General features: G+C 39.8%; 2 protein-coding genes across 4 annotated transcripts; one reads left to right on the forward strand and one right to left on the reverse strand.

The window, feature by feature from the left end:
- Positions 1–24,767: 24,767 nt before the first annotated feature.
- On the reverse strand, positions 24,768–190,618 carry si:dkeyp-14d3.1 (transmembrane protein 132C). Its single transcript, XM_042488796.1, has 9 exons — positions 190,570–190,618; positions 158,364–159,252; positions 104,205–104,351; positions 72,649–72,835; positions 48,284–48,427; positions 40,333–40,555; positions 32,180–32,445; positions 28,656–28,847; positions 24,768–26,315 (listed from the first exon to the last, which is right to left on the reverse strand). Exons 1-9 carry the CDS (start codon positions 190,613–190,615, stop codon positions 25,146–25,148), a joined length of 3,264 nt encoding a protein of 1,087 aa, XP_042344730.1. The 5' UTR covers positions 190,616–190,618; the 3' UTR covers positions 24,768–25,145.
- Positions 190,619–202,246: 11,628 nt separating this feature from the next.
- Positions 202,247–213,346, forward strand: asb6 (ankyrin repeat and SOCS box containing 6). 3 transcript variants are annotated; one of them, XM_042488799.1, is made up of 7 exons: positions 202,247–202,302; positions 202,752–202,897; positions 204,003–204,184; positions 207,986–208,092; positions 208,195–208,303; positions 208,397–208,483; positions 212,119–213,346. In XM_042488799.1, exons 2-7 carry the CDS (start codon positions 202,788–202,790, stop codon positions 212,838–212,840), a joined length of 1,317 nt encoding a protein of 438 aa, XP_042344733.1. In that variant the 5' UTR covers positions 202,247–202,302; positions 202,752–202,787; the 3' UTR covers positions 212,841–213,346. The 3 variants fall into 3 exon arrangements, with proteins under 3 accessions (XP_042344733.1, XP_042344732.1, XP_042344731.1); XM_042488798.1 differs by having other exon boundaries at positions 202,268–202,315; XM_042488797.1 differs by lacking the exon at positions 202,247–202,302 and adding an exon at positions 202,405–202,423.
- Positions 213,347–226,693: the final 13,347 nt, after the last annotated feature.

A 226,693-nucleotide genomic window follows, 5' to 3' on the forward strand; every position in this document is an offset into this window, starting at 1 on the left:
ACATACTATAGTTTGTGGAGACACGTCATATCATACAAAGTGGAAACAAAGACCAAGAAAGGCCAAAGACGTCATAATTTAGCATGTTGAAAAAAAGGCCAAAAATCGTATACTATAGTATGGCAAAAATGTCAAATTTTGACATGTCCCAAAAATGGCTGAAAACGACATACTAGAGCTTTTAGAAACGTGTCATACTTAACAAAGTGGAAACGATGACCATAAAAGGCCAAAAACGTCATAATTTAGCATGTTGACAAAATGGCAAAAAATCTCATACTATACTATGGCAAAAATGTCATATTTTGACATGTCCCAAAAATTGCTGAAAACGTCATATTTTAGCTCTTGCAGACATGTCATAGTGTACAAAGTGGAAACAACGGCCAAAAAAGGCTAAAAACGTCATAATTTAACATGTTGAAAAAATGGCCAAAAATCGCATACTATAGTATGGCAAAAATATCAAATTTTGACATGTCCCAAAAATGGCTGAAAATTACATGTTATGGCTTGTAGAGACGTCTCATAGTTTACAAAGTGGAAACAAGGTCCAAGAAAGGCCAAAAACGTCATTATTTAGCATGTTGAAAAAATGGCCAAAAATCGCATACTATATTATGGCAAAAATGTCAAATTTTTAAATGTTCCAAAAATGGCTGAAAACGTCATATATTAGCTCTTGCAGACACGTCATAGTGTACAAAGTGGGAAAAATAACTAAAAACATCATAATTTGGCACCTTGACAAAATGACCAAAAATCCAAGACTATAGTAAGACAAAAATTTCAACAAAAATTTGACATGTCCCAAAATCAGCTCAAAATAGCTTGAAACAGCTTATAATACCCTGCCAAGAGATGCCATAGCATAGAAAGTTGCAAAAAAAAGACAAAAACACCATAATTTGGCACGTTGAAAAAATGACCAAAAATCCAAGACTTTGGTAAGGCAAAAATGTATAAATTTGACATGTCCCAAAAACAGCTTACGACAGATGGAAACAGCTTATTATAGCTTGCTAAGACACTCCATAGCATAGGAAGTTGCAAAAATGGCCGAAAACACCATAATTTGGCATGTTCAAAAAATGACCAAACATCAAAGACTATAGTGAGGCAAAAGGTCAAAATTTGACATGTCCCAAAAACAGCTCAAAATAGCTTGAAACAGCTTATTATAGCCTGCTAAGATACGCCATAGTATAGCAAGTTGCAAAAATGGCAGAAAACACCATAATGTGGCATGTTGAAAAAGTGACCAAAAATCCAAGACTATAGTAAGGCAAAAATGTCAACATGGGACATGTCCCAAAAACAGCTTAAATGGCTGGAAACAGCTTATTAAAGCCTGCTAAGACACGCCATAGCATAGGAAGTTGCAAAAAAGGTCGAAAACACCATAATTTGGCACATCGAAAAAGTGACCAAAAATCCAAGACTATAGTAAGGCAAAAAAGTCAAAATTTGAAATGTCCCAAAAACAGCTCAAAATAGCTGGAAACAGCTTATTAAGGCCTGCTAAGACACTCCATAGCATAGGAAATTGCAAAAAAGGTCGAAAACACCATAATTTGGCATATCGAAAAAGTGACCAAAAATCCAAGACTATAGTAAGGCAAAAATGTCAAAATTTGACATGTCCAAAAACAGCTTACAACAGATGGAAACAGATTATTATAGCCTGCTAAGACACTCCATAGTTTCGAAAATTGCAAAAATGGTCGAAAAAAACACCATAATTTTGCACGTCGAAAAAGTGACCAAAAATCCAAGACTATAGTAAGGCAAAAATGTCAAAATTTGACATGTCCCCAAAAACAGCTCAAAACTGCTTCAAACAACTTATAATATCCTTCCAAGACACGCCATAGCATAGGAAGTTGCAAAAATGGCCGAAAACACCATAATTTGGCATGTTGAAAAAGTGACCAAAAATCCAAGACTATAGTAAGGCAAAAATGTCAAAATTTGACATGTCTCAAAAACAGCTCAAAACTGCTTCAAACAACTTATAATATCCTTCCAAGACATGCCATAGCATCGGAAGTTGCAAAAATGGCCGAAAACACCATAATTTGGCACCTTGACAAAATGACCAAAAATCCAAGACTATAGTAAGGCAAAAATGTCAACATTGGACATGTCCCAAAAACAGCTTAAAATGGCTGCAAACAACATATTATAGCCTGCTAAGACACGCCGTAGTATAGGAAGTTGCAAAAATGGCCGAAAACACCATAATTTGGCATGTTGAAAAAATGACCAAAAATCCAAGACTATAGTAAGGCAAAAATGTCAAAATTGGACATGTCCCAAAAACATGTCAAAATAGCTGGAAAAGGCTCATTAAAGCCTGCTAAGACACTCCATAGTATAGGAAGTTGCAAAAATGGCCGAAAACACCATAATTTGGCACGTCGAAAAAGTCACCAAAAATCCAAGACTATAGTAAGGCAAAAATGTCAAAATATGACATGTCTCAAAAACAGCTCAAAACTGCTTCAAACAACTTATAATATCCTTCCAAGACACGCCATAGCATCGGAAGTTGCAAAAATGGCAGAAAACACCATAATTTGGCATGTTGAAAAAATGACCAAAAATCCAAGACTATAGTAAGGCAAAAAGGTCAAAATTTGACATGTCCCAAAAACAGCTCAAAATGGCTGGAAACAGCTTATTATAGCCTGCTAAAACACGGCATAGTATAGGAAGTTGCAAAAATGTCTGAAAACACCATAATTTGGCACGTCGAAAAAGTCACCAAAAATCCAAGACTATAGTAAGGCAGAAAGGTCAAAATTTGACATATATAGCAAAACCAGCTCAAAATGGCTGGAAACAGATTATCATAGCCTACTACTAAGACATGCCATAGCATAGGAAATTGCAAAAATAGCCGAAAACACCATAATTTGGCATGTTGAAAAAATGACCAAAAATCCAAGACTATAGTAAGACAAAAATGTCAAAATTTGACATGTCCCAAAATCAGCTCAAAATAGCTTGAAACAGCTTATAATACCCTGCCAAGAGATGCCATAGCATAGAAAGTTGCAAAAAAAGACAAAAACACCATAATTTGGCACGTTGAAAAAATGACCAAAAATCCAAGACTTTGGTAAGGCAAAAATGTCAAAATTTGACATGTCCCAAAAACAGCTTACGACAGATGGAAACAGCTTATTATAGCTTGCTAAGACACTCCATAGCATAGGAAGTTGCAAAAATGGCCGAAAACACCATAATTTGGCATGTTGAAAAAGTCACCAAAAATCCAAGACTATAGTAAGGCAAAAATGTCAAAATATGACATGTCTCAAAAACAGCTCAAAACTGCTTCAAACAACTTATAATATCCTTCCAAGACATGCCATAGCATCGGAAGTTGCAAAAATGGCAGAAAACACCATAATTTGGCACGTCGAAAAAGTGACCAAAAATCCAAGACTATAGTAAGGCAAAAATGTCAAAATTTTACATGTCTCAAAAACAGCTCAAAACTGCTTCAAACAACGTATAATATCCTTGCAAGACACGCCATAGCATCGGAAGTTGCAAAAATAGCCGAAAACACCATAATTTGGCACCTTGAAAAAATGACCAAAAATCCAAGACTATAGTAAGGCAAAATGTCAAAATGTCAACATTTGACATGTCCAAAAAACATTTCAAAATAGGTGGAAAAAGCTTATTAAATCCTGCTAAGACACTCCATAGCATATGAAGTTGCAAAAATGTCGGAAAACACCATAATTTGGCACGTCGAAAAAGTGACCAAAAATCCAAGACTATAGTAAGGCAAAAATGTCAAAATTTGACATGTCTCAAAAACAGCTCAAAACTGCTTCAAACAACTTATAATATCCTTCCAAGACACTCCATAGCATAGGAAGTTGCAAAAATAGACAAAAACACCATAATTTGGCATTTTGAAAAAATGACCAAAAATCCAAGACTATAGTAAGGCAAAAATGTCAAAATTTGACATGTCTCAAAAACAGCTTAAAATGGCTGGAAACAGCTTATTATAGCCTGCTAAGACACGGCATAGTATAGGAAGTTGCAAAAAAATGGCTGAAAACACCATAATTTGGCATTTTGAAAAAATGACCAAAAATCCAAGACTATAGTAAGGCAAAAATGTCAACATTGGACATGTCCCAAAAACATTTCAAAATAGCTGGAAAAAGCTTATTAAATCCTGCTAAGACACTCCATAGCATATGAAGTTGCAAAAATGTCGGAAAACACCATAATTTGGCATGTCGAAAAAAGTCACCAAAAATCCAAGACTATAGTAAGGCAAAAAGGTCAAAATTTGACATGTCTCAAAAACAGCTCAAAACTGCTTCAAACAACTTATAATATCCTTCCAAGACACTCCATAGCATAGGAAGTTGCAAAAATAGACAAAAACACCATAATTTGGCATTTTGAAAAAATGATCAAAAATCCAAGACTATAGTAAGGCAAAAATGTCAAAATATGACATGTCTCAAAAACAGCTCAAAACTGCTTCAAACAACTTATAATATCCTTCCAAGACACGCCATAGCATCGGAAGTTGCAAAAAAATGGCCAAAAACACCATAATTTGGCATGTTGAAAAAATGACCAAAAATCCAAGACTATAGTAAGGCAAAAAGGTCAAAATTTGACATGTCCCAAAAACAGCTCAAAATGGCTGGAAACAGCTTATTATAGCCTGCTAAAACACGGCATAGTATAGGAAGTTGCAAAAATGTCTGAAAACACCATAATTTGGCACGTCGAAAAAGTCACCAAAAATCCAAGACTATAGTAAGGCAAAAGGTCAAAATTTGACATATATAGCAAAACCAGCTCAAAATGGCTGGAAACAGATTATCATAGCCTACTAAGACATGCCATAGCATAGGAAATTGCAAAAATAGCCGAAAACACCATAATTTGGCATGTTGAAAAAATGACCAAAAATCCAAGACTATAGTAAGACAAAAATGTCAAAATTTGACATGTCCCAAAATCAGCTCAAAATAGCTTGAAACAGCTTATAATACCCTGCCAAGAGATGCCATAGCATAGAAAGTTGCAAAAAAAAGACAAAAACACCATAATTTGGCACGTTGAAAAAATGACCAAAAATCCAAGACTTTGGTAAGGCAAAAATGTCAATTTGACATGTCCCAAAAACAGCTTACGACAGATGGAAACAGCTTATTATAGCTTGCTAAGACACTCCATAGCATAGGAAGTTGCAAAAATGGCCGAAAACACCATAATTTGGCATGTTGAAAAAGTCACCAAAAATCCAAGACTATAGTAAGGCAAAAATGTCAAAATATGACATGTCTCAAAAACAGCTCAAAACTGCTTCAAACAACTTATAATATCCTTCCAAGACATGCCATAGCATCGGAAGTTGCAAAAAATGGCAGAAAACACCATAATTTGGCACGTCGAAAAAGTGACCAAAAATCCAAGACTATAGTAAGGCAAAAATGTCAAAATTTTACATGTCTCAAAAACAGCTCAAAACTGCTTCAAACAGCTTATAATATCCTTGCAAGACACGCCATAGCATATCGGAAGTTGCAAAAATAGCCGAAAACACCATAATTTGGCACCTTGAAAAAATGACCAAAAATCCAAGACTATAGTAAGGCAAAAAATGTCAACATTGGACATGTCCCAAAAACATTTCAAAATAGGTGGAAAAAGCTTATTAAATCCTGCTAAGACACTCCATAGCATATGAAGTTGCAAAAATGTCGGAAAACACCATAATTTGGCACGTCGAAAAAGTGACAAAAATCCAAGACTATAGTAAGGCAAAAATGTCAAAATTTGACATGTCTCAAAAACAGCTCAAAACTGCTTCAAACAACTTATAATATCCTTCCAAGACACTCCATAGCATAGGAAGTTGCAAAAATAGACAAAAAACACCATAATTTGGCATTTTGAAAAAATGACCAAAAATCCAAGACTATAGTAAGGCAAAAATGTCAAAATTTGACATGTCTCAAAAACAGCTTAAAATGGCTGGAAACAGCTTATTTAGCCTGCTAAGAAACGGCATAGTATAGGAAGTTGCAAAAATGGCTGAAAACACCATAATTTGGCATTTTGAAAAAATGACCAAAAATCCAAGACTATAGTAAGGCAAATGTTAACATTGGACATGTCCCAAAAACATTTCAAAATAGCTGGAAAAAGCTTATTAAATCCTGCTAAGACACTCCATAGCATATGAAGTTGCAAAAATGTCGGAAAACACCATAATTTGGCATGTTGAAAAAATGACCAAAAATCCAAGACTATAGTAAGGCAAAAATGTTAACATTGGACATTGTCATGATTCCTGCATTTCCTCTTCCCCCCGCTGCCAGTATTTTTCCATTCACCCTTCCTCTGCTCTGCTCCACCTGCAAGCCACGCCCACAGCTGCAGCTCATCACCAATCAACCCAGTATTTAAGACACTCCCAGCCCGCTCACTCATTGCCAGATCGTCCTCTGCTATTATGCATGTCTTTCCAGCGTTTACCTGCCAGCTCTTCCGTTGCCGACTCTGCCTGTCCCCGACCTGCTCTCCTCGCCTGCTTCCCAGTGTACCTACCTGCCTTCTGTCTTCGACCACGTGCTCTGTTTCGGCGTTCCGGAAATCTGACGGCTTCTCTGGTAAAGACTCCCCTGCTTGGCTTCGACTTTTTTTTCTGCCTGTTCCCTGTTGGTGCTGCTGCCTCCGCGGACGGTCTTTCTGGTGACCGAACCCCTGCCTGCCCTCGACCATTCTTCTGCTCGATCCCGACGACGACGCTTCCACACGTGTTGTCGGCTTGTTGTGCTACAGGGCTTCCCTCCTCACCAGCCACAGTGGGTACAGGCTTCGTTTCTTCTCTTCGTGGGAAACCCAGAGACATTGCTAGGGCTCTCCGCCTGAAGAACGAACTGACTATCTGTGAGCTGAACTTTATTTGTGTTGGTATTAAAAAAAGTTATTACCGACCTCCAGAGCGTTTTTGTGTACTGCATCTGGGTCCTAAGCACACCCTTTACAGACATGTCCCAAAAAAAGCTCAAAATGGCTGGAAACAGCTTATTATAGCCTGCTAAGACACGCCATAGTATAGGAAGTTGCAAAAATGGCTGAAAACACCATAATGTGGCATGTTGAAAAAATGACCAAAAATCCAAGACTATAGTAAGGCAAACATGTCAAAATTTGACATGTCCCAAAAACAGCTTACGACAGATGGAAACAGATTATTATAGCCTGCTAAGACACTCCATAGTTTAGAAAATTACAAAAATGGTCGAAAACACCATAATTTTGCACGTCAAAAAAGTGACCAAAAATCCAAGACTATAGTAAGGCAAAAATGTCAAAATTTGACATGTCCCAAAAACAGCTCAAAACTGCTTCAAACAACTTATAATATCCTTCCAAGACACGCCATAGCATAGGAAGTTGCAAAAATGGCCGAAAACACCATAATTTGGCATGTTGAAAAAGTGACCAAAAATCCAAGACTATAGCAAGGCAAAAATGTCAAAATTTGACATGTCCCAAAAACAGCTCAAAATAGCTTGAAATAGCTTATTAAAGCCTGCTAAGACACTCCATAGTACAGGAAAGTTGCAAAAATGGCCGAAAACACCATAATTTGGCACGTCGAAAAAGTCACCAAAAATCCAAGACTATAGTAAGGCAAAAATGTCAAAATTTGACATGTCCCAAAAACAGCTCAAAAAATGCTGGAAACAGCTTATTAATAGCCTGCTAAGACACGGCATAGTATAGGAAGTTGCAAAAATGGCTGAAAACACCATAATTTGGCATGTTGAAAAAATGACCAAAAATCCAAGACTATAGTAAGGCAAAAAGGTCAACATTGGACATGTCCCAAAAACAGCTTAAAATGGCTGCAAACAGCTTATTATAGCCTGCTAAGACACGCCGTAGTATAGGAAGTTGCAAAAAAATGGCCGAAAAACACCATAATTTGGCATGTTGAAAAAATGACCAAAAATCCAAGACTATAGTAAGGCAAAAATGTCAAAATTGGACATGTCCCAAAAACATGTCAAAATAGCTGGAAAAGGCTCATTAAAGCCTGCTAAAGACACTCCATAGTATAGGAAGTTGCAAAAATGGCCAAAAACACCATAATTTGGCACGTCGAAAAAGTCACCAAAAATCCAAGACTATAGTAAGGCAAAAATGTCAAAATATGACATGTCTCAAAAACAGCTCAAAACTGCTTCAAACAACTTATAATATCCTTCCAAGACATGCCATAGCATCGGAAGTTGCAAAAATGGCCGAAAACACCATAATTTGGCATGTCGAAAAAATGACCAAAAATCCAAGACTATAGTAAGGCAAAAATGTCAAAATTTGACATGTCCCAAAAACAGCTCAAAATGGCTGGAAACAGCTTATTATAGCCTGCTAAGACACGGCATAGTATAGGAAGTTGCAAAAATGGCTGAAAACACCATAATTTGGCATGTTGAAAAAATGACCAAAAATCCAAGACTATAGTAAGGCAGAAAGGTCAAAATTGACATGTCCCAAAAACAGCTTAAAATGGCTGCAAACAGCATATTATAGCCTGCTAAGACACGCCATAGTATAGGAAGTTGCAAAAAATGGCCGAAAACACCATAATTTGGCATGTTGAAAAAATGACCAAAAATCCAAGACTATAGTAAGGCAAAAATGTCAAAATTGGACATGTCCCAAAAACAGTCAAAATAGCTGGAAAAAGGCTCATTAAAGCCTGCTAAGACACTCCATAGTATAGGAAGTTGCAAAAATGGCCAAAAACACCATAATTTGGCATGTCGTCGAAAAAATGACCAAAAATCCAAGACTATAGTAAGGCAAAAATGTCAAAATTTGACATGTCCCAAAAACAGCTCAAAATGGCTGGAAACAGCTTATTATAGCCTGCTAAGACACGGCATAGTATAGGAAGTTGCAAAAATGGCTGAAAACACCATAATTGTGGCATGTTGAAAAAATGACCAAAAATCCAAGACTATAGTAAGGCAGAAAGGTCAAAATTTGACATATATAGCAAAACCAGCTCAAAATAGCTGGAAACAGATTATCATAGCCTACTAAGACATGCCATAGCATAGGAAATTGCAAAAATAGCCGAAAACACCATAATTTGGCACGTCGAAAAAATCACCAAAAATCCAAGACTAGCAAGGCAAAAAAGTCAAAATTTGACATGTCCCAAAAACAGCTCAAAACTGCTTCAAACTACTTATAATATCCTTCCAAGACACGCCATAGCATAGAAAGTTGCAAAAATAGACAACAACACCATAACATAATTTGGCACCTTGAAAAAATGACCAAAAATCCAAGACTATAGTAAGGCAAAAATGTCAAAATTTGACATGTCCCAAAAACATTTCAAAATAGCTGGAAAAAGCTTATTAAATCCTGCTAAGACACTCCATAGCATAGGAAGTTGCAAAAATGTCGGAAAACACCATAATTTGGCACGTCGAAAAAGTGACCAAAAATCCAAGACTATAGTAAGGCAAAAATGTCAAAATTTGACATGTCCCAAAAACAGCTCAAAACTGGTTCAAACAACTTATATAATATCCTTCCGAGACACGCCATAGCATAGGAAGTTGCAAAAATGGCCGAAAACACCATAATTTGGCATGTTGAAAAAATGACCAAAAATCCAAGACTATAGTAAGGCAAAAAGGTCAAAATTTGACATGTCCCAAAAACAGTTTACGACAGATGGAAACAGATTATTATAGCCTGCTAAGACACTTCATAGTTTAGAAAATTGCAAAAATGGTCGAAAACACCATCATTTTGCACGTCGAAAAAGTGACCAAAAATCCAAGACTATAGTAAGGCAAAAAGGTCAAAATTTGACACGTCCCAAAAACAGCTCAAAACTGCTTCAAACAACTTATAATATCCTTCCAAGACACGCCATAGCATAGGAAGTTGCAAAAATGGCCGAAAACACCATAATTTGGCATGTTGAAAAAATGACCAAAAATCCAAGACTATAGTAAGGCAAAAAGGTCAAAATTTGACATGTCCCAAAAACAGCTCAAAATAGCTGGAAACAGCTTATTAAAGCCTGCTAAGACACGCCATAGCATAGGAAGTTGCAAAAATGGCTGAAAACACCATAATTTGGCACCTTGAAAAAATGACCAAAAATCCAAGACTATAGTAAGGCAAAAATGTCAACATTGGACATGTCCCAAAAACAGCTCAAAATAGCTTGAAACAGATTATTAAAGCCTGCTAAAACACGCCATAGCATCGGAAGTTGCAAAAATGGCTGAAAACACCATAATTTGGCACGTCGAAAAAAAGTCACCAAAAATCCAAGACTATAGTAAGGCAAAAAGGTCAAAATTTGACATGTCCCAAAAACAGCTCAAAATGGCTGGAAACGGCTTATTATAACCTGCTATGACACGCCATAGCATAGAAAGTTGCAAAAATAGACAAAAACACTATAATTTGGCAAGTCGAAAAAACTGACCAAAAATCCAAGACTATAGTAAGGCAAAAATGTCAAAATTTGACATGTCCCAAAAACAGCTCAAAACTGCTTCAAACAACTTATAATATCCTTCCAAGACACGCCATAGTATAGGAAGTTGCAAAAATGGACAAAAACACCATAATTTGGCATGTTGAAAAAATTAGCAAAAATCCAAGACTATAGTAAGGCAAAAATGTCAAAATTATGACATGTCCCAAAAACAGCTTACGACAGATGGAAACAGCTTATTATAGCTTGCTAAGACACTCCATAGCATAGGAAGTTGCAAAAAATGGCCGAAAACACCATAATTTGGCATGTTGAAAAAGTCACCAAAAATCCAAGACTATAGTAAGGCAAAAATGTCAAAATATGACATGTCTCAAAAACAGCTCAAAACTGCTTCAAACAACTTATAATATCCTTCCAAGACATGCCATAGCATCGGAAGTTGCAAAAATGGCAGACCAGAAAACACCATAATTTGGCACGTCGAAAAAGTGACCAAAAATCCAAGACTATAGTAAGGCAAAAATGTCAAAATTTTACATGTCTCAAAAACAGCTCAAAACTGCTTCAAACAACTTATAATATCCTTCCAAGACACTCCATAGCATAGGAAGTTGCAAAAATAGACAAAAACACCATAATTTGGCATTTTGAAAAAATGACCAAAAATCCAAGACTATAGTAAGGCAAAAATGTCAAAATTTGACATGTCTCAAAAACAGCTTAAAAATGGCTGGAAACAGCTTATTATAGCCTGCTAAGACACGGCATAGTATAGGAAGTTGCAAAAATGGCTGAAAACACCATAATTTGGCATTTTGAAAAAATGACCAAAAATCCAAGACTATAGTAAGGCAAAAATGTTAACATTGGACATGTCCCAAAAACATTTCAAAATAGCTGGAAAAAGCTTATTAAATCCTGCTAAGACACTCCATAGCATATGAAGTTGCAAAAATGTCGGAAAACACCATAATTTGGCATGTCGAAAAAGTCACCAAAAATCCAAGACTATAGTAAGGCAAAAAGGTCAAAATTTGACATGTCTCAAAAACAGCTCAAAACTGCTTCAAACAACTTATAATATCCTTCCAAGACACTCCATAGCATAGGAAGTTGCAAAAATAGACAAAAACACCATAATTTGGCATTTTGAAAAAATGATCAAAAATCCAAGACTATAGTAAGGCAAAAATGTCAAAATTTGACATGTCCCAAAAACAGCTCAAAATAGCTTGAAACAGCTTATTAAAGCCTGCTAAGACACTCCATAGTATAGGAAGTTGCAAAAATGGCCAAAAAAAACACCATAATTTGGCATGTTGAAAAAATGACCAAAAATCCAAGACTATATAGTAAGGCAAAAATGTTAACATTGGACATTGTCATGATTCCTGCATTTCCTCTTCCCCCCGCTGCCAGTATTTTTCCATTCACCCTTCCTCTGCTCTGCTCCACCTGCAAGCCACGCCCACAGCTGCAGCTCATCACCAATCAACCCAGTATTTAAGACACTCCAGCCCGCTCACTCATTGCCAGATCGTCCTCTGCTATTATGCATGTCTTTCCAGCGTTTACCTGCCAGCTCTTCCGTTGCCGACTCTGCCTGTCCCCGACCTGCTCTCCTCGCCTGCTTCCCAGTGTACCTACCTGCCTTCTGTCTTCGACCACGTGCTCTGTTTCGGCGTTCCGGAAATCTGACGGCTTCTCTGGTAAAGACTCCCCTGCTTGGCTTCGACTTTTTTTCTGCCTGTTCCCTGTTGGTGCTGCTGCCTCCGCGGACGGTCTTTCTGGTGACCGAACCCCTGCCTGCCCTCGACCATTCTTCTGCTCGATCCCCGACGACGCTTCCACACGTGTTGTCGGCTTGTTGTGCTACAGGGCTTCCTCCTCACCAGCCACAGTGGGTACAGGCTTCGTTTCTTCTCTTCGTGGGAAACCCAGAGACATTGCTAGGGCTCTCCGCCTGAAGAACGAACTGACTATCTGTGAGCTGAACTTTATTTGTGTTGGTATTAATAAAAGTTATTACCGACCTCCAGAGCGTTTTTGTGTACTGCATCTGGGTCCTAAGCACACCCGTTACAGACATGTCCCAAAAAAAGCTCAAAATGGCTGGAAACAGCTTATTATAGCCTGCTAAGACACGCCATAGTATAGGAAGTTGCAAAAATGGCTGAAAACACCATAATTTGGCATGTTGAAAAAATGACCAAAAATCCAAGACTATAGTAAGGCAAACATGTCAAAATTTGACATGTCCCAAAAACAGCTTACGACAGATGGAAACAGATTATTATAGCCTGCTAAGACACTCCATAGTTTAGAAAATTACAAAAATGGTCGAAAACACCATAATTTTGCACGTCAAAAAAGTGACCAAAAATCCAAGACTATAGTAAGGCAAAAATGTCAAAATTTGACATGTCCCAAAAACAGCTCAAAACTGCTTCAAACAACTTATAATATCCTTCCAAGACACGCCATAGCATAGGAAGTTGCAAAAATGGCCGAAAACACCATAATTTGGCATGTTGAAAAAGTGACCAAAAATCCAAGACTATAGCAAGGCAAAAATGTCAAAATTTGACATGTCCCAAAAACAGCTCAAAATAGCTTGAAATAGCTTATTAAAGCCTGCTAAGACACTCCATAGTACAGGAAGTTGCAAAAATGGCCGAAAAAAACACCATAATTTGGCACGTCGAAAAAGTCACCAAAAATCCAAGACTATAGTAAGGCAAAAATGTCAAAATTTGACATGTCCCAAAAACAGCTCAAAATGGCTGGAAACAGCTTATTATAGCCTGCTAAGACACGGCATAGTATAGGAAGTTGCAAAAATGGCTGAAAACACCATAATGTGGCATGTTGAAAAAATGACCAAAAATCCAAGACTATAGTAAGGCAGAAAGGTCAACATTGGACATGTCCCAAAAACAGCTTAAAATGGCTGCAAACAGCATATTATAGCCTGCTAAGACACGCCGTAGTATAGGAAGTTGCAAAAATGGCCGAAAACACCATAATTTGGCATGTTGAAAAAAATGACCAAAAATCCAAGACTATAGTAAGGCAAAAATGTCAAAATTGGACATGTCCCAAAAACATGTCAAAATAGCTGGAAAAGGCTCATTAAAGCCTGCTAAGACACTCCATAGTATAGGAAGTTGCAAAAATGGCCAAAAACACCATAATTTGGCACGTCGAAAAAGTCACCAAAAATCCAAGACTATAGTAAGGCAAAAATGTCAAAATATGACATGTCTCAAAAACAGCTCAAAACTGCTTCAAACAACTTATAATATCCTTCCAAGACATGCCATAGCATCGGAAGTTGCAAAAAATGGCCGAAAACACCATAATTTGGCATGTCGAAAAAATGACCAAAAATCCAAGACTATAGTAAGGCAAAAATGTCAAAATTTGACATGTCCCAAAAACAGCTCAAAATGGCTGGAAACAGCTTATTATAGCCTGCTAAGACACGGCATAGTATAGAAGTTGCAAAAATGGCTGAAAACACCATAATGTGGCATGTTGAAAAAATGACCAAAAATCCAAGACTATAGTAAGGCAGAAAGGTCAACATTGGACATGTCCCAAAAACAGCTTAAAATGGCTGCAAACAGCATATTATAGCCTGCTAAGACACGCCGTAGTATAGGAAGTTGCAAAAATGGCCGAAAAACACCATAATTTGGCATGTTGAAAAAAAATGACCAAAAATCCAAGACTATAGTAAGGCAAAAATGTCAAAATTTGACATGTCCCAAAAACAGCTCAAAATGGCTGGAAACAGCTTATTATAGCCTGCTAAGACACGGCATAGTATAGGAAGTTGCAAAAATGGCTGAAAACACCATAATGTGGCATGTTGAAAAAATGACCAAAAATCCAAGACTATAGTAAGGCAGAAAGGTCAAAATTTGACATATATAGCAAAACCAGCTCAAAATAGCTGGAAACAGATTATCATAGCCTACTAAGACATGCCATAGCATAGGAAATTGCAAAAAAGCCGAAAAACACCATAATTTGGCACGTCGAAAAAATCACCAAAAATCCAAGACTATAGCAAGGCAAAAATGTCAAAATTTGACATGTCCCAAAAACAGCTCAAAACTGCTTCAAACTACTTATAATATCCTTCCAAGACACGCCATAGCATAGAAAGTTGCAAAAATAGACAACAACACCATAACTTGGCACCTTGAAAAAATGACCAAAAATCCAAGACTATAGTAAGGCAAAAATGTCAAAATTTGACATGTCCCAAAAACATTTCAAAATAGCTGGAAAAAGCTTATTAAATCCTGCTAAGACACTCCATAGCATAGGAAGTTGCAAAAATGTCGGAAAACACCATAATTTGGCACGTCGAAAAAGTGACCAAAAATCCAAGACTATAGTAAGGCAAAAATGTCAAAATTTGACATGTCCCAAAAACAGCTCAAAACTGGTTCAAACAACTTATAATAAGCCTTCCTAAGACACGCCATAGCATAGGAAGTTGCAAAAATGGCCCGAAAAACACCATAATTTGGCATGTTGAAAAAATGACCAAAAATCCAAGACTATAGTAAGGCAAAAAGGTCAAAATTTGACATGTCCCAAAAACAGTTTACGACAGATGGAAACAGATTATTATAGCCTGCTAAGACACTTCCATAGTTTAGAAAATTGCAAAAATGGTCGAAAACACCATCATTTTGCACGTCGAAAAAGTGACCAAAAATCCAAGACTATAGTAAGGCAAAAATGGTCAAAATTTGACATGTCCCAAAAACAGCTCAAAATAGCTTGAAACAGCTTATTAAAGCCTGCTAAGACACGCCATAGCATCGGAAGTTGCAAAAATGGCCGAAAATACCATAATTTGGCATGTCGAAAAAGTCACCAAAAATCCAAGACTATAGTAAGGCAAAAATGTCAAAATTTGACATGTCCAAAAAACAGCTCAAAACTGCTTCAAAACTATATAATATCCTTCCAAGACATGCCATAGCATAGAAAGTTGCAAAAATAGACAAAAACACCATAACTTGGCACCTTGAAAAAATGACCAAAAATCCAAGACTATAGTAAGGCAAAAATGTCAAAATTTGACATGTCCCAAAAACATTTCAAAATAGCTGGAAAAAGCTTATTAAATCCTGCTAAGACACTCCATAGCATAGGAAGTTGCAAAAATGGACGGAAAAAACACCATAATTTGGCACGTCGAAAAAGTGACCAAAAATCCAAGACTATAGTAAGGCAAAAAGGTCAAAATTTGACACGTCCCAAAAACAGCTCAAAACTGCTTCAAACAACTTATAATATCCTTCCAAGACACGCCATAGCATAGGAAGTTGCAAAAAATGGCCGAAAACACCATAATTTGGCATGTTGAAAAAATGACCAAAAATCCAAGACTATAGTAAGGCAAAAAGGTCAAAATTTGACATGTCCCAAAAACAGCTCAAAATAGCTTGAAACAGCTTATTAAAGCCTGCTAAGACACGCCATAGCATAGGAAGTTGCAAAAATGGCTGAAAACACCATAATTTGGCACCTTGAAAAAATGACCAAAAATCCAAGACTATAGTAAGGCAAAAAGGTCAAAATTTGACATGTCCCAAAAACAGCTCAAAACTGCTCCAAACTACTCATAATATCCTGCCAAGACACGCCATAGCATAGAAATTTGCAAAAATGGACAAAAAACACCATAATTTGGCATGTTGAAAAAATTAGCAAAAATCCAAGACTATAGTAAGGCAAAAATGTCAAAATTTGACATGTCCCAAAAACAGCTCAAAACTGCTTCAAACAACTTATAATATCCTTCCAAGACACGCCATAGTATAGGAAGTTGCAAAAAATGGACAAAAACACCATAATTTGGCATGTTGAAAAAATTAGCAAAAATCCAAGACTATAGTAAGGCAAAAATGTCAAAATATGACATGTCCCAAAAACAGCTCAAAATAGCTGGAAACAGCTTATTAAAGCCTGCTAAGACACGCCATAGTATAGGAAGTTGCAAAAAAATGGCCGAAAACACCATAATTTGGCACGTCGAAAAAAAATCACCAAAAATGCAAGACTATAGTAAGGCAAAAAAGTCAAAATTTGACATGTCCCAAAAACAGCTCAAAATGGCTGGAAACAGCTTATTATAGCCTGCTATGACACGCCATAGTATAGAAAGTTGCAAAAAATAGACAAAAACACCATAATTTTGCACGTCGAAAAAGTGACCAAAAATCCAAGACTATAGTAAGGCAAAAATGTCAAATTTGACATGTCCCAAAAACAGCTTACGACAGATGGAAACAGATTATTATAGCCTGCTAAGACACTCCATAGTTTAGAAAATTGCAAAAATGGTCGAAAACCACATAATTTTGCACGTCGAAAAAGTGACCAAAAATCCAAGACTATAGTAAGGCAAAAATGTCAAAATTTGACATGTCCCAAAAACAGCTCAAAACTGCTTCAAACAACTTATAAAATCCTTCCAAGACACGCCATAGCATAGGAAGTTGAAAAAATGCCGAAAACACCATAATTTGGCATGTTGAAAAAATGACCAAAAATCCAAGACTATAGTAAGGCAAAAATGTCAAAATTTGACATCTCCCAAAAACAGTTCAAAATAGCTGGAAACAGATCTTAAAGTAGCCTACTAAGACACTCCATAGCATAGAAAATTGCAAAAATGGCAGAAAAAACACCATAATTTGGCAAGTCGAAAAAGTCACCAAAAATCCAAGACTATAGTAAGGCAAAAAGGTCAAAATCTGACATGTCCCAAAAACAGCTCAAAACTGCTTCAAACAACTTATAATATCCTTCCAAGACACGCCATAGCATAGGAAGTTGCAAAAATGGCCGAAAACACCATAATTTGGCATGTTGAAAAAGTCACCAAAAATCCAAGACTATAGTAAGGCAAAAATGTCAAAATTTGACATGTCCCAAAAACAGCTCAAAATAGCTTGAAATAGCTTATTAAAGCCTGCTAAGACACTCCATAGTACAGGAAGTTGCAAAATGGCCGAAAACACCATAATTTGGCACGTCAAAAAAGTCACCAAAAAATCCAAGACTATAGTAAGGCAAAAATGTCAAAATCTGACGTCTCAAAAACAGCTCAAAACTGCTTCAAAAAAACAACTTATAATATCCTTCCAAGACACGCCATAGCATCGGAAGTTGCAAAAATGGCCGAAAACACCATAATTTGGCACCTTGAAAAAATGACCAAAAATCCAAGACTATAGTAAGGCAAAAATGTCAAAATTGGACATGTCCCAAAAACAGCTTCAAAAATGGCTGCAAACAGCATATTATAGCCTGCTAAGACACGTCGTAGTATAGGAAGTTGCAAAAATGGCCGAAAAACACCATAATTTGGCATGTTGAAAAAATGACCAAAAATCCAAGACTATAGTAAGGCAAAAATGTCAAAATTGGACATGTCCCAAAAACATGTCAAAATAGCTGGAAAAGGCTCATTAAAGCCTGCTAAGACACTCCATAGTATAGGAAGTTGCAAAAATGGCCAAAAAACACCATAATTTGGCAAGTCGAAAAAATGACCAAAAATCCAAGACTATAGTAAGGCAAAAATGTCAAAATTTTACATGTCCCAAAAACAGCTCAAAATGGCTGGAAACAGCTTATTATAGCCTGCTAAGACACGGCATAGCATAGGAAGTTGCAAAAATGGCTGAAAACACCATAATGTGGCATGTTGAAAAAAATGACCAAAAATCCAAGACTATAGTAAGGCAAAAATGTCAAAATTTGACATGTCCCAAAAACAGCTCAAAATAGCTTGAAAACAGCTTATTAAAGCCTGCTAAGACACTCCATAGTATAGGAAGTTGCAAAAATGGCCGAAAACACCATAATTTGGCACGTTGAAAAAAAGTCACCAAAAATCCAAGACTATAGTAAGGCAAAAATGTCAAAATTTGACATGTCCCAAAAACAGCTCAAAATAGCTTGAAACAGCTTATTAAAAGCCTGCTAAGACACTCCATAGTATAGGAAGTTGCAAAAATGGCCGAAAAAACACCATAATTTGGCACGTTGAAAAAGTCACCAAAAATCCAAGACTATAGTAAGGCAAAAAGGTCAAAATTTGACATGTCCCAAAAACAGCTTTACGACAGATGGAAACAGATTATTATAGCCTGCTAAGACACTCCATAGTTTAGAAAATTGCAAAAATGGTCGAAAACACCATCATTTTGCACGTCGAAAAAGTGACAAAAATCCAAGACTATAGTAAGGCAAAATGGTCAAAATTTGACATGTCCCAAAAACAGTTCAAAATAGCTGGAAAAAGCTTATTAAATCCTGCTAAGACACTCCATAGCATAGGAAGTTGCAAAAATGTGACCAAAAACACACCATAATTTGGCATGTCGAAAAAGTGACCAAAAATCCAAGACTATAGTAAGGCAAAAATGTCAAAATTTGACACGTCCCAAAAACAGCTCAAAACTGCTTCAAAAACAACTTATAATATCCTTCCAAAGACACCATAGCATAGGAAGTTGCAAAAATGGCCAAAAACACCATAATTTGGCATGTTGAAAAAATGACCAAAAATCCAAGACTATAGTAAGGCAAAAAGGTCAAAATTTGACATGTCCCAAAAACAGCTCAAAACTGCTCCAAACTACTCATAAATCCTGCCAAGACACGCCATAGCATAGAAATTTGCAAAAATGGACAAAAACACCATAATTTGGCATGTTGAAAAAATTAGCAAAAATCCAAGACTATAGTAAGGCAAAAAATGTCAAAATTTGACATGTCCCAAAAACAGCTCAAAATAGCTGGAAACAGCTTATTAAAGCCTGCTAAGACACGCCATAGCATAGGAAGTTGCAAAATGGCTGAAAAACACCATATTTGGCACCTTGAAAAAATGACCAAAAATCCAAGACTATAGTAAGGCAAAAATGTCAACATTGGACATGTCCCAAAAACAGCTCAAAATAGCTTGAAACAGATTATTAAAGCCTGCTAAAACACGCCATAGCATCGGAAGTTGCAAAAATGGCTGAAAACACCATAATTTTGGCATGTCGAAAAAGTCACCAAAAATCCAAGACTATAGTAAGGCAAAAAGGTCAAAATTTGACATGTCCCAAAAACAGCTCAAAATGGCTGGAAACGGCTTATTATAAAACCTGCTATGACACGCCATAGCATAGAAAGTTGCAAAAATAGACAAAAACACTATAATTTGGCAGTCGAAAAACTGACCAAAAATCCAAGACTATAGTAAGGCAAAAATGTCAAAATTTGACATGTCCCAAAAACAGTTCAAAACTGCTTCAAACAACTTATAATATCCTGCCAAGACACGCCATAGTATAGGAAGTTGCAAAAATGGACAAAAACACCATAATTTGGCATGTTGAAAAAATTAGCAAAAATCCAAGACTATAGTAAGGCAAAAATGTCAAAATATGACATGTCCCAAAAACAGCTCAAAATAGCTGGAAACAGCTTATTAAAGCCTGCTAAGACACGCCATAGCATAGGAAGTTGCAAAAATGGCCGAAAACACACCATAATTTGGCACGTCGAAAAAATCACCAAAAATCCAAGACTATAGTAAGGCAAAAAGGTCAAAATTTGACATGTCCCCAAAACAGCTCAAAACTGCTTCAAACAACTTATAATATCCTTCCAAGACACACCATAGTAAGAAGTTGCAAAAATGGTCGAAAAAACACCATAATTTGGCATGTGAAAAAATGACCAAAAATCCAAGACTATAGTAGGCAAAAATGTCAAAATTTGACATTTCAAAAACAGCTCAAAACTGCTTCAAACAACTTATAATATACTGCCAAGACACGCCATAGCATAGGAAGTTGCAAAAATGGCCGAAAACACCATAATTGGCATGTTGAAAAAATTAGCAAAAATCCAAGACTATAGTAAGGCAAAAATGTCAAAATTTGACATGTCCCAAAAACAGCTCAAAATAGCTGGAAACAGCTTATTAAAGCCTGCTAAGACACGCCATAGCATAGGAAGTTGCAAAAATGGCCGAAAACACCATAATGTGGCATGTTGAAAAAATGACCAAAAATCCAAGACTATAGTAAGGCAGAAATGTCAAAATTTGACATTTCAAAAACAGCTCAAAACTGCTTCAAACAACTTATAATATACTGCCAAGACACGCCATAGCATAGAAAGTTGCAAAAATAGACAAAAACACCATAATTTGGTACATTGAAAAAGTGACCAAAAATCCAAGACTATAGTAAGGCAAAAATGTCAAAATTTGACATGTCCCAAAAACAGCTTACAACAGATGGAAACAGATTATTATAGCCTGCTAAGACACTCCATAGTTTAGAAAATTGCAAAAATGGTCGAAAACACCATAATTTTGCAGGTCGAAAAAGTCACCAAAAATCCAAGACTATAGTAAGGCAAAAATGTCAAAATTTGACATCTCCCAAAAACATCTCAAAATAGCTGGAAACAGATCATTAAAGCATACTAAGACACTCCATAACATAGAAAATTGCAAAAATGGCCGAAAACACCATAATTTGGCAAGTTGAAAAAGTGGCTTTTGCAGACACGTCATACTATACAAAGCGGAAAAAATGGCTAAAAAAGGCAAAAAACGTCATAATTTAGCATGTTGAAAAAATGGCCGAAAATTGCATGCTATAATATGGCAAAAGTGTCAAATTTCGACATGTCCCAAAAGTGGCTGAAAACGACATATTATAGCTTGTAGAGAAGCTTCATAGTGTAAGAAATGGAAACAACGGCCAAAAAAGGCCAAAAACGTCATAATTTAGCATGTTGAAAAAATGGCCAAAAATCGCATACTATAGTATGGCAAAAATGTCAAATTTTGACAATTTTGACATTGTCCGAAATTGCATCAAAAAGTCATATTACAGCATGTCCTCAGATATAGCACAAAAAAGTCTAACCACTATGGTATGTCGATGAAAATAGCAAAAAAAAAAAAGTCATACTATACTATGTCCTCCAAAATAGCACAAAAAGCTATAATATAATATGCCATAAAAATGTCATACTATAGTATTTCATCCAAAGAAAACTATATAATAATGTCAGCCTAATCCTATAAGGCTAGAATTGAGGTGAAAGGCTTGACTCCTTGTAGTCAATAAAGAGCCCTTACAAGGCTGGTGAGACAAGTTACTCTGTGTGTGTGTGAACATGTGTGTGTGTACTTGTCTCCCCACTGTGGTGCCCTGGTCAGGTGGGAGATTGTGTTTACAAGACACAGATTTGGCACGAGGGTGTTGTTTATGAACGCTGTTGTCTTTGGTTCCCTGCGGCTCCGTCTGTAAAAATCGGTCAGACCGGAATGTCACGCTGACCTTGTCGGCTGCTCCTTTGTTCCTCTGCGACAGTGCGTTTGTTGTGTTTAGTTGCTGTAAAACTGTACTATGAACTGATTATAAAATGAATTCAAAGGAAGCAACATAAATCAAGCAGCGAATAATCATTTGAAAATTGCAAATACAGGCCCGGCACATTAGGACCACAGGGAGCACAGCCAACCATTAGTGTGAGTTTGTTGGTCTCACATCATCAATTTAATTAAAAATCCATTTACGATGGAGGCCTGGGGAAGGCTCTTTCTTTTCCTTTCAGGGAAGTCAAGGCATCAAGGCCAACGAAAATGAGTCTTGAGTTACCATGCTCTAAGAATGGAAGTGAATACAATCATTATATCTCCTGTGCCACCACATCCCAGCAGGTGTGAACACGTCTAAAACCAGAGCCCAAGGGGGTGGAGACGGTGGCTCTTTAATGGGCTGTTCTGCTGCTACCTGAAGAGGCCAAAGCCACCGACGACGGTCACGGAAAGAGAGGCGCAGTGGTGTTTTAATTACACAGGGCCCTCCATCAATCATGGCCCTTGTGGCTGACAGTTAAATCCCTCCCAGACCTGCACCGGCTCTCCTCGCCCTTCACAGTCCACAGGCTGAGCACAGCAGCTATGGTCCCAACACAGAGCACACGCTGGCTGCACATGGACCCCGCTTCAATCCCCTGCAGCCACTGATAGAGCCACAGGAGCAGGAAAATCACACAGGAGACAGCAGATCGCATAACAGTGAAAAAACAAAACATTTGAGGACAGAGCAGAAACGAAAACAAAAGCGTAGCAGAGAGAATTTTCCTGCGTGTGTGCATACATGTATGTGCAAGATACAATTCCAGTAGTTTAGATTTGGACTTTAAGAATAGAATGGCTAGGCTGAGGTTGTTATATTATTTACTTTTACTGAACAGTTTAAAATACTGTAACCAGTTGGCGTCAGTATTAGTTTCATATCTTTCAAACTTGACCTCTGTGCTTTCTTGATACCATTCATGTATGTCATGTGTGTATTTGTTAATCATGATGATGCTCAGTAGTCTCATCTAGCCGCCTCAGCAACTGCCTTTTTTAACACATGTAAAGGCTTCATTTCAGACATCTAACCAAAAATCCATTCAAAATATTGCGAGATGAGGGAACCACGAGTGCTTAAATGCGAACCCATTTCAGGGTTGAAGGACTCCAGGAAGTACCTGCACTGATCAAGAATCCACCGACCATCACATAAACCGCGTGTCATTTTTACACTTCGGTTTTTGTACGGCCGTAGAGACGGGTTGCTTCTGTTAGACTTGGACGAAGCTAGGCTTGCTTTTTCCCCCCGTTTCCATTCTTAATGCTAAGCTAAGCTGACAGTCTGCTGGTTGTAGTTTCATATTTACCGTACAGTTACAGTGAGTGCTGTCAGTCTTCTCATCTCACTCTCAGCGAGAAGACAAACTAGCTTATCTCCCAAAACAGCTAATTAATGATCTGCTTTAATTATTTTAATACCCATCATGGCTTGTTATATTTCAATTTGAAATCAATTTATCGATTCCTTTTGTTGTGTTAATTCAGTTTCCTGGATCAGCGTGCAGTGGATTAATAGCAGCACCACAGATGTAGAAAGAGAATCAGTACACAAGCCTCTTCATCTGCTAAATAAAAGTATAAAAAGCCATTGAACTCTCGTACAGGTGTCTGGAGGGGCTCCATTCAGCATAGATTGTTGACATAATCCAAATGGCATCCACTAATTACAATCAAGGTACTTCTACCATTTGCTTAAGTATCTCACCTCCCTTCTTCTGAGCTAAAGTCGTGAGCGTCGCTGATTAACAATCTGAGCCATGCCGCAGCAACAGTTAACATAATGTGAACATTTCTTTGCTTGATGGAAAATAATAACACAAAAAAATGCAATCAGCCAACACCACTGTGATGATAATAACGTTCACTGAGCAAAATGCAATTTTTCAGCCGACTGCCTTTGTTTAGGAAGTTTTCAGAGATGATTATTATTTGTGCAATTATCTGAATAATAAAAGATCCATTTCCAAAAAGAAAACGTCTCCCACCTTGCCTGTAATTATCTCTTTTTGTATCCACTCTCTCCCTGAGAGAGTGAAGAGTGCATTTCATCCCAGTTTGTCCATCAGTGTGCTTTTTCTGGAGGCTATGGGGCACAGGTTAATGACACCTTAATTGGCATTTTCTTCAAAGCTCACAAAACTTTAAACTGTGGGGTGGTAGTAGGAAATGTCACATTACCATGTTGTCCAGCCTTTCAGTTTAAAAGCCCCTTCTGGCTGTCATGTTACGGTACTGAGTTCTAATAGACGAGATGAGAGTATTAATGGCCGCTTCCCTCCGCCAGCCAGCATTAAAGGGGAGCAGCTTGTGGCCTGTGTGTAAATTGCATCTCATAAAATACTCTTAACAAAGATGAATGTGTAATTGGCTCCCCTTCCTCAAACACATTCATCAGCTGACCTCAGGATTCGAGAAAATAAATGCCCTCGTGATGCTGCGATCAATAAAAGCTGATACACGCTCTTCACATTGTTGTGTATTTCTTAAATGTTATGAAAATACAATATACAGAGCAACGATACAATGCTTTGGAGACTGTTCAGTATATACATAACAGGTCTTCTGCCGTGTTAAAGAGGATGAGGATGAACCAGAAAGTTGTGCCTTTTTTTTTCTCTTTTCTTTTTTTTTTTTTTTTTTTAACCATCGACATGCAGAAATTTGTCATTGCTTGCTTTGGCCTCTCCAGAACTCTTCCACGGAATAAGGATCTGGCGTAAGAAATTAATATCCAAAATGTTACAAAACTTCCAAAACCATTTAATGAGCACGCACATTCAGAACATCTATCTAGTCAGGTTACTGTTCATTTTAAAATCTACATTTTGTCTGGATATTACAGGTTGCTGCAGATCAGTCCTGGGATTATTCTATCTAAACCCTGTAGTAATAAAGTGATGACAAAAATCATCTGATAAACAAATGAAAAAAGAAAAAAGAAATTGACGTCCTCATTCATTGCAATTTTTGTCCATTTGTGGAGAGATGACAGTCCTCTTTAATTTGATGACCCTTTGGCAGTTTGGAGTAAAGTCAATATCCGGGTCCGGTTTCGGTCCAGACCCACTGTCCTCTGAAAGGCATAAGGGTGAGTTTGTTACAAGTGCACGCAGTACATTATGCCACCTCTTTCAAAGCACTGTCATTTAACCTTTCCATGTAATTGCGCAACTCCTTGGAGTCTCCCAGCTCCACGTCCTGGCACACCCACTTAATGTCCTGGCTGTGGCTTCCAGTCAGTGTGTTCACAGTGGGGTAGTTACTGTCTGATGGGATGGTGGTGAACGTGGTGAACTTGACTCGCTTCCTCTTGGTGGTGGGTGAGTCTCCTTTGCTGTCCTTGGCTATGCACCCTGTGTCTGCTGCCCGGTGCACTTGGCCCTGCACGTTCTTCTGGGCCGAGCCTCCGTTCAGCAGGTGGCTGCCTTCCTCGAGCCCGCTGCTTGAGTCCATCATGGAAGTCTGTTCCTCCTGCTGGGGCGACAGGCTGATTTGGCTCTCCAGCAGCTCTGCCTCGTTCCCTAGCCAAACCCAATCGTGGGCATGGTTCATGTTCTCCTGGCCCTCGATCGAGAGCTCCTTGTGGCGGTATTTCAGGGTATAGGAGATGCAGTTGATGAGAAAGACGAGGATGGCGAGGCAGAAGACTCCGAGCAGGGCATACATGCCAATCTCCAGGTCTGTGAGCCCACGAGCTGTCTGCATGAGGTCATCGTCCATATTGCGGCCACGGGGGAGGTCCACTTGAGCAGGGAAGTCAGCAAAGTCGATTGGCATGTTTTGGCTACCATCATCTGAAAGTTTGTCCCCATTGGGTCTACGCATTATTGCGCTTCTAGTGGTGGTGGCTCTCCTCAACACCCCATCCTCCATGTCAGAGATGGAGCTGCCATAGTAGTGGGTGTCAGGCCCAGTCCTGTCCTGGGACGGGGAAAGCCTGCCTCTGTTCTCCATATCGTCTCCGTCAGGACTGTAGTCGCTGCCTCCCCCCCTTGAGCTGTCACTGTGACCAAACTTCACCCTGACGTTACAGTTCCCCGCTGCCAGGATGCTGCGGCGCTTGAACTTCTGGCAGACCTCGCAGACAGTCATTTCTACCCTGACCAGCAGGCCTTGGCCCTCGGCCTCCGTCACGATGACAGGCCATTTCCACGAGGGGTTCTGCTGCACTGTCACTATCTCCTCATCTAGGGAGGTGGCCGTCAGGACAAAGAAGTCGGGATTATACAGGTCTAGAGGAGCCACAGAGCCGTCGCTGAACTGGAGCCAGGCACTGATCAGGGCCTCCTGTGGGAACACACAGGCAACAATATACAGAGAGAGGAAGAGAAAGTAAAGTTTTAAAGTAAAGTCAACTTCTTCTTTACTTTTTTTAAGATTACTTTATGAGTTTTTTTTTTTGCCAAGGGACAGCTTAAGTGTGAAAGGGGGAAAGAGAGAAAGAGATGACATGCAGCAAAGGGCCCAGGCCGGAACTGAACCTGCAGCTGCGACACAGCCTCTGTATATGGGGCGCCATCTACCAACTGCCAACTGGGCTACTCGGCGTGTGTATTGACACATAAGCAACATGTTGTGCTTTTGTATTACACATAAATAGAAATATTGCAAAAATACTGCATCCATCCTCATTTCATGAAATCAAACTGGAAAAGATCAAATAGTTTTTAAAGTATTAGCAGTTAAATCTTATGAAATTGCAGGGCCTCCTTTGTGGTAGGTAGTTAGATTAGCAACCAGATGTTCAGGTAATGTGTAATATCACATTGCAGTGTTTCCCACAGAATTAGAATCTATATGTGGCAGTAGCTGACAATGAAAATGGGAGGTTTGTTTTTTTGTTCTTTTGTGTATGCATGTGGCCCTTCCTTATCATTCTGTGTCCCCTCTCTAAATTCGGACATTTTTGCGGGTCCGTAAAGGTCATGCAGGCTGAAGTCATCATTACTTGGTTTTGTCCTGAGCTGCAGTTTTAGTCGCGGGTTAGATAGTCAATCTGTCAATCCATCAGATAGACGGATATTTGGAGCAGCTGCAGAGAAGTGGTTGAAATCAAACTTTTAGACCCGAAAAGTTAAGTTTCACTTCCACTGTGCCTGACCTTCTACTGCTCCGTCTGGCAGGTGGCAGGCCGCCACAGATAAATGAATGTGTGGGAAACCCTGCTTTGCTAAGTAAAGATCATTACGAAGAATGAGACGCGGAATGTTTATTTGCATGTTCTGCTATCTCAGTGGCTATTCCCTCTAAACTGAAGGGGGATGCAGATTGGAAGATAGGCAGAAAAGATCAAACAGTTACATTAAACACTGCTCATGCGAGTGAGGATTTGCCATACATAGGCATCTTAACGCCTTCCCCTACTGCAGTTTCACAATTTGCCTTTTAATGTTGCCGAAGGACAAATCCCTAAAGGCAGATCCCCACAGTGGTCTGTCAACGCTCCCTAATTACTGACACCCGAGGACTTACAGTGCAGAGCTGCCTGCTTATCTTCACAGTTTGCACGTGGAGATAGGGGAGATAAATGGCCTCCCCAACCATCCTTACATGAGGAAAAAGGGAAGGGAGAGGAATGGAAAGGAGCAGTTCAGAGAACTTGTGCGAGCACTTGATGGGCAGATCAAAGGGGCCACAATGAGAGTAGCCAGGGCAAATGAGAAAGGGAGGCAAAGTATGACAGAACGGCCAAGTTTGGGCTGTAAGTCATATTTTAGTACAGAAGCTGTGGAGTTGCTTTTGCATGCCCTTAGATTAAGCTCCCGTTTCTATTAGCTGCCCAAGGAAACACATTCTGTCACACTCTAGCTCTCAGGCCTTGGAGTTAAGAGGGTTAGGGATGGTGTGCAACAAACAAATAGACACGTGTGCACGAGCACATGCACACTCACGCCTTTCTTTGATTGTGAAATAGCTCATTCAAGGACTCAGATGTTAAATGGATTCTGGAAGTGAGTCTTTTGTTTTGAAGAGCACAGTAATCAAGGCTGCAGAATGCACATATTTTGGCTACAGAAGATATTTAAAAGTCTGTCTTTTTTCAGATGGCTTTCAAACCATTGAGGAATGACTGAATATGCTAAGAGATAATAATTACTGGTGTAAAACTAATTAGCATCATTCTCTGTCTTAATCAGACCTGGCTAAATTGTGTTTGCACATAATTACTGGTCTTTGTTTTTAATCTATTAGATTAGAGGCTTTATATTCAACTACGGTGGCTAAAAGAGACATGAGCTATTAAGCAAAGCTCAGTTCACGCCTTATTTCTTTTACAAACTTCACTTCAGCTCTCTTATATACAAGGCTGCAACAATTTTCTTCATTATACATTGTATCTACTCAAATCAAAGATTAATCATATTGTCAGTAAAATGTCAAGGTGAGGTAAAATGAATGATCAAATTGCTTGTTCCATTTGAACAACATCCCAAAACCTTTAGATATTCAGTTCACTATAAAAAAACGAGCAAATCTTCAACATTTGAGAAGCAGCAAAGTATTTGGACTTTTTTTTGATATAACACTAAATCAATTAATAGATTATCAAAGTAGTTGCTGAAATTTGAATAAATTTCTGTTGATGAACAGAATACGGAGCTTTAGCTCTGCTTGTAGTATACTGGCCTGTTTGGGGCTCTGCAGAATCTCCTGTGTGGTTGTGGTTGCCAGGATGGCTCTGTTGCTTCCTGGACTGAGCTGCAGGCTCATGGAGAGGCCCGTCACCAGCTGGACCCCCAACTCTGTGATGGTCACTTTGTCATCCACCACTGTGATAGTCTTCTCTGCCAGGATCGAGTCAGACAAAGGAGACAACACCTGGGAGGGGCAAAAGACAGTGGAGAAAAAAAAAGGATAATATTATAGATTACAGCTGCAACATTTGAAAAGAGCTGTGTGCCACATTCAGAGCATATCTATGAGTGTATTTACATGGACACAAATAACCCATTTACGAGGCTTATCCCAGGTAAAATTTTATTTGGAAAATGATGTTTATATGAGCACATATTCATATTCCCTGTTTACACGATCAATACTAGTAACCCGGTTACTGATTACTGAAGTCTGTAACACCTGTGGAGTTTACAAAAAAAAACAAAGAAGGGATGAGAGATGTGTGAGACAGGAAATATAAACACTACAGTACATTTACTACCACTTGACAACTGCTAATTTCCTCTCTACTCTGATCACCAACAGCTGTCTGCCTGCATAGAGTACTCCAGCTAGCATCTTCTGCTTTCTCATAAGCAGGATAAGGTCTATTTGGGTTTCTGAAAACAGAATATGGTGTTAACAGTCCAAACACATACATTGTATGAGGGGCCCTTGTAGGTAGTATGGGCTGAAAATTAGTCCTATATGGAACTGTCCATGGTATCAAAATGACCCGTTGCCAACTGGATGGGTTTACCCAAGTGAGCCCATCATAAGATGCCCATTTTGGACCCATACAAAATTTGGGACCTTGGTAGCCCAAGCATCACCCCTGTGGGGCCCACTTGTGTAAACCCACACATATGGGCATTTGGCATGGGGCCATAATGGAACTCGTGGCCAATCACATATAGTACCCATTTTTCAGGCTGTTGACTACCCATAAGGGCCCCACATACATGTTGGTTGGGTCCAAACATCCAGCTCACAAACAGGTTTTTCATGTCAGTGTAAACACACTCAATGATTCAGAGTCTTCACACTGCAGACGGCTCTCAAGATAGTGGTGGCTGAGTCCTTAAGCAGCTATTAATGCTAATAGCTTCACACAGTTGTAACAATGGCAACTGTGCTGACAACGCTAACAGTGTTAACACTGGGGGAACTAGAGGATGGGCACTAAACTTCCACAATAAATGTTGTTTCACCATGGGGCAGCGTTATCAGCGCAGTGCAGTGCAAAGTGGTGACAATAAGCCAGTCAGTGGAAAACATACAGGGACTCACATGCACTAACATGCTTGCCTGGTTGGACCGTCTACCGCAACAAAGAACAGAGAAGCTCGGATTACAATACACACAGACGTAGCATGACTTCATTCTCTGCTCAGGAAGCCTTTACTCCAATACATCTTTACACAGCAAATAGTCATTTACTGCTATATTCAAGTTCTGAATGTCGCATACAGCACCTTTAAAGTGAAAAGTTTTTCGTCCACAACATTCCCCTCAAATACGTGATTGTCAGGCAATAACCTGTGACATTCTGGTACGATCTATTACAGCTGTGCTACTCTAAAATAGTGACTCAACCCATTGTATAGCCTGCTCATGAAAGCTTTTTCATTTCCTCCTCTAAACACAAAGGGTTGGGAAAGTCTTTCCCAGGAGAAATCAGCAGTGAGAGCAACCTTAACTGAACAGAGAAAAGGAGAACTACCTATAGCAACTTCATCAACAGGAAATCCGAAGCAGAAATATGTCAAGGCTGGTCACACAGCTTGATTGACAAGGGATTCCTGTCAGGCGGAATGCAAAAGCATCACATCAATGAGCACATTGCAGAGAAGATGTCACAGACACGAAAAAGCGGATTACCATGAGTTATAGGTGATTTAAGAAAATGTCTTTCCAAGTGTTTCATCTAACATAAAAGGCTCACGAGCCCCTGCGCAATATGCAAAACCTACTTTTTATTTTATCTCTTTACTCAGGCTGTGTAGATCAAACATCAACTGGAACTTGGCTGCCTCCCAACTCCAACACCTCCTGTAGGTAAGAATCCATTCCCTTTGATTAATACTGGTAATCCAGAGGAAAGGCACATTTTAACCCCAATTCAAAAACAGGAAGTCTAACTGTATTTATGATGAATGCCATGTGTGGCGTGTGGGACTCTGTCTGCATGCATATCTTGATAAATTCCTCCTTGTGCATCAGTCTGTGTGGCGCGTGGCACAGCTGACAGACCTTCGCGCCCGTCATGTTTTCCAGTTCGTGCTTGTTTTGTGAGAGTGTGGATGTTTTCGGAAGGTGAAGACATGTCTGCACACAGACAGATGAATGAGTCCTCAATGCCAGGGAGCGGATCCCACTCACACTGATGCCATTAGGAGGCTGATACTCATCCAGTTAGCTTGAACAGCATGACAAACCAAAGGGCCGAGGGGGAGGAACCACTCACTGCTGCGAGCCTGCAGAACAGACTGTGACACACCAGTAAGCACCTGTCTGCTCAAGACAAAAGGAGGTGCGAGTCATACCAGTGGCATCTGTTATCGTCCCTGGAATAAACCATATGTTCATGTTCCTTCTGTATATTATCCGAACAGGTATTTGTGCACAAATACATGTACATTTTTGATTTATTAATTCAAATATTTTTTAATGTTCCCAATTTGATACTTAGTAGTAGTAAAATCATTACTGCATGAGTTTTGAGACCTTGGGAATAATTAGTGAAACAGACCTTTGCCGAGATTATTGGCAGCCTCTATAGTGCCCTCTACACTGTTACATCATCACATTTTGGAAGAAATGTACAATGAACTGAAGTCACAAGATCGGAGGCAGACAGAAGCTTTGAGAGATTCTCACAATGGCAGATGGCACAATGAATGAATTTATTCACTGTTAGCAGGAGCTGCTTCTGGATTCTCCTCTCTCCCTTCTCAAAGCATGTGCCGAGAGAAGGACAAGTGGATAGATCTTCTTTGACACAGGAAGCAACAGGAAACAAGGTCTTAGTTTGGGAAGCACTGGCACAAATGGGATGTTACAGCTGCTCGCACTCCCTTCAACTGTATCATTAACAATGCTGCGAGCATGAGACAAAGATTATGATCTTTGCTGAGTTATGGAATAGTTCAGATGTTTTTACAACTTATTTTCGTAGTTTTAGCCATTTCTATCAATTCTGAAAATATTTTATTTATCAAAGTGTGCATGAGGAAAGAAAGTGCAGTAGGGGAAAGGTGAACCGTGAAGTGTGTCTGTATACTGGGATAGATGGTTGCGTGGGCAGTTTAGGCTAACCTGAGGGTTTGATTGCAGTCTCTCTGACTGTCTCTGTTAACAATTTTGTCTACAATTAATCACTAATAAGAATGACGTTGTATCTGGAACAAAGTGGGATTATTATGTAACGGTATCTATCTAAATGCTACACATGAAATCCTTTATACAGTTCCCTTTTAAAGGACATGGCCTACCTGGATAGTGGTCATCCCCATGTCGAGTCCCACCAGAATCCTCCTGTCCAGTAGCTGTGCAATCTGGGGATCCTCTACCTTCAGGAAGTCCCACACTAGCTCTGTAATGTCCACCTGCCAATCAGAGCCCAGCATGAAACTGGTCTGGCCTCGGGGATCAGCTGACTCAGCTACAAAATGGGTCAGGACTCTGACCATGGCGTGCTGGTACTGCAGGGTGCAACTTCGTCCTCGTCTGTCCTCATCATCCTCGTCCTCGCTGTCCCGTGTGGACCTGGTTATAAAAAAGTGAAAGTCCGATGTTCAACATGGGAGCAACTGGAATCTTTATAAGTCATGCTGGAGGATCGGCTCAAGGGAGGGCGATGTTAAAAATGATGCAGTCATAGGATGGATTCTCATGAAATTTGGTGGAGCCATTCATGGTGCCCAGAGAATGAATCCTAAACATTTTGGTAATCCCAACTTTAGCACTATAAGTCGAAAATTTTTGATTGCCATGAAATTTGGTGAAGTCTGGCACAGGCTATAGACTGTAAAATAAAAATATTGGGACATGACAGCTCCTAAAAACTGAAGCCAAAAAATCTTAAACGCCGCCTGGTGGTGGCTGGCTACAGGTCATAAACTCCGCCCCCTCTTTGTGGACATAGGCCAAACTATAAGATCAAAGTGCACATCTAATATTTTTTTTTTCCAAAGAATTGTTTCTATTATTTTAGGTAGTTTTTAAAATCCTGCACTACTGTATGTCCGAATGCTTGTTTTTTCTGATAAGTTTGGTATTTATTGGATATTTTATGCCGTAAAAAGGGGATCTGACATCGTGATGGACAGCTATATATGTACCAATAGCATGCTGACATTGGCATCAAGAGGTGCTAGCACTGGCTGCGTTGTTAAGAAATAAAACAAAGAATAACACGCCCTCGATCTAAATATGTGGGCTACACATTTTTTTTTTTTTTTTTAAAGAAAAGGCTTAATAATAATAAAAGTCCATTATCTAATAATCTGTAATTTCGTTCATACTAATACTACTTAAATGTACATAACATGAATTGATTTGTTAAACTATTATTCCAACTCTGGTCAATACATTTTTAATGTTGTAGTTGTAAAGTATTCTGTCTTTACTAAATACTAATAACAACTAATATATCGACATCACAACTGATAGTTATTATAGTATTATGATATAGTCATAAATACATTCTTTATAGATGAGAAGAGAAACAGAGCACTGAGCTCTGCACTGATGTGTGGTTTGTTGTATTACTGCAGTGTTTAACTTTAACTGAGCTCTGTCAAACGTTGACACACACACACACACACACACACACACACACACACACACACACACACACACAGCAGTGTAACTCACACAGGGATGTTTACCTGCTAAAGATCAAGTAATGATGCAATGTTGTTGATTAAACTTCTAAGAGAAGATCAATCCAGCATATAGCCATCATTTTTCTCTCTCAGTGTCTCTCCTTTACCATTCTGTAGCACCTGGTCTGGGTTGTAAATGTGCATACACCTCCTTACTGCTTTACTTAATAGCCTCTCTCATTGCTTTGTTGCAAGCAAATCTAATTTTATTACTTTAGGCAACAAATCAGCCAACAGAGGCTCAGCTCTTTCTCGCAAGGAAAATTGTTTTGAGTATGACTAACTGGGTTTAAATGGTTACAACACTGCTGTGATATCATTAGATTTTAAACTGGGTTTTTTTTCAACAAACAACAGATGAGGCACCATAAGATGTTGAGGAAGCAATGTTTGAATGGTTGATCGGGGAGAATAAATGCTGTTACAGCTCTTCAGTATTTCACTGGGGCACAGTTGGGACACTTTCAAACAGAAAAATTGCTTTGTCAGCAAAACTACTAATCATATACTGCACTGTAGACTCACACCCACCCTTCTGTCTAATAATCGCCATTTGTTCCTCTGTCTCTCTCTCTCTCTCACACACACACGCACACACTCATGAGCAAAGGTTGCGATCATGATAAAGGGGAGAGGAAAATAAATGAATCTCTTAAACTGTTTTCCATGAGATTATCCGCTCTGCTTGTCTCTTTTCTGTCTGAATCCCGTGAGAAATCTGACTGCATGCGAAGCTGTGGGAATAAAGATGTTAGCTGCACGCTCCAGAGAAAAGCTGTGAGTACAGTGAGATTTGGAGTTAAGGGCTTAAAACCCTCACTGGCAGGACCGATTTCACATGCAACTGAATAACAGATATTCTACTGTAGATATTGTAGGATCACGAAAAGAAAACCTTTGGGATTGAGCAAGTGATCCAGCCAAGTGAAGCTCTTGTGATAAAAGCTTGGAATTTATACTTAACTGTAGTGTCCAATTACAAACCGAGTTGACAATTTAACTTTCTCTCTATTGTTGTGTCTTGTAACTTTAAAGCTCCTGAATATTATATCAACATATTCATCACCAAATGAGCAACAATCCAAGTGAAAATAAAACAAGAGTCTAACACTCAAAAACAGATAGTCTGCCTCATCGGGACTGTGTGAGTGTTGTTTGATTGGATTTGACTGACACAGACCAAACAACCCACTCACCAAATTTAGATTCAGATTTTGCCTGATTGGCAAGGTTTTACATCACCCTTTTCTAACTACATCCAGCCAAATTCAAACCAGTAAAAAGAGCACACAAAAAGAAGGAAAAAAAATCTCTATAAACAAATTGTAGCATATGTATGCAGAATCTGCGCAAGATACTGGTATCTGAAGCTTTCAGTTTCCGTTTGTTGTCCAAAAAGTATTGACCAATTACAATGCTTGTTGATAGGATACTAAGATGAAATCTGATCTGATCAAACACAACACGACACGAAACGACACGACATGTCATGATGCAAAATGATACTATACAATACGACACGACACGACACGACACGACACGACACGACACGACACGACACGATACGACATGACACGATACGACACGACACGACACGATACGACATGACACGATACGATGCGATACGACACGACACGACATGACACGATACGATAGGAAGAAAAACCCTGCGTCACGGACACAAATGAAATGGCACTGAGTGTAAGTGTAAACTATGTTTAATATTTTCACAACTTAACCTTGCCATCAAGGAGACTTCTCCAATGAGGAACTGAAGCTGTTAACTCAAAGCCATCAGATTCCATAACAGTCATTTTAAAACATGAGAGTTGCTTGTTTACCGCTGCCTTGTAAGGCAATGCAGGGAAAATATTTCAAATATAGCATACACTTAAACTGATTTAGATTTTTTTTTTCTTTTTAGGTTGCTGTAATACTTTTTGCTGTGGCCCTCATCCACAGCAGTACATTGCTTAGCTGGTAGATTTGGTTAATCAAAGATGCTAGCAAAGCAACACAGTACATGAAATGTCAGATAGGGTTGGGACCACAATTCTTTACAGTTACAGCAAAAAAAAAGACAGTTTGTCAAATTCACATATCTCTGCAACTCAAAACAATTGCCAGTTGTCTACCCAGAGGATTTAGTGCCACAGTGATTTGGTTTATTAACAACTCATGTGTGAGCGGCAGATAAACAGGTTTGTGTGGAGCGGCAGAACACTTTGGCAAAAATGCAGTCTCAAAACCTGCCATCGTGTGACTTTTTTTCTTTTTTTAAAAAAAATTTGTCTGCAATCATATGCCGATATCCGTTTATAGAGATTATCCGTAATGACAAACACATGGAAGAGACAGTTTTGGCAGATATCCACCAGCTACATTGAATCTCCCAAAATATTTAACTTAGCCCAGAGGCTTATCGTTGTCAGACCAAAAGCAGATGGGTTCTGAGATTGATAAAAACAGGAATCTAGGATATAAAACAACCAAAAACCTTTGCACAAAAGAGTGTGACCATGTAGAATCTTATCACTGAGAAAGAAGTTAATCGAGAAAATACGTTTTCTGGTCAATTAATGATTGCATGGCCGAGCCGCTCTGGGAACATGCTGGAATATCTGATATACATGTGGTCCAGACTGGTCAGGAAAGAATTTATGAATAAGGACATGGTCGGATTCATTGTAGTTTTGCGAACAGACTACAAGACGTGGAAATGAATGGATATCAGTCTAGTTTTCTTAGCCTAAGTCTTATCAATATACCAGACTTGGATGGATGTCTGCTGATCTGTTTGTAAATCTGCAGTCTGCCCTTTGTATAACAGTGCCAACATGTCTCCAAGTTGTATTTTAAAAGTTTAATTTTTGCCACTATTTTATAAATGCTTGTCACACTAGATTAAAAAAGCAGATCAGTTGTGCCTAAGCGGGCACTACATGACACATTTAATGCATATTCATGAATGCTAACTCCTCCACTTGTGATGTTTATGCCATTTTACACACAGAAGTGAAACACTGCATCAAACTCCCAGGCGAGGATTATTATTTGAGTCCTTCTGGTCAATAATTTTACTTTCATCAAATGCATCGAGTTTCCTTCACTGGGTTACTTTTGCCCACAATGACTAATTAAAGGCCAACCTTCAAATTCACATATAAACAAAAGAACCACCGTCTGCATAAAACGTGGCATTTCCTCAGATACATTTCTCATTCCATCTGACTAACAAGGTTTGTGATTCATGCTTTTTGTGATCAAACATTCATTTTGCATCCATCTTTTAAGTTTCTGTTCTCCTTTCACAAATTCCTATTCTCTACTGTCTCTCAACTCATTTACATATTATATGCAGAGGAGAAAACCATCTGCCAATGATTCCAGTCACCATCTTCCAATTATTCCAGCAGCAGTAATTGAAAGTTTCTCACCACTGACTGCTTTGCTTAAATCCTTTTGAATCGTATTGTGAGTGTTTTGAGCGTAAACACAATTTGTTATTTGACATTCACGGCCAATGACTTGACAAATGGCACCGATGTTACAGGAGTGTGTGCTGACATATTGACTGAATCAGCGTTTGAACAGTATATTCATAAGGACATTTATACATGCAGGTGTTAGTCAGATGTAATGGATTCAGGAGTAAACAAGCTGATAGTGAAGTCCGACCATTTTAGCTGCGGTATAAATCTGATATGCCAGCGCTTGTGCAGCCATCGCAGAATCTAATCTAAGGTTAATCTAATAAACAAATCACACTCAGCGCCGAGAACAACCTGCTTCACAAAGCAATTTTTCTTTCCGCTTCATTCACTTTCAAGGCCACTTCTGACTTCAGAGGAGATGCTGCATATTAATGTGTGTGTGTGTGTGTGTGTCATGTTTATTTTTGTTGTGCCCTGTGAATCATGTGCCTGTATTTGTTTTGGCATTTTGTTGCATTTTATTTTCTGCTAAAATAACATGACGAAGGTCATTTGGACGGAAATAGGCAGTGCTGCTTCTATATGCAGCTCTGTTTGACAGTGCTTGATTGTTTTTTAAAATTTTTTTTATTGTTTGGATCTCGTAAGGAATTCAAGCACAAGTTTGTTTTACAGTAAAAAGAGGGTGCTCAGATTGGAGAGTTAACCGCAAGAGATTTTTTTTAAAGACGCTATAAAACAAGGAGGGAAAGGAATCTCGATATATGCATATCTTGAAAGACGTGTTAAAGGAGTGGTGCTTGCCTGAGTGCTACGCCTACACTTAGGTTTGCTGTCTGCGAAGGCTTATCTTGTCCCTGTTCTGACAGGGTTTAGGGAGGGAAGAGGTGAGTCATACAGGCAGTGCCAGTCAAAAACTGTGTGAAGAGTACTTTTGCAACTATCCAACTTACAGGTCTGATGTCTCTTTATGTCTCATTTCTCTCTCTCCCATCAACGTGGCCCCTACGTGCCAGCCTGGCTGATAGAGGAAGGTCCCACCACTGTCGCACAGTGGCTCAGTTCCTTCTGGGCTTAAGGACGGTGGACTGATGCCCAGTCTTACCAACAGGCACACTTTGCAAGGTCACGCCTGTTATCCCCTGATAAACAAAGACGAGTGGAAGACAGGGAGAAACAAAGCTCTCTGCTGCCCATCAGCTGTGGCGCCGGCGTCAACAATGACAACACGACTCGGCCTGTCCCTGCTGATAAAGGCGTACCAGCACACGGCTGGGAAAGCAACATCCTCGACAAGCCATGGCATTAGTCGAATGCTGTACCTCTGTCACTCAAAATAAGAGGGGTGCAGGGATAATTAGAGTAGCCACACTAGTGCGTGGGATGACTCCAAGCCCAAGTCCAACCTCGACGCTATTCCAGGAGTAATTACTGCAGGTAGGCTGATAGCTGCTCCATCAATTGATGGATTTCAACAGTTGCTGAGAAGCACTGCACAGCGGTGTTGGCAGAGGTGGTGCTGGTGATGAGGCCCACGGGGAGAAGTCTGACCTCCAGGCAGCTCTAATAATGTTCTGTTCTACTGACGACTAAAAGGCAAAATGGCAGGCCACCTTTAACTGGTCGTAATGACAAGGCGTATTGCACAGGTCAGCTATTTTGTTATCAGCCAAGAACTGTCAGCAGGACTGAAGTCAGGAGGAGACAGGTGGAGTGGTGTTCAGTCAAACATTTCATCATTATCTTATCTGAGGCTGCCATGATTGAAATCGAATACATCACCGGGAAGAAAGGCTATTCGTTAAATGAAGCTGGTGCTGCGGCAAAAGTGGACAAAGGGCTCTGATCTGGAGGGTCTCTGTGATACCAACAGCAAAGTCTAGAAACACTATTGTCAGAGAATGAGAAAATAAATCAAGCTTGGTTCCACTCAAATTAACTTCTGCGGCATGACCCCAATGCTGTTTCATTGGATAATTGGAAATTGTGCCTGAAATACACATTGCACAACAGATGACACAAAATACTGGAGTGAGAAAATAAGCGCTTGGCAGAATGTTGCCTTGTTATGCAAAAAGAAAAAAAAAACCCTGAATAAACGTTAAGTAAAGATTGAGCCAACTTATAGTCTATCCAGCTAGCCAAGCAAATACCTTCCAATTATTTTTATTTCTCTGATTTAATCTCATCTTGAGAAATAGGGAATAAGCTACAAGATACTTCATCAGTGAGTCTTTTAAAGGGGAAGAGCTCTGTTACTGTAGCAAAGCTAAACAACAAGGGTTGCCTTACTGCCTGAGGGCAAGTAAAATGCCAGGTTGGGCTTGTAAATCTAGCAAACCAATTTCCCAATTGGGCAAGCCATAAAAAAGAATTAAACATAAGTTTTTTTTCTGGCTGATGAAGGAAGTAGCTAAGGGGTGAGTCATCTTGCTTCTTTGTCCTCTCTGTTGAGAGTTGCACATGCAAACGGGCACTCACAAGATAACGTCAGCAGGTAAAATTCATGAGCCAAAGTGCAAGTAAGCAGTTTATTTAGTGGCATTTGGGGAGGATTTGGGCCAAGTCCAACTATAAATTAATTTAGTGAAATATGATTAATACACATACTGAATTTATTGGGCTGTTTGCTTTAAAGTTGAGAGCAAGGGGGATAAAAAGGCTGTCTTTCATGACATTAAGTCTTTGTTGTTATTTGATAAATGAAACAATTTGTATAGGAACCAGAAAAAATATACTTCAGGGAAGTACATTTCTTATCCACCTGTGAACAGAAATACCCAAAACCAAAACAACATTGAGGTTGAATCTAGGGATTGTATATGAAGATGGACGACATGACAGTTCCCGAAAATTGAAGTTAAAACATTATGACAATAAACCCCACCTTCTCAATGTTAGCATACACCAAATGCATTTTTCCTAAAGAAAATGTACATCATTCTAGGTATTTTTTTATCACCCTAATGTTTGTTCAAGTGTTCCTTTCTCAGTAAGTTTGGTTTAAAGTAGTTATTTTAATGAGTTATACGATGCTATAAAAAGGTGGTTTGACATCATGATTGACAGCTGTGTGTGTGCCAATTGATGTGGTTGTGATCAATGTCTCTGCTCACAATTGGTCGAATGGATGTATTGGCAGAAACTCCACATTGTGGACATTGCTAAGGCACAGAGTCTGGCTCCAAATGACATCACCAGTATAAAATGGCAACGGCTGTATCCGAGACATTTTGGCTTCATTTTTGTCCATCTTTGCTAGTAAACAGTCTATGGTTGAACCTTACCGTAGATAAAACCGTTGTTAAATAAGAGAGCACAAATTGACAGCACTGTACCTCTGACTGGTGGCCATGATGGGCACCCTCCACCCTTTGATCTGACTCAGCTCCGTATCTGACACCTCAATCTGGAGGGGGAGTCGAGGGATCCACACGTTGAGCTCCAGCTGAGCGCTCAGATATCCGTAGGTGAAGTTCACCATCATCTTCACCTTGCCCTTCATCTCCTTGCCATTCACGAAAACATAGTCGCACCTGTCTGACACCTGTGTGAGAGAAGAGGAGAGGATTAAGGGAGACGACATTTAAATTGAAGCTCTTCTGACAGTTGCACCAGATGACTACACAGTGAACTACACTTTGCAATATACTATACGGTATATAAACTGTGGCCCGGGCTCTCCGAGTTGATTATAAGGTTTACACTCCTGAGCTCCCCACTGATACAGTATTCCTGTAACTACTTTGAACAAGATGAAAGGTCCTGTATGTGCTCCACACTCGGGAAAAGAGGGAGGGAGGCATGGAGGACGTCTTTGAACCTGAGGGAAAACAGGTCGTGGTCTGCTCTTCTATTATAGTTGTGCCTACAGCTAAAAGAAGAAACCAACAGATGGAAAGTAGTAAGAGGAGAGCAGTTGTCTCTTGATAAAATGACCAAACTCAAAGCCATCTGTTTCATAAATTGCTTTACAAAAGGAATGAGCGAGCCAAATTTGTGCTATCGGAAAGGCACAACTCCTTGTTGCTTTGGCTCAGACTCTCTGAAACTGCCGCCCCCCCTAAAGCTTCTCTCTTTACTCATACCAGCGTTTGATTAACGCTCAGAATCCCCTCTTTCTCTGTCTCTTAAAAGCCTTATGATATGGCCATGCATGCACAACAAACACTCAACATACGCAAAAACACAAGAGGCAAAGAGGATCTCAGGATGGATCTCCAGCACACACACGCACACATAAGGTTATTTATCTTTATGTCTTAAAAAGAGATACCTTGCTTTTTTTTCTGGGCACTTTGTCAATCCTATTGATCCCATCATATAGCAGACTACCATAACTGGAACCAGATGGAGTTAGATGGTCTGGGGAAATATCTTTTTTTTTTCTACTTCCAAGTTATTTCTCCACAGCGAGATAAAACCATAAATAGCCATTAATCATGAAGCCGCAGCAGGGTATCCGCTGTGACCGGGAAGAAAACTTTGTGTGTGACAGATTCCATAGCTTTGTGTGAGCTCCCTCCACTTCACATCACCTCTCGAGTGAAGCCAGCAGAGGAGTTACTGTGGAAACTGCATTTGGCTGGTTGGTATAAATAAAAGAAGATATTTGGAGATTTGCTGCACTGATTTTACACTTTGTTCTGTGCTCTGTGTATCAGAATAGTTGCATTCTCAGAAAACCACTGTGTGGCGGGAATGCACAGGAAACATTATATCCTGAAGGAGCTCATTCACTCTCTCTATCGCTCAATTTAAGCATAACATAAGGTTCTTTCAGCAGTTCTTCCACAAATCAAGGTGTCGACTATCATTTCAGAAAGCGCCGTTTTTTCTCAATTTTCTAGTCATTCTGTAACTTAAAATCTTTTCACTTTTGTGTCAGGAAATATATATATACCATGATGATTGGCTGCTTTGTGCACATTTTTCAAAAGAGGACTAAACCTCTTTTTGGACATATTTGTAGAAACGGTATCTACAGTCTCTTGGTGGGCGAATTTTTCTGTTCTTTCCTTTTGTTTTCCCAGTGGTTGACTGACATCTGAGGGCCAGTGTTGAAAGAGAAAAACTTTTTCAACAAGCCCACACAGAGTTGGTTATGTGCCATTAGTGATTTAGGACATCTGTCTCTTTATAGCATTAAAAATTTGGATGATCTTGCTGTTAACTTTGTATTGCAATCAATATTAGGAGTTAAAAAGCTAGGTAATTACCTAACTCAGAAAGTACAAGGTATTTAGAGCCGGCTAATGTAAACACTGATTTCCACTAGATGCTACTTTTTGGACATCTTATCTTATCTCAACACCTGCTGTGTCACAGTCAGCTCTGACTCACTTTGTGCTGTGTGTCAGTCCCACATTTTAAAAAAAAGGTTTGCTGCTTTTCTTTCACGGCTCTCTGGCTGTGATAATGGCAAACGATCAGACAGTTAAAACTCTTGACGTTATACTTCGTATAACCCAGTGATTTGATCACAAAGGGCAATATAAAGAGTCACAAACAAAGTCTCAAATTAAACATAGGACTTAACAGCTAACAACGTGGGCCTCCTAGCTACACTGCCCCGGTGGCTGGTGAAGTTTACGAATGCCATTTTCTACCACAAGATCTTGTAGACCATTAAAATGAGAAAACGTCTCTAAATAATGACTTACTTACATCAAAATAATGAGAATCAATACGAACATATCATTTTCCGAAACTATTTTGAGATATTAAGACATTATTTTGAGAAAAGTAGGACTAAGTAATTTTTGAGATACTTATATTTTAACATGCAAACTTATTTCAATATACTAACTCATTATTTTGAAGAAGTTTGTCATTATTTTAAGATACTAAGTCATTATTTTGAAGAAGTTTGTCATTATTTTAAGATACTAAGTCATTATTTTGAGATATGATTTTATTATTTCAAGATACCAACTCTTTATTTGGAGACACTAACTCATTTTTTTCAAGAAACTTATTTATTATTTTATTTTAGAAGTTTATCATTATTTACAGATACCAAGTCATTGTTTCAGGATATTATTTTTTTATTTTGAGGAAGGGTTGTCATTATTTAAAGGGAATTTATTTCCAAGAACTCATTACAGCGACATTAGCTCATCATTGCAACATATTAACTCACCTTAATTGAGATACTCACACATTATTTCAAGATTCTCGAGATTCAAACTCATTTTTTCAGCATATTAAGTCATTATTTAGCGATACTAACTAATTTTGAGAAAGCTTGTCAGGATTTTGATGGCAAGTTGTTGCTTCAATATACTAATTATTTCGAGATACTAACTCAAATAATGCAAATAATGATATTACACCAGTCATATTACAGGTAAAACCATACATACATCACTTGGGACCAGAAATCCACAAATCCTGCAGAACACTAACACAGAGAAAGCTATCACATCATTAAATTAAATAAAACTTAAACAGTATTTGTACCTAATTCTGAGCAAAGATACATTCTAGTTTCACATCTACTGTAAACATTTTTTCAATTGAGGTGATCATTTTTAAATGGTACAAAAAGGTTTCCCACCCAAAAGCAAGCTGACAGAAGCAGTGGACCTATGTATGTATGCTGGCCTGAGCACCAGAAAAAAAATCTCTAGAAATCCCCATTAGAAAGGTAAAAAAGAGCGCTGCAGGGCATCCTTCAAGGCTACAGCCAACCATCAGAGAACTTCTGTTAAGGACTGCACAAGCCCTGCATCCTCAAGTGGACACACGTAGGATCAGTGGATATTTGCTCTACAGCCAATAAAGAGTACAGAGCATACATAGTAGTACCTTACTTGTGCACTAATGCCACACGACAGTGCAGTGTATCAGGGGCTGACAGAGTTGCTTAATGAAGCTTTTGAACATTTCTACAAGGGCGGTGTCACTCCCCTGGCTACAGTCAGTCACGGAGCAGATTGGGCTCTGTCAGGGCTCCCGGTGTGAGAGTGTGTTTGAACTGATAAAGATGTCAGAGGAGTCCCTGCTCCTTATCAGCCCCCTCATTGTTCGGCGCTTTCTCTCTCACTGCACTCAGTCGGCTGATACTGAAGTGCCTTTGACAGCCCGTTTCGCCTTCTCTCACAAGTTCTGCAACCTGTCTGCACGAGCATTAGCTTGCAGTCTGACGGGACTTCATGTGAGGCTCACTGACCAAATCCAACAGAAATATGGATGATCAATAACATGGATGTTGCTGACAAATACGTTTATCACATCCGTCTTATTTGTCCTGCCACATTCACAATAAGCTGAGGGAAGTCAGGTTATTTGTAGTAGGAACAGAACGTTTAAATGAGTGTGGGATTTATTAACAAACACTTCTGCTACAGTACGTCCCATGACAGGCAAATGAACTGCCTGCTGGCATTTCTTTGATCTATTCCCAGACAATCTAAGCAGAAACAATTATGGCAAACATGGCAGCTGACACCCAGCCATCCCAATACATTACACTGACATGCTTACACCGCTGTGCTGCGTCGGTGGCCCACGTAGCTCCAAATCAATATTTTAACATACATAGACACCTAAAATTAATCAGCAGTCCCTTTAACCCCTCAGTCACTCTCCCAGCAGGGTGTGTGTTGTGGCAGACTGAGGGTGGGACTGTCTCTGCGAATTACACACTCTCCGTCATTCTGATTCACAAAGTATCATAAACGTCCAGGAGGATCCTCTGCCACATTAATCAGACGCATTAGGCAGCTAACGGGAGAATACTTACAGAGGACATTAAGGCTGTCTCTGGATCTAGCCCAGGAAATTAACAACTCACCAGACAGATACAATCCATGGCAGATATGAGCGATGGGAGTAGGGAGCATGAAGGTGGGGTGAGCCCGTCTCTGGCTTGTACACAGAGTTGGCTTGACAGAAGCAATTAAGCCGCTCAGACTCCTCTGCATAAGCTTCAGACCTCACTTCAGTGCAAGGGGAAGATCTGTACATATTCCAACAGCCTTGCTCAGTGGAAGCAGCGGCTGTAAGAGCCCACTCATAGCGTGACCTTGAGTAGGCCTAAGCAGAGTTCAGGGTTAACAAGGAGATGGAGGATTTGCTCTGGAAATTCATTAATACATAACTGAACTATGGATTATGTTTGTGCTGTTGACAATCTGTTTTTTTTTTGTGAGCAATAGGATCATTTTTTCTTCAAAAATGCAAGTGGTCAAAGGTGAATTCAACTGAAAATGGAAGCATGAAGTACCCAGAGCATGTTTGGACTTCTAGAGGAAAAAAATTAATATAAGCATATGCATGTGTGTGCTCACGCCCACGTGTGTTGGCGTGTGCCTGTGTGTTGCCAGTTGCCTATTCATACATCCAGGAACAAAATCATTCATTCTGAGTCGTATTTCTGGCCACCTGGCAAATATAAGTCCAATATTCTCTCTCTTTTAGCTCTGTTTTTGGTTCCTGGTAAACAATATACTGTATTTTCTCCATTTTAAGTCTAATGTCGACACGGTAGTTCTGAAGTGTTGGTATTTGCACTAATAAAGACTCATTCAAGGTAGTCAGGTTATCAGGTCAATCAGTGTTCTTCAGTCCCTTTCTTTGGAAGTCTGCTGTCCTCAACAGAGAATCGACCGATGCAACTGGAAGATGCTTGGTGATCTCCTTTTCATCTATAAAAAAATCTGTTTTTTTTAGCTCTAAAAAATGTTCAGTTCAGTTATTTAGCTGATTGCTAATTTTTTCTGCTCTCTGTATGGTGCTGGGCAGGTAGCGGACAATAACATTTTAGAGCTATTTGGCTGAAAAACATGCTGAGAGGGGAGGAAAACAGTAAACAGAGGTAGGTGATAATTGCCCTCCGGTTCATCTAAATAAATGACCCCTTTTACAAACAAGTAATCATGCAATCCACTGTTAATAAAAATATAACAAATCATATTTGTTATAGCTGTTTTAAATCTTTAAAAATGTCCTCTCTGTATGTAGCTACATCACGTGGAGTTCACAACTAACAAACATACATGTTTAGTAGATGAGCCATTCTGTATGTAACCTGTACTGCACTGTAACCCACCCACATACACCCACAGCCAACACAGTCTATACAGTCAACCAGGCTACTGTACACTGTCCAGAAACTCAACTGTCTAAACAACTAAGTCCGGAAAAAAAATGTGCGTGCAAAATTATGGAGCCTTTTTTTCAGCCTATATATGTCAGACAAAATTTCTTTAAACAAGACAAATCTCCAGAGAGGTTTAAAGAAAAAAGTATGTGACCCAAGGTATTTATTTCAATTCCACTGTAATTATGAGGCCACAAGTGAGTAGGAGCACCATTTGATGTTCACAGTGATTCATTATTCAGGTTTAACGTCACTCTGCGTTTGCTGCTCACCAATTCCCCAGGTCAAAATGAGATAAATTAGTCATGTTTACATCCATGATCTGGGGCTATGATTAGAGAACTTCCCTGAGTGAGCAGAGAAGAAGTGAACACGCAGGATGAATCCTCTGACTTAGCGACTTGAGTGGCAAAGCTGTAGCTCTTTCAAACTTCTTTAACTGCAATTTAATTTCCCGCTGGGACTCACTTAACCAACCCTAACTCACATCAGACATGATAAAGTATATTGATGTGGCAAAATATCTTCCTCTATTTTAGGTTTTGATTTAGTTTCATCATTGCACTTTAGTGTATATTGCTTGAGTTTGATTTGCTGCATGCAGCCACTCTGTCTGATCTCGACAGGTTCAAACACAATTGGAAAGCACCCTGGGCACAGCAGGGGGCCGTGTCTAGATACAGAGCAACATCTCTGCCACGTAGAATTGGAAACAGACTGCAGACAGATGTGATTTCTCTCTCTGGTTTTTCATTGAGTCTTTCTATAGATTATAAAAAGGTCATTGGGATTCTGTGGGAGAGCAGTTTCTTCTTTCTTTTTTGGAGAGCAAAGCCACTGATTCCAGGGCTCACCTGTATAACACTGCAAGGGACTTTTTACTCTGTGGTGCCTTGTGCCCCGGGTTTGAAGGGGGCTCTAAAAATAAAGGAAAACTTGAGCAACTTGTCAGCAGTCACTGCATATCAAAGACACACTTTCATGTTGTTTGTTTATCCGTTCAGGAGGATTTATATAGATGTGCTAAACATAGAAAATCTTCTCATCTTTCACGTTTGTAATACTCACAGTATTGTGCTCACATAATGCTGTGTTTGTAACACATTACCTGCATAATGTCAGTCATTGAACACACGGGTTTTATATTGCAATTGCATTGCTTCAATAACCAGGATGGACAGTGCCTTATGGTAAATAAATTGCACAAAATAAGATTTATTTGATTTGAAATAAATTATTATTATTAAATTATTAAATTAAATCAATATAATATTTATCAATGACATATCAAATTAACATTTGCATGCAGAACGGTTTGTCTGAAATCTACAGAAATGCAAAAACAATGGCTCGAATGATATATAAAAAATCAGTGCCCTAACCAGGGGAGTTTTCGCCTCATGCACTTAATGGAAAGTTACATACTAAACATAAAGTTACATACCTACGAAGATATGGTTAGGTTTGGGCAAGTAAAGTTAGGTTTAGGAAAAGACACATGGTGATGAGGTTCCCTTAAAATAAGTCAGAGTTAGCTGTGTTTCACATTGTCCCAAACATCATTCTCCTGGGGGGAAAGTCCTGTGTTTTGTGTGTTAGTTTGTTTGCCTCCTTAGGCAGAGTTTCACTCTTTACACTTGTTACTTCTTTACTCGCATTGGTACATTAGTTACTGGATCACAGCATTTCCAATTTTGTGGTTAATATACACATTACTGTTTCATGATTATGTGGGTTATATGCAAATTGTGGTGCATTAATTTTCGAAAGGTATACATATAAAGAGTGCATGTGAACAACCTTTAAAGTCAGTCGATGGCAAAGTGTTTTTAGAGAAATTTACATCCAAATGTAATACAAATTTTCACTGCATTTCTAGAAAATCTGCAAATAAAAAACATCAACAAATACATGTTTTCATCCATCATTGTGGGAATATTTGAGTATTGTCAAAATTATGGAAACATGGAAGGATGAGTGATGCTTAAAGTTGCTTGCATTATACTTTTTGAAATTTGCTTTTTATTGTACATCAACTTCTTCACCTCAAGTTTAAGTTTTTTTTGCTACTCACTCTTTTTTAAATGTAATTTTTTTTCAAAGTGCTTATGAACAGGTAAATGGAAACAAACACAGGCTCATTTCTCGCTCTGGTTTCATCTCACTTACCTTGACCACATCTTCGTCTGTAGAGCGACACTTGACTGCTTCAGAGACATCGGTCACAGAGGCGTCTATTCCAATGGTCACCACCTTTACTGGGACAGCCACCGTTTTCCCAGTCAGCACGGCGGTGTTTAAAATCTCAGAGTCCTACACACAGAAACAGAAAGAGAGATCAAGCCTGGCACATCTCTAATCCACCAAATAACAGACAATCAGTGATTATCAGATCAGAAAGAAGAGAAAAAGTGCAAGTAACAAGTAGTATTGAAAATGACCTAAAGAGGCTTTTCACAATCACCACGCAATTAGTGGTTATGGGGTGAATGACTGTGAAATCAGAGCCACTGCTGGGCGGACAGCTAATGACTGATGGCAGCTGGTGAGCACTTTGTCCAGGAAAGTGTTACAGCGGCTAAAATACATGTATTTGTCAATTAAATTCAATTGTGTCAGGTCCACTGTGCACCTTGGTCCCCTGGAAAGAATTTCTACACTTTTTAACAGTGTATCCAACATTTTGTATTCATTGACTTTGGAATAGATATTGTTGCATCTCTGAGCTGAATTTCTAAATATGAAATTAGCCATAACTATTCAAGGGTTGTTCTAATTATTGTGAATGTAATTATCGGGATGAATATAAAACATTCCCCTCACCGCCATGCTCTTCAGCCAGCTAATTGATGAAAGTAATTAGCATAACATTGTGGTTGGCTAGTCACCAAAATTACAGATCGCCAGATAGCATTTTGATTTTACTCGATTATTGACAGGAGATAAATGAAATGCTTAAAGAATTATATTTCCTGTGCGGAAATTATTCACGCACTATTACATGGGCATTTTTCTGTGATTCATTTGCTTCTCTGCGCAGACACATCATCAGTAATGCAAAGTCACAGTGTTTCTGTTGCCAGGGTTGATCCTGCTTTTATTCATGGAGTACTGGATTCACAGCAATTTGAAGGCACTCTCTGCAGTCTCCGTGGTAGCTGTGATTACCCTCCTCTTGTGCACGTGTAATTGCCTAGTAAGAGTACTGCCGGGAGACGTCTCAAACTCTGCCTCGTTTGGGATACATAGTTAATGTCATTTTCTACCTTCAGTATGCTTGGCCTCTTTTCTCAATGTGAAAACTCTACAGTTCCAGCAAATGCTGGAGCATCCATCTTCCAGATGACAGGGAGGCTGGGCGGACTGAAGATAAAATTAATAGGTCCAGCATCGTAAATAAAACAAATTTTATTAATAAGGGGCTTTTCTGACAAAGATTTTTTAAAAATCAGTAAACAACAAAAACAAAACTAGCACCAGGAACAGCGGTGAACACGCAGGTATACCCACCTATTTTTCTGGTAATTTACAGTTTATCCACTTATCAGCCAAAAAGGCATTAAAAATATATAGCAGAGTATACCACCTTCCTCCTCTGTAACCTACCCATCTATCTACCTAGAAGTGTGCTAGGCACTCCATCAACTACCACTTCACAATTTACCAGGAAAAATCTTGAGATAAACTGTTGGAACAATATAATAAGAATTTCCAAGAAAATAAAATCAAATAAAAATAATCGAAGGACAATACTACAAAGTGAAGATGAGATAAAATTTTCAGTCTTTTCAGCAAACTGTAACCAAAGTTTTTCATACCTTCATAATACCTTAAAAAGCATTTGGATAATTGTCATGGAGAAAATGCATTTTCCACCCAAACACAGTGTTCTTTCATTTTTTCTTGTCCATGAAATGCCCTTATTTTAATCATTTACACTCTAAGTTTCACAGGGATTATCTGTAAATATATGTTTTACTAGGTAACTGGCTGTCCATCTGTGTATCTGTGTACTATTAAAAGCGGTTGTTTCAGAACCATGGACAGCGCTGTTTGTTATGTGTAGCTGCTGGTGCGTGTGTGGGACACAGGTGCGCTGTCCGTAGTACTGAAACATCACTGAGGAGATTAAAAGCCAGCCTGCTTTGCTTTGTGATAAAGAGAATTTTTGCGCTTAATTCTTGTTTAACCTCCGCTGTAGCAATCCACAGAAACAAAACATTTTAGTGTGGCTATATTTAAAAATGCATTTTTCATCTGATTTTTGGGTGTGCCAGCTACCTCTGTCTTTGGGTAGACGGGCACCCCCTGGCACAGCCATGGCTACGAGACTGCAAAAAACACATACTGTGTCCCAATTTTAGCTGTAACCTGTGTGTGAGTGCAGTTCAGGGTGCTGGCGATAAGCTAGCCAGTAAGATAAACAAAAAGGGACTCACTTGCACTATATGGCCAGACCAGGCACCACAACAAACCACAGAGGAGCTCGGGTAACAGCACACACACAGAGGTAGTCTTACTTCATCCTTTGTGCAGAACGACATATTTCCATTATATTTATACATAGCAAATTGTTGTTTACTGCTATATATCCATGCCCTGAGTACATACAGCTCCTTTAAATATCTGATATAAAGGTAGTTTTACCACACTCAACCGCATTATTTTCACTAGATTCAAAAGCTGAGACTGCTACAGTACTCTTTGCACAAAAATTATAATACATTCATATGGTAATATAACAGACATAGAAAAGTCAGATCTCATCTCAGTTTTGATGAAATATTACTATTTTATGGCTTTGTAGGGCAGAATAATACAGTGTATTTAATGTATTGTATAAATTTGATGGGGAGACTTAACCTGCCACAATTCAGCCAGGAACATCCTGTGTAAATTAGCACTTGTCCAATCAGCCTTAACTAGGCTCTATGTAAAATGTAATTTGGCCCCGGGCTGTATTAGAAGTGCCTCAGCAGTCTAGACAGCCTTGGTTCTTTAAGTTCAGTGGCACAGCTTCATCACTCTGAACATACATCCTAACCTTTCATTACACATACACACACACACTCACACTCACACACCACGATTGTCACAGGAGATAATTGGGGCCAATTAAGAGGAGTTTCAGGTAACTGTTTCTCACTAAGTCACACATGCATAGGGGTTGTCTCTTCTGTCTATTCAGCCCAAAGAGCTCTCCAATTACACAGATTGCTATGAAATCGTGGGAGGCTCGGTAAATAGCTGCCGCTGAGGTCAAAATTTACTTTTCAATAGTATACGATCATCATGGCCTTTTTGCTATAGGGGAACTGACGTTACTTTCTTTAGTTAATCGTACAGAATGATAAAAACCTATAATTATAAGCTCTTTTCATTCTGTTATTGGGATACTCTTACACGAAAGCTGATTTCTTACATTTCCATGGGCAGGAACCCCAAGACACCTTTTTTTTGGGCAATGCATTGACGCTTGAAGACATTTCAGTGCTATTCTACTGACATAGTGAGTATTACCTTTTTTTCTTTTAACAGAGAAATCTTACTCTTGAGTGACGCCTGTTGAATAAAATGTCACATTTGTTTAGAGTAATATTGTCGAACCTGACAAGCGCAGACAGGACCAATCCACAGTGCCCGACTCCCTGTCACCACATTCATGTGTATACCATTGTCACCAGGCAAGTACACAACATTTGTACACTGCCCTGTTAACTCGCTTTCTAAAGACTTCCCCCTGTATTTGTGAGCTTGTGAATCAGAGTCATTCAAAAAAAAAGAGAAAAGGAGGATTAAGTTTGGTTGAAAGGAGCTTGGCCGTTTGTAAGCATCAATTACTGAGACCAGTCAGCTTTGGAGTGAAATGATTGTTAGTCGAGCCAAGAGATACCGATGAATCACAAAAAAACACTTAATCTTCAAATGGCTTTTCATTACAATTTTATAGACTGTGACAGTGTTATATAGCAATATAACCCCCCTCTCCCTGTGCCTCTGACTTTGATTCAATTCCCCTTAAAATCAAGGGTTGCTGTAAATTAATTCTGTGTCTGCTGGGATTCCTCCATTTCCAGAGGGTCATCTATAATACATGATGGGGTAAATGGTTGGGACCTGGTGAAAGCGGAGGCTAATGTTAGATTACAGCAGCTGGAGATGACCCAGCAGGTTGAGAGCTGCAGCGAACAGGGCCTGGCAGTAATAAGCCACAGCGGGATCCCACGGTGATGCATCAATGGTCCACACACTCACACATGGACAGCGCAATTAAACACAAAATGGAGACCAGTGGTGCACATCAGCAGCGTTACTCAGTCATTTTACAGTAGTCTGAAAGAAGACGCTATAAAAGTTGGTTCTGCGAAACTGAAAAATGACCTGATGAGAGTTTTTATTACAATCAGAGACCAGTGAGTTTCTTACATGAGATGCTGTACATGGTTAAGAGGAATTTGACCAAAATGCATTTTAACTTCTGCATCTTCTTTGTTTTTATGGTCCTAAATTTTTTAATATCAAATGTGCCACACGGAGTAATTTGTGTTTGTAAGTGTATGCATACAGGATACAAAAATGTTACCAAATGACTTAATTTATTTCAGGAAGGCCCGTTCTATTTCCCAGGCTGTCAAATGCTGATGCTTTGTCACGGCCCCCAGTGTACAATATTGACACAAAAGGTGCCCTTTAGAATCTTAATGAGATGTTCCAAGCTTTCAGCCAACTTCAATGTATTTAAAGCATTTAACCTTTAAATATTTAAGCAGCTAACTTCATTGTAAACCCAGCTGTGGCAATATGTGACGCTGGAAGCAACTGACATAGTATTAAGAGAGAGAAAGTTCATGTAGGGAGTCAGATGGGTCAAACAAAACTGGACTTTCACTCAGGAGACCAAAAGTTAGACCAAAAGTCAAAGACGTTTTAACATAATGTTGTGTTAGTCGTCAAATGTCATGCACTGACGTGATTCATGTGATACATTTATGTCATGTTACATTACATTACAACGTACTTAGTTTTAAACGAAAACATGTCGGTAGTAGTTTTGTGCTTAAATATAACTAACTGCAGCCAATGTGTTTTAGCTGTGCGTCACACAGAAATGCGAAAGGTTGCCCTGTGCATCGCTATTAGATGCTAAGGGGTGTTACAAAGGGTTGGTATTTGACTAACTAGAAATGAGAACAGGTTGTTAGGAACAAAAAGGATGAAAGATTACAATAATTATTGATTATACTGAATTTACAGTAATCAGATGAGGTAATGAGGCTGGCAATTAAACAGTCTGAATTGGAGAAAGATTATGCCGACATGTTGCAAAGTAAAAATAGTTTTCGATTTTCTATCTTGCACATCATGTACGTTGCAGTATTACCTGAGTCTGTTGGTAATGAGCTCAATAGCTCATAATTACTGACTATTGTTTCAAGATAAATGTGACAGTGATTTATTGACAAATAATCCATTACAAACTGAGATGTTATCGGAAAATAACGCAACATGCAGTTTTTTTTCAAAGGTGCAATGGTTTGAATGGATTATCTCACTAACACTGCACCATGGCCACTTACTATATGTGAAGTATATTGTCAATTAATATTTTGGCCTGGTATGCTCTATGAATTTAAAGCTGGCATTGTCTTTAGGACCGCCAAATTAACTTTTTAGGGCCTGTTTCAATACATCTTTTTTTTTATCTGAGCACTGTTTTTTCTCAGTCATTTCCAATGAGAAGAGAAGGTAGCACTGCAGCTTTCTTCATAAATATAAACTGTGTTCAGTAACTAATACATAAATGGTTATTTTGTGGGTGAAACATTCCTTTCAAACAAGCTTCTACAGGAAGCAGGGGCGAAAATGAGAAATGAAAATTAGCTAATGAAATCAATTTATGTGAATCAAGTTCTCTTGACTTCTTTTTGTCCTTCACCTCTGTGTGCCTCCTCTGCAGTAAGTATGCACAAGAAAAAAAGATAACAGGAAAATATTGATATTTTCATAGCACTTTGCTCGTAGAAAGAACATGAGGGACAGGTGCAATGTGCTAATATTTTAAAAGAAGTTTCGATGCATGCAGCATACTTTGTAGTCCATTTGATTCTCATTTGTTGACGCCGGTGTTTGTGCTTTTCTTGCTGGCCAATCTGCCCCTCAAGTCTCACAGATTTTGTTCAATAATCTGTGGGAGAACTGCCTGTCTGCTTTATCAAGGATCTCTCTGTTAGCATTCAGCACGCTGCTGTGGCTGGTAATGTGCTCTGGGCCGTAATTTCTGCCTGTGTCTCGGCTGGATCTGAAAATAAGTGAGATTTATGGTGTCAGCCTGAGTGACACGGGCAGCATGAGAAGTAGCGAAGCTGCTTCCCGTCCTGCTGTAGCGATTAGCCTCTGCTTCTAGCCTGCACTAACACATCCACAGTCTGACCTCACCATCCCGGCAACGGCAACAAATGAACAGGTCAAGCACAGTGTTGAGTTGGGGATTTTTTGGGCCTGCATTATTCATTGTGCGGCAGAGAGAAGAGAGGGTGGTAAACACAGTGTATATGCTTCTTGTGCACGCCTCTTTTCTGTCAGTTCCCTGTTGTTGTGGCTGTCCTAAAGCCAACAAGCTTACCAGATAAACCCAAAAGCACAAGTCAGGGTGGTGAAAAACCTGTAAGCCAAAATCTGGTGCTTTTACCACCACAATTAAAGACTTGTCATAGGACTCTGTGTATTATCTTTTAGTCATTTCTAGAGCAACAGTTTAAAAGGGGCCATGAAATATGCCAATAGTCACCCAATCTACTCTGAATGAAATATTCATAGTTCTGATAAACATTTTCATCCCTTGGTGATGCGTACGTGTGAGGAAACTGAAATGGGAGTAGAGGGATAGTGAATGATATGCCGTAGACATTAAACGCCACTCAGACAGTGTCCTGAAGCTATTAAGCAGACTAAAAGAGACATGTCCTTTCATCAGCTCCTCTCTCCACATTGTGCAATGCTCAATGTGGCACTTCCTCCCTTCTATTCCAGTGGGCGTTTAATTGGCTAGAAGCAAGAAACATGGAGGAGAGCGGGAATAAAGGCCTTGGTAGCACCATGCAGAGCGATACATCACTGCATGACAGCGCATTGAAGTGGTGGGATGGTTGTGAAGCCAACACGCTGCCTTTTAATGAGGGTCTCTCTCTTGCTCCCTTCTCTTCTCTTCCCACTCTTTGCTCCTCAAACAATGAGCTACTTCCTTTCCAGTCTTCCCTCTCCTCTCCCCCTCTTCCCACTTCCTTGCTTCCCAGCCAACTGGATGGAGGTGGCAACAGTGCGTGGTGCACAAAGAGCTCATCTCCAATGAGTGGCAGTGCCCCGTCTGAGGTACATGCTGGTCAGGGGGGCGATCTGCTCATTACTGCTGGCTGTAGCTGGTGGGGAGAAGATTAACTCGATGGCTGCTTTGATAGGGGGATTCGCTGCAGAATGTGTCTGTTTAAAAGGAGAGGTAATGGGAGATCATGATGGGGATCACATGGACAGGATGAGTGGTGCCTTGCAGTTAGCAGGCATGTCCAGGTTCCTCATTCAATTATTGAGAGACATCATATAAAGGGCACTTCATATTTCCTGTCAAAGTACTTTGTGAAAGTACTATGCCAATGAGCTGAACTGTTGGGCTGGTTGCTGTTATTAATGAGTGGCCCTTGGGACATTTGCAGGTGTAACTTTTCCTAAAATCCCCTATAGTCCTTTTTGAACTAGCTTTTTTTCTTGCAAATTGTCTGTATTTTGGCAAAATATTAACCTCCTAACAATAGATACCTGCACACGAATATGCTGTTCATAATAACCAAGTATGGAGCGTAGTATTGGTTCTGGAATAGTTCTGATGCAACATTTTCATTAGATGACTTAGCTGCTTATCTCATGTCTCACAATCACTGCTTGACTACCAGCGGACGAGTAACATCCAGTTACACTCAATCAGGTGTGAGATGCTGCCATTATGACCCGACTGTTGATACACTCACTTCAGTTTCTTTGCTGCCCAAAAAACCCCTCTACCACCCCAATCTTCTATTAATGTGCTAACCTTTTCATATTGTTCATTTAATAAAGTGAAAGAAGACTGACTGTAGGTTCTCCGGACAGACATAAAAACATGTACGTAAAAAACATGTAAGTAGTACTCCTGACCAAGGCACTCGCCGTAGATCTGGAGTTAGTCCCCGCTGCACGCGGTCGCTCACTGCTCCATAGATGATGGGTTAAATGCAGAGGACAAATTTTGCTATACAATTAACATGTGATAATAAAGACTTATTCTTCTAAGAGGTATCAAAGACAGAAAAAAAGCATAGATCCCAAAATGTCAAAGTCTTCCTTTAAAGGGATAGTTTGGATCTTTTTTGAAGTGGATAATGAGGTATTCATCTTTTGTCAGTGTATTACCTACAGTAGATGTCAGTCGTCACACTCCCAGTTTTGAGAAGCAAGACTACCACCATGGAAGCTTAGCTTTTTACAGCTCTGTGTGAATTTAGGTTAACATCAAAACATATTTTTGCCACTTAATAAAAGGTCTATCTAAAAACATTTAAATTTGTATTAGTGGATGCTATATTGTGAATATTTTCACAGCTTTACTTTACCATCAGACAGCCCCTTTCTATCGGCACTACATTTTCTCAACAACAGAACTTCTGTATTCCTGCACATCTCTCTTTCTTGGCCTGTTTGTTTTCCCTCGACGGAAGTTTCTTGTTTACTCTGGTTCATAAAGGTAACATCTTGTCCCACAGTGAATGTCATTTTGTTGTCACTGTTATAATAAGTAATTTATTTTGTTTTCTTGCATTTGTTTCTGGTAATTTGCTGATCCCTAAACCACTCACAGTCCCAAACAGCTAATCTGCATCATAATATACTGAGTGTCACAGTTGTGCTTATGTGTAGGGAAATGGCAATTCTACAGTTGAGAAAATGTAGTTCCAAATGAAGGGGCTGTCTGATGAGAAGGTAAAGTGGTAAAAATAGCCTAATATAGCGTACACTTGGGTTGATATTAATTTTTTTAAGCTGCTAGAAAAAAAATAGGGACATGCCGATCACAATCTATTGTAGGTAATACACGGACTGTGGATAAGTACCTCATATAACCCCATTAAAAAAATCCAAACTATCCCTTTTATGGGGGATTAATTCTTCCACAGAAACCTCTGCTACTCATGAAATGTCCCTCAAAAACCAGTCTTGCCCACTTTGCAAAAAAATCTAACAGTATAACCTTTTGCTTTAAATATTGAATTCCTTGACTTACTGCAAGTGTCTCTGACTGAAATAAAAGAATAAAGCATTATATTTCTGAATGTCTGGCCTGAATTTGACTTTTGATGACCGAGGCAATGTGACTGTGAAAGCATCAAGGCGAGAAAGAGAAAATCAAAAGACAAAACAGTCGGCATGGATCCTTTTCCACACTTTTCACAGCACCTGAAGGGGAAAAAAGTGCTGCATAAACTTAAACAGAAACTCTTGATCTTATAGTGGACTCAGAGGTGGACTGATTTATGTTGTATTGTTGCCCTCGCAAACTTCAAAAGAAGGGCAACCAATGACGTTTTGATAAGAACTCCCTCCTCGTCCGATAGTTCATAGATGCTATTGATGTTTTAGTCCATTGAAACACTTTCAGTTGTAAATTATTTATGAGCGCACATGATATACGGGTAAACTTTGACTGTGGGGAACAGTCACAGTGACAAGCTGCTGACAGGACAAGTCCCCCCACAAATATTAATTACATTATGAACTGTCCCTGATTTCTTAGTCTACACAGTTGATGACATGTATAATTCATTTCTCTAAAGAGGCTGAGGCTGGATTGCACCAACAAAGACTTTAAAACCTAATTAAATCCTATTTCTGTCGCACCAATCTTTAAAACGGGCTCTAAATTTAGAAAGAATCAAATTAAACCTCTCTTTTAATCTCAGTTTAGTTTTTACTCTAAACCTACATTACATTTCATTCTGTTGCACCAAAACTTTAAACTCCAATTTAAACTGTGGTCCAGGGTTAACTTTGAACCTACAGTTTAGGAAGTTTAACTTTTACAATGGCTGCCATTTGAGATGGACTGAGCAAAATAATTAAGTGACTCGAAGAAAGTAGAGACACAGACTCAACCCTCTTGACTTTTATGATGATGATACTGATTCACAAAGGAAACTGTAATTATGAGTACCATTAAGCTAGCAACTTTTATAGCTCACTAGCAACATTTATTGTTACAGAGAAGCAACCGTTTAAACAGTTAACACTTCCTCTCCAACTCTCTTTTATACTTAGACAGCATGCTGATTGTACTTTTTATAATGTATTTATTTTTAATTCTGTATTAAATAAATAAACTTGACTTAAACTTTTTTAATGGTAATGATAATTATAAATCTAAATTTACTCATTTCAAACCTAGTTTTACTAAACTTAGATTAAATTAATCCTTGTTGGTGCAACCTAGCCTAAATGTCTATCTCAAGGTTTTATTTTCAAGAGACACAGAATGTGAAGGAAGATGTGATAGGAAATGGTATATGAACTGTAGTCATAGTACTCTGTGCTGCATCCATTCACCTTCAGGGTCTTATAAACATGCCTGTGCAGAGGGCTTATTAGTGTCTGTACTTTCAAGATAAAGTTAGGAATTATCGTTGGCTGGTGCTGGTGGGACGGAGCCAACCTCCAGAGTCCTGTGGCCATGAATTGCACCTCACGCTGTGAAAAGGAGCTTGTGAATAAAACATGGCTGGACCTTGGAGTACAATATTTCACGTTTATAGGATGAATCCCCTGCTATCCTCATGAATACCATACCTGTAATACATCTAGATCAGTGGGTCAGGAGGGAGGAACGGGTGTCCCTGGAGAATTTCAACAACAGTCAGCTCCAGAAGAATCAAGGTCAGGCACCAGGGACACAAGCAGCTCTCTGCTCACCTAGAGATGAGTGAGAGAGCTGCGGGGGCTCGGGGGAAGAGGAGCTGGCGGGCGCTTTGACTGATGCTGGCTCCGCTGCTGTGATGTCTCACTGGTGCCCCTGCTGTTTGCCCATTGAGCTGGGGGCCTGCAGGCTAAGAAAGCAGGGAAACAACCCTGCCTGCACCAGTCTGCTCAATTTCAGCCCAATATCTATTACACTCAACCGATCGATGAAGAGTTCTTCACCAACAGCCAACCGTGCCTGTGGGGGATGACCTCCCGATCTCTGGTCTGATTTCTTCACCCAGCTCTGATCGAGATCCATACTGGCAGCTTAGCTTGGCTTAGCTTGGCTTAGCTGCCCTCTGGACACAGGCCTTTCTCAGCAGGCACAAAGGTCAGTTTCACTGTAGAGTCCATTACCTCTAAAAAAAAAGAAATACACACATTCCTCGCAAACCTCAGTGGGCCGAGATTTAAGTCAGAATGAATAGAACTTGGCCAGAGCGTGAAGTGGGATGTTAACAATTATGTGTAGATGTGAGATATGGACGAGTGCAGACCCTGTCACTCTGAGATTGATCTGTCAGCCTGGATCCTGCCCTTCACTTCATCCTCGCTTCTCTTTTTTTTCTCCTTAATGTACAAACTATTTTCACCACAACTGACAGAGTTAAGAGAACAAAGATGGCTGCAGTGACGGGGCTGAAGGTTCACAGCATTCAATTAGAGAAACTAGAATATAAGTGGTTCCAAAGGGGTGCAGGTCTTTGCCATTTTTTCTGTGGGTAAAGCAGAAATGAACTTTTACACAAATGCAGGCACGATGCATTGTGGGTCAACCTCTGAGAGTGGCAAGTAAACAAGTGATTTGACCTTGCTGCTGAAGGGGCTTTCTTAAGCATCGTGGGAAGGTTAGCTTTCTTGATGCTGAGTGATAATTTCCTAATGTCGCCATAATGAGCAAGCGCTGCAGAAATAGATTCTGCAGCAGCAGAATGTATTCATCTAAAGCCCTAATCACATATCGCACAAGGGAGGTTGTGCCAGTGTGTGTTTTAAAGGGTAACAAACCCATCCCACTCACTTTAGGGCCTCTCAATTATTTCAAGCACTTCGGGGTATATTGTCTTCTTGAGTGACATTAGAAGAATTTGCTATTAAACCTTTGTGCATTCATTCTTTTTAAAACTAACTCCCAGCATGTGGTAGTGTCATGAAAAGGTACAGCAGTTCACCTACTCATTTCCTCACTTGCTCCCGTACATGCAGTTGCAATGGAAATGAATGTCAGTACATCCTAATACTTTCTACATCCTGGTGAAAGCGAAGGAGCTAAAGAACATGAAAAATGTTAGGCCATCCAGCACCAAGGACTTTGATCGTGTTCTGGATTAAGTGACCATTTGTCACAATCTGTTGTCCTAATTAGTATTACATGTAGTACGCCACATGTGCATACTGCGGCAGCCTCAATTAGTGCTACCACTTCATCATCAGCCTCCAAGCTGATGTAGATGCTAATGGATTGCTCGCTTGGGGTCCATCCATCAGCTCCTTATTGTAAACTGTATGACTCATGCTTTGTGGGGGAAAGAAAAGCTATGCTTTATCCTCTTCCACTAAAACAGCAGGGACATGCAACAAAGACTCAGCACTACAGGAAGTGAGGTTATTCAATAACTAAAATCAGGTGCATTAAAGGTCTTTAATTATGCTAATTTCCGGGCTCACATTGTATTTTGGGTTTCTACTAGATCATGTTTACATGATTTAATGGTCAAAAAACACATTATTTTTTAGCATACTGTCCACCTGAATAAACCTGAGTTTACCCTCAGTCTGAAATGCTCCGTTTTAGAACCTGTCTTTTTAAAGCCCCCTCCTGAAAAAGCCTGGTGTGCTCTGACTGGTCAATGTTTGTGGGTCATCCACATCTGCACTCTCAGCATCTCTACCTAAGCCCCTAGGAAGCCGCTCATCCTTGCATCCCAGTGGCCACTTACGGTATTGCAGCAAGAAAATTTCCTCCACCATTGTAAAAGAGACATCTGTAAAACTGCTGACCTTGAACTGCGTACAGTGTCAATTATGAATTTTTCTATCCTACATTTTTGAGCCATGGAGGAATTTTATTTGTAGAACTTTCCTTGAGCCAAGAAAAGCAATTTTAAAATCCATAACATCATGTAAAGTCTATGAGGTTAATGGGAACTTGTGGGCGGGGCCAGCAGGAGACACTCAGAAGCAAGAAAACTTTTGGTGTATTCGCTAGGTGAGCAACTCCATTGGAATGAATAGCCACTATCTTTGGTCCAGTGTCTAGGTATTATTAAAGTCTATGGTCTCTGCACTGATATTGCTCATGGGTGAAAGACTGTAACAGCGCTGTAGCGACCCTCTCTATCTTTTTATAGTGTTTCACCAGAATCACATTGCTAAGCTGCAGCAAGGATACTCATGCCTCATCACAAGTTGCGCCAATGATAAATACAATTTGTCTGATAAATAGACAAATTTCCCCTGTGGGGACGATAAAGTGTATCGTATCGTATCGTATCGTATCGTATCGTATACAAATGGTATTCACTTATGGTCTCCTAAGTGGGTATGGTAGTCTCTCACCCACATACCATCTTGATTGGAAGTGTAGTAAACGTTGTGTGGATGGAAAAATATGATTCAAAACAATACAACACTATAAACAGTACAAATGTAATGTTTGTTCCTTATTTTGTGAGTGTAAGATAACGTCAGTTGTTGCCAGATCTTGTCAGAGTATATTGCAAAAACAGAGACCAGCTTTATTTTCTTCTGATTTGTGTGTCTAAAAAAAAAAAAGCAATTTCAGTGTCAGAATGCTAAGAAGGGTTGGGGCTTGTGACAGATGGATCAAATATTTACTTCAGTGACTATGGGACTAAGGGCACGGTCATAATCTGTACTCTCATTCATTTTTCATATTGTAATGAAGAGAGTTAGGACTGCTGTAGTCTCCTAAATGGGCGCGGCAGTGGCGAAACCCACATGACACAGATACAGGAAATGAATCTAAAGTGGGCCATCTCTCTGTGCGTTCCAACATCCATGGTACTATATAGTATGGCAAAAAAATATTTAGTATGTTCCAATAAATAGTATGTCAAATGTAGTGTGTGGATGGTCTACATCCTGTTGGATTTTGCAGTATGCAAGTAAGCATGCTTTTCTGGCTAGTCTGACCCGACAGCTGATTGACAGCTGACAGAGGCCACAATGACAGTTGTACGCGCCTCAAAGTAACAGATGACCAGTCGAACGGTAACAGCAGGAGTATAAATTATTTAAGTGAACAAAATAGTCAATGATTATAAACAACAAAAAAATGAAGATAACAGTGATAGAGAAATGCATCTATAGGCTATTTTAATGCATATAACATTTCAGAATCCACAATGTATACCTTTGTAACCTAAAAATTAAACTCTGCAAAGTAACAACAGCAGGACCCTCTGGGTTGACCTCTGTCTCTGCCAAGCTTGGCGAATGGTGTTTTATTTTATTTCCATGGTAACAGGTATATGAGAAAGAGGGTGTAAGTAAAGGACACAGTGTTATGAAAAATTAATATGTCTTGATTATGTGCATACTGCATGCAACAGTATATTCTTTGTAAGGGCAGTTATGAACCTACTAAAAGTAATTAAAAAAAAGTATGCCACTTGGAACCGACCCTCTGTTTATCCACTGTCTCTGACTGCTGCTTGGTTTAATTATTTACTTCCTGTCAGCTGATGTCATTTAAATACACTGCAATACATTTAAAAGGGAAATACAAAGGAATGTATTTAGAATGTTCATGTTTATGTTTCAACTTTAACTTTAACAGTCTGTATAGTAGCCAATTATTGACATCAAAAATTTACGGAAAAAAGAGACTGTACTGGCCTGAGTCTTAAAGCTGAAGTGATGATACCGCTATCATATAAAACTGAAAAAATTTCATATTTTTACATTTTGGCGATGGAAAACGGATTTTGACGACGACAGATTTTGACCTCTGACTTCATGATATCTGAATGACAATAGATTCTGTGGGTACCCAGGAGTGCCCCCTTTACAGACACGCCCACTTTATGCTCATACCATGCAGTTTTTGGCTGTCATTTGATTTCTCATCAAAATTTGGTAAGAATTGCTTTACATTGTCTATACATACCTCATAACTGTTTTGTAATGCCAAATAATGGAATTGACAACATGTGATTCGAGCGCAATTAATTCTGCAATTAATCATGAATAAGGAAATGAATCGTTTGACAGCCCTACTAATATTTTAACATCAAAATGTATAATTATTGTGGAAAGTGAACAAAAAAGTTTTTTAAGGGTAAAATAAAGTGCCAGACTGCATAAAATAAAGCAAATAGAGCTTGTTGATTTAAAAAAAATGAAATTCTGCAATTAGTCATGATGTAAAAAATGTATCATTTCACAGCCCCTAAAAAAAGACACATGGAAATCTGACTTTTTACAATATGGGACCATTAAAACAAGGTGTACATGCTCTTTTGATAAACAGCTTGCATGATGTTACCAGCGTCCATGCGACATTTCTGGATTAGCTGGCATATAAGTGCTCGTGTCTGTATGTCTAACTATGCGTTTGATGAATGGCTCTCCAGATCTCACTTGCCTGGCAGAGAAGATGTGCATTGCAACAGAGGGAATGGAATCGAAAGGAGTAAAATGAAACATTCATTGGAGGATGTTGATAGATGGCTTTATCATGTGAGAGCAGAAGTGGCCGGAGAAGGCCGGGGTGATGATGTATTGTTTAACGATACATTGGAGCGGTGCGTGAATGCAAACGGCTGCTTTCATTTCTCCTCATCTCTATGCCCGCGAATGCTCGCGTGAGTGAGCACAGTTTGGTGTCTCGCCTGGAACAGGAAGACTGATGAGTCCAGATATGATGTATGCCCTGTCCTCCTGCTCCCTCTCCATCACCAGGCATCCACAGCATGGGTAATGATGATGAGGGCAGCCTGGACAGGAGCGTATTACTTCACGATGGTGAAAGATAATGGACCAGCCTCCTACTGTGCAGGGGGGAAATCTGCTCAGGCATCCAATTACTGCCTTTAAGATCCATCTCAAGATGACCCAAAAAAACACACAGCTTTTTCACACTTTAAGTAAAATGGAGGATGCCAGCACAAGGAGGCGGAGGGTGACAAGGGAGGCAATTAATCTACATTGTTAATATATTCATGTATGTTTGTCTGGAGCCAATATAGGGAGAGAGAGGAGGTGGAGAACAAGAGGAAAAGAAAAAAAAAGGTGAAGAGAAGACGAGACAGGACAGGCAAACAGTATTACCGTCCGCAGAAAAAAGTCTGAGGCATTTCCTTGCATTAAACTGACTCAAACTTTTGAGTACTCTTTTCATTTTCTGCTTTTGAAATAATTGCTGCATTTGCAGAACTTCTGCTTCACGGTTTGAAATTGGTGACAAAGTGGTGTGCAGCGCTCTAAGCCCTCCCAATGCAGGTGGGTCTGTGGCAAACACACAGAGGAGCCCTCTTCAAAGAGAAAAGAGTTTCGTCTTTCAAAACGATGTCTCTGCCTTCCCAGAGGTGTCACCCATGGCAGAGCCCATCACTTGGCTGGGAAAATGCAATAAAAAGACCTTTTTATAATAATCAATTCCGGCAAGGGCACAGTAATTTAGAAGACGACACAAATGGGCTGGGAACGGGTCTGAGGAGCCATTGAAGTAATAGGCCATAAATGTGATCAAACCCAAAATAAGCTTCTCATTTCTAATAGTCATTAGCTTTATTACATTACAACCTTTAGAGACACGGTCAGTTATGAATCCTCGTTCAGTTTATGAGATTATTTCTGGTCAAAACAGAATTACGGCAGCTTTTCTATTACGACTAAATACAGTCTAGCTTATTACACTAATTAGTGCTAATTACAGATGAAAGGACCTTCTAGAGCAAAACCACAGAGCTGTTGTGTCAACAGATGCCTTCAGCATGCTCTGTGAAGTCTCCCCTCTCAACTTGATTAAAAAGGAGTGCAGAATTTCCCCGTCTTTCTCCCTCTCCGCTATCTCTGAAAACACCCCCTTTTTTCCCTCTAAGTCTGTTCCTCCTCTGCTCCTCTTTTCTTCTCTCTTTTGTCTGTAACCTTGATTTACTGTCTAGATCAAAGATCACAAAAATGATCCACTATTGCTAAAACAACAATAACCATAATAACGACAAAAAGGCTATTAGTTCATTGTTAGTTACAGTACCATAATTACGAAGGCAGCTAGACAAAAAGTTCCATTGAGCAATTTTTTTTTGAATGTCTGCAATGTGATATAGCTAATGCTGTTGATCAACACAAAGTCTGCAGTACCAGCCTTCGGCCATGTTCTGCTTATTTCTTTGGCTCTCAGAGATCCAGCTTTTTTCTCAGGAGATAGGAGATGAAACAATAGAGGCATAAACAAGACTGAGTATCGAACTTGCTTTCGACCAGTGGTGTGAAAGAGGAGGCGTCGATGTTGCTCTGTTTAGGTGAGTGAGTAATGTTTACAGCTTGGCAAAAGGGCTAAATCGACATATTTCAGACCAGTTGTTGAATACTAACTAACCACTGCATTTAATCTGTGACAATCTGAACTAAGGATGGTATTTCCAGTTGAAGCGAGGGGAGTATGTCAAAAAGCAGGTTTTTAAGCTACAAGACTGCTTTCTAACATAAGTACCTGCCAACAAGGCCAAGAAAGATTTACCTCCTTGTGTAAAGCTTCCAAATCTGAACCTCAGAGCAGGGGAAAATGTATTATGGTCAGTCAATTTGTACTCTTTTTTTCCTCCTGCTGTGCATCTGGAGAAGACTAATGATTACAGCCAACAGTCTGGAGCAGAAATAGTAAAACATGATGTTGGATCTGTGCTGTTGTGGGCAGACATCTCTGAGTTATTACTGTAGGTCTGGCCACTACTCTGTGTGGTATTCCCTGATGATATTCCCATATTGCACAATTGGTTTTCCCCAGGTATTCTGAGATTTGCATCTTAAAAAGGGATATTTACACCAGGTGCTGCAAGAATACGATCCCAGCCATCCGCATAATGGCTTTTTCTCCCTGTTGAGGTCCATCCCAGCACTGAGAGGCTCAAGCTTCTACCCTCAGGCTACTAGGATCCTAAATGAGGACACTGCCTAAGCTTACATCCACACTAGCACGTTTTAATTTTAAAACGACATTTTAAAAATGAAAACAATGTTCGTGCACACAAGCGTTTTAGCACTGTTTCCAAAAGAATTTCTGTACACACCAACACGACTGAAAAAATCTCACATGACCATTCACGTACACAGGGTATGCACATACGCAGTTAGGAAGCAGGCTGTCTACTCCGGGGTTGGTTGCTTAGTTACAGAAAATACAACAGCGAAAAAAGTAAAACCAGATTTGTTTGCTTGGACAAAAGACAAGGTGGGACTATTACAAAAAGTATCATAAGTTAAATGTGGTGAAAAAAATCGATTGGGAGTCGTTGCAAAGCAAACTCTGTGACAGGTACCAGGAGCATTGTCCACTGCTGGAGGAAACCATGCCAATGGGAAAGGGGTGCCCACATGTGCCTGATAAGACTTAATCGAGATCCCAACATGGGGGTCTGTTTTCTTGTTTTGAAAGTACTTCCTTTCTATGCATCCAGACAAAAACCCAACCTGGAGTTTTCATATTAAAACAGGGTCAGCAGGAAACAAGGATGCAGCCTTAGACTGCTCAACGTCCCTGAAATCATACACATGTATTATTATTACCCTCTTTTTCATGCATGAATTTAAGGATCTGGTGGGATTACATCTCACTGGAATTGTGCCTTAAATGACTGACAATTAAATGGATTAATTGATTGAACATGTGGATATGGGAGTATATATGCAGTCTCTGCTACATCTTCATCTTCACCTCTCTGAGTGACTTCAGTTCTGTGTGCAGAAACCTGTTTTCTATTGGAATCACTGATTTTGTTTTCCCTTTGGCGAAGGCAAGGTGGTGATGGGTTGGGGGCGGTGGAGGGTTGATGTGTCTGTGTGTGTATGTGTAAGGATGGTTGACGGCACTGCTCTTACATTACCTTACTTCCTCTTTTCTATCAGCGAGGAGTGTAGCAGGGGGAAGGGAGAGGAACTTATCTGTGGGCCTTTCATGCCACAGTGATCCCAAGTAATCTAATTCAGCCTTCCTCTTTCTCGCTTGTGTGCTTCTCTCATATTGGCGCATGCAGATTGCAAAAGCCTTATATGCTTGTGTGTGTGTGTGTGTGTGTGTGTGTGTGTGTGTGTGTGTGAGAGAAAGAGAGAGAGAGAGAGAGAGAGAGAGTGTAAGAGTGAAGGAAAGAGAAAAGGGGACAGAGGGAGACAGACAGACTTAATGAGTTCTGAATGTTTCTCCATGTATAAGTATTTGTGTTGTGTGTTAAGTACCATGGCTGGAGATGTTGTGCACCTTTGGAAGCTGTCTGTGTGGGAGAAACACTTGGAAGAAAATGAAGAGAAGTGAAGAGAAAGCACCTAGCTGTATGAGAGGGCAAAATAAAAAGAAATAAAATTGTCCCAATCAAAGCCTTTTCAGTGAAAGTCCGATGACGAAAATGTTTGAAATGTTAGTATCAAAGGTATGCACTGATCAGTGAACCTGATCCCTTTCAATACACAGTATCCACACACACTCTGACACGATAGCAGCTGCTTCACTGACTCACTGACAGGTCCTCTGAACAGAATGGCAAATCAAGGCAAGGACGGGAGAAATCAACACGCACACGCGGACCCCCCCCCCCCCCCACCCCCCCCCCCCCCGCCCACACACGCACACAGTATATCATCTGTTTTAGTACACATGAAACACTATTCATCGTTATCTCCTAAGAGGCCCCTGCCTAAATTATCCTGTCCTTAATTGATTTAGCCAAGTTTAGAAAATAATTGTTATATCAGGTTAATTGAAATAGATTTTTGCCTCTGTGAAAAAAACGTTGCATGATTTATATAGAGCCATTAAAAAGCCCTTCTTCGTCGGTAATATGAGCAGAATATAAAAAAGCAGACGGTTTTAGGATTTGATTGAAAAACTCATGTTAGCTGCAAGGTTGATTGAAGGGGTGCACACTCATTCACAGAATTAATTTAATAAAAAGATTTTATCCAAAACGTGACTTTCAATGAGCAGATGATAGCAAACTCTGATTTGTGATTTGAGGATTTACAAAATGCAGATAAAGGTCTACATACTGAGCATGAGTAGCCTCGTGTTGCCAGACCTTTCTGCACAGCACTGTGTCAACACGACATTCTCTCATAGGGACAAAAAATTCTCAGGCTGACACATTAACTTGACCAGCACTAAATCCATAATGCAGCAATGGTGCTCTTGAAAAATAGTGTCTGGGGTTACTTGTTTTGGCAGAACACTTGCACATGGGGATGTGAATGGCTCTGCAAAAGAAAATACCACAAAAAACAGTAACAGACGTATGTCAACCGTGTTGAACTTTCTCTGATAAAAAAAGACAAACGTGATTTGATAATTGTTGCACTAAAGGTGAAGCCTGACCATACTTGAGCTCTGGATGTGCTCACTGTACCTGTTAACATTACAGCACCACCCATTTGCTAGCTGAATGAGGCTGTTGCCGAAAATGAATTTGACAGTATCATAGAAGCTTGGGTCAAATGGATTAGATCAGAACATTGGTGAAGTCAGTGTCACTTTGACTGCCAGGGTGAAAAGATGTGGAAAATAGAACCAATTTGCCGTGTCAGAAAACGGCTCAACTTCAGACATGAGAGTCCTGCGAGACAGAGTCTGGGCTTTTCTAAGGGGTGTTCACAGCTTGTTTTATTTACTGTACATTTTTTTTACAACAACTCATTGAAACAACAAAGCAGGCTTGTCTTACTGCATGGTCCAAATCAGAGGTTACAGTATTGTAACCCTAGTTCTATTAGCACAGTCGGCACATCAACCCAACCACGCTGAACCTGACCGGCTAAAGTTAATTAGTTCCCAAAGCCCGCCTACCTCTTCATAACCTAGGCTGCCGCAGTGGAGATATAGGGAGCCCCAGCCAACCATTATGCAACCGAACTGGGTGAAGTTTTGGCCTAACCTTGCAGTGGTCAAAAGACAGTGGGCAATCACCATCACTGAAGACAAAAAGGAAACTGACACTGCATATGTACTCTTACACTGTAAACTCAGAAGCTGATCTTAGTTTAATAAATCTAGCAAATCGACTGCCTTGATAAAGGCAAGTAGATATAACTATACGTTTAAATGTCTGTATGTCATACCAAATTGTTAGGTTTGCTTAAATTTTAGTTGTATTTACTTAATTTTGTAGTGTAACCTCATTTTCGGGATCATATTTGTATTTTGGGGTTTACTAGAATAGGTTTACACATCATGTGTCTCCTACTGCTGTTAGCTGCAGCACCTCTGTCTGAAACAGTCTGTCTGAGCTTATGTCCTGCCTCCTGAGGAGCCCAGTCTGCTCTGATTGTCCAGCTGTCTCTCTCTAATTACATTCTATATTTGTTACATTGTGATGTCACTAAGTTACAGAAATAAACACTGAAACTTACACAAGTTGTTTCAGGCAGCTTAGGAGTCGTGTCTACTGAGGGAGAGAGAGCTCCCTTTGGCTTGGAATTTGGGCTTTATTACTAAGGAGACCTTTTACAAGCACAAAAAATGCTCTACAAAACAAACAAACAAAAAAAAATCCAAAAAGCATAAAAGGTCCTTAAGTCCTTAAGAAAATCAAGTTAGCTAAATTTACTTACCTCCCTCAAGGCAATCAGTTTCCTAGATTTTTTAAGTAAGATCAACTTGTCAGATTTTACACTGTTTATAAACTGTGGGCTTTGCACATATTCGGGTCAACACTTCCTAATCAGCTATGTTTATGCACATTGTAGAGGGCAACTGCATGCTCGTGATAGGAAGAGAGTATTACCCATAGAGTCCAATAAAGGGCAGAGCCTGTGTGAGACTGAACTTTGTAAAAACGACCATTTCAGGGTGTAGGTTGTTAGCTCAGAGGTTGTTGTTGTTGTTTCCCATAGCGAAGGGAATTTGGAACAGTAACACTCAGAAGGCGGGAAGAATGGTGGCCTAAATTAGCCGGCCAATGGCAGGCATATAGCCCCAGTCTGCATCCAGTGAGTCAGACGGCTGCACAGAAAAACCTCTGTGACTTATTTGACCCAACAATGTTCATGGTAGCTCTGCTAATGTATAATATTATAATTTAAAATATATATATTTAAACATTTTTTAAAGCTCATGTCTCGCGTGGTCCCTGGTACTCCCAGGGCCCGAGACAAAAGCCCTAGTAAGCCCATGCATTAAGGCGCCCATGAGTAGAGCCGTTGCGAGATAATCATATAAATCATCGTTAGTCAGAGGAAGGTGTGAGAGCCAACTATATTTTCCTAGAGCAAGGAAAGCACGCTGTTGATAAATCAGTGACATGAAAAGGATGTGAGAGAAGGAACTCGAACAATACTGCAGCATTAAACACACTGCTTCAATTATCCTGAGAATGGATCAGTGGGTGAGGATGCGCCACATTCCTCTGAATCCAGGAACAGCCACCCACATGCATCTATCATCTCCACAGCTACGGGCAATACTTAGAGAATAGCACAAACACAACAGTCAGGTCTGTATCATGCAGATCAGATGCACTGAAATAGAAATGAATGCCATTTTTGTTTTAGTCTTAAGTCAACACAAATTGATGTCATTCATTTGTTTCACCTGAATGTTCTTGATCTAAATCAGAAGCAGTGCACTATGGGTCGCTGAACAAAGCTCTGGATGTGAAGTTCTATAAGGGGAGCTTTGGTTAATCTACACAACAGAGTACTTGTGCCTCGCTGAGGGAGACACACAGCTCCAGGCGTACCCTCAGGCGAGAGCCACACTCTGGATCCCATCTGAGGCCTGCTGGGAGCTACAGATGCTCTCTTCCTGCCCCGCTCCTAAACACAGTCTGCGGGCACAGACCTTCATTATAGCTCTGACTTCTCTTGTGAGTGGAGGAAGTATTTAGACCTTTTACTCAAGCAAAAGAAGAACAATGTAAAAGTACTCTCTTACGTGTTGAAGTCTTGCCATTAAAATTGGATTGAGGAGAGAATACTTGAAATTAAATGCGAAATTATGAAGAACGACCTCTCTCAGAGTCAAACTGTATATACATTATATGGGTGCTTTAATTATTACTCATGCATTAGTGCAGCATACTGATGTTGTAGCTGGTCATGATAAAACTACTACTACTACTTGTGTAGTAGTTATTCATAATTAGTGTTGTATTTATTCTAGAAGTTTTCTTTCATTCAACAAATATTTCCTTTGCCTGTTTTTTATTGTGTATTATTAAGGATTGGTAAGGACCACATGCACCTGAGGTCTACGTAGGCAGGCGGATGAAGAACAAGCATGCAGTTGGGCTCTCTTTAAAGTAAGATAAGTTAGTGGTAAGTTGTGAAACTAGACAATCTAAGGCATCTATTGGTACCAACGAGGTCAGCACAGCTTGTTGGGGAGAGGGGCTTAATAAAGCTGCAAAGTTTTGGTGAAGGGAAGGCAGGCACGGTGATTTTAAAGGAGTCCCTTCAACTTCGATCTCAAGATATTGGAACAAAAATGGGTTCTATGGGTACTCATGAATCTCCCCTAGAGGGCTTGTTCCTAGAAAATGTTTTGTTCCTTACCATCAGTCCTTAAAATGTGTCTTTTTATCAGCCTAACTGAAAAACAATCAATCATCTAATACACATACACACAGATTCATGACACATTATGTAAAAGTCTATGCACATCACATCATAAAAGTAATTTTATATATTATATGTAAAAAAAAAAAAAAAAAAAAGGAAACCAAAATATATCATCTCAAAATGATCTGACTCTTGTATTGACATTGACAGTTTTTACCTAATCTTTCAACAGCATAATTGAATTCCTGAAATTCAGCTATTGAGCCACCTCTGTGGCCCCATCTGGCGACCCCTACTAAAAATTTCTGAGTGCGCCATTGTATATGTGTGGCATTATTTTTGGTCATTTCAGTGTTTTCTTTCGTTTTGTTTTTTGTATAAGAATGAACTGTTGTCAGTGGCATTTCAATGTCGAGACATGTAGTAACATTTACTCTACAAGGTGTAATAGAAAATATCAAATCAAATATCAAATGTTTATTAAAGAATTTTTTTTTGTTACTAAATTCTTCGCTGAAAATCTGAACTAAAAATGTGACCAGCTCTTGAACACATTCATTTTTCTCCTTCAAGCTGCCACCAGTGATGATTAAAAGTGCAACAATCTACAGTGCAAAGTATATGATTCATGTGCTGAAAGAAAACATCTGCAAATGTCGATTCAAAGTGTAGAATCAAAGGAATATGGTGCTCCACATTTCACATTTAGAGTGATGAGAGAGCAGACATCTATGTGGGTGTGGCACAGAGCTGGAAGTGGCATCACTCACCATGGCCAGGGGCACGATGCCCGCCAGGTCCTCCTGAGCCAGTTGGATCTCCGTCTCAGCCTCTTGTGTGGCGGCACGACTGGCCGGGTACTCCACCTGCCAGGCCATCCAGCGGCTGCCCAGCGGCTCTGGAAAGCTTTCCATTTTCAGATCCACCTGGAGCACCCTCTGAACCCCCATCTCAGACCTGCCAGGGAACAGAGAAAAAGAGAGTGTCACTGAATGGTAAAGCAGGTGGCTGTGAAGAATTTGAGGAAGAATAGGCACGTGTGCGATGTGTGCTGATTCAACCTGCTGTCTTCTCTAATGATGACGAAGGCTGACGAATGTGTCTGTGGCTAAAATCTATGGCATTTTACCAGCTGAGATTCTTTAAAATGTCAAGTCCTTTTGTGTTTGCCTCTCTGGTCAACCCTCTGCTTCACAGAATAATACCACAGCCCTTTTTATTCTTTTCACTCTTTTCCACAGGCGATGTGCACTGTAAATAGAAGCCATCAGCTCATGCTCTGGTCCTCAGAGCAGTTCAAAGGAACGCTTCAGCAGGCGTCACCCCCGCTAACGTGTTGATGGTCGGGTTTGTCACCGGTGCCCTTGTTTGCTGTAGCAAATATACGACATACTTTGGCACGATCTACGGCGGGCCCGAATTAAGTCAGACAAATGGAGAGCGTTGATAATAAAATTTCCCGTGGCGTCATAAGTCTCTGGTGCCCAGAGTTTAAATATAGCCCGGAGGCAGGAAAGGTCAGCTTTACACGGGAGCCGCAGGAGATGGGAAATGGCACAAGATCTGTTAGCCACGTCTTGCGTGTCAAATGGCGGGACTCGGGGCCAATAAATTTCATGCATGGTCTCTATGGCACACCGGCACAAAACAGCATCTTGTAATTCGTGCATGGCAAGGGAGAGAGAGACAGAGAAGAGGACAGTGAATAAATCCATATTTGTTTGGAGAGGAGGGTGCATGTAACACGTAGAAAATACTGTGAAGCCCGCAAAAAAAAGATATCTTTCCAAGGAAAATTCATAAAAGCAAGCAAAACGAGAGACAGAGAAAAAACATATGAGGTACATCTTGGAAAGACAACAGAGCAAATGTGAGTAAATTATGAATAGGAGACTAAAAACAGTAAAACAATAAATAATAGAAAATGCTTTATCCACTGCTCGTATTCACATACGTCTGACACTATTTCCACATCATTCTCATATTATTCAGCTTTATTCTGAGAGAATGAAAGATTTGTTGCGCAGCAGAGCACAACAACCCAATTTTCACATCCAACAGAGGTGTGTATGAATAATTAAGATGACAACCAAATAACTTGTGTCACATTTCATAACGGCTTACCAATCACAGTACCGCGCCACTGAAGGCATAGTACGACATCATGGACTTACATAACCGTCCCACAATGCTGTGTGGAAAAAAAGACAGATGCTAATCTCAAACCGGTAAAGCCACAAGGAGGTTTATCAGGCAAACAAAGTAAACAGATGATGCGCTCAATGTCCAGAAATAAACCTCTGAGAGCTCCAGACTCAGCGAGCGTCACCCAGGACTTGTGTCAGCCATCAGCACAAATGGCCTACTTTCTACAGCACATGGAGACTTATGCTCTGGCAAACGTAACACACTTCAGGCATGCAATGATACAGACGGGTGAAAAGAATGAAGGTCGTCATACAGCAGAAATGTTTACTGTACACTAACTCCCAAGTACAGGAGCTCACACTCTGACAATGTTAAAGGGACTCCAGAAAAGACAGAAAAGTTGACTATTAGCTTTGTTGTCTTCAGAAATGTCAATTATTTCCCTCCTCGCATGATCCACTTGGCAAAGTTTAACAGCAGCCATGAATGCTATGAATTTTATGAGCTTTTTATATTTCTTTCTACAATAAAAATGCCAACTAAATATTGAGGTTATACAAATTCACATTGTCGGGTAAAAATAGTCCCTCTGCTTCATTTTTAACATTCAGACATGCTGTTAATTTAGCAGTTTTTGTGACAGAAACACACAACTTCAAAAGAAGACCTGAAAAGATGACAGCGATATAAAAATGAGGACGAGTGGAGAGGAGAGAATAAATGGGATTGCGGGGAAGTGCAAAGATGAGATGGACATAAGCAGAGACATGCAAACTATCATCTCACTTTGGCCGCTCTTTAACTTAAAAATCGATGACATGGAAATGAATGGAAACTATATTGCAGTGTGGAGAATGTGTTTGTGATTTAGTAAAAAATCATGAAAGCTGCAACTGTAATAAATACAATGTTCACAGTGAAAGTGGTTTATTTATAGCATTTTTTATGAGGACTCTTAAAAACTGAAGCTGCTGCAGGTTGTATATCTATCTAGCCGCTAAGTTGTAAAGCAGATGGCAAAAAGAGGAAACAATAAACAAAAATTTTTTGGACTCTTTACCTCACGTAGAAAGCCTGGCAGAGGCCCCTTTTTGATTGTCTGCTGTGCTTGACCCCCATTGACACGCGTCATAAAGTGAAACCTGACAGAAACATGGGTGTCAGGTTGAATGTGACCCAGACGTTGAATCGCAGACATCAACCATATACTCCAGCATGCCATCCTGAGCCGACCTCCGCTCTCCAAGTCTGCTAATCACATGGCTCGCTGGGGGAAACTGTTCATTTTTCTGTCACTTCCAGCATGGGGTCTAATTCAATTAGCAACAAAGGGCCTGTGGATGCGTGCCACACAGCTGGCCTCAGCCTGATAATTATCTGTAAACTAGCCGTGGTTTGACTAAATCTGAGGCCAGACAGACGACCGGAGGGCAGCCAAAGGCAATAGAGAGGGGCTCAGTAGATAACAGGCCCTAAAGTTGGAAGCAGCTGGCCCTCTGGCTTCAGACACCAAACTGGAAGAGGAAATCAGACTTGACAAGGTGCTGCCCGAGACCGCTGACAACTGACTCACTGAGAATAGCAGAGAGATGGCTGCGAGGATGCTGTTTAGGCACATTCAGGATGCCCATTAATCACAGCGACGCAAGCAGATCCGCAGGACCCGCAGTGACACACAATAAAACACGAGTGAATAGCTTAGCACCATAATGTATCTGTTTAAGATGCGATATGTAGCATTTTATACATCAGAATGACAATGTAAAGCCAGTGGTTGACATAAATAGAGAGGTGACTGGGAAGACTGGTGACAATACACGACTGGTAGTGTCATTGCAGGAGTTTTCAGGGGGAAAAAAAAACAAAGACATTACCATAAACCCTGTTTGCCTCCTGTCACAAAGAGAATGTCTTATATTTCCCCAACAGGTATGAGAGTGTTATCTTCTCATCTAACTTTTGGCAAAGAGGCAAATGAGCCCAAAACGTCCAACTATTGCTTTAATTTTTAGATCTAGAAATTCAAAAGTACTTTAAAACGCACATCACAAATTCTTTAAGCAAGGGTGATGTCTTTAAATGACTTGGTTTGCTTGAATGAACAGCCCATTCTCATCCCCAGGGTGTCGAATACAACAGCTTGGTCAGAGGATGAGGGCGTCAAATTTCACTCCTTAGCATCTGTATGACATGTACCGTACCGGCTGTCAACTAACTCCAATGTAAACCCATACATTGAAATAATATAAAGTGCGAGAAAACAAACACAGGACTTTGACCCAGGAGACTGCTGTTTGTGTCCCTTGTGAAACCAGAAGTCAGCGCTGAATTTTTTTTAAACAACATAACGTAATAACCATCTCATGACATGTCACATTAGAGCATAATTTTAACATTTTTCACCTTCCACTCTTTGACTCTGAGATTTTTTTGCCTACATATGTAACAATTTCAGGCAAACGACCTATATGTGTCTGCTATCAAAAACCACATAAAGATTTTTTATTGCAAAATCAAGTTACGAGGAATTAAGCCAAAAATGGATGCAGTTCATTGTTTCAAATGAGCCACTGGATGCACCCTTGCTTTGGTGTTCAGACCAGAACAAGCATGCATACCCCGCAGATTTTAGTTCCACAACGTAGAAACACAACTTTGTATTTGATAAATACCCCTAAATCATGTTTTACTTTGTTTATGTGAACTAGTTTTCCACCTGCTGCTCCCCGCAGAGTGGACAAACCCAGCTGATAGTTCTCAAGGATGTTTCTACTGCACTGCCTACCTGCCGACACCATGACGGTATGATAGCATTTACGTAGCAAGGGGAAAAAATGCATGTTACCACTGTATGGCATTACATTGAGGGCGACTCTCCCTGAAGTAACATGACTTATTTCACATGACATTATTGTTAACTTAATTCCGTAATAATCATACTTACTGTAATCCAAACCATGATCTGTGTTTCTAAATCTAACCATAAGTTTGTTGCATGAACCTAAAGGAGTTTTAGTGACAAAAACTTATGTTTCCTGTTAACACAAATGTTTATTTTAAAAAGACACTTTATATGTAACAAGCATAAATTGACACTGAGCTTTCAAAACTGAAGGCAGAGGGGTTCCTATGCCTATGGTGTCATGGACTGAAGCGTAAAGGGCCCAAAGCTGTCATATTTCATGAGTTGGGAGTGAGAATGTGTTGGCCAAACAGTTTAAAAACTTAAAATATTAATAAATAAGAAAAACTGCAAACCCTGCAAATGAGAAACTGGAATAGATGTTTAATCCAGAAAGTTGCTGTTGTTTAAATTGATCAATAGTTTATCTTTACAATTATAAAAAGGTTAATTAACCAAGTGTTAGCAGGCAGCTTTCAGGTTTACACAAACAGCTTAACTTTGCACGATATTCTAAACACCTTCCACGTGTCCTTTTCAGACGTGTCATCAACAAATGCAAACTTCTATTGTCAGGCCCCCGTCTTCACTAATTACACAGTCGAAAAAGCTCTTGCCCTAGCAAAGGTGATTCAGCACCATCTTATCTTGATGGAGCACGTTAGAGAGCCATTGAATTTAGATTGCAAAACAGTTAAAGAACTATAGATTTAAATGTCAAAATGAATAAACAGAATCAGGACAAAGTTATTGGAGGAATTTCCTTTTTCACAGATTTCTGTAGAGAAAGATCTATAACTGAAAGAGCTGCTATTGTTCCCATTATCAACTCACTATGTCAGTGTGACACTCCTTGTTTAATCTCCCCCTGATGCTGCCCAATGCCCCGCCCAATGGGCATTAGAGACTGTGAGAGAGACAGACAGAAAGGCTTTTTGGGATAAACAAAGGGACATTTTCAGGTTCAATTTCTTCATTCTCCAACTTGTAGTTCAAGACATCTATCTTTTTCAAATCATCATCACCTTAGAACAACAAAATGACGTATGGAAAAACATGTGGACCTCAGGCCAAAATTTGTATGTTTTATGTATAAATACACAGAGTAAGATGTAGAGTACATACCACCAGGGCCATATTAAACCTCAGCAGAGCCGCACATAACGCTGCTGATTCAGAATGGCAGATGAAGATGCATAATGCAGACTGCTGGAACCAGAGGAGATGCGGACCACGGCAGTGTGAGACAGCTGCGTGTGTGTTAGGGGGGGCCTCATGCAAACTCTAAACTACTTGTGGAGGAAAAAATAATCAAATTTGTGGCTTCAGTGGTGCCTGAAAGCAGCACCTTGAAGCTCCGCTGTTCTCATGCTCCGTCACCTGGAACAGCAATAAACCAGTCAGCACAATGAAGCCGGGACACACACACAAACACACACATGCAGCCACACACACAGGCACAAAATAGCTATGCATACATGTATGTGCATACGCAGTATATACTGTCCCCAAGAGCATCTATGCATGAACCTGTGCCTACAAACATTGTGGACCTCATCGCTCATGCCAGATGAAGTTGTCTGAGTCTTATACAAATATTGATATGCAACAAATGTCTTGACTATTAAACATAATGGGCACTACATGTGTTTACATCTCTACAGAATCTTCTACTACATACAAAAGCTACAGTTTGTCAAATGCACAATGCAGCACATCAGTTTACAAATTCTTATGTTCCTGTGCAATTTCGTCAACAAGCTCAATTATACCACAGCCCTCTGCTGCAAACAGTAGAGCTGCGACAATGAGTGAAGCCCTTTCTTCAAGAGACTGAAAAATAGCTGTATTTCATGAATCTTAACACACAAAAAAGTTTTTTTTTGAGTTACAGCTAACATTTACCCATCAGTTTCCTCCATTCAAAGATTTCTTCAAAGATCTTGTTTTGTCCAGCTAACATTTCAAAAGCCACAATGACATGAGAAAAAAAATCTTAAAACAGTTAGTTAAATATCTAAATAGTTGCAGATTCTTTTTCTGTCAATCAGTTAATTGACTGATCATTTTCACTCTACCCGATTTTATGTTTAAAAGCTCCTGAGTGAAAATAACACATTGAAATTCTGTATTTGTAGGCAGCATTGTTATTAATGGGTGGATTATGGTTCTGATTAATACCATCTGACCAAAGTGAGTATATTTTCAAACTGGTTTCTGTTGCTATTGGTTTTCTTTGTATGTTTTTTTTTTTTTTAATACAGAAAAGTTAAAAAAATGTCCCCTTTCAACATTAATATTAATTATTCAAATTCTTCAATTATTTTGTCCGCAATTTTTTAGTTCTTCTTATACTGTATTTTAAAGCCTTCCAAGGTGATGGAGACGAATTAATATTTTAATCAATTTATTGTTTTCGTTTCAAATTGTCAAACTTAAGAATTTGGACTGTAACTGGAAAAACACCTCCTCGGGTTGTTTAAAAAAAAAACTCCACATTTCTTGAAAAAATACTAAAGACATGACCTTGATGGGGCATTTTCGTATGAAACCAGCTATTTACTGAGGAGCACTCCCCAAAACCTACATACTTTCTCAGCCTTTTTTTCTATTTATTCACACCGCAAATAGGAAAAGGCCTATGGCGGCTATCAAAGCCTCTTTTATTTCTTTATAGTGAGTCAAAATCTGGTCATGTTTCCCTGTCTCATTAATGCCTGGACTTCATGGTCAGTGCATTTGGTTGTGTTTTCATCTATTTATTCACTTTACGAGCTGTTGTTCGTATTGTTTGTTGTTCGCACAGATAACACTGCCAGTGTTCATTTGCCACTGTTTGACCAATCACCGTAGCCTACATTTACACCACTCAAGGTTCCTCTTGTTCTGGAAGAGTAACCAGCGTGAAACAGGAGCTCAAAAGAGTCTTTTAAAATGAAGCTCAAAAAACTATAATTGTTCCTCATTCTTGCAGTGCAGACACAATAATAAGGGTGGTTCTTAGAACTATGGAAAAGTAGCTCTGGTCTGAAAATGCCGGGGTAACTACTGCCTTAACTGGTGACCCAACCCAGTCTATTAAACTGGTCACATTAAATACAGATTGAAAAGGACAGATGGAGGGAATGATGAACAGACACATATAACGTTGGTTGGATATAACAGCAATAATAGTATATGAAAGAGTTAAAGGTCCAGTGTGTGGGATTTCGGGGCATCTATTGGCAGAACACTGTTTTCACTATTTTGAATGACATGAAAATAAGAATCATCATGTTTTCATTAACATAGAACGGGCTGTTTATATCTATACACAGAGCGGGTCCTCTTCCATGGAATCCAGCGTGTTATCTCTACAGTAGCTTAGAAAGGACAAAATTAACACTGGGTCTAGAAAGGGCCATTCTCGTTTTTGTGTTTTCGTGTCAGCACACAGAAAAAGTTTTAGTTCTGCAGCCTCACCGCTAGTTGCCACTAAATCCTACACACTGAACCGTTAATGTTAATAGGACTGTTTATGCAAGAGATTTTTCTCTCAAATGTATCTAAGCTGTCGGTGAATCTCAGCTCTCAGCCCGAGGGGAGCAGAGCCACTTTCAAAGGGCATCCACCTCAGAGGTCAGGGCCTCTTTTTAGGCCTGATTTCTGAGCAAGGGCCCACGCTGGTCACAGCATGCAGCACAATCTCTTCTGAGCCCTGACCAGAAACTAGAGTCCTTTACTGGTCACATTGTCACAGCCTTCTGATTTGCTGCTCTGCAATCAAAGCAAATCCCTCTGACCCTGAATGTATTATAGTCACAAATGCATTCAAAAGCCAAAATGTCAATGCATACAACCCTGAAAACTGTACAGCATTTTAAATGTTGAAAGAAAAACCACTGCATATGGACTGGAGTTTGAGTATGGAAAGCTGCATAGAAGAAATGTTCAACTTCTTCAAGTTAGGTAGGGGGAACTTGAGAAAAAGCCAGGCATGGTAAGTCCATCAGTGCTTTTATATTCAAAAGAATGCCGTTTCCCAGTATGTTTCTGTGAAAGTACACGAAAGGAGATGGGGGAAGGAGAGAAGCCAAAGGGCTCTGAAGTGGAGGTTGCGGAGTTGGGAGGGAGCGTAGGAGGAAAAGCACCCTCAGACGCCTATACCCAGTGGACCTTTTCAATTCAGCCTTGTCCAGAATAGAAAGAAAGATAGTGGCAGGAGGAAAAAAAAAAAGGTGTAAACTCCCCCTGAAACAGTTTCAAATAAAGGGAAGACAGGAATGAGAATAACAGTGATAAATGTCAGCGAGGTGTAGCTGCCTCTGTGGCTTTCGAGGTTCATGGTTATTCAGAGATATATTGTATGTAGTGGCCACAGGAGAGTTAGAGCCCGGTTGGAAGAACGAGAGAGATCGAACAAGAATACAGACAATTTAAGATAAAAGAGAAGGCTGGGGACTGGGTTCATGTGATGATTTAAAAATAAGACATTGAAAAAACAATAGAGATAACACTCCTTTGAGTGTATTAATTGTGAAGTCTACATTTGAACCATTATGACATATATGAGCGAAAAGTGCAGGTTTGTGATGGCTTGTCAGTGCTGATCGTCACAAAGTACACACCCTTGAAATAAGTCAACTTTTCAAGAATCACATTTACAGAGGGTTTCCAACCAATTCCAAGTATTCCTCGGCTGAAAAAGTGTCAATATAGAATTTCCTTCCAGGTTAGACTCTAAGTAAGGAAAGAAAAACACCACATTCGAAGCACCTTTTTCTTCCCTTTCACCTGACAGCTGCAACGTATTTCTGCAGTCTGAGAGCTCTCCAGGATGTAAGCTATAAAGATCTCGCCATACAAAGTGTCTGCTGACGGGGAGCCACCAGCGCCCAACATTAACTTGTCAATATGACATTCAAAACGACACCAATTTTACATTTGATTAAACTTTAATAGCGAGCCGTCGTATGGGTTTGTGTTTGGTGTGTAGGCGTATATGCATTAAAGTGCGAGTGTGTGTGTGTGTGTGTGTGTGTGTGTGTGTGTGTGTGTGTGGGTCCATGTACCTCTATTTCAAACATGTTGAAGTGTTTCCTACACAAAGGCTGCAGCAAGTCTGGTGATACAATCAGGCGAGCCGGAGCATCCCTCATGTTGCTATCATTTCCTCCAAGATACTAAACCAATATCTTTTGATTTATGGTGCGTCTACTGACATTCATTTACACACCTCTAAACTGACAGAGAAAAAAAAAGAAGGAAATACTAAACTGGGCTGTTAAAAGAAGCTCTCTCTTTTTAAATGCGGCGTTGGGGATGTGGGAGTGTGATGAAAAAAAAAAACAATGTAGATTCTGGTTACACTCTTTACAACAGGAAGCATAAATCTTTTAACACGTCCCTGTTTTGACACACAAATTCTTCTTGAATACATTCCACGCTGTCATGCCATGAAATAATCTCCTGCGCATGTCCAGTGCACTTTATACAGTAGCCTCTGATGTTGTTCAGGAGTACAAATGAAATCTTTATAGAGGAAAGTGTTGCGAGGTACAGTGGTCAATGTATTTTTTATACTTCCATACACGAATTTTAGCCTGAGGTAAAATCATATATCCAACTTCTTTCCTCTCTAATGGAATATTAAGAAGAGAACTCTGCTTATCCTCCAACACATATGACCACAGCTTGTTTGTTCCTAGTACAACCCAGAGGAGGCAGCAGGGGGGGACACATATGAAATGCGGGGGTGGATTGGGGTCCTCCCCTCGAAAATGTAGAGCATCAAACAATTAATGTCCTGCATTTTGATTGATTTCTGTGCTTACATTTTTGCATTTTCTGCTTCATTTCGTGTGGAAATGTCTTTGATTTTATCAAAATGGACATCCAGCCTATAGCTGGAAAGAGATTAACACACACACACACACACACACACACACACACACACACACACACACACACACACACACACACACACACACACACACACACACACACACACACACACACACACACAAACCATCATGTTTGACTGTTATTGGTTGCAGTTTGGTAAGGTTTTAGTCCTTTACTGGTCAGTCATTTTTTAACACAATTGTCAGTGTAATGCTGGCAATTCACATTTCTGTAAACAACTTATAAGTGACCTTTTCAAATTATTATATAGCGGATATGTTGAAACTTCACATTTTTACAATGCTGTGGTTAACGTGTGGTTAGGTTTAGGCAAAAAAGCATTTGTTATGGTTAGGAAGAGAACATGTTATGGCCGAAAATACTCATTTTAGGGGCATAATTCTCGCTGGAAAAGCAATGATGTATTGGGAAAAAAAAAAAAAAAAACAACCTCTATGCATGCCTAAAACACTGCTGGAAACAGAGCAAAGGGTCAAAACATGGCTAACATTTTCTTTGGTGACTGGGCTGCAATTGAGCAGACTTATGATGGACAGTTTGAAAAAGTCAAAATAGACGCAGCAGAATCACAGGCATCATCTTTTTTATACCTAACATTCGTCTTTCTTGTCAAAACCTGCCACTTGCATTACTCAAAATGCCATTCAATTGCCAATAGCGGCTAATGTTGCCCCAAACTCCAAAAACCCAGATGTTCTTTGATTTTCCACTTTTAAACTATTAGTCTTCAGCCCAAATTGACCCAAATGATTTCACTGGAGGCAATATATCTGTTTCAATCCGCCCTCTGCAAAGCCACAAAAGGCTTTATACTAATGTCTTTTCACATATTCACTAAAACTAAGATCTACAAATAGACTTTGATGTGTAAATTCAGTGGCGTGCCCCTTTAAATAATTTCTCTTTCTCCTGAATCTATATTTTGTGATTATAACCAGAGAAAGAAAAATTACTCAAGTAGTGTACTTATTCTTCATGCTGCTACTTAACTACATGCGTAATAACTTGTAATTTTGTTGAGATTGTATATAGATTTTTTTTGTGTGACTACATTACCTCCATTAAACAACTACAATGGTAAAATGTTTAAATTGATCACATCAATGAATCATATATGAATGAATAATAATCGTATAGTGTAATCTATAATGATTTAACAATAACAATGGTCACGTTATGCTACTTTAAGAATATTTTGCTGATAATACCTCCATACTTCAGTTTTAATGCAGGGTTTTGAGTATTTTTTTTACTACGTTCGAATACTTCTGCCAGCACCGATCATATATATGTAGGAGGTGCTGGAGATGTTTATTGTGAGCTACTTCACAAAATCATTGTAAAAATGTCCACTCAGACACATGTTGTAGGGACTATGGTGCTGACCAGAAATTCCATTAATGTTTTCAGTTTCTGTTTGTTGGGGGACCCTTGCTGCATTTTGTTCTCCTCTTCTCTGTGCACTCATTTCCTATCATCTCTACTGTCAGCTATCCAATAAAGACATAAAGTTCCTTTAAAAAAAAAAAAAAAATTAAGGCACTAACACTTTTAAAAGGTGTTCTACACCGTACAGCTTTGTTCTTCCCAAAAGGCGAGAAATACATTCTGGGAAATGTAATTTCCATTTATCTTATTCTTCAGGAGCTCATAAAAAAGATTGTGCTGTTACATTTCAAATAACCTACAGTGCCTGAATTAAAACCCACTTTTAATAAGCATCGAATTCCTTTTAATTTAATCATTTATTCTTTGCCCCTTTCTAACGTGCACACAGAGAAAAGGGCTGAGTGCTATTAATTATACGATTATAATGAACCATGGGCGCAAAGCGAGGGCTTCTGGCTTGTGTGCATCAAACCCAATAAGGGGATCAAATTTCCGATTAACTTAACAGTGTTCTGCAGCATTCATCAGCCGAAATATTCTACTCCTACACAAACACACACACACACACACACACTCACACACACACTGCTCGCTCTCTCTCTCTCCTCAGCTGGGGTCACTCTCTCCCTACATAAACTGTCTCACACATGATAAAAAGTACATGAAAAAGGAGTCTTTCCTAGTAACTGACTGCCTCATATGGCCTTGAATTGGACACAGAAGGGCTTTTGTCACAGCTTTAATTTATTTCACTTAAATAATTTACTGCCACTTCAATAAAACTGTTTAGTTGGCAGGTCGGTCAGCATCTACACGGAGACTAAAAGACAATATTTTACACATACATTTTAACAGTGCAATAATATGCTGCAGCAACAAAATAGAGACAGTACATCTCCAGACAGTCAGGCTAGTTAAAAGTCAATTTGTCTGGGGAGGCATAAAGAGGGGAAGGACGCTGGATGTAAAAAGTAGAAGAGTGTCAGGAGGGGAATATTCCATTATTACATTTGTTTCTTAACTTGCTCCAGATTGCCTTGAGGGAAACAAGGCGCAGTCTGTTAGCCCGGACTCAAACAGTGGCATATCATTTCCCAGACAACAAAATCTCATCTTGGAGCTAATGAAATGCACCATGCCAACAATTGTCTAATCAAAACTAAATGCTTTTCTGCAGTGCAACATCATTAGAGTCCATCAGCTGAAGTAGGCTCCATGGTGTAATGGATCCCTAATGACAGTAGTTATCATCACCGGTGACCTCAGACCTTTGTGCATCAGACATCACTTCCCAGTCAGTTGCACTCTATATCTGCCTCATTCATAGCAAAGCTATCTAAATGGCAAATTGCATTATAATAAATTGCTACTTGTCCAGACAGTTACACTCAATTTTCCCCACATCAAAGCACTCATCTCAAGGCTGGATTACAAGCATTAACCACAGGGAACGGACGTCAAAGCTGCTGATAACTCAGCCTCACACACTAGGGGGCAGCAGACACTGAGCCCTGAGGGCACTGATGCAAATGTTTGAGCAGATAAACTCTCTCTTCCTGCCGCCTCCTCCCTCCCGTCTACATGCTCCCCCTGTTTGATCTGCAGGGTGACATCATGTGACCGGCCGGGGCCTGTCCTTGCACCTGCAGGTGCTGTGACACTGGCAGCGCCTGTCCTCCTAGGAAAAGTCCTTAAAGACCCACAAAACCTGGGGTCCTTTCAGCTCAGCCACCGTTGGCATGGCAACAGAACCTGGAGAGCACACAAGAGTCATTGACCAGAGGCGCCCAGACCATCAGATCAATTGCAACCTATGCTTTGCCCTCCTCCTTCCTGCTTGTAGGATGTCTAAAGTTAAGCTCCAGCTCTGTGCGACACAAAACAAGAGTGCAAGAGTCAGAGAGAGGATACGCTCAATATTACAGCATGTGTTTTCAAGCAGGTCAGTGAGGACAACAGAGCCAGATGTCGAATTTGCTGTAAAAGCAGAGTGCGATCTGTGCCAGCACCTCATGAAAAAGTAGTGCAAAGATTTAAATTGGGAGCCGAATATTTAAAGGGATTGTTCAGAAGTGGGATTGTATGAGGTACTTACCCATAGACTGTATATTAAAAACAGTGGATGTCTGTTGGCATGCCCCCCCCCCCCCCCCTTTGAAAAAACAGGCTGGAGTCTGGACATGGAAGCTAAGCAATGTACAGCTGTGGATGGGGGTCAGCAACAAAACGTATCTTAGCCACTTAAAAAAGGCCACTTTTAAAAAAATTATATTAATTTAAGTGTAAGCTATATTTACAATATTTTGACTGCTTCACTTTAATGTGAAATAGTGTTTTTCAGAGGGAAAAAAGCTGTAATATCTCTCCCTTCAAAGCCAGAATCCACTGAGAAAAATAGTAATTTAACACCACTGAACACAGAGCAGCTCTACCACTGCCTTGAAAGGTTATTTTGTTTGTATTACTGTTTGACTGTGGCATTTTAAAGGGTTAGTTCGGATTCACCAATGTCATGCAATAACACAGACTAACTGATCAGCAGCAGCAGACCAGCAACTCCTGTGTTCAGTGAGCTAAAATTACTGTTATCCTCAATGGAGTCTGGAAGCTCTGATGGGAGCATAGATGTGGAACTGGAGCAGTTAACAGCTTCCCCGTTGGAACAGGGTGTAAAAAATTGAAAATAACATACTCTCAAGATGGCTTATACTAAAAGTGATATTGATTCTTTTAGGTGAGACTTTTTTTTAGGTGGCTAAAATACATTTTGTTGTTGACCCCTACCCACAGCAGTACATTGCCTAACTTCCATGTCAAGCCTACTTCTCCAAACTGGAAGCATGCCAAACAACATCTACTGTTTGTAATACACTGACCATGGTTAAGTAACCCATAGAACCCCACTTCCAAAATCCAAACTATCCCTTTAACCTCATGTGACTGCAATAGAAACCTTTTAATAAAGATAATTTAAAAAAAATGATGCTGGCAGACAAACATGCGACAGCACACACTTAAATGTTAACTCCTGCATATACAACACACGTGCACTTTCACAAGCATATGTGCACACTTAAATTCACAAGTGGTACTCCTGCTGTTACACATAAACATATGTGTAAACAGAGCTGCTTTGTTTTGGATAATTACAGCGTTGGTGAGGAAGTGATGCAGAGGCTTGTGTGGGCATGATTGCCTTGTACCCCAGTCTTAATGCAGTGCCATGGATCAGAGGGGTGAGAGGCAGTGATGGAGAGTCAGCTCCTGCACAACTCCTACCTTCCCGAGGACTCCTTATGAGATCCATTTTAATTCGGAGACTCACAATAAATCTACGTGGCACCCACACACTGGCTCTACTTTGACATTAAAAATCAGTTTTCCCTTAAGCGTGCATTACTTTTCATGCTCACCTGGTAGTAAAACTGGCTTCCAAATGTGCTGAGGGTTTCTATTATACTCTCTTTCCAAGATTTCTTACATTTCACTGCACATTTATCACTGTTTATGCAAATCATTGACTGTGTTCTAGCTGTCAGACGATAAAAGTTCAGTGCATTAGCAGCCTGTCGGAAAGGCTGCCCAGTAATCGCAAATGGTCAATTTGCTTCCACTTTGAATGCTGCAATGAGGATTTGACTGCTCATTTACTGTGAAAGCACAGTAATTACATCACAAAGCCTTTGATTATTTATTGAATTAATCTTGAATTAAAAAATATTATTGTGAATTTATGGACGCAAACACAAAAAGATAATTAATAGTCTACATTACAGTCTTCACATGTGGAGAGGATTCATTTAACCTCGCCTGCTTCAGATTCTGAATCTACTTCACTGCACTCAGGACTCACAATCAGAAATAAAGCTAAACCAGAGCTCCACCTAAATTAAGAATTCAGGTGTTATTTCCATGGCCGAGGAAAGTTCAATTCATATTTGTAAACATGAGATACTCTCTCTCAAAACCAGAGACCAGAGAAAAACCGAAACCAGAGAGTAAGTCTCAAACAAGTGATGCCATCAATTCCAAATCCAATTTTCATGGACAAAATTTCAAAACTTTTCCATGGCTTTTCAAGGAGCCAAAATATAAAATAATAATAATCAAAAAGTTTGCCAAACTTGCCTGTAATTTTTTAAACACATTGGAATCAATTTCTATTCAAACATAATTTCACCTAGCTGGCATACAGGGGGAACGACAGAACACAGGAAAAAAAAAATGAAGAAATGTATGTGATGGTAAACAAAACATTACGCACTGCCGCATATTATAGATACGTTACATCAACAGCTACAGAAAACGAATTTGCCGTTATGTTACATCAAATGGAAAGTTATACTTGTAAGAATTTGATTACAAAACAAAATTCAATGGCTTTTCCAAAACTTTTAATGTTTTTTACTAATTCCATGACTTGTCCAGACCTGGAAAATATAATTCTTAAATTTTATGACTTTTCTAGGTTTTCCATGATTTGGGAACCCTGCATACTTATAACATTCCCCTGGGTGCTTTCAGTGTCATTTATAACATCTTTTCCAATTCATTGTCTATGGAGCTGCTCCATACTGTATAGCCTATGTCATCATATAATTTGAGTTTAGGCACTCTTGTTTTTGGATAAGGGAGAGAGTTGACCATGTTTAATAATATTCTTGGATTGTCTTAGACCATAGGAATAACATATATGAGTTTTGAAAATCGGGGTAGTTCCCCTTTAAACAACAACATTTCAAGCTTTTCTCATTGTGAAATCCCGGCATACACAACGAAGGCCTCACACCAATTAACAGTTAGATTAGTTAACATTTTGGATTCCTAAAACCTCTAAGCACCTATCACAGGCTTTAGGAACTGAACTTGTGGACCCTAACGGCCATTTTTTAAAACTCATGAGCAGCATTTTACAGTCTCAAAGCGCTATATCAGCACCACCTCCCAGTATACACCCAACTCCCAGTCAGGAGTGCATTTAGGTATTAAGCAGAATTTAGCTCCCTCTTATGCACCATTTAATGAGCTCAGTGCTAAATTACTACCAGAGCAATTACACACACATCATCCCTATATTCCCCAATACACCGCATCCACACATCAACAGCACGAATCCAGACAGGCCGTTCCATGAATCAAACTGCGTATTTGTTGAAATCTGATCACGTCCATATGAAAAAAAATTCTTACCGGTGCACATAATACACATATCAGTAGGCTTACAGCAGCAGATTTTCTCATTGATCAGCAGTTAGGGAGTGTGATGTGAACGGCTGTCCTGGCAGAGGAGAAATTATAAAGCATTTTGTAACGGAAAAAAGTGCCTCCACACACCCAGAGGTCCGTGCGCAGAAATGAGACATTGATCCATAATTGGAAGCACTCGGTCATGAAATCTAAAGACTAATTAAAGAAAGAGAGCTTTAATGGCATCCATTTACATATTGAGCACAGTCATTTAATGCTGCCTGCTGACTTACAGCCTGTGGGAAGCGTGGCTTGATCTGAAGAGTTTGACTTAGATCGCACTAACGACAGGTGTCTGAAATGTCTGACTGTATCAGCGTGAGCTGCTTGTCTGACAACATGACTAAGACGCTATTGCAGCTTTGCTGGCACCTACAGACACATCAGCTATTTATAACATGTGCATCAAGGTCTTTTTAATGGTGGTTAATCATGAATATAGTCTTGGCACAAATAGCGGTGGAGGTAAGTCATTGTCAGCTTCTGTGTCTTTTCACTGTGACCTCCACAAGGCAAGGACAGCTTCAGATGCTTTACCATCACCTATGGTTGCAACTTAAATCACTCACATGAATCTTGTCTGTGTGTGTGCACGCGCGCCCGTGAATCTGTGTTGACTGTTTGCGCGCACAGGCTCAAGGTGGAAGAGGTGACGTGTACGAAGTGTGGCATTTCATCTGGAGGCATGAACATGTGCGCTGGTCCCTGCTGTGTGGAGGCGCTCAGGGTGCAGGTTTTGTTACCCTTGTGGCCCACTGAGGTGTACACACGGGTCTGATTACGTGTCAGGGCTGGTAAGTCCCGCTAAACAGGCGAGAGGAGAGGAGCAGCCTACGGTGGCGTCCTATACTTTTCCTCTGCACATTATCGGCTGGACAGAGTTCTGCTTTCAAGCTGTTATGCTGGGAATGATAACAGAGGACAGCAAAAGATTGCTTGCCAGTGTTGCCACGCACAAGTGCTGCAGAGCAGACAAGAGGATGTGACTCGTACCTCTCCTGTTTGTCTTCTGCTTGATTGAATCTGTTTCTGACTGAAAGCAGAGCTGCCCATTTGTGTTCCATGTGCTGAGCTCTTCAACATCCAGCCCCCTTCTTGTATTTTTCCCCTGAATACTGTTTCTATACCTTTCTTAACAGCCCTGGGCCTGTTTTAATAGGCTTATTTAAATATTTCTCCTATGCAGGTTAGAGAAATGAGACAGCTTTGGTGCCAGACCAGGCATTTCTTTAAGTGGAATAGGCTTTTGGTTTAAAAGCCAATCATCTTGAAGGCCAAGCTAAACCGAGGTTAATTGGAGCCAACTGCAGGCCAAGTTTTCTTTTGCCTATTCAGTTAGATAAATCTACGGGGAAGGAGCTTTTGTGGGGCATTTGACTGGTGAATTATAAGAGTAGTGGAGCTTATTCTTGCTGCTCAGTTGTTGCTCATCAGTAGAGTCTGAATGAGGCGCGCCTCATTGCAATGCAATCCAAAGTGACTGAGTGCTTGTCCGATAGACACTACAAAGACATAATTAGAAGAGAAACAACTAGGATGTTTGTCAGAATGCTTGTAGACAATTGCATGTTTACATCTCAAGCCACTTTGCCTCCCTGGCTGAGTGCTACCTGCAGCGAGCGCAGCAACAATTTTGATCTAACTGCGGGTCTAAACTGTGTCTGACTGCTCAGAAAACATAAGGAAATTTCTGCAGAGGGTAGGGTCATGCATTTATTTATGGGACGAGAGCACAGGAAATAAATCCATGCTGTGCTTATTTGGGGCTTTTGTTTCACACTGAAGCATTTCAAAACAAAACAGAAAGCTCCCAATTCTTCACAAGGGAGGGTGTAAGTGCAGGGAGGACTCAGTCTGTCCCATCCAGTAAAGTAGTCAGTAACACCACTGTTTCCTAATGAATGGGGAAAAAAATCTATTAAGCAATTTGTTAAATTTAAATAAAGGGGAACTATGTCCATTTTCAAAATTCCTACATGTTATTTCAGTAATCTCAGACAGTCCAAAAATATCAGTAAACACCAGCAACTCTACCAAATTCACAAACTGGAGTGCTAAAACTCAAACTTGTTTCGTCATAGGGTATAAAATGTGGAGTTGCTACAGAACATGAACAGTGAAAGATTTTATAGATGACACTGAGAGCAGCTGGGACAATGTTCTGAGTATATGGATATATTCTCTGGACCGACAACACTATAATAAAATAAAGCTAATTTGAGTAAATAAAAGAAAACAAACATGCTTGTCCACAAAATCAGTCTCCCATTTACTGTCTATGACGCAGCTCCAGACATTATACTTAATGACATCACAAGTTTGAGACTGGTCTCTGGCTGCAGAGAGAGCAGCTCATATTCACAAATATCAGCTGAACTTTTGTAAACCCTGGAAATAACATATTGGAATTATTAATTTAGGTGGTATTTCCCTTTAGATGGTCCCCAGATTACAGTGTAAATATTTTGTAAATACAGTGTATCAATAAAATATTATATGTGTACTTTCTGTCAAGGAATATGGGGCAATGCATCTGTGTTCACGAAGGAGATGATGACAAAGATGCTTGTTTCTATAACCGGATGCGTTTTGATTGTCAGATGGATCCCCAAGCTATGTCACTGTTCCCTAGTATTTATCAACGTTTTAAAATCATACACATAATTAATTTAAAACAATAGCTATTAAGGAACACTTTTCTTCCGGGCTTAGCCTAATCGTTTGCTCCCTTGAAAGAATGATAACAATGCACACTGCAATTAATCAATAAGTACTTCCAGAGATAAAGCAGTATGAACATTTCTTATCATGCTCGTTGTGGCCAAAATCATCACAGTTATCAGTATTATCATGGCATTGTTAAAATGTCCAAAAAATACTGATGCACACACTAAAATAATATTAACCACAGATAAAATTAGCAGCACTTTGTTCCATAAAGATTAAAATAATAAAATAGCCACTGCCCTTTGTAAACAGATGCAAATCATATCAAATGTGCACTGACATTAAAGACGGCCTGTCTTTGCTTGCTTGAGTGTCTGTGTCACTGTAGATGAGGACAAGGGATCAGTACCATCACTGGGTTTGCCTGCTGCACACCCACTCAGTAAAAAAGAATATCAAAACAAACCCACGTTGCATGCTGAGTCTGCATCTGGGAGACGGTGGTTAAATTTAGTTGATGCTGGACAGTACCTACCGTGAGTTTTTCAAAGTATGGTAGTCAATCACAGCTTTAATGACCATTTAAATTCGAAACGGTAACACTGACTGTGGGGAGTTTTACCACGGTTTATCATGAAACTGGTTAAAGTCTCATCCTTTTAAGCACCTAATTTTCAAAGAAAAATCTTTATAATGTAAGTTCCAAACACTTTGGGAAGGATTTTATCATTTTGAAATATCCTATACAATAAAGTTTTCACCCTGTTATCTTTTAAGCTATTGTATGTCTTTTTCACTTCATGTCTTTATAGATATTAAGTACGTTATTTACTGATACACTGTATCATGTAACTACGTGAGTACATTTACTTAGGCACAGTTCTTAGGTGTAAATTTGAGGTATTTGTATTTTACTTGAGTGTGTTCTTTTCATGCCACTTCATAATTCTTCTTTCACTACATTCCCAAGAGAAATATTGCACTTTTTAGTTCACTACATATATCTGATAGCTTTAGTTACCAATTACTTCACAATTAATATTCGTGAATAAAAGGAATCAGAAACCTTATAGAATATGTTTCGTTAAAAATCAACCTACCCAACAGTTAATACAAGTACAGCTGAAACAATTAATCAATACATAAATTAGTCAAAAGAGAGATAAGTGGTTGTTTTATATAATCAACACATGTTTTACATTAGGTACAAAAACAGTAAGCAACAGGATACACAGGAAGGATTCCAGGAACTCCAAAAATGTGGAAAACAAGGTAAACGCATTTTTTTGTAGTGGCTAAATCATTAAAGAGCCAACATTTTTCGCCTACTGCTGATCTTTGTCATGGCTTTGAAAGTAAATTAGCTAAGTGACAGAAAATAAACTATTTTATTGCTATTTTGATAAACATATAAGTCATTCTCTAATTTATTTTGAGTAATTCTTTTTCTTTCTTTTTCAAAAATAATTTTGGATTGCATTTGAATTTAGTACATGTTGCTTATTAAACTAAAAAAAGTAAAGGATTTTTATTGTTACAGTGTGGTACTGGTACATTTATCTGAGTAAAGGCTCTGAACACTTCCTCCACCGCAGGCTGTCAGTAATCTTGTATAAACCAAAAGATAGCAACAGAACAAAAGCTGACTTATTAAAGGTATGACCCATGGTGGAACTGCTCACTTTTGTGTACAAATATGCAATTAAACAAAGAATGGACAATAAATATTTACCTAAATATATTGACCTAGCAAATAGCTCTTTTACTTGTTATATTAAATACTTTAAAAAGCAGTTTTACTGTAGGTAACCACACACACACAAAAGAAAACCTCTGGTAATGCAACACTCCAAACGCTGGTAACCAGGATCTAATCCTCGGGAGGATTAACCTCTAAGAGCAGGATATTCACCCATAAACCTTTATAAATCTGAAACACATGAACTCTCTGGGACACATGCAAACCTCAATCTGTCTCTCCAGCTCGTTCTCATCGTCTCCACTGCACATCGACTACACGCTGGCGGCCACAAACAATTTGTAACGGACAGCATCCATCATGGCGTGATTTGAGTCCGTCTGAGTTACAATGCAACTGCTCCCCATGTCACTGACAAACCAGTTAGGTCACCGTGTGAAGCCGATATGATGTATGAATAAACTCTGACAATGGTTACCTTTGCAACTTCACGTTCACTTGGTGTAGATGTATAAAGTACAGATCAGACCATCCCCATTGAGTGTTATTACTGTCTGATTGGTGAACTGGGGAAAGGTGCAATGAGGCACACTGGGACATTATTTCCCCATATTGTTTCCTTGGCAATGGAACAGAGCAGCAGGCAGGAACATTCAGATGTAATCTGGGCTGACTGCTGTAATCAGCTGGCTGTCCTGGGGAGACACAGAATATGCCACATCTCTGCTCTGCTGCTGATAGAGGAAACCAAGCCACATCTATTCTATTAGGTACAATCTGAATGTTCCTTTCTCATCAACCTTACAATATGGCACCTAATAAGAGTCCTAGTGTTCACTCCGTCTTGATAAAAAGAAGAAAAAAAAAAAAAAGCTGTGACATGTCTTGGCTGTCACGCACGGGCATCGATCGCACGCCATTCCTATCATTAAGTGATGACTGAGGAAATAGAGCAGAGTAGACAGTTTTGTATTGGTAAATACTGCCAATGAGGCTCCGGTGAGAGTTTTTACGGTAAATGGGGGCCAGTGGGAACGGAGCTGATTCATTATTAAGGGTGTTAGCATTAAGACTGTCAAGTTAACATTCCTGTTTGCCCCTAATGTAATTGGGGCATTTCATTTCAGCCTTGATTTATGCAGCATGATACAGCATTAAAGATATTTGGCGTGTGGCTCATTCTCCGGGCTGTTGCACCTTTCAAAAAAAACCCTGAAAAATCAAGAGCAAGTAACTTCAAACGAAATATGAATTCACAGAATTAGCACTGACCTATTCATGAACTGATTGTGAAAAAAAATATGTGTCAATTTCTCCCAACTTGTCATTCTTACTGTAGCTTTTTCATTGCTGCAGAGCATCGCTCACAGTGTTGGCACAATTGTCTCAGAGATCTTAAGGTATAAAAGAATGATACATCCACAAGTTAATATGGTTAACACATTTCAGGGGCCTTTGGGGACTAGAAAAGCTATCCAGGGTCCTTTGTTTCATTGCAGTTTTGCAGTAAATGTCAGAAACTATAAATAATTATGTTCTTAAAGGTTCTCTAGACTTTGAAATTGAGATAAATTGTGAGGTCGCTGCCAAATCTCACCCGTTATTACATAGCTGCGTGATTTCTTTCCCTCTGGGATCCGAACCGTTCACATTGATGAGATTTACAAGCTTGCTTTAGAGGAAAAGTCATGTATCTTTATGGCGAAATTAATGTACGTTGAATTTAATCATATTAATCCGAACTCTATGCAGATTTGATTTAATGTAAAACAGACAGCGATGAGGCAGTTTGAAGTTTGGGAAATTAAAAAAGATATTTAAAAAGGCCCATATATGTCCTCCCCATCTCGCCCCTCCTGCTCCTTGCTTGGACAGGCTCTCCAGTGGAGTGGCTGTAATGAGTGGACGGCCTGCTGTCCCTCTGCTGGGTATGGTGTGAGGGATTAATGAAGTCGTGCCTCACAAGGGAGATCCATCTGCACCCAGACAGTTTTAATGAACTACCAAGGCCCAGACATGGCACTTTTACTGAGGCCTCCACTTATGGCTTATGACATGCTGAGGAAGCAGGACTGCTTTTGTTTTGAATGATCTCGCTTTTAATGGTGACAAAGTGAACTTTTCAATCTACCAGAGTGCACTTCAGCCAGTGTTGTGTGTAGTACACATAGCAATTTTGTCCCTTTCTATAGGGACTCATTTTGATTTCTTTGATGTACTGTAGCTCCGTCACGTAAAATTTCAACCTGCCAAAGAAAGGGCATCCTTTTCCCGTCATAATATGATGGAAGGTTCGAAAATAATCTGCATATATATGTGGCTGTAAATGCACACTTACGCACTGAGACCATGATCCATTGTCATGCAGGCTTACAAAAAGTCAGGTAAAAGAAAGCCCATCATTATTTTACAGCAAATCCATTATTGATGAAGTATTTAAAGCCTGTCTCTCCTTGGTTACTGTTGCACGGCAAGAAGTTTGCAATAATAAAAGTGGCATGTTTACTTCTTGAAATTCACAACCATTTTTTAAGACAAAAGAAACAGAAGAAAGCTAAAGCAGGCTCCTCATTTCTCGCCAGAAACCACAAAAAGCTGACAACTGTCACCTGCATATTTCATGCTTATACTGACGGAAATCAGAGTTGGTTGAAAACTCACTCCCTAGCTGACTTTTGTAATGTTTGCAGTTGATTCATTTTAAAATAAGAAGCCTATAAAAGGTTTTACATGCGCACTTGATGGTTACATACATGATGTCATGCTATAAGACTGAGGAAAAAAGTCATCAGTAATGATTATTAGAAGAAGTAGAAATAAAGGAGCAGCATTGTTTGTGTGGACCTTTTTCACAGCACACTTTTTGGTTCATCATATTAGGTTAAGTCACCAATAACAATACCAGTGACTCCATCTCTTTCCAGAGCTGTGACAGTAAAGACACATGCATATTATCAGCAAACTAAATAAGATTGACAAGTAGATACCAAAATCTTCAGGTGCAAAATATTGTCCTTATTGGAGCTCACTATACACATTTTCAGGCCTGTGCTGCCTAGTTACAGGTGCTATAAGCTATGATTGGACAATGGCAGTTCACGGGCGGTCAGTCAATTAATTTCAAATGAGAACATCCACTTCATTAATGCATATGTTTAAAAGCCGTCAATAATCCATCCATTAATTACTTTGTCTTAAAAGTAATAATGCACCACATTATCCCCCAGTAAATCTGATGATGAGGGGTAATTTCAGCAATTTCCAGCTCTTACAGGGGGTCTGGTGTTTTTCCCAAAGAGCTTTTGTTATTCAGTCTGATTTGGCAAAAAAAAAAAAAGAAAAAGAAAAAAGAACTACAGCTTTAAAGTGCTGTGTTTGTGTGACCCAGCATGCAACTGGAGCAGATCTGGCTTTTCATTAAAACATCTCATGACAAAAATCCCGGACAGTTATTAACTCATTATCGCACGCTCAATAGATTTCTTTCACTAAATTGAAAAGAACCAACATCAGCTTGTTTGGTGGCGCTTCCTTCAGGGTGAATTCAGCTCTGTTACTTTCAGTCAAAAGCCCGACCTGTCTTTACACTGTAGCAGCCCTTGATGAAAAACTGTCACCTCAGTATTGCTTTTATTAGGCTGGATGCCGACAGTCAGGGAAAGTGTGCAGGTTTGCATTACCATAGGAAGATTCAGATGTCTGCAGGGCTGAGAAACACATTCAAAATATGCCATAACACTGAAAGTAATGTTTTTTTTTTGATGAATAAAATCCATGTCATTTGACAGATACTGACAGAAATGTATACTATGTTTAGCTGTAAAGCAGATGATGTGTCAATCCAAAGCTTGCGTGTCAGCAAGAAAAAATGGCAATGCTTATTTACTCATAACATTTCTTTTTAAAATGGGTATTCACAGCCAGTTGGGTGTGGTTGGAGCATCAGCTGTGGATGAGAAGAAAGGAGCGGCTCAGCTGGCCTGGGAGAGCAGCTTCAAGTGACTGAGTGAACCTGCACATGGAGTACACCTGACCCATCAGTATCCCCATGCTGTCGGGCTCGCAGTGAGGCTGGGCTCCCATCATGGCGCACACACACACACACACACACACACACACACACACACACACACACACACAGGCTTCAATTAGTCCCATGCACATTATTCAATGACACTTAGTCCACAATCCAAGGTCCTGTGGCAGTGCCAGCCATCCATTTGTCGCACGGCTGACAGTCTGAGCTGCGATCCCATTGTCAGTCCTAGTGTGTGTATGAGTGTGTGTCAAGATGGAAATCCAACCTCACTGCAATCATGAGAGCAGCTACTGTCATATAGTTTGTTAACAGCTGCTAACCCTGGGCAGCTGAGCCACTCCTACTCCTCCATACACACAGTTTTAAATGTGCAAACCATCAGGGGTGATCCCATATTTAAGAGGGGTCTTAGGCAAAAAAGCCCCCACCCCATTCCCACCACATACAAATATTTGCCTGGTTTGCCTCTCCATACGGTGCGCCCCTGCAAACCATGCTGCTGAAGTTTTCATTTTAAAAACCACATATAGTTAGTTGAAGATTGAATACATGGAATATGTTTTGGGCGTTTGGAAATGGTGCAGCAAAACAAATAAAAGTAGCGTACAATCGATAATTCATCTTTTCAAAAATGCTCCCCTGTAGTTTAATTATTCCGTCTGCTTTCCATGAAAGCAATGTGTTTCCTTGGCTGCAACCCAACAGTTAAAGTGTCTGGCTGGGTATGCCTGGACGTGTAATGCAGGGAAGAAAATAAATAAATAAATGAACACTGGGAAATTATGGGAGAAATGATTTGATACCAATGCTTAACTCTGCAGGAATTATAGAGTAAACCATACTTTTCTGAAGTGTGACTAGAAAGTTTTCGAGCCCATTTTCAACAGGACTGGAAGTGAATGCCTTTAAGCTAAAATGCTCAAGGTCATGTCCATACCATATCATATTTTCTCAGTGTTTACACATTTATTATTTATGCTTTATTCATTTAGGATATTTTTATATTTTTCCCCCTCCAATACTAATGTTTAAATAATATATTTAATATATATAAATAATATATATTAAATATATTTATATTTTAGGAATTAAAAGTTCATTGCTCTTTGAAAGGATTAACATGCTATAATATTATCATTGTGTCAGTGGCATAAAACGAAAATAATTTCATTTATCACAACTATTTCTGGGACAGCATATTATCCAGGCTTAACTGTACCCTACAAGGTTTGTGCACAGCTTTTTAAGGATAAGGACTGGTAATCAAGAGTCAAAAACATCAAATAATTTGAGGTGGTCATTCGTCAAACAAAATACTTTTATGGAGAGGGGCTCTTGAGAATAGAAGCAATGTGGATAAATAGATAATTATTTTCATCTTGTTGTTAAAAAAAAAACAAGCCAAAATTAAGACGCAAACAGGATCCACATTTGTTTGACCTACTGCATTCACACAGCTCATCATCCTCCTATCCTCGAGGAAAGAGCAGAAAAGAAGAAAGCGGGCTGAATGACAGCCCAACAGATGAGATAGCTATGTCTAATCCCCTTCTAAAAGAGCTTCATTGAAATGACTGGGAGCGGGGAGGACAAGACGAAAGAAAAATTGGAGCATTGTGTATTGTATAGCCATCACGGGGCGTCTTTGGTCTGCTCTGTGAAGTGACTTTGACAGCTTTGGGGATTAAGGAGCAGTCCATCGTACATGGCCCAAACAGCAGGGATTAGACTAAATATGCTCACTCTTGTCTCTGGCTGCTTCACTTAGTAAATCAATAAAACATGATTTCTCTACAGTAACGGAGCACATGTGTGTCTGTGTGGGAGAGAAGGAGAGGTCGTGAGACAGAGCACAGAGAAAAAATACCTGTATAAAGGAGGAGAACGGCTCCGGAGGCGAAGAGGAGCCAGCTGCCAAGTGTTGCTGCTCGCCACTGCAGTTTGCTGAAATTCCCCTTTTTATGTTGTTCAAGATGCTGCAGCTCTGCTTACAGCCATGCACAGGCATAATATATTACCTCCTCGGGAGAGTTATTGTTAAAGCCAAGAATTCGACTTGGACAAACTCGGCCAGCCCCCTCGCATATTCAAGCCGGCAAGTAGTGTTTTGGGATTTTAAAAGGAAATTTTATTCCACAAAAAAACACCCTTAAACACGTTCATGCTTGCTGTTTTTCCTATTTACATTTCCAGAGAAACTGCTGACACCATCTGCCAAAGAGGATGGCTTTCAGCATTCAGACTTCTTGTTAAACTTATATAAAAGTAGTATGGAAAATCATATGTGCTGTACAGCAACAACAAATCTGCTAACAGAAATCATTTCCTTACAGATGCTGCTCCCAGCTTGCTTGGAGTCTTAGTCATGATATCATGTCAATTAAGTCAATCAAAAGTGGGTAGAGATTCAAGGAAAATTTAATTTTTTTTAACCATTGCACTGTGCACACGACTTAGATGTTTCCTGCTCTAAGTGTATGGCGCAAGAAAAGACATTTTGCAAATTGTGTATCACTTCCTGTGTCTACTATGTGGTGTTACAGAACACACACTAATTATACAACATATTGTTGTATATAATGAGTACACCAAAGTATGTAAATTTCATGTAAAATCTCTGTCACTTAAGGCTGACTTCCTGCTGTCAGTAGGTGGCGCTATCACTCCGAGTTAACATGAGCAAGTAGATCTCATTAGGCCTGGACTCTTATCCAGCAAGTGAAATCTAGGGCAGACTGAAGATGTCAAGACAAGTTACAGCAGCTTCCTTTGTCATGTCGACACCGGAAAGTCACAATCTTCTCAATAAAGGATCATTAAGGTCTTAAAGCTATGTTATTTCCTGTTGCCAGTAGGTGGTGCAATGTATCCAGTCTGGGACTCTTTAAAAGCAGATGAAGTCTGTGGAGGATTTGACTCGATTTACAGCGGAGTTACAAACTGCTTCCTGTTTTGTGGCGAAACATGGAATTTGATGCTTCGCCAAGGCCAAACTGTTTGATGACAATGCAAGCTTTCAACAACTTTTTATCTTGAAGATCTTTAGATGGCACAGATAAAATTTGAAGTTGATCGGATTAAATCTCTAGGAGTTTGTTATAGTATGACTCTTGTTAATGTCAAAAAATACACAGAAATTACACAGTTAAAGCAAAGTGGACTTTTCAATGGGTTTTACCTCCAAGAGACTTTTTCTGGTCATGGGATGTCACATGTGCCTCCAAATTTTCACACAACTCGGTGAAACATATCACATGGTCTACTTTGTTGAATTCTTTAAGGGGGGCACTGCTGAGCCATTTTGGCACACGTGGGCACAAGATATATATACAATCAACATTTTTACCACTTTTAATACGTGTGCAAAGTTCTGTGAGTTTTTGAGCAGCTTTAGCCTCTAAAAAATACTATTCCTTTGTGCAAAATATAATCATTTCTTCAGTTTCAAAAGGGTCCTCACACTGTCTGTGCTATTATCAACATGATATTTTTCATCCCTGTATATTTTCAGGCAGGCAAAAACTTTCTGTTTATAAGACTGAGCTGTCAAAACTTATTATACAAGTGAATGGAGGGTCTGAAAAGAAGTTTCACTGCGGAGGCGACTTTGAGCTCCTGGGGCAGCTCGTATTTGAAACGGACTGCTAATAAATTCAGATAAAGTTGTACTGTGTACATGAAGTGAAAATATTATTAAGCCCACGTAAAAAAACAAAAACACACAAACAATAAAAAAAAAATGCCATTGAGATCTAAGTGTAAGCATCAACAATCAGGACGACACAACTGCGTTGCCGGTCTCAATGTAGCTTGGCAGTATCACACCACAAATTACTGTATGAGGCATCTATTAAAGAAAGTCTTTATAAGCTGCTTCTGATTTTATAGCCATTCAAAGGCAGACCCATATATCTCTGTTTAACGTGCTGTGTGCAATGCAGTTACACTATAATCATTCCTGGTAGTGATCCACTAATAGCAGCATGTCTAAACAAATCACTGGACCAACAGATTCAAATTACACATGTTTCATAGACTGCTCTACACTTAAATAACCCCTACACAAGTCTGATTATAAAGTTTGCCATGTCAAGTGTCCTGTTTTCTTAAGGGAGTGGTTTAGAATTTGCTAAGTGGAACGAAAGCTAAAGAGCAAAAATAAGTGGAGCTTTACCCAACCCCAAATCTGCTCTAATCCATAAAATTACACCTGTCACTAGAAAGTTAGATCTATTAAAACTACTTCCTGATCCGAGAAGGAAAAACCATTAAAACACACAAAGGCCTTCAATCAGCACTTAATTAACACAGCAACCTTTTTCCCACTGCTGGCAATCACTTCACACATTAGATTATGGACGTGAATACAGATAGGAAATGACCAAAACAACTTTGAGGATATGGCAGCGGAGAAAATAAGTATGCAAATAAAAAAAATGGAGAGCATGGAGAGCGAGAGCGAGAGAGAGAGAGAGAGAGAAGGGATGTCGCAATGGTCTGTTAACTTCTGCCTCTCCACAGGAGTCTCAACAGACATATCCAATGGCCTTTATGTCAAGTGTGTCATTTCAGCAGAGGGAATATCCCCTAGATAACCACTCACACTTTCACACGTTCAGTGCCTGTGTATCTTTTGCAAAATGTGAACAAGCCGCAAAAGTATTTTCAAAATTGTGGTGATGTTAAGGACAGTAAAAAAGTTTAGGAGACTGAACCACCGCAGACTAAGCGATGGTGAATACTCAACGGCTGAGTATCACAGAAGTGAGAGAATGAGAATCCGTAGCAGCTGAAAAATACAAGCAAAAAAAAGTAAAAAGTATATTTCAGAAAAAAGGACAGCAAGTGAAGCACTGCTACCGTTTCAACTAAATGTGAAAATACTAAATGAACTAAAAATAGCAAAGCACAGATGAACACGAGTCTTCATTTGAAATATTGCAGATACACAAATTAAAGCTGTGGTAAGTTGTTTTTATACTAACAATGGAAAAAATGACTGTAATGTAATGTGAAAAGGGTCATTAGCATTGATGATCCAACAGAGAACTGTCACCCAGTTCTGCAGCTCCCTTAAATTTAGCATCTCTCAGCTCACAGTTTTGGTTTTATGGTTCCTGTATTTGACAACAAAAAAAAAAAAAGCTTTGTAAACACACCGGATCATAACATATCCAGCCCGCTGTCATTCCAATGTCGTCAACAGCTGCTTTTGGTCTAATGTCCAAATGCCAAAAGCCACTTTTATTGTCAGCAAGACTGCAATAGCTGAGAATGCGGCAAGATAGAACCGGTTGCAATGTTATTATACACCGGCAGACGGTCAGATTCGGAAATGTTGCCGGTAACAACGTAATATAGGGAACACAAGGGTCCCCATAAAACGGGGGTCAGGAGTGGTGAATGGATCTAACAAGTCTGGTGTTTGCTTTCCATCTGAATGTTATATTTTTTCTACACACTACCTTGTGCCCTTTAGCCTAAACTTAACCACCCGTGCCAGCATGTGCATTTGTTGATGTCTTGGCATTGGTTGCCATGTATTTGTGTTGCCCAGACATAACAACGTGCAGTGTCATCATACCATGTGCAACTGTTGACACCAGCAGCATCCCTGATCATCAACAGCAGATGCAAAAGGATACCTAGATCACAATGTGTAGACCCAGAAGTCCACTGTAAAGTGGCAATATGTGACGACTTGGGATGAGAACATGTTGAACATATCAGGTATTGTTAACGGGTCCAAACGTTTCTATGGATGTCAGTTTTTGAGCCACTAAGAAGACCAAAATGTGGCCTGCAAATGACTGTATGGCTTCTTATTTTTAGCCATGACAATTTCCAGCAATCTCTTTTACTCTTTGCTTCTGCTATGTGATTTTTTTTTTTTTGATCACCTGCGTCAGTCAATCCCCAGTATAAAACCGTTAATAAAATACGGTTTTCAACAACTGTAAATCACTGCAACCATGGAGGGTCCTTGAGCATACATTTAAATGTGCAAACAAAAGCCTGGGCTGATCAGTCCAGCAGTTTGTGAGATCAGCTTCAGACAGACAGATACACACACTCACACATACGACCAAATGTATGATCCCTGCAGGTGCAGTACTAAATGGGCAACTGTTTAGCAGCATGTTTGTATCAACTTTATAAGGTAGTAATATGTAAATGTTGTGTTTAAAAGTTGTTGCATGTCCCAAAGTTACCCAAAAATTCAACTTATGTATGTTCTTCTTATCACTTTACTGAGGAAAGATAACAAAAGGGTCATGTTCCCAAAAAAAAATGGTGTCATCATTTACAGTGAAGTGATTTATCTGCTGACCTTTGCTGATCATAGCCGGACTCCTTCCTGCGACAGTGGAGAGTCACCACTCGATGGCCTTCACTCCTCACATCCTGGCTAACTATCCACTGAGTGGGATTGCTGGGACGAGCACCAAGAAACGTCACTCCTTCTTTCAACTTCACTCTGTGGAGAAAGAAAAGGCATGTTTATGAATATATAAGGCTGAAAGATTTTTTTTCCGTTTCCAAGAAGATCCTCATTTCAGTGAGTCATTGGATGTATCGAGCTGATCCATGCACAGCAGCTGCGTCCACACAGACAATGATTTTTTTTTTTTGTCATTCTGACTAGAAATACATTATCCAGATGGTTCACTGCACTATTTCTTCTTCAAAGGATGTCCCAGCTGTTATCGTGGTTTTGATCACACTGTTTTTGTTCCCCCAGAGGATGATTGTTTTAAACATGTGTGTTATCTCATGTGTTCCCTGGTCAATCATGAAATCAAACCACAGCAAACACCTGCTATTTTAATGCTACTTTGTATTTTCTAAAGAGTCTTATGAGTGCTGTTGTACATCTTTGCTAAAATGTAATTCGTTTTGATTGCAAAGAGAGCTTTACAACATTAACTAATCAAAAGCAACTCGCTGACACTTTGGGATCTGCCATCCACAGTGAATGTGCTGTTTCCCATAAAATGAGGGCACTGTATAAGTGGGATGTGACCATCCCATTATGCCACTCCTCTCCTCCTTTACCTCCCTCAGTAATAGATTCACTCTCTGAAAAGGACATTATGAAAAGGTTTCTTTGACTGCAGCAAAATTACAGCGTCAATGTCCTTGGCTCAGTGGACTACAAAGGGGGAAAATGCCTATGAGAGAAAAAAAAAAACGGAAATGAAAATCTCTCTTAGAGGTAATTCATATTGTAAAGTATAGACACTGTAGCCACAGAGTGATCCAAGGGTGAAAGTGTTGACATAAAATAGATTTAAACTAATGTTCCATAACATGTGATTTTGTCTGAGGTTGACAGCAAAGTTCCAACATTGAAGAGAAGACTAAATTATAAAAGAAGGCCCAATCACTTTCCCCAGCCGATCCATACCAGGTTGGCAGATGAGACCAAAGATAGGACTTTGCTTTCATCTTGAATTTGTTGCTCCACTTTAACATGCACTATGTGATTGCCTGTCTGTATGCCAATGAATGTATCTGCCTTCTCCAGTCATGCTTCTTTCTTTGATGTAATGTCATGTTGTGAAGAAGGTTATATGCCAAGTGAAAATGGGTAATGTGACAGATGGTGTGCTTCCTTTCTCTATAGGAATGAAGATAAACACTACACCAAGGGGTCAGTGTGAATGTGACTGTGTGTAAGTGTGCATACCCCATATGTATATTTATGTGTGTAACCATCTATTTGTGTTGCAGTCTCGCCAATATGATTTGAAGCTTTTTGCCAGCTGCTTCCCTCTCTGTTATGTGTCTATGAATGAAAGCAAACAAGTTTTAGGTTTGGCCACATGATAAGTCTGATTGTGTCCTCTGAGATCAGAGGACACAATCAAAAATTTCTGGTTATCCACATTCTTGACAATGACCAGGTTAGATTTGGTGGTCAAAGGGCAAGGTCACTGTTACCTGTGTCCGTCTCATTCTCGTGAACGCAATATTTCCAGAAGCCCTTCTGCGAATTTCCTCAAATTTGTCACAAACATCCACTTGAACGCAAGAATGAAGTCATTAAAATTTGGTGGGTCAATTTTCACCATGACCTCACAAAACATGCCTTCGGCCACAACTCAAGAATCCATACTTTGATCATGACAAAAATGTCATCCAAATGTCCAATAGGATAAAATGATGAAGTGATGACATTTTATAATCAGAGGGTCAAAGGTTAACTTCACTCTGACATCACAATGCTCTGCCTAAACAGTTGTCTCGCCATTATTCAACGTCATAACTCTGGAAAAGAAGGGCAACATTTTTATTTAAAGAATTATAAAATGTCGTAGCTACATATGAGTGTGGACAGACACAGTCGCAAAAAGTAACTGCAACTTGTTTGTGGAGGTATAATTAATTATAATTCTGGTTGTCTTTTGATATGAGATCCGTGTCAGCGTAGGCAATCATAAACTCCTAAATTATTGCCTTGATTTGTCTGAGAAACATCATTACATGTTGGCTACCAATCAACCACTTTGCCTTCTTTTTACAGCTTCTGTGACGTGAGGTGAACTGTAAGGTTAACATTCTACCTAACAGCATCAACAAACATTGGGTTCATGAATGAAAGAAAACCTTGAATCATTCATCATGTTTCAGCAGTAAAGTTGGTTCCTTCACAGTCAGCTGAAAGAGAATGTGTGGGTGAGCGGCAAACGTATGTGTACAGGGTGTGATGTTGCACCCACAGGTGAAATTAATTTAGTTTAACGCTCCTCACTTGAGGATGATAGTTAAAAGGTTACAGGTTTACTTAAATTAAAGCATTTCATGTTTTTATTTACGCATTGAGGATACCGAGGAGCGCTCTGTGCTCATATGGGTAAACATAGTGGAACACAACGTGAGGTTGTCTGAGCAGGAGAGAGCTAAAGAAATCTGACGTGTTTGTGTTATTGTCATGAGGTCATGAGGCATCCCAAATTCTGCATCAGTTGTCTTCCACTATGAACCATTGACTGTTGAAGGAAGTGGATGTAGCCACCGTTGCATCACCCAATTTGTTTGTTTACTGCCATTTTGAAGCCTGAAATATGACTATGAAGCCTTCATCATCTTTTTCTTTTTTTTTCTTTTTTTTTTGAAGCCAGAGGTGACCATATTAGGATGAGAGGGTGGAGCTCTGGTGGCGAGAGGGGTGGACTGAGAACCCAAGGACATTGCCACGGTAGCAACTTGTCAGTCCCAAGGTAGCTTACCCTGCTTTATTGTCTATTTTACTCTAATTTGGACCATAATTTACAAAATGAACATCATACATTAAACAGGACTTGAACTATAGAGACCGAGACGGTAAGCTAATTAGAAAAATGTTTATGGAGGTAATAAATCAAATCAGGAGGAGGGCCCTTTTCTCATTTACTTTTTCTGACTTCTTTGAGCGATGAGTGGAGTCGCCCTCTGCTGGCCTTTAAAAAAGTGCAAGCTCGTGGCACTGAGGTATTGGCTTCACTTTTTAGATCTGGAGGTTGCCACTTGCTATGACTACATTGTTTGGGGAAAAAAAGGCACCTGTCACACTCATTGGTAATTTTTTTCCCCATGGGAAATTATCAAGAAGATATTGCGCAATCTGAATTTTGCAATAGAACACAGAGCGAGACATAGAAGACTATTAAATGATTAATAGTAAATGATTACTATTATCATTATGAAATGGTAATAGTAATGTCAATAAGCTTTTGGTTTAAGAAGCAGACAACAAAAATAGAAAAGAATGGTAAATGGACCTTCACTTGTGTCACACTTTTCTAGTCATTTTGTGGACCACTCAGAGTCAAGTTTAGCCATTCACACATACATTCATACACTAGTAGCACTAGTGGCACTTTAGGCACTAAGGCTACCATACAAGGTGCCGATTGCTACTGAGTTTTTAATTATTCATGGGGTTCGGTATATTGAAAAAGGTTACTTCAACTTGTTTACTGAAGAAGCTGGAGATCGAACCACAAACCCTCTCAGTAGTGGACGAATCGCTCTACTTCCTGAGCCACAGCCAAAAGAAGACTACAATAATGTTAAAACCATACATGTTAAAGGAAAAAAACATATTGTACTCATAATGTTGAACACTACTCAGCCTGTGTATATCAGTTGTAAAATGTCCTCTGTAGCTCTGGACAAGCTCCATCAAGTCTGAAAAATAACCCTAGTGATGTCATAAGGGTTATCTCACTTCACACTTGGAGACTACAAATTCAAACAAGTGGCCTGAGTCACAAAACGGGCATGGAGGTTAAAAAGTGTGGTCCTTTAACACATAGGGAGAGTCTAATGAAAAGATTCCTGTGGTTTTAATGTGGAAAATGCATGATCCGGTGTTTACTTCTTATATTATTTTTATCGTCTTTTATTGCATTTATTCTTATATTTTCTAAAACATTTTTTTTGTTCAGAACTTTACCTGCCTTTTTCGTGATCTGCTGTTTTATTTACTCTTATTCTTTTTATTTGCTTGATTCTTGTTGCTCTTTTGTATATGCATTTTGTTCTGGCCTTTTTGTTTGACTAATCTAGACCTTTCTCTGTTTGTTGATGTTTATTTCATTTTCTGAGTTCCTGCCTTTGCTTTGTCTGTCAAAGCACTTTGTAAACAACTGTTTTTAAAAGTGCTATATAAATAAAGTTATTACAATTATTATTATTATTGTTATTCCCACCAGCTATTCATTCATTCATTTTCCGTAACCCCTTGTCCTCGCAAGGGTCGCGGGGGGGCTGGAGCCAAACCCAGCTGTCCCACCAGCTATTATAACATTAAATTGAACGTAGTCACTATGACGTCACCAATTGTTTTATGGAAATGAAGCGACCGTACTTGATGATGAAAGGGCAGATAAAAAGTGGCCACGCCCTTGATTATGTATAACTTAAAGCAAGCTGCAACAACATTTAAATTAGTGAATTATATAAAACTGCACCTCAAGATATTATATATTTGAAACCTCAAAGAACCTCTGTGTTCACGGTGTACTTTCCAAGAGGCCTATATTTGTATTCCCTTTCATCCTCCTTTGACTGAAAGCAACAAGCACCTCTTTGTTAAATCACCTCAACTTGTCTACTTTAGCTGGGACAGGTGGAGGAGAAGTGGCTACACCAAAAAGTAAATTACAACACTTCATCTTAACCTACTGAAAATCCTGAAATACACAGAGCATCACAAAATAAAAGCTTACAGTGTCAGTCCAAGAGTGGAATTTTTTTCATTCCCCACTAAATGGAAGATCCACTGTTCAAGAAAGAAAATGCTGAGGAGGATCTTACTGGCAGTGAGCATACAACTGTAACACAAAGAGCTCATGCACAGTCCTCCTCGGGTCCCAACGGGAGCAGCAGGGTCTTGTATCTGGTTTCTTTACACTTCAGTGACCAGGATGTCTATCAGTGCTTTCCAGTGAGGCTTCAGAATGTTTTAAACGCAGTAGAGTCTCAGAGGGGAGCCAGTCATTACTCCACAGACCATATCCGAGCTTACTGAGTGGGTGTTAGAGTATGGTTGAAGTGCCTTTTATTGACTTAATGATCAATTTGGCCTTGTAACCAGCCAGCGTAGGAGCCTCCTGCAGGTTAAACAGCAGTCGTCCAAAACTAGTGACTATTAGATTCACGTTGGAACCTCGGCTAGGGAATATATGCCTTCAAATAGGCCAGCTCCTAAAAATAAAGCAATCTTCATATTTATCAAAACTCATTTGTGGAGTGTAACTGAATATATTTACTTAATTGATTTTCTTATCTACAGGTACTTTACTTTGAGGTACTTTATTTGAATATTTAAATTGTATGCTACTTTGCATTACTACTCTACTTTCTATTTTTACTCTGCTACATTTATATGACAGCTATTACTTTTTCCTTTTGAGATCAAGATTTTACCAGATTTTAAAATATATATTTTTGTAAATGAATCTACCCAAAAGTATAAAGCTGTTAAATTGGCTTTGCCTTAAATACATTAAGATGCTGCTTAGTTTGTGATAAAAAGTGTAACATTCATTTTTGCAAAATTAATATTTTTACTTTTAATACTTTAAGTACATTTGCTTCGACTTATGTAACTTTACTTAAGATTTCAAATACAGTGCTTTCACTTGTAACAGAGTATTCTTTCATTGTGGCATTTAGCTACTTGGAGCTTAATGTTACCTAGTTGTTTACTTAAGTAAAATTACTATTATGACACTGTAAAAACATTGCACTATAAGTAAAAGTCCTCCACTGAAAACTTTATTTAACTAAAAGTATGTATCAGAAAAATGTACTTGGCGGTATTCTGTGGTAAAGTCGTATAAAATGGAAATACTCAAGGTAAAGAACAAGTACCTTGATTTCGTACTTCAGTACAGTACTTAAGTAAATGTACTTACTTAAATTCCTCCACTAATGATAATATGGATAATATGGTTATGCAGGTAAAATGAAAACATAAATGCTAGTACAAAATTTAATGGGCTTCTCTCCAGTAGTCATTGAGATATTTCAATCTGGACCAAAGTGGTGGAACGAATGACAGATCTTTTCACAAATGACATTGCCATCCTATGCCACCTGTATGGAAAAAAAGAAAAGTCTTCTACACTTCACAAAATGTGTGATATTTCAGGTAGCTGTATCTTTATGTTTTCCTTAACTTTGCTGTCTTGTGTAGACGTTTAAGACAACTAAACTATCACTCTTACTCAAATAACTCAAGGGCAAGCCAGACAGCCATTGGATAAAACTCTGCTCAAAGTTTGACAAGCTGACACTCCCCTAAAAAGAATGAGGTGGGAACACTTTATATCAATACACCTGGGCTCTCCTTAGTCTCTGAATAGGTCTCCTGTGAACCTGCAGAGCTACAATCGAGAATGAATGTTCTGAATACCAAGTACTACACAAGTAGAGGGAAAGTAAAGAGACAACGGCCCACAGAGGGAGGAAGGGGAACAGTGTAAAAAGGTAACAGCGTTTAGCTGACAGTTTAAAGTCAGACTAGACGCAACTGCTCAAAACTGTCAGAAATCATAAGAGAACCTGACGAGTATTCATCGGAGCCGTCATAAGCCTGAGCCAAGCTGAGCTGAACAAAGGGAAGTGAATGCAGGTACAGAGGCAATCAGAGAGCACAGAGCGGTCCACTCCGGATTCCTATATGTCATCACGACCCTTTCTTGGATAAAAAGCAAAGAAAATCATGCTGCAAAGACTGTATATTATACCCTTTTATTCTTTCTCCCTCTCAACTCTGTCTCTCTTCTCTCTCTACTGCCCATCTATCCTTACACCTGATTGTATGTTTGGACTCCTCAGGGGATCCCCTAATAAATAGCGATGAGATAAACAGGAGAGCTACTTCTCAGCGAGGCACTGAAAGGGGTAAACATTTTCGGGGAAATCCAATTAAGGTCGAGTTTGGATGACAATAGGAGTTCCCAACTAGTGGTCTGTGTCCCATGACCCTGGCTGCACTCCAGTTACCTTGGTGGCCTGTTTCCATCTGGCTGAGTTGGACTGCTCCTGGCTCACTTGCATTAGGGGGTTTGGCAACTTACTCTGACCATTTCTCTCTACTGACTCCTCTTAGGACCATATGCATCCACAATCAGCAGCTCCCCCAAGGAGGCGATTCCCATTTCATTGTGCCATCCTGCATACATAAACAGTGCACAGAGAATGCAACAGCTCAGTGGGGAACAGGGGAAAAGAGAGAAGCTGCAGTGAGGGGGGAATGGCAGAGAGACAGCGGGAGGACGGTACTTTGTGATGGTTTGTGGTTGACGGCTAATGGAACAGTGTAAAGCACCGCGCTCATCTACGAGTCTGCTGCTTCACAGACCATAACTGCCGCAAGAGCAGACACTGTAACGAACACACACACACACACACATACATGCACAGCGGCAAATGAAAACTAAATCGAGCCAAACGCCTACACTCCAATTCCGAACGACACATCAAAATAGGCTTATTTTGTTTCTGCATTGTTCAATAAGACATGGAAACTTTTGCAAAGTCATAAAGAAAAATCTAAAAAAGAAAGACTTTTAATGTTTTTTAGTGATACTGTGTTTGAGTATGTCTGGGAGCATATGCAGGGTGTCATGTCTCCATGCAGTGTGGTATTATTGATGGTTTTACCCTGCAAACCCTTCCTCTTAGCTATTAGACAGCACTAAGCAAGAGTGTGAAGCTTCTTGTTTATTAATGCTAGGTAGCCATGCAAGCTGCATGGCTCTAGATACAGAAATATCGGTCTGTCCGCTACTTTGGTCCAGACAGCAGTATGTCAATAACTAATGGAAGGATTGCCATAGAATTTAGTTAATATTTCCATTATGCCAAGACAATGGATCCTGGTGTGGATTGGCACAGAAGTTTCTACAGGCACTCATGGTCAGCCAAAGTGTCAAGATGACTTTGGTAATGATGACCCCTTTTCTTTTCCTTGAGTTTGAGGAGACTTCCCTAATAAAGGCAGCCTTATTAGCATGGACAGGGGTACACAGAAGATGTTGAGGCAAGTTTAGGGAAATTAAAGGTTGCAATTATCCACAGGCTTAGGGTTAGGGTTATGTCAAGTCTATCTAACTCTGAGGGTCTGAATATTGGCAAGAAATCAGAGTTAATATGAAAAGGATTGGGGCATTGCACAATGGATGCCGGAGAATGGTATGTGGCATACCAAAAGTTGCAATCATGGAATCATCTTATACCATTCTTTACTTTTTAAGTGTGAGATGGATAGGCGGGTTAGCACAGCCTCAGCAGTGATGTGAACGCGGCATCAAACCATCATTGAGATAAGGGGGTGGTGCCAGAAGGCGAAGCTTTCGATTAAATGGTCCACCTATGTCCCAACTCTTACCTATGGTCATGAGTTTTGGGTGGTGACCAAAAGGATAAGATTGCCAATACAAGAGGCCGAAATGACTTTCCTCTATAGGGTGGCTAACCTCATCCTTAGAGATAGGGTGAGGAGCTCAGACATCCGGAGGGAGCTTTGACTAGAGTTGCTGCTCCTTTGCCTCAGAAGGGGCCAGTTGAGGTGGTTTGGGCATCTGATTAGGATGCCTCATAAGCACCTCCCATTAGAAGTTTTCCAGGCATGTCCACGTGGTAGGAGGCCCCAGGGTAGACCCAGAATATGCTAGAAGGACTAAATATCTAATCTGGACTGGGAACACCTCAGGCTCCCCAAAGGAAGAGCTGCAAAGCGTTGCTCGGGAGAGTGAAATCTGGACTCCTTCGCTCAGCCTGCTATCACGACCTGGACCTGGAATAGTGGATGAAAGTAGATGGATGGATGGACCTTTGTACCCGGTGAGTGTCTTGTCATTGTGAGCATATTAAACATTTAGTTCAAAGCATTGTTGTGTTCTAATACAGGCTTACAGAGCCAATACAGCAGGTGTGCACTCCTCTGCGTAGCCACAAGATTCTGCTTTGGTCTGCATGAGTATTAGTAAGTATTGTCATACGTCCATGTCCGCTAGGGCATAGCAAATATGGCAAGAAGTTTTTGGGGTTTTTTTTGTATAAGAGTTACCTAGTGTAGCTTTAAGCGGGAAAAAGCAAGAGCTCACATACATAAAGTACTGAATTTGTATGCAATATGTGAGCATGCAATTTTGAACACAACCTTGGTCTTGTTTATTTCTTTTTCAAAAAGAAAAGGACAAAAAAAGGCAAGTAAAACCCCATGTAGATAGGAGTTTGGGAAGAAAAACAGTGAGAAATAAAATAAGAAAGGCAGGTAGGAAAGAAGCTGAGTGCCTGACTCAGTGTTTTTGCAGGCACAGAGCATGACTGTGCACTCTGCAGTTACTTAAATCAATGTTGTGCTGCTCATCTTGACCATTCAACAGAGAAGGAAAACAGATACTATAGATTACGAGACCAAAATGAGCAGCATTTTTAGACAAACAGGGCTCAGAGGTTGTGAACAGTTCAGAATCATCATAAAATGTAAATGGGACAACAGAGTGATTGAAATATAATGCACTGACACATCACTTTTGAGTCCTTTTGTGAAAACTGTAATATAAGCACAAGGTGGGGACAGACTTTCAATGTCTGCTAGATATCAGCATGGTCAGGTAAACATAATATCCTCACTCTATCAGCCTCACATCAGCCTTTTCTCTTAATATGAATTATTCATTTGCGCCTTCTTTGCATGCAACATAATGTCAGCTAGAATGATAAGAAAGCAATTACAATTCCCCACCTGTATCCGTGTAAATATTAGCATTTATTACAGCAAAGAGACAGGCATATTTTGGCTTTTGCGTATAACAGGATTGTTTTAGGACGTGTCACTGCTTATGAGAAGTGACTCTGTAAAATAAGTATTAAGTATTAGACAAATATGTGCCTTTTGCTCACATGTCAATGGGAGAGCAAGTAGGTACTGGTAACATACTCTGCCTACAGTAGTAGTCATTTTCACCACATATCAAGAGACATATTTCACTGGCTTTTCATTTCTGAATCACACAGCAGAGATTACAGAAGTACCCATTGTTATGCTGAGTGGCCATAAAAGAGAGGGGAAACACATTTTGTATGGAGATCTGTTTGCCAATTACTCCGTCTTTTGTGTAGACACGGTGTGAGCAACGAGAGGGGAGCATCGAAAATCCCATTTGAAGAATTCATATGATTGCTATCATGGAGCGCAGATTTGTGGTGTTCTCGCAGAATGTGTCCACCTAATTGGATTTTCACAACATTCAAGAGCACAGCGAGAGGCGGGAAAACCATGCAGGAGAGAGAAGAGAAAAAAAGCAGCAGAGAGAAACAGAAACAGTCAATAATACTCGGATGTGAGATAATTTAAGACTTAAAAAATATTTGCACAGCTTTCCGTCTCCTGTTTCATCAGATTTTTTTTTCAGTCAAACAAGACTCTAATTTAATACAGCAACTGCAAGAACATCTCTTTTTATAAATGCAACATGACTGACTGCAGTAAGTTAGTTTGAGGGTTTGTGTAATAGTTTGTCGAGCCTGTGAATCACAGTATCATCCCTTGTTGGAGGACATTATTACAGTGTATTTGAGAGGAGCTGATTTAGAGTGAGCAGGTAGTGGGGCTCAACAAAGGCTGATGGAAAGTGTTGTATTCCCACTCTTTTTCTGCATGGGGGCAGGCAGCCGCGGGCTAATCTGTAGATGAACGAGTGTGTTTGTGTGTGTCTGTGTCTGTGTGTGTGTGTAGGTAAACACGATGCCTTTCATATTGAGCACAACAGCAAACGCTCTCAAAACTCACACAACCAGGCACATGAAAATCTGCCAGCATGCACACAAACTCAAATCTACACATGCACATATATACTCATGCATGTGTGGTTTGCACATGTATGTACACACACACCCTAACACAAATGCAGAAACTCATAGGAGCTGGTCGCTGTTAAGCTGTGATGAAGAGATAATGTCACAATGTTGCCTTCAGCAACAGAGATTAACCCGCACACTTGTTTTCCTTCCTTTTTTTTTTTGCCTGTTTTTGCTTCTTTTCATTTCATTTCCAGTTTGAGAAAATAGGGGGAATAAATAGTTGCATGCCCAGAGGAAATGGTTAGTAAATGGGAAACTATATTGAAGGCTCTGCTGCTCACACATCGATGTCTCATCTCTGCTTTCATCTGCTGTGTTGGTCAAAGGGTGCATTACGTAAAGATGAGGATCCTATATCATCCTGGAATTGTCTCAAATCATAGGAGCACCTTCTCCGTGTCAGTGTTGAGTGTGAGGTGGCGGCTCTAAAAGACATTAAAAAAAGTGCCTTCAGTTCCTAAGTTTGTCTCATCCAAACATGTCACTAAGTCATCTCAAGGTTTTCCGAGCTCCTACGTTACCATAGTTACCTCACGTGACAAAAAGGAGTATGTGTGCACACTTACAACATGTGTACTGCTTTTAAAGTTAGGCAGTATTGTTCAGCCTCTTCTACACTCCCAGTGCTGCACACTGGCTGAGAGACACTAATCACTTCCAACTGCAAGTTGTCCCTGAACTGCAACAGCAAACTGGTACGCTGCCACAATGATTTTGACAAACAAAAGATATAATTATTCCATGTCGACGCAGTGATGAATTCAGCTTTTTTTCCCCTCTTGCAGATTATATGTTACTGCAAAATGTCACAGTGTTTATTTTGCAAATGTTTAATTCAATATTTCACACCATGAACAGGCAAAAAGCACTGAATTGAAAAACATAAAGTTATACTATGCAGGATTTTTCCCAAAAACAAAGTAAAGACTCAGAAGGAATCCCTCTCAAGCATCACTTATGACCCACTAGAAGTGTGTGGTGATGCATTTCTCTGCAGAGACTCTGCCCTATAGCTTCTTTTTTTTCTTATTTTGCTGCGTTAAAGACATTTCTGGGTGTGTAGCCCCCAGCCAATAACAGCATGCAGGTGACATCAGGGCTTCATAAAAATGTAGCAACCAGATCAACATATCGTCATACAACGGTTCATATGATTTCCTCCAAAAATGCACAGATAGCGGTTTGTATTATATCTAACAATTTAGTGTCCTGTAAGTGTTGTTGTCACGTTACATATCTAATATAAAATTATGCACTTCTTAACATAAAGTTAGGTACTTAAAATAAAGTTACGTAGATCAGGTTTAGGAATGTAAAGTAACTTAGGTTAGGTAAAGCAAATGAAACATGGTGACGATGTACCTTAACCCTTTACAACCTGGGCAAATTGGCTTGACTTCTTTTAAATTGTGGGAAAAGGGCAATGAGCAACTTAAGAAGGAATGACTCAAAAAATTTGCAAGAAGTAAGTAAAAATTGGGAGAAAATCACCCCCCCCCCCCCAAAAAAAAAAAAAACACACACACACAAAACAAACAAAATACAAAAGCACTGTGTCCTGTGTCTGTTGGACCCATCTACCAACTACACCCACCTGCTTGTGCAGACTTTCACTCTTTATATTACTTCCTTCTTTACTCTCTTCAGTGCATCACTTACGTGATACCAGCCTTCCCAATTATGTGGGTTATGCACAAATTAGTGGCTAATTCTTGGCTGTATATGAATTGTGGTGCATTGGTTTTCATAGGTATACATACAAACGGTGCATGAGAACAGCTTGAAAAGGTAGTAACACCAAACATTAAACAGAGGGCCTTAAAACTGTAGACCCTGCGCCAAAAAAACCCCCAAAAGAACCTCAAATATAGCGAGATGAAACACCAAGCAGACAAAGCTGTTTTTTCCTAGAACAGGTGTGAATCTGGAGTTGGCTTTCACATTCACTGGCAAGCGCTGAAGGAGAGAATGACGGGTTGGCCTGTTTTCTGTCAGACAGGTAGTTGCCGGCTATTTACCTCGCTCAAGTAGTGGCTTTTCCATTTCAACAAATGTCAAGTATAGTACAGTAGTTTGAAGTGTATGTACAACCAATGCAGGAAGGAGGGGGCAAGTTTCAATGTTGTGTTCACCGAAAATTTCTGCATAGCATAATTTTAGAAAGGAACGAAGGTATTTCACATCATCAATATGAAAAACTTGTGTTGTCATCATAATCACACTGGAAGATTAAAGCTGGGGGACCAAATTTCTATTTCAGTCACCAGGTTTTGCATGAAGTTACAGCACTTATCACTCAATGAGTTTACATGATGTTAGAAAGAGTCACATTATTGTGTTAGTCCAACTAAAACTGGACTTTAAAATACATGTAAACATGTTAGTGCGACTGAAACTGTATTAGGCTGAATTTGTGAAAGTCAGACTAACACACCCAGATAATGTGGTTGAGATTCAAACTACTCTTTGATGTATACGTCTCAGCCGAACATAAACTGGACTAGGCGCCCTGCACATGTTCCTAGTTGCCATACTGGGCTTCGACCTGGAAGTCACACTGCATACATTCATAGAAGAAAGTTGGGAAAAACAAAAGAAAATAAAGGAAGAAAATAAAAGAAGACAAAGGTACCAAGTAAAGGGTAGAGTATGTACGAAATGTACAGCGCCAAATAGTTATCAGTGTTGTCACTGTTCAACATGCAACTCGTTTGCTGCTTCCTAACTTGTTTGGTATGTCACGTAATAGGTCAAAAGGAAGATGGTCCAATAGCAACTAGCCAAAAGGGGGCATATCACCACCTACCGTGACAGAGTCGGACATACTTCCATCAATAATAGATTTTCCAAAAGTGCTCGTATTCTGGGACAAGGACAATCGTCCTATTAAATGGCCTAATCAAGCTATAACCATAACTTCAATTAAATGTGCATGTAACCATACTGACTGTGCTTTGCTAGAGTTGGAAAATGCTCCCCAGCTGACACCAAAAACATTCAGCCCTCCATCTGTAATATATACGGATGCAATGTTAACACAGCAGGTGTACATCAACAGGGTTGATGGCAGCTGTAGCGCCGATGACGGTTACTGACAAATAGAGACCTGTATGCAGTGACACACTGATGCGATGCCATCATGGCAGAGAGCTGTTGTCAGGTTTGGGAGGACAGGGTGGCTGCAGAGGGAACCAGGTCCTTCAGGGATAACACAGCATGGCGTTGGCTTCCTAACCTTCCTCCAGAGCCCAGGGTTATTTACACCAGCCAGGAGCTTCTGTCTTCTTTCACACATCCCCTCATCCACCCCTCCACACCTCCCGCCCCCATGTCTCCTCTTCCCGAGGGGGTACGGGAGTTGGTAAAAGATAAGCTTTGTGTCGTGGTAGAGGCAACTGACACCGCTTCAACAACATGAGGATTTAGCCTGCGAACAGAGAACTAATGCCCTGCACGTGCAAGGAATCTCTGATACACACCCGCACCCATCTGCTCATGTATACCTAAACATGAATGGAGAGGCAGGCGTTTGCACACACGCAGGATACACTCACGCTTGTGCAGACACATTCACAGGATGAAATAAGCATAACAGAGGCACCCAGGAGTTCACACGGAGACAAACGGGTACACACGCACACATGCACGCGCGCACGCACACACACACACAGACACACATACACAATAAGGTAATGAACAGGCTGCCGCAGTAAACGGCTCCCGGCATAGCTTACTCTAATGCTCACAAAATTGCTTTTAATTGGTGGAAGAGAATAAATCAATGCAAACCATGTTTAGAATACTGGAAAAGGGAAAGAGGAGAGGAAAGAGGAGAGGAAAGAGGCTAAAAAATGAATGAGAGGAACAAAGGCTGGCGTGTGCAAATCATCACGCGGCTGCTCTAGAAATGAAAAATGTTACAGCACTGTGTTGTTGACAACCTTGTTGCTGTTTACCCCCCTCTACATATACTGGTGTTACATGCGAATTGCGACTTTTTCGGAGTAGACTCTAGATCTAAGCCCACTGCAGGGCCATATCTCCACACAGCGAGTCAGTAAGCCTGATAAGTAGTGGAGAATCCTCAGAGAGGAGAGAGCCCCCCGGGCGTCCCGCTTCTCGGCCCCCCTCGTCTCACAGTTGCTTTGATGAAAATTAGCTGTCAGTCTGTGGCACTCATCTGATCGACACAACTTCATCCGCGGCTCACTGACCTTTACAGAGAGAGCAGGGGAAGGACGGCCGCCCGTCTCGCACGGATATCAACACACGAAGAGATAAAACAATAACAACCTCAGAAGCTCGATGAGATGACACAGCAAAGGGTTTGACTCCTCACAGAAAGACAAGACTGGGAGCCGAGGGGGGACTGAGGTGTACAAAAGGATGCAGCGGTGTGTATGTGGTGTGAGACTGTGTTCCAGAAACCAAAAGCAGTGGGTAAGAACATCAAATTGCTTGAGGGAGATAAAAGCCCAAACTACAAGCAAGAGGGACCAAGAGGGACAGTGCTTTGCTGAAGACAAATCAAATCGAACTTAGAAAAATAGATTATAATCTGCCGTACGTCGCAGCCTTGTTACCAAATGCTCACAAAATTAAAGCTGCACCTTTTTCTCTGCAGTTACTCCAAAGGGGTTGATATGCCTTAAAATATTCAATTTGCAGCCTCACCAGGTAAAATCCATTAAAGCCAGCCAGTAATGTCAATTGAATTAGGGCTTCTTCGTATAAAGCATGGATTCCCTGTGCCTTCAGCTGAGTGGCTCTGCTGGCACCTTGTTTGTGACCACAAGGCAAATGGGATTAGAAGGAGACACCGGCCGCTAATGTAACGACACAACTTTTCTAATCATGCAAAACCACAGAGAGCCACTAACGGCCTGATATAGCACAGAGAAAGCATTGCAGTCTATTAAAGACTCAATTTGTATCGGGAAAATTGGCACCTAAATTTCTGAAACTTTGTCATCCAACTAGTGCTTGTTTAGGTAGTGAATTAGGTGAGTTAAGGACTTTCTCTTCACCTCGAAATTAACTGTGTGAACTTCTTGACTGCCACTCAGAAATCTGACCTGCTACTTTTGAAATGCATGTGCTAAATGAAGGAATAACATTGAGATCATTTAGACATCATTAAATGCAAAGATTTTTTTCATGTAATGATTGATATATATTTACATAAAACTACATGCATGGAAAATTCCAGTGTTTTGAGAAGCCCTTTTTCTCAGAGGCATGCATGGATGCACCCGCCTACATGCAAAAATATACATTCAATACATTTCAATTCACACAGAGAGTATTTAGCCTTGGAAAACAAAGAAACAAAATTATTCACCATTGCGGTGTTTTTTTAATCGCTCTCTGTGGTCAGGAGGCACAGGGGAGACTTTGTTTTGCCTCCAGGGTCTAACTTGATGCTCACTTCAGGGCTAACCCCAACTTCACCCGGCAGTTTGGAAGCAAGACACAAAAACTGAAGGCAAACTGAAATCTACACTATTTATTTACTAATAGAGACATTTTTACTGGTTATTTATTCTCTGCTTTAATTTCCAAAACCTGTCTACTCTGAACAAATCCACCGTCACTCCTTCTTGCTCGACCACACTCTTGCGACACACTGAGCAATTCAGACTGGATTAATGTGAGGTAGCAGGGGAAGCTGATACAGTAACGAGTGGGTGCATCTTTTTATCAATGAAAAGTGAAAAATGAAAAATGAGGACATACTGTATGTTTGTGTTTGGTGTGTTTGTGGCAGATGGTCTGACAATTTGACAATTTTATCCTCCACTCCTGATTATTTACCCACATTTGATGGCTGCTATTTTTCACCCTGAGTAAGATGCTACATGACTGTTGTAAAGTTTGTTGGCATCTGTATGGTTTGTAGATATTCTACTCTTTACAAAGACCGATTGGAAAAAAAAGTTTATCATAATGGAGCACAAAAGTTTATTTTTGACCTTTGCGTAGTTTAACAAAATCATCTTAAAGCAGTCAGTGATATGTGCACCACCAGCTTTTTGCAAGGGCTGCAGGAAATGCAAAAAAAAAAAAAAAACATATTGCAATTATTTTTTACAGATACTACTACAATGCAATTTTATTGGGATGGTAATTTTTGCATTTTATTTTCACTGAAAAAACATATAGTTCAAAAATATTGATGAAGTCCGGAATATGATTTGTAGGCTGGGCATCTCAGAAGTACAATAATGCTTTATTTATAACGGTATGTTGTGACACATTTTACATTCATCAAAAAAAGTGCAGCTCCTGCTCTTTGGATATGGCTCTTGGCCATATTGCAATTTCAATAATATTTCAATTAATTGTGCAGCCATACTTTTTGCCAACTTTGACAGTCTGCAATTTGTCAGGTAGCAGATAATGGGCTGAACAGAAATGACACGATGAGAGTCATGAGACTGAACCAAAAAGGCAGCTGGGAGTCCTAAAACCAAAACACATGAACTAAAACACACTAAAATGCTCTGTAGAGCTGAGAAAATGTGTTGGGTAGTAATTCTCAGTGTGTTTGTTAGTACAAGCAACCAATCTCACATTACATATAGTCATACGATACATCATGAAAATAAAAATGTTGTTCAGTGCAGCATGCGCTCGGTGCATTCACAAGCTTTTACTGCAGATTTCATTCACTTTTCAGTGTCTTCACTTGTGGTTGTTTGCTCAGCTGTCATGGATATTGCACTGTTGTCATTATGTGACTTAACCTCAGAAAGCTAGTAATTGGATCTTGAGTTAAGATTATTTTTCAAGGTTACAGCTATCACTGCCAACAGGTAGTGTAGCTGTATTTGCAGAAGTGAGACGGTGTATTTATGTTGTTGCAAAAACATTGACCTTGAACTGAATGAAGTAATTGATCTTTATTTTATCACCTTCCCCAAGGAACAAGTCTGTGACTGCATTACTGACAGCACTGCCACTACAGGAACACCAGTGTCATGTTATTCATTCTGTTTTTTTCTTTGGTTATGACCTTATCTTTGTGGTGATTTCAACCTGCTGGTTAGAGATTTTTCCCCTGAGAAATAATGCAAAATGGCTATCCTACAATTTGGCTGTCATAAAATCTACTATTTTCTCACATGATAAAATCTCACTAATGCAGACTGCTTATGAAAGACTGCTATTTACAATCACAGATCAGATGAAGGAGGTAATGCAAACTGTCAACTAAGTGTTAATGCTTACTTCTTTATGACTCGGCAGGTATCTTGGGCCAACATCACATAAGGAGCCCTGAGCTTTTCAAATGTGACGGCCAATTCTGGATATTTTTTGCATCACAAATAACAAAATGACCTTCCCTAATAAAAACTGAAGCTAGTAGTATATCATTTTAATCGTTCTGCTCCGCATGGAGGACAATTCTTATCTAATGCCAGAATTACAGCGGGGTGTGCTGACCCCTGTTATATGACTCAAAGGTCTTCTGGAGAGTTAATTATCACCACAGCTGACGGTGCCCTTGGCCCGTGCACTTGACATTACATTACTCAGTTGTGATTGACAGATGACACAGCCTATAACAGGCCAAGTGAGACTGTATTGAAGTAGGCAGCGAAAGTTGTGTCCTTGTCCTGTATATGTGGCCACAGAGCTGAGGAGAGCTCATGGTCTCACCTGTCAGAGCAGCAGCCCTGGAGCGCTAAGGCACAAGGCTCTTTCCCATCCCACCAGGGACCAGTGTCCTTCAGGTTTCTCACTCTGACACACTCACACACACTGACAATGCAGTGTGACTGTAAACAGAGAAGAGGGAAAGCTCCATATGGACTCACATGTACTTGCATCGGTGTTTCGCCTGCATGCACATAAACATTTGATTGTTACATCAGAAATGAGCACTGCAGACATGCATCACCTACGTTTGCACCGACTGAAGCCCAACAACACGGGTCTTAAAAACACAGCTGAGACAAAGGTAATCACTGCCACCAGGTTTCAGAAAACCTTTAAAAGAAACATCTGCCCTCAAGCATCTGAAAATCTTACAGATTTTACATAAAAGCCTGGCAGCAAAGAACACAGGCTTCTTTCTAGCCCTATGCAGAGAGAACTCCACCATGAAAGAGGAAGACACAGACTTAGACCATTTTCTCTTCCAGCTGCAGCTGCATGAAACACATTGTCAGAAAGGTACATGGGCCTCTCTTTTATTACAAGATTATAAGGTTGTTGAAAGGCATTTTGGGAAATGTAAGAAAACACACTGACTGAGATGACAGCACATAAATCACCTTGACAGACAATAGGTAGACGTACTGTACTTTTTTATTAAAGCTGCATTATTTTTTTCCCTACTATCATAGGATCAAATGAATACTGTGTGTAGAATTGGCTCACAGGGACAAAGGAGATCCTTTTCACACGTCTCTGCAGAAATGCTTTTGTTTACGGATCACCATTTTTTCCGTTTTGGTTCACTCTCACTGCGCTCATCAAATTAGTTTCGAGAGGCAACAGGCAGCTGTTTTCAGTAATGCTCTACAAAACCCATTGTGCCAAAAAAAATGGCTGGTTTAGCCACCTAAGAGACAAGCATGAGGCAAGTGTTGGTTGGGACCAAACTCAAGGAAAAATACTGTAAAATGACCACAAACATTACCTTTTGAGGTGATAGTATGAAACTGTTGTGCTAGCTTGTTTCCACTCCCCCTCATGAGGCAAAAAAACCCCAAAACTAAAAAACAGCTGTTGCAGCTCTGGACAAACATCAACATATCTCAAATTTAAACCTCTGGTTACGTCAGTAATACAATATTTCTGTCGGCCTATAAATTAATTCATTTTGCTACCCTTCAGTTTACTGCACTGTGCATGACGCGGGTCTGGGGGGAGCTAACTAGCTAGCAGCAAGGCTCATTTGGCATTACTGTTAGTAACGGTGTCCCAGCCCAACTGAGTTGCTATGGAACAATGTGCCCAGGTTGCCCTCTTGAGTTATCAGCTTAAGTTTGAGCTGCAAAATCCACTATGTTACCACTTTTCGCACTGTAAGCTATGTCAGCACAGCTAATGGTGGTAAGCTAAAGGGGTTTTGTGGCTCAAAATGAAGCCACTTACTCTCAACCCCCCATGAAGTGTAATTACACCGTAAGGGTCTGTCATGTGCCATCGAAAGACAGAAGAGTCTCCCATGTTTCCACAGCAGCGCCTCCTGCTACCAGGACAGCATTACCAGAAGTAGTTTCCAAATGAGCGATGCCACTAACTCCCACCTGACCAAGGTGGCTGACCAGAGTGACCAAGGCTCGCTAACCAGTGGAGACCAGAGCTCTTTGAAATGCAGCACTAAGGCTCATTGAGTCAGTGGAGCACCAGACTTTTTGAAAGGCCTCTTGAATTTGACATAATTTTGTGTTTCTTTCTTTCTTGTTTTTTAATAGAAAATGACCTGGCTAGTTATCGGTTAATGGATGTTGGGCTATCAAAACCATAAAATTTTTTATTTATTTATTTATTTTTTAAATAAATAAATAAACAAACAAAAGAACCCCCCCCCCCCCCCCCCCAAAAAAAAAAAAAAAAAACAGACTGCATTAATACTTACCCAACATAACCTTGACATGGATAACATCCATATTTGTAACTGTTGTACGTGTGTGATTGTATAACAGTTGTGTGCTGTGTGTGTGTGTGTGTGTGTGTGTGTGTGTGTGTGTGTGTGTGTGTGTGTGTGTGTGTGTGTGTGTGAGGGTTTGTCATTGGATGTGGTTTGTAGTTGATGGGGGGGGCCGTAACAACACCCCCCAAACTCCCAGGGGCAAGCAGGCCAAGACCCAAGCCACCAGAGCACCCAACAGCCCCCCAGAACACGACAGACCCAACACCACGTGCCCCAGAGAGAGCCACGTGCCCCACCAAGGGGGAACAAGCAAGGGAACACAGAGGCAACATCCCCCCGGCCGGGGGAAGCCCACAGAGGGACAAGGGACAGGAGGCCCCTCGGCCCAGCCCAAGGCACCAACCCCGGGCACGATCTGAGCCCACAGCCACAGGGCCCCACCAACCCGGGACCCGCCCCGACCCCCGGCGGGGAGCCCGCCACGCACCAGAGAGGCCAGAGCCCCCCCAACCCTCGGCCCTACGGGGCGGGCCACGGCCCACCATGACGACCCAGCCCACCGCCCCCGGGCCAACCCATATACCCGTGGGGAAGACGCCGGGGGGCCATCAAAACCATAAATAATAGAAACTAACATGTTTAGCTCTAGTCAAACCACAAAGCAGCAGAGCAAAGTTCATCCATGTGTGCTTTAAGTTTGGAGACTACTCGCTCTCCAAGCTAGCTGTCTTGCCAACCAAATGCACAAATCCACTTTATTGCGGCGATTCCATTGGAATGAAAAGATTTTGCAACAAAATGTTGCTGTTGTAGAGGCTGATGTGACAGGGCCTTCACACTGATGATATGTGACCGTACACAGTGTGCAAAAACACTTCTTGAGATCTCACAAACAGAAACAATTCAGCACTTTCAATCCAAGGTCAACTGTTGTTGGCAACTTTGTTTTATTCTCAGGTATTATACAGCACTGCTGTATTGATCTCCATCTATCTTTTGAGTACAACCATCCCGGGCTTACGCTCGTCTCATAACCAGGCATTAAGCTCATTTGTACACAAACTACCATATGAATAATTCAATGTCTTTACTGATACAAGAATAAAGAGAGGATCTTTATGTACGTAGGAGGTGACAGGGGACAAAGAGAGTTGGTGCTGAGCAACAACACAAAGTAACCTACGCCGTCAACATAAGCGGGCATGAGCATGACACACCTGACACTGTCATAACGGACAGCTCCTCTCACATGGCCCTCATCTGCGGAAGTCGCTCTTCCCTCGTCATCAGTCTCCTGCCATCGTGTGTGTAGCAGGAGCAGATAATGTGCATGGCAGTCTGCAGTGTCGATTAGTAAGTGGGTGTCATGTTCTGTGTGGATTACGGATGCATATTAACTGATGCTTGTTTCACAGCTAGTTATTTCATAGACAGGAGTGTGTTATAATAAAGAGGCTGATTTATGACCATCTGTCTCTGATTACTCAGTGTCATGATGGCACTGAGGAGACAAAAGAGGGAAGGAAAGGAAAGGAAGGGGGAGAGGTATACTATTTGAGTAAACTTTGAGTTTTCCATTGTCCATTCATACTTAATTGTTCATCCTCGCCTCTCTCTTTCTCTCTGACATTCATTTCGCAATGCCACATTTTCTGTCAGCAACCTTGAGCCATTGTAGGTATACAAAAAGAAACACCTACAAACACACACACACAGTTTCTACTCCCCACTAAGTACACATTTGCAGTATGCTTCATTTCACCTTAGCTAAGGCTGTTTACTCGGCATAAACTGCGAGTTAATGAGACTGTGACAATTAATACCACTTGTTTACAAAGTGCCAATGTTGTCACTGCTGTTTTACAGTGGCAACCGTGAGCTCCACAAAGAAAAGAGAGGTATTCTCAGAGGTTGTGTGCACTTCTCTGTACAGCAGCAAATGACTGCAAATAACACACCTCACCACAGTTGAAGGAAAGGCCACTGAAGAGACTTTCCTCTTGGGAACAGATGTGATACGTACATTTGCAATGAGCAAACACGTCTCTGTTTGCCACACGTTTAATAAATGCAGCAGATCCACATTACAAACTTTTTAGTTGCAAGATAGCCGCCTGCCCTTCTTGTATGATATCTGAAGGTGGCAAGGTGCCCTGCATAATGCTCATGTTGCATTACAAAGCAGTGTGACATGAATACACTATCAGCCATCTGCCTTTTAGAGACTTTATCTGCCAGATTTTATTTTTTTTTTTTACAGTAGGAGTAAAAATGGGGCTTGAAATCATCTCCCCACAATGAGCGAGTTGCCGAGTGTTGGCAATATCGGCCGTAGAGATGTCTCCCCTCTCTTGATCATAATGGAACTATAGATGGCACTCTGCTTGTGGTGCTAAAAGCACAAACAATTACATTTGAAAAACTCAACAGCCATGTCTCTTTCCGCAAGTCATGCCCCAGTTACTCAGGAAAATCCACAGAACTTGTTGTGATCAGTTTCATGTAGGAAATATTTTGTTTCTACCAAACTACGCCTGCTGATCATATCAACACGCAGAACAGAGCGTGCATCTACTGCTAGCTCACCTAGCACCACTGAGCTAGCTTACGTTACAACTCAGCTTATCTCGCACTGACAGGAGCACAAGCCTCTCATCTATGAGTATTCAAACGCTTTCCTCTGCCCTGTGACATGGTAGGCAGGTGTAGTTTGGTAGGAAGAAAACAGTTCCTACATCAAACTCCTCACAACAAAGTCTGTGGATTACCTTGAGTTACCGTGTCATGAATTCTGCAAAGACATTTTGTTGTTAAGTTTTTCAAATGTATTGTAACATCCCTCGATGAGCAGGGAGTTAAGACGCTGGCCTTAACTTTGCCCTAAATACAGACTGCTGTGGTCGTAACCAACACCACAACACAATAAAACAGCCTACTGCTCTTGGACTGGTGCTAGTCGCGCTCGCTTAGCCTCCCGAATCCCAAAAGTTTCCCGTCTTCTACTGTCTGTAAACAGTAACAGTCTCAACACTTAACCAGAAACAAAACACAGTCCATTACAGTATTTTTCTGGTGTGCTGAGCACCACAAGCCAAGTGCCATCTGGTTCCATTATATTCAAGAGAAGGCAGACATTTCTATGGCTGATATCCTCAACACTCAACAACTCGCACTTAAGCAATCTAGATTGAAAAACAGCACTACAGGAAGGAGGAAAATATATGTTTATGTTTTAACTGCCCCTTTAAGCTATCTCTGTTATCTGTATGCAGCAAGGAAACCGCATGACGTAAGGTTTTTCTACAGCTGCCAATGACTTAAAACACAAACAACAGAAGTGCAAACAATGTCAGGGCCTCAAACATTAGAGACCCGAGAGCAGGCTGCCTGTAAGCACGCTGGTCTCCCCGACTCCTCTGCAGCGTGAAAGTAGTGCTGCACGTTTGTGCAAAAAAGATATTGTGGCATTTTACCAAGGCTCAGGAGGATGGATATAGCTGACACTCGCGTCCTCTGCTCAGCGGCAAGGAGATGCGGACGTCACACAGTAAATTGCCGACAGAACAGGAAAGCTGAATCCTGTGAAATTTGCATTTTAACAGCTACAGTACACAAAAGTGTCAAGAGCCACTGCCATACAAGATGATACACTGAAAACCAGGAAGAGGTGAGGGAGGGAATACGTGGATGAAGTGTGACTGGTGAAAACCTGTGGGCGGCAGATATCACATGAGGAAACGCATCACAGAAGTTTTTACTGTATATGCTGGCAATTCTACACCAACTGTGCCCTCTTTACTTCTATTAACTGTCAAAGAAGACAAAGACTACAGCACAACCACCGCATGGGTACAAGTGGGGGAGTATGTAGGGTCAAAATGCATGACAGCTTAAGGTAAGCAAAGTTTTCTTCTCAAAGGGTTTAAGGGTGTCATGTAGTATCAGTCAGGAGTTTAAATTGTTTCATTTTGATGGAGGATATAATATGTAACTTTTCTGCATAAAATGTCTAAAAAACACTAGACCAATGATATATATTTTGTTGTGTGCTCACATTATCAAAATCAGTTCCAACAATATTTAAACCCAGAGAGATTTTTAATCAATGGACACGGTTTGCGTCTTTTGATCACCAATGCCGCGACTCATCTGCCACAAGCCAAACAGCATAGGAGAAACACCGATTTGTAACACGATGCCGCTTTGTTCAGTGTTTTTACCGGTTTATATCACCGGTTCCATTTGTGCTGGAGAAGAGGGGGGCTCTGTGGATAATACAGCTCTGGGTAAAGACCTCCAGAACAATGAACACTGAGGGAATCAGAATAGGAAGAAACTGCCTGCAATGATGGCTTTGCTCTTTCTCTTGTACTTGTTTTGATTGAGAGACTCCCCATGGTAGCGCATTCAAGGTTTTAAAGGTGAGACAAATAATTAACCAGCGAATGCAATTATTTTCAGTGGCAGCTCATTAATTTTTATTTCCTAATTGCACACTTTTGAGACACGGCATACCACCTGTTAATGTTCTAATTCTGTTCATCCAATATAAACATCCTTGATTATCAGTAAATGTTTTGAGGAGATATAAATAACTATTAGGTTAAGTGGCTGACTTTGATGTTTTGACACCTGGATTGACATCAGTTTTCTTGTGCTTCGGTCAGATATCATTCACAAACTATGTGACCATTTGAAACCTGAGAAAAATGGTTCAAATTCTATTTAAAACATTTACCAATTATTCAGCACAAATTGCAAGAAATTAGTAAAAGGTGACAAGAAAATGACATAAAAAATTAGTTTTGAAACAGAGGGAATTATTCAAAATCTATAAAAAAAAAAAAAAAAATCCAGTAAAAAATGTATTGTAAAACATGTATGTATGTATAATTATAATATTTTTTTATATTTAAAGTTTTGTTACAAAATTATATAAAATAAATACATGTTTAACAATAATAATAATAATAATTATTATTATTATTATTATTATTATCAATGTAATACTATGCAAAGCTGTAATTTTTTTTATTATTGCTTTTATTATTTTTCTATATAGAAAAAAATCATCCGACAACCACCATCCAACTGTTCATTCACCATGTCCAACAGCTCCCTGGATCCTTTGTTTAAATGTGCACCACACTGGCTGATTCGTAAACCAACAAACTAGTTTTGTTTCCATTACCACCATTTGAATTCATTTTTTTAAGTGATTTACTAATAAGAACAGAACTGCAATCATTTTTGGCCATAATACATTTTTAGAAGAAAAAGGCACTATGGGAAAAGGTGTTTGGATAGGCCAGGAGCATGACAGCTCTATCATGGAGAAAAACTGATGACACATGGACTTACATTACCAGAGGAAGGGCAGGATTTTTTTGTGTGGAAACCTTCATTGGAGAATCTGGGACATCATGCTGCACAGACACTTTAAAATAGCTGTGTGTTGCTGAGGGTTTCAATGACGGTGCTGTTTTGTTTCATTTCTCTCATCTGAGATGTCTTTTTTTCTCTTTGCTAAATATGTGAAATACGCTAAATGATAAGCTTCTTTTTGTTAACACTGTTAATGTCAATGTGTATGTGTGAAAAAAGTGCAAAATTTAATAAAAAACAGTCGCAAACAGTAGCTGTGACCAACACTTTGCAGTAGGTGCATAATATATATATGAAATAGGCATACACGTCTCCCTGGCTTAATTGCTCAGCTGCGAGGAGAATACTGATTCAGCTGTTTGTACAGAATATTTGTTAATTTACATCTACATTATTTTTTTGGAGTAGCAAACAATTTATAAACACTTCATAATGAAATCCAATGAAACACCGCAAACCACAGCCTCAAAAAGTTCAATTATATTATCCTGTAACCTTATTTATGCACAGTATTTGTCTCCAGTGAAGACATAATATAATTAGAATTATGATTTTCTTTACTGTTGTTCATTATCTGTTTATACACTGGACCCTGCTTATTTGTGCCCACAGGAGGAGATATACAGTACATTGCCAAGTACATTAGCAAAGCCTTATTTTTGTTTACTTTATTAAATGTTCAGATTGTGCTTATAAATGCTAAATAGGAAGCGCTAAAGTGAAGTTTACTGCTAGTATTTTAAAGGACTGTTGACTTGAACTGCATTATAATATACAATTCAGCACAGTAGTTTTTCCTGCCGCCACTATCAATATAACAACAAAGCTCCTCTTGTGCCGCATGCAGTACTTGCGGACTCAAAACAGCAGCATGCCCACAAATACACATTTATCATAGCAGTGGGGGAAACAATAATTTGTCAGCAGACACAAACAATTGAATCTGTTCCCCAATCAGAGAGGATTTATTCTGAAGTGTATTGATACTTTGTTTCTGAGAAAGGCACAAACAGAAAATGACATCGACCATTCGAAAATGTCCCAGTACCCTACAGTGAAGTCTGTTCAATGAAGAAGATTATATTTCATCAATAATTTTAACCAAGAAATTCCCACTATAGCATTTCCTATCAGCACCCACAGGGCGCTTAATGCATCCTCACTGCCAACCAGCCCTCTCTTAAATTCTACGGCAATGCTGAACGCTTTAGTTTCCCATCCATCTCATCCACAGACCCTGCGTTTCACATTCAACTCTCATTGTTCTGATCTCGCTTTTAAATGACTTGTTCCCTTTTTTTTTATTCACACCGAAACAATAAACACCAAATCTTCCAGGGATACCTTTTCTAATTACTGTTATTCAATCTGAGGGCCATTTTGCCTGGAGGGTTTTGATGCTTTGCCACGGTAAAGGACACCTAGTAGAGAGGTGATCAAAAAAAATCCATAATCTCTTTTCTTTGCCCTCAAGGTGACATCTGTTTTAAAAGAACTCTAATCTGAGCTGATATAAAAGGACTTTCAAAAGCCATTTCACTAGCTTTTGTTGCATGTGTGAGTGTGTGTACTTGTGCGTGTGTGTATGTGAGAACTTCCCCTAGTGTCCTCTGTCCCACAGAGAAAAAGCAGAGCAAATGATTATGTGAAAAGGTTCCTCCGAATTTTCCACAGTGGAGAAAAAAAAACGCCTGAACTCTCAACCTGTTTTATGAGCTCTATTATGTCTTTTGTAGTGACAATAAGACAAAATGCTCAGACCTACTTGCTTAAGCTTTGATGCTAATTATGCTGGTCACTAAGAAATCTTTTGCTTTCTGTGGTCATTTCAGCCTCTTTATTCCAATCTGGTGTTGCATCATAAAAAAACAACCACTTCATTAATATTTTGGAAATTATAATTAGCTCGGAAGATGATAAAGATTGTGAGCTTGGTCTTGTTAGAGCTCTTAAAGTCTGAGCACAGCCCGAGGTATCATCCCCACCCAAACTGACAGCAGGCTTCTCTCAGCCTCAATCTGTAGATGAGAATGGCTGCTAAACACTAAATGCCCCTAATAGCATGCAGTAGCCGCATCTCTGTCCCTGTCTCTGTCTCCAGCCAGCTGGTACCCCCCCTTCCTCCCTCCTGCCTGCTCCCTTGGCCCCCCTCCCACAAGTGTGGGACAGCTATCTCCCAGTATCAGCTGGAAATGTGATGGATGACAGGTGGAGGGAGAGAGAACAGGGCTCCTCAGAGCCCGTCAGGCTCGTTCCCACTGCCCATTAGTCTTCCATTTAGCCCAGCGCTGGGCCAGCCACCCTGATCACACACACACTTGAATTTTCTGGTCAATGATGAATCCCTAACCTTCCTGCTGCAGGATGGACCCACGGGCTCCTTTCACAGCAGAGAACGAGGCCACCACGGTTCATCTCTTGCAGTCTTTAGCCACTCAGACCAACCACTCTGCTACGCTTCCTCTTTTCCTTCCCATCAGATACCGCCTAATGCTACACGAGGAGCTGTCATATTCTCAATGTCGGTGTAAGGTAGTACTGCAGCGGACAGGACTACTCTCTGCAGAAGTGCATTGTAAAAAGCTAAACCCCTGTGAAACAAAAGAGCAATTTTAGATTTTTAACTTGACAGTGAGAAACTTGGGGTCAGCTGTTTTAGTATGTTGTTTTTTTTCCTGCTTGGGCACCAATGGGCATGTCACTGAGTCCTTGCTGTGCACCAAAGATTCTCTTTACAGATCTGCTCGAAGTGTAATTCTGCAGCCTGTTAGATAAACCTTAGGTTCATTGATTAGGCCTGGGAAAGCAAGGAAGAAGTGACAGGCAGAAAAGATCACAGAGGGCCTGCTGAGAATTGATTGTTGGTGCCGATTGGCTTCCTTCTGCAGCCCTAACAAGGCCCAGACCTCTGACATCTGCCCCGGAAAAACTCATGTTGAACACAGAAACATTGACATCGTAGAAACCGAATGAACAAGTAAAGGTTGTGACCTTTGGAAATGCCAGACAGTTAAATAACATAACCAAATTTGGAGGTGCATGTAAAATGCCAGAGTTCGGCATCTGAGTGGTCAGATCCCGAGGTGTTAGGGTGAGAGTGAGACAAGCTAGAAATATTGAACAGAATCTACCTCCAGTATCAGTCAGAGTTAGCATTTTCATGAGATGAGTCAATTAAAGTGAGATGCATCTAGATCAATCTCAGTTTACATCAGCTATTGGTCTGACAACGATAAGCCTCTGGGGGCACTGACCAATATTTCAGGGATTCCCGTATGGCCCACAGATATCTGGGCCAAGACTTACAGTTCGATCAGCAACTTGAGACAGGTCCAGACAACAGTTCAGCTAATCTCTATGAACTGCAGGCTGTTCTGCACTGTTCGTACATAAAAGTAGACTTGAGTAGTATCATTGTTTTATGGTATACCAGGGTATATAGAAATCACGTAGGTATGTTTTTCCATACCGTCATAAAAACAGGCGCCCCTCTTTCTATTAAACTCACTGTATGTAGTGCACAGCACGCACCACAAGAGCTCAGCACAGGTCTCTAATGACAATGCGACACCCAGTGGTGGACAGATAAGTTACAGGACTGTAAACAGCCAGAGGCCAGCTCACAGAGAGACTGGTTTTACCATAAACCCCAGTAAAATTTCAGGAAGGTATGAAGGTATGAAATATGACATAGCACCCAAGCCTACATAAAAGTACCACCATTTGTCAGGGCAGCCTCACGCTCACCTTAAAGTGTGTGCCCCATATAGGCTGGGCCCTTTGCTGTGGCTCGAGTACAATTCTGACCTGCGGCCCTTTGCTACATGTCAGCCCCCCATTTCTCTCCTACCTTACCTAACTACTAGCTTTTCTATTAATTAAGGGAAAATGCCTCCCAAAAAATGTTTTGTTTTTTTTTAAGTACCACCATTCATATAAAACCCATGTAATTATGAGCCAGTTATTCATGTGCAATGCATGCAATTGCGAAGGCTGCAACCAATGCGCTGACAGGATAAAAGCCGAAAGTTGGTATAAGGGGGGACTTTCCCCCCAGGAGACCAGTGTTCAGGACCATGTGAAACCAAATAAACTTTAAGTTATTCTAAGATATGTTGTCACCATGTTTTTTTTTCCTGAACCTATCCAACATAACCTCACTTACCGAAACCTAACCTACATAACTTTATTTTAAGTCAGTATTGTTACCTTTAGTACATAATGTCACTCTTAGGGCGCTTATTCATTACATACCATACAAACCTTTGTATGAGGATACGTACTGTAGATAAACAGATATCCATAAATACAGATATGCATTTTTTTAAAAGCTAAAAAACAAGCTAAATTCTAAGACAATAGACGATGGATTCCAGGACTGCATTTAAGCGAATGCCTTCCATTTCTTTTGGTTTCCACACAGACAGTTTACCTCGAGGAAACCAATGCCCGCTGAAATGTGATAGGTCAATACTGCTCAGACCGCAAACTAAAAAGCTTCAAATACCAAAATCTTGTATCATTGCCTACAGATTCTGCATACATATGAATATATCTGTTTATAGAGATTACATCTCCATCAAATTGGTCACTGAAACAAGAAGCCCAAACGCCATACTGTTTGAGCAAGCCAAATATTACATTATTCCACCGCAACTTCCCAGCATACAATCTAATCTTTAAGTCATTTCACGTTCTATCTCCATATTCCGTTTACGAGAACAGGGTCTCCTCGGGTTAATAACAGTTTCTTCCAAAGATTGAAGTTCCTCCTCTTTTCCCTGTAAAGATTATTACAGGAAGAAGAGGATGAAATGTAAATAAGGGAGCTTGCATTTTGATAATGCAGAGCTCTGCTCCATTTCCATCCAGGGGGCCAGCTGAATGTGGAAATGGTTTATCAATATGGTATACTTGACAAAGGAGAAATGGATATATCTGACACACATACATCCCCTTTTAAATCATTTCGCTTAAATACATTGAAAAAATGTGCATTTTTGCAACTTGAAAGTAGTTCACATTTTCTCATTTAGTACTTACTATATCAAATCTTACAAGGACACATTCAGTTGTGACTAGAGACCCAGCATGATGCCATCTATAGGCCTTTTCAGATAAGCACTGCACTCAATTAAAGTTTTGACAATCTAACTAGATGTAAACTGATAACTCTAAATGTTGCGGTCATGTATGAAACTCTATGAAAATGTATGTGTGTGTGTGTGTGTGTGTGCGCACGTGCGCACGTGCACATGCATGTGTGTGTTTTAACTTGCAATGCAGTGGCAGATTGAAATCCAGCTGGACCTACAAAATCAACATGGGAGCAAATTAAGAAGTAAATGAAATTCAAATTATACCTTTAAGGCCTTGCAGTAACTATAGTGGCCTGGGTGCAAGCAGGCTGCATAAATCTATATTTAAAATCTAATCAAATATATACTTTGTGAGAAAATTTAGTGGAAGTTTTCAGTGTGCTTACTCTCTGCAAGACTCACAGTTAGATAGATAGTCAGCAATCAAGCTGTGAAAATAAACAGTATGTCACATTAATCACTGATTCAGCCTGTGTGAACACTCTTCTTCTTTGATGACATTATTTCTCAAGTCACTGCTGTTCTCCTGCAGCGCTGCCACTGTTTTGAGGAGCAAAGAAAAAAGGAGGTTGTAGATTTTCCTTTATCATGCAAGTGTTGTGGCTCTATCAGCAGCAGCCCTGTCATGCTTTAACAGAGTCAGCATAGAGCTTTCCATAATGGAGACCTGTGTTTGGAAGCCAAAAAGACTTTTTTTATTCATGATAGGTGAGTTGACAGAAGTAAACACAGTAGAGCATAAAGACAGTAAGACATGGCCCAGCAGAGAGAAGGCCTTGTGCATTTTGTTGCATCAATAGACCAGTATAGCGGAGGTTGCTCTGTATCAAAGTGGTGTGTAATGAGTAATGTAAATCCATACTGTGTTAGCACACAGAGCACTGTGATAAAAAGATGAAAACAGTACCAATAAAAATGCATATGGTATACATTGCAGAGGGAAAATGGTGGTTCATATATTAATGAATTAATGTCACAGTGTGCTGAAGTCCACCACTTTTTCATTTAGTGTTATTCATTCAGTGGCAGCACCTGCCATGAGATTATATACCAATTCTGTGAACCTGAACTGTGTCAAGAGGCTTGCCTTCTTTCTAGGCATGCTAAAAAAATCTTTTCTACCTACACAGTATCATATCAGCAAAGTTTTAATATAAATAGCACAGTTCACAGTCTCACAGTGTCAGACAACATAGCATATTCAGCACAATAGCATATTAAACTTGTTTTTTTTAATTTGTGAATGATAAAGAGATCAAAGTCGTGATTCCTAAATAAATGTATTTTCCTCAATATTTAGATCTAGATTATTTCATATATTTTCATAAACTTTGGGACACTACAAGGAAATGGGGTGAAAATGTTTAAATAATATATACCCCCATGAAACTTTCCCAGTTGATAACCTACAGTGCAGTAAGTTTTCTGAAAACTTATGTTTCAATATGCAAATGAGGCACTGTCTGATAAAAATCTGCCCTGATTTGCATACATGTTCAGAACAGTAATTTGAATACTGGACAAAGACAAGTTCAAAATTCTTGCTTCACTGTGTTGTCATTTTGGATGTCTCTTTTGATTACTTCATAAATCAGAAAATACTGTAAACACCCATAAAAAAATAAAAATTGTTTTTAGGAATAAAATGTTACATATAAATCAGATTGTGAATGATATATGTATGTATAAACTTCTCTGTAAAAACCTTGAGAATATAGACATCAAATATAACTGTAAGGTTTAGTGGGTGTGTAAGTTGTTACATTAAGACTGTGGTTTTTGTGTTACATTATGTATTAGGTTTTCTGAAATTTTAGGTTTAAATATGAAAATTGGGCATTATCTAATTAAATGTGCACTTTTTTGCAAATATTTCCAGGATAGACATCTACTCTAAAATAAACACCTAAATATGTATTTTGGATGTTTTCTTTCCACACTTCTGAAACAAGAATTGTGATGGAAGTAGAATAATGCAAAATCTCAAAAACTGACCAGTGCATGGAAAAAAAACTTGTTTTCACCTGGATTGGTCTCACCTTAACATTTGAAACAGATACAGGATTATGAGGAAGCATACAAGAACATGTGGGCATGTGCACTGTAGTAAACTGTGGGGGCACTGAGCAGTGACAGGCAGCAGGTCTGAGCGGGGGAGAAGTCACAGGATGCGAACACATCCATGGGTGGGAAAGCATTAGCAGCTGATGTCATAAATGCAGGTGGAATCATGATTATTAACTGTGCATATGCATAGCCTCAAAAAGGTATGCACAATGACTCATCTGCTTCTTTTGCGCCCACACAAATGTGTGCACATCGCAATAACAAAATCAAATATGCCCTAAAGAGAGCACTCACATAAACCCAAATATGTGTGCACACATAATGCACTTCTTTCCATCCCCCAATTATTGCTCTGTTAACATAAAAAAAACTGAATCGCTGCCTGCCTCTTCCTGAAACCTCAGATGAACTGTTTCAGTAAAGTGTTTACTCTGTGTTGCCTTTGTTGTGTTCTGTTAGTATCATGCTTAATGTAGGATTATCCCTCACTGATCTGGGTTTGGAGCAGCTCTCATGTCTCACAATCAGGTTAAAATTGTTGGGCTGTCACACGATCAGTGGCTGACTGGTCGCTGCTGGGTCAGAAAGTGCAGCTTGCTTATGTGTCATCATATAATTTAAACACCCTGTTATAATATTTAAGAGCAGCACATTTTTATACACCAGAGCTGCTAATATTAATCCGACAAAAAGCCGATACAGATGTATTTAAAAATTATATCACTGGCAACTCAGAGACGCTCTCTCTGCGACTTCTCTTAGCTGTAATCTGAATATGCTTTGAAAGAGTAAGGTGCAAACAAGGATAAAGTATAATAATAATAATAATAATAACAATGATGTGATCATTATAGTACAGTATAGTGGACGGTACCGCTTGGAGCATCACTCTCTCATGCCACATTACACTTGTTCTCCACTCAGAACTTTTTACTCTACATTTATTTGACAACTGCGATTAGGACATACTCTCCAAACGCTACATACAAAACTTATGATGAGCTTACCTTTTAAAATATAAGGCATTATAGATCACACTTCCTATTGGTGTGTAAAATACTAATACTAATTCGCTTCACCTCACAAGAGTAAAAGTGCTACTCACTGAATCATGATCCAGTGATATATTGGATATATTACTGCCATATTATGCAAATAATGCTACATTTGAAGACTTTTCTAAAATTACATTTGAGTCATATTTGCTGAAATTGTCACTATATTCGGTAAAATCTACCATGGCAAAATGAAAACCAATCTGAGCCAAGGAGTCTCGAATGCAGCTGTCAATCATGTCAATCACTGCTCATGAACTGTGGTCAGACTGCATTACCTTTTTCTCATCTTAAATGTTTTCAGAAGCATATTTTAGTGTGCTGTTTAGATGTAAAATGAGAACAGCTAAACAGTACACTAAAATACATTTCTGAAAACATTCAAGGCATGAAAAAGTAAATGCACTAGCAGAATCTCGAGTCACATTTGATCAGTGCTGCCCATTTGACAGTCTGACCGCAGTGACAGCTGTTTCAGACATTCCTCAAGTCTGATTGGTTGTTTTTCGCTCACATGCAGTAAAGCCATTGGAGGCACTACAATGCAATAGGGCAGGATAATATGTTTTTTTTTCTTCACAAATAATTTGTCTCATTTAGTTCTGTGTGACTACAGTGACAGGTTTCTTTCACTTCTATATTTTCGGTAGTTTAATCTGTTTTTTCATGTCATGGTTGATTGAATTACTAATAAAAATATTCCATTAAGTTGTGGAGTATTGAACTTGGGACCGCAGAGTAGGACTCTCTTGCCTCAGCTCTGAGTTCTTATACAAAATCATCCAGCAGTCAGAACACTTTTCTTTCCTGACACGATTCATGATTGATGGTCAGTAGCAGGGGGAAAGAATTGCTCTGAGAAAAGACCCATTTCACCTGTGGCCGAGAGATGAGCTGGTAGCTATGGAAACACAGAAAAACTTTCTTATATGTTTGAAAGTATCTCACGTTAGTTTTTCAGTGAGAGGAATGAATTTCATCTTAATACAAAGTGCTTCTTGCATCTTAATTAACATGTGAATGCGGGCGCGGTGTTTCACGCCCACTGCATTGTGTTGGACAGTATCTGTATGTGTTGAAACTGATGTCAGGTGATTCTGTCTCAGGAGACTCTAAAAGCCTTCCTGGTATGCTTGTTACTTCCACTGCACAGCAGTCAGGCAGGGCAGAAAAAGGGAAAAATATACCCGCTATATGGAGGTGTAATGGCGTTCTGCCTGAAACCATTGATTTGTTGCAGATCTGAGCGGGCGGGGCTGAGCTGAGAGACTGTATCTCTGTCTGTCTGTGGAGAGCAGATCTGTGACTGGGTTCATGTTTTACTGTCCTGATTCCTGGATGCAGCAAGCCAGATACACACTAGTTGACACACAAAGTGGGGATGAACCCAGTAAATCCGAGATTTGAAGTGGCTTCCAACAGGGTTTTTTGGACAGGGGTCATCAGAATCAGGACAGAGATTATGTGTAAAATGTCGGATTGGCAAGGCAACCTGTAGGCCAAAGAAATCCGACCTGAGGATCATAAAAATGTCGATAAATTTGTCTTTTTAAGCCGACTCATGCTGAGGGTGTAGCTCTAAGTATTTGTTGCATTTCGGGTCTTTGGATTGGCGCACTATTTTGGTTACAGCGGACTTAAAAAGTAGCATTAACTACATTTTAATTACATTTATGGCACTTATCAGAGCATCTGAGCAGAGTGAAGCGGTGAGAATTTTTCTCCTCAATCAGGGAGCTGCCCCCCTGCTCAGCTAAATATCATTCCACGCTCAACCCAAATTTCACACTACTCCACTCAAATCACTCACAGCTCGCTTACCAAAGAAGAAAAAAAAACGCTGTATTTTAATTTCATCTCGTATGACTATTCCGTTTCCTTTTGAAAGACTTCAACTGATCAGCTTGCAGCAGCAGATTTATAACAGAAAATAGTTTCTGTGCGCAATTGCAGATGCATTCTGGGCTTTTTCTGCGAACCATGCGTATCATACCAAGGTTTCTAAAGTAACGTAATATAAGCTGACTTTTGTCGTCGGGAGATGGAGGGGATGGTGGATGGTGTGTCAACTAGGCAAGACAGCTACCAACAATGATGGTTGTTTCTGCAGCATGTCTACTGGTATTGCATGAACTTTGGTGTTTTTAGCCAAAACATTGCAATGTTTGGGGCGCCCAGTAGCTCACCTGATAGAGCGAGCGTCCCATGTACAAAGGCTATATCCTTCCCACAATGGTAGCAGCTGCATGTCATCCCCTCCCTCTCCCCCTTTCACACTACAAACACACTATTGAATGATGGCAGAAAAATCCCCCCCAAAAAATCTTTAAAAAAAAAAGAGAAAAAAAAGACATTGAAAGAAGGGGCTCCCAATGGTCCATCGTATTGGCAGATTTACTTCAAGGCAATTACTAAACCTCCTTAAAATTCCCATACAGAGCACCGCTGCTCCCAACCTAAGCACAGCCCCTTCTAGCTACTGAATGATCTCAATGGGCCTCGATGGGTCAAGGATCACAACTGTGTTCTTCACCCAGCTGTCCCTGCTTTTCCAGTTGCTTTTTTGCCATCAAACTTGGGTGTTTTAAGCCAAATCATGATCTTTTCCAAACCATAACTAAGTGATTTTTGTCCTTAATCTAACCACAAGTTAACCACAGCGTTGTTAAGTTTCAACATGTCTGAATTTAACGTATTTATGGTTTGCAAAAACGTATAATACAAACATTTTTTCTCATAATTGGGTTGTGAAAGTGGAGTTGAAGTGAGCAGGAGATAAGGCAACTCTGCATCGTTTAAAAAAAATCCACTCAGGGCTCCATCATAATTCTTTCACTCGTGCTCCTTGCTTACTTATGCTCCACTGACATGCTCTGGCACTTATGTATAATCCATGTTAAAATGCACAAATTGCTCAGTAGTAGCTTAAGGTCTAAAGCACAGATTACAACTAATACAAGTGTAATACAAGTTTTTCTTGAACTGTTCACAGATAAAGTGACAGAGTGCACAGAAGGATCATTTAAACACGCTCACATTGATCTCAGAGGCAGCAGCATGTTCTCTGACTTCAAATCTAAAGCTCAAACCGCAGAGTCTGAACCAGAGGCCATCTGCGATATGTTTCCCCAGACAGGACAGCACTATGTAAAATGTAGTTCATATTCTTAAATGAGCAGATGGATGATACACAAATCTGCAACATGTCTTGTTTTTGATTAGTAAAACTGCGACAGACACAGTTTACAAGCAGCTGTTCTCAGACAATTAAATTCTTGGTTGTTTAATATGGTGTTTTGTAAATGTTACAGAAAAAAAGGGAAATCAGCTGTCCTTAAAGGAATAGTTAGACAATGTGGTAAAATATACTTGTTGCTTTGCGCTTTGTGAAATGAGAATGATTGATACCATAGAGTGGGGTCCAGTCATTGTTTTGCAAGTCCCAAGTCTCAAGTCCTGTACTATTTTGAGTCCTAAAGAAGTCATAATGTGCATTTATCATTAATGCTTTTTTAAAATCTGTATTTATTTGTTAAAACAAGGTTATGGGAAGTTGTTACGACTCAAAGGGAAAATGAATTGATTTGTTGAACACTGTTTAAATAACTTTGCCTTTTAATGTTTAGGCTTGGGGGGGATGGTATCAAATATTTTCAAGTCAAAAGGGTCAAGTCCAAGTGAAGTTACGAGTCATTGCTGTTAAAATTAAAGTCGAGTTGCGACTCTTGTTTGATTTTATTTGAGTATAAAGTCAAGAACTTTGTGATTTGAGTCTGACTTGAGTTCAAGTCATGTGACTCCAATCCAAACTCATGTTAGCTTAGCTCAGTATAAACACTGGAAACAAGGGGAAACAGAATAACTGATCACTGTCCAACATTCACAAAATCTGCCTTCAAGCACCTCTGAGGCTCACTTACCAACACATTACATTTTTGCTCAATTAATCCATACAAAAAAAAAACAAGATTCATGAACATGACTTTGCCTGTGTAAGAAATAGTCAACCCACAAATCTGCAGTATTCAAGTGTGGTATTGAAGCTTTGGTATTTGCAAGATTAAATAAAGGAGACATCATTTGTGAGCTTTAAAGATAATGGAAGGCTGATTCTGAAGGCAGACAAAGCCATGCTAGCTGTTTCTATCTATTTTCATGCTAAGTTAAGTTGTGGACTACCTGTGCTGTATAGCTACATATTACCATGCAGATATCAGAGAGGTATCCACTTTCTTATGGGCAAAAAAAGCAAATAAGCATATTTTCAAAAATGGCAAACCAATCCTTCAAGGACAGACTATCATGGGGTGTATTTGGAGATTAGGCATCTAAAGAAGAAAAAAAAGCATTCACTCACAAAAATGTGGCCTGTGTCATCCAAATGTAATCTACTAAGCATCTGATAAAGTTGATTGCACTTCTATGTGCTGGAAAGATAATCCTCTTATTTCTATCTGGATGTCAGAGGAACGCAGAGAGCCCTCGAGAATCACAATGTTTCTAACTACTGACTACTTTTATATTTAGTTCCCATAACAGCAAAAATGCAGCTAACTGATATAATTAGCCACTGTCAGTGAACAAGTGGCTACAAGTGTCAGGGAAGATAAAATAAAACCAGTTACCAGCGCCAATTACAGAGTTTTAACGGCACATTAAAGTCCATGGAAATGAATAAAGGAAACCATTCCATTTTGTCTTATTGTGTTCCCTCCAAGAAACGGCGTTAAATCATATTTCTGTACTTCCCCGCTGCTAATAAGCTGAGCATCGTTCAAGGCCTAATGGACAGTACAGTCAAAGTGAGCCAAGGATTTGAGGTTTAAGTGTATCCTGCGTGACATACTGTATTTCCAGGGGCATCACAAGGGTGACAGATGGATGATTCTTTTAGTACATTTTAGAAAATCAACTTAACCTCTCTTCTCTGCATCCGCTTTGCGGCAGATTGTGTTTTATAACGCGCATGACTATGAATGAGTGTACTGGACCAAATCATAGAATGCTCCTTTACAAAATTAAAACACGATTCATTTGAAAAGACAACCGTAAATCAACATTTAAACCATTCGGGGTGGACAACTATTATTATAAGCCTGCACGAATCCATAAAATACTGACCGTGAATTAATGATGACACTACAAGATAACAGTCTAGCGTAGAGACTGTAATTAACAAGGCTTTGATCGTGTTTATGCTAAGAGAGGAATAAAAGGGGGCAAACGAAAGTGTGAGTAAAAGACTGGAGACCGAATAAGCTGACCCATTAATTACCACCAAATAACAGATGAATTATTGTAATTTAATTCAGTCACTCTACAAAGAAATAATTACCGCTGCATATATAATGTGGAGAGCGGGAAACGTATTGTGATCACTGAGGCTCTCTTCTTGTCGATATATTCATCAGTGGTGTGAGCTTGGCCTCTATTAGCTCTCCAGCAGGGTATCTGATGGTGAGGTTCAATGTATTTAATATTCGTTCAACATACAATAACATTCTAATATTAACTGTAACGGTCAAGGCAGTGATTAAAGCAATCAGTCAATCAAAATGAAAGATAGATAATAATCTGGATTACTGGTGGTGAGGAAGTGCTTGGATAACATTTAGACAGCAGCTGTCAAAGCTATGTTTTTTTTAATCAATGGAGTTTTATTTGTGTTTAAATTGTGAGCAGGAAATGGGACATATTAAACAGAAAAAAATGGAAGCATATTCATGTTATGTATAAACAGTATGTAAACATGCACGTATGTCCCTACTGTGCAATTCCAGCCCATGTATATCCATTCAGTATTTATTTTTTTGCACTAATTGTATAATCAGAACCCTTGAACTGACATTTTAGTTTTTAGTTTTTTTATTGCTAGTTATTGGTGTTTTTTGAATATATATATATATATATATATATATATATTTATATATATATATATATATATATATATATATATATTTAGTCTCCCATTGTGGTAGTGCTGTCTATGTTTTACTTTATTATTTATTACTTTTTGTAGAGAAATTAAAAATACAAAACTCAACAAGAAGAGAGGGCAAGTAATTGTTACAGAGTAAGAGGTTATTAGCCTACTGTGCATTTATGTGGGTAACAAAAAACAACATGCAAATAAATTTATTGAGCATGGATTTTATATGCTCAAATCAAATTATTACATTAGTGTACTGTGATCAAATTGCCCTTTTGCATGGTCAGGACTGAAGAACAAATATTTTTTCCTACTTTGGATGTTTATTTGTGCACCACAAGAACTGACACTAAAAAGGTAGGGCTGTCAGCATTGACACATTTATCGTGATGTGACTGAGGTCATTATATGATCATTATGTTTTTAAAACTTGTGAATCATGGGCTGACATTTCCAGTCATTACATGCTACCAATCATGTCATGTCTCATTTCTCAGTAAGGGGAGTAGAATAAAGCTCTAAAGTTGGGCTAAATTTTGCTGATAAAAAAAAAAGCAAGACAAATCCACAGGTGTCCCTTGACCTCTGGCCTCCAGATGTCTGAATGAAAATGGGTTTTCTGGGTACCCATGAGTCTCCCCTTTACAGACATGCCCACTTTATGATAGTCCTATTCTGATTTTTGCTGTCATTTGATCAAATCAAGACACCAGATCTGGTAAGAATTGCTTTATCTTGTCAATATGGCTTGCTTTCAAATGCAAATTAATGGAATTGAGAAAGTGCAATTAAAAAAAGTGATTAACTGCAATTAATTATTGAAATTCTGCAATTAATCTCAATTTTAAAAATTCATTGTTTGACAGTCTTAAAATTACGATGTTATTGTAATGAAACATTAACCTTGATGTTTCCCCAGTCTGCTCAGTTAGTTTGGTGAGCTCTACATCTTTACATTAGGGACGTATATAGAAACACGAACTACAACTACAGACAGAGATTTCACAAAGACACATCGAGTATCGCTCTCCCTCCTTTCTTCTACAGAGCTGGTCCCATGTGGTTGCAGTAGATTTGTCCACAGCACCCACGACAGTATCAGACATCAATGGCAACTCCCACTCGGAGACCCACTCCAGCATGCACACATTAATTGTTGCATACAGGCAGCAGAGAGGATGTTTCTGAGGGGAGCATGCTGAGAGGTTCATGGTTTTAAGATATGATACAGAATTACTTGAAAAAAACTAACGTATTTACTGTGTTCATATTGTGACCTATTTCTTTGCTCTGCATTGTTTTTGATGCCTCTCCTGCTAAACAAGTTTTATTGTGATACATTGGCTCTGTAATATTCTTATTCTGAGAACTGAGACACAAATATAACGCCACACTATACGTTCTGAATGTGGGCATCGAGTTGCAAAAAAGAAAGCACTCTCATAGGTTATAAGTAAGCCAACAGAGTATCTGTGTTGGTCTCTAATTATATATGAATGCTATTCCTGGGTGTGCAATACATTATTTCCACGAAGAGAGTGACTGGAAGGAGCCGAGGCAGATGATAGGACCCCCCACTGAGCTGTGTGGGAGCCATGGGGGGGCTGGATGTGGGAGCTATGCACCACTCTGCTCTGCTCTATTACAGCACCGCCACCCCTGTGTGCACCCGGATCTTGGCAGCAGTGTTTGTTAACAGGACCTCACTCGGCCGCTGGCAAGGCCACACACTCGAGCAGCTAATAAAAATGTAACAAACATAATGGGGACAAATTCAAATCGGCTAGCTCAGCATAAGAGACGTCGATGTTTGACACCTTGTGGCACCCGTCGTGCTGCCTTAATGAAAACGTGAGGAGAATCACTACATGAAAAAACAAAATTAAACATTCACAGGGCTGTGCGTTGTTTTTTCTTTTGAAGGGATGTGTATTGTTGCATCCGAGGGGGCTCTGGAAAGTCTCTGCTGTTGACACTATTAGCCACTTTCACAGGAAAGGAGACAGTTTGTTTTTGGAAATGCACAAGCAATCTGCTGCAGGTTGCCAAATCACACTGCAACCTCTCACAGACTAAAGATAAACAAACTACAAAGAAATTATTCATAATGACTAGGAGACATCTGACAAGATTTATTTAATGCACGTTTGAAGCAGCTCTCTCTCTCAGATACGTTTAGTCTTAATCATCTATATCTGGTCCCCGGAGTGCTTCTTTCTCCCACTTTCAAATGAAGGAGCTGTTTTAGGAAAATGGCTTATGGCTTCAATGCCTGCCAATAAATGACAAGGCGTTTTCTTAGTCTTTCATCACATATTCTATCCCTGCAGAAGCACCCCAGTGGCTGCTGATTCAGTGCCTGTTTATAGCCGGCGATGATGGCTTTCAAATGAGATTGCACTATAATGAATCGGATATGAGTGTGTGTGACCACTGAGGTGATCTGTGTGTTGTGGTCTTATACTTTAGCCAGCTTCCATTTATGTTGCTGTCCATTTTTCAGCCTAAGTAGTTATTCGTTTATTTCTGTGAAGTATTAGTTCTATTAGGACCTTTGTCTCAAGACATTAGTGGTCCACAGCTTTAAGCTTGGAGCTGAAACAATATGCTTACAGCCAGTGATATAAATACTTATACTCAACTGTTGTGCCTAAGAACAAATTAAAGGTTGTATTTTATTTCTACTCTGCTACATCTCAGAGGCAAATATTTTATTTTCAACTTTACTACAGTTGGCCGAAAGCTTTAGTTACTTTTCAGATTACATGTTTCCGATAAAGTGAAGGTTTAAGTGTTCCATAATGAGTTGAGAAAATTCAAGCTCTCAAGATCAACTATTTAAATCTAGCTCAGCTGGAAAATGCGTCACAAAGCAGAAAACAGGACCGTTATTTTTAATGAAGGGTTGACTTTTGGGGATGCATGTTTCTCACAGGATGGCAAGACTGTAACATGTGTTTTAGCATATTAGACATCTGTGTGAAATCCTAATAGTCACTGAAATCAGTCCTACTTAGCATAAGAATTCTTGAGTTATAGCCAAAAAGATGTTACGTGACCTTCACTTTTGAACTTCGACCACCACATTCTAACCAATTCATTCTCCAAGTAGACGTTCGTGCCAAATTTGAAGAAATTCCTTCAAGGTGGTCTTGAGATATTGTCTTCATGAGAATGAGACGGACGCAAGGTCACAGCAAAGTGAACCTTTCATCTATGACCACCAATAAGTAATCCTTGACTCAAAGTGGACGTTTGTGCCAAATTTGAAAAAATTCCCTCAAGGTGTTCTTGAGATATCCAGCCTCAACTATTCCCAGCACAAGGGCATACAAATATTTTAACTTTTAACCTACAGTGGTAAAATGCAACATATACATGAATGCAGCAGTAATATTACACTGAAATTCAAACACATGATAAAACACTGACAGGAAACATTTTCTGCACAATGAGTACTGTTATTTCTGATGCTTTTAATTATAATTGAATACCTCTAGTTAAATGAGTTTTGAATGCCGGACTTTTACTTGTAGTGGAATATTTTCGCAGTTTGGACTCTTATTTAGGTAAAGGATCACATTAGTTGTTTCACCCGCAGGGCCTGTGTCCTCATACCGTTGTTTTTTTTTTTCTGAGCACTGATGTCTTTTTTCAATCATTCCCAATGAGGAAAGAGCATATGCAGCCGCATGCAACCACCTAGACAAAGCGCTGGGAGCGTATATTTTATGAAGCACAAGAATGAAGCACTCCCCAGTGCCCTACCACCACACTCCTGCTGAAGAAAAACACAATGTGGACACAAGTCCTTACAGCTGACTTCACTTGCATGTAGATTTAGAGGACTGATTCTGTTTATTGTGTAAATTAACACACTGCTAGAACAATAAAAAAAACAAGGCGGGGGGGGGGGGGGCAGTCTGGGGTTTTACAGGAAGCAATTTGTTGATTAATCAATTACAAGTTGCTGAATTTTTGACAGAAAATGAATCTGCAAACTATTTCATTTACCTCATATTTTATATTTTTCAGAGTACCCTTTTCTCCACTACTTTCTCGGGTTCATAGTTAATTTAGTGTATATTCTTTAGTTTGAGCTTTTCTTTGATTTGCTGCTTTTCTCTGTTGTGTTCTCTGTTCTGTCTGTTTTGTATCAGACTTTTCTCTGCTTTAAATGTACGTCAGATAACCATTTTCTTCACTATTTTCTCAGGTTTTGAACGTGAAAAGGAAATGTCTGGAATTTTTCAAGTCCATCTCAATACAGTACTCATGTGCTGCATGTTCATTGAAAGAGGTGAAGGTTTCTGTAAGCATCCATGCTCTCCAATCTGATCTCTTTTAAAACACTTTCATATTCCTTGTTCTGTGCACAAAAAGCATTTTTGAATCTTTATAATGCAAATATGTGGCTTTAGATAAGACAAATTAAATATCCAGGTATCTTCATCCTGGCAATAGCTTGTACATAAGTTTATTACTGATTTTGAGCCCCGGCTACAAACCTAAATGTGACTACCAGAATGTATCCCTCATCTCAGCAAGAAAGCAGCTAGTCTGGGGGAACACAAAGAGGAAATCTCACACTAAGAAGAGTGTGAACTTTGGAAGATACCCACTAGATTTGGATAATTCAGACTGTTAAAGCCTCATATTAGCTCTGGCTGAACTTTAGAATGCATATTTGCACACGAGGGCTGTGGATTTTGTCCACCATGTATTACAGTGTCGTCATCTGCAAAGAATCACATCACGGCCAGTGTGGAGAGAGGGCATGAGTACATAAAAGTCATATGGCATGTGACTACTGAATTAAGATAGCCTTCAAAAATGTAAACCTATCCATCAATCAGTAATAAAATCACCATGAGCTGGGCTAATTCTCTCAAAAACAGTACGCAAAAAAAATATTTTAAATGTAAAAATGTTATTGTTATATGTGCAATAGGGTAGGTAGTTGAAATGTATATATTTACTGTGTATATAACATATACTTGAGGATTTGTAACCCAGATAAGAGGGGTTTTGACACTTTCCAGTAAAATTAGTTTATTCTATTCTATTCTATCCTGTCCGTGCAGATATTTTAGGCAATCTCTTCTAGCATATATTAGTCACTGTTGTCCATCAGCACACATAATGAAGCGTAATGGCAGATAATTTGTTCACTGATGCACTGCCTTGTAAAGACGAGGCAAATTGATTCTATCACAGTCGCTCATACAGTACTTTTAGTATTCACAGTGCGAGCATGGCATGGCACTCAGACGTGTCAGCATACATGCACAAACACCTCTGTACACACACAAACACGTGCACAAACACTTCTGTACACACACAAACACGTGCACAAACACTTCTGTACACACACAGACACATGCACAAACACACATGCATACACAATGTGATTGCAAAAGGCTGACAGTTTTATTGAAATCTGTTTGCAAACAAATGTTTGGTGGAGTGTTCTCCAAGGGAGACAAACGATTAAAAAAAACTGCATGCAGACGACCAGCAGTGTGTATCTGGTTGGCAAACACGTCAGCAGAAACACACACAAATAGCCATGTACCCACAACACACCTGCCATACATTTGCATCACACACACAAGCAAATACATACAAGCATATTCGGCTTCCACAATGTTTTACAAACGCACGCATACAAAACGTAGATGAAAGTACGACAGCAATAACTGTTATTATCTCTGCACTGATGACAATACTGAATTTTGAGTCATTGCAACCAATTTTATTCCAATCTTTACCATTTCTGTGCCTTTTACGGGGAAAGGAAAATGACGCCCAAGGCAGCAAGATCAAACAAAGAATCTTTTTAGAGACACTTGTAAGATCTGAATGTAAGGTCACTTGCATGCACTCTCGAAGCACTTCATATCAGTTTAGACAAATTTAATTTGTTGATTGCACAAGAGTCTGTTGAAGATGCAGAAGAGGGATGATATTTTACATTTTCTTTTGGCTGAGGAGAAGAATATTTGACTTCTTCAGGAGAGCGCCAGCGGGCCTTTTATCTTTTTTCTCACCCCAGATGAATGTTTTATTTCAGCTGTCCTTGTGAGATTTATGGCAGTTTTGAGAAACGCATTGCAGGAAGACCTTTACATTTATCAGTTAAAAGAATTCATTTATCACTAACCAATACACACTCATCCCTAAACTTTAGTCTGCATCATAACAGAGAGCAGAACTACACTGGGGTGCCACAGATATATTTAATGCAATTCAGCATCATTGTGAACTTGTTCCAATCAGTGAAGTGAGAGGAATTGTGATGACTGTGGCCATTTACAGTCCAATAGGTTTTAATATTATAGACTGGCTGACAGACTGACCTTATACATTGTAAACAACAATACTGTGTGATCTCAATCATGTTTATTTTTATAATTTGGTCAGGGTAAAGTGAGAATAATGCAGTGATCATGCAGCTACCATTTGTGCACAGTTCACTCATTGAGTGGCAGTAAAAAACATTTATTTGTAAGTATATCTTCATTCAGATTGGCTAGAACAAGTGACAAATGTTGAATGTATTAACCGAAGTGGGATACTTCATCTTAAAAATGCTTTGCCTCTTTTTTTTTTATTAATGATGATGAAACGAGTTGTATTATTTTGAGATATTCAGAGGATTAGTATTGCAATTTTGTCTGAGTCATGGAGAGGATTAAAAGAAAATTTTAAGGGGAACCTCACTAATTTTTACACATCAGTTTATTTACAGGTCTAGAGGAGTACTGCATATGTTAAAATGTTGAATGAAACCTTCTGTGTCTCCAGAGGGAGCTGCACTAAATCTAATAAACTGCCTTAAACACATAAGTCAACATCAGCTGGAGCTAAAGACTGAAAGTTTGAGAAAATATCTGGGGGCCTGAAGCAAGAGGCTGCAAAATAAAGACAATGTGGAAGTGCCAGAAATTACAGTTCCTCTGATGGCCACTTGAGGCTGGCTCCAAAAATGAGTCAATCCCCATAGAGCCTCATGTTAAAATGCTCAACTTTGCAGCAGACTTATACATATTTACTGGTACAAAAATGGTTTTGGTCTCTAAAGCTAATTTCAACATTCATGACAACTGTACTGGGGGATGTTTACATAACTTAGCCATTTGCGTCTGATCAAAGCTTAAAGTTACGCATATTTAAGGTTGGGGCCACTTTGAGTGACAGGCTATCTGCATGGCAACAGTCTATGAATCAGATCCAGCCCTCGCTCCTCCACAACTTCACCCCTTTGTCCAAAGATTTTCACTTCTGGCTCAAAAAAAAAACAAGATCATGACAACCAAAATGCTGATCTTGAGTCTTCAAGCAGTCACATTGCATTGTGGGTAATGTAAGCACCAGGTTTGACAAGAGGGAAGAAAATGCATAGAGCAAAAAGACAATATCTCTGGTTCTGCTGCATCTACTGCAAAACAAAATAACTTTCTTTTAAAATGCAAAACATAAACTTCAGCTACCCCCCTTACTCTAATAATTTTTATACAGTACCTGACAACCTGCTAAGACAAAGAGGTCTGGGAGCTCCTTACGCTTATGCCTTTGCTATGGTTTAGAAAGCACACTAGAGGCCGACGCTGTTGTGTTACACATCACGCCCCTTACCAGTGAAGGAATGTGACTAAGTACAATTGCTCAAGAACTGTACTTAAATACAAATTTGAGGTAATTAAACTTCATTTGAGTATTTTCTTTCCATGCCAATTTATTCTTTTACTCCACTACATCTCGGAGGGAAATATTTTTCACTCCACTACATTTATATGAACAATTTAGTATATAATTACTTCACAAATTAAGATTTTTTGCATAAAAACATGAGAAGAGTTATATGTAAAATATGCCACATTACCAAAAAGTTTACACAGGCACAGCTAAAACGACTAGGTGATTACTAAATTAGCCAGTTGACAGAAAATTAATAACAAACTATTTTGATATGTTTTTAAGTCTTTTTCTTTTTTTTATTGGAATAATTTTGAGTTTTTTGGGGTGGGGTTTTACTGGTTTGGTTTTACTTTTAATACTTTAAGATTTTTCTGATTACTCATCTAACATAATCAATGCAGGACTTTTTCTTGTAGCAGTAGTTTCACAGTGTGGTACTAGTACTTTTACTTGAGCACAGGAACTACATGCTTCTTTCACCACTGCCCTTCACACCTCTTTCGCCTCGTATCGCCAGCACACAATTTAAAATCACACACTGGAGCGGCATTATGTCTGCGGCACAATAAAGGATTTTTGTTGCTGTCCTGTCACAGGATCTCGGGCGTCTGTTTGACCCATCCACCAGCCCAACCTGACTCGTTATGTGGACTTTTGCTCTTTATACTACATTCTTCTGCGGTCCCATCAGCACATTGATCACGTGATTGCAGCCTCCCATTCTGTGGGTTATACACATATTACTGGCTCAACATTATATAGGTTATATAGAATTTCTGGTCCATGAGAACAGCATTCACTAGTGGTGTGTGAGTGGTCCTCTACTTCTCTACAGTAGGTTGTGAGCTTTTTGTCTGTTATATACTAACAAGTGAGAATTACAGTATGCTAGGAAAAACGTCTGTTCTCATAAATTGTTTTGTTACTTAAATCGACTAATCTTTTGTTAAAATAATGGCTGAGCCCAGCCAGGGAGGACAATGCACGTGTAATGACCCTCACAGTACAGTGACTTGTGCTGTATGGCAGCACTGCACCAAGACAGAAAATAGAGCAATTTCCTTTTGTGCTCTGGGTTTTTTCCTTTATACCACCGGAGACTGCAGGAGGAAAATATCCTTTAAATTAATTTCCTTCATTGCATTTGATTTGCATATGAACCATCTAATACTGAGAGATAATAATGAATTATCAATGACATATAACAATCTTAATTGCTTGTGCAGTGATACCAGAAAACATATTATGATAATGAGCCCAACTTATACATAACTTGCATATTAAATTTAATGGCCTCACAGGCCTAAGTGCCTTTTCGATGTCCTTTCCTTCAATCGACTCCCCTGCAACACAGCAGAATCTGCTGGTGTGCAGAAATGTCTCCATTTTTTTGAAGACATTACAGGGAGTAACTCCTGCTCAGGATAAAACAGCTCCACAGTAGTCTGTGATGTGATACGGTTTCTTTTCCCGCACAGTGAAGAAGGGAATTATCAAAGAAGGAATACAGCAAAGGAATATACTGCTGCCAAAGACTTAATCTTGTCTAATCCAGCTTTGTTCACAGTAATTTATATATTGATGATGTCCTTTGACATTGACAAGACTTTTTAAAACCAGCATAAGATGTTACATATTAGAACTCCCTGTATATTCACTAAATCTCCTTTAGATTTATATCACCTGGAAGTGAAATAACTGTAAGATGTGTAGACTTGCTGAAAATGTCGTAAAACATTTTGATGTAAAGTTGTTTTTTAAATAGATTATAACTCCTGTCACTGTACAGTACACAGTTCTCCCTAGGAAATTGTTTAGCTGATGTCAAACCTGTCTCCCACTAATTATATTTAAAATTCAGGGGCTATTTTTGTTTTATTATTATTATTTTAAGGGAAATGGTATTGCTGACTCCAACATAAGAAGTTTTGGGGGTTTTGCTTGTTTGTTTCCAGTGAATAGAGTGGTAAAATGCAAAAGTCCAAGACTTTGAGACAAAAGAGTGGGATTTGCAAACTCTCCAGTCCCCACAGACATTAACGCTGTTTGGTCTGTAAGAACGTTGTCCTTGTTAGCACTGTTTGCAATGTCAGCACCACTAGCTGCTAGCTGCCGGGTCAGCGACCTCCATGCTGAGAGCCTGAATCACTGATATGCTCTGAATCGTATACAGCTCTTCTAATTTTTTAAACCAGAATTTGACTCACTGAACCTGAGCCACTTATACAGTTACAATATTTGACACTTTTATTTAAATTTGTGAACATGGATAAAAAAATAAATATTGGAGTGCTTTACAAACTGTGAGAGGAATTCAACCCAAATGTGAAATTCAGCACAGTCTTAGTTAAATGAGAGGTAGCTTGTATCATCAGAATAAAATAAGATCCTCTTATGAGCATTTGGTGAACACTGTAATCATGCGCTCTCCTAAAGTACCTTATTCTATCAGGGACCTATTTTTGAACATTGGTATAAAATGAATCTCTTCACCTTGGCACAGGTGCCCTTCAAATGATGGTTATGCATTTTATCAAATGGAAAAATAAATGTTATAAACAACAGACAAAATAGTCTTTAAATATATTCAGTCAGCCTCGTCTAAATGAAAATCATGTTATTTTTCTGGTGCAGAAGCTGGCTCATCAAATGGAGAGGGAACAGGACATAGACATGTACCCACATGTCAGGACGACTCATGAGTGTGACTAAAAACAGCACCAAAATCCCACTAAATATGAGCAAAGTCAACTACAGCAAAAAAAAAAAAAAGTACAACTTTTACATTTCTGAGTGACACAGCCTATTAACGCAGAGGAGGTCAAATCATATCAGAGCCCATCAAATTAAAAGTAGCATGTCAAGACAGAAATGCCCCAGCAAGGCATACCATGCTGGGCATCCACAAAGCAATAAATTGGCCAGATGATTGGCTATTAAAATATGTGAAATTAGCTTTTCATTGCATAACATCTATCACAGCATGAGCCTTTCAGCATAATGGATGAGACAGAGGTGAAAACTGAATTGGAGAAGAGGAAGGAGGTACTGAAGGGCCCAGTGGCCATTTTAATTTTATTTTAAATATACTCTTTTTCACCCATGTGCAGAAAGAAAGTGAGCATTTTAATAAAGATATCTTGTGTACACGAGCTGAATGAGGTATAAAACTAGAATACAAAGGACTTGGGTTTTGTTATTAAATGTACAAAAGCGGGGAATCTAATAAACATTTAAAACTAAAGTGGCAGAAGGTCTGTTTGACAGATTTCACAGGATCATAAGCTCATGCTGCATTCAGGGCTCCACAGCCAACAATGGCTAACACAGAATTGTGTCGTACACAGATGATAATGATGTTGTGAATATAGAGATCAAAGTCTTCCCGCTCTGGTGATTAAGCGTCCTAACAAATGCATGTATGAGGACAGCCTTATCACCTAGGACCACACAGAGGCCTTTCCATATCTGCCGCTCTCAGATGGCCAACCTGTGCCCGCCATGCGCTACGCTGCCAAATAATAAAAACACCACAGGCATTGCCTCTGTGGCCAGCCTGGCCTGTTCATTTGACTGATGAAAAGAGTTTCTCAATTTAGAAAAAGAAAAAAAGTTCCCTTTGCCTTATCACTTCGGGACAACTATTCGGTAATTAAATGAAGCACAGGAAGGACAAAAGTCTGGAGAATTTGTTTGGCTTGTTAAAACTTCACAGCTATTGTGGACTTGTTTACCATAGCTCCAATTTTGAGCCTTAAGCAGAATTTGTGCATCTTTTTTTGTTTGCTGGGAAAATGATCTTCATTAGTAAACAACTGGAAAAGGAAAATAAGAGTGGAACAGCTTTATATAAAAATTAATATGTTTCATTTTAAAGATGCCTCTGTGCCTTTTCACCTTGCCTGGCAGAAAATACTGCTATTCAGCATACTGCTTGTTTTCTTTGCGTGCAGGTCGACAAACTGGCTTGACCTCGCGTTGCAGCTTCTCGGAAGGTTTATAAATGTTCTGAACCAGTGTGATTAAGATCGGCTTCAGTCATTACACTAATGGACATGCATTTTAATTAATGACATCCTCATTTGCATTGCGTGTTAATTATCTAAATCATTTTGTCTCATCTGTTCACTGTAATTAGTACCTATCAACAGCTTCACTGAATCAAGCTATTTCCAAGAGATAACCCTCCTCTTTTGCTATTTCACTGTGGAAGAAAGGCTGGGCAACCTGGCTGAGATTATAATGTTTAAGGTGATAAGATATGAAAAAGCAACAAATTAACTTTAGAATCAGGTTATTATGAAATTAGCTCAAATTGTTCATTCACTAAACCCATAAAAACTATACTGTACTGCGAGATATATTGCAAGTCCAGTATTCTGTTCACTTTCGTCACACAGTATGATAACTGCTCACTAACAAACATATTATCTCATGTGTTTTAAGTTTAAGAACAAGTAACGTGCCAAATAATTTTTTGGCCTGGAAAAGTAAATTACTGTAACTAATCGAGACAGTTTAAGTGAGTTTTATTTTGTTCCTGTCGAACTTGAAGCAAGGTGTTTTACATGTTTTCAGAAGTGAAATGTTCAATATGAAAGTAGAGTTCAGAATATTTCCTTTCTTGACTTTTGCGCTTTAATTGAAATCACGGCTTAAACAAATCTCCCAAAAAAAAAAAAAAATTAATTTCCTGTTAAGTGATAATTAAAATGAGTTTGTCACATCACAGAAAGATGTGTTATTAAACACCTGTCAAAATTTGAATGACCAAAAAAAATTGCCAAGTATGTGAAGGTCTCAAAATCATGAAAAAATGCAGTTTTCTCTGATCTGAAACGCTGGGGCAGTTCTGCTGGAGGAGTGGAGGCCACGCCCAATCACGGGACTATGCTAATGATGCTTCTCGTATTATTTTTTTAGCTATAGACGGTTCATTGCTTGCTCCTAGGATGTGTTGGTGTGCTTTATGAGTCTGTAAGTGCAGACCATTGATCGTGTATAAAGATGGACGAAGTGTCACTATTTCCTCCCACTTTACAAAAATGAAGCCAAAATATCTTGGCTAGGGTCTTCACCATCTTTAGCTTTTGAAACCAAAGTCTGCGCAGTAGCAATCAATAAGTGGAGCTGCGGAATTGAGTTCATGCCCATACACCCATCTGACCCAATACTGAGCCACACCTTTGACTGCGTGCACACCGACTGACACACTGAGCCACACCCCCTTATTTATGGTGTCATGTAACTAATTAAACCAAACTCGTCATAAAATGTTTTAACATATATCAGGGTAATAAGAACTGCCTAAAATGGCAGAAACCATCTTTGAAACAAATTTATTTGACATGTGCACCCCTACTAACATGGAGGGGGGATGTTTATGACCCCTACTGCAGCCAGCCACCAGGGGGCGATCAAGATGATTTGGCCTCTCTTTTGGAGAGCTGCCATGGACTCCATCTACTTATATCAGTCATTGGTGAAAACGTGTTGTCATTTGTTATTTAAAATGTGTGATGAATGTCCCGTTATGTTATCGAATCAAATTTCTAACAGCCTCGACAGTGTGCAGGAGCTTACCTTTGTTACTCATTGACTTGTTACTCAAGTCATTCCGCACATTTGTCTGAATACTGACGCTTTTCTAAAAGGATGAGAGATGCCATCACAGATGTAGTCTTGAGTGAAGGTAAAGTTAAGAAGCCAACTTTCCTCTAACTCGCTCTCTCGTCACTCATCTCGAATTCTAATACAGCCAATCGCAGAGTAAAGTTGTTGTCATTAGCCTGTGTTTACGTTGATGTTGTCAGACGACTCCGCGATCAATACTGATTTGATCAACGGTCTAAGAGCTGCAGCACAGGAATTGCTGTTTACCTTGGTTAACAGGTGGCATTTATGCTGCAGTCAAATCATTATTTCATACTCATTCAGTTGTTTGACTTCAGAAAATGGAAAAAAAGGTCAATAAGAACAACTAAATCGTAGTTATAATAAAACACAATATAAGATAAAGCCCAGTAACCAGTGTGTGATGCACAACCTCAGTATTTGATGATAGAAAGAAGAGAAAGAAAAAGAGATTTAGCCATGTTTCAGTGAGGATATATTTTTAGAAAAACAACTTCAGTGTCAATACTGCCTATTTCTTAAAGGTAGACTGAAATGACTAAAGAAAATGCACGAGTCAATAGACACGGGCTGCAGGATTCTACAGTCTGACACTGACAGAAAGTCTGCAGTCAGACACTGCATGAAACAAAAAGAAATTTCTTACCTGAGAGTAAACATCTCCACAGGAGAGTAGGCTGACACAGTGATAAAAGCAGAGACGGTTTCCCTCTGTCTCATAGGTGTGGCTGGCACCATGACCATAAAGTTATTATCCAGCCTGTGTTCAGCGAGGGGTGGTGGAGCGGGATTCTGGTAGAGCCTCACACCACCAATCCTCCGCAGTGGTGTGGAGGTGTAGGAACCAAACAGCCCCTCCTGGCTCGAGCGGATGAAGTTGTCCTTCCTGGCCTCCTCTGAGTGGCACTCTCCCGCCTCTGTGGACTGCAGCATGTAGTAGAGCTCCACCGGTGTGCCCTCGGACATCTCAAGGTTCCTCTGGCGTCCAGGCACCACGCTGGGTGGGCTGAACCAGCTGGCTAAGGGCTCCAGCTCAGCCACGCACAACCCCAGTCCCCCCTTCAGCTGGCAAGTCCCACGCACCTCCTGGGTCTCATGGAAAGCAAACATGTGCACACAGGGCAGCTTGTCGATGGCACTGTAGTCGTCCCAGTCCCTGCCTGCGACATAAAACAGCACCTGGACTTTGGGCTTGGCCAAGTGAATCCTGGTATTCATGATAAAGGTCTGCACCTTCCAGTTGAAAGTGAAAACAGAAGAGGCAGGAAACGTCCCTGGGCTCTGTAGGAGCTCTAAAGGGACCGGCTGCTCCACAGAGAGAGGTCCGTAACTAGTGTTCATTGAGGGCAAACTTCTGGCTTGGTATATGAAGAAGGGCTCAGTCCGCGACATCAGGCTAGAGTTCCTCATGAAGTCCTGGTTGGCTTCCTTCAGAAAGAACGCCAAGTCCGCGTTGAGCACCTGGTAGTTGACAGGCAGGTATGTGGGGATGGAGGAATATCTCTGCAATCCCTCTAAGACTCGACAGTCAGCGACTAAAAGACAGGAGACAGAAGATGAGTCAGAACAAGATCACTTGATGTATACAGGCACTCTTTAAGCCAAACCAGAAGCTTTTGCCATTTGATACAGTAAAAAACTGGGCACTAAACATTTTATGTTCAATGATCATGGGTCAACTGGTCACTACACAGTATAGTACTGCATTCCAGCACCTGTTCATTCCTAAATGACAGAATACCTTATTGCCAGTGACTCCCAAAACAGCATATGTGATTGTTGGAAAATACCAGCAACAGGTGCATGTACTAATGGTCGCAGTTTAAAAAAAAGTTGTTTTTGCAAACAATGTTGTGAAATGGTCGCAGTTAGGCACCAAAAGTGGTTGGTTAGGTTTAGAACAATGGTTATTATCATTATTTTGTTGTTACTGTGTAGAGTTTTGCAAAAATACCCTAAAGTTTCAAGAAGAGTGCCTAAGCAATCAGAAAAAAACGTAAGTTATGCATGAAAGTTGTTTGTTACATATGTGACTTAAGTTAAGTACGTAAGATAGTTGACCCACCTATGTTAAACTAAGTCAACACTGACTTTTGATTTTACTTGGGATAAAAACATGTCTCACTGAAAAGTCCTGTGTTTGTTTGACCCACCCATTCACCCAAACTCCTGGTTGTGGCTAGATGGTAACCATAGATTTGTGAAACTCTTGCGAGCGGCCTCCAAAATATTCCTGTCTTGCTATGTTATGGTTGCACAATGTTGTGCTTAAAGTCTTCTTAGGTTTAGGCACAAAAACACATGGTTAGCGTAAGGGGAAAAAAAACGGTTAGGGTTAAAATCATCCCCGAAACATGGAACACTAAATTTTGTACAAATTTTCACAAATATAGAGTTACCAGACACAGCCTTAATTCCTCTCAATGCAGACTTTGTTCCTCTCTATACTACATCACCCGACTTCCTGCTTTGCTTTCATCATAATTAGTCCTGCATGAAAGGCTGTGGCCTGACAATAAACATCAATATGGGTCGTTATAATAAACTCCAATATGTGTCGTAATGATAAAGTGCTTGTACAGACAAGACATACAGATGTTTTTTGAGGAGAGGTCAGTCTGTCCAGTTCATAATGGGATGTTAGATATATTTTCTTGCCAATTACAAACTCTGACTCACTCAAAGCATTATGTGTTGTTTTTAATGGACATTGTGAAAATGTAGAAGCAGAGTATAGTGAAGTATTTGTGTACTATACAAAACAGGAAAAAAACAAGACCCAAGCATTTGGAATGATGACTGAGTTTTTTCCATTACAGTATCAGTAAGGATAAAAAAAACTCAACATTGTGGACTCACTGATTCCATCTTATTCTCTGCTATTTTACCATAAAATAAATAATTTGGGGTTTCAACTGTTGGACAAGTGTAACTGTTATGTCATTAGGTATTGAAACCTGTTAGGGGGTCCCATGGTAGAAATATGCTGTGGAGCCTCATTTAAAACCCCACCCCTCTGTACTTAGTATATTTACCGAAGTTTACTCCTACGCTGCAATAATACTACCCGACCCAAAGAAATGTGCACAAAAGTCTAATGCAAAAAGCCATAGTGACATGCTAAATTGGTTTTTCCACACACAAAACACTGAAATTACAGTGAAAATTCAACTCTTAGCAACACAAATCATGTTTATTCAGACTCTCAACTACATCATTTATATGAACAGTAAAACATCATTTTACTGTACATTACTATTTTCAAAAGCTGATTTTCTGCATGCATTGCGAGATGTATTTTTCTTATGTAAAATCTTTAAGGAAATGACTGCTGCAAACTCTGCTGCTGTAATTTCACTTTAATGAGAATTTGTTATTGTTTGACATCATTATTTGATAAAGACCATTTTATTATCATTGTGATAATTGGGCTTTATTTTAGTAAAACAGACTTGACTTGACAATGTTGTGATGCTCTGTTAAACTTACAGTGAGCTCTGTGACCTATTTTATAAGGATGTTTTCATTTTGTGGGCTATGTGTCATTATGAGGTTGAAAGTAGAAAATACCATGTTATGCTATACTTCTTGTTTGTTAACTCATCTATGAAAACAGAGCCAAGGCAAGTGTAATATACTGAAGCACTGTACTGTAGAGATGTATATTCCATAAGAAATTTGCAATACCACTGAAATACATAAATTAGACTTTTAAGGGGCCTGGGGATCTGTTGCCCCAGGGTAGTTGCTCGATTTCCCAAGTTGCTAATCCAACCTTGGTGGAACTTTAACACATTGTCTGGTACTAACTCATAACTGCCAATTTTGTTTTGGTTTGTTTTGATTTGGGGGGGGTAGGCAAAGTTGTTGTTTGTCCATATGTGTTTACGCAACATTTAACAATTGAGAATATTTGCTTGTTTTGATGAGCTAAAACAAAATTTTAGAATAAAATATTTCTTTTTTGAACCCTGATTGGACCTCAATATGATTTACCAGTTCTGACCAAAATGTGAGATATTAGGAAATTCTGAATGTATCTGTATACCAACTCTGTAAAGAACGCAGCACAAGGAGGAGATATCATCAGTCATGTTTAGATGTACAGACAGCTAGCATGGCTGCTTATCAAATCATTTAATATCATAATTACAATTATGCCTGATGTGTGCAGTTTTGCCCCCTTCAATGTTAAAGAACACGTTCACTGTACAGACTCCTTTGTTACCACCCATAGTCCCACTGGTAGAGGAACAGCACAGCCCACATATAAAAAAAGATTTAATCACAATAAGAGTGGGCTTTGACCTTCTTCTCAAGAGCAATCTGCTGTGTGATTACGCTCCCTCAGCATACCCCCATCCTCCTGCAAGCTGCCAGAGGATTTCTTTCCTCTGATCACCCGTGTAAATCAATGTCCCGACAGTTTACGAATCAGACGGGGATTTGTGATTCATACTGCCCCTCTTGACCTCAGTCCTGCTGTCCCACTGGGGGATACAAGGGTGCAGGCAGGCTCCAACCCTTAACCCAAGGGCAGCATCAGTCCTACTTACAGCATCAGTTAGCTGCTTCAGAGTTAACACTCCAATCCAGGTCTTGTGTTTACAACAGGGAACACAGACTTCTGAGCAGCAGAGCACCACAGAGCAATTTGTACTTTTCCTGAACAAGCAGGAGCCTTGTGTTGTTGGTTGGCGAGAGGTATTGTTGTAAACGTGGCATTGCGCTGCTGACAAATGAAAAGCTTGATAGTCTGGCAAGACAGAACAGTCAAGAACAAAGTCATCCTGCAGGTCCCTGGGCAGTAATGTTACTCTCACTCTCATGTCTTAGCCCTCCTGTCTCAGGTAAAGTGAAAGCAAAGGACTGCGCACTTTAATCTCTGTGTTGATGTGATTTATTGTTTTGAAGCCGACAGAACAATTTAAATTTGCTCACGTGTGCCTATATGCACAAGCTGCAAAGTAATTATGCACACACATATGGCTTACTCCACACAAATACATAATTAAGAAAATGCATATTAAATGTAGTTTCTAGGATTTAGGGGGTTATACAGGCAGAAATGCAATATAATATCGTAAGTATTTTTTTTAGTTTATAACCCCCTGAAAATATGAGTTTATTAGATTATATTATTACATTTATTTGATAATATTTGCATAGGGAGCGGGTCCTCGTCTACAGAGATCGTCATGCTGCACCGCCATGTTCCCACAGTGGCCCAAAGAGGTCAAACCAAAAACTGGCTCCAGGTAGGGCCATTTGTGTTTTTACATTCCGTAATTAGCAGCCAGTTGGCGACACGAGAGTTGGAAAAAAAATAACATTTTTTAACGTAAATATGCATTATTTAGTGTTTTTAAGAGTTTAAAAACTCCCCAGTTCTCTATGAGTTCTAGAAGTGAGATGTGTTTTTGACACCTGAGAGTTTTCAATACTGAAATAAAAATGAATTCTGCCTACTTACGGTAAAAAATAAATAAAATTTAAAACTCAACTGAAATGATGTTTTCCATGGAAACTGATTTTTATGGAAAATGTTGCTACAAATATTTACACCTCATATTTACCTTATATTTCAGTCATTTTGCGTTCAGTTTGAAGATTTACTGACTTTAATCTTAAGTTTGAGTTTTCATGTCACATAGTGTGAATCAGCAGACTTGCGTTTCACCACAGAGGTCAAAAGTTAATTCCATTTGTTTCGGAGAGAGCGTAATTCAGTTCCCAGAGAAATAAGATGATCACATATTAGCAGGTGCTGGGTGTTAGCGGCCTGTATCCGAGATACAAAACAACATTGAGGAAACATTGATTTCTAACATGAAACTGCTTTATTCCATTTTTTTACTGGTTTTAATCACAGGTCTGCTTGTGTTGGAAAGGAAGAGACCTCTGCAGATAATTTGGCTACCAATGAAAACCTCGTGAACAAGGACCACTGAAGGAATTCTGTTCCGGCTAAGTTTCAGGTGGTTGCCATATGCAGTCCTCACCTAGCTGGCATGAAATGGACCTGCACTTGTATAGCGCTTTTCTAGTCTTTTTTTGGCCACTCAAAGCACTTTCACACTACAAGTCAAAATCACCCATTAACGCACACATTCATACACTGGTGGCACAGGCTGCTGTACATGGTGCCATCCATTCACACACACTTACACACTGATGGAGCAGTCATCAGGAGCAATTTGGGGTTCGGTATCTTGCCCAAGGATACTTCAACATGCTGACTGGAGGAGCCAGGGATCAAACCGCCATCCGATTAAAGGACAATTCGCTTCACCTTTGAGCCACAGACGCCCGAATAAAGCCACTAAATCCGCCTAAATCTGATACACTTTTCCTTTAAGACACTGATTTAGACCGGTTCCATCATTCCACCAGATTTCACATTGTGCAGTATCAAAAGGTTTAAAATAATGAAATCCTACAAGGTTTGTTAAATCTCTGCAAGGCTGCTCTGGTAATATTTGATACCAGCAAAGACGAAAAAAAAAAGCTGACAAAATAAATATGGTTCTCCCTATTTACGATTACAAGTGCAACACAAAAGCAAGTTGAAGATCCTCTGGAAGACAGGGCTTTGTCAAAGCACCATGTGTACCTATCAAAGGAGTTATTTGAATTAAAGCAAATCAATGAGGCACATCTTGTGTACAAACAAACTCTTAAGGCACAGTCATATCTTCATGAAATGAGCAGCTATTCTAGTGGAAAGGAGGAAATGGAACAGAAAATAGAAAATCCAATACAAATTAGGATCTTGGTATGTCTGCACCAAACTGTTACTGTGTCAAGAAGTAGAGTACACAGGATGTATGATAATTACTCATGGACACTCAGAATAAATGATAAATGACGTTTAAATTGATGCTGATTTGGCTCAGATGTGATTCAAACTTTAATTCAATCTCGGAAATGTCTTTAATCCATGCTTTGTGTTTAATTAGGACAATCTTTTCAGTGTATTTTAGTGTGTGTGTGTGCCCCCAAACAGATGAGAGCCAGTTCACCGAGCAGCATCATAAGCATGCAAACCTTGTTTAGGACCAGTGCCTGAAAACTGACACTGAATTTATAAACTGGAAAATAATCCTATCTCCAGACAAATACAGCCTGGAAATCTCCAAACCCAGATCCAACATAATCAGAATCAGCAAGCCTGTGTTATGGATTGGAATTAATAAATCATACAAAGCTATTTCAAGATGAATCGTTCCCTCCTTTGTTCTGGGGAGGAGAAATTGAAAAACATAGTACAAACCTACTTTTCAAACTGCAGTAGTTCTTTGTTTTTCTGTGCAGCAGGGGTGTGCCTCAGATAACTGGACCTCCCTGAGAGGATATTGCTCAAGGCATTTCTGTTTAATAAAATCATTCTTTTGGAATCTGTGTGGGCCCTTGCCTGCTGTGGCCCCTACAAATGGCTCACTCTAGTCACAGTGCTCCTAATGCCAGCTTTCACTTAACTTCACTGGACATTATATAAGCAGAATTACTGCTGTGACAATAGAGTACAGCAGAATTATCTGTTAAAAGAGCTCTACATCATATTCAGAGCATTCATATACATATACATAGATATACAGATATATATACATAGATACACACACACACACACACACACGCATATATATATAACTATATGCTATGTAAAGATATCGTGGAGTAATGGTGTCCTAAGTCACAACTCATCACATTTTGCCACTTTGCAGGACCCCTGCGTCTATTTATTACTTTTTTGGGCATCCCTCTGTGTCTGCTGTTAACGTTTCAGGATGCAGCTACCATGATGTCCATAAAGGCACATGGTGGGATGATGCTGCACGTGGTTATGTTTAGATAACACAAGTACATGCCAACCAACGCTGGAACATCAAGAAACACACACGCTGGCACCAGTGGTAAGGGTAAGGAGGCACATGGTACGGTGTGGAAAAAAAACATCTCATCCAGACCACATTCCATGGACCCATGGACTGTTACCATGGATATCAAGACAGTGGCATCATGGAAGTCTGACATGTCAAAATGTCAGCCATAAAAAAAGGTCTATAGATATGTATCACTAACTGCAGCTGCACTGAAATGGGTGTTGTATTATCAAGGAATGTTAAAAGATACCAAATTTGCAAATCAGATTTCTTCAACAAAGGGACACACATAACTTTCAGCTGGCAGAGAAAGGCAAAGACAAAAGAAAAATAATGATAATTCAACTGAGAAAAATGTCTATTTCAGCATACATTTTATGATCCACATCATGTATAATTAAATTCTCCTATTGTGTGGCATTAAATTGTAAAACGATAGGCAGCATTATGCTGAGCCAGATAAATTCTAATGTTTGAGGCTCTTTCTTCATTTCCATTTTTTTGAAGAGAAAAAGAGTCCCCCCCCCCCCCCCCTTTCTGTGTTCTGTCTCTGTTTTCCTCGTACAAAAGCTATTGGTGAATAGGCATTATGAAGCACTGTGTGTCTGCACATAAGTAGTTATTTTGATTTTTAGACAGTCTAGCAGTCGGTCAATCCACCACTCTGGCCCAGATTGAAGTATCTCATTATTTTTGTAATGGATTGTCATGAAATGCTGTACAGACATGCACAGTTCCTTGATGATGGATCTTAATGACTTTAAAGATCATATGACCTTTCCTATAGCGCTACCATGAGAATGACATTTGTGGTTTTGAGGGAAATTACTTAATTAAGACAGGAAAGACTTTTGTTCTGGTCATAACACAGCTCAGTGGAACACAATCTTTAAGTCTCATGGAAGACATGGATTTACAATCTCTGTCAGCACTGATCTAGTATACAAGCGTGCAGCATGTAATAGCCTCACAAAAATGTTTGTTCGAATTAAATTAGTTGTCACTTTAAAATATTTGATGCCACTCTTGCACATACAGTCAATTTAAGCTTTCGAGTTTCCAAGTCAGAGGTTTTTCCGTCAGACATGACTGTGTAGAGGTGTGCAGAGGAGAAAGACAAGTCTCACATGAGTGCTAACTGGCCAAGCAGCTACCCTCCTATACCCAACCTCATACAGGCTCACTCATCCCACTACTGGGGCTCCACGCTAGGATATGTAGAGCTGAAATAGGACTGGCGGAGCGAAGAGCAGCCTTCACACTCGCAGAAGCTGAGTAAATGAAAAGCCACACAATAGAGGACACCAGGGAAGGAGAGGCTGCGTTCCTGCCGTCCACTCCTGGCTGTAATAATATGGGTGGACACAGAAGTGAATGGCTGCCCGGGTGGCTGGCTGGTTGGTTGACTGACTTCATGCTTCATCACGCACACGTCAGGAGAGACAAGAAATGAGGAACAAGGACAGGAAGCTCAATAGGAAGTCGCAAAAGTAGATGGTGAGCAACAATGAACAAAAAGGTGGGTCTTTCAATCCCATTTCTTATTTTTAACCCTACCATTTTCAAGTGCCCCTTTGCCCCTTGAAACATAGTTACAAGGGGGTAGTGGTTAAAATCTTCTTCTATGAAATGGTACAATCCTACAAGTCCATGACAGGTCATCAATAGACATTGACGGCGATGCCTTTTATCTATTGGAGATAGAAAAGCATGGATGCTCTCGATTTGAAACAGAAAACAGGACTTCATTACCAGGCCACTACCGGCATGGATACGGAAAGCCAGATTCTGCACAGTGGTGATATTGATGTAGGGGGAGTTTGCGCCAAAACACCTATCCAACCAATCACGAGCAGCCCCATGGATTGGCTGTTACAGCTGCCAACCAGCTGTCATAAGCTAGCTAGCTAGTTAGTTAGCTACCAAGACATTAACATACTAGGCCTTCTGGCAATTTTTTGTTGGTTATGCTTGTTATGAAGAAAAGAACCATCACACTGAAACATTAAATTAGGCAACATGATGGTTGTCATTATTTTTCAAATCTTTTATCAACATCTTTTTTATCCTTTGTTGCTTGTGCGACCATCTTGCCAGTGATTTTTCATGATTTGGTGTGTGACTCTGAAAAACCTCAGTTTGGAGGTCCGTGTAGCCTTACTTCACCCCACCCCTCTATCCCTACAGTAATCAGGAAATCCTACTCCAAGATGTGAACAAGCAAAATGGAGGGCTAAGGGCTAAGTGGTACATGCAGAGGGTATATTGGGATTCCTTACTGAGATACCTGGATTCTCTTAAAATGTTCAATCTGTACTAATCTCTTACACGAGGATCACATGCAAGAGGGTTTCCCCAGCATTGGTAGTCTCAAGAGGAAACAGAAAAGAATATAAAAAAAGCTGCTGTTTGTTGAGGTTTACAATTACACTCCCTTTGACCCCCATCCTGACCCTGAATCCTTGTGAGCTTTGTCATGAATGCCAAACAGGACAGTCTTAAACATGAGGGATGACGGAAAGCTTTCTCGTCCCGTTGAATTACCCACATCATATTTCTCTCCATGTTCAATTAATAAGGGCTATTGAATTTGTGACCATGCGTCAAGAATAATAATTACAATATTTCCTTCAGGGATCATTTGCGGATGATTTATGCTTTTGAGCCACCAAGAAATTCAAGAAAGAGGGACTGGAAAAAGAATCAATACATGACACAGTATGGTATTACTTCATGCCAGCTTCCATAGAAAAGAAATCATTCAGGCAGATAGAGGTCTGTGGAGTCCGCCCAGCTGATAAGTAAGAGTCATGGAGGAGGGAGGCAGGGTCGCAATACAAAGTTTGGAATCCTTCTGAGAGAATGTGCTACCCAGGTGACTCTTCTCTATCTAGGAGATGAGCTGAATTCAATGCACAATAATTGCTCTTGATTAAGGGTCAGTTTAAATTAGTGTATGTGTGTGTGTGCATGTGTGCTGGCAGACTACTGAGGGACCTGCTGGGGATGTTTGTTGCCTCGCCTCTAATGGATGGCCACATTTAAGACGCTAAGAGCTAATAAAGAGTAATGGGCCTGTGGCTTCACTGGGGAGGAGGAAGAGCTATTTTGAGTTCATGAGAGAAAGCATCATCTCGGGGATTAAAGAGTATCGACCGACGAAGAGTAAACACTGCAATGCCGTGCCGCTGGCCTATTTGGTAAAGCTGTGGATGGAAGAGACGGACCCAAACAGGCGCCGCTGTTAGTGGCTGGGGGGGTCAGCAGGGATGTCATTAAAGGATGCTGAGGAGGGCCTCCAGGTGCTGCGAGGAGGCCTGGTATGTCTGTGCACCACAGCAGGAGACTGCAGACATGGGCGGCAAGTACCCTGGGCATCCTGGGCATCCTGCGGGCAGAGAACAACGCCTCCTTTGAGCCATCCAGTGCACATGGCTGGAGGGGAAAGGGTGCTGAGAGTTTTTGGCTCGGCTTGGAAGGATGAGACAAGCACATATCTGTGTGCCAATCAGTATTCCCTCTGTCCCTCCGGACTTCTCTAAAACATAAACTGGGCTCCTTAATGAATCTCTTCCCCTCACACTGGCCTTTATTGCAAAACGATATCGTAAATCAGGCTAAATACAGAGGCATTCGCGGGGCAGAGTCAGTCAGCCTCTTTGTGAGTGCAGAGGGACATTTACGGTGAGTGAGCTCTGTTAGGACAAGGGAACAAGTGGATACAAATCCTAGCAGGACTTATTGGCCACCTACTGATGAGAGCTAGGTTAGAAATTACACAGCAAATGGGATTATAACGAAAGATTACATGACTATTGATAATAATCAGTGTATGACTTGAAAACAAATCATATCTGTTACTGTAATTCAGTGTTCTTCGACTCTATCGTAGTTCCCCTCCTTAAGTGTTATCACCAAGAAATCATGTTAACACTGCGCCAAATCAGGAAACTAAAGAAAATCAAATTGAGAGAATATTCAACACAAGCAAAGCAGATTGATTATGGACGGCGACGCCCGTCTGTGATTTTGCGGCTTGAAAATGAAGCGCTGTGCCTCTCTGATGAGTGTGAGGAATAATAAGCAGCCGCTTCTGATAATGGAAATGGGTGTGAATCCAGCCAAAACATGTTTTTTTTTCTCCTCCCAGGGTCAAGACTCTTAAATGCAAACTTTTTCAAACAAATATTAACTTCAGAGTTCAACTATGGTCCACTTACAAAACTCTCTCAATTTGTTACCTGGAATTAGTTAAAGCCAAAATCGTGAGGCTTTAGAGGGTTTGCTGAGGAACCTGGGGATGATAGCCGTAAAATCCGTAGGTTAATTAAATCAGTTTATATAGTCGGTACAGAGGGAAGAGTCTCCCCCCAAATCCCTTTATTTATAGCAAGGTGTGAAAAACACAGCTAGTAAATGAAAGAGTTCTGTAGCACACTGTCTCTGCATGCTTAAGAGCCTCCTTATCCAACCCAGCTCCTACCCCAAATCTACTGGTAAACCTCTCCCCAAGGTCACTCACATATAGGATGATAAATTTTGCCTGGAGCTCTCCTGACAAGGCTGAATCCCTGTAAATGCAGCCACACTGCGAGACTTGGCTACGCAGTGTTTATGAATCCATGGTCTTTTCTCCGAGTTCCCTTGTAAGCTTTCTATTCTATGCTCCACGGCACTAGACCTTCAGTTCACTGCTGCTGAATAGACGATAACTGTGCTGATAATTGACCTTGATTGGATAATACCTTGCGGTGCCATTAGACTGCAAATACTTAATATGGATGTCTTCATTTGAAACTGAATGGTGCGTTCAGGCAAATTGCAGAGCAAAATTTGGAGGCGGTACAAACGTATTCAGTGTCAACAGAAAGATGTGAATGGAGAGCAGGTGTAGAGTCACTCCAGGCGGTGTGAACTGGGGCAAAGATTTGTCTGCTTCAACTAGAATGTTTCAACTCGAGCAAGAAATGAAGAGTTGTGAAATTCTGTGCATTTGCACAAAGCAAGCAGCAGAAAGTACAGGGACTGATAAAAATGTGGAAATTAACTGTTGAGGAGTTCCTGATGAGTTGCAGAATCAGTCTGTCCTAGCAGCCAGTCAAACAGACACAATTGGTATGTGTTGTTACAGTTACAGGCGAACTGTCTGTGAACCGTCATGCTAAGAGGAAAAAAAACAGCTGCTGGGTGTTTAAACATTTGAGCTCTTAAATCCATACGAATACAGAAAGACAAAAAATTTGCTGCAGTCTGTATTCACAAGTCCACATCAAACAATGGATTCCTTTGAAGTGCTTGCTCGAAGCTCCATCATCTAAGATTTGACAGTTGGCAGCCAAAACACATAAGCTGCGTCCTACTCATTTATAAGTTTAACAATGGTATTGACAGTCCAAAATTTCTGTTTGACTAACAGCACTTCTTATGTCATATTCTGTTACATTGGTAAACTTATTTAGTTATAACTGATACGGGAACTAGGATAATTAGTTTTGTGTACTGCATGGTGTGGAAACAGGGTACAGTAAAGTGTTAACCCTAACCCTAACCCCTAAGGCGCAGTATTCTATACTGTACGTGCTTTTATCAAATTGGACCTAAAATACAAACAGTGAACAAACTTGGCTTCACAAAAACGTGAATTTGGCAGTTTTGTACATTATGGTCCGTCTCCAGCACCCAACCTTTCAAACTGCAAAGATGTCCTATCAGATTTTAGTGAAAAGTTACAATACTAGGGCTTTCTTTTACTTGAAAGAATTAAATTTGGCTTTCCTTAGCACCACCAGCAGGTCAAAGTTTTCACTTATCTAGTGAAATATCTTGACATCTATTCCAAAGATTGGCACATTTGGTTGACATTCTTGATCCCCAGAGGACAAATCTTCACAATTTTGATGATCCTCTAATTTTTCTTTCGCAGTCAAAATTCAATTTGTCCAATAATTTAGTTTAATTAAATAATAATATTCAGATCAGTGTTCATTGTACTTGGTATTCACTACAAATGAACAAATGTTAGCATGTTAATAATTATTGTTATCGATGGAATACGACATAAACGAGTGAACAAAAGTTTAAAGCTTAATATTTTTCCCAGAAAAACAGTTGAGAACTGACCATCATGCAGGCCAGTGTACTTAAACTTGAACTACAATGCCTTTGTCTTGAAACTTCATAATTTAAAATAAGCGTCAAAGCGTACACACAGAGGGGGCCTATAACAACAATGTCTGTTGTATCTAGCTATACATAAACTCAACTGGGCAAGTAACATTTACTTGGATTATGTCAAATAGCCTACTCTGCACTAGATAATCCAATCCATACTAAAAAAAGACTAGATTTTGACTCTAAATACAAGATGATCTCACTGACTTAGAAATGTTTATGCAGTGCAGACTCTGTTGTCTAGAACCATTTTTGGTATAGCAGATTGAAAATGTATTTAATTTGGCAAAAGGAAACAAGGCGTCAGTCTTTCACTTTATTTCAAGCAATGTTTCGCAATTAAAAAAACTTGATTGTAGGATTAGTTACAATAGACTTCAAATAATTAATAGGCGACTGTCACAAAGAGTTAACCTGCTGCAGCTTAGCAACATATTAATGATGATGCATTTTAACAATACTCACGAGTCATGTGTTTATCTTCATTGTCTTAGGTCTGTAGTTATTACAACAATGGCAACGGTTAATGTTGCACAGATGTCATCTTACTCTCTGTTCTTGTCTTTGCACCTTTGAAAACAGGTCAAGGTTTCTCCTTTCTGCTCTGACTCTGTGCTGCTGTGCTGAACTGTACCAGGGGACTAAAGAAAAACAACACAGACAGAAACACTAAAAAAAACACTAAAACTATCTTTAACCTCTAAATCCAGGGACATTAAAGTTTTAAATCCATCAAGGTCTATCATCTCATCATTCAGTAGCATAATTAGTTTTCGGTAGGGTGTGAATACATACAGCTAGGTCAGTGCAATCACTATATGTACTGAACTTTTGAGTCCTTCGAAATATTTTTTAAAAAAGATGTTTTCTATCCCCTTACAGAAGTGTCCATTCATCCCACACTGCCATGTTCCCTTCTGAAAGGAGCTTTTATTGCAGTTCCAGATGGACTGGCTTTAAATCTGCGGTTTAACCTAAAATCTGCCAGAGTGGGAACTAACTCCATGAACAAGTTGATCTATTTTGGGCCAGGAAAAGAAAACTATTAAAGCAAGAGGGGAGAAATGTTTCTATTTCAAACTAGATCAGAATGAGAAAGCAGTGTGCTTTCACACTCGCTGACAAAATCTGTTAGTTTAAAAAATATATATATTTCCAACTAGCAATGCAGTGGGGCACATTTTGTTTTCAAAGCATCCTTGTCCGCTGCCAAACTGAACTTAATTTCAGTGACTGACAGCAACTCACTCTACATGCCAGCAAACTAGTCTGTGGGAATCCTAGAAGACTATAGACGATTCCTCTTGAGCCAGCTTTTCAGACGTGGGCTTTCTAATGTGTTGAAAAAGTAGGTAAGGAAGCAGAAGCTAATTATAATTTTAGTTCTACAAACACTTCTTGAATGCAGGGCAGCTCTACACGCAGAACAAAAAAATCTCACTGTTAATCCTCAGTAGGCCAAGCTCAAGCACCACAGGTTTTCCTGGCTAACTAATGTTAGACTGAACTCCAGTGAAAAGCAGAGAAGGGAGGGGGGCAGCCATTATCATGAAGCCTTACACTCGTGCTGTGAAAGATAGTCAGGTATACTCGGTGTACTTATGTAACCCTGTAAGTCATTACACCTGCCTGCAACATGAGGGTTGCATGACCAATGAAGACAGACGGTGAACTGATGTTACTTTTTCATTAGCTTTGCCAGCTTGTCTACTGGTACCGTAAAAAGTTAATCGATGAAAAATGCAAAACAAAACAGAAATTAATACATTAAAAATTATTATTAAATACTTGTAGCATGTCAGACTCCTTCCAAAACATATACAATTAATGAATTCATGCACACAAACTCAGGATTACATTACCCAGGAGCCCATTGTTCTTTTCCCACATGAAAATAAAAGTCATTTGACTTATTTTAATAACAATGTGGTGCCCTAATATGTTTTAGTGACATATGTTACATGACGTAGGCTATGTGGTGTATGTCGTGACGTTTCATTAGGTTAGAGAACCCCAGGACTAAGTCCTAAATCATGGAAATCAGTTTGCATTTCAGCACCTCTGGTTCTCTCGTCAAATGAGTTTTTGGTTTGGACCATGAAATCATTTCTGTGGTTAAAACAAGCTGAAGAGAGTTTTGACGTTTTGTTCTACGACATAAAAAAACTTTGAAGCTTTTAGGTGTCTTAAAAAAGCTAACAAGTGGTTAAAGGAGACTATTGAACGTCATCATGCCGAACTGCGCCGAACCTCTACAGCCTCGTAGCGGTGGTGACACGACCGTAATTTGTTTATAGCCTAACAACAGCTTTTTACTTCTCGTGATTGCATTTAGGCTTCAAAAATCCTGAGAGTTGTGTTCATTTGTGCAGATTACCTTGCTGAAACAAATGCCAGTATCATAAATGTTTGTTTACCACAGAGCTTATTCTCTGCAATGATACAAAACACAATGGAAAAACCCCATAGGCTTTTTAATGAGGGAACTAGGGTGAAGTTAGCTTCCAGGTCAGCCTGCAGACAAATGTCATCCCTGACGCATTGTATAAAAAAGGAACTTAATTTAAGCAAAACCAAGACTTTTTTTTTAACATTACCATATACTTTTGTTGCCTTAGGAAGTGAACCTGCAAACAAGGTTTCCAATAGTTTTTAAGTTTACTTTGAAAGAGACTACATTCATTTAACAAGAAGAAACTAAACATTTTTTGTGAGGAATTAAGTTTATTTTGAAAAAAACTTTCAGATGTAAAATCTTACTGAAATCTATTCATTGTAACATATAAAACACATAAAACAACACTGCCAAACCCACAGTGTGAGGCCTTAATACTAAGAGCTAGCTTACACAGCCTACAGTAAATATGCTAGCAAATTAGCTTGCTATCGGTAGAGCTACCCCTGCCAGTCACATGGTGTCCCTTGAGAAACATTTAACTAAAAGTCAGAAAATAAACTTTGAGGTAATGTGATGTGTAGCAGTATTACTGCTGATAATAATGATGCCTGGCCTTCTGGGATGTCTCCACATATCTTCCAAAAAGCTCTGACATTACTCCGACAACCTGTAAATACTTAGGTGGGAGAGTATATTATCACCTATTCCTTATCAACTTTACACTGCTCCAGTGCTCAGCCTCTATCAGACAGCTGAGGTCGTGGTGCTTCCAGGTGTAAAATATTTCTAACTGTATAACACAGCTGCTTCCCTTTAATAAATTACGTGATGCACTGAAAAATGTGCTATAAAACACCACCATATTAACAGTGTTGCCAAAAATCTGTATGCTTACTGCTCCCAAGACAAGGCAGTGATATCTTATTAAATGTATTACTAAAGCTAGAGCTGTTCATATTTGAGAAGCGCAAGATCCAACAACAAGAACATTTTCTTATTACATGCAATAGCCTTTCGGGACTGTTAGCAGTTCTATAATTTGGTTTCCATTCTCCACACCAAAGAATTCAGCATTTCAGTTCAGTACATTCAGGGTTCACACTGCCTTATTCATAGACAAACCAGGCATAAAATCACATAGACTGACAGATAACTTGCTCATTGGATGATTCTTGTGACTACATACTGTAAAACCTGCGAGGGAAAAACAAAACAAACCGTACTCAGCTGACTGAGAGCGCGACTGTGCTAGCAGGCCTGTTTTATTTTCTCTGGTGGTCTGAACTGCAATGAGCTACTGAAGCAACATTAGGATACAGTTGGAGGCGCAGTTGAAAGTGCGATGCATCAGGTGAATTTGTCTGGATTAGCTTTCAAAGAAATGTCACATATGCATATCTCATATCAATAAAAGTCACTGTCACTTGTCCATGCTACTCACATTACACCATGCAGAGCCAGCCTGAGACTTTTTAAGGCCCTGAACAGATTTGGTTTAGAGGCCCCACCTATTGAAATGTGGCACTGAATCAACTTGTGCATTAGTTTAAGTGCATGTGCAATGTACAATAAAGTACATCAAGAATCAAAAAAACTTTATTGTCTACCACATAGTGACAGAAAATCACCTTTGGTTAAAAGCTCAAAAGACACGTAAAAATTAAAGTGGGAACTATTAGCAGCAACCCTATCTTCAAATAGACTACAGTCAATAGTTCACTCTTTCGAGTGAACCCTATTTAATTTTAGGAAATTAAATGAGAGGGTGTTGTATAGATATTTCCTCATTTCAACCTCTTGAATCGCCCATTCCTTGTCCATTGAATGACAGAATGAAACAGAAACGGGGTGTCTGAATAAAGTTCAGCTCATTACAGTGCACCACATTACGCTGTGCTGCGCTGCACACGGGCAGTACAAATATTCTAGTAGAAAACAATGATGACGCTCGCTCATCTCACATCCAGTCAGGACATGATGTACATTTCTTATAGTAGGACCCTTTACTGAGTGAACAGACCATAGTCCAGGCGTAGTTTAGGATAGTCTTGTTTTTGATGTTGGGGCTTTTATTCAGAGATTTGAGCAGATAAAAGGAGACAAACATGTGGGGGAATCTCTAAGCAGAGAGTGTAAAAAACATGTCCAGAATGGTTTAGTCATACCCAAAACATTAAAGTGATTAAGCCTTTCTTCAACACTGAGTGCTGTATATAGTCACTGCACAGTTATTACAGCAAGTTCACTTCCCAGTTCCCTGTGTGAAACTGCGCGTGACTCCAGATCCCTTATCAAATAATTGATAGAATTCTCCTATACCCTACGCTTTCAGGTTTTATGTATTTTGTATGCTTTTGTGTGAGACGATCTGCACTTATGTTTTTCTGTCTCTCAGTGTTTGTCTCAGAGGTGAGCTCATGTTTACTTTGCCATATCACAGGAACAGTCAGAGAGTGATTCTTCAATTCTCATCTGTCTTCATTCGCAGGAGGCTGCCGTCTCAGAGATCAGCCCACCTCTATCTGCTGGTCAGCTCACATTATATTTCCAGACATATTTCTCTTTTGGACAAAAGTTGCCTTGTCGACATGCAGTTCAGGTCCTGAATATTTCTTTAGATGAACCACCTCGGCCTCCATCTCTGAAAAGACCAGATTAAGTACAACACCTGACATGCTTAGTTGTTTTATAGGTTCTTTCTCCTTTATCATGCAGCCACATTTTCTCACAGCTTTTCCCTGTCCTTTGGCACGGATATTGCTGAAGCGGTCATGCTTGCTTCAAGAATGCAGGGTAGCACTGTTTGTGTGATAAAACTCACAAAGAAGTCAAAGCAATATACGCTTGTGTTAGTTCCAGACAGCGTATAAAAAAATACAACCCAGCAGAGAAATGCCATATGATTTTGAAAGGCATCAACTGGCAAAAAGCTTGCAGTTTCTTCACTCTCGCGGGCTATATTAGCCATCCTGCACATGGCATGTGCAATTAAGGATGGAGCACAGATTACATCACTCTGAATTTCAGTGGTTGCCTTAGTCCCAGAACATCTAATTACAGGGCCTTCACACAACAATCTTCAAGGTTCTCCAAGAATACACAAAAACAGCATGAAACAAGACAGCAATAGTAATCAAATGCAACCCAGCAGGGCAGAGATGCACTTGCCAACTGCTTGTTTGCACTTATCCCCGGCTTATGCAGGGGAGTCGTTAGGCTAACCTCTGAGCAAATCATATTAAGGCCTCCATCATACGTCTGCGTTTCACCCTGCCAAATCAATTTCAGAGCCAAAAAAGATCCAAATCAAATCTTAATATTGTTTTGGCCACATTATACTTATGCATACCATGCACTAATAGACTTTGAAAAGACTTTTAAAAGACTAACGTCTGACACCCTCTTATAGCTAAACATAATGTGAGTTTTTAGTCATGCAATGTAAATTTTTTTCTGGGGATCTTGCAGGGTCATTATTTGCAAGACTACAACTCGATTCCTTTTGAGATTATTTCCCATCCTGCTCCTGGTGGAATATTTTCAGCCAAACTCAAGTTGAGAATATGAAATTAGCAATTCCTTATGTGTCCACAAAAACACATAACTCTTGAAACATAAGATAAGAGGGATCATATGTTGACAGTATTCTGTTCAATTTGGTATCAGTACAATCTATTCTGGATGTTGTCGCCTCAACTTACCAACCGCTGTTGGTTAACTGCTCTGTATTTGTGGGAGGAGACTGTCAGAACGTGAGGAGAAGGTTTCAAAAATAACAATTTCTCCTGAAAGTAAGTGCTGTTTGGTGGATTAGATACACTGAGTTAACGAATGACTCTTCTTCACTCCACATCTCCACAAGTTTCACCTCCTTTTCCACAGACTGAGAGAACTGAAACTTGTTCACTTTCTTGCACCTCCAAGGCATCCATTCTGCATCTAATAACTTTAACAAAACTCATCACTTTATTTCAGTGCTTGAAAAGTAATTTGGTGTAAGGCCGACATTAAAGGATACAAACTGCCACATGACTTCTATGCCTAAAAATGCCTGTATCATTATTCAAATCCATACAACTCTTTACTGTCCATAGTGTACCGCTGTAAAAAATGCTGCTGGGCTTTTAATGGATGCAAAGACAACCACCACATTAGCCTTCCTCCACTGTCTGCCAATAAAGGTCAGAGTCAATTCAAAGGTTTTACTCAGCACCTTCAAAACAGTCAATGATCTGCCTCCAGCCCTCTTTTCTCAACTTTTCCCAGAACTGTTGAATTCTTTTTAAATATTTCCTCACTTTGTCTTCTATTGTAGTGTACTTTCATGACCTTTTTTGACATCTTTCAAAAAATACTAAAAAACAAGACTATGGGTCCTAAACCATGCTCGAGGCTCTGCAATTCTGTATTTTAGCACGGCAGTGCTTTAAGTTAAATGCTGCATGCGCACATGCTCACAATGATAATGCCAATATAGATTCAGACTGGCAATACGTCATCCACAACAGGCTCTCGTCACCGCTCCCCTTTTTTCGGGAATTCAGCATTCCTCATCAACGGCAACAGCTGTTTGAAAAAGAGGTTTTGAAACTAGTCTCCAAAATTTCACTTTAAAAAAGTTCCAATTATTATGCTATGCCAAAGTGTTGCTGTTTAGTTGGCTGCATCAAAAATAATTCCAAAAACACTGATCTCCAATTTGTTCTCTGGCCATGTCCAATCTGTCAAGACTGTCACACTCTTTCTTTCACATGTCCAGCTAACAATTGGCGCTTGACAGAGTGGTTATTTACAGACTCAGCTCAACAGTACTTGTTGATTCAATCGTATGTCCAAATGAGCAATACTCGGCCATTGTGTTGGGTCATTTATCTACTTGGATGGGAGTACTGAAGGGACATGCTGGTGATCAACCTTAATTTAATAATTTATCACAAACACTCAGGTTCAGGCAAGGTTGTAAAACAATTATTGGACATAGCCATAAAAAAACAATAGCTTAACAAGAAATAAATGCATACAAATTTGTCAAAATTATAATCCATGCATGTCAACCTGCATTGACATCTACAGGATCTTCAGTTTTCTACCCCCCAAAACAGGGTGTGGCCTTGACATTTTACATTTGTATTCATATGTGCTTGTCTGTGTGTACCGATTGTTTTGTTGTTGTTGTTTTTAAAGATTATTTTTGCGAGATTTTTCCCTTTATTGATAGGAGAGCTATAATGACGGGAAATGTGGGAGAGAGAGGGGGAACGACACGCAACAAAGGGCCACAGGCTGGAATCGAACCTAGGCCTCTGCAAAGGCCTTAGCATATGGGGCACACACTGTAGCAGGTGAGCTAGAGGCCGCCCCATGTGTACTGATTGTTAATAGGAATAAGTTAGTTTAGCGTATTAGTACATAAAGATTTTCTAATTTGCAATTAACACAAAGTACAGTCGAGATTGGTGAATATGTGTTGGCAGGCACTATGCTTTTATTGAACAAATTTAAATTTTTACCTGATAACTGTGCCCAATAAAAAGTAAGTCCAATTGAGGGGGACATGAATTTCGTTCCAAAGTTCATGACAATCCGTCCAATAATTGTTAAAGGCATTTCACTCAAAGGGGTTAACGTCAGTCATAAGGATTCATCCTCTGGGGAACATGAATGCCTGTACAATATTTGATGAGATATTTCTGTCCGGGCCAAAGTGATAGATGGAATGACATTATCATCCATAAGCCATGATACTGGTACGTTTAATGAATATAATTATGATTTTAATATACTCATCCAAATTTTAATTCTGTGGGAAAGACAGCATTCAGTGTTGCATTAACATCCTTATACAATTTTATTTCTCAATTTGAGTTTAACTGTAATATTTTTGAGGCTAACCCTTCATTATTAATGGGGTCATTCTGTCTCAGCTTGATACAGCTTCTTCCAATTTGTGTGAAATCGAGGGCCTTGGGGTTAAAAGGAGAATCTGCAGGAGCAGATAGCGCTTCACAACAAGCTGTGGCAGGATCTGCTAACTGCCAGCGCTGCCCCTCCTGGCCTGGGCAACACCACTGAGCACCACAGGACAAATGATTCACTATTGCCATGCCGTCTATGTTGTGACTGGACAAATCTAATCCTCCCCTGTGATCAGCTCACTGTCCCCTAACATGAGAGAAACAAAGAAGCATGAACAGTCCAGGCTGCCAAAAAGCGATGACTGCAGGCAGCTGGACAGCCATGGCAAGACGACAGCATGAAATCATTGCTGCTCATGTGATATACAAATAAAAGGGCAATGCTTTTTAGATCTAGAAAGTTAAAGTGCATAGGAGGTCTTTTGTGCTCCTTGTCTATGAACACAGTCACGCTGACTCAGGGAGTTCACTCTTGGGAGTTCATTAAGTTAGAGCCACTCCTGCCAGACTAACTTGTACACTGATTGTACTCTGAGGTGGCCATTACTTTCACACTGATTAGGAAGCGGTGATTGTGTCAAGACTGATTGGGGACGCACACATACACTGGCATTCCAATTACACCAAGTACCATCCAGCCAATGGTCAGAGTGTACTTCAGGCCATTTACATTCAACTGAGTTGTAGTGAATGAACAAATGATTGTTCTGTAGAAGTGTTTCTGTCCAGTATTGGCTTTAAAAATCAAAGCAGCAAGGAAACAACACATCCCATAATCAACACCGCACGGAGGAAAGTGATTTTAACTTTCTTTCACCCCAGCTGGTCTTATTTAAATGCAAGCTGATAGATGCCGCCTACGTATAGTCTAATTGAACACCACTTATAGTCACACTAAGCGTATACGTTATATGTGCATTGCACTGAAAAGGTCAATATCAATTTCCTTTTTCCATAAACACACAATATAAGCTATATATAAGTAATGTGTATGAAGTCACTCATGGTGACTTCATGGTGACTCTGCAATTCCCTTCACAGCGTTTTGGCATCTTTTAGCTTGTTTTGGTTTTACAGACCATATACTGTTTGGATTCACTCACTGCTTTCATCAACCGTGTTTGTAGTGGCAGCCAGCTGTTTTCATTGAAAAAAAGCTCTGATAAATACACTGTTCACAACCTGCTTTGCATAAACTTGCACACAGATAAGAAGTTAGCAGCTGGCTAATACACATAGTGGAACATTCAGAAGCTAAAAGGCAGGTATTTCCTGCAGGAGTTTGTGGGAACAAAACAGCTACACAGAGAGTGAATATTTGACTTAAATGTGCTGGTGGTCTGAAACACAACTTCAAATAAATGCTCATGTTGCTCCGTGTCTGCTGGATGTCAGGCAAGTGTTTGCTAACAAGTTTGCCGTACTAACCTACATGACAAGCACCTACATACCACCACCAGTACAAACAAATCCACCAACACAGCGGATATTTGAGCCATGATACAACGCAGTGTTGTAGTTAAAAAATATGAGGCCAAATGTACCAATAATCTGCTTCATTCATTTACTTTACAGGGTTCGCCACGCATTCATTTATTTGTGGCCGCCCGCCACAATTAAAACATTTGCAGCCATGCATTATTTCATATTTTTGGAGCTGGACCCTTTATTAGGAGTGGTATAGGAATATATCGTGTAGCTGGTGTAGCTGAGAGAGTCATGTAGCTGGTGGGGGGTTGCGTCGCTGCTCTAGCACCATCTAAATCAACTTGATTCTGTAGACTAATAATATGTCAGAGTTTACAGCTTGCTGTGCTGCCATCTAGTGGCTAAAAAATCTACTCATGTAGGTTTTAAAAAAAAAGATCTAGGTATATACCCTGGGAAAATTTAAAGCTGAAAAATAAACTTTTCATTGCTCTTTTGTGGACAAACTGTGTAATTGAGACATGTTATATCGGCCAGTTTGTCAGTCCAGACTATTAAACAGTCAGGTTCGAATAAATATTACTGCATTACAGTCCATGTAAACTAAATCCCATAGAACTCTTTATCTCATCTTAAAATTAAAGTAGGCCTGAGCAGTGACAACAACAGACAATTATTTTGAGCTATATAAAGGTGGGACTAATCCATACACCGGTGGGGCTCAAATCAATGTCTAAATTTCATAATGAATACATGAAAAGTAATACCGCCCTCACAACAACAAGAAGTAGCCTAATACACAAGCTGAGGTGATTACTGAGCTGACTCCACTGACTCCTTTTTACAACACCAAGCAACAGACGTGGACCTCTATTCTGCGGGTCATAACGCACACGCCAGCCCCTAAACCTTGCACAATTTAAATCATGTGTCACACACGCACACATAAAATGAGAGAGGGAGACACAGATTTGATTGATGTAAATATATTTAAACTCACTCCCTTTGGCAGGTGGAAGAAGCGGGCTCCTCCCTGTCCCGTTCCTCCTCAGGTGTGGATGAAAAGTTATCCAACATGCCCGGCACATTTTCTGTCCGCTGACGTTTGAAACGGTCCATTTTCACATTTCAATTTCCCAACTTAAATTCGGTTAGCTACTAGCTAGTTTTGACGGCGGTAGGCGGTAAATGTCATGGCGAAGGTGCGGCCGCGCACGAGTGACGTCATGACGCAACGTGTCCGAGCTTTCCTACTGATCTCAAGTCAGTGATAACCATGGATGTATTAGGTGATAACACGACACCGCATTACGTTGTTAGGATGCGGAGGCGCTGTTGGACCGTGTTAGTGGGAGAGCACAGTGTACAGGCAAACATAGATGGAAATTAAAGGAGTTGATATGGTACTTTTCTTGGTTGTTCAATGGTAGGTTAACGTGGGGCTAAGGCTATTTCTGGTAGGGCTGTAGCCCAACCAATCGCTACTCTGCCGTCGCCTATGGGCATAAGTGACAATGACTATATCTGATGTTTATGGATAAAATAAAATTTCAAAAAACTATCGCTTTATTTTTCTTTGGAAAAAAAGACAAAACATAAACAGTTTTTGTGACTTGCGAACACAGATGCTGATGATCTCAAATTTTTATTGTGTATTGTGATACTGTGATAGTGCTTTGTTGCTCTGTGAATGCACACTGCTGATACTTGGTTCGTGTGAAGCGATATTATACAAGAGATAAGCATGTGTGTTTGTCTAATAATTCAGATAGAAAAACAATGTCATTATTCTGAACAGGAGCAAACATCAGTAAAAGTGAGCCACCACAGCTGAAATTTTAATCTGTGAAGTCACGCTGATATAAAGCCCAGAGCTGCTTCACTGACAATAAATATGTTGATTACATGCAGTGATTTCTTTTTATATCCAAAAGAGCTTTAGATTAGGCTAATGCTCTTTGTTTCAGATTATAAAATGTGCTGTGTCAGAAGCACCTTTCCATCTAACATAAGTCATTCCTCATGCAGCTGTACATCGGTTTGCTGTCACAGATGAGAGGGCACAACAAACTCCCCAGTCTTGTTCCAGCTGCTGCAGACAATAGTGATTATTCACAAACAGAACGGACTGCTCAAGGGATAAAACTAATATATTTTAAAATTAAAATTCAATGGTAGTTTTAAGGCTGCCGTTTGGCGTTCTACTGCATGAGCACACCGCTCTGAATCACAAAGAGGCGCACGGCTCCCATTTTAACATAATCTCGACAATCAATCAGCCACACCACAAAGAAGTCAATGGGCCTTGACAATATGTACCTGTCAGATCATTGCCTCTAATGCATTAGGCTCTGATGCCTCTGATAGACAGTGACAGCTCCGCACACAACCAAGTGCTCCGCTCTCTCAGATGTAGTGACAGCCTTTTGTCCAGCCACCTGCCTGTGATTACTCAAATCAAAAATGCATAACCAATTGGAGTTATGGATGCATCCCCACTGACAGGAAGGAAGCAAGACCCCGCTAAGGAACAGAACATAAAAACCCATGCAATGACTGCGTCAAAAAAGAGAAAATATACCTCTGATACAAAATAATAATTTTGAAACCAATTTCATTATGTTATTTCTTTAATTTAGCACAAATGTTGATGCTATTTTTTCTCCTATTCGCATCTGTGCTTGCAAATGAGACCTCAAGTTACAAGCAACTGAAGTTCTTGGGTGTATTCAAATTGTCTGAGCCTCAGTGCATTATATATTACATTAATACCTAATATTGTGGGATGCTGTCCTAGAAGTTTTGTTTCTGGAGAAAGCTCCCAGGCTGATGACATTTTATTAATGTATTGAAGTAATAAAAACATAATCACTTCTTAGTCTTGTTTTTTGGTTTGGTTTTTTGAGTACCCCATGATTCAATAGCCTTCACATTACAACAAAACAGTCAAATATAATTCTCTCCTCTCTTTCACGCTGAAAAAAAAAATCGCTCAGCTATCAGAAAAAGCAGCACGAACATTTACAGTAAAAGAAATAGGTTACAATATAAAGACAGTACATGCATAGGGGTTTTAAGGGACATTATCTGAAGGAACTAAAGCATCATATCTCAACACTGTTAGGATGTGTGAGCAGTGTGTGTCTGGGAAAACTAGTACTTTACAGTTAAAGTGTAGCAGAGTTTTTGTTCTAAGACCCACTGGGCAAAGTAAACTAACACAAGAAAGCATCTCCTTGCCACAAGTTAAAAAGAGACCTATTATGCTTTTCCTTATTTTCCGTCATATAATGTTACAGTGTTGGATGTTCATATTAAACAACAGAGAAGTTTCGAATAATGAGGTAAATATATCTAACAGTGATCCCTGTAAGCAAAAACCTCAGAACTCAAGATTATTCTGTATACTCTTTTACAACTGTTTTTTCTATTTTCAAGACAAGCAGACGTCAGCTCATGACAGATTTCTTTATATGGTTATCTGCTCCAGGCATGCTTTTGCAAGCGCTACCATAATATAAGCTACACTGCTACATGTAGCTACATACTAACATCAGGAAAACGGGTATTTGTGGCTGCCAATTTTGTCAGTTTCTCCCAAATTTCTCATCATATTCCTGCTGAAACATGTGGAGTTGTAAAGATTGTGGTGTAAAGGCTTTTATTGGCAATTTTCAAGGTAGAAAGAACCGATATACTCCATTACCGCTTTTCTGTCAATTCACCAGCTGCAATGACGATGCAGAGACAGAGAGAGATACAGAAGACCCGGAAGAAGCTGAAATGCTGACTAATCAGAGCAGAATTAACTTTGTGTAAGGCTTTACCCAACTCAGAATAATGTCAGTCAAATCAGATTTGGAAGTTCAAAACGACTTTTTGATGGATTTTTTTCCATACAAAATTTTGAAGTTTCAATGGGGCACAGTGGGAGGTTCAGTGTGACAGTGGCATGTATGCAATATAGTAAACAATCTAACGGCGGTAATGACGGATCGGCAGTGTGCAACAACACTTATCGCCAACACTACTTATCAAACACAAGCCAGAGACTGTGTTGTATTAAATTACTGTGGCATGTAAATTCAGAAGACAGAAGATAGAAGCAAAGTCTAGGGACCAAAACATCCCCAGCTGTTCACTACACAGCACACTGACAAGTAAAACAAAACCGACTACTCGACTTGTGGCAATTTCAGTCGACTGAGGGGTCTCCGAGTGATGATCCGAATCACCAAATCTCAGGGGGCAGGCGTAGTATATTAGAAGAAGAGGGATTAAAGAGACAGGTCCTAAAATGGAGCGCCTCAGACAGACAGTATAATGAAAATAATGGTTTTTTTTAGTAGAAACCCAAAATACAAATACGAACCTGAAAACGAGCATAAAAGGTCCCCTTTAAGAGATGAAACCGTTACTAAAACTGCATCCCAGTGTCTTTCCTCTAAGCTGTTAAGTATTAGGGGAACACAATTATATTTTAGCAGAGTTATTATTTCCTTTCATCATTATTCAAAAGAAGAGTCTCTTAATTCAACTAAAAATATTTCATAGGTCTGTTGAATAACTAGCTCTCGAGCTCTACAGCAGTGGTGCTTTGGTCCAGGCACAGATTTGGTACAGCCTTACATGATTCCCTGTGGATGAATTCTAATGGCTTTTTTATGAACTTCTACATCTTCATATTGTGTCACTAGTTGGTCAAAGTTTTTACAGATTGCCACCAGCTGAAATTTATTCCATTTGCCAAGCATGAACTCCTTGTTAGTATTCCTTAAGTGTTAATTGTTCAAGAGGGTTTTTTTTTTTTTACCAGGAGCTGACTTTTCCGCAGAGGTCTCCTCCTGACCAGGTAATTAAAAGTGGTAACAACACAGAATAAAGCTGTTTAATTTTACAAATCAGTGTTTCTCCAATGCTTGTCCTGGAGGGGCTGCTGACTATAATGGCTAAACCAAAGACGTCAAGATGATAAAAGGTGAAAATGTAAATGGTCCTGTCTAGACCCATTGTTAGTTTGTCTGTCCTGGGCTACTGTAGAAAGAAAAGAAATCTCATGAACAATGACTAGCTCCCCACGTTGATATAAATGGCTCACTCTAGGAAAATAAAAACATAAAGATTCTTATACACTAAAGAAAACATACTTATTATTAAATTTCATTCCATTTCTGCCGATATATCCCCTAAATCCTGCGCAGAGGACCCACAAACATCAGCACTGACCATTGTCATTGTGAGTAGTCTCACAGAACTGCTTGCACAGCTTCAGACTCTTAGTCTTGTTTCAACATTATTCTAGCACACAAGCGTTTTAAATTAGGCGTCCCAAATCTGATACCTAGTAATTCTAAATTAAAATGTCCATTGCAGCCTGAGTTCATGATTAACAGTGAATTTACACCGAAGTACAAGCTTGAGACAGCGTGCAGTCTGAAGCGAGCTGCTGGTCTCTGGTGTTTTCCCTCTGATGCACCGCGCCTAGTCGACGCAGCGTCCCCGGAGCACACAGTCTGGCTGTGAACTCACCCGACAGATTTATGAGGGGGAAGTCCTCTATTCAGACACAACTATCCACTGATGAGAGAACACACAAACACTGCATCAGCATGTTTGTCAATTATTACAATGACCCCCTCCTCAGGCACACACACACACACACACACACACATTCACAACCCCTCCCTTTAAAGCTTTTACGCAGATTTCCTCCATTCACCTTCGCTAATCATGAAATTTGATTAAATTGAAAATGAGATCACGGCAGTTACAGAGAGCCAATTAACGCGGGGCAGATGTGCTTTGTGGGAATATTATAGGACATTACACTGATGATATGTGAATTTATGGGGGCAAAAACCCCTTTTTGACTCAGTGATTGGAAAGCCACAATGTATACCTCCCACACACACTTTAAGTATAATGAGCATGAAAGAGCTGTACAAGGGATTTAAATGAGAGTCCACCTACTCAGTGTGTTTCATAAAACGGTCATTAAACAAACAAAAGGTGCACAGTTTGACACACAAACCAGTCGTATAAAACATTTGTGATGGTCGGTAATTACATAGCAAAGTAGTCCAAACCCCAGTTTACGTCGTGCTGCTACTGTGATTCTCTTTCCCTTTCTCTCTCCATGAAGAGAACTGCGGAAAACACCAGAGCCACGCCAAAATTGGATTTGAGAGAAGGGGGGGGAAATCTGCCTCTTTTTATCAGTGTCCTCTCTCACAAATCTAAAAAGTGTACCACAGTCTGCTCAAAGCACAGACTTGATAAGAATACCACCAAGCCAGGGATTTCTTCTGTTCTCTTCGTGTTCTCTGATCCGTGAATAAACACCATAACCGTGCTAACGCCAGCAAACCAGGAAAAATGACATTAAAGGTCTTTATCCAATGGAAGCCCACTTAAGACAAACTCATTTAAATCTTAATGACCATATGCTTCTTATACAGGCATAATTGATGAGCTGTTAAAGGTTTGAAACTGGATTTAGGATCAGTAGCTCTCAATGAATCTGCACCACTAGTGTGGATGGAATCAGGCTTTGTGGTTGCCGGGTGATCATTTTTAATTCAACAAAAACCATCCTGATGATAGTTTAATTTCATTTTGACATTGTGCAACAACCTAAACCAAAGAATTACTGCCATATGAATGGGTGCAAACAAAGAAAATCTGTAACCATTTTTTTAAAAGCATGACGACAACTATCGGTATCGTGCGCTCCCTCAGCTGGAAGTTAACATGTTTTTGCACCATTGAGATTTCCAACTGAACTCACACTAAATCTCACACAGACAACTTTCAGTCCATTGATTCGAGTCACATTTTTCTTCTCCAGCGAGTTTTAAAAAACAAACCCCTTTTCTGTGCATGCGGTATGTCACTTCTCTCCCTCTCTCTCTGTCTCTCTCATTTCGTGGTGCTTGCTTGCTCAAGGACATGAGTTGCAAGGCTTAAAGGACTGCCAGGGGCAAAGAGAAGAGGAGCTGGATGTGTGCCACAGCACTGGGGCGCAGGACCACAGCAGTGGATCTTTGTGAGAGACAATTACAGATAAAAACTCTCCGCCGAGAAAGGGACTAAGGATCACTGCTGGGTTGATAAAATGTTGGTGTTCCACAAAAAAAAAAAAAAAAAAATCCTAAAGGACAAGCCGAATCCCTTAACGGGGATATAGACACATGAGGACAGACACATAGCGGGGACATAAGACGGCATGGGCTGTGTGCTTAGTACTTAAAGATGTAGACTGAAGGCTATCCTTGCTTGATCCCCTTTTGGATCTTGTTAAGCTCAAGGATAAGACGAAGGGAGGGAAGATTGGATATTCCACTCAGGAATCCCGGCGAGGTGTCTCACTGGAACACACCTAGCGGCTTCAATTAATAGAGAGGACAGACTCTTTAAAATATGAGAAACAAGGCCAGCTCTCTGAAAGCTGAAAAAGACCTTTAAGTTTTTATCTTCTCTTTATCACAATGACATTTTATTCAGCAGATTTTAAGGCAATATTTTAGATCTCCCCGCCCTGATAAAATTTCTGCTTCTCCAAACAAAGAGTATAGTCACCAGAATACCAGAAGGTTCCCCTTCCTAATTATGGCCTCATTGTGCTGTGCAGGCATTTTTCAAGCATGGATTTGATCCTCTCATTTCCTGGAGTGTGTTATCAATTTTCATCACTATTCACAGTGAGAAGCTGTGTCCTGCAGCTTTATGACACACAATGCTCAATTAGGATCACACTGTGTATGGATAGCAAGAAGGCCTTGGCATATGGCAAACATCATTACCGTCGACTTCAAGCCTGTGAGTCAGCACTCATAATAGAGGCACTGTCAAATCAGAGTCATCGTCTGAGCTGTGAGGAAGAAGCATAATCAAGGTGCATGTGCACAATAGACATGCAAGATGCAGTTTAGTATTGACCTTCTGGAAATGCATGACCTTTAATTCTGTAAGGAACTCAGTGTAAGTGTTTCTTTTAATCTGACCATAACTGATATGAGTGGCTGTGGGTTTTTATATGAATACAATTGCATGATGATTCTTGCTCTCAGGGCAAAAAAGGCAAACGCAGCTATTGAATAAGATGTTTTTCAGCACAGTGGATATATAAATTGAATTTTTTCAGCTGCAAAGATGAATAAATCTTTCACTTAACTCCAATACATTAAGTGTAAAGTTCTATCTGTAAATAAGAAAGAAAGACAGGTATTATCAAGAGAAAATAGTCACAACAGTGTAGAAGATAAAAATTTCCCAAATAGCATTTTAGGTTAAACCCTTTTCCCACAAGAAAGACGAAGGGATTCATTAAGCCAGACCACCAGCTGCCCCACTATCTGCACATTCTATCTCCAAAATAAACACCGCTCTCCTCCTTGTGCCACTTAACAACTGATTCAAAGTCATGTGCAAATGTACAGCACTGTTTGGGCAAGAAAGATTGAGAGAAAAAAACAGATATCTTGTCCCCAACATGCAGGGATCGGCACCGTTAAATGTCAAGTTGTGATCTGAGCTATAAAGATCTTTCACCACTGCAGGTCTCTGTAACTTTTCCCATCAAATAATAATGGGCTTTGAAGTGACTTTTGATGTAATAACTTGACAAGCCAAGAGGTAATAAAGCCACCATGCTTCTGTTACACAGGAGAATCCCTGTCATATTGAAATATTCATGAGATAAATGTTATTTAAGGCCAGAGCTGCTGTGGATATGTTGTACAGGTGCAGTGGGTTCCCCATAATACATAATGTATGCCTAGATATGAACTCTAATTGCTGTCATGGAGTGTAACTCAATTAGCTACAATGCAAAAAAACACAGAGTGGTGGCACATATGTTCAGATATTGAGACCCCTGTGTTACCTGTGTGTCTCAGGGAGGATTTTTCTCTTAAACCTGGTTTGAACTCGTGCTATGTGTTGGCTACAGTTTCTATTTAACTTCTTTATGCCTGGCTGCATATTATTGGCAAGAAACACACATTTCTTTAGCTGAAGCAGTAGACTAGAAGGCAAATAGGTTGACATTGTGCTTACCTCCAAAAAGTAACACCGCCGACTGAAGCGCAAGGATATGCAACATGTTTCTTAGAGCCGTCTGGCAAACGACAATTCCCCCAAAAAATTGTATGGAAGCCGAAATGGCTTAATTCAAAGGAAAAAAATCTACTTGCAGCATTGTTAGTAGAAAATGAAAAGCATCTTTTCCAGTAAAAAAAATGGCACGCTTCATTCAGTCATCTCCAAATGCTAAAAAATCATAGTGCGTGCACAAAACAATTCAGAAAGCTTTTTCACTCGTGTCTTCCCTACTTGTTTTTGTGTGGAAAATTCAAGAACTGAAGAGAGGGAACTTGCGCTCAGCTTTGTATCACTCATTTAAACATTTTTGGGAGAGAAAGACGCCTGATAACATGCGTAAACCCGGGGTGAACCATCTGTTGTAATTCATCTTCACAGTGATTCTCGGTGAGCTCCAAAACAATTTCCTCCAAAAAAAAAAAAAAAAAAACCAAAAAAAAAAAACTGCCAAACTGGGAACGTCTTCAATCCCTTGTCCTCAGTTGGTCAGTTGGTCTGCTCTGTATCCTCCGCATTACCAGGCACCAGAAGTTGGCTGCTATGCAGTGCGTAAAGTCCGAAACATGACCATGAACAGAGGCAGCTCCCACCCGGCATCATGCATGGTTACAGTCTAATATATAAAAGTAAAGAAGTTGACATTGCAACACAGGTAAGGATACATCCACACCCAGGCAAGACCTGAGCGCAACTCCAGCAGCAGCAGAAGCAGCAGCCACAGCAGCGCGCGCACAGCCCTGATCCCGGAGCCAAATGTCCAAGCTGCCACCTCTAATTACACTCTGGCACCAAGCGGCTCAAATATTGTGCGAAAGTCCAGTTTCAAGTCTTCATCTTTCGGTGTTTATGTAGACAGGCAGTAGGGTAGAGTTTCAGTGGCGCTTATACGCGCTGTCAGCCGTCCAATGCGCGTCGAGAGGAGCAGAGGAGAAGCAAGCCTACAGCAGTGACACTAACTGGCACTGGCACACATCGGGAGGCGTGTGGCGCTCCAGCAACACACCGCTCTTCACAGGTAGTGGTGATATTTATACGCATAAATATTTATATTAAACTATTTTGACCGATTCACATTCAACTCAAAGGCTTTTCTATTAAGGGCAGCTCATCTCCAAATAGGACGCATTTGACCAAAGTCATAACTTTGCCTCTTAACTAAACGCCTCAGTTTCCCAGAGACACCGTTGCCCTCGTAGGACAAAAAGAATGACTTTTAAAGTTGTTACTGAACATGTCCGACTGGCTGCATGATTGCGCCACTTGGCAGGCACTAGTGACCCCGTGTGGCATGGGAAGTGAACTGAACAGAGCTGCTCAGGTGTGAAGGAGGCGGGCAGAAGGCAATAAGACACTTAACACCGAGGGCACCATAAAGATCCGATTAGAGACCTGCGGTTAAAGTGACCGACAGGGAGAAAATCACCAATGTGATGAGAGCGTGTGGCTGATGACGTCCCGACTCCGCCGTCATGTTAGAGGGATGCAGTCAGTCACTGCAGTGTTCAGTGAGGGCTGTGACACTGAGTTTCTAATGTCTTTGTCACATTTGGATGCATTCATTCATTCATTCATCCATTTTATGTTCCATTTTTATTTAGAGACACACAGTGCCAGATGTACCACATTTCCCACATCTGGCAAATGTCCCCCCCCCGCCCCCCACCCCAAACACACACATCCCAAAATTATATACACCATTACCTTGTATTTATTACAAACAAGAACAAGAGCTGTTACTCTATTACTCTATTCGCTATTACTATTTCTGGTTATTTTCTTTTTAAAAATATTTTTATTTATTTTGGTTTTCTTACTTTGTGATGCAGCCTTTGGTACCTAGAAATAAGCTAAACAAATCCAAGTTATTACTATTATTATTATTTACACAAATAAACAACATAGCAAACCAACACTAATGGTAAATAACAACCCCAGACTACAAAAGGTGCATTTTTGCAAACTTTGTCTCCTTTTTTTCTTTCTCTCCTTTTTTTCTTTTCTTGTTCACCCTGGGTGGCTTTTGCCTTTTCGTTTACTCTTACTCTAATCCTCTCCACATACACTCAACTTTAGCTTTCCCATCAATGCTTCTAGCATGTTCTGTGATGTTCACTCAATAGCCCCCTTTCCACTGCCTGTTCAAGGCAGGAATGTCATGCTGTTGTTCTGCCTCACTGTTCATTATAAAAAGTAGTAGAGTAGAGTGCAGAATGGGGGGACAGAGTTGTCTCACCTTTAAGCTGGCAGCAGAGGTACTAACAGCACTGAATCAATGTCCATGTAAAAGAGGACATGTAGAGGACAGGTGTGACGTTTTGTTGACAACAACTTTATGGTGGCCCAATTGAGCAATCTCTGTGTAAAAAGGGCTTATGATAAACACATTTAAGTTAAACCGCATTGCCAGGACCCAAGGCGGTACCCATAGTACTGACTGAACATTAGCAGCCTATTCATATGTTCTAGTAATCTAAATGAAGGTTACAAGCTCTGTTCATAAAGTCGTCTGACAAACATGTATTATAGGTAATACTGTAATCAGCAAACTGTGGCTCCATGGGCCTCTAAACTCTGCAACTTAACACATGATTCCATATAACACCGATTGTCTTGTGTGTAGTTTCTTAATTTGAAAGGATTTGTTGCAACTCCAAAACTTAATTGTTGCCGCTGATGAATTCTTCAAAACTGAAACCATTTAGGGCAGAAAATGAAACCAAATGTGGTTTATTACTGTAATCTGATAATTGATTAAACTGTGAGCCAACTTTTTTTTTCAGTTCAGGCCAGATGGTGTTGTGAAGGAAAGATGAAGAAAGATCCATGGACGCTAAATACAGAAATATCAGATGAGTAACCCAGCAGTCTAATCATTCTTTTCATGAGTGTTTGTTTCATTGCTCAGCTTGTCTGCCATGCTGTGATCACTCGGGGACCTAACATGAGTTTGGCTTGTACTTTGAAAAATCATGCATCTCAGAACAGCATGAGCGTCTTTCTCACAATCAAAGGGAGGCAATGTTTATTAATCGAACATGAATCGCACAACAAGGTGACGAATACTAAACCTAACCATTTTAGAACTGAAATTGTATGCGTGCAATATGAGAGTGCTTTATGTGGAGATATACATGCATGTTTTGACTACAAATACACCAAACACTTTTGACAGCAAAAGCACCGATTTTATCAGTTCGATGAATATAGCTTTCAGACCCTATCTAAATCTCATCTAACATGCTGTCAGTCCATTTATGACTACTGCCAAGCTAACTTTAAGTGCATCAGCAAAGCACAAAGTTGCCTAAAAGTGGTATCGGACCTGATACTTTGACTCTGTATGCAGCATGTATGTCAAAAAAAGGCCCTTCAAACAGAGTGTGTGTGGATACTACTCCTGGTTGTGAAATCACAGTTATAGCCATTGCATTTGTCCTCATTTCAATACATCCTTTCTAGTTGACTTCAAATTCCATTTTTCTCCTTAAGGAGCCAACCTTTCGCTTCCCCCTGAATGTGTGCAATTTGATCGTGGAAACAAATCCACTTGTGTGCAGCTGCAAAAAGCATTAGAGGTGGTGGGGTGGATGGAGAAAACTGTTGATGTAGAGCAGTCACTTCCCTAGCTGTAATGGTGGGCTGGAACATCACTCACACAAAGGCTGGTAGCTGTCCAAAAGAAGCCCGTCTACAGCCTGACACTCAGACAAATCCCTTGAAGCCCACGCTACACTGCGGTCCATTCAACAGCTGGAAATCAGAGAAAACACCAGACAGAGCCCGAGCGGCTTGGGTTACATTGTCTGTAGCTGCAAGTCATTAAAAAAAGTAGCCGAACCTCTCTCATTCCTACACATGGTAAGTCCATTTCCTGAAGAAAAAAAAACCCTTACACACCATCCATCTCCCTCCTAAAGATGATAAGACACATCAGAAATATGGAGTTTGTGAAACAGATGTAGGCAATATTTGAAGACATATCTAGGAGGCAAAATTACACGCGACTACGTTTTCTTGACATATGCGAAGTTTAGATCGGCAGACCTCTCTGGGGACAGGTCGTGAGACTTTGATGTCTGGAGAAAGGTCTCGTGTCTTTCATGACTTAAAAAAAAAGATCTGGATGCTTTCATACCTTGAAATTCAACCGAAGACTGAAATGTCAGACACACAAACATACAGCATACTGAATTTTCCAGACATCGATCATATTTTACTTTGGGAATGTTTGGAGGTTAGTTTCCTGCAAGGGCACAGAAGTTTATCTTAAGAAAAACAATTAATGGCCTGATGTTTATGCATACAGCCTACAGTGTGTCTTTTGTTGGATATTCAGATATTAAGGATACCATATAGTTGAGTGGAAACACGCTATATGCTGTGTTTTTGAACTTTCCCATTTTAAACCCATGACCTTCAATAGGCCTCAGGGGTATACACCATCCTATCCCCCATACTATACATAATGAATCGTCCCCCGTGTCTTCTTTTGGGTGGTATCCTTCATCCATGACCTTAACCAGCCTCAGTAGCTTGTCCTCCAGTCACTTGGTAGACAGGAGGCCCAAATTCATCACCACCTTTCATTCCCCTCCCCTGGCCTATCTGATCTATGATAGCATTAATAATAACCGCAGCAGAATGCCCTGTCGCCCTCTGTGCCTTGCCCACTTCCTGCCTGCGCAGATTACCACCAGCCATTCACAGCCCATTAAAACTGTATTTACTTATCAGCCTCTCTGGGGCCGTCACTCTGTTTTCAAGACTGATGCCCAGAGGGAAGGCAAAGAGTGACCTTCCTATAGCCCAAAGTGCTGTAAGTCACCAGTCCCACATGATTTGTCTTTTATTGTGCTGCCTAAACTCAACTGATAGCAATGGTGGTCCCTTTTCATAACAAGATGTCAGCAATTTAACAACTCTGCAAACAGAATGAGACCAAAAATAGGGTGTTTTTTTTTAGCAACTGCAATCCAAAATTTTTATAGAAAAGGAATGGTTAGATTTTTAGAAAGTTCACATATTCCTTTTTTTTTTTTAAGAAAATTCTATTTTAAAATGTACTCTCATTTCTGTCCATTCAATTGTAAGCTACAGTAGCTGGTTAGCTTAGCTTAACGCTAAGACTGGAAACGGGGAAAAACAGCTATCCTGGCTCTGTCCAACAGTTACTAAATAAACCAAACAACATCTCTAAGGCTCACTTACTAACACGTCATGTCTTTCTGCAAAAAAAAGGCAGTAAAGTTTACTTTTTACAGGGATTTGTGTGCCATATAGTGTATTAGCTGGATGGCCGTGTTTCAGGGGGGAAAGCTCTAGAAACTGACTCATAGCTCAAAGGCAACATTAGCAACCAGCTTGTGAATGTAAAATAGAGCATTTATTTTTCTCAGTACTTGGGGGAAACCAAAATCAGAGCTGAAAGAGGACTGAATACTGGACAGACATTTTACTGGTGGCCACTCACATAAGTCCAAATAAATACTAATGTTGCTAGATATCAGCTAAATGTGTAAATAGCCGAGTGTTTGTTGACATGTCAGCCATATGATCTTTAGATGAAATAGCACTCTTCAGGACTGAAAAATCTGTAATTCCTCTAATGGCCACTTGAGACTGACTCCAAAAATGAGTACCACCCCATAGACACCCTTGTTAAAATGCACAACTTTACAGCAGAAATAAATAAATAATATATAATAATAAATAAAACTGTGAGGACAGAGTGATTTTTTAAAAAATATAACTCATCCATTTACATTTAATGAAGGCTAAAAGTTATACATAATTAAGGGTGGAGCCACTTGAGTGACAGGCCATCTACAAGGCGTCGCTATGGTCTATGAGTCTGATCCATCCCTCACTCCTCCACAGCTCCAACCTCTCATCCAATTATGGCCATCCTGGCTCCAAAAATCCAAATCCGATCTGAAATAGCGACTGTAGAAATGCCAAACTCAAGGCTTTAAAACACGAGTTCATAAACCAAGGGGTGGAGTTCCGGTGGCTTCATGCATTATTTTACTGTATTTTATACAGTCTATGCTTTGAACCAAATAGTATGTCAGGTTTAATTCAATGCAATTTGCACTGATGTTTTTGTTACACGAATATTACACACTGGTATCAAGCTACTGTGAACACACTGTTAGTATTTCAATGCAGTACTCCACTTGCCTCAAAGTATGTTGTAGGAATATTTCACTGACAAAATGACCATTTGTGAATCAAGTAGTCCTGCCGTGTCACCTTGAATTCACAAAGAAATATGTTTCTCCATGGGAAACATATTAAATAATTAATATATTGGGGGCCACATTTTACCACAGCAAAACTATATCAAAACATCTGTTTACAAACTCTGATACAACTCGTGCAGTATAATCCAAGTCTCATTAATCCAGTTGTATACTCGGTGCCTCCCAAACATATGCATGTTCACTAAAACCTTTCTATTTAAAAGTGAACTAAAAGTGACATGTATTTATTCTCTCCTCAAAGCCAGACTCCAATACTAGCTTTTTGTTTTTTTTGTGAGCATGCATGTGTCAAGGATCAAGGATTCGTTATTGTAATTGCAGCCATGCAATGCATGAGAAAAAAGTACTCAGGTCTCGGTGGTCACTAATTAATAACATTATAATAAAAAAACACTGGGTTAGCAAATTAGTAATTAAATACGTAAACAGAAAAATCCTGAAATCGTCAAAATTGAGAAGTGTCTTTGGGAAGTACTGAGCATAAAGTTGGGTTAATTGGACTTCGATTATACTGCATGTTTTTTTTTTGCTGTTGTCCTTAATCAATCAATAATCAATATGTTCTCCATTTTTAGTGGATGTGAGGAAAACAAACTTCCACCCTGAATTCAAGGTACCATGGCAAGGCATATTGATTTACAAATGGTCATTCTGAGGGTGACGTATTCCTTTAACTGGAGCCGAGAGTTTCCTATAGGTGTAGTTGGGTGGACTGCATATGTGCCATTATATTTGATTGACAGCTGAGCAATCATGATAGCATAAATGGAACAAGGTGAACTCCCCTCATTCTTCCTTCTGCAGACAGTTATTTCTTATCAGCTAGAATGTGTCATGGTCTACTTTGGGTGTGCTTAACTTCCCCTGACCTTTAAAAGGGCTGATTATTTCCCTCCACAATCTTCACTCGGCAATACGCTGCCAGCACAAAAGGATATTAGGCCCAGACCTGCTGCTCTGATAATTCCAGCTCTCGCTATGGAACTGAGGGAGACCAAACCACAATGCCCTGCCGCTCTATTATCATTTCGCTGCCTCCACCTTCACCTTCACCACTGGTATTCTATCACCTTTCACCTCACCGAGTGTGCAGCTTTTTCAGGAGCCAGAGAGTTCTCTATGTGGTCCTTTTTTATTACATCTTAAAAGTACTTTGTATCCACAGTAATTAACTCCTCTTTTATGCATCACCCTCCTGGGACAAACTACACAGCTTTGCGTGGCCCAGAATACTTTGTAGCTGTGTAAATCTCCTCCGTGTTGGGAGACTCCCCACGCCTCCAGCTCCCCTGACAGCACTATTTGATAGAAATAGAGGGAATCTCAAAGGGTGCCAACAGGTCTAAATGTTTAATAGATTCTTATTTTACTTGTAGTAATCTCGTAATCAGAGGTTCGCGGGGGTTACATCTATCACCTAGGGAACAAATAAAAAGTCTTATTGTGTCCTGCTCCCTTTCACCTCAGGAGGAAATGTGAACCAGATAAATGATGGCCTTGTTTCAAGAGAGGCTCAATCTATTGCCAATGATTTGTGGCCAACAAAGTAATTTCGATACCGTTCTTTGTATTGATAGATGGAGCCTAAATTTGATAAAGAGCCAATTTACTGGTAAGGGGTATAGGAATGGAACTGCAGTTATCTTCGCTGTTTGTTTTTTTTTTCTATCTTTGCTTCCATCCTACCAATCCAGCTCAAAATTAGACAGGAAGAAAAGGACAAACAGCACAAAGGGTTATATTTTTGACAAAGCTTTGCTACCAACTAACACCGTTACTATTTGATCTCTAAAATCCCTGTGAGCTGTTTCATCACATTTAGTATTAAACAGGGGTGTAGCACCAATTCTGGGGGCCCCCTGCCCTTCATCTCATGATCCATGTCTCTCCCAGGCACCTTTTTTTTTAAAAAAAATTACAATGTTTACTATATTCCTTTTATTTTCTTTCTTTCATTTTTTTTTTTAAATTTCTCTTTTGAGAGGTGGGAGAGGCCTCAGAAAGCTTGCAATATTTTTTATACAAAGTTCAATCTTTTAACCATAGACTGTATATAAAGATGGGGGACATAACAGCTACCCCAAAGTGAAGCTAACACATCTCGATCGCCCCCTGGTGGCTGGCTGCAGTACAGGTCTTACAGCCCGCCCTCTCCTTGTTAGTGAATGGGACATGGGTCAAATAAAAAACTCAAATTACACACTAAATAAATTTTTCCCAAAAATGTTTTGTCATTTAAGGTAGTTCTCATCACCCTGATGTTTGTTCAAGTGATCATTTTTCTGATAAGTTTGGTTTTAATGAGTTATCTAATACAACAAAAAAGAGGTTTTCCACCATGACTGACAGCCGTAGGTGTCAATCCATGTGCTTGCTTTCCATGGCGCTGCTTGTGATTGGTCGGGGCGTTTTGGTGGGAATTCCACCCCCACAAAGATCGCTACTGCGCAGACTCTGGCCCCCAATGAAATCACTAGTGGTCATATCTGTGATATCTTAGCTCCACTTTAGCATAGCGAGGGTAAGTTGGGACACGTGGTCCGTCTTTACATACAGTCTATGCTTTTAACTGATTAATTCAGCCAATTACAATTTAGTTATTGAACTAATAACTTAATAACCAATAACTTTTCATTACAGGCTTCAACCCCTGGGTAATCGGTCCCATTTTTCTTCCCAATAGGACAGGTATTGACAAAAGTTGCATTTCTGTATCACTGTGAAATGTTTGACTTTTTGAGCTCATTTTTGGCTGAATGTCAAGCTTTAACAGAGGACTGAAAACAGTAAACCTGCTCAGTAGTTCAGGTCATGTTCCCGTGTGCATGTTCTGTATTTCCTCCAGGAGAATACAAATAGGAGTGGCTCAGTGGATTTTTGTAAAAAGTTGTTTCAAGTCTTACATTTTGACAACCATGGGAACTTAAAATGCAACACTTTGTGAACAATCTTGACACTTGCTGTGCCATGGAGATGTTCCAAACTTCCTCAAGATCCCAAATGAATGCTAAGCCTCAGAACTGAAGGGGGCCCTGCAGCTGGGATAAGTTTTTTTTTTTTTTCATGGCTAAACACCGTATGTGTTGCCACCTACTGTTGCTGTTGTCTGACAAGAAACAGTATGCTCTTGTGACCACATGGTGGCAAAGGTAGAAATTAACTTCAGAGTGGGAAAGAAAGACTGTCTGCTGCAGGGGGGGAACCCCCCGACAGGTGTGTGCACAAAGACTTCAGCGCTAATCGGTGGCAGATTTGTAAAAGGAGAGGCAAAGTAGATTATTCATGAGCACATGGCTCGAAAATTGAGGGTAAATTGAGCGTGTTTGGAAAACAGCAAAAGAGACCTCAGCCACATTGGAGGGACTGTGAGCAGGGCGCCATCCGTTCAGGCAACAGTGCTTTATTGATCAGGTGACTTGGATGTGAAAATAAAAACGGTCTTGAAAGCGACAAAATTAATCAGACCTTGATTAAATTACTGCATTCTGTTTTCCACTTCAGAGGGGGAGCTCTCAGTATGCTGAGCAGATTCTCCCAGAGCTGCTTGTTTGCATTGCTCATGTCTACATTTACATGATGGCTTAAATGTTTGCCTCCATGCATGTGTAAAACCGTGCGCTCATGCATGTGCTGTATACTGCCAGATGTGTACCACTGATTCCAAGCTCAGAGAGCTGATGAGTAGGCCTGTGATGCACTGCTGCCACCTAAAGACAGAGTTTGAATCAACCATTATTGGATCAGTAGTCATACAAGATACTGTGCTTTGCCTACATCATACACATACAATTGTAGTCATTTAAATTATTCTTATCTTGTTATAACACATTTTATGACATAGAATCTGTTTCGTATACCTTATCAGTACAATGTAGGGACAGTATGAGTTTCATCTAAAGTGCTGCAAACACGTCCACTTGTTTTGGCAGCAACTATCGTCACGGTCGAGCCCCTCCATCCAAACTTCCCATATTTAGCACAGCCTCTTTGTTTTCATACACTTCAGAATACAAATAAAAGTACTTCAATTATATTACCAGTAGCCAAGTCACGCTCTTAAGAAGGACGTGTCAGTTTAACTAATATGTCTTCCTCAGCAAGAAATTACTTTCCGCAGCACAATACAGTATGTCAGTAACAACATGCTGTGTTAAAATGCATTAACATACACTGTGCTCAAAATCAGACTAACGGAAGTGTTAAAAATGACATCTTTTGTAAGACAGCACTCCTCAATGGCTCTCAAAGCGAGCCATCTGTCACCAAACCCAGGCACGGCAGGGGTTTGTTTGCTAAACAGGACAAAGGCGACTGTTACCAGCCAGATGCTGTCGGCATAATGGAGTAGTCATCAAAAAAAAAAAAAAAAAAATCTGAAAGCTGCTGTCTTGGACTAATGTGCCATATGGACAATGTATTTTTTTTTTTAGAACTGTTTTTGTTGTTAATGAAATATTTTGTTGGTCACATTTTGTCAGTATATCAAACTAAAAATGCCAAATGGTAATCAATGACTTGATCTCCAGAAGGAACAGACACAATGAGACAATAGCTGTTATTATTGTTTGTCAAAAAACATGACAGAACACGTTTGTTCATTATGATTTTTGAAATTTGGCACTTATAGACAATTATCCCATTACGTTATAAAGAAATAAATTGTTTTAATAAATAAATGTGGAAACTTGCTTATTAACCAACAGGGGACATTCGTTGTGTCTGACATATGTTCACAGTTTGCAGTTGGGATGTCTGCTTGGAAGGGAATGTTTCTTTTCTTAAGTCTGAGCTGCTTCCTGAGTAAACCTGTAATTATCCAAGCTTATCACCACAGTTTTAATGGTGTAGCTGACAATATGCCTCAGGTCCAATATTGTGCTGTCTGCTAGATGCTGCTGAATTTTTCACGTGCCATATTGGTGTAAACCCTTCAGGTGAGCACCATCATGTTAGGACACCCAAAACACTCACAATAACCAGTCCTGTGTAAATATTATTCATGTTATTATAACTGCTAAGTACACTCATACAGTTATAAAGTAAACCCTACACTATTTTTCATAAATGTCTTGTTGGATACAAATAGTCTATGAATGTTGTAAAAAAAAATAATAAATTAAAAAAGAAGGAAATAAAGAAAGGACAGTAAAAAATAAGAAAAGATAAGAAAAGAACAGATATCTGCCATTAAAAAAAAAGAACCTAGAGTATATGAGTATACCCAGATGCCTCTTTTTTTTTGCTCATTTATTAGTGGTCTTTTAAAGTTGAAAGCTGGACACGTCTTGTTTAATGCAGGAAAGTTTAGCCAGTGTTCAAGGACTGAGCGTAGAGAGGAACCTTCGTTACCTTTGTGGTTTGAAGGGGAATGAAAACACTGTCGGGCCATTGTGGGAGTGAGGGGAGCTAATTTCCTGTTTTGAAGGTAAACGACTGACGTGAGTTTCTCTTGATTTGCCTTGTTAAAGAAATGTATCGTAAACTCGTTAATTCATGATTTATCAATTAAATGACAGATACATTCAACGTTAGACATCAACGCAAGGGTGTGTGTGTGGCGCTCGACGTCTGCTAAGTTAGCTGACATGCTACATTGTAACTTTTTTTTCTCAGCCTTAAGTTAGCCGTAAGTTAGCAAGTAAAACTGAACGTAAGTTAATGTTTACAGTAAAGTCAAACTTAGTCTTGTGAGCAGAAATGACAAAGATACATTTATTAGGCTATTGGGGAGCGTCTACAACAGCCAGTTTGCACTAAGTGTCACCTGTGTCCAGACGACGTTTGTCGGTTGACCTCGACGTAACGTGACGCAGGTTGATCTGAAGCGAAGCTGCTGATATAAACTTGTATTTTCTTGCACGTTTGTGTTTTCAGTATTGACTTACGAGAGTAGTGAGGAGCGGAGGAGCCATGCCTTTCCTCCACGGGTTTCGCAGGATTATATATGAGTATCAGCCGCTGGTAGACGCTGTCATGTGTGTGGTTGGACTGGAGGAGGGAGACGGAAGTCACGAGAACAGGTAAGTCATAATATTATTTCATTTATTTTTTATTTTGTGATGTGCGATTGAGTCACATCAAGCATTTTTGTAACCCAGTGAAACTTGAGTTTTGCTGAAGTAACTTTGATTTTATAGTTGACAATGACAAAATCATCTTTTCCTCATTTCTGATAAGTGTTTGGAGAATGTACCCCTGTTCTTGTTTTTGAATAGTAATGTTTGATAAGTTTTAGTTTGTCAACACAATTGCAAGTTTAATTTATGTCTTTCTTTAGATAGATAGATAGATATTTGGACCATGTAAAAAAACAGACAATAAAAATAAAACAAAATGGCAATAAACACAAATTGATGAGACCAATACTTAATGAACAGATTCAAACAAGCAACAAGAAATTTCATCTTAAATGTTGGAAAGGGAGCGATAGAAAGAAAAACAAAAAAAGGAACAGTCATGGTTACACATGCCCCTTTTTTAAAGAAGTCTGTTTTTATGCTGCTGTTACACTACAGCTGATAGATGAGTCTGTCTGTATTTATCACAGATATCATTCAGTCTGTGAAATCCATTGCATCATTTGACATGTTTTCTGTGAAGAGTCTGAAGCAGAAAGCCTGAGAGACAGTTGATAACCAACTCGTGGTATCTTGTTAGCTCTGACCGAAGCCTTAGGGGTTTTGTCGAGTCACCTCAGTCAAAGAGAGCCCGGCTCTGTTGAACTTGCCTCGTAGTATACCCCTCAGAAAGATAGAAAGAAGAACGAAACAAAAAGAAGCACAAAAAATAAAAATCATCATTACATATGTCCATTTTCAAAGAAGGGCCTATATATATATACAGTCTCTTAAAGAGTATATACATCAGTTAGTTCAAACGTTTATTCCACTGTGTGGTAGACCATCAATTTTTTTTCCATTTGCTATCAAAAACAATTTCTCTCAGTCTAAGCTGGCAGGTCATTTTGATCATGATATAAATGGTATCATTAATAAAATGTAGCTCATGTTCAGTTGTCTGTTGCAGTTGTTTAGCTATAGTGTCCTAACTGCTGCTTGTACATTTAAAAAGAAACACTTACTGCATTTCAGTTGGACTAACACAGCTTTCTGCTCTTGTGTCCAGACTCCGAAGCCCTGAGGATGAGTCTGGTATTTGTAGCTCTCTAGCAGAGCTCCTAGAGCGGGAGTCCCAGTCAGAAGTGTTTGATGAAGGCATCAGCTACGCTCTGTTTAAGGTGGCAGAAAGGGGACTGGGGTACGCAGCTGAAATCCTTCTACGCCATGGAGCTGATCTAAACTTTGAAGGTGAGAAATCAAGTGTTTTTTTTTCTTTTTTTATGAAGCTCCTTTCCTGACAAATTGCAATACAAGGTGCCTGACAATAAAAAAGAGAAACAACTATATAAATAAACACAATGCAAATACAATACACATGCTGCTGCATTTTGAATAATCTGTAGTTTATTGTATGCTTTCTGAGGTCGGCCAGAGAGAAGGGTATTGCAGTGATCAAGCCTGCTGGTGATAAAAGCGTGCATGAGTCTCTCAGTATGTCTGGTTGAAAAATGATTGAACTTTGGCAATATTTCTAAGGTGGTTATTTATGTGGAATTCAAAATTTAAATCAGGGTCTAGAAGGACGCCGCGGTTTACTTATCCATTGACAGTACATTACAAAACAGTAGATGCCAGTCGGTACGGTGCGCTCCCAGTTTTGAGAAACAGGCAGAAGTGTGACATGGAAGCTGAGAAATGTACTGCTGTGGAGAGGTCGGTAACAAAATGTATTTTAGCCATCTAATAAAGTACCAAGTTCACTGCTTCACCTTGCTGTCAGACAGTGATATGCAACTTTAAAATGTATCACTCTCTTCAAAGCCAGACTCCATTGAGAGAAACAGTCATTTAACATGGCTGAACACAGGAGCTGCTGGTCCACCGCTGCCTCAAACATTTATTTTGTTTGTGTGATTGTGTGACTTTGGCGTTTAAAAGAGTTACTTTGGATTCACCAAAGTTACACGATAGCAGAAACTAATTAACAGATAGATGCAGTAGTAGACCAGCAGCTCCTGCGTTCAGTAAGCTAAATGCACTCTTTTGTTCAAAGGAGTCTGGTAGGTTGTGACGAGAGCATAGATGGGGTCCAAACAGGCCGTCTGACAGAGAGGAAGAGCAGTGAAAATATTCTCAATACAGCGTACATTTAAACTGTTATTGTTTTTTTAGGTGGCTGAAATATATTTAGATAGATTTCGTTGCTGACCCCCGTCCACAGCAGTACATCGTTTGGCTTCTGTGTAATTTGTTGTACAAAAATACATCTTGTCCTCGTAGCGAATGAAGTGCAGTACTATCATTAAAACTTGGTTTTATTCGGCCGTACTTCCCCAGTATCTAGGACTTGTTTCTGTAACAGCAGGGGTATCAAGTTTGAGGGACAATCACACTTTGGAAGTGTGCTAAAGTTTTAAAACTTTAAACCTTTAATCCGTTTTTTCCCCCAAGGGAAATATATTTTTGCTGTAATGGCTAGTAACTAGCCTTCCACAGTAGCTTCTACTTTGCTCCAGTTTCAGTGGAGGCTCTTGAGTCTCTGCCACATGCAATTTGTCATGTGAATGCATAAAAAAAATAATGACACACGAAACATGAGTGGACCTGTCATTTTCACATTTTACACAAGGAACTGCATACTGTAAAATGAGCAACTTGTCATCCATATACACTTGAGAGAATAAGTATCCCTGTAGTAAATTGTGGTGGAAAGTGCAGTGTGTCTTGCAGCTGTGATGAAACCTGCCAGGGCTCTGCCAGACTCTGCTGTGGTGACCTCTGGTGGTAATAAAAATGTCTTTCCCCAGGGACATAATTAGTGGATCCTGGCAGAGGCTGCTCCATTCATCTTTTACATTTCTTGAATGCTTCTTTCCAGAAAGTTAACACTGACAATTCTCCCACATAGCATGCAAAAAAATGTAAAAGTTTCTCTTTTCTTTTTCAAGTTATCATCGTTGGCCTTCATGTTTAAGAATAGCGTGTGCCAGCTCTGTGACTGGCACTGTGCTGAAGCAACAGCGTATATAGTTATGGCTGCTACTAACAGTGTTCTTGTGTGTTTCTGTGTGATCCCTTTCTCTGTTGAGGCTTATCTGCTAAAAAAAAGTCACAACATATTGTCAATACCAGGAGTACATAAGTTAAAATGAGCACATAAAAGAGTGACATTCTCATACATTTGACATGATCACATGAAAATAACATATACATCACATAACAGTCATTTTACATGTGTTGCTTATGTATATGGGTGCATGTTTGTGTTCTTCCTAATCAGTGGCAGTATATGTGTATGTGCATCATTTTATTAGTGTGTGTGTGTGTGTGTGTGTGTGTGTGTGTGTCTGTGTGTGCAGTATGTACCATCTCTGTGTATCTGTTTCTCTGTCTGTGTACATGCAGGTTTGGTTTTGTTTTAGCCGCTGTTTCACCTTAAATGTTTATTGATCAGTTTTTTGTTCTTATTTCTGTAGGTGGGGTATTCCAAAAATGTTTTCCTTTTGCTGCAAAAGATGATAAACGTTTTTCATTATGCCATCCTGCAGTTGCCATGTTCTGAACCTCTAGTGGCTGCTAAATTGTTGTTGCTGTTATTTTGTGTCATTTTGACAAAGTGCAGCTGACACGAGATTGTTGACATGGTTGAAAATCAGTTTGATAAAAGAAAAAAAGTTAATAAAGCTGTCATAATTTAGCAAGTTGGACTTTTTCAGAATTAAACAGTGGTGCCATTTCATTTGTTATCCTCAGTGCTTGTTTATGGAGTGATGGAAGGGGTTTGACAGTTGACTGTGGTTATGGGATAATTGTAATTTTATCATGGTATGCATTAACAGTTGCGCCGCCTTAGGCCCTGCTCACACGCAGACATGTCTCTGCAGGTGCGGCAGCTTCAGAGATGGGTCGTGCAAAACAGCACGGTGCACCTGTGGAGTGGGGCACTAACTAGCCAGCTAGCCTTTTTATTGGCATAACAAATAGCATTATACTCAACAGAGGGATTGATCTGGCTGCTTACACAACTCCATGCAAGCATTCGCCAGACATTGTTTGAATAATGGGGGTGACCTTCACCGTAATTAAATATCATTAATATCAGTATTCCGTCTGCATTTGCCATCGCACTGTTTCTATCACATCAGCATCAAAACAGTAGTAAAGCCCGCCTCTTGCTTAATTTGATTGGCTCTCTGACCCAAGCGTGACATGCACAAGCAGTACAACTTTTATGCATGTTTAAAAACCACTGGAAAACCACAATGCATGGTGCAAAATAGCAGTGGAACCAGGAGTGCCAAACCATAGGAAAACCGTGGTTTTGTTTGGAGATGCATTTTTTGCAATGTGTCTCACTGTGATCAGGGCCTTAAGGGATATGTAATGGCTTACCATTCTAAAACAGTTTTGCCTTTACTAATCAGGGTTAGATGAATATTTTCATTTGTTAATGTCTGCTGCTACACAGGAGGTTTAAGTTGATATATAAATGACTGTGCCATCACACAGCATTTGATTATCGACTCTGACCTGTACTCAATACTCTGGACACTGACCTTAATATATACATATTAGAGAATTTGTCAGTAATGCACACAGTAGATGCACCTAGTAAGTCACAAACAGGTGCAGGTGCAGTTCTCTGACATGCAAAACTGAGAATGAAGTTTAAATGTGTATTGTCTGCTGCTAAGCTGGATTGCTGCCAAGTACAATTGGTGAGACAGCCCAACAGATAACAACTTGAAAACAAATTTGCAGAATATTAAGTTTGTCAACACATCTGCTCCTTTACAGCACTCAGTAAATATTTCAAACACAAGCAAACACAGAAAACACAAATCAACAAAAACTCTTCAAACATATGCATTGGGTTAAGGCCAATCGGTCTCCATAGCCAGCATTATACGAAAGTACGGTGTAAAGTTTTGCCCAGAATCATTTAAAGAAAATGCATTATTGTCATCAGTGTTCATCTGTCTGATTTGTATTTTATCTCTGTGATAAAACTCAGTTTGTATATTATAGATGTTTGTTTGTGCTCTCCAGACCCAGTGTCCTACTACAATCCTCTACATATAGCAGTTTTGAGGAACAGGCCAAACATGGTGAGGCTGCTGGTCGGGCACGGAGCAGACGTTGAAAAGAGAGACAGGGTGAGGCAAATGTTGAACTTGGATTCATATCCTCTCTTGTTCTCGTGGTGTCTTCTCTGTTTTCTTACGGTTTATATAAATAAAACAAATATTCCTTGGTAGATCCATGAGAGCAGTCCTTTGGATCTTGCCAGCGAGGAGTCGGAGAGGCTCCCCTGCCTGCTCGCCCTGCTGGACCTCGGTGCTGATGTGAATGCAAGGGATAAACATGGTACATTTACATTGCCGAGCATTATTCAAAAATGTTTCTTCTGTCACCCAATCATTATTCTAAAGACCGATTACTTTGGTCGTGCCTCCAAAGGAAAAACACCTTTGCTCCACGCCTTGGCAAGCAGCGATGGACTCACCGTGCACAACACAGAGAACATCCAGCTTCTACTTCAGAGAGGTACGGACTGTAAAACACCCATCATCTTCAATTTGCCTTCTTGTCCACTTCTGGTCAGTCGAGTACCCTCTCAAGCAGGATCACGGTCAAACCACTACTGTCAGAAACTTGTGTTATTATGCATACCTTCCCACCTGTATGCATTTTTAGATCAAAGTAAACTGTCAGTGGTTGTCAGCCTAAAATATGCACATTCACTTTTAAACATGAGTGAAGATGGAGTAGAACCAATCCTGTGATTCAGGCATAAAAGCCACGGACTGACAAGATTTTTAACTGTAGAATTTTCTCAAAGCTGATTTTGCTCTACCACTGCTTGGTTGAGAGACAGATTTCCAGTCCTTCACGATAAGTGGCATGTGGGGTTGACTTTAGGCTTTTGCTGGTATCATGTGGAGTTGATGAAGATATCAACGACCAAATTGCCAGGTGAGAAACAGGCCAAATAAATGAATTCATTAAGAACAATTGTGTGACCTAAAAATACGTTGTCAAGACAACTCATACCTAAACGTATGTTATGCAGACCCATTTTTAGGATTTTAATGACAGATGCATCTATGTATCCACCGAAGCCATACAGAGAGCCTCCCTGCGTCTTTAGCGCGTACGTCACGTCATGGCAGTCACACGGCCTTCCTCTTAGCATGCTCGGTGCAGTTAGCTGATGGCATCAAAGATCACGTTCTCCAGGAAGACCTCCACACACCGGGGGTCTCCTCGTAGATCGCATCTGAGATATGCTTCATCCCACCACAGAAGATGATGAATAGCAGCTCTGCTGCAGCTGCTGGGTCTTTTCACTGTGGACCTAAAGGTGACGCTTGGCACACTGAGTCCCTTTCCTCCGTTGACTCTGCCATTAAACCTCTGATTAGTCACTCTGTTTAATGGCATCTTCATTCACCAAGTTATTTCATTTGAAGTGTTTTACTGCTGTTTAAATGTAGGGCCTTATGTAGCTATTGCAAATATATGTCTGACAGTTTTTGTGTGTGGCCGTAATTCTGGAACATTAACGACTATATAGGCTGTCAACAAAAACAGTCCAGCATAAATCCTGACTGTGATCATCATACACGTGCATCTTTAAGTCAGTAACATCGGAAAACAACGGATTTAACAAAAATAGATTAGTATGTGTACCCTCATCTGTCAGACAGGTAAATAATTTGTTTTATTTATTTGGATTAAAAATGTATGCCGTTTTAAGAAGGTTGTAGCAGAACTATTTACAAATGTGTGTGGAGAGTAGGGGTCAACCGACATTGGTTTTTCAGGGCCGATACCGATTATTAGCACTTAATGAGACCGATAGCTGATATTTGGAACTAAAATGCACTTCTAATAAAAATGAAAATATTTCAGTTGAAAAGTAGAATAAGCAATATGACAAACTCCAACCAAAAACTTTGTTTAAATGCCTTCTGCAAATGTTTAATCAAAACTGAGACTTTTTAAGATCATACACAGAAAGTTCCCTACAACTTTTTTTTTTATAAAGTTTAGTGAAAATTTAAATAAAAGATGAATGAATAAAAATAGCTCCCTGAGGTTTTACAAAGTAAAAGTTCCTCCCGTGCTGGCATTTTTGCATGTCTTGCAGAATGCCTTCCCTGGTTTTGGTTGAGTATATTACGCACATTTTTTTATGAATGTTATTGCCGATCATTTAAACAAACACAGATTGCCGACACAGATTATCTGCAAAATTCCAAATATCAGCCTTGATAATCGACCAGGCCAATAATCTGTCGACCCCTATTGAAGAGGTATACTGTATTACTGTATTTCAATCCATGCGTGCCTAATCAGATTTGTAAGTGTGTAGAAGAAACTCTAAATGTGTACTGACATTTGTAAATGTGTACATAGAATCTGTGAATATTTAGACAAATTAGTGTGCATACGTAGATATTTATGGCTGAAAGGTCCAGTTACAATCTAGGCAGGTCTCTCAATTGCCTGTTTGTTTACATGTGACTTTTGCCTAACTTCTGCCGTGGCAAAGATGTCTGTGGTGATTTGTAGATGTGTAAGGACATTTGCCGGTACTGCTCTGCCGCACTGTGCCTCAGTAGCTCTACAGATGAGCCTACATATCGCCAGTGGGTGGCAGCACCCTGTGATTTTGTGTCTATGCATGCATACAGATTTATCTATGCATTCACAGATCTATGTACATATTTACAGGTTTATGTTTTTTTTTTTAATTTGAGGTTTTTGTGGGGGATTTAAGTTTTTTTTTTAAAGATTTGTCTGAATTGGCTACTTTCAATACTTTAAGTACATTTTCATGACTATACTCACTTACTATTAAGTTACATTTTCAAAATAGCACTTTAATTTGTTACAAAAAAAATTCCCAGGGTGATGTTTGTAATTATGCTACGTAAAGGATCTGGATACTTCTTCCACCACTGCAGATTTGGCTACACGTGTACAATTTTTAATGCACCTTCTGATCTTCAAAGATTCACAAATCTGATTACACACACAAAGATTCTGAATACACATTTGCAGTTTCCTGTACACATTCACAAAATTCAGTATATTTAGAGATTATTGTACACATTTACAAAACTCATTACGCACACACGGACTGAGATACTGTAGAGTTACACATCTGTCCACACACATTTGCAGTCAGTCCTGATACAATAATGGCCCCAGATAAGGTTGGTAGTAATAAGTATAGAAAAAAATGAGAATAGAGACACAGATTGGGATGCTAGCTTCCTGCCTACTGATGATTGAAAGTACAAAGGTGGAAGGTAGATTTATTTGTCATTTTTTAAACAAAGTTAACAAAGTAAAAACGAAATTACATTTGTCCTTGATCCTGCTACATCTTTGGAGCTGAAGGATGAGTTGATTAAATTCAGCAGCTACTATGAAAATTCCATCTAGTTGCTTGGGCATGTTGCTGCTGGTGGCATCATTCAGTTTTCCTGCAGTGCATTTTTTGAATTTGCATCAGAGTCTTGTGTCCTTATGGCTCCCAACAAGGTCTGCCCATCCAGTGCAACAGCCTGATCCGGGATGTTAGGGGTTAAACAGGTCTCTGTGAAGATGTATGCAGAGCAGTTCAGCTCTTCGTCCAGCGCTTTTGGTTTCGTTTTCCCCCTCTGGTCTAACTGGACGCTCCTTTTTTATGTGAGAACAATTGCAGGTGCTTCTGAAGAAAAGGGTCAAAACATGGGAGGAAAAAAAACATGGCACTCACGTGTACTGCAGGAACAAATGCACTTGAATAAAGTTAAAAAGACTTTTCAAAACATGGCTACTTGCTTTAAAAATACCTAAAACACCAACCGGTTTCAACCTCAATGTCTTCATCAGGGTGCAGACCTTTGCGCCCTGATGAAGACTCTGGGGTTGAAACCCATCTATGTTTTGAATAAAGGCTTTTTAAATTAATTCAAGTGCATTTGTTCCTGCTTCGTGCATGAAGTTTGTTTTTCCCTCCTTTTTTTTAACCCTTTTAATATAAGCAGTAAATGCTTATTAAAGAGCCGTAACCAGTAAATACTCAAAGAGTTATTTTCATAAAGGACATAATAATTATTCAGTCGTGCAGTTGTTAACTGATTTAGATTTGATGTGATGCTATTCTGATGTTTTCTTCACCGCAGGTGCTGACATTAATGCTGCCACTGTAGACGGTGAAACAGTTGAGTCATCATTGGTGTTTCTGGTTAAGGAGGCTCTTGAGGCCAGTGCGGAGGACGCTGCTGAGATCGGTAACTTCTGCTTAAAAACCACGCGGCTCCTGCTGGCTCACGGTGTGGACCCCAGCTGCTGTCTAAACGAGGACGGCGAGCCCTCCCTGACACAGACGAGCCTGGAGCACTTTGACCTGCTCTTCCCTCTGGCTGTGCTCTTAATCCAGAGCGGAGCCTCTTTGGTTTGCTCCTATCACGTCTCCTCCTGCTGGTCAGGTTACAGCCTCCTTTTCCAGCGGCTCCAAGCAGCCCTGCAGCAGTGCTCTGATCAAAGTCACGCCTCCGAGCTGCTGGAGCAAGCCGAGGTGTTGCTCGACTTAGCAAGGGTGGATGACCCCACGCCGCATCTGCCTTACAGGCTGGAGCTGCCTGTGCCCGATGCGGACCCTCACCCCTATGCTCAGGCTCTGGTAGACCTGCACAAGCGTGTAGTAGAGCATGACACGAGCCCTCCTGCTCTGGGATGCCTTTGTAGGGCTTTCATAAGGAGCCACCTACAGCCGTGGCCCCTGGAAGACAAAGTCAAAGCCTTGCCATTACCAGATAGACTGAAAGACTTTATCCTTCCTGAGCACACATATACACCAAAGCCTGGCTGGGACTGCTTCAAGCCCCAACATAGTCGGCGCTGATGATATAAGCTACTAATTTATGTACTGCCTTAAATTTAAATTAGGAGACTGACCAGGCCTGTAATAATTAATATAAATATCTCAGCATTTGTCCATAAATGCACCTAGACCTAACAAACGACTGGGGCCTTTTTTTAAATTCTTATTGTGTCGTCTGTGCCAAATCTACAGACAAATGTGAGTATGTTTACTTTAGGACACAAAGTCATATCTGTGCAAACTACAAAGTTTTCACTGTTGTGATTAAAGTAATGTACAGTGGAGTGAGTCATATCAATGTGTAAAATGTGCTGCAATACACAATAAAAGCCACCAGATGGCAGTGTTGTTCCTGCATCTCAGAAGCAGCTCAGATGTCAGGGTCAAAGATTTAGTTATTCACAGTGCAGCCTATTTAAGTTGTTCCAGCGCAGTGGGCTCCATCTATATTTCATCTCCTCAACATGATGGTGGTGTACTGTGGAATTGTGTGTCTTCTCGCTTAACATGAAAGTGGACCAATAAAAACAGCCTAGTGTCTCACAAAGTGTCCTGATAGCCTGTTATATCCAGTGAAATCACATTATTTTATGTTTGTCAACATGTTACTGTTTATAACTGACCAGAAAGTGGCAGTGCAGCGCTGAATGTGATGCTCAAACTCAATGGCTAGTAAAAAAAAAAAGGAATACCACATGCTCGCTCACAATATAACTATTTGAAAGTGGGTGCTGAATCCTCAAAATGGATATCAAAGCAGTCAAAATAGGACAGCACTCCAATTAAAGCGTCTTTTTATTATTGCCACACACTGTTACCTTTTTATAGAGGAATAACTGCTACATATTTACCTCAGTTGAGCGAATGCTAAAAGAAAGAAGCAGGAATCAAATGCTACAAAACAGCAGGAAGCCTGTAGATGTTTTGACATGGTTCTACTGTGACACTGTGTAGCTGCAGTGGCTGCTGGCATGGAAAGTTTTACCAAGCATTCTTAATGCTAATGTTTAAATTCAGATGAATTTAGGGCCCCTTCTCCCTCTTTTTCACACGTACATAACCCTATTCTGCATGTTCCGTCTTTGCTAATAAACAAACAGTGGCTGGAAGAAACATACTGCGACGGTACAGGAACACCATAGGGTACATATGTGTTTGCGTCCATGTGTGTGTGTGACGAGCAAACTAAATAGGACATTGTGTTACACAACTAACCCCTTCCTGACATTGCTGAAGCTGGAGTGGCTCCAAGGCTTGCAAGCGCTCCAGCTCCTCTTGGTTATCTAGGTCACAGCCTCTGAGGAGAAGAGCCTCAGCAGCAGCAGCAGCAGCCCTGCATGACACACGCTTCACTCTCCTGTCTGTCTGAATCTCTTGACAAAACCTCAACACTGGCCCTGGTCGAATGAGGGAGAGAGAGTGAGCGAGGGAGGGAGGGGGGTTGCAGGAGGCAGAACGGTGAAAAAAAAAGTTACAGAGACGGCATATGTGGAATGGTTGTGTGAGCGCTCATGGAGGACACATGGAAATGGAAATGGCAACGTTGGATTACATTTATACAATACACTAGCTGTAGGAACATAATCCACCCAACCAACAATCACAATGCTGGGAAGAAGAAAAAAAACAGCCTTCTACCACAGAGTCCAATCCCTGCCTGTAGAAGGTGATAGAATAGAGATAGTGGGGGGAGGGCTAAGGCAGTACTCTCCATCCAGCATTTATTGGAAAACAGTGCGAGTGAAGCTCGGTACTGAAATTAGTTATTGATCTATTCTCTCCCTGAAGCCCATGGGTCTTTCCCACCACACCTGCTCATTCTCTCATAGCCTTTTCTTTCACTGCAACCCATTGTGTCTCTCAGCCGTTGCTTCACTAGCTTCTGTGCATTTTTGCTGGTGTTGTGGTTCTTTTATTTTCTTCAAATCATCTTGTCACATGCACGAGTCATTCCAAAATAAGATCCCGATAGTAATGTGATATCTGCTAGAAAGTTTGATATTAACAAATTTGAATTTTAAGGTATATGGAGGGCAACACGCGGCTCAAGACTGACAAATTAACACTTTTTAAGGCTTTATGGTCAACAAGGTTGACGCAATGATTCAAAAATGTACTTTTTGCTTTTTGAAATGAAAAGCTTATATAACATACTTGCTATGTTCCGGTCTTTATTTAAAATTCTTTCTTTCAGGTAGTTATCATTTCTTTAGGTGAAAATGCATTTATTTAATTTCAAAAATTAAAATATGTCTGAAAATACACATTAACATGAATCTTAACATTTTATCAGCAAAGATAACATGGCCTCTAAAATAATGATTATAATAATAATTTATAGTTCACAATGAAAGACAACAAAAACAAACAAAAAACATCAAACAACAAAAAAAAAAACAATAAGATTTGCCCCTTGGCTTTTAAAATATTGCAGGAAATTAGCCCTGTGACAAACAAAAGTTAAGACTTTAAATCACCACCACACCAACGCTGTAAAGCTTTTTACAGCGTGACGATTTTCTGTCGTTTCATTTGGCCACTTGTTAGCAGTCGCCTTTTTTAAGACACTAAAAGCTTAACATTTAGGCCTTTTAAACTAGTATTAACCACAGACCTTATTTCAAACATATAACCAAAAACCCATTGACTTAAAGACGAAGAAACCATGTGTGTTAAAATGTTTACTCATCTCCAGGTTTTAGGATTAATTCCTGCAGCACTTTATAATGATAGGCTAACTGTTAACTATGAATCCCTATGCAGTCATGTTAGCTAGCTAGCGCTGAATTCCTTCGCAGCACCTTGCCATAACACAAATTTGCAGATCCTATGGTAGCGAAAGAATCATCAATCAGAGGTAGAGTAAGGCAGCGTAAAGTAGGCCATTCCTTCGCTATCTTAGGAAATGCACATTTGCATCCATAGCAGTGAGGTAAACTAGTTAGCTAACAGTTACATGCTATTAAAACCAGAGACTGTATATAAAGATGGACAACATGATGTCTCCCCCAAAGTGAAGCTTTTCTATCTTGATCGCCCCCTGGTGTCTGACTGCAGTATAGGTCATAAAGCCCGCCCCTCCATGTTAGTGAATGGGACGAGGACCAAACTAAAAATATGAAGTATGCGCCAAAGAATTTTTTCCCAAAGGTTGTTTTTGTCGCTGAATATATTTCTAATCACCCTGATGTTTGTTCAAGTGGTCGTTTTTATGATAAGTTTGCTTTTAATGAGTAATTCAAGTCTACAAAAAGGGGATTTTTCCACCATGATTGACAGCTGTGTGTGCCAATCTGTGCGCTGGTGTTGGGGATGCTTGCGATTGGTCGAATGAGTGTTTTGGTAACTCCCTCACTGCGGAAATCGTCTGCAGACTAAGGCTCTGAATTAGGACACCAGCGCAAGATTTCAGCAGCCATATATATCCAGAAATTTTAGCTTCTCATAAGCATAGTGGGGGTTCGGGTTAGGGGGGACATGTTGTCCATACAGTCTATGATTGTAACATATTGGTCAGTAAACTGTATTATTATTTCATGTACATTCATGTGGCCATTCTTGTGAGTCAGATTTGATAGTTTTAGACTTCGAGCAAGAAACTAAAATGCTGTTCACCTTAAAAAAAAACCTCAATATCTATAAATAAATAAATCTGCCAATAATTATTATTTTAATAGCTCAGTATTGTATGCACTTTAAATGGGTATGTTTATGCAATGGCACTTTAGGCAGCCTACAGGATATTGTAGCCCCACTTCGATTTGCAACTCAATGTCACACAATATAGCTAACAGGAGTCTTTATATTGGGTTTATAATAATATATATTCTCGGACATGTTTAAAATTTTGATTATAAAAAAAATAAACTGCTTTACCAAACCATAATTTGATGGCCCTCCTGTTTTAACCCTGAGGACCCCATGTTGAAGACCAAGGCAATATACACAATGTAGTGGGGAGTCCTTGCTGTCCCTCTTTCAGCAAAGGGGCCCTTGGCCTGAAAAAGACCCCTGCTATAGAGAATGTTTTTTCCACGTTAAAAAAAAAAGAAAAACAAAAAACAGGTAGCCTTTTGTTATTTTTTAATTTCTTCTTGGTCTAAAGCTGTCCCTGACACCATCATCGTCTTTAGCAGTACAGAGTATGAAAGTTTCTTGTCATACTTAAGAAAAAAATGAAAATCTGTACAAGGACACTTAATTCTACATAGAAGAGTGGATTTTCTAAAGGATAAACCCTTTAAAAACTCATTTTATTGATATCAATTCATAAAAATAAGGGGTTCTTGAGCAACACAAAAATGAACTACTCCAGTGCAGCCATGATAATAAAACCTGTAGAACAAAACATCTTTTTTTCCAATTTTTTTGGTAAATTTGGACAATAATACTTTAAATTTGAAATTCACCAGATTTTTTTTCCACATTTTTCCAAAAATAATGCTCCCCTATTTTGTCAACGTTGGTGCTCGTTGGCTGAGTTCCTAGTCTGGCCCAAACCTTTTCATTAACCACCACGTCACCAACTGAAAGACATTGTGGTCTTTACCAGGCCTTTTCATCTATAGAGTGCAGCCTGAGCCGAATGTGCATCTCCTTGTCTTTCAGTAGACATTGTCTAGACACGGGATGATTGCAGACATCACTGAACACTCAGCTGCTGCCTGAAAACCCCATGGGAGCCGAGGTGGACTTTGGAGGGAAATGGCCAGCAGTCAGTTGGGGGTGGGGGGGGGGGGGGGGGGGTCACCCTCGCACCCCCTTTAGATTGTGTGTTTATGTGTTTGCCAATACATCTACAGACCGTGCTGTGTGTGTTTGCTGGTGTGAAGGCAAGCGTGGATTCAGATATCTGTGTGTGTGGGAAGAGAGAAAAAGAAAGCGAGCACAGACGCTGAAACACACAGTGTTCATAACCGCAGATGTGGTGACTTCATCAGAAAAAAATGCGCCCCGTCCTATTGCTCCTCTAGTGTTGATGGAGCTCACCAGAATTAATGGCTGTTAATACAAAGACGAAACTCTTTCTGGATATCAACATAGTCTGTGCTCATAGTGGCTTCCTTGCTGCATATGTGATCTCCTATAGCATTATTGTTGTTTGGCTCAGGCAGTGTGAAATGTGGAGCTTTGACTCTCTCTCTCTCTCTCTCTGTGTGTGTGTGTGTGTGTGTGTGTGTGTTGTGGGGGGGTGTCGGTTGGTCTGTGAGAGATGGTCGCAGGTCGCAGGGTTCACCCAGGGCACAGGACTAATCTCGGTGGGGGTGGATTGGATGCAGGATAACTGAATCCTGTTGGGGCAGGCCACCTTCTCATTCTGCTCCAGGTGTTGGTTCCTCCTTTAAACTGACACACACTGACTGTTGTGCTCAGCAGCTCTCATAGTACTCATTTGACTTCATTCTTTCAGGTTATATCGAAAGGTTTTTTGCACGTTTTTCTGTTTGCTAAATTCATTCAGGGATAAAAAGGTCAAGATTTAAATACAAAACTTGATGTAAAATGATGAGAGATTTTCCTTTTTCACAATAACACTACTTTTAAGTCAACTTTTACTCTATTTGAAACATCTTTTGCTTTGATGCTATTCCAAAATGTGTTTTCACTACATGCTGGTACTTTTTGTTAATCTTAGGTGTAGTTGTTTTTCAAATCTCTTTGGAAAGAAAACTGCTCCAACAAGTACTGCTAGCTACACACTGAGCACAAAGCAGTTCTTGCTCTTGGAGGCTGGGGAGGGGAGGGGGGGGGATCATTTGAAAGCCTAGCACACCGAAAAAGTTACCGTTCCGTACTCTAACTCCTATTTTAGGAGCACACGAATCCACCACCCTCTACATTTCTACAACTGACGCCATTTCACAGAAATTCCAGACAACTGGCGCCTGAGCTCTGCCTCAAGAAGGACATGATGAATAGGACACACCCTTGGTATGCTAGTGAATGGTAGAATATATGGCACACTGCAGTGTTACAGCCTAGATTCATTACAGCCTCGCTCTGTCCTCGCTCTTTAGAGTGTCGTTCTCTCCTCTGCTTTTTCTCTCCCCCTTGCGTTTCATGCTGCTCGCCTATTTTTAAAAAGCTTGAATTTGAGTGAAATGCACTGAGGCACCAGCAAGGCGAGCTACAGCTCTTTCCAGAGCTGGTTCCTGATCCACCTCTTTGTTGTGGTCTATGCATGCCTGCTCTAGTCACATGACTGCGTTTCTATGGCAACTCGGGTTTGAGTAATCATTTGCGTTACGACCTTTATTCCCTTGAGGAAAGGGGAGGGGGAGGTTAGACTGAGCCTGTAGAAAGAGGGAGCAAGAGGAAAGAGAAAAGAGAGGCAGAAGGGGAGCGGCGGAGAGGCACAGGGAGAGAAAATAGGCAAAAAAAACAGCAGCGGTGGAGGGAATTTTTTTTTTTGCTATTTCTCGCCTTTATATTTTGAATCTTTTTTCTCTTCACATGCAGCCTCTACCTCACCTTATTCGTTAGTTTGAGGGGGGAGTAAAAGAAGAAAGCCTGCCACTAAACACTGGGTTGTGTGCTTCAGTTTCACCATAATATCTTTTGTGTTGTGACTCACTCTGTGACTAGGACAGGCCAGTGAGTTTGGTTGGAGAAGCAGCATGTATGTTTCATAAGGGGCCTACACACACACTCTCTCTCTCTCACACACACACACACACACACACACACACACACACACACACATGCCTCCCCTTCATTTCTTCTCGGAGGAGAAGCAGTACTGTGCCACATGTGCAAGTCTCAGCAGAAACAGATTCTGTATGTTCCTGTTTCTTGCTCTCCCGGCTGCGTTGTCATGGTTACCGAGCTAGTCCACCAAGGCACGCAGCTCCTCTCTCTCTCTCTCTCTCTCTCTCTCTCTCTCTCTCTCTCTCGCCCCCGTTGGGTGATTCAACCCATCAGTTGGGTTGTGTCATCTCCTAGATGGAGTTTCTAGCTCCCACATCTCCTAAATGGAGTTTTTTTCAGTTTGGACTTGTGTTTCAATTGAACTCTAGTTTGAGAAAGTGAAATAATTGTGTGTGTGTGTGTGTGTGTGTGTGAGAGAGAGAGAGAGAGAGGGAGTGTGTGAGAGAGAGAGAGAGGGTGGGGTAAATGGGTGGGTTTCGCTGGTGTCAGTAGGGGGATCCAGCATTGACAGGAGGTGGGCTCGACTGGGGGGCTGGTGATAGACATTATGGGGGTTGTGGTGGTGGTAGTGGAGGTGGTGCTGGCTGCTTCCAGGTGCCTGCGACTGGGGCTGAATATGAATGAGGGGGGCCCCGGTTCTCCAGAGATGGCGGCTGGGGAGAGAGCTGCTCAAACCAGAGACCAGTGGAGCCTGGCTGGTTGAGAGGCCCCCACAAGCTGCTGACAGGAGCTGGAGCTAGCCATCACGTTAATTAGCGTTTTTTACTCTAGCAGCGTCGAATAGGGGGAGTGGGTTAGAGAGAGGGATGTGGGGGTGGTATATGACTCATAGACACAGTATGGTTTATTCATGATGGAGGAAGGGGATGTGTGTGTGTGTGTGTGTGTGTGAGTGTGTGTGTGTGTGTGTGTGAGAGAGAGAGAGAGGAAACAGACATTTGATTTGTGTGTGCGTGTGCGTGTGTGTGTGTGTGTATGTGTGTGTGTGTGTTGCCTTAGTAGATCGCTGATTGGCACCAAGCCAAGATATTATAATGTCTTGAACATAATACCAGGCATTCATTGTTATTTTCATTTAGGTTTTTTTCTTCTAATTTCACAACACGCACTGAAATGAATTCCTTTGATTTGAAATCAGATCTGTGACTTTTGTAGGCCACTACACACATACTTTACTCAACACACACTAAGCTGAAGATGATGCCACAAACTGAAAGCTGTTGATTTATTTCAGTTTCTGAAACTGTTACCGAGACGTTATTGATCACAGGCTTTTGAGGCCTGTCTGGGAAGCATCAGACTGATAAAATGGGTTAAGGGTGCCTCTCTCATAGGTGACCTGACCTTGTCTCCTCTGCCTCAGCCCCTGACAGTGATCCTCACCCCCATGAGGGAAGAACGGGATCGATAGATTGGTTTTTTACCCACACCAATCACCCAGGACTCCCCATCCAGGTTGAGCAGAGCTGAGGAGAAGAGCTGCTGCAATATAAAGAACATTCCAGAAGAAGCGTCTCCTCCTTCAGTCTGTCAGCTCGCTTCATGCCAGAGCAGGGATATGAGGGCTTGTGTGTTTGTTTGTGTGTGTGTGTGTGTGTGTGTGTATAAGAGGGTGTAAGGGGGGGTTACATTACAGCTATGCTATTGTCTAATTGTCTCCTCTTATCATTAGTGACAACCATGACCTCTGTTATTGGCATATCTGCATTCTGCCTGCACTGCAGAGCCTCCACCACACTACTCGCAGCGTTTTCTCTCCCAAGAGCGGCAGGGCCCATGCCTCATAAATACAAACACAATCTCTCCTACACCTCCTGACTGCAGGACAGGACTCCACACATATCTGCCCGTGGAGCGCAGCCCATTTGCATACATATTAAAGTGACGCCTCAGAAAAAAGGAAGAGAGAGAAAGAGGGGGAAGGAGGGGAGGAGGAGGAGGAGGGGGTAGAGAGAGAGAGCGGGTATATGCAAACAAGGCTTTCATCTAATATGCAAGAACCGGCATTGCTCTGGCATAAATCTGCATCTGAGCCCAGGCAAAGAGAGCGGAGCCCATTTGACAGTAAATGGGCTAGGGATGGCTGTCAGATGCACAGGGGAACACTGTGTTACCCCACAGAGAACAGGGGCGATTGATCAGTATGGCATGTCACATATAGCAGGAAGTACCAGATAACAATAGTACATGCTAAGTGAAACCTATGGATTAGAGGAAAGAAATGGGGGATGGATATAGCAGAGTATGTCAGGAAAATATGGAATGCATTAATGAAAAATTTGGGTTAATGTGCTTATTTTGTTACTTATTGTGTTGATTAACGATGAGATAAAAAAACATTTTAATTAGTGAACTTTCAAGGTGCTAGTAAGTGCATTTTGATAATCTTGGGACAGCTGATTCCCCCTGTTTCCATGCTAAACTATGCTAAGCTAAGCTAACTGGCTGCTGGTTTTCCAGCTTCATATTTACCAGATAAGATTAACAGAGAGGAGAGTGGTATCGATCTTCTCATCTAACTCTCAGCAAGAAAGCAAAGCAGCGTATTCCCCAGAAACAAGAAAATATTAGCATGCTGTCAGGCTAAACTAAGATGGTGAACATCTAACTCTTATGAATGTTAAACATAAGCATGTTAGTATTGTTATTATGAGCATTTTAGCATGCTGACATTAGTATCTAGCACAAAAAAAACCACTGCTGTGTCTATAAGTGGGCAACAACTGCACAGAGACACTGGTGTAACTGTAGACTTCTTTATCTACAGACACAGCCAGGCTGGCTAGCTACCCTAAGCTAGGCTAACAGTATGTTGCATAGACTACATTAAACATGGAGGACATGAAAGCTCCCCCATAGTGAATCCAAAACATAATAATGCCCCCCTGGTAGCTGGTTGAAATATAGGCCTCCCCCTGTTAGCGAAAGGGACATGGGTCAAACTTAAAGGTCAAAGTACACTTCAAAAAATGTTTTCCCAAATATTGTTTCTGTCATTTTAGGTAGTTCCTATTACACTGATGTGTTCATGTTTCTGAAGAATTGGGTTACAAGTAGTCATGTGATGCTATGAAAAGGCATGTAAGCTATAATGTCACGAGTGATAGCTGTGTGTCTCAGTTTGTGTGCTGGCAGTCGATGGCGATGCTCGTTCTGGTGTATGGGTAGGAGCTTGCAGCCTGTTCTCATTCTGAATTCGTCCAATACTGTCACTTTTGCAGTGCTTTCTGCGTAAGATCGTCACACCAAAAGCCACCTTTCACATCTGCATAATATGCTGCTGGGTGACCGCTAAAACACTGCTGGTAACGACGTTATAAAAGCAGTGCAAAAGTCCCTTCAGGGCAGGCGAGAGGGGCGGTGGGTGGATCCAGCAAATCCTGGACTTTCATATGAATCTGGTGGTCGCCTGTCTGAATGTGATGTGTTGGCTGTTTTACACTTTACCATGTGCCTCATTTGCCTAAACCTAACCATCTGTGCCAGTATGTGCATTTGTTGATGTCCCAGTGTTGGTTTCCACATGCTTTTGTTGCCTAAACATAACCACATGGAGAGCCATGTGCCTGCGTTGACATCACAGTAGCAGCATCCCAGAATGTCAACAGCAGACACAGAATGATACTTAATATGTGGACGCAGAAGTCCACTGCAAAGTGGCAAAGTGTGACGACGTGGGATAAAAACCTGTTGGAACTTGATACCGCGGACATTGCTACTGCGCAGATTCTGTCTCCAAATGACATCATCTGCGCAAGATGGCAGCGGCCGTATCTGCAATATTTTGTCTTTATTTTTGTACAGTAGGAGGAAGTGAAGACACATTGTCCACCTCTAGTTATTGGTATAACTGCACAGACCTGCTAGCGTGGCTGTAAACTTTAAGTCTTGTTTTACTTTTGGATGCAACCAGGCTTGCTGTTTGTCTCTGTGTCTAGTCTTTGTGCCAACCTAAGCTAACTGTGCTGGGTACAGCTAGATATTTATCATTCAGACATACAGAAGTATGGATCGTCTCATCTAACTTTCAGCAAGAAAGCAATATAAACTTATTTCTCAAAAGTCTGAACTATTCTTTTAGAAAGGCAAAGATTTTTTTATGTATGCTGCTGCATAATCTAGTTAACTTGCACTGATTGTCCTCGAGCAGACAGTTTTTAAACACTTCTAGAACGTTTTTGCACAAGCAAGCGCATGATGGCAGTGCTAAAGTGAGAAGAAAAAGTGCACTAGTGAAACTTTACTTAGTGTCTTTAGAAACTGGAGTTCTGCCACAAGCTCTGGGTTTCCCCTAACTCTGTGAGTATTTCATGTTGGACACCCTTGAACTCCTTTTCCTGTTTTCCTGCCTGAGCATGTCGCATTGAAGCACGCCATTCTGTCTGTACAGGTGATCTTACGCACAGGAAATGGAAACTCTGAACGTGCATGTTTTGTGTGTGTGTGTGTGTGTGAGTGCAGTGTGTGTGAGTGCAGTGTTTGTACGTGCGTGTGAGCGAGTTCTGGGATAGGGGTGTGGAGGGGCAGGGGTTGGGGGGAGGGGGTGTTTGAAACAGGATATGTTGGGAATAACACAAAGCACAAAAAAGTGTCACATGATCTGAAACACAGGGTTGATTTATTTGGCTTCAGAAAGAATCTGTTGCATGTGGTTTGGAGGAGAGAATGTTTTCCTTCTTTGCTCTCAGTGTGCTCAGACACAACACATGGAAACATTTTCAGAGAGGCCATGGGTCTGTGAAAAAAAGCTCCAGACATTTTATTTCTTCTCCCTCTTTTCATAGCTTTTTCAGTTCTTTTTTTTTTCTTCTTCTTCTTCTTCTCAAACTGATTGAATTACATACATCTGCTCGCCACATGTAGAAATGTCCGCCTAATGAATATTTGTGATGTGCTCAGGGGTTGTGATGCGCAATTAGTAGATGCTTTAATAGTTTATTTTGGTAACAATCAACCGTCACAATGGCGTACCAAGTGGTGGGCTCCTCACTTATTCCATGCTAGTGTGGCGGGGACATATCAATGAACATCCTATTTACAGCCTCTATTTCAGTCTGTAATAAATACACTTCCACTCACATGAGACAGTTGCAGGTCTGCTCTATTGTCTGCCATAAATATGCTGGAAGGGTTGGTTAAATATTGATAACACCAATTTTCTGCCTCCCCCCTCACCAACCCCACACACCCTCTCTCCATCACCACACAAACACATGCACACACACACACACACACACACACACATCACACACTCATACCAAACCCCTCCTTCTTTCTCTGCTTCTATCTCGCGGTTATTTCACCCTCACAGTAACCTTGCTTATGCATATTGCATATGTAAATAAAGCACCCCGCCTCTGAAGTAATTGTGTGCATCTTCTACAGAGCTGCATATCTCAGCTCTGTGTTTAGGAGGACGCACTATAGAAAAGCTGAATTCTCTTTGTTTAAGCGGTGATTCTCTTTTAGTTTGGAGTCATCCACCAACTCCAAAACTATACATTTATTAATAAGAAAAGTGCCGGAAATACAATTTTTACAACTTGACTTTTCAGTTTCTTTAGAGTTAAGATGCAGTTGGTTATGGGTGGGGCTGAGTCTGTTGTCCAGGATTTCTGGCTGGCTGATACATTGTGCCTAAAATCCTTCATCAACTCAAGTAGTGTGAAGAAACTGTCATAACATAAGTTGAATACTAATGAAGAAACACATCTTATGTGTTTTTTTTTTTTTAGGTGAGATCATCTAAGTTATTTAAATAACATCTTGTATCATTTATATTATTTTTTATTTCAGCTCATACAATTTAATACATTTTTTTTAACTTCTTAACTATATTTAAGTGTCAGATTTATTTATTGTTCATATCAAGGTTAAAGCGATATTTTACATGTTTTTACAAAACTCAAGGTAATGGGAATATTTTGTTTGTCTTAAGTGAGAATCTTCTATTGCTGGTACAGTATGTACAGCTTGTTGTCTTATAACAGGATCATTCAAACCTAAAAATGCTTTAAAATTATAAGAGGCTTTCTCTCTGTTGTCTGTGTGGTTCATATTTAGTTATTTAGTCATAAAAAGTTATTTTTTCACTTCTTGAAACAAAACATGTGAGTAGAGTAAATCTTTGTTACAGAACTAATTTTCTTTATTTATCTAAAACACACTGCAAAATTGTCATTGGAAATACTACACTGTGCTATATTATATCATCAGTAATACTGCATGTAAGAAAAATAGACACCTGCATAATGTAATTCCCATGCATAATAGCCAAACTTACTTTTAGTTTTGGTGAGATTTGAACTGTAGCTGTTTGTGTTTTAACACACCTCTACAGTACATATAGAAGTTGAAATTAGTGAAGATGATCTGTTAAACTGCATTAGGTGATATGAAAATTGAAAAAAAAAAAAAAATGAGACATGTCAAAATACACAACAAAAGTTGAATTTATGAGGTAAATGTATTGAGTAGGATTACAATATACAAGGTAGTTTAGTGGTCATTCTAAGTATAACTATACAATCTAAATTGTACTATACTGTACATATTATGAAAATAGAAGTTTGTATGTCATGTGTTGTGGACTATATATATGCATGATTCTTTGTGGAAAAAATGTCCTCTGGGACAAATAAAGACTATATATATATATATATATATATATATATATATATATATTTATATATATATATATATATATATATATATATATATGTGTGAAAATCACAGTCTTAGTTTCAGTTTCATCATTGTTAATGACAAAACTAAATAAATTAATTAAAAAAAAAAATAAAATAAAATCATATGTCTAATCTCTCTCTACTTAAATATATCCAAACTTAAATAAAAATAACAACGTAAATTCTGCCAAATAACCTCACGCTTTATACCAAAAAAAATAAAAAAAAATAAAAAAAAAAAAAAAAAAAAAAAACAAATACAAAAAAATTTTAGTCTAGTGGACTATTGAGCTTAAAAATATAAAAAAACAAAGGAAAAGACTCGTTTCTACTTTATTATCTTCAAAACAACGATATACTATAAAGAAATATAATGCAAAAACCATTAAAAAAAATCACTCCTGAAAAAAAACTGGACTGGCAACAAAATAGGGAGGGTAAAAATCAACAGTGTAAAAAAGAAAAAAATCACATCGAGCTGGAAAAATAATAAAAGAACCTTAAAAATCTTAAAAAAAAAATATATAAAAAGTTGTCACA

Source organism: Plectropomus leopardus, chromosome 6 (genome assembly GCF_008729295.1).
Source record: "Plectropomus leopardus isolate mb chromosome 6, YSFRI_Pleo_2.0, whole genome shotgun sequence".
Lineage (NCBI taxonomy): Eukaryota > Metazoa > Chordata > Actinopteri > Perciformes > Serranidae > Plectropomus > Plectropomus leopardus.

Coding starts and splice junctions, on each gene's coding strand:
- si:dkeyp-14d3.1 (XM_042488796.1), bottom strand. CDS start 190,615: ATGTTGCATATCCTTGCGCTTCAGTCGGCGGTGTTACTTTTTGGAG. Junction 72,836..104,204: donor TCCGGCTATGATCAGCAAAG/GTCAGCAGATAA, acceptor GTTCCCTGGCAG/GTCTGAGATGGGGGTTCAGA. Junction 48,428..72,648: donor GCATCGTGCCCCTGGCCATG/GTGAGTGATGCC, acceptor TTCTGTGTGTAG/GACTCTGAGATTTTAAACAC.
- asb6 (XM_042488799.1), top strand. CDS start 202,788: ATGCCTTTCCTCCACGGGTTTCGCAGGATTATATATGAGTATCAGCCG. Junction 202,898..204,002: donor GACGGAAGTCACGAGAACAG/GTAAGTCATAAT, acceptor TCTTGTGTCCAG/ACTCCGAAGCCCTGAGGATG. Junction 208,484..212,118: donor CCAGCTTCTACTTCAGAGAG/GTACGGACTGTA, acceptor TCTTCACCGCAG/GTGCTGACATTAATGCTGCC.